Genomic DNA, 288,358 nt, shown 5'->3' with positions numbered 1-288,358 from the left:
TTCATACTGCTTTCCACAATGGTTGAACTAATTTACATTCCCACCAACAGTGTATAATGGTTCCCTTGTTTTCTTTGACCTTGCTAGGATCTGTTAATTTTTGACTTTTTATTAATAGCCATTCTGACTGGTGTGAGATGGTATCTCATTGTAGTTTTGATTTGCATTTCTCTAACGATGAGTGACATTGAGCTTTTTTCATATACTTGTTGGCCACATGTATGTTTCTTTTTGAAAAGTACCCATTCATATCCTTTGTCCCCTTTTTAATTATTTTTTGTTGTTTTTTTATTTTTTTGTAAATTTGTTTAAGTTCCATATAGATGCTGGATATTAGACCTTTGTCAGATGCATAGTTTGCAAATATTATCTCCAATTCTGTAGGTTGTCTGTTTACTCTGTTGATAGTTTCCTTTGCTGTGCAGAAGGTGTTAACTTTAACTAGATCCCATTTGTCAATTTTTGCTTTTACTGCCATTGCTTTTGGTGTCTGTCATCAAATCTTTGCCCGTCCCTAAGTCCCGGATGGTATTGCCTAGGTTAACTTCCAGGGTTTTTACAGTTTGGGTTTTTACATTTAAGTCCTTAATATGCCATCAGTTGATTTTTGTATATGATGTAAAATAAGGATGCAGCTTTAATATTCTGCATATGGCTAACCAATTATCCCAGCACCATTTACTGAGTAGGGGGTCATTTCCACACTGCTTGTTTTTGTCAGCTTTGTTGAAGATCACATGGTCAGGGGTGTGCTATTTCTGGGCTCTCTATTCTGTTCCATCGGTCTATGTGCCTGGTGTTGTACTAGTACCACGTTATTTTGGTAATTGTAGCTCTGTAGTGTAATTTGAAGTCAGGTAACATGACCTCCAGATTTGTTCTTTTTGCTTAGGATTGCCTTGGCTATTTGGGCTCTTTTTTGGTTCCTTACGAATTTTTAAATAATTTTTTTCTAGTTCTGTGAAGAATCTCATTGGTAATTTGACAGAAATAGCATTGAATCTGTAAATTGCTTTGGGCAGTGTGGCCATTTTTATTATTATTATTATTATTATTATTATTATTATTATTTGACAGTCTCACTTTGTCACCCAGGCTGAAGTGCAGTGGCATAATCTCAGTTCACTGCAACCTCTGGCTCCCAGGTTCAAGAAATTATCCTTGCCTCAGCCTCCTAAGTCGCTGGGATTACAAGCTCACACAACCACACCCAGCTAGTTTTTGTATTTTTAGTAGAGATAGGGTTTCACCATGTTAGCCAGGCTGGTTTTGAACTCTTGACCTCAAGCGATCCGCCCTTTTGGCCTCCCCAAATGCTGGGATTACAGGCATGAGCCACTGTGCTGGGCCTTAATGATATTGATTCTCCCTATCCATGAGCATGAGATTTTTTTCCATTTGTTTGTGTCTTCTCTCATTTCTTTGAGCAGTGTTTGGTAATTTTCATTATAGAGATCTTTCACCTCCCTCGTTAGCTGTGTTCCTAGGTATTTTGTTCTTTTTGTGGCAATTGTGAATTGGATTCCCTTTCTGATTTGGCTCTCAGCTTGGCTGTCGCTGGTGTATAGGAATGCCAGTGATTGTCCTACATTAATTTCTATCCTGGAACTCTGCTGAAGTTGTTCATCAGCTTAAGGAGCTTTTGGGCTGAGACTATGGGGTTTTCTAGCTATAGAATCGTGTCATCTACAAACAGAGATAGTTTGACTTCCTCTCTTCCTACTTGGATACCTTTCATTTCTTTCTCTTGCCTGATTGCTGTGCCAAGGACTTCTAATACTATGTTGAATAAAAGTGGTGAGAGAGGGCACCCTTGTTTTGTGCTGGTTTTCAAGGGCAGTGCTTTTGCCCATTCAGTATGATGTTGGCTGTGGGTTTGTCATAGCTGGCTCTTATTATTTTGAGATATGTTCCTTCAATGTCTAGTTTATTAAGAGTTTTTAACATGAAGCAGTGTTGAATTTTATCAAAAGCCTTTTCTGCATCTATTGAGATAATTATGTAGTTTTTGTCTTTAGTTCTGTGTACATGGTAAATCATATTTATTGATTTATTTATGTTGAACCAACTTTGTATCCTGAGGATAAAACCAACTTGATCATGGTGGATTAGCCTTTTGCTGTTCTCCTGGATTTGGTTTGCAAGTATTTTGTTGAGAATTTTCTCATTGAGGTTTATTGAAGATATTGGCCTGAAGTTGCCTTCTTTTGTTGTGCCAGGTTTTGGTATCAAGATGATGCTGTCCTCATAGAATGAGTTGGAGAGGAGTACTTCCTCCTTAATTTTTTTGAATAGTTTCAGTAGGAATGGTACCAGCTCTTCTTTATACATCTGGTAGAATTCGGCTGTGAGTCCATCAGGTCCTGGGCTTTTTTTAGTTGGTAGGCTATGTGTTCCTGATTCAATTTTGGAGCTCACTATTGGTTTGTTCAGGGAATCAATTTCTTCCTGGCTCAGTCTTGGGAGGCTGTATGTGTCCAGAAATGTATCCTTCTCTGCTAGATTTTCTAGTTTGTGTGCACAGAGGTATTTGCGGTAGTTTCTGATGGTTATTTTTATTTCTGCGGGGTCAGTGATAACGTTCTCTTTGTCATTTCTAATTGTGTTTATTTGGATATTCTCTCTTTTCTTCTTTTTTAATCTAGCTAGCGACCTATCTATCTTATTAAGTTTTCCAAAAAACCAACTCTTGAATTTGTTGATCTTTCGAATTTTTTTGTGTGTGTCTTGATGTCTTTAGTTCAGCTCTGATTTTGTTTTTGTGTTTTGCTTTTTGTTTGTTTTGGTATCTTCTGATAACTTTGGGGTTGATTTATTCTTGCTTCTCTAATTATTTCAGTTGTAATGTTAAGTTGTTAATTTGAGATCTTTCTAACCTTTTGATGTGGGCATTTAGAACTGTGAATTTCCCTCATACCACTGCCTTAGCTGTCCCAGAGACTTTGATATGTTGTATCTTTGTTCTCATTAGTTTCAAAGAACTTCTTGATTTCTGCCTTAATTTCATTAGTTACCCCCAAATTATTCAGGACAATGTTGTTTAATTTACATTTAATTTCATGGTTTTGAGTGGTTTTTCTTAGTCTTGACTTATATTTTTATTGCACTGCGGTCCAAGAGTGTATCTGGTATGATTTTAGTTCTTTTGCATTTGCTGAGAATTGTTTTATGTCCAATTATGTGATCGGTTTTAGAGTATATGCCATATGACTTGTTTTTGGGTGGAGAGTTCTATAGAGGTCTATCAGATGTATTTGGCACAATGTTGAGTTTAAGTCCTGAATATCTTTGTTAATTTCCTGCCTCAATGATCTGTCTCATATTGTCAGTGGATTGTTGAAGTCTCCCATTATTATTGTGTGAGAGTCTATGTCTCTTTGTAGGTCACTAAGAATTGCTTTATGAATCTGGGTGCTCCTGTGTTCAGTGCATATATATTTAGGATAGTTATATGTTTTTGTTGAATTGAACCCTTTTCTATTATGTAGTACCCTTCTCTGTCTTTTTTGATCTTTGCTGATTTAAAGTCTGTTTTGTCTGAAATTAGGATTGCAACTCCTGCTTTTCTTGTTTTCCATTTGCTTGGTAGATTTTCTTGCATCTCTTTATTTTGAGCCTATGAGTGTCAGTATGTGTAAGATAGGTCTCATGAAGACAACATACCATTGGGTCTTGCCTTTTTTTTCCAGCCAGCTACTCTGTGCCTTTTAAGTGGGGCATTTAGCCCATTTACACTGAAGGTTAGTTTGATTTGTGTATATTTGCTCTTGTCATTGTGTTGTTAGTTGGTTACTATGTTGGCTTGTTTGTGTGGTTGCTTTAGAGTGACACTGGTCTCTGTGCTTAAGTTTTTGTATTAGCTGGTAGCCATCTTTCCTATCTATATTTAGTGCTCCTTTCGAGATTTCTTGTAAGGCAGGTCTGGTGGTAACAAACTCCCTTAACATTTCCCTGTCTGAAAAGGATCTTATTTCTCCTTCACTTAGGAAGCTTAGTTTGGCTGGATATAAAATTTTTGGTTAAAGATTTTTTCTTTAAGAAGGTTGAATATAGGTCCCCAATCTTTTCTGACTTTTAGGGTTTCAGTGGAGATGTCTGCTGTTAGTCTGATGGGTTCCCTTTGTAGGTGCACTGCCCTTTCTCTCTAGCTACTTTTAACATTCTTTCTTTCATTTCTGATGATTATGTGTCTTCAAGATGTATTGTTGTGTATAATCTTGCAGGAGCTCTTTGTATTTCCTGAATTTGACTGTTGGTCTCTCTAAGTTGGGAAAGTTTTCGTGGATGATATTCTGAAATATGTTTTCCAAATTGTTGGCTTTCTGTCTCTCCCTTTCAGAGATGCCAATGATTCATAGATTTGGCCTCTTTACCTAATCTCATACTTCTCAAAGATTTTGTTCATTCCTTTTCATTTTTTCTTTTCCTTTTTTTTCTTTATTTTATCTGATTGTCTTATTTCAGACAGCCAGTCTTCAAGTTCTGAGATTCTTTCCTCGGCTTGGTTTATTCTGCTGTTAATACTTATGATTGCATTGTGAAATACTTGTATTATGTTATTCAGTTCTGTCAGATCCATTAGGTTATTTTTTATGCCAGCTATTATGTCCTTAGCCTCTGTGCCACTTTATTGTGATTCTTAGTTTCTTTGGATTGGATTTTGCCATCTTCCTTACTGTTGATGATCTTTGTTTCTACTCATACCCTGAATTATATTTCTGTCACTCCAGCCAGTTCGTTCTGGTTAAGAACTCTTGTTGGAGAGTTTTTGCAGTCATTTGGAGGACATATGACACTCTGGCCATTTGAGTTACCAGAGTTCTTGTGTTGTTTCTTTCTCACCTCTGTGTGGATGTTCCTTTAACTTCAATATAAATTGAGTAGGGTCAATAGACTTCTTTTCTTGATGTTTTCACTGGGCTGAGGCTTTGTGCAGGGTCTTTTTTGAAGCTGACTTGTCTCTGGTTTCAGAAGGGGATATTTAGCAATGCATTTTTGGTGTTGAAGCTTTTGGATGTCAGGTATTTTTGGTGTTGAAGCTTTGGGGTGTAATCCAGTAGGTGGCACTTAGGTTATTGGTCAGTTTGTAGGCTCTTGCTCAGTTGTGTGGCTCCTCTATGTTTTCTTATAGTTGCAGCCGTGTTTCCTCTCAGTGCTCTGAAAATGTGGGTTTTCCTCCCCATTGAGTGCTGCCTGTAGATCATGGCTTGGCACTTCCGGGCTGCTCACTGCAGCTCTGGGGCAATCTCAGTGTTTATGTTCCTCCTCAACTTGGAGGCAACCGAGAAAGGGACCTTAGGTGGCTGTGTCCAAGGGTCTTTGGTTTGTCTCCTTGGGGCTCCACCCCAGAGAGAAGCAGGTTAGCAATCACTCAGTGAAATCAGCTCAGGATGGAAAGTCCATGCAATGAGCCCAAGCCAGGGGCTCTGTGTGGTGATGAGTAGTGCGGGATGGGGGTCTTGTGGGAGATGAACTAGCCTTCTCACCTTGGGTCAACTGCAGCTTATTGGAGGTATGGATAAGGCACTAAAGATCTTTGCTCCTTTGTTAGTCCAAGGGTAGAAAGGCAGAGGCAGTGAGTGAGAGGCTTTCGGTTGCTCCTGGAGGCTCTGTCCTGGGAGTTACTGAACTGCTACTCGCTTCATAGCTTTGGCAGTGGATGACTGGAGGCCCAGGCCCAGAGGACCTGCCTAGTGAAAAGATATGGAAACAGGCCGCTGTGTATAAGCCTGGCCACTTTTCTGTAGGGCTGCTGAAGTGTGCTGGTGGCCTGCTCCAGTCACTAGTTGCTTCAGATTTTTCAGTACCTGGAGGTATCACCAGTGAAGTCTGCGAAGCAGCAAAGATGGCACCAGCACCTTTCTCTGGGAGCTCTATCCCAGGAAGGTTTGAAACCTCTGTCAGCCAGAGAACACCATCAGGGATAGCTGGAGACCCTGGTTGAAAGGTTCCACCAGATGATGAGGAATGGGATTGGGGACCTACTTAAAAAAGCAGTATGAAATGGCCATATTTCCAATCCATATGAAAAATAAGTAAATCCCCACTTCACACCATTCAGGAAAAGAATACTAGATACATTAAATACTTATATATGAAAAATAAAACTTAAAAATTATTACAAGAAAATTAAAAATTAAAAACCTAGAATTAAAATTACCCCTTGTATTAGTCTGTTTTCACACTGCTGATAAAGACATACCTGAGACCGGGCAATTTGCAAAAGAAACGGTTTAATTGGACTTACAGTTCTAAGTGCCTGGGGAAGCCCCATAAACATGGCAGAAGGCAAGGATGAGCAAGTCCTGTCTTACATGGATAGCACCAGGCAAAGAGAGAATGAGGAAGACACAAAAGTGGAAACCCCTGATAAAACCATCAGATCTTGTGATACTTATTCATTACCATGAGAACAGGATGGGGGAATCCACCCCCATGACTCAATCATCTCCCACTGGGTCCCTCCCACAACACATGGGAATTATGGGAGTATAATTCAATATGAGATTTGGGTGGGGACACAACAAAACCATATTACCCCCAAACCAAAATATAACATAAAATTGGAAGACAAGCATACAGTAGGAAAAGATTCTGTACCACATATGAGATAAAGAATTAATAAGAGTATATAATTGTCTCATATAAGCCACTATACTGTCTCCTCCACTTATGTCTGTGTGTATACAAAAATGATATTTATACAGATATGTAAATTTTTTCAGCTTTTAACAAAGAAAAAATAGAACCTTCAGAATAAATATTGAACTATTTCCTATCTCACATGTTTAATTTTGAGAAATGTGCTGTTTTACGAACAGCTTTACTGAAGCAAGGGATGAGGATTCAATAGGATTGTTTTCAAAAGGACAAAAAATACCAAAGTCAGGGCCTGTCAGCCATTCCTGTGGTCCTGTTTACTCAGGTATTTGTAGAAAGCTATCATGAGGTAGAGAAAAAATATATAAGCTATTAAAAGAAAATAATGTGAATTAAAAAACTGTTTTACTTGTTATTTAGCTGTGTAATATTGGGCAAACATCTTAACTTCTCTGAACCTCTGACCTATATTTTTAAAGTAGAGACAATTATACATAACTTACCTTTTTGTTATAGTTAGTACGTTAATTACATAATGTGCCTGGTGCAGAACTTAAAGAATATTCACTTTTTTTTCTTTTCTTCCTATAATACTCATTCTTTTCAATAAACTATCTTTTAACTTTTTTATTTTACAATTTCCATGAGTTACTTTTATTCCTTTAATAATTTTTTTAAAATTTTGTATCTTCTTAATTTGAGACTGGCAAGAATCTGTTTTGATAGTGATTCTTTGGGGACGGTAGAAAGAATGAAAGATGCACAATTACCACCAGCCTGTGTTTTCTCACAAAAGTTCATCAAAGTTCATGTGCTCAAACTTATACCTATGAAAACCAAAATAATATTTTTCTAAAACCAGAATACAAAATATTAACCTGAATCACCACAGCTACAACTTCATGCCAGTTACATCACATAGTTGACTTAAGCTAGACTATTAATTTAGAAATTAAGTAATAAAATTTTGTTTGATAACTGCTATGGTATTAAAGTCAAGATCTTTCACTGCATAGTCAATGTATAGGGCAGAGTATGAGTAGCATAGATTATTTCTCATAATATACAAACTATTTTGATTCCATTTTACTCTGAATTATCTAATTTAATTATTAACTTTTTGGTTTTGTTATATTTTTTCTTATACTTTTATTTTTAACAATTTTTGGATAAATTTTCTGAAAACACATAGCCAGTAACAGTAACAGAATCACAGAAAATCTATTAATATTGAGCTGCTTTTATTTTACTCACATTTAAATTCATTGCATGATTAAAAGATAAATTGTCTTTTTATCTTTCACTGAATTGACAAATAATGACAAGAACAACAGTAGCAACGGCACCTTACAGGGTTCTTACAGAATTTCTCCATTAATAGCCTAAAAATTACTAAAAATAAAAATGCAACAAGTTATCTTTCTCACCCTTCCAGATAAAAGATCATCAATTTCTATCCATTTGACTATCTTTAGCCCTCCTCACCATCCCAAAAGCTACTACCTGATTCTAAGCCCTCATCATTTCTTTCCTGGGCAATGCCAGAGCCCATGCACTCTCTCTGCAGGGCACTTACATTTTCAAAATACACATCTGACACTGTGACTCTCCAGTTTGAAAATCTGCATGTAAGTTTATGGTTAGTGAATACACTTAGCACTTAGGCTTTTTTGCTTACATTGATAACTTTTGAACCAGAAGGGTCAGCTTTGGATAATACGATTTATCCTACATAAATCCAAGAAATGTGGGAGAAAGGAGGCATCCCTTGGCCCTATAGATGGAAAGAGATTTTCTTTTATGGGAAGAGAAAATAAAAGACAATGATAAATAGCTTTCAAGTTGCATTGATGATTTAAGCTTATTATTGGTCATGAGCATTAGGACAGAAAGGGTCCCATTTTAAGACACGCGGTCACATATATTTAATTTTTGTGAGAGCAAAATTTTTGGAAATATATCATGTGTATTTCTAAGAGCAATCTCTAAGCTGCAGGCAGAATAAAATGGATCAAAGAAATAGCTACATCTTTATAGAAATAGTTCGGTGGGCTAAAGTTACCACAATAAGCAACAACAACAACAAAAAGTCCTTTTGCAAGCAGAAGAGTCACATGTCTTTCACATTGATTTTTGTGGCTTCATCATGCACAACAAATCTATGTCAACATGAGTGGTAAATCTCAGAGGAGAAAAAAATGTACAAGTCAAGGCCATGAAAGCAAAAGATATACTTAGGAAACTGTCTGTTGTAGCTATAATGAGAGGACTTGTTGTTTTTCAGAGTAGGATTCACAGTACTCTGTATCTAAAGAAATGTTAAAGAAAACTTTATTAATTTACAATAGTTATCCCTCAGTCAAAATGAATGATTTTTTAAAGAAACAGAAAAAAATAAGACTATGTATGGTAGCCCTACTAATTGGGTATTCTTTCTATAAAATCTTGCTACTTTCTTATTGTGTGAGTTTGCTGGGGCTGGCATAACGAAGTACCACAAACTAAGTGGTTTAAACAACAGAAATTTATCAACTCACCATTTTGGAGAGTGGATTATGAGCTCAAGGTGTAGGCAGGTCCATGCTCCCTCTGAAGATGCTAGGGAAGGATCTGTTCCAGGTCTCTCTCCTACTATCTATCTAGATGTGTTTGTTTCTGTGTCTAAATTTCCCTTTTTCATAAGAACACCAGCTGTATTATATTAGGGACCCACCCTACTGCAGCATGACCTCATCTTAACTAACTAATTTGCAATGACCCTATTTCCAAATAAGGTCACATTGTGAAGTGCTGGGGGTTAGGATGTCAACAAATGAATTTTAGGAGGAATGCAATTGAAGCCTTAACACTTATGAATACTCAATGTATTCATTACCTTTACACAATATAAATAGTGTGAAAAATCATTCTTCTTTTTGTTTGTTTTTGAGATATTTTATTCTGCACTGAAAAATAAGAAAAATGAAAACGCAGGCTTCACATTCAAAGAGCTTATAATTTTGAAAGGGAGATACACTGTAGATACGTGAAGACACCTATGATATTGCAACATAGTGAGGGTGTGGCCAAGTGAATATTACTAAGAACAAGGAATATGGAAGTTTTCAAAGGCTCTTACAAGGATGATCAAGTTGTAAACAGAAGAGAGTTGTACAGTGAGCAGAATTTTATGAGAAAAAATGTGGACATGGTGAAATTTACACACACAGTCACACATACAACACTCTCACACACATGCACACACACGATCAGGATTCTTAAATGAAGAAAATTAGGCACAAACAAGGATGAACTCATTTGCAGAGATCCTTAAATGCTAGGCTAAAGAGTTTGGATTTTGCCACATGAGTAATAGGAAGACACAGAAGCTTTTAAGTAGAAGAGTAACATTCTAAAATGGTGTTTCAGGGAAATTAATTTAAGGCATCTCTGTGAATGAATGAAAGGAGACCATGGAACTGACTTAGTTTAAACCTCTTTAGAGGATAAACCAAAGGGTGGACACTTCCCTTTCACATATGTGAAATCCCCATCCCTCTGCTGAAAGAATTTATTTCGCCAGTACTCTTCCTTTCTTGACATTTCATCAATTATGAAGCAATGAAGCCTGGAAAAACTGTGGAAGTGGACTTATTGCTGTACCTGATTATGGGATGTTGGATCACCATGAAACAGAATGACACTGGGTTGAAAATCTTGGTCTCAAAGAACTGAAGATCATTTCCCAAATCTACCAAACACCTGCAGTCACAAGATAATAAATGAATTCATATACATCTTTTGTTTATTTGTTTGTTTGTTTTTTCTTTTGAGATGGAGTCTCATTCTGTCTCCCAGGCTGGAGTGCAGGGTGCGATCTCAGCTCACTGCAACCTCCACCTCCCAGGTTCAAGCAATTCTCCTACCTCAGCCTCCTGAGTAGCCGGGACTATAGGGGCATGCCACAACTCCCTGCTAGTTTGTTTTATTTTTAGTAGAGCCACGTTTCGCCATGTTAGCCAGGATGGTCTCAATGTCCTGACCTCATGATCTGCCCGCCTTGGCCTCCCTAAGTGCTGGGATTAATATTATTAAAATGTTACAGGTGTAATATTTTAAGTATTATCAGAAGGTAATTGTGAGCAGGTTCATACTGAAAAACTTAAGTGAAGAAGGTCATTATTATTCCTGGACTGACTACATATGCAAAAATAAAATAAAATAAAAATGTTACGGAACAGAGGAAGAGTCTCCACTTTGAGATTCAGGAGAGACTAAAGCAGGAATATGCATTCAGTTTGGGGATCTCATTATGAGAAAAAGAGAGACATACTGCAGGAGGTTCAAAAGAAATCAACAGGAATAATTAAGGATCCAGAGGTATTTACTCCAGAGGAAATATTAAAAGAATAAATAATGTACATGCAGTTGGCTATGGGGAACATGAGAATTGTCTACAAATACCTAGTATGTGTAAACACTGAAAACTGAACGTCAATATAAAGACTAGAGCAAGAAAGTAAAATTTAAAATAAGGCAATTCAATGAAAAAGAAGATTCTGGCAGAATAAAAAAGAGGGCAAGTAGAATTCTGCACAAATAGTTTGTCTAACATGTCCCAGAATATTTAAAAACAAACTAGTCAAATAATATGTGGGTTCTATAGCACCCAGGAATAAATAAGTTTTAACTCATAATGTTACCTGCTTTTCTCTTTTCTAAAAAACAGAGTTTTAATATTTAGTCACTAATAGAATAACAATAAAGGAATGTTATTTGGAGCTCATCTGGAAAATCAAAGTACAATTTAGCTGTCTGCAATGTTTAAAGGCAGAGTGCTCTGTCTGGAAGTGAGGAGATTTTGATCAATTTCCTCTTCTATCTAGAGTAATTTTTATTTACCTGAAAATGGTAGAAATTAGTTGAATATTGGTATTTTTATCTCTTTTCCATTAGCACTCTCCTTCTGCAAGTAAGTTGAAGGAAAAGTACTTACATGAGACTGTACAGTTGGATGGTCACCTCGCCTGGCACTGCCAACCCAATCCTATCACCAAGAAATTACAAATATTTACCCCCTTCTTTTATGGAATGAACCCAGAGATTCTTATTCTAATCAGTCTGACTTGAGAGTTTTTACTGGAAACTCTCAAGCATAGAGGGAGAGTTACCCAGGGGAGGTTGTCATCACCAGAAGTGTGACACTTTTGCCCAGTATCCCCATCACCCAGGAAAAAGCCAGTTCAGGTCTCAGAAAATGTCTGCAAATTAAATGAAAGTTTTGTGACCCTAATCCTTTCTTCATCACGAGAAGGAGAAACTGAGTCTTACCCTCTTTAATACTCTACAAATACAAAAGAATTTCTGATTCTTCCATGATGATTGTTATGGATGCATCTTCTTTTCTACCAGAAGCATAACTCCTATTTCCTCACTGAGACAGAATGCTTCATTCAAATGATCTCATCAAAGGCACTGTGCATATATCTTTTTTTTCTACAAAAGTTCAGATTAGACACTTATCCTCAAATCAGACCTCAACAAGTTGGGTTGAATGGGGTATCCTGGAACTGGGGATATATTGTGAGGTTTTATTTGCTGCATTGTTTTGAGTCTAAAATTCAGTTTGCAATGTGTAAACTGGAGCCTTTAGTGATCTGGACCTGTGTCATTACAGATGCTTCACTTTTCCTTAGGAAGTTCTAGTTTAGGAAGGTAAATACAAATATCTTCAGAAAACCAGTGCAAATGGAAGTTACCACAAGATGTATTGACCAATACTGGCTCAAAGATCGCAACCCTTGGAAGCCTGCCTCGCACCCCATCATCATTTAGAGAGTAGTTTGCATTCATGGTCTACAGGTTTGTTTGTTTGTTTGTTTGTTGTTTGCTTTTTTGAAACGAAGTCTCATTCTGTCGCCTAGGCTGGAGTGCAGTGGCGCGATCTCGGCTCACTGTAACCTCTGCCCTCCTGGGTTTAAGCAATTCTCCTCCCTCAGCCTCCCAAGTAGCTGGGACTGCAGGTGCACACCACCATGCCCGGCTAATTTTTTGTATTTTAGTAGAGATGGGATTTCACCGTGTTGCCCAGGTTGGTCTTGAACTCCTGAGCTCAGGCAATCCACCCACCTTGGCCTCCCAAAGTGCTAGGATTACAGGCATAAGCCACTGAGCCCAGTCTCGTAGTCTACTTTTAATTTTAACATAGTTCCCCTTATTACTGCAGAGGTCTATAATGTTATAATTTGAAAACACCAACTTTATCTATAATAAAAAGTGGCTTTAACTCTGTCCAACTTTTGTACACTTTCTGAATAAAGACACCTTAAATTTCAGTCTATTGCACAAAACCAACTGACAAATTTTCTGCAATTTTATACTTCAGCCAGTAAAATATTATTGCATAGTCCCTGACCTGCACTAATAAAAAATTCATTCTATTAAAAACTTTAATATGAAAACACATATTCTTTTAACTCCAAGTTTTATTGCAATGTATGTTCCCTTCCATTTAAATTTTAAGAAAGTAGTGGTGAGATCAGGTTGGTAGTAAATTGATCACAAGTCTATATCCAGTGAGTTTGAAGACATATGGTGCCGCTTGGAGCTAGACGGCCAGTGTTCTCTTGGTCTAGCACTGTTCATGAAGTAAAGTGTGAAATAGGACACAAGTGACTTAGGTATAGTCATTTAGCATCTGCTCCAGTCATGTTAATTCAGGTTGGACATTATATGAAGGCAGGAACATAACATGATGCAGAAACACTTACAAAATCATGCCAATTTAATAGCTGGGCAAAAAATGAATGTTTAACCTTCAGGGCAGGAAACTGAGTTTGTTTTAACAGTAAGATTTTCTGTTACCCTGAAACCACAACAACATAACATGAAGCAAAGTTTCCCTTCATTCTAATAAAGGCAATGATTATCACTACTCAATCATGTATTCATTCACCCATTCTTTAAATCTCAGCTCTAGTATCAGTTCTTCCAAAAAGAGCAATTAACAGTTTTAAAGGGATATACACTAGAAGCAGAAAGAACAGCAAGTGTGAATGAGTGCCCAGAATAAAAAGTAGGAAAATGTAATAAATACAGTATTAGTTTTACACTAGAAAAGCACATAAAATAGTATCTAGAATAAAAAGAAATTATGTGACATGTGGCATCTTGACTAAGGACTATTTTAATCAACTTTTTTTGAAGTAGTGGAAGGATACTTTTCTTACACATGGTTTTTCCTGGTAAAGGGGAAATAAACCATGTTTCTCAATGTTATGGTGTTCTGAGGCCACAATCAAAATTTCAGTTATTTTAAATTTAGCACATGTAGCCAAAAGAACATCATTCAATATGCTACTTGTTCATTAATATCAAGGTCCTGTTGAAATGCAATAGTTCATAACATAGTTTTAGAGAACAATTGCTAAATGTGTGAAGTGGGGACCTTACATCATATAGATACACAACTTAGCAATAGGAAGGCAGCATGATAGAGAGGGAAAGAAGGTACTAAACTGGGAGTCAGGAAATGTGGCTTCTGTTGATGGACGTTGGTTAATTGCCGATGAGTCAATCACTATGAGCTTCAGTTTCTTTATCTATAAAATTGTGAATTGGACCGGATGCCCTCTAAGATTCCTTCCATCTCTGACATCTATTTTAAATTTGTAATCTTTGATGGTTAACAAAATATTATAAAAATAGGCTTTCATTTCTAAATAAAGTTGATATTATTTAATAAACTTTAGTTTGCCCTGAGCAAACAGTTAGTAAATTTCTACTACTAAAGACTGTTAATGAATCTCTATTAAAATTAATACCATCAATTTCCAAAATAGTTTATTGAGAAACAGCCTGAGGATAGGAAATAGAATGTTTCTCTGAATCATTCCTCTAAATATTTTTGCAAATTACACTTACAACTTTATTCTCATTTATTTCTTTAAAAAATTACAGGCATACTATATGCCAGGAAATATGCTGGTTATTGGAAAACAAGACAGTTACAAAAATGTTTTGCTGTTTTTAGTGTTTGTAAGTCTCATAATAAAAATTTTCTGGATATTTATTTTCATAATGATATCCCCAAAGCCCGTTTTTTACCCTAACTGAAAATACGAAACTTAGTAAAAATGTCAAGTTACAACATGGAGATAGGATTAAAAAAAAAAAACAAAAAAACCCAGACATATTGACATTATCTAACCTCCATAATAGTTTTATTTTAACAACATTTGAAAATGATTTTTTCTGTGGTTTTTGTTGGGGGGATGGGAGTGAAATTTGTTATACTTATATACTAAAAGGATTCAATAAATGGAAAATAATAAAATTAAAACAAACTATGTGTATCCAAATTATTACTTTGAAGCTATTGCTATACAATGTTCTCAAACCTTAAAAAAAAATTGAAATGTAGTTAAGCATTCTCATGTAAGAAAACAAGCAATATGTTGAGTTTATCATTTGATTTTTTTCAATACATTCTGAAAGGTGATGTATAAGCATAACCAAAATTAGCATAATTGTTTAAATGTTTATAATTATTTTACATATTAAATATTAAGTTGTTAGCAGGGCTGTACCAGGGAGGCAGAAGTTGACTGGCTTAATATCTACCTAAATGGAAGAACAAGGTAAGATAATTACAAAGAGACAAATTTTTGGTTTAATCCAGCAATCAAAGATATTCATACATGGAACTGGCTGTCTTCATGAGGACTTCATTATTCAAGAAGTAACTGGGGTACAACATGTTGGGGATATTGTCCAGTGGACTCAAGCATCTGTCAATATAGGTTTAATGTCTCTTTCAAACCTCACTTACTACAATGCCTTAAAATCTTATGTAAGTCAAAGAAAAACAAAACAAACCTAAACACTTGAGCAAAACTCAAACTAAACATTGAAATAAGATGGCAAATTATTTAATGTAATCCCCCAATTCCTTCTACCAATTCTGAACTAGCTTAATCCAACTGTAACTTTCAGAAAGTAAAAGAACAAGGGAACTAGTTGATTTTTTTTTCCTGTAAACAAGCCCCTGTAATCTTCCCACTCAAATATATTGGAAACAAACTTTTAGAAATGATTCCTATTTCAATACACTCCAGCTGTGCTATTTTTCTTATACATATAGACTTTTCCTGGCCCTAAACATGAAATACAACATTATTTTATACATAAAAGTTAATATTTCTATTAAATTACATTTCAAAAGAACTTCAAGGATTCAGCTTTGGGAGAAATTCACATATTCTTTTTCTTTCTCATAAGAAATATAGTGTATAAAAAACACAAAGAAATGTATATGTTGCTTTAGTTACAGAACACTCTGTCAAAAGGTCTCCCCCCACCCCACTCGACTGTTGTTTCCAGCATTCTCTGTCTCTCCATTATTCTTCCCTTGCTAAAGTAGCTGATTCTATAATAAAGGCAACTGAGTGTCGGCTTGAGACTGCCATGAAAACTCACATCCATATAAAGCGTTTTTCCACTTTTGTTAAGCTTCTTATCACACACACACAAAAGAAAGAACTCTCTCTCCTTCTCTCTCTACGCCTCTCTTTCCCTCTGCCCTTTTTAAGCGATCGTTCTAATTTTATGGAGACTCTTTTTGCTAGGGTACCAAACTACAGTTCACTCACTATAGGAAAGTGAACCCCAAAGAGCCAGCTTGCAACTATGACAAACCATTTCCACTTCTTATGTTAACATTTCATCTCAGAGGACTCTTTTCTCTCTCTGGCAGTTGCAAGGCACCTCTTTGTCTCTATTGAGCTTACTGTGTGAAGGTGCGTCATTGACTATAGTGAAGTGAACTCGAAATTGCCAACTTGAAGCGGGCACACGGTTTTTTAAATTTTGTTGAAGTTGACGCTCCCATGGGATTTGTGCTGTCCTAAGCAGCAGTTTAGTCTTTTATGACATTTCTCTTCGGAGACAGCCTCAGGGAGAGACAACGTGCCAACTTCTGCATTTGGGGAGGTGGGAGCATTGGTGATTTGACGGAACTCATTTGATCACACCTGCACCCCACTCCCGTGTCCATCACAGGTGTCCTTTCTCATTGTTCTCTCTTCTCGCTTCTGAACTCACTGGGTTCTTTAAAGTAGGAAAAGTTCAAAAATGCTAACTGAGGCAGCCCTCTCAACAGGAGGATTGCCCAGTAAGAGAAAATACAAGGCATTAAGGCAGTCTGCTTACCAAGGCTATAAGCAAAATTCTCTTCTTCTCCAAGTCCATTTTTATGTCCTTTGTTAGGACAAATTTCAGTAGTAAAATTAAGAAAGAAGAAGCTGCTCTTTCATTCTAAGGGGATATTAAATACGCTGAATATCATTTAGACCAGTAATTCTCAAAATTTGGTCTGAAGACTAGCCACATCAGTATCACCTAGAAACTTTTCAGAAATGCAAATTGCTGGACCCCATCTTGGACCTATAGAATCAGAAACTCTAACCTGCTTTAACAAACACTCCGGCTGATCTCGATGCACAGTAAAGTTTGAACTATCTAACTAAACTAACAGCTCAAGTACTACTGTATTTGATGAAAGTTTGTTATTGGACTGGAATCAAGTGAGTGCATAATAGTAAGAGTAAATAGGGAATAAATATAATAATTCATGATACAATAAACTGTGTTTTAGTACTGAATTCATCAAAGCAGAATCATTTGAAAATTCAAAACTTTATTTGAAAAATATCCTGAAGCATATGGGTACAAATAATACCCAAATCAAGGTCAGTTGCTCTACAGTGGTATGTGTTCAAATAAATGCCAGATCAGTTATTAACACAAGGAGTACACCTTGAGCACTTGCCACATATACTGTCCTGTACCAGGATCCAAGAAAAGTGACAAAGATCCCAACCTCAAGTCTATAAGGAAGCTAGAACCTTTACATGCAATCATACTATACAAGGAAGAAAGTCATTCCGTAAAGCACAGATAAAATGCTCTGGAATTTCAGAAGAGATGAAAAATTTTACCTAATGAATCAAGAAAAGCATTATGGAAAATGCATCAGTTCAATGTACACAAAAAAAGAAACACGAGGGGCAGTAAGTGAAAAATATATGAACCTCACTAAACGTAAGTAAAACATAAGTAAAAACTATAAGTTATGGATTTTACCTTTTAAGTGGCAGTGTTTTTTAAAAATACTTGGTCAAGATGCAGTGAATCAGAAACGTTAACCACTGACTGGGAGGGCAAATTGGTCTATTTCTGGGAGGAAACTTATGCATTGAAAGCCTTAAAAGTGTTTATACTTTTTGACCTAGTAATGCCATTTAAAGAATTCAACCAAAGGAAATATGTACAATACTTTATAAGCAAGAATAATAACTAAGGACAAAGTGATTCTTAAAATGTTAAAAAAAAATGGTGGATTGAATGAATATATATGGCACCACCATATAAAGTAACATTGTGCTGTCCATTAATGTCATGTTGTAAAACAATATGTATTGACATGAAAACAACGCTCATGGTGTATTGTTGGGTGAAAAAATGGAAGCCACAAAACTCTATCTACATTCCTGATGTTGTTTTTTAATCTGCATTTCTATATATCTAGTAAACAGAACTGAAGAAAAATAAGTCAATATTTTATCTATGGGTAATATTTGCTATTAGGCTATGGGTTTTTTCTTATATTTCTATAGTTTTTATATAATAAACTCAGAGTAAAATCTATCCCCACCATGGCCCTGGTTTTTGTCTTCTGTGACCTTACTTTATATTTCTCTTATTCACATTCTCCGATCTAGAACTACCCTGGCCCTTTTTTTTTTTTTTTTTTTTTTTTTTGCTCCTCAAATATACAAAAGTGCAGCTTGGTCTTGGAGCCTTTGCACCTGCGGTCCCCTCTGCGTGGAGTGCTCTCCTTCAGCTCATTTTGTTACCAGGGGGTCCTAATTACCCTAAAAGGTGGACTCTTTCTTGTTCAGTGTCATGAAGCCAGTACATTAAACTGAAAGTGAGCATAGAGCAGTACAGATTTTATGTGATGGTCATGACATAGAGAAGTGGGAGTGTGGCTCACAAATCAACATGTCAGCTCCTGAGAATCAGAAAGTTACAGATACATGGTATCTTTAATGAAAGGTTTGAGCATGAAAACCAAGGAGAGGAATATTCATGCTTTTCTTGGGAAGGGATGGAGATTTTCCTGGAATCAAGTAGCCACTTCTTTCCTGTCCTTTTTTGGTTCTTTTTGGTCATTGTCATGATGATTGTCAACTGTCTTGGTGGGAGTGTCATTTAGTATGGAAATTGGAGTATAATGAAGCTAGAGGTTCTTCAAAGATCAAGTAAGTAGATTTTGCCAGCTTCAACTGGTCTAGTTCCAAGAAGGAACTTCTGACCACAGACATTCTGTTTCCTAAAACTAAGCAGAGATAAGGCTGAGTAGAAATTCAACGATGTCAGGGAGGCATTGCATTTGACAGTGAAAGCTAGTGAGGTACAGCTAAGTCACGTTGGCACAGACATGGGTAACAGTTGCATGGCTGGCTCCTTCAACATTCTGCTTAACTTATCGTATCAACAGAGAAGCCTTCTTGAGCAAGCAAATTGAAGTCCCCACACATTTTTCCTCTCCTTGTCTTTATCTCATTCATCACTATCCAAAATTATTTTGTGCATGTGCTTATTAGTTGTCATCTCTCCCCCTTTCTCTAAAATGCATGCTCCCTGGGAAGTTGCCTATCTTGCTTATCTTGAATATTAGTATATCTAATAACCAACAACGGTGCCAGATATATAACAGACCCTCATTGTACTACAATTTATATAAACACTGAAAATATAAGTTCGTGGGTATTTCCTGGGGATCAAGAACATTTTATGTCTAAAATCTCCCATTACCTCCAGTCTCTGTTTTAATTTTCTGCATTCTAATTTCTTGTCTCTTCTTCATTGTCAATATCTAAATGTCCACAGAAATAAAAATAAGCAACTAAATGATAATATGTATACATTGATACATAGTATTGTAAAGTTAATATTGCAAAAAGAAAGCCATCAGCACAATGTGCACTAAACAAGAAAGACTTCCTGGAAGAGGTGTTCCTTGAGTTTGTTTAGGAAGTGATGGAATACAGCTTTATGGAGGAGTGGTAGAAGGACATTCTACCTGCAGGGACATCATCAGCCAGAATGAAGCAAGCAACATAGGATTCACACCAGTAAGATTATGCATAGTGTTCCTATAAGGAGGATGTTTTACACGCATTTTTGTTTAATATATTGCCTAATGTATATACAACAACAACTATAAACTCTAACATTTCAATGTTTTATACTAAAAGAATTTTACTTGTCTTTGTTCTCCAAGTATTGGGAGAGAACCTCTATATCTTTACAATTTTCCAAATGATAAGAGTGTTTTTGTTATTTTTGGTGGGCCTCTCAGATCATACCTAAGTGTATGTTAACAAGGTGACTCGTGGTGAACCCCTAATAACCTCAGCATAGTGGCTGGCTATACCAAAAAGATCAACCATTAGAGAGTTGGGATTTTGAACCATTTATATCTCCAGGGAGGGGAGAAAAAAAGACTGAAGACAGGGTTTAACCACATGGGCAATGATTCAACCAATGGTACCTACACAAAATTCCAAAGAAAACTTTAGACACTGAAGCTCAGGTAAGCAGCCAGTTTGGTAATCCAGATTGATTTAGTAGGAAAATGACATGTCCTGAGGATGCAGAAGTTTCACATTTGGGACCCTCCCAGACATCTCCCTTTGCATCTTTTCATTTGATTGGTCCTCATCTGTATCTTTTATAATAAAAGTATGGTTATAAGTATAGCACTTCCTAAGTTCTGTGAGTCATTCTAGTGAATTATTGAACCTGAAGGAGTAGTGGGAACTCCTGAATGTGTAGGTAGTTCGTCAGATGCACAGGTAGCCTGGGAACGCCAGAGCTTGTGGCTCGTATTTAAAGTGAGAAGGCTTATGAAGAACTGTGCCCTTAACCAGTCAAGTGTGTGTGCTAACTACAAGTAGTGAGAAAACTGCAATGTACTCAATATAGAAAAATTTGATTCTCCATGAGCTTACACCAATTTTTCTTAACATATATGTCTATCAGAATTTTTAAAATAATACTCCCATTTCCCAGATATTAACCAAGTCAAAATTTTTACCATCTGGTATATAAATCACTAACAAGATAATATTATATCTATAAACAGATGTTTCATCACAAGCCAACTTACCTTAGTATTTCATCATTCAGAGGCAAATAAGACAAGTATAACGCACCCCTGGGTTCTTCCAAATGAAATTCAGCAATAAAAATTCTGACTCTACAGAGGCTCTCAATGTCCTGGGGTCTTATTTTATAACATCAGAAATTCTCCCTGAAAAGTAATTTCTTCCCAGTAGTTGTGGAAGTTGGTGAATAATATCACCTACATGATTCCTATTTGTACCAAACTATATTCAATAGTACAGATATTACAGATAATTTAGAACTATATGAATTATATTGTTGCTTTTTATATTTTAAAGCAAAAATTTAAGACTTATCTGTGTGTCTCCTGTATTCTAATAATAATTGTAAGATTAAATACTTCAAAGTAGTGAAAAGAAAAGGAAAAAAGTTTTTAAAAGGCATCCATTGACTATGAAACTGTTTTTTATTCTTGATGTTGCTTATTTCAGGGAAGTAACTACAAATATTTCCTTAACATGGTAAAATTCAGAAATTGGCCTGAATCTTCTGAAGATGGAAAGTTTTCATATTCATATCAAAGAGTTTCTGCTTTTCTTGAAAATGCCACAATTGCACATTTAAAAAATTCAATTTATTTTTACTTTTGCTTTGTAAAATGTTGGAATTGAGAAATATCTAGCTCAGAACATAATTATGGAGTTAAAACATAACATAATAGAAATTGTAGATTTGCATACTAAGATCAAGGCTGTAGTTTTTGATCCTTAGAAGAACCCCTAAGGGAAGTGGATCAAGTAATAGAATTGCCAGTTTCCATTTAATGATGTGGAGTGTTTATTTTGAAAAGAGTAAAAATAGGTAGGGAATGAGCGAATCTTCAAAACATCCTAAATCCTCTATAAACTACTACAGAATTTAACTACAGGGATGAAAAAGAAACTGAGCAACTGAGATTGAGCTGGGATTCTCTGAAATTATTAACACCATTCTCCTTAACAGCCAAGGTGCAAGGTTGGCTCTGTATTATATAAAGGGTGCAGAACCAGGACCTCTCACCTAGCAGATTCATTGACCAAAGAAGAATTATTGCTTCTCTCACTTAACAAATTCTGTGAGTCTTCAGAAGTGCAAACCATGCCCACCGACCCCATGATCTCAATTATTATGATAAAGACCTTGTCCTATCTCTACAGTTAATAACAAGAATAATTAAATCAATTGATATTTATTAAGTGCAAAAACTGTATGATGAGCATATTTATACCTAATTTCATTTAGTCTTACTAATAACACTATTAGGCAAGTAGCATTAGTCCTATTAAACCAAAATAAGAGGGAAGGTATCAAGTTGCTTGCTCAAGATTGCTTAGTGCTGATTGCTTAGCAGCTAGTAAGTAGTAGAGCAAGGATTTGAACCTAGGTCTGCCTATTCTAAAGCCCAAGATCTTATCTGCTACAATACAGTGAAAATAATGGTCCTGTGAGGAAAAAGTAGTGAAAAATAGATGTTCAGTAACAAATATCTACAAGATGCTCTCTTAAGCTTTTACATCCTCAGCTAAATCTGATTAAACAATCAGGTGTCACTTTAGAGTCTCAAAAATACGCAAAAACAAGCAACTCTTTAACATCAGTCCATTTGTTTTTTGAAATGTAAGTTACATTTGGCTAAAGCAAATTTAAACTCTTCCCAGACTCCTACTTATGTATATAGTGAGAATCAGAAAAGATATAAAATACGTAGTGTATGAACATCAAAGGGATATACAACTATATCTATAACTATATATGACATATATGTTATATAATATGTATATACATACACGATATACATACATTTTAGAAACAGTGTTTGATTCTGTTTCTAATGCCTTATAACATTCTAAAATTATATGTTTTCTTAACAATTAAATTGGTAATCAGTCAGCTTAAGTCCAATGAGCTTCCAAATAAGGTTTAAGATTCATTATTTGCAACACTTAATTATTTACATCTTTCTCTCAATTGTTTTCTAAGTTTAATAGAGCTACAGTTTATATATCTAGTACAACATATTTATTTTCCTTTATTCTAATTTTTGTCATCAGTTGATGAAAGACATTTACTTTTTTTTTTTTTTGAGACAGAGTTTTGCTCTTGTCTCCCAGGCTTGAGGGCAATGGCATGATCTTGGCTCACTGCAAACTCCACCTCCCAGGTTCAAGCAATTCTCCTGCCTCAGCCTCCCAAGTAGCCAGGATTACAGGCACCCACCACCACACCTGGCTAATTTTTGTATTTTCAGTAGTGATGGGGTTTCACTGTTAGCCAGGCTGCTCTCAAACTCCTAACCTCAGGTGATCCACCCACCTTGGCCTCCCAAAGTGCTAGGATTACAGAAGTGAGCCACTGTGCCCTGCCAACACATTATCTTAAAGATCAAATAGCATGGTGCTTGTTAGGCACAATTTCTTATATACAATAAGTGCTCAAAAAATAATGTTATTTCAATTATTGTAATCACTGTACTTTAGCATACAGGAACTCAACAGGATCTACAGCACTAATATTAGCTGTATTATGTTCCCTGGCATTCAGATAACCAACCAACAGTAATTGGTTTGAGTACAGATCACAAAGCTAGCTAGAGGTACTGGGTACTTTAGCATGATAAATCATTCTTCCACTCTAGTGGTGCAGAGTAATCAAAGATTGCCCATTTAAGAATAATAAGTCTTCTGTGATTTTCAGTAAAATGTTACTCAGGTCTCTCTTTAAACAAAAGATTATTTCTAAATTATATATACGTGGTACAAGTTGACTTGTTTCCATCAGATAAAACATAAATCAATCTTTAGTTTAGAAAAGAGTTTCAGTCTCCTGAATTATTTACTGTCTTATTAACTTTAATAATGTGTAATAAAGTGGACTTTGTCATTGCACAAATTCTTACTAATAACCAAAATGAACACTTTGAAAAGAAGTATATGCTCTTGTAAGCCACTTGGAGACCATTGGGTACATTCAAGAAACAATTTACTTAATGGTATCAGCAGAATCTAGCCAAATAAATTTAAAACAGCGTATGTCAGAAAAAGTGGAGGGAGTCACATTTTGCCATGTAAACACACAGCGATATGTCCCTGTGAACATTAATAAATGTTCCTTAATTTCCTTAATTCCTGAAAATTTCCTTAAGATGAACAGAATTATGCTGATTTTAAAATTTATATAAATGTATGGAGTACAAGTGCAGGTTGTTTTTTTTTTTTTTTTTTACATGGGTATATTGCATAGTAGTAGTCTGAGCTTTTGCTCTAACCATCACCTGAATAATGTACATTGTTCCCATTAACTAATTCCTCATCCGTCATTCTCCTCCCATCCTCCCACTCTTCCACTCTTCCAAGTCTCCAATGTTGATTCTTCCACATTTTCTTTTTGAGATGGAGTCTCACTGTGTCACAGAGGCTGAAGTGCAATGGCACAATCTTGGCTCACTGCAACCTCCACCTCCTGGGTTCAAGCGATTCTCCTGTCTCAGCCTCCCGAGTAGCTGGGACTACAGGCACCTGCCACCATGCCCGGCTACTTTTTGTATTTTTAGTAGAAATGGGGTTTCGCCATGTTGGTCAGGTTGGTCTCGAACTCCTGACCTCAAATGATCCACCTGCCTCAGCCTCCCAAAATGCTGGGATTACAGGTGTAAGCCATTGCACCCGGCCTCTACATTCTATGTCTCTAGGTACACATTATTTAGCGCTCACTTATAAGTGAGAACAAGCAGTATTTGACCTTATGTTTCTGAGTTGTTTCACTTAAGATAATAGCCTCCAGTTCCATCCATGTTGCTGCAAGATACTTTATCTCATTATTTTTGATGGCTGAATAGTATTCCTATATATATCTCGCATTTTCATCATCCAGTCATCCACTGACAGATACAAGTTTATTTCGTATCTTTGCTATTGTGAATAGTGTTGTAATAAACATATCAGTGCAGGTATCTTTTTGATACAATGATTTCTTTTCCTTTGGACAGATACGCAATAGTAAGATTACTATTGGCAAATAGTAATCTATCGGTAAATAGTAATTCTGTGGTAAATAGAACTACCGTTAGTTCTATTTTTGGCTCTTTGAGAAATCTCCATACTGTTTTCCACAGTGGTTGTACATTTCTACCAATAGTCTTACCAACAGTAGACTTTACATTCTTACCAGCAGTATATGTGTTCCCTTTTCTCTTCATTCTCACCAATATCTGTTATTTTTTATCTTTGTAGTAATAGTCATTCTGAGTGGTGTAAGATGATATCTCCTTGTGGTTTCAATTTGCATTTCTCTGATGATTACCGATGTTGAACATTTTTTCATATGCTTGTTGGCCATTTGTATGTCTTCTTTTGAAAAATAAATATTCATGTTCTTTGCCCACTTTGTAAGGGGTTATTATTGTTGTTGTTGAATTGTCTGAGGTCCTCATAAATTCTGAAGAGGCAAATCATGCTCATTATTAATCAGTCATAGAATGAAATGATATAATTTGATAAAGTGTAGTCATGATGTAAATAATCTAATTGCATACTCTTGCTAAGAAAATCAAGAAGAACAATCGCCTTGTAATAAGAGGAAACAGCAGTTTCAATCTAATCTTTTAAGTTTGTAATGTAATTCTAATGCTAAGTCAGCTTTAAAAACCAAGGGGACAAGAACTAGATCGTTCTAGTTGGTAAATAACTGATATCATGAGAGTCCTGTATTATATCAAAATATTATTATAGAGAAGAACAGGGGCACTTTCAATTTGCAAATAAGAACTCTGTTAAAAATAATCAGTCAAAAGTTTAAAATAAGCTTTGAATATGTCTAGCAAATTGGAACAGAAATGCAATTGGTTATCCCAGTAAAATTTTTGGCAATCTTTCAAAGAAATGAAGAAGCACAACATGAACATTTTGTCAGGCCTCAGGAGTTTTGGTGAATATTCTATAAACAATAGCATCTCAGCATTATCCCTAGTCACAATCATACCAGATGTTATACTTCCAACCCTTATTCCCTGGCTCATAATAAAAAAAGGAAAAATGATCCTTCTATTTATGAAAATAGGAGGGAAAAAGTAACTCTTTTATAGACTATCCAATGAAAGACAGTAGCATAGATAGTTTGCAAAGGTGTGTTAAAGTGGCAAATAATGGTAGCATGCATTCATTATATCTTGTTTTCTCAAAGCTCAGCTAAACTTGAATTTTACTTCATTCAGTGTTTCAGAGGAAAACCGAAAGAGGCATAACCTCTGCAGTAGTTAGTGGCAACTTTCTATGAGATTGGAAATGTATTCACTGTGAAAATATTGAGTCACTAAGCCTTCAGACTGCATTCCAAAAGTCTACCAGGGACATTTCAATCAAGGGTGTGAAAATGTGACAGCCAGGCCATTTGGGCTAAAAAGCACTGTACAGAATTATGTTGGGGAATCTAGTGCCCTCCAAATGACCTCGTGTGTGGCCATGGTATTAAATCATGGAGAAACTTATTCATTAGTTGAATATTTTCTTTCCAAAAAAGGGAGAAAAAGAAAGAATCTTGCATTCCCAGTAAGAATGCTAAATTACCCTATCTCCCAATGGAATGATTCACTTTCATTTCCAATAGCAGTAAAGCCTATTGACCCCCGTGGTGTTATCCTTCTCGCTGCTCATGCAGTACTTTCTTTAATCTCTCGGATCAAAGATTGGTCAATAAAAATCATCTCTGCTTTTGTGGGGAGCAAACAAATTGCACTCAGTCCTGTGATAATTGTAAGTTTTCACAAAATTCCAGAAAAAGAAATACCCATGTGTTGTCACTAAATTAGCCGAGGAAAGAGGTCATCTTCTATTTGGTGAGCCCATTTAAAATGCACTAGCTTTTCCATGTAAGGTACATATTACTTCTCTTGGGAGGGTAGGAAGAGTTCTGATTTTTTCCTTCTTCCTAAAAATTTTAAATGAATTTTGAATCAGTGAAAGATCTCTTACCAATGACCCTGAACACTGAAGTCCAATTTTTCTGCAGAAAAAAATTACATGGAGGTGTCATTTTGAAAAAAGAACATCAATATAAATGACAGCCTCAATATGAACTGCCCTTTGCAATAAAAGAAACATGCCTCAATCCCAAATGAAAAGGACAACTTCTTTGGTGAAAGAGTAGACCAGTTGTTTTCTCCATTAAAGTTTTGTCCACTTTGCTAAGTAGCAGCAAGTTTCAGTAGAAGATGAAAATAAAATCTAGTTTTTGTTAGGTCTGTAATTATTCAATTGAAACTAGACTCAGTTCATTGACTTATTTCATAATAGATCATCTAATAGTCACTCATGGGAGATTCATGTTTCTTCTGAATTATCTTAAAGTTGACAAATTGCTAATTTAGTCAGGCACAGTTTGCCATTGACAACTCCATTAAGCTTTTAAAATTTTATTTTAATTTTCTAATTGCTAGTCATAAGAAATATATACTGTCATCTGAACTGTTTCTTTCATCCCAGTTTAAATTTAAAATGTAATGGAAAATTAACACTTAGCAGAAGTAAAATTTGTGGAGGGCATTCTGATACCTTTGCCATCTGAAATGGTTTGGCTGTGTCCCCATCCAAATCTCATCTTGAATTGAATTGTAGTTCCCATAATCCCCACATGTCATGGGAAGGTCCCCATGGAAGTTAACTGAATCATGGGAGCAGTTTCCCCCATGCTATTCTCATGATAGTGAGCAAGTTTTCATGAAATCTGATGGTTTTTTAAAGGGTTTTCCCCCTTGGCTCAGCTCTCATTCTACTTCTCCCTGCTGACATGTGAAGAAGGACATGTTTGCTCCCACTTCCACCAATATCGTAAGTTTCCTAAGGCTTGGCCAGCCACGCTGAGCTATGAGTCAATTAAACCTCTCTCCTTTATAAATTACCCAGTCTCGGGTATGTTACATTTTTACTAGCAGTGTGTATTAGTATGTTTTTTTTGTTTTTTTTTTTTTTTTTTTTTTTTAGCAGTGTGTATTAGTCTGTTTTTACATTGCTGATATAGACATACCTGAGACTGGGGGAAAAAAAGAGGTTAAATGGACTTACAGTTCCACATGGCTGGGGAGGCCTCGCAATCATAGTGGAAGGCAAAGAGGAGCAAGTCACATCTTAGATGGATGGCAAAGACAGAGAGCTTGTACAGGGAAACACCCCCTTATAGAACCGTCAGATCTCATAAGACTTAATTCACTATCACAAGAACAGCACAGGAAAGGCCTGCCCCCATGATTAAATTACCTCCCACCAGCTCCCTCCCACAACATGTGGGAATTTAACTTGAGATTTAGGTGGGGACACAGTGAAACCATATTACAGTGTAAGAATGGACTAACAGTAAATTTGCACTGCAGAGAGTGGGGTACTGCTGTAAAGATACCTGAAAATGTGGAAGTGATTTTGCAACTGGATAACAGGCAGAGGTTGAAGCTGTTGGGAGGGCTCAGAAGAAGACAGAAAAACGTGGGAAAGTTTGGAAGTTCCCAGAGACTTGTTGAATGGCCATGACCAAAATGCTGATAGTGATATGGACAATGAAGTCCAGACTGAGGTGGTCTCAGATGGAGATGAGGAACTTGTTGGAAACTGGAACAACGGTGAGTCTTGTTATGGTTGAGCAAGGAGACTGGTGGCATTTTGCCCTGCCCTAGAAATCTGTGGAATTTTGAACTTGAGAGAGATGATTTAGGATATCTGGTGAAAGAAATTTCTTTTTCTTAAGACAGAGTCTCTCTCTGTAGCCCAGGCTGGAGTTCAGTGGCACAATCTTGGCTCACTACAACCTCCACCTTCTGACCTAAAGTAATTCTCCTGCCTCAGCTTCCCAAGTAGCTGGGATTACAGGCGTGCACCACCACACCTGGCTAACTTTTGTATTTTTAGTAGCGAAGGGGTTTCACCATGTAGGCCAGGCTTGTCTCCAACTCCTGACCTCAGGTGATTCATCTGCCTCAGCCTCCCAAAGTGCTGGGATTACAGGTGTGAGCCACCACGTCTGGCCCTGGTAGAAGAAATTTCTAAGCACACAAGCATTTAGGAGGAAGCAGAGCATAGAAATTTGGAAAAGTTGCAGCCTGATGATGCTATAAGAAAAAAAAAAAAAATTTCTGGGGAGAAATTCAAGCCTGCTGCAGAAATTTGCATAAGTAACTAGGAGCCAAAAGCCAAACACCAAAACAATAGGGAATATGTCTCCAGAGTATGTCGGAGACCTTCACTGCAGCCCCTCCCATCACAAGCCTGAAGGTCTAGGAGGGGAAAATGGCTGAACCTGGGCCCTCCATGTGCTAGGCAGCCTTAGGACATGGTATGCTGCTTCTCAACTGCTTCTGCTCCAGCCATGGCTAAAAGGCGCCAACATATAGCTCAGGCCATTGCTAGAGAGGGTGCAAGCCCCAAGCCTTGGTGGCTTACATGTGGTGTTGAGCCTGTAGGTGAACAGAAATCAAAAATTGAGATTTGGAACCTCCATACCGATTTCAGAGGATGTATGGACATCCAGGCAGAAGTTTGCTGCAGGGGTGGGGCCTTCATGGGGCACCTCTGCTAGGGCAGTGGGGAAGGGAAAGGTGAGGTCAGAGTGCCCATACAGAGTCCCCACGGGGGCACTGCCTAGTGGAGCTGTGAGAAGAGGGCCACTGTCCTCCAGACCCCAGAATGGTAGAGCCACTGACAGCTTGCACCCTGTGCTTGGGAAGTCTGCAGACACTCAATGTCATCTTGTAAAAACAGCTTGGGGGGAGCTCTACCTTGAAAAGCTGCAGGGCCAGAGCTGCCCATGGCTGTGGGAGCCCACCTTTTGCATCAGTGTGTCCTAGATGGAATCAAAGGAGGTCATTTTGGAACTTTAAGGTTTAATAACTGCCCTATTGGATTTTGGACTTGCATGAGGCCTGTAGCCATTTTGTTTTGGCCAATTTCTCCCATTTGGAATGAGTATATTTACCCAGTGCCTGTACCCCCATTGTATCTAGGAAATAGTTAACTTGCTTTTGATTTTACAGGCTCATAGGCAGAAGAGGCTTGCCTCATCTCCGATGAGACGTTGGACTTGGACTTTTGAGTTAACCCTGGAATGAGTTAAGACTTTGGGGGACTGTTGGAAAGGCATGATTGTGTTTTGAAATGTGAGAACATGAGATTTGGGAGGGGCCAGGGATGGAATAATATGGTTTGGCTGTGTCCCTATCCAAATCTAATATTGAATTGTAGTTCCCAGAATCCCCACATGTCATGGGAGGCACCGGGTGTGAGGTAATTGAATCATGGGAGCAGTTTCCCCCATGTTATTCTCATGATAGTGAGTAAGTTCTCAAGGGATCTGATGGTTTTATATGGGGCTTCTCCCTTCACTTGGCTCTCGTTCTTCTTCTCCCTGCCACCATGAGAAGGTTATGTTTGCTTCCCTTTCTGCCATTATTGTAAGTTTCCTGAGGCCTCCCATCCATGCTGAACAGTGAGTCAATTAAACCTCTTTCCTTTGTAAATTACCCAGTCTCACATATCTTCATTAGCAGCATAAGAATAGACTAATACACCATCATAAAGAAGAAATGATCAATTTTGATATAGTGGGAAATAGCAATTATGTGTGACAGTTATTTTAAATACCACTAGATATTTTATGGAATGAATCAGAAAAGAAATAACTGAAACTATAAATAGATAGAAGAACTGTTAAATACAAAGTGGAAGAATTAATTTCCAGGGAGAAAAACACTCTATATCAAGATTTACAGTCTCATGTATTTTGCTTTGCATTAACATTGATATTACTACTGATCTTTTCTGTATAAACTTGTTCTTAATAATACTTTTGTGTTATAGGGAATGATAGTATTTGCCTACTTAATATCTTACAGTTACTGTAAAAACAAATGAATATATATACTGTAAACTCATCAGATGAATAAGATTAAATATATCTAAGAATGATTACTCATTTCTAATTTAAAAAATTTGATAAAACTTTGTCACTCTTAAAAACAAGTTACTATGTTTTAAAAAATAATAAAAGCATCAGCTTTGGAGTTAGAGTTGGGCTAATTTTCAGATTTGTGACTTATTCTTACTGAGTTTTGGTTTCTTCTATAAAATTGGAACTTTAAAAAATTGTTTCCTTGTAATAAGAATTAAATATAATAGTGCACTCAATATGCCTAGTAGCATGCTTGGTTTAACATTTACTAAGCATCTACTATTGTCAGGCCTCATATTTGGTGCTTTTTTTTTTTATAGTCAGTCATTTAAACTTCAAACTAATCTATGAGGTGGACATTATGACAACCACATTTCACAGACTAGGAAACAGAGGCATCATTCAATAACTTGCCTAAGGTCATAGACCCAGTAGTTGGCAGAAGCAGGATTTGAACAAAGCTAGTCTGACTTAAGCCCTTAAATTCTTGATTGTCACACTAGGCTGCTTCTCCTGTTAACAACAACTTCCAGCTTGTCAGCTCTTTATGCTAATATGTATAGCACTTTCTTGCCTTGAAAGTTCTTGAGGTTTGCTTTTTTTTTTTTTGAAAGGGAGTCTCCCTCTGTCGCCCAGGCTGGAGTGCAGTGGCGCGATCTCAGCTCACTGCAAGTTCCGCCTCCTGGGTTCACTCCATTCTCCTGCCTCAGCCTCCAGAGTAGCTGGGACTACAGGCACCCGCCACCACGCCTAGCTATTTTTTTTTTTTTTTTTTTTTTTTTTTTGTATTTTTAGTAGAGACAGGGTTTCATCGTGTTAACCAGGATGGTCTCGATTGCACTTTTTTAACTTGGAGTGAAAGGCTGGCTTTGGCCTTCATTGGTGATGTGAACATGGTTCATTTTTTCAATATCTCTTTCTCCTTTATTAATAATATGAGGAACTACCTCTCAATGCTATAGAGAAGATCACCAAAGATGATGAATATGAATACACTAAATAACGATTGATTTTACATGGCCATGTTGTACCTGCAGGGAAAAAACTATTGTATCTTGACCCAGTGATACAAATGCTTTATGATTCCACAGTTTTTGGACTATGCTTACCAAATACAGGTTCCTAAGAATCTTCATGTATAGTCAGACAAATCTGAACTCCTCCCACCCCCAACAACCAGAGTTTTTATTTGTACTTGTTTTTTTTTGTTATAACCAAGAACGCATTTTAAAAAGGATTTCAAACCTAATATATTTTAAAATCTCTGAATTCTACAATCTGTAGCTTCTAGCCAAAGTCCAACTATTCTATGAGCCCTACCAATTACATCACATGCTAAAGAGATCTGGATATGTTAATTAATTTTAATGCAAACTGCTTTTTAAGGAACTATATACTAAACAGGATGGTTTCAACTTTGGCAAAGTTAAGTCAAACCATTCTGTTGTAAAATGCTATGATGTTGGGGAGAAAGGACAAAGGAAAGGCACTCTGAGGACTGTCGTCTTCTATCCCTAATCTGACTTGATTGTAGGTATACAAATTAGCCCCTATTATTCAACCCTTATAAATGATAACATTTCAAAATACATATTGTAAATATCTCACTATTAACACTAGTAGTGAAGGGGTGGACTCTAAAAGGAAACAATGTGATTCTTCTTCTAGATACTTGTCCTGGTTTTTTCACCCATGTATTCATTCCATCAAAAAATACCTTTTGGTCATTTACTGAAACCCTCTGGCAGCTGCTATAGAAAAAAAATACGTACTCAACATGGAAAACTAAAAATACAGAAAAGTATAGAGAATAGTTTAATATACTTCCAGACATTTGCAGTTTTATACATAGTTTCATTATATTCCATAAACAAAACTGCATTGTTTTAAATACTGTAATATGGTTTTCTGACTATAAGAGTACTACATGCTGGTATAGACAGAAAATTAAAATGAAGAAAGAGAAATCATCCAAAGTTCTGGTGAATATTGTTACCACTATATTGTCCTAAAAGAATGTCTCCTATGCATTTTTAAAAAATAGTTGAGATCATTTTGAATTCTCTCTCTGGTTTTTAAGTGTACTTAACATAGTCATTCAGAGATCTTAGATGAAAACGAAGTTAAGATGACATCAGTGACAGATAACTGCCACTGGATTGTCTCTGTCAAATTAAAGCAAAAGTCGTCTCTCAGGTCATTTAATGTAAGTTTAAACATGCAGAAATTAGCTACTCAAGTACCCCAGAAATTTAAAAAAGGAGAAAAAGGACACTTCATTGTTCTACTTAACCAGCAACTGGTAGAGACAGAAGGACATTTTTCCTAGGTCCCCTAACCTAAAAATTGTTAGCATCAGGTGAAACAGAACACCACCAAGTTTGGTTAAAATTGTCATCCTCAACATCTGTAATTTTCTCTTTCAGCATTTTATTTATTGATGCAGTGTATTGGAAGATGATCTCAAAGTTTTGGGCAGTGCTTTCCAAACTTTCATGAGTACTCAATCATCTGTGGATCTCGTAGAAATGCAGATTCTGATTCACAGGTCAGGACCGGATCTGAGAGTCCTCATTTCTCACAACAAGCGCTGGGCTTGCTGCTGGTCCACAGACCAATGTCTCTCTCCAGCTCCCACAACCCAACATTCAAGGGTGAGACGCTTGGTAGTCTTTAGCTAGTTCTCAGTCCCTAGGTCTCTGGGTTTGAAAGAGTGAGCACACTTTGAAAGAAGAAAGCGTCTGGCTACCTTGTTGTAGATGATTGAGACTGGTCTGTTTCATGTTTTAAAATTATTTTTAAACTACAGATTAATTTTGGGTTTTCATTTTCATTATTTTATGCATCGTTATAAAGAGGTTAGTGGGAAATTGAGAAAAGAAGCATCAACTCTTCAGCACTTAAACTGGAAGTTTAAAAAAAAAAATACAGAGTAAAAGGTAACATGAGTTGCTTCAACAGCCAGAAGTAAAGAAGTTGGAAAGGAGGAGCTACCTGTTCTATAAATTGTAAGAATAATGACTCTCCCACAGGATGTAAAACTATCTTTTTATTCCTATTGCTTTAAATGCAAAGTTTTCAAATGATATTAGCAGCCTAAACCTGTAGTGCCGACAGGTGAGTGCGGACGTATCCTAAGAGAGTCCATGCCTGGGGCCAGGCACAGATGGCTGTCAGTGATCCTGGTCAGCATTAAAAACCTCCTGCAGCATGAGGACCAGAGCAGAATATAATTTAGACCACATTGCAAACAAAATCAAGTGGGAGAGAATTTCACTTTTAAATGTTCATTCACCAATAAAGGAAATAAACAAAGACAACCTATCTACATAGCATCATTTTCCCCCGAGGTGAATGGTTCATCTATGCATCAATTGGTTTCAGAGAGAGCTCTGTGAGCCAAGATCATTAAGTATTGTCCTGCCCAGAAGCAGGGGGATGGGTAAAATGACCTCTTGAAGTCCCAATTCTATAATTTAGGAATTGGTTACTGACTCCTTCAGTATAACCACAGAAGTGGTGGTAAAAGTGTTAGCAGGCATGAGTAGCCAACAGGCAGCATGCTTTAACCATCTGTCAGCCACACCAGAACGTTAGCAGAGAAAATGTTGCTTCCAATACCTCGAAACTTCCAGATTCCTGTGACCCTCTCATCCCAGTGGAAGTCATCATGTAGTTTCCTTATTAGCATTAGGAGACTCCCCAGGAAATCTCGGAAACTTTGTACTAACTACTTAATAAAGCACCGTTATTTTAAACTTGTAGTTTTTACACAAAAGGTACAGAATCAAAGGCCTTAAACTCTTGACAGATCATTTTGCTTGAATGGTTCTAGACAAAGGGAATAAAACTATCATGTTGAACGTCAGTTTTCCAGAATGGTGTTGGCTGAGCAATTTTTATTTAAAAAATACATTGTAAGATTTGACAGATTATACTTTATGTGGATTATCAGCTTCCAGAGAATTAGAATACCTGATCTTAAACTCTTATTGCTAACCCAAGCTGACTGTCTTTGTAAAGTGTAGCATTAAAAAGAAGGAAATCTGGGCCAGAGACTGCATGATGTTGCAAGTCTATTACCAATTACTGAAAACCAAACCAAACAAAACAAAAAGCTAAGCTCACCTCTTGGTAAAGGTTCAGAAGAATTGTCATTATGGATGAAGGAGAGACATTCTTAAAGAGACATTATGGGTGTTGTGGATCATTTCTGTGTAGTTTGGACCGTCAAGTTCCAGTTCAGAATCTGTAATACACTGATGCAGCAGCAATCCAGTCTTCCTGCCATATCCTCTTATAGGCTCAGCCTTTCCTTCCTGGAATTCTATGGCTTATGAGTTCATATTTGTGGGTCAGTCAGAGTCCTTCAGCCCTTTCTTCCCATCTAGACTGTGAAAAGAAATCTTTTGTTTTTCCCTCTTGAATCCATGGCAATGTTAGTCTTAGTATCTTATACGTAGTAAGCCCTTGATAAATAGTCAAAGAATAAATTTTAAATGAATTTTTGATTTTTTATATGTAAATTTCTCTTGTACTTACAGAGGTTCACTGCCCTTTTGATACAGACATTTTCTAGATAGAGTTCACAGTAGTCATAGGAATCGTGCGTTTAAGTACTAATACTTTTAAAAGGACTATGAGCTTTATCTGCGGAACTGATTTCTCATTGTCTTACTATCTTAAACTAAGCAAGCAAATTGGGCCCACATTATGGATGATGAGCGAGAAGGACAAAGATTCCCGATTAGCCAAATTAATATCCTAGATAAACAGAGAATTAAAAGCCAGATATGTAATCAGGTACTTAAAATATTTTGTTACCTGTTCAACCACAAAGTGCAACTCCCTCCATTACTAATAGAGTTCATCCATTAGCTCAACAATTATATTAATGGAAGCACTACTTAAATCACATGAATGCCTAATGACTTTTTAAAAATTTACATGTATTTAAGAAGTAAATATTCAGCATATAATTGCATCTTCATGCAATCAATACATAGCACTTAAATTTTTTATTTTATTTTTTCTTATTGGTAACATGTAACATTTTTCCTTTAAGAAATAGAAGCAAGTCATCAGAAGATATCAAGGTTTATTTTTTAAACAAAGCACTCAGATACTAAAAAACTGAATACTTCATAAAGGAAATAGGTTGCTCTCCCCTAAAATTGCCTCTAATGTTAGCTGAATATTAATAAAATCCATAAACCATTAGTACATTATAGCTGCTTTGTTCTGAATTACATAGACCTTTTATGTTTATTCCTCAGTGAAAATGCATAAAAAAATGAAATCCACTCTAATTGTACTCTCTGAAGATAGCTGGTAAAATCATTTCTAGCAGCTATAAATCAATTGTAGTATTAAAATGACCTGCCAGGTGCATCTTCTGGGTATCAGACTAATTAAGGGAATGTATTAATTGCAACTATTCATCAACACCACCAACGTTGTTAGGTAACCCTTACAATGAATCTTTTTACTGTATTATCTAGCAATAAAACGGCAGTTTTATAAAATGTGGGAAAAAAAGGAGAGAGAGAGAACTGGGAGAATGCCGTGTGCTTGTGCTTCTACATTTCAAAAAGGTCTTACAGAATGGCATGATGGCCAGAATAAAATATTTTCTTACACAAAATCTTTAACTCACCTTTATGCTTGGTTTCTATTGTATATTATTTTGTAAAACATGTTTAATATGGCCTATTAAATCAATTCTGGATTTTAAAATCCCAGTTATTTTACTGCTTTGTATTAAATAACTGCTAACAACAGCATATTATGGACATATAAGTACATACATATATACGTATATGTATAAAACATAGTCTTGCAAAGTTATGTGTGTGTGTGTGTGTGTGTGTGTGTGTATACGCATACATAGCTTTCCCTGTATGAAAGTCAATTAAACTGTAATGGTAATTAGTATCAAAAGAATGTCGGAAAAATGTAGGCTTTGATCATAAGTACTAAACTGAGTAGGCCTTTGAAATTAATTTCAAATGATGGCCATACTATTATTACATTTTCTATTCCTCAAAGAATAAAAGAAATATAAGATCTTGGAAATTGTTATAAAACAAGAAGTATTTTTTTTTTCTTTCTTTCTTTATGAGCCAAATTCTTAGAGCGCATTAAGTGGCTCACTAGTTCTAAGAACATTAATTCACTTTGTCATTATGGCAACGTTTTTGTGTGTGTGGATGTGGGTCTCTTTAGTACTTTAAATAATATGAATGACAAAATGACATATTCCAAGAAGAGAGACTACTGTTTCCATTCTTCTGATACAAATCACTGGGAGACTCTGAATTGCCCCTGAATATCCCTGAGTAATCAATTCCAGAAGCTGCCTCCAAGCTTCCAAAAATGTGCTTTCCTTCAAATCAGGTCCTGGCCTCCTTTTCATTTTTTGGAGAATTCCTACAACAAATCTCTTTTATGTTTAAAGTATACTAAGGCCGGGGGTGGTAGCTCACGCCTGTAATCTCAGCACTTTGGGAAGCCGAGGCAGGAGGATCACCTGAAGTCAGGAGTTTGAGATTAGCCTGGTGAACATGGTGAAACCCCATCTCTACTAAAAATACAAAAAAATTAGCTGGGTGTGGTGGTGGGCGCCTGCAATGCCCGCTACTTGGGAGGCTGAGGCAGGAGAATTGTTTGAACCTGGGAGGTTGAGGTTGCAGTGAGCCGAGATTGTGCCATTGCACTCCAGCCTGAGCATCGAGTGAAACTCCGTCTCAAAAATAAAATTTAAAAATAAAATAAAATACAGTATACCAAGACCACAGGATCAAGAGTAGATAGGATTCTAGGGTAACCCTTATTACACTAGCACATCTAATCTCCCTATAATAGAAATGAAGAGAAATTAAGTCACTGGAGTAACTGGGACTGGTAGAGCAGGCAGCAATGCTCTCAACAGCATGAAGAATAATTGCTAACATCAGTTGCTCCAACACAAGTTGCCTATTGATATTTAGCCATGAACAAACAACCTTAGGTAAGCCTTGTGTTGAGGGGAAGGAAGTTCTTCCTCCTATGTATTTGGAATTTTGAGGTGGGACAATAAATCTGTTTAATGATTTCTCAAAGTCTAAGAAGAATCCATTGCAGTCCCCAAAATAAGTACACTGGAGATATGAAATAAGAAATTGACAGGCAGTGTTGGGAAGTTCTGCTCAGATGGGTAAAGTCTCAAATCAGCCATTGCAAGCAAAGTCACAAGCCCCATATCAGGCACTGAAGCTATAAATTCACTTTTGTTCTCCATTTCTTAAGGAGCTAAAATAGAATAAAGGAGAAACCAAAAAGGACTGAAGGCTAAATGGGGCAGACAAAACCCTCCATGTAAGAGCAACAGGGCAAAGCCATAGGCTAGAGTGCCCAACAACTACAGGAAAGCCCTAGTCACTGGAAGCTCATTCATTTAAGCGGCCCTGTCTTCAGCAAGCAGTGCTGGGTGCTGACCTGTCAGGATCAGCTTGTAAAGAGATAGTTATCCCAAGTCTGGGAGAGAGTGGAAGAGCACTGATTTGAGTTTGCCAAATCAGTTTGGCTGCTGTACTTCTCTAGCAGTGTACAAAAAGAGGATAGGTAAGATGTAAGTAAATACCCTGCCCATGAAAGCCAGAAATGTTTCATTTGGTTCGAACTCTCAAAGCTAGATATGAAAAAAGAAATATATAATTTTAAAGCTAGTACCATTTATTGATCATTTTCTATGTCAGGCACTGTACTGAGTATTTTGTAAACATTTTCCTCTTAGCTTCATTTCATCTTCCTCACCATCCTAGGATAAGGGTATTAATTGATGTTCAGCAAAGATAAAAAAACTTTCACAAAATTCTATAATTAGTTGAGAAGCAAGGATTTGAATCCAGGTCTGTTTGATGATAAGCCCATGCTCTTGATCAGTAAACTGTACTATTCCTGAATATTATCTTGGAGATTGGAATAATCTCAATGTACAAGTAACAAACATGAGCATCCCAGGATTCTCTTTCACCACTCTAATTTGTGTTAACTCAACTATACCCACCAAATGATTTCTGACTGGTCTGCATCTTCTAAATTTCCTCTCTATTCCCAGGAATGCACTCTTGAGCTCAACAATTTTAAATGTTGATACCTCATGAAGGCAAGATTAGCAAGACTGATCAACAAAAGTTAAAATCCTTTATTCATGTCTTATTTCTTTACTGAAAGAAATAAATGTAGATTTTCAGATTCTCATTTACTCACCTGAGTTTTCACTTCATGTTATTTCAGGAAGATTTTTCTTTATGTGTAACAGGAGATTTTAAAAACAGTAGATAAATAATTGTGCTATGGTGAGTCTCAGAAAACCAGAAAATTTGCACAGCACTGGAAAGTACATGTGACATGCTTCTGTCTACTCAGTCATATTCGAACATAAAAAGTCACACCATTGGGACACACTGATGATTACATCTGTACTATCAGGACTGGAGTGACAACAATCATAACCATGCTGACTGACTGAAGGTAAAGAATTGTCCTGAAGATACCATTAAAACACTTGTACTTTGTCTTCATATATCGTTACTTAAAGAAACACAGAAATATCTTATTTTGAAGATCTCACTTACATATAGGGCCAATTCATTTATTGATATGAATCAAAGAAAGTAGAACAGGGAATAATTCCCAAGTCACTTTGGGCTATGAAATAAGTATGTTTGGATATTTCCTTTTTTTATACAGGAATGTTATTTTTATATCCCTACTGTTGAAAAACTCAGAAAGGAAAACAAAGTTGGTTTCATAATTCCTCAGACTTATATATTTCCTCTTTGTCAATAATACTGTTGTGGACTCTGTACAAAATGAAATAGATTCAATTCAGAAAATGCTTATAAGCTATTCAGTTTTCCCAGTTGGTCCCTTTGCTTGACACCTTCTTGAAATTATCTGTGCTGGGAATAATTAACTCTCATTCAAGCTGATGTTTTGTATGGCTTTTTATCTTTCTATGTATATATCACAAGCACAATTATCTCTGACAACATTTAAGCTTATAAATATATAGTATTTACTATGTCTCTCATTTTATCTTTGATGTAGAATCCATAATCCATTAATTCTTCCTAATTGATCTGCGGTTAGTCTCCATCTTTTTCCTATAGTATGTACAGTAAGATTTTTTCAGATGTTTCTGACCCCACTCTCCACTACGTCCTACAGGTAAAGGATTTCTTTGCCAAGCATTTTGATTCTGTTATTTCTCTTCAATAGGCCACTCTGGGGCTGTCCACCCTCTGAAATTCAAACTGAAATTTCAAAGGAAAGTGCTGTTTTTAAGTAGCACTCTTTAGAAAAGACTTTTGCAGTCTTCTCAAGAAAGTTAGCTTCTGCAAACTTGCTGAAATCTTTTATTATCTCCAACAGGTATTTTTTTTAAAAAATTAGGATTTTCTATATTCAAAACCAAATCTATACCTAAACATAGGTTTATTTCTTCCTATTTAATCTGGATGGGCTTTTTTTTTCCTTGCCTAATTGCTCTGGCTACAATTTTCCCTACAAAAATGCTAAATAGAAGCAGTGAGAGAATACATACTTTTCTTGTTCTTGATTTTAGAAGTATATATTTCAGTTACCACTAATATGATGTTAACTGTGGACTTTTCATGAATATCTTTTATCATATTGGCAAAGTTTCCTTCTATTGTATTTCTATAAAACTCCAACAATCTAAGAATAAAATTAAGAAAAGAGATCCTTTTACAATAGCACCAAAAATAATGAAATACTTAGGAATAAATTTAACTAAGTATAATGGAATATGATTCAACCATAAAAAAGAATAAAATCATGGTGTTTTACAGAACTGGAGGCCATTATCATAAACAGAAAGTCAATACTATAATACATGTTCTCGCTCATAAGTGGCAGCTAAATTATGTGTGCACATGGACACAGAATGTGGAATACAGTCACTGGAAATTCAGAAGGGTGGGAGAGTAGAAGCTGGGATGAGGGAAGAGAAATTACTTAATGAGTACAATGTACATTATTTGGATGATGGTTACACTAAAAGCTCAGACTTTACCACTTGTACCCCTTTGATTTATACCAAAAAAAGAAGTATAAAAAATTGTAAGACTTGTACCTTGAGAACATTGAATGAAATTAATAAAAACTTAAGTAGAAAGACACAAAAGAAAAAAGTTATCTTCTTATTGCTCATTGCCATCATTATACCTTGTACACATCTCTATTTTGTAACACTTTCCACTCAGAAGAGCATTGGTTCATTATCTGACAACTCATTAAGCAGTGAGCTCTTTGAATAGCGGAATCATGGTTTGTATATCTTATAAATCCAGAACCTAGTATTCTGCTTGGTGTGAAGTGGCACCCATTAAATATTTGATCAATAAATGAATGAAGACTCTATTCATTGCCATCACCGTATTTTTACATATGACAACTTTCCTTTCAATCCTATCCAATGAGTCCTGTATAAAAGACTCCATAAATTTAAATTTAAATTATCCTGCCTCCAGGTTATGGCAAAAAAAAATCCCTCACTGAGAATGCAGAATTGCAAAGTGACTTGTAGAGTTACTCAAAATAAAAATCTTTCTAAAAGTGATTCCCATTCTCTTGACAGAGAAAATCAGAGAATTTAACTTCTGTGACCTTCCCCTCCTGTGTCAAGTCTGGCCCTTTCAAAGGGCTGATCAATATTAACCTTATGTCTTTCAGAAATATTTTTATTTTAACTAACACTACAGGTTACTTTGTGATTCTGGTTGAGGATAATGATGATGACAAAGAATACTATTAATTAAGAGTCTACTATACTAATCTCTTTATATCAATTATCTCTTGTCTTTGCAACAGTTTTAAAATTTATGTAATGAATGTAATATAATCCCCCATTTTACAGATAAACCATCTCAAACTGAAAACAGAATAAATAACCTGTTAGTCCCACTTTTTTTGTTACTGACTAGGAAACAGTCTTGTATTAAAGAAACAGCAAGTGCTTTAGAGTTTGTTACATCTCCTTTCAAATTCTACCTCGGCCATTCATAACCTATAGGACTACTTAACGCGTCTGACCGTCAGGTTGCTAACTTACAAAAACAGGATAAGAAGTCCAAGAATTTGGTTTCCTTTTTTCTTATCCCCAACTATATTGTATTCTACATGCTAGCCATCAGCAAATGACTTTGATCACAGGGATATTTGTAATAGTTGCTGTATTCTCTCTATGTGAACAACACAAATGAAGAAAGCAGATATTGTGATTCTTTATCACCCCAAAGTACTTACCAAGTTATCTTATATTTACCATTGTTCTGTATAAGCACTGCATTATTTAAGATTTTTTAAAAATAATGAACTGTTGGAATTTCTAGTTAATCCTGCAGCAACTAAGTAGACTTACTACTACCACTTCAAAAAAAATAAGCTAAGAAAAATATAACTGTGCTACGTTAAAAATGAGAGACTTTCCAGATAGAAAAGTAAGAAAAAAAATAGTTTAGAAATCATAACATTATTTCCATTTCACCAGGGTAACAGCATTTAAAATAAATTTCTAATAGAATCTTTTAGTATATACCTGAATGGTCATTTCTCGTCCTCAAAACCACAAGGGGAGATTTGACAACCTCAATTTCTTAACGTAGCTATTTGAAACACTCCTTCATCACAGTCCTATCTCCATGCTTAGTTAATGCCCTCTGCAACCTTAAAATGGGAACCAAATGTCTCCTGTCAAGAAAGAGCCTTAGCACATAGTAATATAATCAAATGTTACAATTTATCTTTTGACTGCTCTGGAATTTTCCTGTCAGGGTGCTATTTCTAACTGGTTTGGTGACATTCCCTGGTTTTTGCTTCTGACACAGTCAGAAGGGGCTCCTGAAAATTATTGATCAGCTGTGGCCCTGCAGTGAGAGTCTGAATGCCATTCAATAACATCCCTTGCCAAGAAAGAGCGATATGCTGCAAGTTGTCGTGAAATTCCCACCATGCTGGTTTCCTTTAGGTTCATTGATGCCTCAAAAGGAAGCCTGAAAAGCAGAGAGTCGACTGATGTGGATGGCAAGAGAAGGAAACGCATGTGGGATTTAAAGGTAACATCAAGAAACATTTGTTAAAAAACATAAAACTCTCTCGGGTGCTTGGAGGCACCCTCTCTAGCGCTGCTGTTTCAACACCCGCGCTCTGCAGTCCTTTATTCTCTGGTCTTCTCAAAGGGCTACTGAGCCATAAGCAATAACACAACAGGGAGTACTTATGTCAGCCCCCACACACATTTCTGTGAACTGAAATATGAGGTGTGGCTAAGTAGACCTCACTATTGCCAGGGTCTACATATTTTATCTGCACACTCACTCCGTAGAATTGCTCTCCTACTACAGCCCTGATTGTAGCTAAAAACAATAAATGAAAATATGCTGAAAGATGACAGTCTGAAGTCATAATGGAAATTACAGGCACATAAAGTAGCACCGAGGTGCCTGGATGGCCATTTGACTAGGAGTACAGATGCCCTGTCCAGATGAACCAGAACAGCCCGCGTCTCCCGCTTTGTAGCTACAAAATGTGCACTCGGCACATTGAAACCTGGAAACCTCGAGACCTGGGTTTTCCTGGTAGCAACTCCATGGCACCTCTTTAACTGGTACCCTTAAAGTTCCTTGGACACTGTCCACCACAAATAAAAGCCACTCCAAGCTGAGGGTCATGCCCACGCTAGCATGACACAAATAGCCGAATACGTCTCATGTGGGACCTACTGCATCAAATAACACCGGTGGCACTGAGAATGTTGAATTCTCTCCTCCCTCCAAATAGGCTGTATGTCCAAGTTATTTCTGAGCCCTGTCATGAAAAATCAGTGGAAGGATGACTGTAATATTCTTAGAAACCATAGCCCTCTTCTAAAATGTAGGAATTAGTATTCTATGACCAAAAAAAAAGTGATTCCATAGTCAATACATTCGGAGTGTTCTTTGCCACATCCTGAAGATATGCAGTAATAAAGTATTGGAATGTATTTTTCATGAAATGCCATTTCATGTACTATTCCATGAAACATAGTTTAGAAATCACTGCTTTATTCATCTGAAATGACAAGTCTGATCGGTCTCAGGAAATTCTTGTGCCCCTCTTCTTTTTAATCTAAATTTTCCTTATTTTATCTTCATTATCTAAAAGAAATACTAAGTCCAAACTCGGGTTATTCCAAATAATATTGAGAAGCAATATGTTAAAAGACAGTTATAAAGGTTCTACATAGGGCTGCCCTTAGTTAATCTAGAAACCAAATAATTTAAAGATCTCTTAGAACTTGAAAAAACTAAATCCTTATGCTAGAGAACAAGGCTAATTCATCTTACACTAACAGTTATTTTTGTTATGAGAATTATAGACTTTTTGGATGGTGATAAACATTTTTAAATTTTACCACTGTTTCAAGACCAGCCTGGGCAACACAACAAGACCCCATTTCTAAAAATAAAAAAAAAGCTAGCTGGGCAAAGTGGCATGCACCTGTAGTCCCAGCTACTTGGGAGGCTAAGGCATGATAATTGCTTAAGCCTAGGAGTTGGAGGATGCAGTGAGCCATAGTTGTACCACTGTGCTCCAGCCTGGGCAACAGAGTGAAGCCTGACTCTAAACAAGAAAAAAGAAAATTTTATCTGTGTTGTAAAGGGGCCATGTGTAGTTAACACTATTGCAGTATTAGCTACTATGCAAATTTATACCCCCAAATTCTGTCCCACCTTCACCAGCATCAGTACCTCTGTTTGGAATGTCTGAAGCAAAACAAGCACTGCATTCAGCAAACTGCTCTTGCCATATGAGGATAATACTCTCCTATCCACTAATTCATTCAATTTCTTCTATTGTGGTTACTTTGCAGTGCATTGATCTCTAGATACCTGGATTTAAAACTTTCTTTGTGCCTTTTAACAGCAATTGATGACTTTAAAATGCCATGAGAGTTTAGTTTCTATCCTGAAACTAAACAAGAAATTCTTCACTCTTTTCCTCTCTTATTGTACTTTTTAAAAATCTTCCTTTTGTCCTCTATCTCCTGCTTATCCCTTTCACCTTCTCTCCTCCTGCCTCACTCTCTTGATCCATCACACACAGCCCAGTCACCTGATAGCTATACCTTAAAGTAATTTTGGACAGAAGCAAAAGGCCCTGGAATCCTTAGTAATCCGCTTCAGATCCAGCTACTGAGCACTGGTTAGGCTCCTGAACAGCCAACCGTCTTTTCGGGCAACTACCATGGAAATTGAAAACCTGTTAGAGCATCTGTGGAATAACATGAGCCCTGAAACAAAGTCATACAAATAAAAGAAAATGTACTTTAAGGCACCACTGAAACAATTGAAAGGAAGACAGACTAGGTGATCTCTATCGATGGACCTCAAAGTGGCTGGTGCTTAGAAGCAGTCTGGTCATTTTGCCTGCATTTCCAGTGTCATTAGGCCTCTGCCCTGAAAACCAAGCAGTTTATTTAACTGCACAGAGCTTCCTGTCTGAGAGTGAATAGCAAACCCGAGAGAATGCATATTTGAGAGTTACTCATGGGGTAAGCAATACATGCACAGAGCATTCCAGCCCAGCAACACCTGCTATTTTGTTTAAGGTGAAGTTAGCTGTGCGAGCATGCTTGCTATAACTGCTTCCATCCTGCTTTCTGCCCCCAACTTCCACAAAAGCCCTCTCTGCACTCCTCTCTGGAAAAAAGAATGCTATGCTGTTACCTCTGCCCACCTGCCATTGACTCACTGTTCCCTGATTAGCTTTCCCTCACTAATTCTTCTACTTCTTTACTCTATCCCCTACACCTGCTTCCTGACTATATTGCATCAAGCCAAAATATTTGACAAGGATCTGCAAATATGCAAAATTAATAATTCTGCTGATCCGAGTTTAGAATTACATCTCTGTTGTTGAGATCATGTCAGAAATTAGTCCAATGGTTCAACAATTTCATTTCTGCCCAATGCAAGGAATATTTTTAAGCAGATAATTTTGTTTCTGTGCCAGACTGCCAATATTAACAGCTTCAAATGCACAAAATGTAATGCATTCCTGGGAAATCGTGTAACGTCATCCATTGCTTCTTCTTAACATAAGCCTCTCTTTTGTATCTCATCTCCTTTCTATTCATCACTTTACACTCCTCCATGACTCCCTTGCATCGCCGTTTAGTTTCCAAGCCCCTCACTCTCCTCTCCTCTCCTCTCCTCTTCTCTCCCTTTCTAGTCTTCCCCAACTAAAAGAAATACCTCATCTGGCCATTTCTGGTCACCTTGCTACCACCTAACAAGGCAAGCCATCTTTCCTTTCCCATTTCCACCCTATTCTTCACCCCAGCTCATCCTCTGGTCCCAGGACAACTAAGCTCTGCAAGATTGGGACAAGGATCAGGAGCAGGAAATTTAACAATGGCAGAGCTGTGACAAGTTAATTCAACTCCTGCTGTTAAATTAACCAGCGTTCCAGCCGAGTTAACGCGTCACCCAGTTTCAAAAGGTTAAGCTCCAAGCTTAATCTTATTCATCATTATGAACTCTTCAAATTGGCTGAAATATTTAAAATTCAGTGAAATGAAAGGACCGCAGGAAACATTTAAGAGCCAACTGCCCGGTCTTCAAAAAATGGAGAAATAATCTACAAAGATTAGGAAAAGAAGGCTTCAGAATGGGTGAATGGAGACACTCGAGAACCAGGTTAGAGTGAATAATAAAAGGACATTGAGGACAAGGGCATCTTATCTTCCCACTATCGTGAAGAGATTCAGACGTTAGGAAGAAATTTAATGGAGCACCCTGAAAATGCTTGTCCTATCTCATCATAAGCAACAGACCAAAACTGAATGCTAATGAAAAGGGCATGTACAATAATACCCACTGAGCTCTGTTTCTCTTTGGACTTCAGACAAAGATGGGAGGTGGGTCACAGTGTACCCCTCCACTTATCACTGACTGGGAGGGAGATCTCAGCCCCCTGTGTGCTCTCCACTCAGGCTTCTGTGACAGCGAAGAGGCCATGTGAATTTTCAGAGAAGGAGCTGTGCAGTGGAAAATAATGCTAGAAGCACCGAGCCTCGCATTTCTTATTTAGCACAATGTTTAGTATACAATAGGGCTTACTAAAGGTTAATTCTATTATTATTATTATTATTATTATTATTATTATTACTATACACCTTTGATCTCAAACCTCTGCAAACTTTTGAACAGAACAACAACTGAGATAGAGGGAACTGATATTCCACATGCATCCCTTCCCCCTCCTCAATCTGTCGCCCCACGTGGAAGCATATGGAGCTGTTTGAAATGTTCTTTCACATACACAAGAGCTCAAGCTACCAACTCTGCTACCCAGGACTTTTCATACAAATAACTGCATTCTTCCCAAACTAGTCCTCATGTCTACATTTCTTCTTTGCTCCTGCTTGCCCCTTCATATGTGTTCTTACAATTTCCTTCATGCTTTGCCTCTTCTCAGAAGGTTTTTGTATTTGGAACATCTGTAATTACACCTCAGCTTCTTGAAAGAAGTATTTTTTTAAATTATCATGATATTGCTTTGTTGATTGTATATTTCATCTGGTTTTTGCATATTTTATTAGATTATAGGTATCTACAGGGCAAAGATCAAGCCTACTTTTAATATATTCTCTGTATGCCTAGAACAATCATGTGCATCTCTTGAGTTCCTTAGGTTGGTGAACATATATATATAACCTCCATCTTAATTTTGTACATATTTACTTCTTTTCTCTCTCTGTCTTTCATACACACACATGCACACGCATGTGCGCTAAAGAGTCCTTTTCAGTTTATACGCTACCTTTAATTGTTCTGTTCTAATTACATTGGCAAAAATCCCCAATCCCGTTAAAGAGTAGTAAGATAGGAAGCATCTTGCCTTGACTTTGGCAGGTGTACTTCTAGTATCTCCCCACTAAGTAAGATGCTGAGTGTAACTGATTGCATTTTCCAGTAATACTTACAGTACTATCTCCCATCCCAAATTTACCTATGCAGTGTGACCTTGCTACTCTCCCATCAAGGGATGGAGGCTAATTCCCTTCTCCCTGAATCTGGATCAGCCTAAGCAACTCAGTTAAAACCAACAGGACACAACAAAAGTGAAGTTATGTGTGACCTCTGAGACTAGGTCAAAGGAAGCCTTCTGTCTGTTGAAAAGTTAGATCTCCAGATGTTCCTTCTCAGCATGCACCCTCTCACCACTCAGTCAACCATGCTCTGAGAGGCCCAAACCAAACAGAAAGGCCACATATAGGTGTTCTGATCTGCGGTCCCAAGTGAGCTCATTCTATAGGCCATCTCAGTCCAAATGCCAACCATATAATGGAGGAAGCCCAAGAAAATTCCAGCGCCCAGCCTTTGAGTCATCCACAGTCATTCAGTCCCCAGATGAGGCCCAGACATCAAGCTGCTGAGACAAGCCATCACCCTGTGCCTGGTCAGAATCCTGGTCCACTCTCTTGGCTCTTTTGAAGAGGGTCAAAACAGAGGATGAAAAAGAGAAAGTCTCAAAGGAGAAGAAAGAAGTCTCAGAAGAGCAAGAAGCCAAAGGGATCAAGGACGAGGTCAAGTTGGCCTGAGCAGACCTCTCCTGATTCATGGCTTCTTGCCAAGTCTCCCACCTTTTTCCCCAACCCTTCAGATTTTATATTTCCTATTTATTTTATATTTACATAAAAATGTATCAAAAATAAGTATTCCCAGGGACTAAACAGAAGCCAGGGTCCTGAGCCCAGAGCAGCTATGCTGGGTGAGCTCTTCCAGGAGCTGCCTTTCTACCCATCGCTCCCCAGTTCTTAACTTTGAACCATAAAAGGTGCCAAGTCAGGGTGGAAGGAATACTTTTATGCAACCATAAGACAAAATCCTGAAATGCCAAGGGTTTGCTTAGTAGCTTTGGAAACGTGCCCTTATTGAGCATTCTAAAAGGGTTGGCTGGGTCTTTAAGGACCCACTGTTCTTCTCAGTCTCCTAAGGTTAACATCACCCATTGTTAGATGGGTTCTGTTTTCTACCTTCCCACTGGCCTCAAGTGAGCCGGGGAATTCACAGTGCCTGCCTCTGTCTTGCCCCAGTTCTGCCGGGGTGGGGTGGTAGTCTAGTTTCCTTTTTGAGATATTATTTTCATTTTTGTGTGACTCTTTGTGATAAAATGGTACATTTCTATACCTTCTTCTAAAAAATCCTCATCTGCACGATCTGTGAGTATAACATAGTTGTTTTACACAGCTAATAGTGATGCTTGTTTTATTAAGTGTTTTTATTAGGAATTGTTACATTTTGTCAAATGACTTTTTAGCATCTGTGGAGATGATTTTTTATTTTTTCTTTAAATCTATTAATATGTTTATATTGATAGATTTATTAATTGATATTACATATAAAACAGCTTTACATTAATTAAATTAATCTTACTTAATCATGATATATCATTAAATATACTATTGGATTTAACTTGCTAGTATTTAAGATGTTTGCATCAATATTTATAGGTGATATTGGTCTTTGGCTTCCTTTTTTGAAATCTTTACCAGATTTAAATACCAGTTATACTTGACTCATATAAAGAATTTGGAAATGTTTCTCCTTCTCTGAGCTCTGGAGCTGTTTATGTAGCACTGGGATCATCTTGTCTTTGAGGGTTGTACAAATATGTAAGCCTGATGCTTTTCTCTGGGGGATTCATTGATTATCTATTTCCTTTATAAAAAGTATGACCTTAATATTTTCTGTTTCTATTGGGGTCAATTTTGATAAATTATACTTTGCTACAAATTTAGCCATTTTAGCAAGGTTGCCAAATTCATATGCACAGGATTGAGCAGCATTATCTCCCTTTTTAAATACATACTTTGTTCGAATGATGTTTCATGGTCATTTCTTGTATCATATATTTGTCCTTCTTGACTAATTTGCTAGCAATTTACTTCTTTTGCTGATTTTTAAAAGCACTTTAATTGTTCAGTTCTACTGGGTTTTTTCCTATTTTCTACTTAATAAATGTTGGGTTTTGTCATCCCATCTGGTTTTTGAAATTTTAACTTCTTGCTGTATTCCCACATTTCTGAGTTGAATATTTCTTTTATTTTCATTTTTATTGACCTAATTATTTAATTCTTCCCACCACTGCTTTAATGGTATTCCAGAGATTCCATTATACAGTGTTTCCATTATCATTATTTTGGGATGTTTTTTGTTTCCATTTTGACCCAAGAATTTAATAAGGAGTTTGATATATTTTACATAGAAGGGCCTCTAAAGACTTTTATGATTAAATGTCTATTTTTACTGCATTTTACTATAGAATGTTGTTCACGTTATTTTTCTTTCATAGAACTGAGCTTTTAAAATGAATTGGTATATAGTCAGATTTGTTGTATAGTTAAGATTTATGTGCAAAGTGAGGCATTTTAGTGAAAAGCCTACTTGGAACCCATAGCCAGAGCACTAAGTAGAGTTAGATGAGGACCTGAGATAATTAAAAGTTGGGCACAAGGTGTTCAATACACAAGGTGCATCTTTGCCAATATTATTTATTTTTATTGTTTCTGAGTCACTTTGTTTCAGATATGTCACATGCATATTACAGAGTTGGGTATTGCTTTGTAAGCCTTTAAAAATCTTTCTCAATACGTGATTGATGTCATTTACATATGTTAATATGACTGATGTATTTGGTCTCAGTTCTTATATATACATGCATATATATATATGTACAATTTACTATATTATATTTATGTGTTTTTCACTATGTTTTTTTTTTTTTTTTTTTTTTTTTTTTTTTTGAGACGGAGTCTGGCTCTGTCACCCAGGCTGGAGTGCAGTGGCGCGATCTTGGCTCACTGCAAGCTCCGCCTCCCGGGTTTACGCCATTCTCCTGCCTCAGCCTCCCGAGTAGCTGGGACTACAGGCGCCCGCCACCTCGCCCGGCTAGTTTTTTGTATTTTTTAGTAGAGACGGGGTTTCACCGTGTTAGCCAGGATGGTCTCGATCTCCTGACCTCGTGATCCACCCGTCTCGGCCTCCCAAAGTGCTGGGATTACAGGCTTGAGCCACCGCGCCCGGCCATGTTTTGTTTTTATCTTTTGCATTCTTTTGATAGAAAGATTTTTATTTTATTCTAGTGATTACTTTTGTACTAATACTCTTATATATTATTTTTAGTCCTCCTTTTCCTTAAGCTTTTCTTATGTGATTTCTCAGCTTGAAAAAATAATTTTTGACTCCAAAATACATGGTAGGTTCATGGACTTTTCATAGTTTACACTTTCTCCCATCTCCTCTCATTTTCTTCCTTCCTTCCTTCCTTCCTTCCTTCCTTCCTTCCTTCCTTCCTTTTTCCTTTCTTCCTTTTTCCTTTCCTTTCCTTTTTTCTTTCTCTTTCTTTCTCTTTCTTCCTTCCTTCCTTCCTTCCTTCCTTCCTTTCTTTCTTCTCTCTCTCTCTCTCTTTCCTTCTTTCTTTATTGAGACGGAGTCTTGCTCTGTCACCCAGGCTGGAGTGCAGTGGTGTGATTTCGGCTCACTGCAACTTTCACCTCCCAGATTCAAACGATTCTCCTGCCTCAGCCTCCCAAGTGGCTGGGATCACAGGCACGAGCCACCATGCCCAGCTAATTTTTGGATTTTCGGTAGAGACGGGATTTCCCCATATTAGCCAGACTGGTCTCAAACTCCTAACCTCTAGTGATCCACCCGCCTCGGCCTCCCAAAGTGTCTCATTTTCTTATTTCTACTTTGTCAAGCATATATAGAAATCACATGAACCTTTTCCATATTTATACTCATCCAAATGTTCTGAATGATCACTACCAGTCCATTTGCCAAAAATTTCTCTAGCATCTGAAGGTGTGATGTAATATGCTCCGTAGTGGAATCTTCAAGGAGGGCTTGGGGGTGTGCTGGTTTTGAGCTCTTGCTGTGTTAAACTGCTTTTCTTTAGCTTAATTCTTAGAAGACAACTTGAATGGATATAAAAAGCTTTGTCATTCTATCCTGGATTCTCTTGAAAACAGCACTTCATTACTGTCTTAATTTGTATGTTGATGTCAGTAATTCGGACACCAACTTTAGTTTCCTTTCCTTTTTAAATGGCTTTTTGAAATCTAAAAGTCTGAAGAAATATTTTTGTTTATCTCTAAAGTCCAGCAGTTTTACTAGGATGTATTTCAAAGTAAATTTTTGTCAGTACATGGAAGGCTTTCAGTACTGTATGTAAAATCAAGTCTTCTTTTATTTTAGAAATATTTTTTAGATTGTCATTTAAGTATTAATTCTATTCCAATATTTTGTTTTGGTTCGTCTTGGATTCCAATCATATCAATCTTTATCTCTCTGCTCTTTTTTCATCTTTCTTTATTAATTTTATTCTTTTGCTATTTCTTAATATGTATTTTCTGTATCTTTCACTATTATCAAACATATCTACTTTCCTGTGGGCCCCTTGTAATTAATCTTTATTATGGTATAACTGTCTTTTTCCTCAGTTATTCATTACTACTAGTTCAGTCAGCTTTTATTTTACATAAATCTGATATTCATGGTTTTCACAATTGGTCTAATTCACAGTGGAGCATTTTCTTGCCTCCATTAGCTCTTTATCTTAAAATGCTTTCAAAACCAGGCCTCCAGTTAATACCTCCCCCACTTCTATGATATTGCTCTGTCTCCCAGATGTAGTGTCTTTCCAAGATTGCTCCTCTAGTCCAATACACTTTCCGAGCCTCTTCTCTTAAATTAACATGCCAGTTATCAGGCTTCTTCACAATCTTTTCCCATTGAAAGTTTGACTAGCTTCTTCTAGGTTAAACCCTAGTTGATGTGATTGGAATTGTGTTCCCAATAGGATCATTCCTCACTCTTCATTCTTCTGTTGACACTCTACTAGGTTCTCAAACAGTTTAGAGCTTGATTCTGCTTATTTTGTATGTTTCTGGATATAATATTTTTTCAGTTCTCACTAGGTTAAACTGATTTTCTTTAGCCTAATTCTCTAATTCCTAGTTTTCTAACTTTACGTGAATTGTGGTTTGTAGTCATCTGTCTCCTAGTTATGTCTAGCCATGGTGTCAGGTAGTGTCATTTACTCTCATTTATCTGCATGGTTTTTGGAGGCTGCATGGAAAAATTTGACTGTAGGCTTCAGCCATTATTTTAGTAAGACTCATAACATATCACATAATATACATATTTAAATAGAATTTAGTCCATTTAAAAATGCTTTATTGGGAGAATAACTATTTGAATATTAAGTGGTTTCCATTTCGATCTATAAAAGGGAGTCAAAAATCTAACATCTTGCAATACTTTGAAAAAAAGTGTGAGCACCAAATTAGGTTAACATAATCACATTTTTCCATAAATCAACCTACAGATTAATAAGTAAAAATGTGTGAAATTTAAAAACAATGACAATATTTTAATTTCATAAAATCCAATAAATCAAAATGATATAGTATTATTATTTAATGGATTATACATAGTTTCTATTGGTACTGAAGGACTGATACTAGACACATAGTAAAAATTTCAGCCACCATGTAGAATATGTGATAATTAGTATATTCACCACCAATCTATTGACTATACACTATATTTTGATAAGATGTCTAAATATTGAATACATAATAACTAAATAAAGATTACATTGAAGACCAAACAACACTATTTTTTTTTTCATCTTATCTGAAACATAGGCTAAACAAAGTGATAGGTTGCTGACATTTCCTCATTAGTGTTGTGGAAGACTTGAAACCCAGTTTTCACATCAAGATCTGTCCCTTTCTCCACCCTAACTTTATAAGACAACACACTTTGGCTGCACTCTGCTCTGTCATTTCCAAGCCTCTGCATTTGCAATTCCTCCTTCCTTGGAATTTTCGTTCATTCTTATTTTCCTGGTAAGTACTCACCCACACGATTTTTGTTGACATTTTTCTTGATGTGTTACATATCTGATTTCAAAAGCTCTAAGGTACTGCTTCTCTATAAGACTCTTGAGACTAACTGAATTATTATAAAATTTTGATTAATGTAACTTTATACTGCCACCCTCACAAAATGCACTCTCCAAAGAATTATTATTTAGGTGGACTATCATGTGTAAATATAGCATGTAAAGTGTAATTGATATATTTATGCAAACTATATCAGATAGCAGTGTTAAGATCTGTTTAATAATAAATAATTTTCCTTTTCCTATGCAATATTGAAGAAAAATACTCTAATAGAGAAAAAGCCATGATTATATGGATAGCCACGAGTCCATGAGACTTTTAAAAACTTCATAAGCTTGAAGTATAGTTGGCGTGAGGTCACAGAGATATCATCAGCTGTTTGCTACAAACCTGTAGCTATGGCATCACATTCCACAGTGGCCAACACTAAACATTAATTTATGAAGTATTTAAATATTATCCATACGATAGAATAGAAGATATTCTTTAATATGCTGAGAAAGAACCTCACCCATCCCTTGAACTAAGTTTTGCTACCTCCTACAACTCTTCCTTCCTCCACCCCTGTCCTACTCCCACCAAATTACTCAAGGGCCCAGTGTGTTGAGAGGCTTCTCTCAATTTCAGGTTGTTCTTGCTCTGATAGTGTCATAGAGCTAGCATGCATTGCAACCTCCTCACTCAATGTGCATCTCATAGGCACTTCTCTTTGTATTGCTTTCACCATCTGCTCACATGTGGTTCCTTTACTAGAATGGTTCCCAACCACACCCCAACAATTTTATATCAGGTACTGTATAAATATGGAATAAATAAACATAGAGTAGGGTAGGAACGAATAGAGGACACAGACCAAACGTTTCGAAATAGAGATTAGCTACTAGGAGGCTTATGGGCATAATACTGAGCCTGTCAATAAACACTTTAAAATGCTTCAAACCAAGAAGGAGACTAATCATCAATGAATCTGAGATCTTAGTGCAATAATGTAACTCAGGAGACTTTCCTGCTTTCAAACAGGTAAGTACTAGTTTCCTCATCTTACAAATGTGTCCCTGGAACCTCAGAAAAAGTAAGTGAAATGCCCAAAGTCCTACAGTGGCAAAACAGTTGTTTGTCCTCTGTCCTTTTACAATGCTATCACTGCTGCATTGCAATGGCTTATTTTACAGATTTAGTCATATACACATAATCTTTTAATAAATTATAAAATAGTAACATTAATTCTGAATTGTGAGTAATGTGATGGGAAAAAATAAAATATAGAAAATAAAAGTCATTTTATCAAATCATACTAAAGATATACAGATCATACTAATGAAAAAAATCTTAATGTAAGCTTATTATGTACAAAGTGCAAATATTATGTAATAAAATCACTTATAAAGTTCATTAAGGAACAAGTAAGAGATAGATAAGATTCAAAAGTGTGGGCAGAAAGCGAATATTTGAATAAAATATTACTGAGGTATATGATACCTGATGATTGTTTTTTAATTAATGTAGTAAAACTCGGTATTTGAAATATAAAGCATATTAACTCATCATATTAACTCATATTAACATCATATTAACTCATCATCCTGAAAGCCCAAGAAGTTAGGATATTTTTATTTTGAAACATTTGAAGAAAGTCTTCAAAGAAAGCTATCAACAGAGCCAAAAGGTGATTTGAACAACAGTTGGCTAAATTAAGGCATTATGACTCCAAATGTAGTTAGAAAATAACATTTTTATTCTCAATGATTTAACAGGTACAAGCACAAAGCCTTCTATAATTGGCAATAATTCAATGATAATGTACAATTTCATGGAAAGAAGAATTGTCATTACAGTAAGATTTGCTTTATTGTTTTGGAACTAAATGCTAACAGGCATTATATTTAATGAGTAAAATGTAGTTAACTTATAGATAAATAATATCAAGTCAAAGACTGCTATTGTTTTTCATGGGTTTCTTAATGTCAAAACAGACCTAGAGAGAATTTTTAAAGTATTATTTTTGAAAACTTTTAAAGACTTTGAATTTTTATTTTATTTATTTCTGAATACCTTACATAATAAAAAATGCAGTTAAATACAAGTTTATTGCAGACATAACAAAATTTAAAGACAGGAAAATCCAGAGGAAAAAAAAATAGTCTATTTCATTCCATATAATGCAACCTCTACCAAATGAAAACAGTGAACTTCGTCTTGTGACTACTACGATCATTTAAATAAGTGATTCTTAGAATTACTGGTAAAAAAATAAAAAAATAAAAAAGAACTTACCAAAACAAATGACTATCTACTGAATATATCCATGAAACCATGCACTGAGGAGTGCTTCTTCTGGGAAAAAAAAAAAAAAAAAAGTACTGCCATACTTAAAAAAAAAAAAAGCCATTCTTGTGACTCTCATTTTTAATACTATAGTGGAAACTCATGATTTACAACATAATTAAGAAGTTTATTGTTGACACTATGTGAAAAGCTCACACTTCTTCCATTCAGATTGATGTCACTTAAGCAGGCACTACTGATACATTTTAGTAATCTGCAAGAAAACATTTGAGGTCTACAACTAGATAAAAGCTCACTATAGAAGAAGGAGAAACATGTACTAAAATTAAATAACATTTCAAGCAGAATCCACAAGATGTTCAACTAATACACCATTAAATTCAAAATGACATGGGTGTATCAAACCCTGCAAGGGTTTATGTTATGGTGCTTAAATATCACCTTGAAGCAATTTTCTATTATCACTTATGTGTACATTTTGAATTTGAGCATGATAGCATTTCCTGAGCTTCCTTTTATACCACCTCAGTGAGATTCCATCCACTCACAAACATTAACTAAGCACTCTGGTAGACCTGTTTCCTATCCTAGAGAAGTTCGCTTGAATGTTGTAAACCTGCAAACTCACCTTTTCTTCAATGTTCTTGTTTAATCTTATAAGCACTCATTTCTATGTATCGCACATTTGGCAAATTTGACCACATATCCTATTATATCTTGTAGTTTTTAAACATAGAAATTGCAACTTGTTTTAGAATATGATAAAGCTCTCTGCAAATCTGAACCAAGGCCTGATATTGTAGCTATGCTGTGAGAATATAAGAGTCATGGATTAGGCTCCCTGAACAGCTGATTGAGCATTGCTAGGCATGATGTGACTTTGTTGCTTAAGTTCTCAGGTAACAGATTTATAGCCAATGATTGAGCTCCTATCTGATACCTCCAGTTCCCACAAAGAAAAAATTACCAGTCTTTGAAGACCAGTTTTCTTCTGGAGAACATCTGACTTTAAGACTTTATTCGGAGTTGTTCTTCGAGGTTTCTATTACCGTAATATTACCAAGGATACTGCCCTCCAAATGCTTTTTCATTTGTATCAGAATCAAAAAGCAAAGTGAGCAGTCTGTAACTAGACCTAGAGTTAGGCAAGAATTCATAAGACATAAAGCCAGGAGTTCCACATAAAATTCTGTGTCTGAAAAATCACGGTGAATATTGAAGGTTATCTAAGACAAACCATTCTGAATTAGACTGTTTCCGAATGATTTCAATTTGTATGTGCTTAGCTAAAGATTTTCGTTAAACTCACGTAAAAGGATAGCTTTATTTAATGGGTGATCAGTTTGAAAACTGTCCTGAGATTTATAATTTAAAACCACTGAGGAGCTACTTTAATGAATATCAAACTGTGTTAAGGGGAAGGTTACTGTGCATAGGTGAGTAGTGATCAGCTCTCTTCAGATTTCCCTGGGAATAAAGAGAAATTATATTTAAAAATATCATAACAGTTTTACAATTAAGAAAAAGCAGCAGACATTTAGCACTGCAACAGTGGTTAAAGCAGATTTAGAAACAGTTTTAGAAGTCTCTAAATAAAGGATATAAATAATATCCCCATAGTGTATTTGAAACATACCACTATCTTGCCTCTATTTTACATTTTATAATTTTGAATGCTCTTTGAAATATTTGATCACCACAAAATTCTTGAGAAGTGAAGTGGCAAATGGGTCTGAATTTGCCTAATGTAGCCCCATTTTTAGCCTATCACGAAGGAGACACCGCCATTTCCTTTTTAGTGTTCCTCAAAGTGTCCCATTCTAGATGAAATTGTATGGATTGATCAAAGATATAAGCCCCCATTTTATGATTGAGGAAATTAAGATGCTCAGCTGGAATTATAACAGTAATAAATAATAGAACTGATATTGAATAGGAATAGCCTCTGATTCTTCAATGTTAAAGGCATGTTCTTCCAAGGAACAGGACTGGACAACTTCTAGGGTGTATTTTAATCATTAAAGGTTTTTCCTAAAAAATGACTACTTATTGATAACAAAGTTTCAAAACTTTTAAATTTTTCTATACATTTGCTAACATGAAAAATGTGTCCATGCCTTAAGAGTCAATTTGATGTAGTTAATTGAAATAGGAGGTGTGGCAGATTAGAAATGACCAAAAGTTGTTTGAGATTCTTTCCATGAAGACATGGCTCTATGAACACTGCTCTTGAATATTCATGGGCTCTTTGACTACCCTGATGAATAGAATATATTGGAAATGCACCTAAAAAGTTTGCAGTCCAGAAAACAAACTACAAAATGGCAGGAGTAAGTTTCTACTTACCAATAATAACATCTATATAAATAAACTAAAATCTCCAATTAAAAGACACAGAGTGACTGAATGGATAAAAAAAAATGGGACCCATTGATCTATTGCCTATCAGAAACACACTCCACCTATAAAACCATAAATAGGCTGAAAATAAAAGATGGAAAAGATATTATCTGCCAATGGAAACCAAAAAAGAGCAGGAGGAACTACACTATATCAGACAAAATGGATTTCAAGACTAAAACTATAAGAAGAGACTAAGAAAGTCAGTACATAATAATAAAGGGATCAATTCAGCAAGAAGATATAAAAGTTGTAAATATATATGTGCCCAACACTGGAGCACCCAGATATAAAAAGCAAACCTTATTAGAGCTAAAGAGAAAGGTAGGACCCAATACAATAATAGCTAGAGACTTAAACACTACACTTGCAGCATTGATTAGATCTTCCTAACAGAAAATCAACAAAGAAGCATCAGATTTAATCTGTACTATAGAAAAAATGGATCTAATATAGAGTAAAACAACATTTTACCCAAAGTCGACAGAATCACATTCTTTTCCTTAAAACATTGGTCATTCTGAAGCATAGATCATATGTTAGGCCAAAAAACAAGTCTTAAAACATTCAAAAATTCAAACAATATTAAGCAGCTTCTTTGACCTCAATGGAATAAAACTAGAGATCAGTAACAGGAGGAATTTTGGAAACTATAAAAATACATGAAAATTAAACAATATTCAGAATCATGAGTCTATAAAGAAATTAAGAAGGAAATTGAAAAATATGTTGAAATAAATAATAAAGGAAACACAGCATACCAAAACCTATGGGATACAACAAAAGCAGTACTAACAGGGAATTTTATAGCTATAAGTGCCTACATCAAAAAGGAAGAAAAACTGTAAATAATCTAGTGATGCATTTTAAAGGACTAGAAAAGCAAAAGAAAACCAAACTCAAAATTAGTAGAAGAAAGGAAATGATAAAGATCAGAACAGAAATAAATGAATTTGAAATGAAGAAAACAGTACAAAATATAAATGAAACAAAAAGTTGGTTTTCTGAAGAGTTAAACAAAATTGACAAACCTTTGCCAGGCTAAGAAAATGAGATCCAAATAGATAAAATTAGAGATGAAAAGGGAGACATTACAACTGATACTACAGAATTTCAGACTATTAATGGCTAATATGATCAACTATAGTCCAATAAATTGGAAAATCTAGAAGAAATAAACACATTCCTTGACACATACAACCTACCAATATTTAACCAGGAAGAAATGCAAAACTTGAACAGGCCAATAACAAGTAAAATGATTGAAGCTGTAACAAAAAGTCTCCCAGTCAAGAAAAGCCCAGGGCCCAGTGGCTTCATTGCTGAATGCTACCACATGTTTAAAGAACAAATAATACTAATCCTATTCAAAATATTTCAAAAAATAAAGGAGGAGATAATACTTCCAAATTTATTCTATGAGGCCAGTTTAACCCTGATACCAAAACCAGACAAAGACACATCAAAAAAAATAAAACTATAGTCCAGTATCTCTCACAAATATTGATGCAAAAACTCTCAACAAAATACTAAGAAACCAAATTCAGCAATACATTTGAAAGATGATTTATCAGGACCAAGTAGGATTTATCTATGGGATGCAAGAATGGTTCAACATATGCAAATCAATCAATGTGATACACCATGTCAACAGAATGAAGGACAAAAAGTATATGATCATATTGATTGATGCTGAAAAGCACTTGATAAAATTCATCATTCCTTCATGATAAATCCTTCAAAAAACTGAAGATAGAAGGAACAAACCTCAACATTCCTATATAGGACTGACTAACAGCTGGTATCCTACTGAATGGGGAAAGATCTGGAAGATCTGGAACACAACAAAGATGCCCACTTTCACCCCTGTTATTTAATATAGTATTGGAATTCCTAGCTAGAGCAATCGAACAAGAGACAGAAATAAAATGCATTTACATTAGAATGGAAGAAGTCAAATTATCCTTGTTTGCAGTTAATATGATTCTATATTTGGAAAAATCTAAAGACTCCACTAAAAATCTTTAAGAACTCATAAACAAATTCAGTAAAGTTGCAAGATACAAACACAACATTAAAAAAAAAAAGTAGTATATCTATATGCCAACAGTGAAAAATCTGAAAAAAAAATTAAAGTAATCCCATTTATAAAAGCCACAAATAAAATTCAATACCGAGAAACTAACTTAACCAAATAAGTGAAAGATCTCTATAATGGAAACTATAAAAACTGATGAAAGAAATTGAACAAGGCACCAAAAATTGGAAAGATATTTCATGTTCATGGATTGGAAGAATCAGGATTGTTAAAATGTTGATACTACCTGATATGGTTTGGCTGTATCTCCACCCAAACCTCATCTTGAACTGCAGTTTCCATTATCCATACGTGTCATGAGAGGGACCCAGTGGGAAGTAATTGAATCATGGGAGCAATCACCCTCATGCTGTTCTCGTGATAGCGAGTGAGTTCTCGCAAGATCTGATGGTTTTGTAAGGGGCTTTCCCCTCGCTTCGCTGGGCACTTCTCCTTGCTGCTGCCACCTGAAGAAGGATGTGTTTACTTTTTCTTCTGCCATGAGTAAGTTTCCTGAAGCCTCCCCAGACATGCTGAACTGTGAATCAATTAAACCTCTTTCCTTATAATTTACCAGTCTCGGGTATGTCCTTATTAGCAGCATGACAATGAACTAATACACTACCCAAAGCAATCTACAGATTCAATATAATCCCTATCAAAATAACAATAACATTCTTCACAGAAATAGGAAACACAATCCTAAAATTTATATGGGACCATAAAAGACCCAGTATAGCCAAAGTTACCCTAAGCAAAAGAACAAAACTGGAGGAATCATAGTACCTGACTTAAAATTATACTGTAGAGCTATAGTAACCAAAACAGCATGGTACTGGCATAAAAACAGATACATAGACCAGTGCAACAGAATATAGAACCCAGAAACAAATTGACACCTACAGTGAACTCATTTTCGACAAAGGTTCCAAGAACATATACTGAGGAAAATACAGTCTCTTCAATAAATGGTGCTGAGAAAATTGAATATTCATATGCAGAAGAATAAAACTAGACCTCTGTATCTTGCTATATACAAAAATCAAAATAGAAAGGATTAAAGTATTAAATCTAAGACCTCAAACTATGAAACGACTACAATAAAACATTAAGGAAAATCCCCAGGACATTGGTCTGGGCAAAGATTTCTTGATCAATACGCAGAAACACAGTCAACTAAAGGAAAAATGAACAAATGGGATCACATCCAGTTAAAAAGCTTCTACACAGCAGACCAGGCACGGTGGCTCATGCCTATAATCTCAGCACTTTGGGAGGCCAAGGTGAGCAGATCACTTGAGCTTAGGAGTTAGAGACCAGTCTGGGCAACATGGTAAGACTCTATCTCTACTAAAAATACAAAAAAATTAACCAGGTGTGGTGGTGCACACCAGTGATCCCAGCTACTTGGGAGGCTGAAGTGGGAGGATCACTTGAGCCCACGAGGCAAATGGTGCAGTGAGCTGAAATCATACCACTGTACTTCAACCTCGGTGACAGAGTGAGACCCATCAAAAAAGTGAAGACAATCCACAGAATCAGAGAAAATATTTGCAAACTACCCACCTGACAAGGCATGAATAACCAGAATATGTAAGGAGCTCAGACAACTCTATAGGAAAAAAGCTAATAATCTGATCAAAAAATGGGCAAAAGATTGGAATAGACATTTCTTAAAAGAAGACATGCAGGCAAGCTGGCATATGAAAAGGTGCTCAACATCATCATTGATCATCAGACAAATGCAAATCAAAACAACAATGAAATATCATCCCACCAAAGTTAAAATGGCTTATATCCAAAAGGCAAGCAATAATAAATGATGGCCAGAATGTGGAGAAAATGGAACCTTTGTACACTGCTAGTGGGAATGTACATTAGTACAACCACTATGGAGAACAATTTGGAGGCACTTCAAAATGCTAGAAACTGAGCTACCATATGATCCAGCAATCCCACTGCTGGGTATATAGCCAAAAGAAAGGAAATTAGTATATCAAAGGAATATCCACATTCCCATGTCTGTTGAAGCTCTGTTTACAATAGCTAAGATTTAGAAGCAACCTAAGTGTCTATCAACCGATAAATGAGTACATAAAATGTGGTAGATATACAAAATGCTGAACTATTCAGCCATAAAAATAAATGAGATTCAGTCATTTGCAACAACATGGATGGAACTGGAGATCATTACGTTAAGTACAATAAGCCAGGCACAGAAAGACAAACATCACATGTTCTCACTTATCCGTGGGATCTAAAAATCAAAACAAATTAACTTATGGACAGAGAGTAGAAGGATGGTTACCAGAGACTGGAAAGGGTAGTGGAGGGCTGGGAGGTAGGTTGGGATCATTAGTGAATACAAAAAAATAGTTAGAATGAATAAATACAACCTACTATTTGATAGCACATCAGGGTGACTACAATCAATAATAACTTACTTGTACATTTTTAAATAACTTAAAGAGTGTAATTAGATTGTTTGCAACTCAAGGGATATGTGCTTGAGGCAATGGATACCCCATTCTCCATCATGTGCTTATTTCACATTGCATGGTTGTATCAAAACGTCTCCTATACCCCATAATAATCTACACCTACTATGCACCCACAAAAATTAAAAGTAAAACAAATTCTTTTTAAAAATCTCACATGAATCAAGCCATCTAGCCATCCCTGCTTAGGCACCAGTCAAAGGTATGTGAAGTCATCTTGACCCTTCAGACCATCCTTACACCAGCTGAATCCTGCCAAATGGCATCATTCAACATCATGCAGAGCAAAAGCATGGGCTAGCTGAGCCTTGCCCAATTTACTAACTCACAAAATTATGAGATATAATACATTGTGGGGTTTTTTGCTTTAGGCTTTAAGTTCTAGGATAATTTGTTATGTAGCAATAGATAACTGGGACAGAATTTGGCACCTAGATGTGTGGTGTTGTGATAACAAATAATATAAAAGCTATAGTATTGGCTGTACGAGGTGGAGAGCAGGAACTGCAAGGAACTATCCATGAAACCTTATATGGCCTCAGGGAAGCTATTAGGGCATCAAGAACAATGAGGAAAATGTTATTGGAGGCTGGTGAAAAGGGCCGCTGAGTTATATACAGATAGAACAGTTAGCAAAACTGTTGCCTGAAGCAATATGGAAAATAGAATAGCAACCTAATAATCTCAAAAATCTTGCTAAGGAATCCATAGGCACAGATTCTTCTAGCTCCCTATGACAAAATAAAAGATGGGAGAAACAAACTAAAGAAGAAATCTCTCAGTTTTCTAGCATAATTTGGAGGAAATACTAAGAGCTCAGGACAGTCTTTCCAAGCCAACAAAAGCTGTTAAAAGTAAGAAATAGCCTCATAGAAAAGATCAAATCTAGGTCCTTCTTAGAAAGCGAGGTCTGAGGGTAAAGATGAAGTAAAGGATGAAAGTGTGAAACCTTTTTTTAAGACCTCAGAGAGATGTAAGGTGGTGTTTTATGAACACTTTCAGCTGGACAAAATAACTTCTAAGGATAAAAATCCTTCTTAGGCAAGCCCTGTAGACTCTCTTCTTTAAAAATATTGGGCTTCAGAGAAGCTTGGAGGCATTGTCTTAGCCTCACAGAGTACCCTATGTATAGAAATGCCTATTTTGAAGATGTTTTTGGTTGTGGTGTTATCTACTGGCATGAATTATAAATTAATATACATGAAATCTACAAAGTTTTTTTTTAATTGTATCAGTTGGACAGAAAAATACAGTGATATTACAGAATACAAAAGGCATTTGGGTTCCTAATTTTCTTTAGGCAAAAAAGAAAAAGCTGAGAAACTATTCATCTAGAAACATATGCTGTTTCTTATAGAAAGGAAAGATGAGTTCAATGTCAGAACAAAGTGCTCAGAGGCAGAAGCAAATAGGCACAGAGAATTATTTCCATGGAACAGGACTGAGCTCTAATTTTTTTAATGGCAACATCTGTTTGATTGGATTTCAGAATTGCTATGGACCAGAGATTGCCATATGTCTCCTGCTTTCCCCCTTTTTATACAGGATAGTCTATTGCTGTCATCCTATGCCTATCTCACCATTATATATTGTGTGTGGAGAACAGATAACTTATCTTTTGTTCACAAGTTAACATCAAGAGAAAGTATAAATGAAGGAGCCTAATATACAACATAACTTGTTTTAAAGGAATGAGATCTTAGACTTCATGATAATATTACAATAAGGTAAGAGTTTGTGGGATTTGGAGGAAGTGAGTGTATTTTCCATGTGGAAGAAATATAAGCAATTTATGCCTCAAAGCAAACCATGATGGATTAAAAATACTTGGGTACAAATTTAAAAACTGTAACAAGGCATGTATGTAGAAAACAAAACACTTTTAGTTTGTATCATAGAAGTATCCTTGATACGCATATATACAAAGAAATGTGTCAAAGAAGGTCTAAAAAATTGAAAGATATTCCATGTTCAGAGATTAGAAGACTCAATATTGTTAAGATGTCATTCTTCAAAACTTGATCTGTAGGGTCATCAAAATCCCCATAATAATCCAAGGAAGATGTTTTGTAGATATCAACAAACTGACTTTTAATTTAATATGTAAAGACAAAAGACCCAGAATAGCCAATAAAATACTGAAGCAAAAAAAATGACACTTACCAATTTCAATATTTACTGTAAAGCAAAGTAATCAATACAACATGGTATTGGCAAAATTATAAACATAGAGCAATATAACAGAATATAGAACATACAAGTAGATCCCCCAAGTATAGTCAATTGATTTTTTATAAATCTCAACAACAGTTCAATAAAGAAATGATAGACTTTCCAACATATTATACTGAAAGAATTAGACATCCATATGCAAAAAAATGAATTCAGACACAGACCTTACACTAAAGCTAATTCAAAATGGATTTTACAGCTAAATGTAAAGTTAGGGACAAACAATAAAAAAACCTACAAGAAGAAAGCATAGGAGAAAAAGTTATGTGACCTTTAGTTTTGTGATAAGTTCATAGCCACTATACCAAAATCATGACCCATGAAAGAAAAATATTGATAAATTAGACTTAATTAAATGAAAATCTTCTACTTTACAAAGACAGTGTTAAGAGGAATATAAAGCAAGCCATGGCTGGGAGAAAATATTTGTAAAATACTTATCTAATAAAGGAATCGTATCCAAAATATTAAAGAACCCATAAAACTCAACAATAAGAACACAACCCAATTAAAAATGAGCAAGAGATCTGGACAGATACTTGCCAAAGGAGATATACAGATGGCACAGAAGGTTATGAAAAGATGCTCAACATGATTTCTCATTAGGAAAATGCAAATTAAAACAACCATGAGATATCACTGTATACCTTGTAGAATGACTAACCTCCAATGGTCTGAAAATAGCAATTGATATTTAGGGTACAGACCTACAGGCACTCTTATTCATTGTTGACGGGGAGACAAAGTGGCACAGCCACTTTGGAAGACAGAGTGGCAGTTTCTGACAAAGTTAACCATAGTTTTATCACATGTTCCAGCAATCACGCCCCAAGGTATTTACCCAACTAATTTGAAAACTTACATTCACACAAAAATATGCATGTAAACATTTGTAGCAAGTTTATTTACAATTATCCAATTGGAAGCAACCAATAGGGGACCTTCAATAAGGGAATGGATAAACAATTTTTAGATATCCATACAATGGAATACTATTGCTAGCATTCGAATGTTTGTGTCCACACAAAAGTCATATGTTGAAATCCTAACCCCAAGGTGATGGTATTAGAAAATGGGGCCTTTGGAAGGTAATTAGGTCATGAAAATGAAGCTCTTAAGAATGGGACTGATGCACTTATAAAAGAGGTCTGAGAGAGCTCCTTGCTCCTTCTGCCATGTGAGGTTGTAATGAAAGATGGCCATCTAGGAAGCAGACACTTGCAAGAAATCGAATCTGCTGGCACCTTGATCTTAAAATTTCCAGCCACCAGAACTTTGAGAAAAAAAAATTCTGTTGTGTATAAGTCACCCCGTTAATGGCATTTCATTACAGCAGTGTTAACATACTAAGACAACTATCCAGTGATAAGGAATGTGCTCTCAAGCCATTCAGAGACATGGGTTAATCTCAAATGTGTGTTGCTAAGTGAAAGAAGCCAGACTGAAAAAGCTACATGCTGTATGATTCCAACTATACGGCAATCTGGCAAAACAAAAATGTAAGGTAGAAAACTGATCCACTGATCACTGTACCAGGGTTTGGGGATAGAGGGTAATATAGGGGAAAGTTCCGGATATTTTGGGGTAGCAAATTTATTCTGTGTAATACAGTAGTGGTGGATACATACAATGCAATTTTCAAAACTAAAAGAACTTTATAGCACAAAGAATGAAGCTTAACATATGCAAATTAAAAAATAAGAGGTCACAGGGCTCCAAGATAGAATGGAGAATGTGACAATCTAATTATATTACACATATATGAAACAAACTCACTGAAAGGGATGAGGGAAAACTGTTCTGACTTTAGAAATGAGTGGAATCTGTAAGACAAATTGCAGAAGGAACTATGCATAAGCACTGTACTTTAGTTGACACAGTTGTTTCTCTAGAAGTAACAATTCTAAAACTACTACACATTTATACCGCAGTTAAACACATAAGTAAATGGATGGAAGGCAATGGTAGCCACTTTTCTTATTGCTGGAGTAGAAGATCACAGATAGCAAGGGGAGGGAGCAAAAATGAATGGTGTAGAAATGGATTACAGTTGAAGACATCAGTATGCAAACTCATGTTTAGCTTAATAAAGACACAGATGCTTACATATAAAAATATTTATAGATATGTGTACACATATATATGTCTCCTTGCTCTGTCAGCTGGGAGGGCCTGGCAGCAATAATGCCACTATAGCAACAAACACACTTAGCTCCCAGATCTTGATTTAAAAAATGATTCTCTAGTAAAAAGAATCTGGGATTCTTAGAGAAATGGCTGAATTTAGGACTGGGAAGTCCCAAATTCTGGAGAATCCTGTAGTGAACTAAAGTAAGAAAGTACTCAACACAAATAAACAAAGGAATCCCACAATATTAGGTATGTCAAAGGGTACAGAAGCCAACTGAAAGAGTTCCCAATGGCCAAAGCTGGAACAATTTGAGAAACACAATAAACAAATTAGTATTTGATTATTAACAAAATTATAAAATAAATATCCATAAATCCATACTGATATAGATAAATAACTTTATAAATGAATAAATAGAGGAGAACATCCTGTGCAGAAAATTCCAAACAATTTATATAAATACGCTGCTGTTAAGGAGGTAGAGCATACTTCAAATCAGGTAGTCAAGGTTAACATCAATAGTGGTAAGTCATTACATCACAGTACCTACTCTTGACATACATCACGGTATGTATGGTACATACGTATCATATACCCCTGATATGATGAAAATAGCTCTTTACCTCTGTGTATTCCTACTAAAAACACATTTCTTCAATTTAACCATTAGAAAAACATCAGACACATTCCAGTTATGACATATTCTACAAAACATACAATGAGTACTCCTCAAAACTGTCAAGGTCATTGCAAATAGAAAAGTTTGGGCAACTGTCATTTATAGCCAAGAGAAGCCTAAGGAGACATGATTGCTAAATGTTATATAATTTCCTGAATGGTATCCTATAACCAGAAAAATGAACGTTAAGAGAAAACTGAACAAATCTGAATAAAGTACGTATATTATTTAATATCAATTTAACAATGTTATTTCATTAATTGGCACAAATATACCATACCAATGTCAAATGCTAATAATGGGGAAAACTGAATGTGGAGTGTATAGGAACGCTCTGCACTATACTCTCAATAATTCAGTAAATCTAAAACTGCTTTAAAATAAAAAGTGTATTTGGCTAGGCGTGGTGGCTCATGCTTGTAATCCCGGCACTTTGCGAGACTGCAAAGGCGGATCACGAGGTCAGGGGATCAAGACCACCCTGGCCAATATGGTGAGACCCCATCACTACTAAAATATAAAAAATTAGTTGGGCATGGTGGTGAGTGCCTGTAGTCCCCGCTACTCGGGAGGCTGAGGCAGGGAAATCGCGTGAACCGGAGGGGCGGAGATTGCAGTGAGCTGAGGTCACGCCACTGCACTCCAGCCTGGCGGCAAAGCAAGACTCTGTCTAAAAAACAATGATAATAAATAAATAAATAATAAAAAGTGTGTTTATAAAAAGAGCAAGTGTGGAGAACTTACAATATGCAAAGTGAAGCTAATGTAGACTATAAAGCTGTATTAATCAAGACAGTGTGGCATTGAAAGTAAGATAGACACACAGAACAATTGAACAAAATAGAGAGTCTAGAAATACACTCACACTAATATAGTCCATTGATTTTTTTAGCAAAGGTGATAAGGTAATTCAATGAGAAAAAGTCATTCAATGAGAAAAGAGTCATTCAATGAGAAAAAAAATCTTTCAACAAATGGTGATGAAAAAATTGGATATCTATGGGCACAAAAATGAACCTCTTGTCTCATACCTCACACAAAAGTTAACCTGAAATGGATCATAGACCTAAACACATAAATTTAAATTAGAACTTAAATTACTAAAATCCTAAGATATAATACAGAAAAATATTTAAGTGTGCATAGAAAAGTGGATTGATACTCATAAATACCTCTACAGAGAGAGATTTAAAGAAAGAGAAATAAAATGTCACAAACTGGTAACAATTGAAGAATTTATGTGAAAAATATATCAGTATTCTATTCACTATTCTTGAAATATTTTGTAATCTGATAATTTTAAAAATTAAAAGTATTGGGAAAGAAGATAAGAGAGTCAAATAAAAACTAAAAATGGAGATACCGCATTAGAGGACTGCTCCAAACACCTTGAAATAATTAAATTGGACTATATTATTCTAGTTATAGCAACAAATGGCTTTAAAATAAAATAAAAGGCAATGGTAAACAATGACAAAGACACAAGAGATTCACATAAGATGAAGACAATAGAAATTCATTGATGTTAGCAACATGAAAGTCATCAGTGACTTAAATGAAAGTAGTTTCAATGGGGTACTAGGAATGGGAAGCAAATTTAAGTAGAGTGAGGGTCAAATAAGCATTGAAATAAAACACAGCCTGCTAATCAAATTTTTTTGAGAAGATAAACGAAACTGCTTCCTTTATGATAGGACTTAAATAGAAGGAAATGGGTGCAAAAGTAAGTACGGTTTTACATTGTGGTGGGAAGGTCACAGATTTTGGCACCTCTTGGTTTCTGTATTGTCAATTAATAATGAAGTGAATAAAGGTCTACATCTGAAATTTAATGTGGGGAAATTAAGGGACTTTCAGAGTTGGAAAGTTAGCTTCTTAGAGCATCATAGTAGGATTTCCATGGTATTGTGGAAATCCATTTATAAATGAATTTGTATTCATACAATATTCATAGCTGTACATAAATTATTATAAATTAGATAGCATCATTATATTATTTACATTTATCTAAGAGAAATTAAAACTGTGTTCACTCAAAGAACTGTACAGAAATCATTATAGTAGGTTTATTTCTAATTACTAAAACTTAGAAAGAACTCAAATGTCCTTCAACAGGTCACTGAGATATATCCATATAATGCAATACTACTCAACATCAAAGAGAAAACACACACTAATGATAGGTGCAGCAACATGGAATCTCAGATGCACTATGCTAAGTGGAAGAGGCCATATCTAAAAGAATGGATAATTATGATTCAATTTACATCATATTCAGGAAAAGGTAAATCTATAGCCTGGTAGTTTCTTAGGTCCCCATGGTGAGGGCGAGTAGACTACAAAGGGATGCAAAGGAATTGTTGTACTGATGGACTTATTTTATATTTTTATTGTGGTAGTGGTTACATGACTCTGTGTTAGTTATATCTCATACGGCTGTACCCGAAGAAGGAAGAATGTTAATATATGTAAATTAGGTCTTAATAATTATTTTTAATTTAGTTGATAACAGGTAAGTGTGGAGGCTTAGACTTCTAACTGACTGAGTCAAACAATTATGTGAAGCATGGTGAAAGTGGTCTTAATAGTCTCTAAAAGTAGAAATTCCCAAATGGTCTTCCAAGAATAAGTTACAGGTGGACCAGGGATATTGCTCTCCTTTAGTTGCAAGGACAGGGAGCAGGCCCTAGGCCCCAGAGCACCTAAACTAGGCATTTCAGCTGGAAGCAACTTCAACCATTTACCCCACTGGGCTGTACACATGTTATTGTCTGTGTTAGCGTTATGTGAGAAGCATGGGAAGCACTGTCTTAAAAGGAGATGGGCCCTTCTTGGAAGGAGATAGTGCTGTAATTCTTACTACTTCACTCATTCCTGCAAGAGCTTCAGAGAGGGTAGCACCGCAGTGATTAGAGCATGCTTCCTGCTCCAGGCTGTTACTGGAAAGATAGTCTAGACAACAGGAGAAAGCACAATTGCTATTGTCTCTACAGTAAGACAAAAAAACTGAAGCCAAATCTATGGTTAAAGAAAATGAAGAATCCTAAAATGCTCTCATTATTTAGTAAGGAAGAATAAAATTCGATGAACTTAACATGTCATTGAATAGCTTGGGGAGAAAAGTTGAAGATAAAATAAATTTAATTTTAAAAATAAACAAATGAAAGTAATAAATTAAGGGCAGGAAGTAATACATTTTTAAAAAGGAAGTTTGATATTGAAGATTCTGCACACACACAAATAATATATCTGCAAGTATTAAAAATTCCAAAGAAAAATCAGAAAATAAATTAACTTATAGTTAAAACAATAATTAAAAATATTAAAATGTCAGTAAAAACAATAGACTTCTAAGAAGACAAAAAAAATTACCAAATTGATTGTGTAAAAATTACTAAAATTGATTCAGAATACCTGAATAAACCATTAACCCATAAAGAAATGGGAAAAGGTATCAAATATTAAACTTAACTTTTCCATGCTATATAAACTTTTCAAGAACATAAAAAAATTCTATCAGGTCTATCTAGTGATAAATGGTAACTTTCCTTTTCTTTTCCATATTTCCTAAATATTTTAAGCAATATGCATCATTTTAATAATCAGAAACAAAACAGTAAATTTTATTTTTAAACGTAATAGTCCCAACCAAACTTCTGTTACTATTATTAATTAGTTATGAATTTGGCCTTTGCAATCCTGCCACCCCAACACAAGTTTTAAAAAATTATCTTCATTCTTCCAAAAAATATTTAAGTTTTGCATCTTCTCAGTGAATATACGTCACAATTGATTAAAGAAAGTATACTTGCTTGGGAGTAGAGAACTAGTTTAAGAACATTTTAAACTAATCAATCTTCCAGAAGCCTGAATGATTATATGTGAACATGAACCACAGGAATTGTCAAATGAATCTGTTCAAAGAGCCTACCTCCAAGTTCTCCCTCATCACTTAACTGTTCTATGAAAAGAAGAAATGTCAGATGACTTGAAGTGTTGAAATATAAACTCCCTCTGAAATCTAAGTTGTTTTTTCATCTGTCCTAAATAGTTTCCCATATTTGTGAGAAAGTAATAGGAAATTCATTTACTCTCTAAACATAATGAAAGTTTAAAGCAAAGGTGCTGCCATATTTGCCCCCTATATGCTGACAGACGAGCCTCTAGTTGTCATCGATGGGAGACACGGGAACATACATGGCAGAAAAAATACTCTTGTAAGGATTTGAACAGTATTGCAAAATAACAATGAGGGAGGTGAGAAGTCACTTGCTTAGCAGAGGAAAAAGCCAGGAAGAAAAATACAATAGCATGAAAGAAAAAAAAAAAAAAGAAAAAGAAAATTACGGAATCGCCTAAAAGCACTCTTACTTTTTATTTCCTTTCTTCTCTATTAAAAATTTAAAAACTGAAAGACAGATTTCAAAATTACCTAAGACAACAAACACACTGGATTCAAGGTAGACTCTAAAGATACCTGCAGCCATTGAAAAAGTGGAGGTGAGAACCACAGCAAACAAAGTGAGGAAGTAATAACAAGAGAACTCCTTATGTCTTTAGCAAATGTGAATAAATTAAGAGATACATACTAGGAAGTGAAGCTTCAGGGGCATGAGGAATTTCAGTATCCATATACTATTCACTGAATAAGTATTGACCATATATTCTTTAGGTAAACTAAGTTTCTTTTCTATAAGACAAAAGTAATGTCAATGGGAAATATGTAACTCATTGCTGTACATATTTCAAATAGCTCTAGATTTTCTAAGAGTTGGGGTTGGAATTGAGGAAATTAATAAAAGAAAAGGTAGCTAAATTTGTTCCTTGAAATTATGATGGGACCAATAATGGAGTAATGGACTAATAATTATGGAATTTTATTTTTATCACATATTGTATTAAATTGTGTACTATATATGCATTGTTTAAAAACATTAAGAGGAAAATGTATTGGAATAACATGGGGAAAACAAAAAACAACAGAATAGCCAGCCATTACACACAGAAGGAGGCCATTTAAAAGTGGGTGTGTCCATAAATTTTCAGATGAGACCCATATGGGATGAAACTTAGTCATATTCTATTTCAGGATAATGATAAAATTCAAAATATATGAGCAATGTATGAGAAATCACAGAGTGCAAAGAAGTATTAAACAACGGAAATAGGCAGGTTTCTAATTTTTAAATCAGGGCAAAATATGGGCTTATTCACTCACCAAATATTTACTCAGCACATGATACATATTACTTAATATATGTGGCAAAGAAAAATAAAGTTTATTCTCTTATCATTTGACAGTAGGTACCATGGTTAGGAGAAAATAAGACAATTAACTACGTTGGTATATTACTCTGTTCTCACACTGCTATGAAGAAATACATGAGACTGGGTAATTTATAAAGGAAAGAGGTTTAATTGACTCAGTTCCATATTGCTGGGGAGGCCTCAGGAAACTTACAATCATGGTTGAAGGCAAAGCAGAAGCAGGAACCTTCTACAGAGGGTGGAGGGATGGAGTGAGTGCAAGCAGGGGAAATGCCAGATGCTTGTAAAACTGTCAGATCTAGTAAGAACTCACCAGCATGAGAACAGCACAGGAGAAACAGTCCCCAATATTCAATTACCTCCACCTGGTCCCACCCTTGGCACCTGAAGATTGTGGGATTATAATTCAAGATGAGATTTGGGTGGGGACACAGAGCCAAACCATATCATTCCACCCTGGGCCCCTTCCGAATCTCATGTCCCTTTCACATTTCAAAACCAATTATGCCTTCTCAAAAATCACCCAAAGTCTTAATTCATTCCAGCATTAACCCAAAAGTCCAAGTTCAAAGACTTATCTGAAAAAGGCAAGTCCATTCTGCCTATGATCCTGAGAAATCAAGTTAGTTACTTTCTAGATATAATGAGGGTACAGGCATTGGGTAAATATATCCATTCCAAATGGGAGAAATTGGCCAAAATGAAGGGGTTACAGGCCCCATGCAAGTCTGAAATTCAGTGGGGCAGTCAAATCTTAAATCTCAAAAATGATCTCCTTTGACTCTATGTCTCATATCTAGGTGATGCTGATGTAAGAGGTGGGCTCCCACGGCCTTGGGCAGCTCCACCCCTGTGGCTTTGCAGGGTACAGCCCTGCTCCTGGCTGCTTTCATGGGCTGGTATTGAGTGTCTGTGGCTTTTCCAGGTTCAGTTTGCAAGCTGTCAGTGAATTTAACATTCTGGGGTCTGGAGGATGGTGGCCCTCTTCTCACAGCTTCACTAGGCAGTGCCCCAGTGGGGACTCTGTATAGGGGCTCCAACCCCACATTTCCCTTCCACACTGCCCTAACAGAGGGTCTCCATAAGGGCTCCACCCCAGCAGCAAACTTCTGCCTGGACATCCAGGCATTTCCATATATCCTCTGAAATCAAGGCAGAAGTTCACAAACCTCAATTCTTGACTTCTGTGTACTTGCAGTTCTAAAACCATGTGTAAACTGCCAAGGCTTGGGACTTGCACCCTCTGAAGCAGTGACCTGAGCTGTACCTTGGCTCCTTTTAGCCACAGCTGGGGTGCAGGGTACCAGTTCTTGAGACTGCTCATGCACAGAGCAGCAGGTTCCTGGACTCAGCTCATAAAACCATTTTTCCCTCCTAGGCCTGTGATGGAAGGTGCTGCCATGAAGCTCTCTGAAATGCCCAGGAGGCATTTTTTTCCATTGTCTTGGTGATTAACATTTGACTCCTTGTTACTCATGCAAATTTCTGCAACTGGCTTGAATTTTTCCCTAGAAAATGAGTTTTTCTTTTCTACTGCCTCATCAGGCTGCAAATATTCCAAACATTTATGCTCTGCTTCTTTTTTAGACTCAGTTCCAATTTCAAACCATCTCTCTCCAGTTCAAAGCTCCACAGATCTCTAGGGCAGAGGAAAAACGCCTCTTGTCTCTTTTCTAAAGAATAGCAAGAGTAACCATTTTTCCACTCCCCAACAAGTTCCTCATCTCCATCTGAGACCACCTCAGTCTGGACTTCATTGTCCATATCACTATCAGCATTTTGGTCAAAATCATTCAACAAATCTCTAGGAAGTTCCAAACTTTCCCACATTTTCCTGTCTTCTCTGAGTCCCCCAAACCGTTCCAACCTCTGCCCATTACCCAGTTCCAAAGTCACCTCCACATTTCAAGGTATCTTATATCAATACCCCACTCTTGTTACCAATTTACCATATTCTCACATTGCTATGAAGAAATACCCAAGACTGGGTAACTTATAAAGGAAAGAAGTTGCCGGGCACGGTGGCTCAAGCCTGTAATCCCAGCACTTTGGGAGGCCGAGATGGGCGGTTCACGAGGTCAGGAGATCGAGACCATCCTGGCTAACACGGTGAAACCCCGTCTCTATTAAAAATTAGAAAAAAACTAGCCTGGCGAGGTGGCGGGCGCCTGTAGTCCCAGCTACTCGGGAGGCTGAGGCAGGAGAATGGTGGGAACCCGGGAGGCGGAGCTTGCAGTGAGCCGAGATCGCGCCACTGCACTCCAGCCTGGGCGACAGAGCGAGACTCCGTCTCAAAAAAAAAAAAAAAAAAAGGAAAGAAGTTTAATTGACTCACAGTTCTGCATTGCTAAGGAGGCCACAAGAAACTTGTAATCATAGCAGAAGGCAAAGGCGAAGGAAGAACCTTCTTCACAGGACAGCAGGACAGAGTGAGTGCAAGCAGGGGAAATGCCAGACACTTATAAAACCATCAGATCTCATGAGAACTCACTCACTATCACAAGAACAGCATGGGGGAAACCATCCCTATGATTCAGTTACCTCTCCCTGGTCCCACCCTTGACATGTGGGAATTATGGGTATTACAATTTGAGATAAGAATTGGGTGGGGACACAGAGCCAACTAAATTAGTTGGCAATAAAATATTAGAATTTATCTTAGTATTTTTATCCTAAAAATAAAAAAGACATGAAGCTCTACTAATATTTAATATACAAATTGGCAAGGACATCGGCATTGAGCCCAAATGTGAGACCATCATACATGCTGCATAGTTTATTGAAGCATCCTAATGGAACAGTAAGAGTTCAATGAGACAGGTGGCCTTTGCTTATATTTGAACTATTGTAATTTAAGCACACCAGTTAAGTCGATTTACAGATTACATTGTCTAGTTTTAATGAAATTCACCCTCACAAAATGAACAAGAAATTTAAAAAGACTCCCGCAAAGGAGCCACAGATCAAAGGCAATTCTATTAACACACATACAACTGAACAATTAGAAAACGGCAATGCTAAGATCTCTATTCTTACTTGAGCACATTTCTCATCAGACACTTATGAGTTAAAGGTCAATGATAGTCTCATCAGATCTAATGCAGTCAGGAGACTTTCACTAAAATACTAAAAATAGAAGTAACATTAATATTGACTAAAATATAACTACTAAAATCTAATGAGAAGAAAAGGTTTTCACACTGAAGAAATAAATAATGTTGCATTCTAGTTACCTTTATACTTTTTCAATTCCTATAATTGGTCAAGTTTTATAGTACATCTGTCATATTTGCATTATGTTTATATTTTAGTACAAGCACATAAGTAGACATATATTGGAGTGAAAATGCATAAAAATATTTTACTGAAAGGGGTGCACTATCAAAAACATTTGGAAATCATTGATCTGGAAGACATATTATCTAAATAAAAGTTCTATTAGGCTAACATCAATAATCAGGAACATGCTGAAAGAGATTTTATTAAAAAAATAAATATAATTTTTAAAGTGTATGATTAGAAACCAACATGACTTAAAAAAACAAGGCACGCAATTGACCTCATTTGTCTTTTTAATATTATTACTCTAACATTAAGATAATAGAGTACATACTACTATTTTGAACTGAGCAAAGTACTTAGAAAATATCAGAATGTAAATAAAATAGTAGAACTTAGATGGCACACTCTAGGAGGAATAGTAAATATTATAGACAACCAGAACAATCTTTCCAGCTCACTTCCTTTAGTACCACCAGTTCAAAGTCCTTTGATCACTCTGATAACGAGTCCTAATGTCCATTGATCTATCACCCTTCACTGATCTCCCAGGCCCTGATGCCTTCACTACCCTCTTTAGCCACTTTAAATTCCATGGTCCTGTCATTATAACCATTGTCGTACACAGGCTCTTAGTTAGCTCCCTTGGCTCTCCCTTGCTTTTCCATTGAACTTCCACCCGCTGCATCTAAGTCTATGCTTGAATCTAAACATGAATGCAACTAAACTAGTCATAACCATGCTTTCTAGTATAACTTTAAATTCAGGAAGAAGTAACTCTCAATAACACCAAGAATTATGTGATATTTCCCTGGACTGTTCACATCTTCACTCTCCTAAACAATTGTTTCACACATTTTTTTGTCTTTTTAAGACATAAACACTTTCTTTTGTCCTCAGTATATTCTAATGGTCTTACTTCCAATTTCGCTGAAAAAAATGAAGTCATCACAGCCAACCACCAGCATCTATGTCCATAAACTCTATCCACCCTTCTGTACCCTTCTATTAGTGTGGAGAATGGCCCAGTTTCCTAGCTGTGACCTGTCAAGATAGGAAGGGTCTGAGATTTTACTCTACTTTCAACCTAAAAAGTTAGCTTACCACATTTTTGTGAATAACACCAAAGGCCATGACACTCCTGGGATGTATACAAAGGACAGTTTACTACTCACAGAAATTGTAGTAGCTAGAGTGTCATCATTTGCTTGTGATGGTTCCTGTGAGGGTTGATTTTATGTGTCAACTTGAGGAGGCCACAGGTGCCCAGCTATTTGGTCAAACATTCTTTCTGGATGTGTCTGTAAGGAGGTTAATATTTGAATCTGTAGACTGAGTAAAGCAGATTTTCCTTCCTCATGTAGGTGGGCCTCATCAAACCCATTGAATGCCTGCACCTGAATAGAATAAAGGGCTGAGTAAGAAAGAGTTTTCTCTCTATGCCGACTGCCTTTGGACTTCTCCTGACTTTGAACTACAGCTATACTAATCAGCTCCCCTTGGTGTCTAGTTTGCCAACTGCAAATCTTAGACTCTCAATCTCCATAATTGTGTTAGCCAATTCCTCAGAATAATTTTATTCTTATATATCATATATAACACAATATATAATATACATGTGTATGTGTATAAAATCTCCTATTGGTTCTGATCCTCTGGAGAACCCGAATACATTTCCCTCGACCTCAGTTCTCACAGGGCAATGTAATGAGGACCAAGTGAAATCTGCATATGCAGTGGGTTGCATTATGGGTGACAAAATTTGAGCTTAGGGAATTCGAGTATTTTATAACAGGACATGAGCAAGCTCATCTGACTTTTCCTTAGAGGAAAACATTATCTTTATTCCATTTGGCAGTAAGCAAAACTGCTTTCTCTCCAAATGGAGATAGATAATATCTCTAACTTCCCAGGCTCTTTACTGTACAAACAACCTTGAAAAGGGAGTCTAGAACAAAAAGGCAATAAGTGATGTTGTTCACAAGACACATAAAGACATAATAATTTCATGGAGAATTATCTCCTAACATGGCCAACCCCTCCACTCCTTGTACACTTTAGCTGATACCTTCTTGTCTACATCGCACCAGCTTTGGTCTGTTCTCAACAGAGCAGCCAAAATGATCCTGTTCTAAGGTAAAACATGTCACGTCATTGCTTCTTGCATACATTGCTTTAGTGATTTTCCCATCTCTCTTCTAAGTAACTGTTTTTCCTTCTCTATTGGCTCCTTCCCATGTACAGAAATTTCTCTCATCTTACAAACAAAATAGGCTGATTTTCAGCTCATAATTACTATCCCCATTTGTCTCCTATTCTTTAGAGCAAATCTTGTGAGAAAAAAAAAACAAACATAACAACAACAACAAAACTGCTTCTATTCACTGCACCTGAGATGTCTTCTCCAATTGTCTCCACAACTCATTCTAATTAGACTCCTCCCTCTCATCACTCCAGCAGCCCTCCTCATATCGAGATCACTGTCTTAGTCCATTTGGGCTGCTATAGCAAAGTACTCTAGGCTAAGTAGCCTATAAACAACAGAAATGTATTTCTCACAGTTCTGGAGGCTAAGAAGTCCAAGATTAAGGTACCAGCACATTTGGTGTTGCAAAGGGCTACTTCCTGGTTCATAGAACGATGCCTTTTCCCTGTATCCTCACACGGTGGGAGGTGCTAGCTAGCTTTCTGGGATCTCTTTAAAAGGGCACTCATTCCAATTATAAGGGCTCCTCCTTCATGACTTAATCACCTTCCAAAAGGGCCCACCTCCTAATACCGTCACCTCAGGTGTTAGAATTTCAACAAATGAGTTTCGCAGAGAAAATAAACATCATTAGAGCCATAGAAATCACCAGTGACTTATATGTTTCTAAATCCAATGGTCAATTATCAGTTCCCATCTTGACGAATCAGCAGCATTTGAGACAGGTGTGTTCCCTCTCCTTTTTCACCATGTTATTCACCTGGTTTTCAGGAAACTGCTTTCAACACATTTTCCACTGGCCTCTCTGACTACTCCTTCTCAGTCTCCTTTGCCAGTTCCACCTCATCTCCCCAACCTCTAAATGTTGAAGTGCCCCAGGATTCAGTCCTGGTATCACTGCTATGTTCTATCTCCACTCATTCTCTTGACAATTCATCTAGTTTTATTATTTTTAAATAGCATCTATTGTACTATATGCTGTTGACTCTCAAAGTTATGTTTCTGACCTGTACCTTTCCTGGAACCCTAGACTTACATGTCCAACTGCCTATTCAACAGTTTTTCCTGGGAGAATCACTTGATCTCTCAAATTCATGAGCTCCTGATACTTCCTCCTTACCTCACTCCTTTTGTATTCTTCCCCATTTAGGTAAATGGCAACTCCATTCCTTTAGTTTTGGCTCGGGCCAAAAATTCTGAAGTTATTCATGACTTCTCTAATATTCTTCATGCTATTCTTCAACTAATCCTGCCTGCTCTCTACCTTTAAAAAAATCCGAAAGAGAACAAATTTTCATGATTTGCCTGCTACCATCCTAATCAAAGTCACACAAAGCTGCAATAGCAGCTTCCCCTGCTCCCATCCCACCTCCCATTTCCCCAAAAACCTGATGTCCTTCCTTTTGTTTATGGCCAGCTTTGGTCTGTTCTCAAGAGAGCAGCCAAAATGGTCCTGTTCTAAGGTAAGTCACATCATGTCATTTCTCTATGCAAAATTCTCCAGGGTTTTTCCAAAGTAAGAGCTCAAATTTCTCGCAGTGACATACAAAAGCAGCTTTTTTTTCTCTGATCTCATCCTAACCTCCTCTTTGCTAATTCCACTTTAGTTACACTATCTTCCTTTTGTCCCTTGAACATACCAGGCATATTTTGCCCTCAAGACTTATCCCATTCTTCTACCTGGAATGATCAATTCCAAAAGACTAAACAGCTCACTATTTTGTTACCTTTCCCTGGTGAGACTTCACTTGCTTACTCTATCTAAAATTCTAGCGCCTTTCCTCTTTCCCTAGATTTCCTGTCTCCCTTTCCTTTACATGTTTTACTTAACATGTATTCATTAATATTCTATAAATCTCATTTATTTATCCTGCTTATTGCCTACCACTCCCACACTAGAATGTCAGCTTTATAAGAGCAAAGACGTGTGACTGTTTTGTTCATTGCTCTATGCTCAACACCTACAATAGCACTTGGAATATGGTCGGTACTCAGTATTCATTTGTAGAGTGGATTCAATGAGGAGAAGTTTAACAAACAGAGATGAATTAGATTTAGATGCAAAAAGCATGCATAACCTGACAGATATTATGCTAAGTGAGATAGTACACTCACTGGATAAATACTGCATGATTCCATGTATATGAAGTATCTAAAATAGTCAAACTCACAGAAGCAGAGAGGAATGGTGGTTGTCAGGAGCTGGGGGAAAGGGGGAAGGGGGATTGAGTAATTGCTGTTTAATGGGTATAAACTTTCAGTTAAGCAAGCTGAATAAGTTCTAGAGATCTGCTAGACCAATTGTCCCCAACCTTTTTGGTACCATGGACTGGTTTCATGGAAGACAATTTTTCCACGGACTGGGAGGTTGAGGGAATGGTTTCAGGATGAAACTGTCCCACCTCAGATCATCAGGCATTAGTTAGATTCTCATAAGGAGCGCGCAACCTGCAACCTAGATCCCTCACATGTGCAATTCACAATAGGGTTCGTGTGCTCCTATGAGAGTCTGATGCTGCTGCTGATCTGACAGGAGGTAGAATTCAGGTGGAACGCTCGCTTGTCCTTGCTCACCTCCTGCTGTGCGGCCTGGTTCCTAACCGGCCACAAACCAGTACTGGTCCACTGCCTGGGGGGGTTAGGGAGCCCTGTGCTATACAACATAGTGCCTATAATTAACAATGATGTCATTCATTTTAAAAATATATTAAGAAGGTAGATTTCATGTTAAGTGTTCTCACCACAAAAGAAAGGTCAGGTACAAGTGAACTCTTGGAACTGATAGATGTGTTTATTACTTTGATTGTGTCGCCATGGTTACAAGCTCACCAAATTGTAAACATTACATATGTACAGTTTTAAAAATATGTCAAATGTACGTATTTCAATAAGGCCGTTTTAAAAACTCAATTCTAAAAGTAAAGAAGGGGGAACTTGATTTAGCTACTCTCTTGGAATTTCCTACACATATCTTGTTAGTGGACGCAGTGCCTTTGCATATACTTTCTCTCGTGCCTTACATTCCCTTCCCCACACCATTCATCGCAGGTGTCAATTGCTCAGTGAAGCCTCTCTTGTTACAAGACGTCTCGTTATAAATCTATTAAATCCTCTTCTACCCTGCCTGTGTAGTATGTTGATACTTCTATTTTCACCTGTATTATACCATGTAGTAATTATTTGTTCTGAGTCTCCTTTTAAGTTATGCATTCCTACGTGTTAAGTAAGACCATGTTTGTGATATTCTGTCTTTCACATGCGCACATCCATGGTATATAACTGTTTTTCAAATGTAACTGAATTTCTCTTCTTTAAAAAAATACAGAATGACCTAATTTTCCAAAAGCTTTTGTATAAGCCAAAGTTGTCATTAGTAGATATACATTATTTGGGCTGTGAAAAGTGAATCCCAAAGTTTTGCTCGAAAACATGGCCACACAAGAGTGTGAGTTTCCCATCACTGGATGTGATTAGGTGGAGCCTAGAGACCAATGCTCAGGGATCCTTGGAAAAGAGATTCTTCAACCGAAAAGGAAGTTAAATTAGAAGAACCCTCCAGGCCCACAGAATTCTGGTTACCTCATTCTCTGATTTTTCTGCTTTTGTTTGTAATTTACTGTAGTCTGAGGTTTTTAGCATACTATACTATCCTGTCTAATTTATTACAATTTGGATACAATGTATAGATAAATAAAAATTTGATATCAATGTACAGTGACTACATTTGCTCAGGTATCTGAATGATTTTGTAGGCAAAATATATTTTAGCTATAAAACTATCAATCTATTTTCATGTCAAATAAGTTACTTTTGATTTTAGTGAGTATAGCTTTCATGTTATAAACAATATTTTGCAATCTAAAATATGATTACTAGGAATATTATTCTTTGGCTCTTATTCCTCATTTCTTTTCTCTCACCCTCCCCTCTTTTAAATTGTAAATGTGAACGCTTCCTGTATTTCTGTGTAGTTTTTTTTTTTACGATTTTAAGATGCTTTGAATTTAGAAGCATCATTTAATATTGAGTGTTTTCTTTAGAAAAAATTGTATTTAATCATTTCAGTGTTAATGCTTCAATAGTAGCAAGTTTAAAATATCTTAGTGAACACTAAAGACATAAAAACGAAACTTCTACTGATGCTTAATCACTCATCATATTTTGCCAAGTAGTTATCATATTTCCTCAATTGATCTTAAAAACAATACCAGATGTAGAAAAGGTAGATATTATTATCTTCATCCTATAATGAATATTCTAGTACAGAATCACACAGCAAGTCATGGCAGGCATAGCAGTAGAATTCTTTCCTAATTCTAGCCCAGAGTTCTGTACATTTCAATCTGTGTGTTTAACTTCCAGAGGCTGCTTGATGAATGGATACTGTGTTTTAGAATTTTTTTTGTTTAAAACAGAAACATTCAATTTTATTTTCTTTCAAACAAAGCAAAAATATACTTCATGTTTTTGAAGTTGAAATTTTTAAATTTATTATTTATTCGAAAAAAAATCTGACTAGATGCTTAGAATAAATATTCTGTACTTGAAACGCAGTACTCCACTATATATTTCTTTCCTTCAAGTCTCCCTCACCTGCCCCTCATCTCTAGAAAGATGCCCTCACATAGGGATTCCCATCTGTCAGGAGACCTTTTGATCTCCCTACTTTAAAAGAAATAGAACATAATTTAAAATAATTCAAATTCCAAAAAGCACATTTAGCTTATTGGCCAAATATTTTGGCTTTTTATTATGCAAAAGTGCAATGCCTTGTTTCTTTTAATATAAAGTAAGTCAAGCTACTTTCTGCACAGTAGTCACTATTATCAACAAATGCACAAAAATGCACAATAACTAGAAGTTGCTAGCACAATAAGTATTCTCTGAGGAGTCACTTTTGAAGTCCAGAAACCCGCAGAAACTGAGAAAATGTTCCTTAAAAGAACATGTCTTGTGAGTTCAGATTCCATTTGCTATGTCTGTGATAAATCCATACCTTTTTTACTAAGATACTTGCATCACACTAGTAATATGTTTTCTTTGTTAATGTCACAGTAGGAATAAAAATGGTGACAGTGGAAATAAAGATTTTGAACCTGATATCTATATATATTGCCATTCAGTAAATCAAAATATCCTATGGTATATAAGCAATTATTTGAGGAAATAAGTATAGGAAATTTGAATTAGCCTTAGTAAATTTGTAGGGATATATGGAAGTTGACAAACATATTTTACTATTAGCATTTAGGTGCAAAAGTGATTGCGGTTCTTGCCATTATTTTCAGTAGCAAAATTCGCAATTGCTTTTGCACCAACTTCATACAAGATATAAATATTTATTTTACATATATATCACTCTACTAATCATTAATATATATGTACATATGTACATATATATGTATATGTTACATATATATATATTTCTCCTAATCAGTAAAATCTATTCACTGTCAAGGACAAACACATGATATTCCTCAGCTTTTCCTTCTTTATTTTGAGTCTACATAAAAAAATTCTCCAGAAGGAAAATACCAATTTCCAAGAAAACAAAAATGTTAACCAATTGGTAGTATCTTAATCCCTGCTACCTTAGACCTTGGCCTCTGGGAGATAGATGAAGAGATAAATGTACATCAAAAACTGCCTCTTATTGGGAAAGTTTCTACTAAGATGTCCAATAGTTGCAATAAGTGATTAATCAGTTTCCTAAATGGTATCACCTATCCACACGACAAGCCAGGTTGGAGCATATTACACAAATTATCAAGACATTACTAAATTGTCCAGACAAAGTCTTCATATCTTGAACCTGAAGCAGCAGTCAAGAATATATGTACCACTGACCATACCTACATAGCATGATCTGCTTTAATAATATGAATTACCAAATATTCTAGAGCACCTCCAAAGATTATTTCAAAAAAAATCTTGCCCTGATCCTCTCATCCCATGTTGTCATAGATTCATATCTAGAATAAAATTCAATCCATCCAATGGGCAACCCATCCAAACAGGCCATGTTAGACATTTAGAGGCCCTACATGTCCCAAAGATAGGGAGGGAAGAAAGAAGGAACAGAGGGAGGAAGGAAATGGCGGCTGACAACAATCTTCCAACACTTCTATATGCCTGTCTAGAAAGATTATACACATGACAAGAATCAAGCTTGGGTATTCCTAAACTGAATTGTAATTGGAAAAATAGCATGTTCATCTAAGTAAGGTCTTATATGAAAAAATGCAACTCGAGAAAATGTCCTTCCTATAAGCTTTTATACACAGAGGTATACATATAGTTATACATATATATGTGTATATATAAATACATATGCATAATCTTAAGTATCCACATATATTTAAATATTTATATATAATGTTAAAATATCAAGTTTAGAAAACCTGTACAACACAATTGTCTCAAAATCTTCTGAGAAATTCAACGTGCTTGTCTATTTAAAAAATGATTGTGTTCGAAATTCTTTGAGCTTAAAAACCTTCTTCCCAAAATTTTCACTAAGCACAGAACATGTGTAAGTCATGTACACAATATAAATTAGATGGAAATAGGCATATGGCAAGTTTATATATTTCATAAAGCATAATATATAGATAGTACATACCTTTCAATTCCTCAGGTAACCACACAAAAGAAATCTAGATTATCAAAGTGATATTTTTATGTTGTTTATGTCTCAATAATGATGATGGAAACTGAGAAAGACAGGACTCATTCCTTGGATGTTTAAATCAACCGAAACATTCTATTTTCATGGTGTATTGTGGCACAAGTGAGGATATATCCTTAGCTTCGTATATGTTTTGCTAATTTCCCTAGGCTTATTTCTTTCTGTTTTTTTTTTCTTATACTTCCTTTGCACTTTCTCTCTCTCCCTCTCCCTTTCCCTCTCCCGCTCCCTCTCTCTCCTTTTCGCTCTCTTCTAATTAGGCCACTTCTTTCTTCTATCATTCTTGCTCTAAATATACTTGCGAAGTCGATCGCTGCTATTGCCTCTTTTCCACGTTATCTTTTTTTAGGCACAATGCCAGTGCCATTTTTCTTGTGATTTGTGAAAGTCTTTCTTTCCTCTGTCCCTGCCCAGGCATCCTACCCCCTGCCTAAGCTTTTCCTTTTTCCTCTATTATCTAGTATGCTCTCTGTTATATTTCTAGCCCTTAAAGTTCACAGGACTCGTGAGAAAAGAAAACTACAGCTGTGGTGAAACAACAGAGGTTTGTCCAAAAACTACCCTTGATTATTTGGATCTAGTTTACCGTGTTGCTTCTAAACAATAGCTTAATTGCACCTCTTGAAAAACCCTGCAAAAATCAAGCCAAAGCCCTAGAGAAAGTACTTGTTGTAATATGTTTGCTCTCAAGTTTTAGAACCCTCCAATTTGCCCCCATTTCTGCATCCATATGATAAAACAAAGCATATTTACATTTTCTCTTGTTTACAAGAAAAGCAGAACAAAAAAAGCTTCTATTCCCCCAATTATAATGAACTCTCAATACTAATATGACACACAATACATGCCATCTCAATAAGAAATATACATTTAATTTGGATAGGATGTTTGCAGTTTTATCCAGGACACTGAGAAAAAGGTGATTAAGTATCTGATGCCTGAACTCTTAATGACGTGCAGAGAATCTCATGAGCTGAAGAAATTCCCAGAGGAAAACTCTGGAATATAATAGCCAGTTTGGGTTTCTACATGTGGATCACTTCTTTGCTTACATATGCAATGATTTTAAAGTCTTTAATTGTATCAGTGTTGTGTTTTGTTTTACTATAACAACCTTTTAAGTTTATTTTTATTGCCGGTTTAGTTCCTAAAAGCATTCCCCTTACTCCACAGGCACAAGATGCCAGGTGAATTTGCTTCACCACCGATCAGCATTTTAATTTTCATTTCACTGATAAATAGTTTTTTACATGCTTTGAAAAAAGAATAAATATATTTAAAATCTTAATAGGGAAACTGATCATTGCAAACATAATTGGATCCCTTGACTTTCTTTCTTTACTACACATGCATCTGCAGTTGTGTACTGAGCTGCAGACCTACGGAGGGAAAAAAAAACCTTTCTGATTACAACTGGAAATATTTTTAAATTCTATATTTGAAGAATCAAAATTACAAAAAAAAAATGATAGCCCTGGGAATAGCAAATTAAGTTCTCTATAAGCTACAGCCAGAAGTTAACAGTACAGAGATAGTTAATGCAACTAAACTTCCCAACAAAATCCTTTCGCAAAACCACACCTGACTTAGTCTTACGGGAAAGAAGGGAAGTAGAAAAAATATGGATTCTAAATAGATTGTTAGGAAATCAAAGATGAATGGAATAGACCAAAAATAGAGAAAAAGCAAAAACCAAGGATGCCACTATATAATTAACACGGATGTGTAACCATGAATACAATATAGATAGAAATTCATACTCTTGAGTCTTTTAAAGAGAAATACTGCTGTGATAAGAGAAAAGGAAGCATTAACACTGACCAGCTTTTGAACAGTGATATTTTGCCCTATGAAGTTCTGTGAAAATTGCACTGTACCAGTAATATTTAATTGTAGCATAAAACTTAAACACCATTTACTTGATATAAAATAAGGATAGTATGTAAATTAAGTAAGTTTCAATTCATGTCTTCTTACTCACATCTGTTGGCAGTTTAAATAGTTTTAGTGTCATTAATTGTTATAAAAGTGCAAGATTTGCTGTATGCTTGCCACTTAGGACCAAAGGCACAAAAGTCTAATTGAACTAAGTAATTAGTAATTTGTCATTTCCTATTGTCAGCAATTACTTTCCATTAGAAATCCTCACTGAAAATTCTAATTTGAAGTGAGGTTTGCATTTTATTGCTGTCCATCCAAATTAGTTTAAAATTGACAGCTACATTTTCATTTAAAATTTTAAAGATATTAAATATGCTGGAAGAAACTGGAGCATACACAGATCCACATAAGCGCACGCGCATGCACACTCTCACACACACACACACACACACACTCACATTCATTCAAAGGAAAAGACGGCGAACACCAGAGGAGGTGTCTTTTATTTCCCCAAAGATGAGTTGCTGTGCAAATATCACATCATCGTTGCTTCTACAAAATTCTAGGTTTCTGAGTTTTACATTTACACACAGACCCCTGCTCTGGTGTTCTCACCTGAACACAGATGGACAAGGAAACAGCACACTATTAGACTTCTTTCTGGGGTTCCAAGCTCCCTCTGGGATATGGCTGTTGGATGGTTTTTTGTTTTGCTCTTTCTTCACGCTCCACTAGCCAATCAACACTCTTCCGCTCCTAAGTTCTGAGTACTGTAAAAAGCTAAGGGGGGACCTTAGATCAGCCCTTAAAAATAATACTAAAGAGGTGATTTATAATTAGCATGGATCCACTGATCTACTTTAAGGGCAACTCGGAGAGTCAAGCTTATACTTAGCTCCCTTTGTAAAAGTCAGAGCACCACATGTTTTCCCAACTAGGTAATCTTCCTCTTTTAAAACTTAACAAGTCTGTTTCCCTTAAAGTAAAGCTGGGTTTCTTTAACAACTAAACTAGCTTTCTAATTTTCAAAATTAAAAATACAGAATTAAACTTCACACAATTTTCTCTCTACCCCATTGTTTAAGTCCTAAAACTGTGTGACAAATCTTTAGCTGGAACGTTTGAGTTAACATACATGTACACAAATGTCCAGTTTCTTAGATGAGACTAACAAAAATTGCTTGGGGAAAAGCATATTCGTATATTTATTATGATAAAGTTGGCAATGTCCATAAATAACAGATCTGATTTATTAGCCTAGAGTTAGAATTACATTAAAGGGCAAAAGACAATGAAATTTCACAATTACATGTCTAATAATTGAAGAACTAATAGGGTGGTGTTTAATGCATCTCTATATTAATTTAAATGATATGGTTTACTAATTTTTTTCCTAAGTTGTATAAATGGTAAAATTGGCTTGTAACACTGGAAATGGTAGTGAATTTCTCTTATTTTTTTTAAATGACATTCTAATCATTACTCTAAATTAATATACTTTTACAGAACAAATTTTCTACAGTTACCCCTTCGGTAACTGACTACATAGAGCACACATCTGTAACACTTAAGTGAACATTAATTAGTGCTAATTTACAATCAAATTCCAATGGAGAGGCAAATTATGCTTTTTGAACATCAAAAGTCTTTATCATGACCATTATGATGAAGAATGCCAGAACATCTTAATTATTTCTGCTTATAAATAATGTTTTGCACAAATCTTAAAAATGCGGAGTACTTAAGAAAGAGAAAAAAAAGCTAGTCTCATTACAATTTAGTTTTTACTTAGTGCTAATCCAGTTCATTTCATTGAGTATCTTTCTCTTTCCTTCATTATAATAGGAAAAAGGTTGCTTGAAAATTCAAGAGCAAATTTTTCCATTGGGCATACTGTTTGCAATCTATTGAAATAGCTTTAAGAATTACAACACTGCTACAAGATTTTGCTATGTAAATCTAAGGTTCTCCATAGTATTCAAGTTTTATGTGAACCAAAATTATTTAAAGTGTAAAATATTTGCTTCCTTACATGTATCACATTTAAATAGATTCATAGTTCTAAAATAATATGCTTCACAGAAGAAAAATAAGTGACTGACACATAGAACCTCTTAATTGGCTCATTCTAAAAATGTGTGTAATTGCCAATAAGGCACTGAAGAGAAGAGACAATTAAATTAAAAGTTCAATAAACACTGATCAATATGCTTGTAAATACCAAGTCTATAAAATGATCTTCCCTTTAAATGTAGTTATACCACAGGTAAATGTTCTGTATTTTGGAATTTGGCTGATCATTTTAAAATCTACTTAAATTTGTTTCTAATAGAAACATTCCAGAAATCTAGAAAGGCTGCCCAAGAGGATTTCTTTTTAAAAAAGGAAGAAAAGGAAACAGCAGCCTGGATTCTCTAGCTATCGCTATCTCCTGGTTTAGCATTAGCTCACAATCAGCTGAATAAAGAAGTCATCTCTGTCTAAGATGTAAATAAATCACAAGCCTCAGTTACTTTACCACTAGCTGTTTGTCATTCAGGAAAATAATGGTTAATCAATGTCTAATCAATGAAGATGTGTAACATATTAGTTTGCAGTCCTTCATCATCCTATTTTCTTCAATTGCCTGGGGGTTTGTGTTCAGTACTTACAGAATCGATTACAATTGAGAATGATCATTCAGCTCATGTTGAGAGCTGTCAGCTGTGCTTTCCACGAGGCAGCTTTACTCTTGTGTTTAATATGAGATGCTAATATTTAGCTGCATCTGACAAACTAGGTTCCATGGTGGAACATTTTATGAGAAGTGCTTAAGTAACTAATTGTATCACTACATGTCACTTGATGAAACTAAACTTTTCCTGACTTCACAATAATCATAAGCATTACTGACTTGCTGTGGAAAATTAAAGAGAAATAGCTGCCTGCTTGAGTCTGATCATGCCTGCAGTGAAGGTCTAAGAAAGGCAACTACCAATGATGCCTTTATAAATAACTACAGGGGGGTGAAGGGGGGGTGATGATTCTACAATTTCATATAAAACACATTTATAAGGATGCTGTATCCTCATGTGCAAGCATCCTTGAATGCCCACAATACCTCACAAATACCATGAGAAAAGTTGGGCCGCAGACTCTCAATACATTTCCGTTAAGAAACAACCTTTTCTGACTCTGCGCATTTAAATTCCAAATAAAATGTTAATTGCCTGACAAGCCCGTTTTCCTTGTCATTTATAAAAACGTATACATCCTGAATAAAAAGTGAGAGAATACTTAAAAGGGTAGAAGAGGAGAATCTTGATTTTAACAACAAGTAATTGTCAAGCTATGGAGCTCTTTGCTTTAATTACTGTTTTTGTGATTTGTTTTGGAAGTTGGTCTGATGACAAGCACAGAGCCCAGTGTTAAAAACTAATAACGATATAGTATTTCATTCGAAACATTTTTGGATCTTGATAGCATTGATTTGAAAGAACAAGTTTAGGCCTCTCATTGTTAGTATTAGTTCCAAGAGCACCCTCTAGTGGCCACAGCTTTGAAGAACCTTGTGGAAGGCAGAAAAGTCATTTGTATGCAACTCAAGCTCATTGACACTTGCTTTATAGGCCAATATTAAGAACCTTTAAAAAGTATATCTGTCATCACAAGTGACCTAAATGTGCTCTTAAACTTAAAAATGTTTTAATATTATTCTGTGATCAAGCATACTGGAGAAATTTAAAATGATCTAAGATTTTCTTTAAGTTATAATAGTGCATTAACTTTATTAGAGTATTACTTCAGTGATACATTGTCAAATTTTATGGATATTTCAGGATATGTGTTAATTGTATAAATTGCTGGGATAACTGAGAAAAACTTAACTAATGACAACACCTTAAAGAAAAAGGTTACTTCACACCCAAAGCCATCATGTACAATGAAAGATTGAATTTACATTGTTTCCAGTAACAGTGAAAAAGAAAAAAAAAAAAAAACTTTATCTCTGAATTCAAATTTTTAATTAATCTGACTTGTTTTAATCAATACCAGTTGTAAAGGTGAGCAAAAAAGACCCTATCAAATGATTAAATGATCACCTGTGTTTGCTCTTAGTTTTAACTCCCTTCATTTCACAAATAAATCACATAATGAACCTGCATACATTGGACTACAGTGGACCTGCTGAGAAAATGAAAGAGTATCTGTAAAACACTGGTTTTGTTTCTATTTTGAAATATAATTTCATGGTCATAAATATCAAGTACAGGAAAGACATGTGTATTCAATTTTAAATCACAGATATATCTTTCCGGGTTGGTGTACTAAAGATGTAGTAGAGGAATTCAAAACTATGGATTTATAGTAATATTTTAGGCAATCATAAATGCTATTTATAGACACAAACTACTTAGCTAACCTGATCTAAAAAACAAAAATCTCAGCCTTTACGTAAATCAAAACTGCCAAACCAAAACAGTTTTGTGCTTAAGCACACGATAAGGAAAGACTGAAGACAAAATTGCTGGAGGCACCGAATTCCAGAGAAATACCCAACCCACAACATTGCTATAACTGTATCAAAATATACATGATAGTGTTTTCCTCTTTTACACCCAAATTTCTTATGTAGAAACAGTTTATACATTTACATTCTGATATTTTTCAGCAAACTTTGTTAGATTATTTCTTATGTATCTTTCTAGTGACAAATAGAATGGAAAGAAAATAAAGCTAACACGTGCACAATGCCTTATAGGTAACAGTCTCCAGACTGGGCATGAAAGTATGTGTTACCTCACATGGAATCAGATCAAGCTCTGAATTAAACTTGGTCAACATTTTCTAGAAGTTACTTTTTTGTCCTGTCACTCAGCAAAGGCTCAGAATATGGGAAAACCTGAGCCGGATGTCTTATCAGCTGGGTTCACATATCTGTGCAAATATTTATAGTCTTCTTAAATTACCTTTTTACCATCAGCAGTTCCTAAATCAAGCACATACACTATAAAAGGCAAACCAACAAAGAAGTATGTAAAAGATCTTCATCTACCTCTGCACAGCTACCAGGCGAGGTGAGCTTGCCCCATGAATGTCTATACTTTGATAGGAGAGCTGTGATAATGATGAAAAGTTAATAGATTTTTATCTGTATCAACGTGATGATCATAGACCTTGTTATTTTTATTATTTTTAAGAAGGGAATTGGTGCTGCATGAATATGAAGGCATATATTCACAGAATTTCTTAGATTTATAGGTACAGGAGCTACAAAGCCTTCTCTTCTTTCTGAGGTAGATAAATTGAGTTCCATGCAGTTTACTATGTAGGGGTCTTTCAAATGAGACCACAAAACCTCAAATCCTTCCTCTTCTGTGTGGACATTAAAGATCTCATAGCAATTTTCATAAGAGTAGGGGTTTGTCACCATGCCACTGGGCAAATTCCTAGGACTTACCTTAAAGTCAAGCAGCCAGCTTCTCTCCACAGGATTTTAGTGTATTAGATACCTTGAAAAGTTCAGTATATTTACTCAATTTATTTAAAATGTTCTCCTAATGGTTCTGAAATATATTTTTAAGCAAAAAGGAACCAAAGGTCTCTTTAGGTGAAGTTACAGTAATGTTTGTTACATGAAATCAAACTTCCTTCCAAAATATTTGATTAGTCCCTTTTGAACACAAATGCCTACAGTATTAATTTTATTTTAAAAACAAAAACAACCAGCATATAATAAAAAAATCTTATAATCCATGATCCATGCTTTCTGATACAGGTAATGTAAAATAAATGATATAATCTACAAAACAATGACAAATGAAAGACTTGGAAAAGGTTATGGTTTGACAAGGTAACATTTTTGAAATCTGGACACCAATCAAATTGATGTAACTATTGGTGATGCAACACTCTCTGACACTAAAGTCTTTACCACTGTCTAAAACATATAGAAGAGCCTATTGTGATTGCTTAATGTCAGCTTTTGTTCATAAGCTCTTTCATAAAATTGAAACCAGGAAAATGATTTAAAGCAGTTCAATTTGTCTATTTACCTTAATCTTTAACTATTCCCATATGTCCGGCTACATGATGTATGACTCTTCATAAACCAATTTTTCAAAGATATACACGACAGAAAAAAGTCAGGCTCCTAACCTTTTATGTGCTGAACTTTTACAGAGCTCTAGAAAACAAAATGCTTTTAGGTTTCAGAAAAGGGAAAAAAATGAGAGAGAAAGATTATTTTCCTTTTCTCTCTTCTTAGTACATATTTGCATCAGTGAAAGTAGAGCATGCACTCATTTCTAAGTATGTGAAAAGTTCTTCCGGAGGTCTCATTCACACGCACCAATGTAAAAGTCTTTGTTTACAAGTACTACGTCATAAATGAGGATCTATAAATTAGGATCATTAAACCCTAACAGGTTCCGTAGTTGAGGCAGGAATATTGTGCTAGGTATAATATCACTCAACAAGGGGGAGTAGAAAAAAAGAAATGCAGATTAGGGATTCCTCAGCACAAGGAGCCTGAATCATAATCATAGTAGAACTGCTTTAGCTTCAGTCTTAGAAAAAAGCAATAATCATAACAATAATTTAGCCAGAATTGAAATAGAATGTTCTGATTATTTTTAAAATATTACAAGATCATATAAACTTTTAATTTATTTACATGTCTTTGTAAAGATAAAAACAAAGGGAAAATCTAGCATTTTGTTCATTCATGTTAAAAGATATTTGCTGGGCATGTATTTTGTGCTCGTTGCTGGATAAACAACTATGAACAGGACAAATTCACAGCCCTGTCCTCCTGGAACCTACTTAGTTGTAAACCAGAGAACCAGCTTAAGGAGTATTGCTATCAGGTTATGATTATGCGACAGTGTACGAGTGAAATTTTTCTAGTACTTTTAGTCTTTATACCCCCTTCAGCTCAGTCCTTATGCAAAGTTTGCATCAGGTCAGTCTTTATGCAAATTTTGTTCTGTAGGCTGTGTTATTTTCAATGTACACTGTAATTTCTCTGTTGGTTTATCCAAATTTAAAAATGTAGTCTTCTCTCATTTAAAAAAAAAAAAAAAAGGCACAAAAATGCAGAATGCAGAACAGAGAGAGAGAGTTAGCATTTGTTACACATCTAACTATGGGCCTAGCCCAAATCCAGGCACCTTGCATATGTTACATACAGATGTTTTCATAAGATGCAAGTATAAACATTTGTACTGTGAATATTTACATCTTTCATAAGATTAAGATCAGACTTTATAGATTAGCATAGTCTTCATCTTAAAATAGAAGAAATTGTAACAGAAAAACCAATGATTAGTTACAACTAACTCTTATTTCAGTATGTGGATCAGTTAACTTGTATTATACCACCATTTCTCCATCTGTAACTAGGTAAACAACACTTTTCTTATGCAGATTTTGTGAAGAGGTCTTAATGAACCACTGTATTAATTGATAAGCCATAAGATTTAATGCAACTTCCCAAAGTACTTTATATGCTGAAAAAAGGTAAGACTGTCAACCAATACAGAAAAAAATTAGCATTCAGGTTATTATCATTATCAAGCACTTTCAAAATCTAACATATAAAAATTGCATGATAAAAATCAATGAGATACTGTCTGAAGCTCATCAGAAAATTTTATTCACAGCACCAACATCACAGGATGATTTTATGATTTGTCCATGTCATTTGACCAAATAACCGTAAATGCCAAATTGAAATTTTAGTACCAGCTTCAAAAGTGTGTGAAATGTATGTCTTGTTTATTTACTATCCCCAAGTGAAACACTGAACGTATATCTTGACACATATGTATGTATGCACAGACATTACTATAATACATTCAAGTATACTTGCAGTTCATAAAAAGCAAATGGAGCTATCTTTATAATTTTGAAAATGAGAAACCTACAACTTCCAAAATAGGTGCTAAGATTCATCTGATGTCATGTTATTTTAATGTACATTCTCAATTTATTAAAGCTCTGCAAAGGAACTCTGAGTAAATGAAGATAAGAAATCATTATAAACCTAAGAATATTCCAATTTCTGTTATTTCTTTTTTCTTTTAGTAGGAATTCTAATTCCTAATCTTACTCCAACTTCACACTAACAAAAAAATTGTCATCTTACAGCAATTTGGAATAACTACAAAAATGAAACCACTTAACAATTAGAAAATGTAAAATTGAAAATATGTGTTTAAATAAAAATTGCCAGTTTAAATACTGGCAATTCTCAGAATGTAGGAAAAAGCAAACACATTTGTGTGACATTAGGAAAATGGCTCTAATCTGTTTACTTAGATATCTTGCTACTTATCTTGTTCTACTTATCAGTTCTCACTGATGAAATACAGGAAAAAATGTATAGAAATCAGATAGACATCACAAAGGTGTGTTTATGTGTGACTATTTGCTGCTTGATAATCAGATTTTAGAAGGGTGAAATAGATGAACTATACATATAAAAATAGAAATATTTGTATGTAACTTTAAATTTTTTTAATTATTTTATTAAATTATTTTTAAAGTAAAATAATTTTAGATCCACTTAAAATACAAATGATTAGATTTTGCTATTCTGCTCATTTGAACTAATACATTTAAAACTATTTCAACAAAAAAAAAAACTCGTTTAAAATAGATTTTTTTTTTAATTCCTAGCTTTTTTTCTTAATAGCTCTGTTTAAAACTTCAAGTATGCTTGAGAAACTAACTGTGGATCATGTATACAACATAGGGTCAATGCTGTATTGAATTTCCAGACCATTTTCAGACTACCTTCTGGCAATGGAAGCATTTTGACCACTGACACTCCCTATGGGTATATCTGACTATCCTGGTACAATGCACCATTCCCCATTATTGAATCTACAACAAACTGCTGTAGGTTATTCATTGATTGAGTGTTTAAGTATATTCTTTAGGAGCAAATAGAGAACTAATCTGTAAGCAATCACATAAAATAATAATTTAAAAAAGCAGAATTTCCGTGTCAAAGATGCTTCAAGCTATAGCACTTAATTATGTGCATTCTTTGATTATATTGTGTCACATTCAATAAAGATATATAGGAATTTTATTTCATTATATCACCCTAGATTCTTCTCAGTGCTTCATTGTACCATGCAAGGGAGTTAAGAAAGCACCTGCCAAAGCAACCACACCAATTTAAAGCACATCTACTCTCTTTTTATACTTATATTTTGCGGGGGAGGCCTGAATCAATCACAATATTCACCAGAATGTTTATTTAACCAGTAAAGATACAGGCAGTGATTCTATATTTTCCAATGCATGTAAAACTAAATATCAGGTAAACTGCTTCCAGCCTCGACATATACATAGGTGCTTGAGTCTTCATTCATCTTATCTAGACTGTATTTTAAGAATAAGCTTAACGACCACTCACGCAGTCTTCTTAAACAATGCAGAACCTGAGAGTGTGTGGTGGCATGTGTGAGAGAGCAGACAGCTCTCCATCCCTTCACAGGGTCCCTGTGTCAGTGTGTATTCAGGACAGCTTTCTAACATGAAATCAGCTCAGCTGCAGTGTCGATTTCAGAGGGTTCTGAGAGAGGCAGAAAGGGAGACTGCTTCAACTCCTTAAAATGCATTTGCTATTTCTCTTCTCTGAAAGCCTGAATGTATTTTCTGATTTTTGCAAAGAAATTACTTTCGAGAATACGTCTGCCATACCAAACTGATTTCTTTTGGTTTGCATTAGCTTGGTAGGTTTTGAATATTTTAACAAATACACATTTAGAAATGTTTAAGAACAGAGAACAACACATGTATGCTTTAAAAATATATATAAAATATGTATACCTTAATACTTGGCATTTTCAAAAAAAGAAAGTAGGAAGAAAAATGGGGTGAAAACATTTTTTACATCTTGTGTCACATAACATTTTATCTTATTTTTTAAGTATTTTTTAGTTGCCTAGGTCTTCTTTGTTTTGTTGCGTTCTATTGTAAGCAAAGTACTCATTGAAGCCACCATTTGTGTAAAGGAGGGAAGAGAAGTTCAAAGTGTTAATATCAATAAATATAAAAATCAACATTTTATCTGGATTATTTTTCTGAAATGCAGCTGTAGCACTGCTTTGATGTCCATGCTTTTTATTTACTGAATTATTTTCATTTTAATGGCAGCATAGAAGGCATATGGAAGAAGATGTCACTTTGCAGCCTTACTAATATAAGAGTTCAGTGAAACCTGGAGTTTATTCCAGCTAATGAAATGCTTCAGTATTTTGAGAGATTGCTAAATGTGGAAGTAGTTTATTTCTAATAAAACATTTCAGTAATTTTGTTCTTCAAGTGGAAAATAACCAGGGAATAGAAAACAATTTTAAAATACAAGCTAACAAACAACAAAGAAAAGAAAATGCCACAGTCAATGTCACACTCCTACTCACCTCTCTGATCAAGTTTGTGGAGTTCTTCAAGTGTAACAATTAACGATCCAAGTTAGTTAATCTATGTGATTATGCTGTAGGGACTTGAATGAGTAAAAAATGTGGCTCATTCACAAAGGACTTCACACTATAGAACAAGAACATAGAAAGAAAGTCAGTTCCTTATAAAATAGTAAAGAAAATATACTTATGATGTGGGAGGTTAAAAAAATGGTTTCATACTATTTATTAGCAATGTTTCCTCAAAGTTATGGACAGTTTTTAAAGTCTTTTTTTTTTTAAGTGAGAAGTAAGTGTAGTGCAAGTATTTTTTACAATTCTTTTTACAATAAATATATAAAGTTTAATTTTATTATTTGGTAAGTTATTCTTTTGGTTGTTTAGGTTTTATAATGATACTGACTGACAGTACTTTCAACTTGAGTTCAAGCTTTTACTTAACATATAATACTTTTATGGATTTATTACTACATATTTTATATTATTAAAAATGCATATATTTAAGCAAGATACTCACTCAGAAAGGCATTGAGGCACTCTCCAATAATTTTTAATAGAGTCGTTTTGATTCCTCCAAGGAAATATCTTTCTTCAATTTAAGAAAGACTCTTTCTCTGCTAAAGGTTAACACATAAAAAAAGTCCATTATCAAACAAAATTTTTAAAATTTAGGATACCAAGGAATCCCAACTAACATTGTCCTACCAGAAATTTTTGTTAAAACTATACTTATACACTCATTACACTGTATTATTATCTTTTATATATCTATATAGAGAGAGAGAGCATCCTTAGACTATGATAGTTTTAAAGACTTCAATCATTATTTCATTCAGATCCTAATTCAGAGAGGAACATGTAGCAAATTTCCAATCAGTGTTTGTGGATGAAAAAAAAATGGAAGGAAAGAAAAAAAATAAATATCAAAGAAAGGATGTATAGATTTGAATAAGGGAGCTAAATAACAGGAAAACCCAAAAGAAAAGTAGTAATATAAAATGTGTAACAATATTACACTAAACAGCCTTTACTGTCAGACGTGGAACAGCATTAATCCATAATTAAGTAAGACAAATGTAAATATACTTGCTGGACTGATAATTTATCCATTATTAAAAATTTCAGCGTCAAATCTGTTGTTAAATAAGGTCAACTTACTTCATTATAATTCCCCGAGGAAACATTTTAGGAAGGTAAATTTATGTTTTTGTTTCAAATAAAGAGATTGCATTTTACCGATCCCTACCTCAGTTCTGAACCATATTGTCATAATTTAGATTTCCTCTGCAACAATCTCCCATAAACCATAAACAAATCACCCCCTGGGAAACACTGGACAGTAGCAGCCACCAGCAACACACCTAGGCTCAAAATCCTGTGATATAGTTTGGCTGTGTCCCCACCCAAATCTCATCTTGAACTGTAGTCCCCAGAATCCCCATGTGTCCTGAGAGGGGCACTGTGGGGGCAATTTAATCATGGGGGCAGTTACTCTCAAGCTGTTCTCATGATATTAGTGAGATTCTCATGAGATCTCATAGTTTTATAAGGGACTTTTCCTCCTTTTGCTGTGTCTTCTCTTTCCTGCCATCATGTGAAGAAGAATGTGCTTGCTTCCCCTTCCATGTTGTAAGTTTCCTGAGGCCACCCCAGCCATAAGGAACTGTAAGTCAATTAAACCTCTTTCCTTATAAATTACCCAGTCTCAAATATGTCTTTATTAGCAGGGTGAGAACAGACTAATACATCCTGTTACATGGGGAGATTCTACTAGCAAGAGTCTCAGACTGACCTCAAGTCTAACAGAGAGAGTTGAAACGTCACCAATTTCTGCTAACAGAGTCTATCTACAACACAAGAACAATCCTCACATATGTACAGTATGGAAAGGATTACTCCTGATCACCTTAATAAATATATTCTTTTTCATGCATTCATTTTTGTACTACAAAGATTAGCAGCGTCTTCCTAAAGTGCCTTTGAAATTTTAAAATACTTAAACATCATTCAGTTGGAAATGGAAGTTCTATGTACTAAACTTTTCTGGTAATAAGCAATATATTTTCTTCTCAAAGCTAGTAAGGATTTTAACTCCACCAACCACAGAACATGGTTTACATTATGGTCTAGAGCAACCATCTTTCCTTTGGCATAGGTTCTGAATGCGTTGCCTGAATTTGCATGATGTAGCTCTCTTGAGCTTTGAAAGTTAATAAATAATGAATTCCAGTGTCCTATTATACAGTGAACCTATTATTATTGTAAAAAGTAAAGACACTACAATTATAGAAAATAAAGGCTTGGAAAACAATTTGGGGATAATTCTACAAAATCAGAGAAGGGAGAAAAGACATCTAACATGTTTACTTCTATGAAAAAATCAGAGTGGAATTTAATTGTATATCTGAAAAGAGAGGAAAAGTATTTAATTTATCTTGAATCTGCCTATCAGCACATTTTTTAACAAATTTGATCGTTTATAATATAAAATCATTTATTAACCTCTATTATTTATGTAAGTCGATTATATTTGCCTTGAGAACTGGGCATATCTTTTTTTTCTCGGTATAAGGGCCCAATGCCATGTACATACACACAATACATCTTGCTGAATCTGTTGCATTTGTTTGAGTTGAATGAGACATTGTATAGCTTTCATCTAGTTCACAAATGATGATAATGCTAGCTAAAAAGAGTGAACAAGATTTTGAGAATTTGTTCGTGAAAAGAGAGAGAGATTGAAAGAAAATGACTAGCCAATTAAGCTTTAAGCTGAGAGAACCTCAGTAAAAGAATTCATGCAGGTTTATTTGGTATTGACATATACATGTATTTCCCTCTCGGCTGGAATGACTCCAAAAGGGTTGTCATGGTTGGTTGAGTAAATAATACATGCTTTAAAAACAATTATAAATCTGTATTCACCTGATGGACTTTGTATTCATTCCAGTCAATTGGGCATATAATACTCGTTTAAAAAATAAGTACATATAATGCATTAAAAACTGCTTAAACGCCCATTTAACCGGAGGGGCCAAAACAGCTCTAAAATGGAGCATGTGATTAACGCTAATGGAAGTTATGCATATGTAATGAAAGGAGAACCCCAAACCCTTTTAAAGAGGGCTATGACAGGAGAATGACAGCTGGGAAACACCACGATTTAAGGCTTCTATTGCTTTGTAAAGCAGTCTCTGCCCTCATAGCAACCAACAACTCCCAGAGTGGTGAATCTTGGGGTCCAAGGCAATAAATGTACCGATATTTAAGGTAAAACAATGCTAAGGGGAATGGCAGTAACAGCCTGATGATAAATAATGCAGCGCTGTAATTGGATTGCATCTCCGTACTTAAACAGCTATTCACTGATGATGGCTCCCATCCCACTCAAAGGTCTTACCCAAGATTCCTTCTTTATAATGTCAAACACAAGAAGGACATATTTTATGTTTTTAATGAGTGCAATTCGGAAATAATCTCACAATATTTTAGGTTCCCAATATTTTCCTTTTATAAAGGATGAAGAAAATAAGCAACAGTTGGCATAAAAGAATAGAATTCTGGCTTATTTCTCTTTTGATCAGAGTTTCAAGAAAGTATTTTTCAATTGTTCACATAGATGGTGAGATTTAGGAAGCAAATAAAAGTCTGCCTGTCAACCAAATTGTTTCTCCATTAACCCTCCCTGCAATGCCCACCCCCACAAAAAAAAAAAGTTTGAAATTATTGATAGAAGTGCTTTGTAGGGGGTTGGGTTCAGATGATAGAAACTCACTGCTGAAAATGCAAATACATTACCTCGACAAAATATGCATCAATTCATGAGTGCTCCCCTGCCCATAAATTAACTTTGCAGGTGAACTCTTCATGACCTAGGGAAACTGGTCCTGTATGACAACAAGGCACAGAAAAGAGCAGTTCCGTTGGAACAAAAGGAACAAGGAATATATATTGTACTTTGAGGTAATACAAAAGAATAGACTATAAGCAATCAATGGGAAGAAGGAAAGCACTGGGCTGTGTCAAGGAGTCCTGAAAACAGACCTCCATGCTCTCACCCATTACTTTGCTGATCTCTTTCAAAGTAAGATCACACTGCTAACTACTAGAGTTCCACCTCAAGTCTCAGTCTCTTTTCAATTTTCAGTGTTAATTGCAGTAGTTTGAATGTTGCTATGATGTGAGTATCTTGAGGGCAGGGACTTTGATGTGTAGAGCATCTTAGGTGGTGGTGGTAGTAGTAGTAGTAGTAGTAGTATACAGGTATAATTAGTAGTACCAAGAAGAATATCTGAAATGTAAGAGATGCTCACTATGTACCTGTTGAATGAATGGAGTGAATAAATAAGTAAATATAATAAAGTTTTCCACGAGCACAGGATTAGAAATTAATTTCAAAGTCAAATGATGAGCTGGCTTCCTAGTTCATCTTCTAAGGCATAATGAAGACAATTTTACCTCTAAATAGATGATTTGACTAAGTCAAAGCTTCCACATACAAAAAGGGAAACATATAGTAGAATGTGAGTAAACCAGCTAGCAGCAAGAAGGGAAAAGAGAAGACCAAAAGGAAACAAAAAACCCTAAGAATGTCTTACAGTGCCATTGACAACATAGAAATGATCCATAAAACACAGGTCCCTTAGAGTTCCTTAAATCCAAGTCTGTTCTCTGCAAAGAGTGGCAGAGTATGTTTACTAGTTTTGTATATCCATGAGATAAATGCTGCCTTCCTAACTGTCAGATATAGTCTTAAAATAAATCCCTATAATCTGACCCTGGGCAAACTCAAGGTCTCAGTCCTCTGAGAGTCACAAAACACTGAGTCCCATGCAGAGGGAAGAAGTGTTTCCTTCCAAACTCTTTGCCCACGTTATCACCTAGGTACGGTGCAGCCTGGAAGAATCCCACCACTTCTGCCTCTTTCTCTATAGTCGTCTAAAGCTAGGCCCCAAAATATGAGTTGACAGTGGGTTGGAAAGGTGATTACATTTTATCTCCCATCCTGCACTATCCTTCCTACATCATACACCAAATCTCTCCTCTCTAGTGATAAAATAAAACTCTCAAATGAAAGGAAACAAACCAATACTATGGAAGTGGATGGTCAGGGGAAGCACAGTCATCTAAGAGTAACCTGCCAAAAATTCCTACTCTACCTGTGTTATTTCATGTAGTTCTCACCACCTCCCTATGAAGGTATCTTCATCTTTGATATGTGGAAACTGAGGCTAACTTGAGAGATTAAGTAACTTGCCCAAGAAAGTATTATCTCCCATGAGTTAGCACTAGAAACCCAAGGTTCGACCAGAAAGACATAGCTCTTGCCTTCATGAAGCATATTAAGTAGACAAATGGAAAAGTAAACAAGAAATTAAATTAAATATGCTACAGAAGAGAACTTCTAACTCACACCTGGAGAGGCAGATAAAGTATTGGCTACACTGAGATCTAAAAGATCAACTGGATTAAGCCAAGAAAAGAGGCAGTGAAGACAATCCATGTGGAAGAAATGATATATACAAAAGAGCAGATATATACAACCTAGAAAAACTGCAAGGATGAAAAGTTGCAAAAAGTGCTACTGAAGAAATCAATAGAGACAAGCTCATGCAGGACCAAATTCACAAAGAGGAATTTGGGCCCTATCCTGGGAACAATGTAAAACTGTTAAAGGGGATGAACAGGGGTGAGATACGCTTAGATTTGTGTTTTGGGAAGACTTCTCTGGCTGCAGTGTGAAACAAATGGATTTTTAAAAGAGAAAGGAAAATAATTTAGGTTGAATTAAATAAGTTGTCAATATCTGAGTATTTTTGTCTGACAATATTGACAATTTCATATGGTTCAGCCTAATGGTTACACAGCTGTTGTTTACACTAAAGCAATGGTAGGGAGAATAAAAAGATGTAGATGCCAGTCATACCTTCCGTAGCTATTTATGAGAAGACAGCACTCAAAGATTGATTGAATATGGCTAAGGGAGGGAAAACGGAGCACCAAGAATGACCCCCAAAAAAGCTTCTAAATAGAGTGACTGAATAGATAACAATGTCAACCACTTATGTAGAAAAAGGGGTGAAAGAATTAGGAGGAGAACATAAAGAAGTCGACTGGTTGGAGGAGGTCACTTATCGCAAGAACTCTACATACAAAGAGTAGAAAAAATATGCCTTAAAAGGAAAAACTCTGAATTAACAAAATAAAACTGAGTTTAAAATGGGTAATATTGTTAAAAGGTCTATCGATGCTTATATTAACAAATAAAACCCTTAAGCTAAATTGCCAGTCTCCATCTTTCCATAAAATAGGCATCCTTCTTAACTGATAAAAAAATTAGGCTTATATTTTTGCATAGATTCATAATCTGACCTTCTCCAGATTGTCAAAGCCTAAGAAATAGCTTCAAGACTATAGATTAACCTTTATAGGGTATACTTGACATGAATTTTTAAGAGATATAGTGTCTTCAACTAAATGATCTCAATACAAATTTAAGATTCAATCAGCATTAATGGTGGTATTAGAAATGCTAACTTCAATTATAAGCATAATGCATTTTCCTTTGGGATATTAATTTATGTAGAGTACTCAGAGTTTGCCCTGGTATAGTCATACTTCAAACCTCCTTGTGACCAAGAAAAGGCATTTGTGCTAGTTTGATTACCTAGTTTGATTATGCTAGACAAAATATAATATTTTAGATGATTAATTTAGATAATAGCAAATGTTTAAAAAATAATGTTATATAACTCATTTTCCAGAAAGTTATTTTTTTCTAATTATCTGAGAAAAAGGGTATAGATTGAAATCAAAACAGATAAGATATGGAATTCATAAAAGAAATCTATGATTTGGTCCTCACGTGAATTTTATATTCTACTCAATCTATAACTTTAAAGGAATAGCTATAAGAATATTGTGCTACATGAGAATAAAATAAGCAATTTCCCTCAGTATTCTCTACCATCATTTCACTTTTCAAAAGAAAAAAGTTCTCTAAGGAGACATGTGACTAAATCTATAAAGTAACTTTTAAAGATATTGACAACTATTTTTAAAATGAGAACATTAAGCATTCTCTTGAAAGTCAAAGTGAAGGTATCTATAACATCAAAATTATCTAAGCTGAAAACTCAGATGTAAAATGTTCTTCTCTTGGTAATTTAGAAAAAAAAATGTATTTTATTAAAAGAAATTTCCCTGGGGACCTTGTCAAGGTATACTCTAGAGTACTCTATACACTATAGAGTATACAATAAAATATATGGATTGATATCCATATATAATATCTCTAAAAACACACTAAATTAACATAATTAAAAGTTATTTTAAAACGTTAGAGCCTAGAGTGTTAATAATTACATGTGCTAATCGATTTTTATATGCTGTGCAAAATATATCTGATGTGCTGGTACTTAGATGTAGGTACAATTATAAGTCCCATTTTACAGATGAATAAACAAAGCTTGAGGTTTAAGTTACTCATCTGAGTTCTCCCAGCTAAGGAGTGGCAAACGCCATTTGCGAGCCTCTAAAGCATGAGCTTAACTCTAGCACGCTATATAGTAACTCTCTGAGAAGATGTAAGGTGACCTCCCTCTTATCATTATATTTATTTTAGATTAGCGTGTCTTTTCATTCGTAATATTTAACTAATGGGGAAGAGAGTGGTAGTCAAAGGTGAAAATAGGGTAATAGGGTACATTTCTGGCTTGATCACTGAATCACTGAGTTTATACCAATTGGATCTTTTTTTTTTTTTTTTTTCAGTCGGAGTCTTGCTCTGTCGCCAGGCTGGAGTGTAGGAGTGTAATGGTGCAATCTCTGCTCACTGCAACCTCCGCCTCCTGGGTTCAAGTGATTCTCCTGCCTCAGCCTCCCAAGTAAATGGGACTACAGGCACTCGCCACCATGCCCAGCTAATTTATGTATTTTTAGTAGAGACGAGATTTCACCATGTTAGCCAGAATTCTCTCAATCTCCTGACCTTGTGATCTGCCTGCCTCGGCTCCCAACATGCTGGGATTACAGGCATGAGCCACCGCGCCCAGCCTGCATCATTAATCCATTCAGTCTTTCTATCTGCAAAATGAGAATTAAACCGGATTAAACAAGTGTACCATTCTAAATAATGGTATTTCTGATGTTGGTATTGGTGGTTATGTAGAGTTATCATATAATTTTAAGCATTTAAATTAAAAGCCCCTCATTAAAACTTATTTTAAAATAGTTCAATATAATATTCATACATCCAAAACACTTTGGTGGGTACTTCGAGAAAAACAGAAACCAAAGGCAGTCTATGCTTTCCGTGACATAACAGTCTACTTGGAAAGATAACAAAACACATGCAATTGGTATAAAACTGCTGAGCAAAATATACAAACCAGTACAAAACAATGTAGTAAAAAATATCCACCCAAGAAATGAAGGCTAAGGAATAAAGCAACAGGTATGGCTTGGAAAGAGAAAGTGAAGGATGTGTTTTAACCCAAAGAATTAAGAAAGTGATGAAAATGATGTTCAAAATGAAAAGGTAAGTAAGCACGAAAATTTATATTGGGGGCTAAGAAAAGTGTACAAGAAACAAGAGCTGGAAAGTTGAGCCAGGGAAATTGACAGATGGCCTGGAATATCACAGAGCAGATTTAAATGAAATAAAAACAACTTTGTTTTGATTTGGTTCTTCAACTTACTTTTATAATTCAGCGAAACACAAATTCTAATCTAATATACCATTTGCCCAAAGTGTTTGCCATGAGTACCTGTCAAATTAATGTTTTTATAAGTTACTCTATGAATTATACTCTACAATTCCATAGGAGGACCAAACCCAAATATTTCCAATACAAGTTGAAAGGTGAGTTTTCTTAGCCCGAAGATTTCTTTTAAAAAGATACATATATATATACACACAAAAGCTTTTAAACAAAAGCTACATATGTATAAATGTATCTTTTGATGTTTAGAGCCTAAAAGATACATTTTTCTCCAACTCTCTTCAATGAGGTCTTAAGGGTAGTTGTATCTTTTGTTTTAATTTAATCCCCCTTGTGTAACTTTTAATGCTTTTTGCAAAATTCAACAGTTCAATCTGGAGCCAAAGAAATAAAACCTTGATGACTCTTAAAGAGTTTAAGATTAATTCAGGAAGAAATTACCTTGGTTAGTCATGCCCATTCTTATTAGTATCCTGAAGTTTGCTTTTGCTGAAGAAGTGGTGAGAGTTTGATGTGAAGCCAGGACTTAGTGCACGATGCACACTTTGTTTCTAATCACTGAATGCAAGAAGAATAGCATTTTGAATGATGATATTATTGTACATGCTATCAAATAATAGCAAATGAGATAAGACATTAATGTGCATGATAAACAGAAATGAGTACCATTCTTCCTGGTTAGATTATGTCAACGAAACAAGTGAATATTCTATGGTTCAGAAACAATATAAGTAAATTTTTAATGGAAGCCTACATATAACTGTCATAAATGTCTTTCTAAGTCAGGATATCGTGGGCAACTACTCAAAATCAAAACATCTATTACGTTGGGGAACTTGTAATTGTTCTTCCAGAATATGCTATGAACACTGCAGTGTTTATCAATTAATCATGCAGTTACTGTTATGCAAACCCTCTGCCAGGTGAGCTGTGAGTGTATCTGCATACTGCACATGAACTAAGAATGAGAACACACACAAAAAAATGGTCTTTTTTTTAACCTGCTTCCTCTTGTTCAAAGCAAAAGGCACCAAGTCAGTTGAAACTCTGAATTAGGAATATTCACATGTGTATGGAGAGAGTGATTGGCATCTCCTAATATCTGCTTTAATTATATCAAATAAAAAATACATCTCACATTTTTATCAACGGGTATAAATAACAACAAATATCTATTGAGCAATTATTATATGCCAGATACTATGCCGAGTGCTTTGCATACAACCTCATTATTTCTACCTTAAAACTATTGTAATCGTTTTCAGCGGTGTCCATACTGCCCAATGGGGATATCTGGCATGTCTGGAGTCGTGTTTTGTTTTGTTTTGTTTTGTTTTGTTTTGTTTTGTTTTGTTTTGGATGTCAGAACTCGTGGGCAGTGGTTTTCCTGTTGACAATTGAGAGGTAGAAGCCAGGGATGCTGATAAACGTTCTTCAATGCACAGGACAGCCCCTACATTGAATTGGAGGCTTTTAAATTATCCAGTCCAACATGTCAATAGTGTTGAGGTTGAGAAATCCTGCCCTATTTTAATCTTCATTTAACAGATGAGAAAAATGAGGTTTAAAGTGGTTAAGTAAACTGCTCAAAGTCACAGGGCTAATGAGTGGCTGAGTTGGAACTCAAACTCAGCACTGTCCAACTACAAAAGCCCAGACCCTCGCCACTATCTCACACTCTTGTTGCTTTGCACCTCAGTGTAAAATCATTTGTTTCACTGTACACATTTCATAGTGCAGCAAACCTGGTGCCTTGAATCAGAGGCCCTCCATTTTGGTGTACGTAGAGCTGCTATCTACCTCTTTGATCTTCACGAGTCATTCAAATTCTTATCAGTAAGCAAGGAACCTACAGCTAGAGGTTTCCTATATTTTCTTTCTGTGATTTTAACCATGAGCCATCTAGAAAGGCTACCTGATTGCCTCTCCTTTCCTCCACTGGGTGTTAGCTTAGGCCTCCCTAAGGCTTTGCTCTTATTCTGTTCTCTGCTTCTTAGCAAGTAGCAAAGGAGTCCCTGGAGTCGCCCCCTGCTGACTTTTCCGTCTGCTCTGTAGAATAGAATCCCACCTTCAGCTGTGCCAGCGGTGACTTTTTCTTCCTCCAAGGAACAATCCAAACTCCTCTGGGGCAGTAAGGGGGATTTGGTACTGCCCTTTCCCTCCAACTGTCTGTGGAGTATCAGCTGTTCTGTAGGGAAGCCACTAAGAGTTCACTCTCTCCTACTCTGCAGTAGTAAAGATTCCTAGGGGAGGGGGTCCACAGCCTGACCTCCAACCCAAATAGCTGAGGACTCAAGGTATGTTGCTCAGTTTACCTGTGTGCACCCTGGGGACCAATCTAAAACACCCAACCCACATTAGCTGTCAGCTAGCTTTGGGGGATTCTTATGACCCCAAAATAGCCACTCGGCTAAACCACAGCGTAAGGAGCTATAATTTGTTTCTAAATATAGATTTCAAATAAAAGAAGCAGTATTTTCTATTACATGTCCTTTTAAGGGATCAGACTTGTTTCTGTAGGAAATGGGATAGAGAACATGCAAGAATTGCAGTCAGATATCAAGCAGAACAAACCCACTAATGAGGACTCCACTGCCTCCTTTTATTGCCAGAAAAGGATTTCTGGCCCTTGAAACCTGCCTATGCGATCCAGACGTGATGCTCCAGTTGGAACACATCACTCTCACACAAAGATCTCAGTTTTGCAAATAATAGGAGATCGGTAGAACATGGATTCGTCATCATAACCAGGTAATTGAAACTCATGACAGAATCTAAACTTTAGTAATTTCTTCTTAACCTTCCTCTCCAAAGCATCTCTCAGTTGTGCCCATAAAGATCAAAATTACTCAACGTCAGCTACTTTTCCCTTATCTCCACCAGACCAGCTTCTCCCTGCTGATGGTTCCAGTCATGATTAAATTCCACGTAGCAGAATGAGAGAGAAACAAGAACACTACAATATCAAGAAACTTGAAATATCTTCTGAATAATTGTAAATAAACTGCATTTTAACTACCCGTGTCATGAAACTGGGCTTACCTTACTCCTATCCCCACCCAATTCTGCCTGGCTTGGCACAGTTTCTGCTTCAGTCCCTTCTGGGGGAAGCAGGGGATTGCTTGTTGGAAAGGTCAGCACAGTTCAGAAATACGGGCATACTCCCCATCAGAAAAACAATCAAAGATGATGAGGTGGTAAGAACCCCATTTCTGGCCCTGTTGCTTATGGCACTTGAAGCAATGAAATTCTCTGCATCCCACAGACCAGATGGTAGTTGGTGCTGAGTGTAGCGCAACTGGTTAGATTCAAAGTGGCTTTCCCATCATCTGAAAGCAAACCAAGGGTCTTATCACAGTACCCTTCTACTCTTTGAGATTCAAATACTGTAGAAATGGAATCAGCTGCTTCTAATGGAGATTTAACCTAATTTGATTTTAAATCATTTTCTGTTTTTCTGGTCACCACTATCCAACATGCTACCTGAATACACACACACACACACACACACACACACAAACATGCACACAGATACACACTGTTTATTCCATGTTTTTCCGAAGATTTCAGCGGGGTGAAAGTGAGAGAGCTAAGCCCGGCTAGAGCTAGAGCAGCTGAAGCTGTCACGGAGCTCTCTCCCCCTGACATATAAGTCTGCCAAATTGAACAGCCAACTAGCAATCATTTGTCTTTTCCCTCATCTCCTCAGAGCAGAAGCTGATGTTCAGGGTAGTTTTAGAATATGGACAGGGGTCTCCACGGCAGAGAAAAGACATCTGACGCTTCCCCCTCCCCTCCCCCAAGCCCTGCTCAGCGGATGTAACTCCTCCAAGGCTTGGATGCAGGTCTCCAGAGGTGAAAGGAGCATGGACCAGCCCACTCTGCTGCCTTGCCCACAGCATAGTATAATATTAATTAGTCACCTTCCTTATTATTCAGTCAAAATATGCCAGACTGAAATAAATTACATTCTTAGCACATATTTCACACCCCTGGATCAAGTCTTGCAAGGTTTTTCTTTTATTATTTATAAGATCATGCGCTGTCTTCCTGCAGAAAATGAGATGGTCTGCATGAGGAAAAAGGTAAAAGAAATGCAGAGAAATGAAACAATCAGATATTCCCTAATGATATTTAAAAATAGAAAATTTGCTACTGTTACATACAGCATGTTCCATCTTTTGAGATTTAATGGCTCTCTTGTGGTTTAATGGAGAATTACTTTCAGTAATTGATTATTAAAATTTAAAATTGCTAACCATCTTCATTATTAGATGAGCGAACATGTTATCCTTGTAATTAAAAAAAGCCTGAGACTCACTTTCATCCTGTTGACAGAGCAGGCAGACTGTCTCCACACTCAGACTTGATGGTTTCAGGCTTCTTGTTTGACAAAAATAGCCAGCCAGTCATTTGATGATGAAAATGCAGAACATCCACAGAGACTTAGCAGAAAATATAATGAACAAAAAATAAAATAATAAAAAGCCCTACAAGCAAATTAAAGTTTTCAGTCCCGACTCATTAAATGCTATGCATCACTTATGTGATATTTCAATGTGCCCGTGCTCAGGTAACACAGGGCACTGTCAGGTTTTTCTTCAGCCTCAATCAACATGCCTGTTGAAAGCAGCACAGTCTCCCAGCACTTTGGGAGGCGAGGCGGGCAGATCATGAGGTCAAGAGATCGAGACCATCCTGGTCAACATGGTGAAACCCCGTCTCCACTAAAAATACAAAAATTAGCTGGGCATGGTGGTGCGTGCCTGTAGTCCCAGCTACTGGGGAGGCTGAGGCAGGAGAATCACTTGAACCCGGGAGGCGGAGGTTGCAGTGAGCTGAGATGGTGCTACTGCACTCTAGCCTAGTGACAGAGTGAGACGCAGTCTCAAAAGAGAAAGAAGGAAGGAGGGAGGGAGGGAGGGAGGGAGGGAGGGAGGGAGGGAGGGAGGGAGGGAAAGAAAGAAAGAAAGAAAGAAAGAAAGAAAGAAAGAAAGAAAGAAAGAAAGAAAGAAAGAAAGAAAGAAAGAAAGAAAGAAAGAAAGGAAGGAAGGAAGGAAGGAAGGAAGGAAGGAAGGAAGGAAGGAAGGAAGGAAGGAAGGAAGGAAGGAAGGAAGGAAGACAGCACATCTTTCCTCCTCCACCTGCAACAGCATTTCCCCTTTGACATTTAGCCTCAGATATTTACCATTACAAATTTTTGGTTTTGGCAACATATTACACAAAGTTGGCACTGGAAAAATGCAGTGTGGTTCCCTGTTCTCTTGAATGTGTGTAGGACGTCTCTAGTTTCTTGCATGAAGGGCTCCAAGGAGTAAGCCCCCTGCAGAGTAAAAAGAGCCATTCCTTAAAATCCCTCACCATGTCCACATCCTGAGAGACACAGCTTTATCAGTCAGTTAGCCACACACGGTGGGTGAGGGATTTGTCGGTGTGGGATCTTGCATTTCCTTGAACGTTTTCATCATATTAGACTATTCATTTTGTGAAGGCAGCACTCAGTGCTTTCCAAGAGGAAATTTTATAACTGTCAATGAAAAGAGCCTATCAAAAGGGACATTTTTCACAACTCAAGTATTAGACAGATGTCAGCCTTCAGGAAAGGAAAATCCTGCAGACTCTGGGAGTACAAACATAAATGAAGCGAAGATTTTTGTACATGAAGATTTCTTCAAAAAAGTAAGGAAAGCCATCTGTGTATCAGCATTCCCATAAAATCTCAATCGTTTAGCTCATAAAATCTCTGCTCAAATGTCAATTTTTAAAAATTGACTAATCAATGACTTGCTAGTATTTCCTTAAGATCTAGATTCTCAAGGATGTCCTCTCTAATTTAGCCCAGCCAACCTTCATTATTCCTTAACGCAAATTAGCACCCTATACTTTGTACACATTCAAAGACTATGATATCACTGGGCAGTATTTAGATCATGCTATAAAACTGTTCTTATGTATTCGTCCTTGTGTTTGCCTTCCCAATTAGATTACATGACCCTCAAGGGTAAGAGCAGTTCCTTTTATTTCTTTTGTTATTTTACCTTACCTACAGCCTCTCACCCAACGTCAAGTTCAACAGACATCAGGCCTACCACCATCTTATTTGCTTATGGAGTTAGATATGGAGGTTTGACAAGGAGCTGAACTCTTCTATGTAGTTAAATATAACCTTGAATTTAAGTTTTACATAAATATAACCTTGAATTTAGGACTTGTAGGGATTAGATTAGCCTTTCTCAAGCATGGAAAAATTTTCTAATCTTCCCAAAGATGGCATATAACTAATTCCATTCTAGCTACATATAAGTAAATGTGTTACATACAATGAGAATTAGAGCTTAATTCTCAGAACTTCTTGAGAGTCTCATCTAGATTGTTCTTTCAAATTACTTTCAACAATCTCACAAAGTCATTAACAGACAAGAAAATGTCTTTCCTCTTTCATAGTCTTTCTGGCTTTGGTGATGTGGCAACCTTCATCCAGGATTATAAAATGTCAACCCATTTTTAAGTTCATCTCATAGGGTACCACTCCCCATAGTCACTTGCCTATATCCAACTGTCGTGGTACCTTACCTATTTTAACGAATCACCTTTCTACCCTCTATCAGGTACTACTAATAAATTATATGTGTGCTGACAACATAATTCACATTTGAACAATTTTCTATGTCTCCCAGCACCTAGCAGGGTGATTTTAATGTGTAAGAGATTACAGTACATATTAACTGAATGAATAAATGAATGCATGAATGAAGTTAAAAGAATGGCTGAGTCTTAGATTTTTTTTCCCATTTCTAAGTTTCCTTTCTAAATTTAAATATGAACGAAAATAATTACTCAATACAGGTTTACTGAGTAAGAATTTAAGAAACATTTCTTCCTCATCCAGGCATCCAAAGCATATCTGAAGACAAATTCTTCATTTTCTCATCTCAGTTGATAACAATTCCATAGTTTTAACTTCTCAAGCCATAACCTCCGAGTCATGTTGGGCTTCTCTCTTTCTCTCATATTCCAATTTATCAACAAATTATGTTAGCTCTTCTGTCAAAGTGGATCCAGACCACTTATCAACACTCTACCATTACCACTTTGTTCCAAGATATCATTATCCATACCCGGGATTATTCTTATTGTCTCTTAGCTGCACTCCGAATTTATTGCCAGAAATATCCTATTGCAACAACACTTGGAAATCATTCCTCTGGCAAAACCCAAATGATTCCCCATTTCATTAACGCCCTACAAAGTCCTACAAAACCTGCCTCCCCCTCCTCATCTGCAGCCATCCTCTCCTACTTTTTCTCTCTCTCTTTGACACCAAGAATACTGGCCTTTTTGTTATTCCTGCAACCAGACACTCTCCTGCCTCAAAAAATGCCTCTAGACTTCTGCACTTGCTCTTCCCTCAGCCTGATGCTGTTGCCCAACACAGATGGGAATAAAGTCTTGCTCCCTCAACTTTCTTCACATTACTGTTCAGATATCACCTTATTATTCAGACCTTCAAAGATGTAGAAATTTATATTTTCTCCAACTAACTTAAACCAGTTAATTTATCAAAGCAGTTTTAAAACGATCCTATTTTTCTCCAAGGAATAGGGCTCAGGTGGTAAGGTAGAAAGGAAAGAGGAAGAAAAAGCTGAAAGAAAGAAAAGATAAACGTTCATTTACCACTTCTTTGTAGTCAGATAAATCAGGCCAAAAACAAGATTCATTGAGCAGCAAAAGATTTTCCCCCAAGCTTTTGTTTTTATGGGTTTTTTTTTTACTAGTTGTTCCCACACATTATAATGTCTTGGCAGCAACACAGATAACAGCCTGTTGGCATTAAAACAATTTCTGGAAAATATTCGAGTTTTCTGAAATTCTGACAACCTAACATGTTACACGATGTTATACGAGCTGATCCCAAGTAATTTTTGTGGTTAAAGCAATGACTTTGCAGTAGGAACTTTCCCTGATGAGAGTTTTCCAAAAAAAAAAAAAAAAAAAAAAAAAAACCCACAAATCTCTGAAAATAGGAGCTGGATGTAACATTGGCTGATTCACTTTCTCGTTTTACAGATGAAGACTCAAAGACCCAGGAAGATTAAATGATTTGCCCAAGGCACGTGGATTGTTACCAGCAGAGCTGGGAATAAAATTCAAGCTCCTTGGCTTCCAATTCACTGTTCCTTCTGCTTTGCTGTGTGATGGGCCTTGTTCATGATTATGCCATTTAACTACTCACAGTGAAAATCCGACTAATGTCAGCCTTACTCCCTGGGAATTTGTAATCCAGAACGTGAAACCGAATGGATAACATGAAAATAATCACAATCATAATTATGATGAAATGTATCTTCCAGTTTCCAATCCTCATAGTGTTTTCATATCTATCTCCTCATTTTATCCTCAAAAGAATACTCTACAAATTATATAATGTGAAACATTGCATAACTATTAACAGGTAATATTTAAGTAATCCATTGTGCTCTCTGGGGGATGATCAGGAAAGAAAAGTCACTACAGTTTTGTACACGTATGAATGAGATGGCACTCTCACCACCTATGCTAGATTCCTCTAAATTGGTTTGATGGAGCAACCTTTACATAAGTATATATGTTTATACATTTATATGTAATTTTATATATCTGCACATATAGATAATTTCTCTTCTCTGTTATCATATTCATACTTGGAATCCACTATAGCTCTTCACTATATTCCGTGTGTCAGCACAGGCGAAAGCCATCTCAGGTCTCTGGAAATGGCAGAGAGTGAATAATTAAGATCAGGCATCAAGACATTGACATGTCATTCTCTGATAACATGGGCAGACGGGATGCCAATATTACTTTCTAAATATGCCACCGAGAGAGGTATTTCCTAGATCCTTAATAAAATTGGCCCCCATACATAATGGATACTCCCAGTCAGTACCTGCTTTCCACTGCATGGTTTATGTCAAAATTATGAAGGGAAAAAAGAAGAAAAGGATATTGTCCATTTGCTTATGGAGTAGACAACTGTCTGTTTTGTGAAATGTGAATGGTGTCAGGCAAGGCCTCTGGCCAACAGTATATCCCCCTCAATACCTGTCATACTGCCTGAAATCCCAATCTTACTGATTCCAGTCCTTTGTGTCTTGAATCTTTTTTAGGCCCTGAGCAAACCCGTTAAAAGGCATATGCCCCTAAAAGGAACACAGTCTTCTCACAGATCAGCCCCTTAATTAATGGAACCCAGGATAAATCAGGGATAAGGAGAGTGATAGTAAAGGAGCATTTTTAAAACAATGCAGGGGCCGCATGCAGTGGCTCATGCCTGTAACCCAAGCACTCTGGGAGGCCAAGGCAGGAGGATATCTTGAGCCTAGGAATTCACAACCAACCTGGGCAGCACAGGGAGACCCCTGTCTCCACGAGAAGATAAGAAATTAGCCTGTCATGGTAGTGGGTGCCTGAGCTCCCAGCTACTCAGGATGTTGAGGCAGGAGAATTGCTTGGACCTAGGAGTTTGAGGCTGCAGTGAGCTATGATCGTGCCACTGTTTCAAAAATTGAAATAAATAAATAAATAAATAAATAAGCTAGTTTACCCTTGCTGGTTAGGGGTAGGTTCTGATTCTTTTTCTATTTGACTTCCTATTTGAGATCCTGCATACCTACCAAGAAGTTTTAAGAGCCAATTATGCAATTACGTATATCCCTATTTTTTTTCTTATAAAAGTCAAATGTTATGATAGGCTCACCAGCTGCAAAACTTAACTCTAGCTGACCCAATATCATTAATGCTCACATTCTAAAATCTACTAGGTTTAAGTAACACATGAGAGCTTAGACAGTAGTCAATTAAACCATTTAGTATGAGATTAAGAAGGTAGAGTGGAAAAAGAAGCACTACTGTGGGGAAACTTCCTGAGCAGGAAGTGGCAGCAAAGTGATCACGAGAACTGCTATGACCACCAGCCATCCCACACTCTCCAACCAAACTCCCACACGCCTCCCGAGGCCACAGTCTGAGGGGTTTGTGCAAGAGGACTGCAGAGGACGGGGGATACCAGCAGCCTACTGTGCGTGCCAAGAAAAAGCCAAGGAATAGACTTTTCCACGTTTTGTTGTGTCTCTTCATTTGTCCACCAGTAAATGTGGAGGAAAAAGTTGTCCCAGATCCTCCATAGGAAACTCTTACTTATAATTGGATTAAACCTTAACTAAGTTTGAGAACGACTCACAGTATTGCAGAGGAAGAGGGAAAAGGCAGTAAAAATTCAAAATGCAATGAAGCCTAATATATACTCTTTCTTGCCAAACCCCCTTAGTCATACTGAACTAGGATGCATCCCAGGAAGTAGCAGCTCGTTTGGAGAAAGGATATTCTATGACCCCCAAGGGGACAGTGCTAACACCAGGGACAGATTCTACAAACCTCTGTAGACAGAGTGAGGAAAGGCTCTATTCACTCACTGGAATTTCCTGGCACTTCCATAAATGTCAATAAACACTGGTCTAAGGGGCATATGATGTTCCAATATATTTTGACATAAAAGTTGTAACCAGGAGAGTCTTAAAATAAAAGTACTGGAGGGAAATGTGTGAGTCAGTTGGGGAAGGCTAGGCCATTCTCAAAGGCAGTATATGACTGCAGAGGGGGGCTACAGTCCCCCGAAGCCAATTGAATAATCTGTTTCATTGACACAATTATTAAATCATTGATTAGCATGCTGAGTGGTCGGTATCGGTTGTCTTTATTACAGGTGAATTGTAGCTATTGCCAGCTGTTTCTGTGGCAAGTTCTTCAGCTGCAGAAAAGCTGGCATTGTGCCCAGATGCAGCCTGGGAGTCCCACCGCTTCAAAGTGCTTTTTTCTCCCCCCAGCGAGTGCTTCTCCCTGTCATTACATGGTTTCCCTGTGCTCTCATCATTACAACAATAGAATCCATAAAACCAAACGCAGAAACAAAGGGATAACTTATTGGCAACTAATGAAACACAGAGAGATTGTTCAAGCGGTGTAAATGTGAAAGGGCTTTGAACCAGTTTAAACAATCTACATGTATTCCATCGCCCCATTGTTAACACAGGCATGAAGGCAAGTGTCTCAGCTTCATAAAAATTACACCATCTTTGCCTTAAAGATCTGCTCTCTTGTTGCCTCTGCCTCTGGCGTTCTTTTTAGAGGGCTGGTTTGCTTTTTGTCCACTTATTCAAATTCTGCCCATCCATCAAGACTGGTTCATCTTCCAAGGTTTCTGAAAAATTTTCCGGGAACACTGGAGACTCAGTAAGATTTCCTTGCTTTTCTTTTCTCCAATAACTTAGGTGTGTGCCACTTATTTAGCCAGCCAGAGCTAAGGCAAGTATAGGCAATATTGAGAATCCATGTTACATCACAAGTGAACCAAGGCACCTCCCTCTGATCCCAGAGGTGCACTGAGAAACTATCTCAACCAGCACTCCAAGTAGAGCTCCATCAGTGACTCAGTTTTGACAGATGGGTTGGGGTGAAATGCGTATGTCATCCCAAGTGCTGTGGGAATGAGACAGGTCTTGGTGTCAGATCAACCAGGATTCGAACTTCAGATCACCACAGCTTACTAGATATGCCTCCATGGTTTTTGTGTGTTTCCTTTTTTAGCTCCCTTGACTTGGGATTTTAATCTATAGAACAAAAATGAGGCCACCTACCTCAGAGTGTGAAGTCTGCCCAGTTCCTGGTACACAGAAAGCATCTAATATATGGACATTTCTCATCCCCTGGGCCCCTACTAAGAGTGCTTATTGTTGAAGTCTTATCTGCCCAAGCCAATTATAAGTTTCTGGAGGATAAGTCTACAGAAGGTGATTCATGCTAAGGCTAAAACTGTACACATCTAACGCAACATTTGTAACCTTTTTCCTGAAACACTAGGTATAGACTGAAAGAAACTTAGGTGATGTTATGAATGGAAATAGGGGATTAATGAACTAACACTTTCAGGTAGTTGATTCCAGCAATATGCTCATTCTCTATAGATGCTATGATATGAAAAAAATTACAGAATAAAATAAAGCTCTGCTCATTTGTGGCCCAAATATATAACAGCCTTAATAATCTGCTTAATAATCTGTCTGAAAGGATTCTGATTCTTTCTTTTACTGTCTGTAGGGCCTGCTCAAGTCTACAGATAAACATTCTGATTTGGTCAGGCACAGCTTTGACATATGGCAAGTGAGAACCACATCTGCCATATTAGCTTGATGTGTTCCTGCCAAATTGTGTTTGAGAAGCATTTTGAAAGAGGATTGGAGTTAGCACAGATATCAGGTTATTTTCCTTGGTAACATATCATGAATATTGAATTGCACCTCTAACCCAAGCCAGAGGTTTTTGAATGTTTCCATGCTCCCCACGACCCCCTCTAGATGCTACTAGATGGACAGGTGACTATATGTAGTCTAAAATATAGTAGACATCAATTTCTTGAATTCAAACATCTCCTTCAAAATCAAGCTTGTGATACAAATAAAATTTCAAACTTTCCAAGTTAGGTTTCCTTTGTTTCATTTCTGCATATGGTAAACGCAAAACTTCCAGTCACTAGGAAATACATTAAATAATCATAGAGTCATAGAATTTTCAGTGCTGGAAGGGACCTCAGAGATCATCTAGTCCAACCCCCTCATTTTAACAGATGAGGAGACTGATGTCTGTGGAGGATTATAGCCTCGGGGGAAACCAGAGTTCATTAACTCATCTCTGGAAGGACTTGGTTCTTTTTTTTTTTTTTTTTTTTTGTTAGAATAAATGATTAAATGATTCCAATTTCATGCTATCTCCTTTATTCAGAAAGTTTACATTCGCTTTCTCCTTTTGTCCATGTAACCATGACAATAGTGGGGAATAATAGAGCTATCAGTATAAAAATAGCCTCATTAGCATCAAGAAGGGGCTCGCCAATCAGCTTGGACCTATTAAAGGGCTGATAACTACCTCCCCTGCCTTCCAGTTTGCAACAAACACACTCTCTGGACTCCTCCCACAGGCTGGCTCTTTCTTCCTCTGAAGCTGTGTCCCTCACAGTTTGACAGCTGGGATTTACAAGTGGAATCCTACCTGAGAAAGCCCTGTTCTCAAGCAGGCTCAGCTGGATCTGCCTGAGATTTCCAACCTGCCTCTGCTTTCCAGAACCCCTATTGTCACGTCTAAAACAAAAGTGAACATATTTCTCTCTGTGTATATAACAAACAACAGAGAAAACTTAGGTAAAATTTAGAAACGGACAAATTCATTAGCAGGAATCTTTTTGAGAGGGTTTAGTGTTTGTTTTGGGTTCTTTATTTGATTTTTCCACTGCCACTCCCCATGCCACCATGAGCAATTTGAGGATTCTGTAAGTTTATATATGATAGAAAGCAGTTTGTCAAGCTATTTATATCATATCTCCACCACACCCCCCCCCATGCCCCGGCCATAAAAGCACAAAATATAAAAAAATGAAATAAAAATGAATAGTGGGAAACAGAACTGACAAAAGGTAAAGAGCCTTTAGACCAATTTTACATTATTGGCTAAATTCACTTTGTCTACATTTCACTAAAATAGAAAATTATAGAGTTGTCAAATTGAGGTACATGGAAGGAGGAAGAGAATGATGGAATGACACTCAACAAACTGTCTCAAGAATTAAAAGTTTTCAAAATATACCATGGCCTTAAAAATAGACAAATAGAATAATGGAGCAGAATTGAGGAGAGTCCATAAATAAATCCATACATATATGATCAACTGATTTTTGACAAAGGCACAAAGGCAATTCAGTGCACAAAGAAGAGTGTTTTCAACAAGTGGTACTCAGACAATTGAAGATCTATATATTAAAAAAATGACATCGAGTTATACCTTTCACCATATGAAAAAGTTTACTGGAAGTGGATTATAGATCTACATATAAAATCTGAATCTATAAAACTTCTCAAAGGAAACAGGAGAAAATTTGGTAATCTTGGTTTAGGAAGAGATCTCTAAAAGATCAAATGGAAAATTGAGCATCATCAAAATTAAGAACTTCTCTTTAACAGATGTGATAAAGTACATGAAAACACAATCACAAATGGGGGGAAATTGCATATTATATACTTTGGAAACAAATCTTTTATTAGGATTTGTATATATTTTGGATGCAAATATATAAATAACACTAAAAATTCAATAAGAAAGCATTCTAATTTTTAAAGCAGAGCAAAAAATTTGAATAACCACTTTATCAAAGAGGATATAAGGATTGGGAAGAAGTACATGACAGTCATTAGGGAAATTAAAAATAAAATCACAATGAGATACCATTACATTGAAAGGACACAAAGATAGATGTGTACCCGCCCCCCACCCGCTACACCCTTGTTCTGCTCTCTAATCTTTGCACATACCAGAGATTTCGTAAGTTCTGTGAGTACCTGGTTTTCTGCACGTACCAGAGATTTTGTTTTGCACATACCAGAGATTTTGTAAGTTCTGAGGCAAGGTCACAAGACGTGTTTAAGTAAGATAAACTCTTGCTGCCATAAACCTGCTCTCCCGCCTCAAAGTTTGAACCAAAATATCAGAAATGGCAGGAACCAATCATAGTTAGCCAAATCGCCTTGTTCAAACACTAGCCAATCATATATCTGATTTGTATAATAACTCTATGCCCACTTTTCTTAGACTATACAACATTGTTCAGAGCTGAGTGGGGGAGCTCTCCTGCCCGTCTCGTTTCACGAGCGAGGGAGAGTTCCAGGTTCGAACCTGTAATAAAGATCCTTGCTGCTTAGCTTTGACTCTGGACTCTGGTGGTCTTCTTCGGGGAATAAACGGTCTGGGCATAACAACATCACTCTTAAAATAGCTGAAATTAAAAAGACCAACCACACCCAGTGTTGGTGAGAAAACAGAGGAACTGAGACTCTCAAACGGTGATGGAGAGACTGTAAAGTGGCACAACCACTTTGAAAAACAATTTAATGACTACTTTAAAAGTTAAACATACACTCACTGTATGATCTAGCCATTCCACTCCTAGGTATTTCCCTAAAGGAAATGAAAAAATGTCCATGCCGAGACTTGTATTTGAGTGCTCATGGAAAATTTATTAACTCCAGTTTAGTAACCCCAAACTGAAAACAATCCAACTGTCTATCAACAGGTGAATGGATAAATAGTGGTATAGCTCTACAATGAACTAGTACTTAGCAAGAAAAAGGAATAAATCATTGATACATGCAACAAAATGGATGCTGCTCAGGCAGAAATGATGCCTCACTAGGGTCAAAATGTTTACCTTAACAATAAACCTAGAAGTAATTATGCTGAGTGAAAGAAGCCAGATCAGACCACCACCGACAACAACAAAAAAGAGCACATATGAATGGATATGATTCTATTTATATCAAATTCTGGCAAATGCAAAGTAATCTGTAGGGGCAGAAAGCAGATTAGTTGTTGCCTGGGGATGGGGAAGGGGCAGTGAAGATATAGGGTGGAAGAGTAAAGGTGAGGGATAACAAAATTGCACAAAGAAACATTTGGGGATAATGGATAAGTTTATTATTTTGATCATGGTGAAGGTTTTATGGGTGCAAATATGTGTCAAAACTTACTCAATTTTATAGTTGTTAAAAAATGGGGAAATAAAAATAAATATACCTTGGACACATTTATTAATATGATCCACATTGATGACTCCAGAGTAGCATTTTTGAGGATGTTGGTCAAAGAGAAATAAAGTATGAGGGAAGCTTGAATAAAGAATATACAGCAAAGAAGTCGTACAATATTGCCAGCTTGGGTGTCTGAGGTCCCTTATTTCAGCTTTGGGAAACATATTCTAGGGTACAGCTTCCGAGAGCAGCAATGTTTTCAAATGTTTGTTGGTTTAATTTATCCTCACCACTTCAGGTCTTATCTTCTACCAAGCATTTACCCTGTGCCAAGCATTTTACATGCATGTTCTCACTTAACCCTCCCAGTCCATGTTATTGTCCCCATATTACAGATGAAAAAGCAAAGGCTCAAAGAGATTAAATAATACGCATAAAGTCATACAACTAGTGTCAGGCTGAACCAGGGTTCACAAGCAGGTCTGACTGCAACTCCCATGTCCTAAAATGTGCAGTTCTTGTTGCTTATTCAGAAAGTAAGAATGATATATTGCATGTGCAATTAATAGCAAGTTCTTTTTACTTCATGAATGTATCCTCTGAAGGGGCTGCCCTGTTCAGGCACATGGTCTCCCCTTCAGGCAGCTTAACAAAATGTATCCTACTCTAAAATGAATCCTTGTCAGAGTTTACTCTTCAGGGCATGGGTAGACGGGAAAAGCTTGCTTTTCCCTGCTAGTAAAATTTAAAGACATGAAATCATGGATGAAAATAAGTGGAGACAAGGTGAACACACATAAGTAAGATGGAGCAATGAGACAGAGAGCCACTAAAGGATGCCGTGTGTAGCTGTGCAATTTGTTCACTACACAGGGCAAGCGGCTGAAGGAGCAAGTGGAGTTTGTACCTAGACTCCATTTACTACTCCCGGGCTTATCCCCTTGCCCAGGGCTTCACTGACAGAGGATGCTTAAAAAAAAAAAATGCACAAAGCTGCAGCATGAACTAGGGGTGGCCTCGATGAACAGATTTCCTTTGTTTGTCTTTTGTTCTTTTACTATCTTCCAAACTCATAGCATCACATTACCACGCTGGATTCTGCATTATTCATGTCAAATAATCTGCTAAATAATGTGTCCTAGAAGGCACAATATGAACCAAGGTAGCTCACATAAAAAAGAAAAAATAGTGGCATAAATGATAAATGAAATAAAGATTCTTAAAGAAATTTTATGGTATTTAATTAATCTACCAGTTTTACTAAGTTGCTTTCAAGTGAAATGGCTCTTTACCAGTGCCTTTTGAAAAGGTTAGAAGTGAATTCCCTGAGCTACAATCATTAGCATATAGATGTCTCTAAGTGTTAATTTCTGTTTTCACTGAATGAATGTAATTTAAAATGAGGCCCTTTCAAATCAGTTAACTTCGGCCATTTGAGAAAGATAAGAAAAATGGACTCAAGCATGAACCCCCAGCAGAACCTGCTTCTTCGGGATAAGTACTATATGCCACAGCCACGCACTACTTTGGGAAATTACAGATCTTTTCAGAAAGAGAAAGAGAGTTTGAGGTGAGCAGGTTAAAAGGACCCTAAACATTTGCTTTCGATTTAGCTAATCATGAAAAGGAAATTGAAATTGAATGAAGAAATCAATTTTGAAAAATATGGCAGTTCTGTCCCCACAGAAAAGCCCAGTAATATTATAGATCAAATCCTGCAACAATAACTTTCTGTTTTTGCACAATGCTTGCCATGTAGAAGTTACTCAATACTCTTTTGTGGAGCTGTATTATGTAAATAGAAAGATGAGTCTAATAGTGATCATTAAAGACAGTTAAAATTTTACTCATACTCTCTTTACATACTGTCTTTGTTTGTTTGTGATACTATAACGAAACATCTGAGACTGAGTAATTTATGAAAAATGGAAATTTATTTCTCAAAGTTCTAGAGGCTGAGAAGTCCAAGATCAAGGTGCTGGCAGGTCCAGTGTCTCTTGTGAAGACCCTTTCCTCACAGATGGGGCCACCTAGGTACCCTTACATGGTGGAAGGGCTCAAAAGGGCAAAAAAGGATAAATGCTGTGATGGCACATGGCAGAAGAACCTAAGCTAGTCCTTCCAGCCCTTTCATAGGGACTAAACTATTCATGACAACCTAGCAACTTAATCAATTCCCAAAAGAATCCAACCCTTTTCTTTTTTGACTTGTGTTTTATGTTTAGGGATACATGTTCAGCTTTGTTACAAGGTAAACTTATGTCATAGGGGTTTGTTGTACAGATTATTTCATCACCCATGTATTAAGCCTAGTACCCATTAGTTATTTTTCCTGATCCTCTACCTTCTGCCACCTTCCACCCTCCAATAGGCCTCAGTATGTGTTGTTCCCCTCTATGTGTCCATGTGTTCTCATCGTTTAGCTCCCACTTATAAGTGAGAACATGCAGCATTTGGTTTTCTGTTTCTGTATTAGTTTGCTAAGGATAATGGCCTCCAGCTCCATCCATGTCCCTGCAAAGGACATGATCTTGTTCTTTTTTATGACTGTTTTTTTTTTTTTATGACTGCATAGTATTCCTTGGTGTATATGTACCACATTTTCTTTATCCAAGACCCCAAATCTTAATACTGCCACAAAAGATATTAAGTTTCAACATATGAATTTTGGGGCACACTTTCAGACCATAGCACAATTCCTTCTCTTTACTTCTGAAGTAACTCTTTAGTAATACAAATCAGAGCCTGTCAATCCCATGCTTATAATACTTCAACAACTTCTTCTTATCTTTCTTAGGATAAAATTTAGGATAAAATTCAAAGTCCTAAGCAAAGCCACAGGTCCAACGTGTTCTGCCTCAATGACCTCCTCTTATCCCCATTCCCACTAGGCTCAACTATACTGACTTCCCACAGTCTTACACACACAGCTCTCTCCTGCCTCGAGCCCTGATTTTTGATGCTGTCTGAATGCAAGGCTCTTCCTGCCACTCTCCTATGAGCAGCTCATGATCATCCCTCATGCTTCAGGTCAGATGTCACCTTCCCTAAGGAAGTCTCTCCTCATCAGCATACCTAAAGTGATCCGCACCACGCCACTGGTTCTAAATCTCACCACTCTCTTTCCATCATAATACTTATCAAAATCTGACATTATCATTCTTATTTAACATCTGTCTTTCTCATGAATGTAAGGGCATTGTGACAACACAGAACTTCTCTCTCTTGTTTATAGCAATATCCCTGGTACCTAGCACAATAGGCACAGTGCCTGTTCCTTTGTAGGAGACTGAAAAATATTTTCTGACATAATCAATAAGTGAATGGTGAACAGGTGGATTTGCCAGTTCCACTCTAGATTTTTTTCAATGGCATATAGACCCAAAGATACATAAGCCCATTGATTGTACAGAATAGATTAAATCAGAGCATGAAATCACCGCCTTCAAAATACTATTTTAAAAAGCCAAATACTGTCTATGTTCTCCCACAGCACTTATAGCACCCAGTAACACAACAGCACTTAACACAAAGTGCTGGCCTGTCTACTACATTCATGCTATACTTATCTACTTATAGGACAACTCTAACTCCCTAAACTGTAAGATGAGTCAGGAAAGAGATCACAACTTCTTTTTTTTTTTTTTTTTTTTTGAGACAGAGTTTTGCTCTTGTTGCCCAGGCTGGAGTGCAGTAGCGCAACCTTGGCTCACTGCAACCTCCACCTCCCAGGTGTAAGCGATTCTCCTGCCTCAGCCTTCCGAGTAGTTGGGATTACAGGCACCCGCCACCACACTTGGCTAATTTTTTGTATTTTTAGTAGAGATGGGGTTTCACCGTGTTGGCCAGGCTGGTTTCAAACACCTGACCTCAGATCTGCCCGCTTCAGCCTCCCAAAGTGCTGGGATTACAAGCGTGAGCCACCATGCCCAGCCAAGATCACATCTTGTTCAACTTTTTATTCCCTAAGTTCCCTTGAACATAACAAATACATATGAAATATTCAGTTTGTTCTTACCTTCTCTAGGATTCAGACACACTGCCAGGTGAAGTCCTTCTCTAAATTGGCTTCACACTCACAATTCTGCCATAGAAAAGAGAAAAAATCAGGGCCATTCATTGTTGGATCCTCATGAACATAAGAAGCTCTTGGATTAGGGCTCCATTCATGTGACTGACTCATGGGACTATCCATGTATTCGTCCATTCTTCAGTCAACAAATGCTACAGAACACCTACCTAATGCAGAGTAGGGTCCCTCTTAGAGCTCACAGCCTAGTAGAGAAGAAAGACGATAAGCAAGTATAAACAAACTAACAAAAACCTATAATTGGAATTGCAAAGTGTTTTATGAAGGTATGAATAGAGCTAATGATAAAGAATAGAAGGTGCAGGGGTTAGGTGGCCAGGAAAGGCCTCACTGAGATGGTATTTAAAAGGAGACTTTAAATATGAGAAAGAGGCTGGGCATGGTGGTTCACGACTGTAAACCCAGCACTTTGGGAGGTTGAGGCGGGTGGATCACCTGAGGTCAGGAATTTGAGACCAGCCTGGCCAACATGATGAAACCCTGTGTCTGCTAAATGCAAAAAATTAGCTGAGTGTGGTGGTGTATGCCTATAATCCCAGCTACTTGGGAAGCTGAGGCAGGAGTGTGTGTATGTACATACCGGTGAGCCCCTTGTGCTTTGACATTGGATCTATAGTGGGTTTCCTCCTGAGGGGCTTTATTATTTTGAGAGAAGGTCATTTCTTCATGCTTATTTCTCTGCTTCTTGCTATTTGCTTGTTTGTCTACATGATCTCCAGTGTTACAAGTATAAGGCCATATTTTTAAACGCAGACATTTCAGGTACTATGACTCCTTCCTCCTACTGTGGTTCTCAGCCAGCAATCCCTATCCTTATCAACAAAGACAGTGTGAGGGTCACACTTCTGCACACACAGATATACACAGGAGGGCCTATGGATGAAGAAAGCCAAGAGTTTTGTAGTTTTGTTTTCCTTTTTTCAAGGGCAAAAGTAGAATAAAATCTTGCAGGTCATGCAGCAACTTAGTGGCTCAGATCGCTACAATAGCTCCTTCCATCTGCTTTAGGAGCTATTGAAAAGGCTTGATTCTTCAATGCCCATCCTTCTTCAGTACAGGAAACACCAATGCATAAAATCATATCCATTCCCTGTGCTCTAAATAATATCCTAGGTAGCCTGAGTTGATGCGTCAGCTAAGATGGCAAAGGGAGGACCATAAACTGCAAGATAGCATAGTTAAACGAGGTATATTTCTGTATATTGAAGATTAATCTTCAGAGTTTGTGAAACATATGTGTCACTAGTTAGTAAATTCAGAATACAAGCTGGTTTATCTATGTCCCTTATAGCCCTATTTATGCCAAAAAAAAAAATGCATCTACCACTATGACAGTACTCAACTTAGAAAATACAGATAATAATTATAATAGCTAATTTACATTGAACAATTATGTATTGTAATGCATTTAATTCTTCTAATACAACATTATAAAGAAGAAAATATTATCTCAATTTTACAGATGATAAAAATGGAGCTTCAATAGGTTAAGTAATTTGCCAAGGCCACTCTTTGAATAAGTGACAGACCTGGGATTCAAATCCAGGTCTGTCCAATCCCAGGTCCAAACTCTTAATCCTATATAATGCTGCTTTTTGCTTTCAAGATGCTCACAGTAGGAGAGACAATAATGAAATCTATTAATATTCACCATGGAAAGTGCTATGTGTAGTGATCTTGTGGATACTCAGAAAAGAGACTCCCTGAGTGGGAGAAGATTTGCAAAAACAAGTGAAGTTTGGGTTGAATCCTATATGTTGCCAGTCTAACACAGTGGTCAAAATATCCTGCCCTGAAGATATAGTTCAGGTTTTAATCTGGTAATCTGGCTTCTCCTTCTTTAACAATTTACATAATATTTCAGTGTTTCAGTTTTTCCATCTATCAAATGGTGTGTTATGTACTTTGACAGATCGACATGAGGATGTAATGAGTTAAGTCATGTCATGGGCTTAAAACAGTGCTTGGTATATAGTAAACATGCAATGAATGTCACTAATTCTTGTTTTTAGCAAGGAAAATTTAGGAGGTTATCAGGGTGGATTAGATGGTGGCACAAATGGCATTCTAAGCTGAAGGAACATTTTCAAAACTAGTAAGCAAGAGAGTGTGACAAAGACAAAGAGTTTTCAGACATTCTGCAGGTTGGAGTTTTTGGGTTTTCATGCATAGAGGAAGGAGGTAGCACCATATGACAGGAGAGGGAAGCAGCACCTTGACATTAAAATGATTTTGTATGTAACCTTTGAATTATAGAAGACTTCTTACTTGGTTCTTATCAATAAAATTGCAGAATTTGATGAAATGACAATATAGCCCCTTGAGGTTCTAATGATTACCAAAGTCTACAAATCCTATCATCTCCATTGTCAATTTCTTACAGAATTTATGCTTGGGTCTTTTAAATTTAACTGTTCACTTGGCATTCTTATTACAGAATCCCTAATCAGTTGATGTAAATGGTTGACTTACATTTAATGACATCATTTTTGGTAGGGAAAATATTCCTGTAAGTAGACAATCTTGAAATTCTGATGACTTGTGTATTTTTGTCAAATATCTGGTAATTAAATATGCTTTCATTTAAACAAGTCTTTGATAAAACACAAGTGTTCTTCAGAAATAATATTAAAGAGGAACACTAGGGACACAAATATTAACATTAGTTAATGCCAAACAGTAATGTTTATCTAACAAATATGTACAGTGCGCTTGACATTTCTCCTGGTATCAATTTGTTTTATTTAGGATTTTTTTTTCACTTATGGCAGTACAAGTACATTTAAATAGTAAGTTTGCCTTTTACCTAAAATGTTCACAGTCATCATAAAATTATATACATCTTGTTTTAATAGCTTGTTGACACATTTTTTAGAGATGAATCCAGCACCTATATCCATCCAAAGCCCACTATTAGGGAAATCATTTGTTTCCAACCAGTCCAATCACTGCAGAAATAGGAATTGCCATTGTACTGTATCTACTGTGCAATGTTATTTATAAAGTGCTGCAGTGGAGCACAGCAATGCCATTCATCAGTATCCAATCAACAACAAAGCTGACAGGGAAGTGGGGTGCACAAGAATGCATCGGCACAGACCATTTAAACCAGGAGATTCTGCAGCTTGAACTTGGCAATAGTTATTGAAACTAATTTATTTGTTATTTGTGGGAAGGGGTTGCTACTTTGAAACACACTCGAAAAGTTTCCAATTTCAGGACACTGAAGGGTCCAAAATGCAACTAGCATTCTTGTGTGATTTCCTCCCAGCACTCCCTTCCCCCATCCACACACCTCATGTCATTTCATTCTCTGCCATGGTTACTTTTTTTTTTTTTTTTTTTGCTCATTTCCTATTTCTGTTTTTAAAATTGAATCGTCTCCAAATTCTTTTCCATTTTTAAACACCACCTGCTCTTCTTTCTAAAGTACCTCCAACACAGGTTCACATTTCTTGAGAGTCCCATTAGATTGGGAAGTGATACATAAATGCTGTTTGTTGCTTAGCATTAAAGGCTAGAGTATGGATCAATTCTTTATTCACATATATTAGTATTATGTAGATGAGTTAAAATGCCATGATCATCTATAAATACAATGAAATTCAAATTCAAAGCACAATAGGATTTTTCATACACCTTGACAAACTGATTCTTAGCTCTTTGTGGAAGAACAAAGCTCTAAGACTAGCCAAACATTTTTCAAAGAAGTACAAGCAGTAAAGAGGTCTTGCTTCACTAGAAATGAAGATTTGTGTGGAAAACCATGTTAATTAATACAATGTGGCTATAGAACACAAAAACACAAATTGATCACTGGAACTAAATAACAATCTCAGAAATAGAAGTATGCATAGAGGTAAACTTGTTAAATAATAAAAGAGGCATTGAAAATATGTTATTAACAAACTACTCAAAAATGGCATTGGGATGTTAGCTTCTCATACTAAACAATAATAATAATAATACAACTCAACAGTATACACATACATAAATTCTAAAAGGATTAAAGCTTACATATAAGAAGACAAAAATGGGCCAGTGCAGTGACCCACGCCTGTAATCCCAGCACTTTGGGAGGCCGAGGCAGGCGGATCACGAGGTCAGGAGATCGAACCATCCTGGCTAACACAGTGAAACCCTGTCTATACTAAAAATACAAAAAAAATCAGCCATGCATGGTGGCAGGTGCCTGTAGTCCCAGCTACTCAGGAGGCTGAGGCAGGAGAATAGCGTGAATCCAGGAGGCGGAGATTGCAGTGAGCCGAGATTGCGCCCCTGCACTCCAGCCTGGGCATCAGAGTGAGACTCCATCTCAAACAAAAAGATAAAAATATAAAATGTCTGTGGCCTTCGGATGTCAAACACTTATAAGTTATTAAGGAATGGATGATGTAATTGGCCCAGATCAAAATTAAAGCCTCTGCACTAAAGACACTATAAACAATGTTTAAGTACAAGCCGTATCCTGAGAGAAGACATTTGAAACACAGATGACCAGGAATTAGAATTTTAAAAACTTGTTTTAACTCCTCTAAGTGATACAAATACGACCAAATAGTAAAATGTGCAAAAAATTTGAGCAAATATTAGAAGAGGAAACTTAAATTTTTAATTAACACAATCCCATGAAAATAAATTCACATCCATTAGTATTATTAAAATACTATTTCATAACAATCCAACTGGCAAAAAAAAAAAAAAACAAAAAAAATGTCTGTAACAGCAAGTGTTGATGAGGATGTAGGTAATCCCCATACCTAAGTTCTCATACCCCTGCTGGTAGGGGTTTAAAGTATCAGGACCAACTACAAAAGCATTTTGGCAGGACCTGTAATACAGAAAATTTACAAAATCTACAATCCAGCAATTCAATTCCTAGGTAGATAGTCTAACAACAGAAACAAAAACAACATAAACAACACAAACAAAAACTCTCATAAGAAGATACAACTTAGAATATTTTTGTAGAATTATTTGTAATAATGCAAACCTCATAAAAACACAAATAAAAACATACAGGAAGTAAATAAACTTTGATATAACCTTAAAAAACAGCAAAAGTGAAATATACACACACACACATAGCTAGATAGAATTATATAACAATAGATGATAGAAAGATAAGATAGCTAGCTAGCTAGATAGATAGATGATAGACAGATAGATAGATACCAACACGGATAAACTTCAAAAATACATTTATTTTGTTGTTTTTAAAGCAAGTTATAGAACAATATGTATAGGATAATAACTACATTTAATACACAGAAAATAACACATATCATTTATGGGTAGTTACATATGTGATAGAAATACAAAAATAGACATAAAATTTGTGAATGGTATTACCTTTGGAAAGGAAAGAAGGGAGAAGGCTATAAAGTTTTGCTTCTTTAAAAAACAGCATGAATTAAATATGACAAAATATTACTTATTAATTTTGGAGAGTGTGTAAAATGTCTGCTGTGGAAAATAAAACTGAGGGGAGGAAATATGTAATATTTCTGCTTGTTACGTACTCAAGAAGTTAATGTCTTATCTCATTTCTCACATGTTTTACCTTCCTGAACTAGAGCTATGGTTATTTTTCATATTAACACTTGAATAAATTTAACTTTAAAAATTATCTACCCTTTAAGAAGCAACTGATTTCTGAGCTTAGATGCACACGAGCTAACGGAGAAAGGTTTAGGTGTTCAGGAAGCACTAGCCTTTTATTGGAACCACAGACAGAAATAAGGATGGGCTTTCACTCTGAATTACGTTCCCCTATCAGTCAGCTGTAGCGCTACAATATTCCGCCAACAGTTACTTCCTTGGGTAACAACATTGTCACTTCACCCTTGTCTTTGGCTTCTCATCGCCTCTTTTCTACCACCGAGGGGTATCTGTATCTATGAATATTTTCGTATAAGTGAGATTTTTAAACACCTTTCTAATCTAGTGAAACAGCTAAGATGAAAACAGTTTTGATAGGAACAGTGAGAGTGGAAAATATCTTGTGTAAAGGCGTTTACTAATTTGGTTGGACTAGGTTTTGGTTGGCAGAAAAGAGCCCTAAAACAACTCCAAAAATCCAATTTGTTTAACATAAAAATGTTTCTTTCTCAGTCATATAGTATGTACAAAGTGGACTGGTGGAGGGCTCTTTTACACCCAGGAACCCAGGTGATATAGGCTTACTGTCCTATACTATCAGCTATACTATCTGGAAGATGTCATCTTCTCAGTAGCTTTGTCTGGTCCAGAGCAACTGGAAAAAAGCACACAAGCTTTTCACCTCCATACTTTGTCTTTTGGCCAGAAAAAGTTCCAGGGCCCTTTCACCCCGGGAATCTGTCTTCCATATTCCTGACATTAGAGAAAATTGAATGTTAGTGACCACTAGTAATATCTACTAAGGTGTAGAACTAGGGTGCAGCCAGGTGTCCTAGAGAGGAAACCTGGAGAAGACAGCAAGTTTAAGGCTAAAAAAAGATTGACAAGGTACAGAAGGAGCAGACTATCAAAGCTCTGCCTTAAAGTGTCAATAGATTCAAATATTTGATTGACATACAGAAATTAGGGGAAAAATAACTTTAATGCTTTTAGTGTAGAGATTGCAGTATGTACAAGATGTCCTGAATAAGAAATACAGAACTTGCATATTTCAGGTCTGCACTTTTTTCAACAACTCAAACCAGATATCTTTTATTTTGCTGGTGACTGTAATTGTCAATTCGGTGCTAGGTCTTTTGTAATTTGAAATGTTTATGAGAAAACACAAAAATCAAAGAAGGAATATTTATTCTCATTCTTTCACCTCTTTTTATTGGATCCAGTATAAGAAAATAAAAATTTGTTCATGTCCCGTAAACATTTTATACAGACTTATTAAAAAGCCTATTGAGAGGATTATATTGTTTATCTTCAGTGATGCCAGGGTTTGTGCAATTATGCCTAAAATTAACCTTATTAGGATGATTCTCTTTACCAAATTCATTTATTATACTATAACATCCATAATATATTTGATTCTCTTCTCGCTTAGCTAAATTGTAATTATCTATACTGGCAGTTGTCTATGTGAAGTTGCATACTAGGTGTTCTTTTTTTTTTTTTTTTTTTTTTAGAAAAAGGGATTTAATATTTTATTTATTCTTTTTTCCAAGAATTCCACAAACTTATAAATACTGCCTAACTTTCATAAATATTTTTTTCTTTTGCATATTTTTTTTTAATTTATTTATTATTATTATACTTTAAGTTCTAGGGTACATATGAATAACGTGCAGGTTTGTTACATATGTATACTTGTGCCATGTTGGTGTGCTGCACCCATCAACTCATCAGCACCCATCAACTCGTCATTTACATCAGGTATAACTCCCAATGCAATCCCTCCCCCCTCCCCCCTCCCCATGATAGGCCCCGGTGTGTGATGTTCCCCTTCCCGAGTCCAAGTGATCTCATTGTTCAGTTCCCACCTATGAGTGAGAACATGCGGTGTTTGGTTTTCTGTTCTTGTGATAATTTGCTAAGAATGATGGTTTCCAGCTGCATCCATGTCCCTACAAAGGACACAAACTCATCCTTTTTTATGGCTGCATAGTATTCCATGGTGTATATGTGCCACATTTTCTTAATCCAATCTGTTACTGATGGACATTTGGGTTGATTCCAAGTCTTTGCTATTGTGAATAGTGCCGCAATAAACATACGTGTGCATGTGTCTTTATAGCAGCATAATTTATAATCCTTTGGGTATATACCCAGTAATGGGATGGCTGGGTCATATGGTACATCTAGTTCTAGATCCTTGAGGAATCGCCATACTGTTTTCCATAATGGTTGAACTAGTTTACAATCCCACCAACAGTGTAAAAGTGTTCCTATTTCTCCACATCCTCTCCAGCACCTGTTGTTTCCTGACTTTTTAATGATTGCCATTCTAACTGGTGTGAGATGGTATCTCATTGTGGTTTTGATTTGCATTTCTCTGATGGCCAGTGATGATGAGCATTTTTTCATGTGTCTGTTGGCTGTATGAATGTCTTCTTTTGAGAAATGTCTGCTCATATCCTTTGCCCACTTTTTGATGGGGTTGTTTGTTTTTTTCTTGTAAATTTGTTTGAGTTCTTTGTAGGTTCTGGATATTAGCCCTTTGTCAGATGAGTAGATTGCAAAAATTTTCTCGCATTCTGTAGGTTGCCTGTTCACTCTGATGGTAGTTTCTTTTGCTGTGCAGAAGCTCTTTAGTTTAATGAGATCCCATTTGTCAATTTTGGCTTTTGCTGCCGTTGCTTTTGGTGTTTTAGACATGAAGTCTTTGCCCATGCCTATGTCCTGAATGGTACTACCTAGGTTTTCCTCTAGGATTTTTATGGTATTAGGTCTAACATTTAAGTCTCTAATCCATCTTGAATTAATTTTCGTATAAGGAGTAAGGAAAGGATCCAGTTTCAGCTTTCTACTTATGGCTAGCCAATTTTCCCAGCACCATTTATTAAATAGGGAATCCTTTCCCCATTTCTTGTTTCTCTCAGGTTTGTCAAAGATCAGATGGCTGTAGATGTGTGGTATTATTTCTGAGGACTCTGTTCTGTTCCATTGGTCTATATCTCTGTTTTGGTACCAGTACCATGCTGTTTTGGTTACTGTAGCCTTGTAGTATAGTTTGAAGTCAGGTAGCGTGATGCCTCCAGCTTTGTTCTTTTGACTTAGGATTGTCTTGGAGATGCGGGCTCTTTTTTGGTTCCATATGAACTTTAAAAGTAGTTTTTTCCAATTCTGTGAAGAAACTCATTGGTAGCTTGATGGGGATGGCATTGAATCTATAAATAACCTTGGGCAGTATGGCCATTTTCACGATATTGATTCTTCCTATCCATGAGCATGGTATGTTCTTCCATTTGTTTGTGTCCTCTTTGATTTCACTGAGCAGTGGTTTGTAGTTCTCCTTGAAGAGGTCCTTTACATCCCTTGTAAGTTGGATTCCTAGGTATTTTATTCTCTTTGAAGCAATTGTGAATGGAAGTTCATTCATGATTTGGCTCTCGGTTTGTCTGTTACTGGTGTATAAGAATGCTTGTGATTTTTGCACATTAATTTTGCATCCTGAGACTTTGCTGAAGTTGCTTATCAGCTTAAGGAGATTTTGGGCTGAGACAATGGGGTTTTCTAAATATACAATCATGTCATCTGCAAACAGGGACAATTTGACTTCTTTTCCTAACTGAATACCCTTGATTTCTTTCTCTTGCCTAATTGCCCTAGCCAGAGCTTCCAACACTATGTTGAATAGGAGTGGTGAGAGAGGGCATCCCTGTCTTGTGCCAGTTTTCAAAGGGAATTTTTCCAGTTTTTGCCCATTCAGTATGATATTGGCTGTGGGTTTGTCATAAATAGCTCTTATTATTTTGAGGTACGTTCCATCAATACCGAATTTATTGAGCGTTTTTAGCATGAAGGGCTGTTGAATTTTGTCAAAAGCCTTTTCTGCATCTATGGAGATAATCATGTGGTTCTTGTCTTTGGTTCTGTTTATATGCTGGATTATGTTTATTGATTTGCGAATGTTGAACCAGCCTTGCATCCCAGGGATGAAGCCCACTTGATCATGGTGGATAAGCTTTTTGATGTGCTGCTGAATCCGGTTTGCCAGTATTTTATTGAGAATTTTTGCATTGATGTTCATCAGGGATATTGGTCTAAAATTCTCTTTTTTTGTTGTGTCTCTGCCAGGCTTTGGTATCAGGATGATGTTGGCCTCATAAAATGAGTTAGGGAGGATTCCCTCTTTTTCTATTGATTGGAATAGTTTTGGAAGGAATGGTACCAACTCCTCCTTGTACCTCTGGTAGAATTCAGCTGTGAATCCATCTGGTCCTGGACTTTTTTTGGTTGGTAGGCTATTGATTATTGCCTCAATTTCAGAGCCTGCTATTGGTCTATTCAGGGATTCAACTTCTTCCTGGTTTAGTCTTGGAAGAGTGTAAGTGTCCAGGAAATTATCCATTTCTTCTAGATTTTCCAGTTTATTTGCGTAGAGGTGTTTATAGTATTCTCTGATGGTAGTTTGTATTTCTGTGGGGTCAGTGGTGATATCCCCTTTATCATTTTTAATTGCGTCGATTTGATTCTTCTCTCTTTTCTTCTTTATTAGTCTTGCTAGCGGTCTGTCAATTTTGTTGATCTTTTCAAAAAACCAACTCCTGGATTCATTGATTTTTTGGAGAGTTTTTTGTGTCTCTATCTCCTTCAGTTCTGCTCTGATCTTAGTTATTTCTTGCCTTCTGCTAGCTTTCGAATGTGTTTGCTCTTGCTTCTCTAGTTCTTTTAATTGCGATGTTAGAGTGTCAATTTTAGATCTTTCCTGCTTTCTCTTGTGGGCATTTAGTGCTATAAATTTCCCGCTACACACTGCTTTAAATGTGTCCCAGAGATTCTGGTATGTTGTATCTTTGTTCTCATTGGTTTCAAAGAACATCTTTATTTCTGCCTTCATTTCGTTATGTACCCAGTAGTCATTCAGGAGCAGGTTGTTCAGTTTCCATGTAGTTGAGCGGTTTTGATTGAGTTTCTTAGTTCTGAGTTCTAGTTTGATTGCACTGTGGTCTGAGAGACAGGTTGTCATAATTTCTGTTCTTGTACATTTGCTGAGGAGTGCTTTACTTCCAATTACGCGGTCAATTTTGGAGTAAGTACGATGTGGTGCTGAGAAGAATGTATATTCTGTTGATTTGGGGTGGAGAGTTCTATAGATGTCTATTAGGTCTGCTTGCTGCAGAGATGAGTTCAATTCCTGGATATCCTTGTTAACTTTCTGTCTTGTTGATCTGTCTAATGTTGACAGTGGAGTGTTGAAGTCTCCCATTATTATTGTATGGGAGTCTAAGTCTCTTTGTAAGTCTCTAAGGACTTGCTTTATGAATCTGGGTGCTCCTGTATTGGGTGCATATATATTTAGGATAGTTAGCTCTTCCTGTTGAATTGATCCCTTTACCATTATGTAATGGCCTTCTTTGTCTCTTTTGATCTTTGATGGTTTAAAGTCTGTTTTATGAGAGACTAGTATTGAAACCCCTGCTTTTTTTTGTTCTCCATTTGCTTGGTAAATCTTCCTCCATCCCTTTATTTTGAGCCTATGTATGTCTCTGCGTGTGAGATGGGTCTCCTGAATACAGCAGACTGATGGGTCTTGACTCTTTATCCAGTTTGCCAGTCTATGTCTTTTAATTGGACCATTTAGTCCATTTACATTTAAGGTTAATATTGTTATGTGTGAACTTGATCCTGCCATTATGATATTAACTGGTTATTTTGCTCGTTAGTTGATGCAGTTTCTTCCTAGCCTCGATGGTCTTTACATGTTGGCATGTTTTTGCAATGGCTGGTACTGGTTGTTCCTTTCCATGTTTAGTGCTTCCTTCAGGGTCTCTTGTAAGGCAGGCCTAGTGGTGACAAAATCTCTAAACATTTGCTTATCTGTAAAGGATTTTATTTCTCCTTCACTTATGAAACTTAGTTTGGCTGGATATGAAATTCTGGGTTGAAAATTCTTTTCTTTAAGAATGTTGAATATTGGCCCCCACTCTCTTCTGGCTTGTAGAGTTTCTGCCGAGAGATCTGCTGTTAGTCTGATGGGCTTCCCTTTGTGGGTAACCCGACCTTTCTCTCTGGCTGCCCTTAAGATTTTTTCCTTCATTTCAACTTTGGTGAATCTGGCAATTATGTGTCTTGGAGTTGCTCTTCTCGAGGAGTATCTTTGTGGCATTCTCTGTATTTCCTGGATTTGAATGTTGGCCTGCCCTACTAGGTTGGGGAAGTTCTCCTGGATGATATCCTGAAGAGTGTTTTCCAACTTGGTTCCATCTTCCCCCTCACTTTCAGGCACCCCAATCAGACGTAGATTTGGTCTTTTTCCATAATCCCATACTTCTTGCAGGCTTTGTTCATTTCTTTTTCTTCTTTTTTCTTTTGGTTTCTCTTCTCGCTTCATTTTATTCATTTGATCCTCAATCGCTGATACTCTTTCTTCCGGTTGATCGAGTTGGTTACTGAAGCTTGTGCATTTGTCACATATTTCTTGTGTCATGGTTTTCATCTCTTTCATTTCGTTTATGACCTTCTCTGCATTAATTACTCTAGCCATCAATTCTTCCACTTTTTTTTCAAGATTTTTAGTCTCTTTGCGCTGGGTACGTAATTCCTCCTTTAGCTCTGAGAAATTTGATGGACTGAAGCCTTCTTCTCTCATCTCGTCAAAGTCATTCTCCGTCCAGCTTTGATCCGTTGCTGGCGATGAGCTGCGCTCCTTTGCCGGGGGAGATGCGCTCTTATTTTTGGAATTTCCAGCTTTTCTGCCCTGCTTTTTCCCCATCTTTGTGGTTTTATCTGCCTCTGGTCTTTGATGATGGTGATGTACTGATGGGGTTTTGGTGTAGGTGTCCTTCCTGTTTGATAGTTTTCCTTCTAACAGTCAGGACCCTCAGCTGTAGGTCTGTTGGAGATTGCTTGAGGTCCACTCCAGACCCTGTTTGCCTGGGTATCAGAAGCAGAGGCTGCAGAAGATAGAATATTTCTGAACAGCGAGTGTACCTGTCTGATTCTTGCTTTGGAAGCTTCCTCTCAGGGGTGTACTCCACCCTGTGAGGTGTGGGGTGTCAGACTGCCCCTAGTGGGGGATGTCTCCCAGTTAGGCTACTCAGGGGTCAGGGACCCACTTGAGCAGGGAGTCTGTCCCTTCTCAGATCTCAACCTCCGTGTTGGGAGATCCACTGCTCTCTTCAAAGCTGTCAGACAGAGTCGTGTGCGTCTGCAGAGGTTTCTGCTGTTTTTGTTATTTTTACTGTGCCCTGTCCCCAGAGGTGGAGTCTACAGAGACAGGCAGGTTTCCTTGAGCTGCTGTGAGCTCCACCCAGTTCGAGCTTCCCAGCAGCTTTGTTTACCTACTTAAGCCTCATCAATGGCGGGCGCCCCTCCCCCAGCCTCGCTGCTGCCTTGCCGCGATATTGAAGACTGCTGTGCTAGCAATGAGGGAGGCTCCGTGGGCATGGGACCCTCCCGGCCAGGTGTGGGATATGATCTCCTGGTGTGCCTGTTTGCTTAAAGCGCAGTATTAGGGTGGGAGTTACCCGATTTTCCAGGTGTTGTGTGTCTCAGTTCCCCTGGCTAGGAAAAGGGATTCCCTTCCCCCTTGCGCTTCCCAGGTGAGGTGATGCCTCGCCCTGCTTCAGCTCTCACTGGTCGGGCTGCAGCAGCTGACCAGCACCAATTGTCCGGCACTCCCCAGTGAGATGAACCCAGTACCTCAGTTGAAAATGCAGAAATCACCGGTCTTCTGTGTCGCTCGCACTGGGAGTTGGAGACTGGAGCTGTTCCTATTCGGCCATCTTGCTCCGCCCCCTAGGTGTTCTTAAATCCAATGCAATTTAATGCCAAAATGTATCCATGTTCTGTAACAAGAAATTCTAAATAAATCTAACAGAGCTTGTCTGCTTCCTTTATCTTTTGTGAAAACTACTGGTAGTTGCAAACATAATGTAATCTATCCTCAAGCATAACATTTAATTATAGGCTCATAATTTTATTAACTTCAATGTAGAAACTGTAATGAGTTTGTGTTCAGTTTTGCATTCAGAATCAAGATCTAGGGATTAAATAATCTTCTTATATTCTTATTTGTAACTAAAATCCAAGAGCACTATATCAATTTGATAAGATGTAAAACCTCAAGAAAAGTGCTGTGGTCAGCTGGATCTACAGTTTTAATTTTGATGGTAGAGATAATTTGATAAACAATTTTAGGAATGTTTTTTCTTACAGTTAATTTAGACATACTGCTCTTATTTCTCCACTGCTTTCCGCTTTTTTGATAAAGAAAGAAAACATAGTCAGGAAGCATTTTTTCCCCTAGAACAAGAGCAGCAGGGTCTTTTAAAGGATCTTCATTATTTTATGTGGTAAATGTTCACAGCTCTCAAATTTATTGGTATAGCTGTCAACATGTATATTCAGTTTGATAATAATGTTCCCTCTTAACGAGGCCTCTTGGAATTATTTATTATTAAATTTCATTACTTTCTGCAAATGTTCATGCTGATTAAGCCCACCCTTTCAGGCGCCACCACACTTAGACCAATCACAGTGTGACGAGATGGTGAAATTTAAGCTAACTTGCTTTCCACAGGACCTGTCTTGTCAAATCTTTAAATATAATTTAATGAAATGTCTGTTGATGTAACAATGGTAAGTGGAAAAACTCATTTATAAAATCAACCAACCATACCTGAAGTACATTTGCACTCCTTGACATGACAAGAATTATTTAAACATTTTGGACTGCCTTTGTGTGAAAAGAATTGCCACGTATGGTATTTGCCAAATATTCTGAACATTGTACTCTGCAATGAACATGGCACATCTTTCCTGGAAAACATTACTCCCAAAACTCAGATCTTTAATAAAACACCTTGAAAAGCATCAAGTGGAATAGAAATATAATCATTATTATCTTTATAGATACGGACAGAATAGATCTTGTCCAAATTCTTGGTGATTTTAAAGATGATAGTGGTGTAATAAAAATATATTATCAGTATTGCCATATGAAGGAATCAAGAGAGTAATTCTATACATAAAATAGAGAAGACCTGTGAATGGAATATACATACACAAATATATTTATGTGTGTATGCATATACATATACATATATAAACACACAAAGAGACACGTACACACATGTACATATAATTTTCAACATGGAATATGAAAATCTTAAGATTTTCTGAACTTAGTAGGAAAAAGAAGTGTAGAGATACGAAAAAGGGTATAGGATCACTAAATTAAAATCCTCATGAGCAAGTTATGGGATAAGAGCATCTCATTTTCAAAATAAAGGCATCTAAAAGCAGGTTAGATTTGCCCATTTGAGATGCTTCCATTATTTTTATGAGTTCATCACTGCACTAACCGTGTTTTTATACTTATCTGTCAATGGGTTTGTTCTCACTTTCTGTGAGATCTTTGAGGACAAGGACCTTATTTGTTATACGTTTCATTTCCTTAGTACCTACAACAGTCTCTAAGACATAATAGACAATCAGTAAATGTTAGATCGATAAATTGGAGGCAGAAAAAACAATCATGGCCAAAAACAACTTTGGAAATTTCCTTACATATAAACTGGTTTGAAATTATTTACATATTCCTAAAAAAATAAAGAAAATAAAAGAAAAAGAAAGTACTGGCAAAGATGGAGAGAAAAAACAGGCAAAATTATTTCTAAAATACTATAGGAAGATTATTTTATCTTCTGTCTTTCTGATATGGTTTGGTTTGAAATGTATCTATTATTCAAATCAGCATATATTTTAGCATCTAGAGGATAGAAAGTAACATATAAAATACATTCCCTGCTCAAGAAGACCTTATAGTCTGTTTCAAACACATGCTAATTCGAAAGAGACCACTTCAACCTATCCTCAGAAATGTAAAATTTTGAGAGAACTATTTGCCATGTGAATCTTTTTTTTTCTTCTCTTGGAAGGTTTTATGGAAAGCATATATTTTAAGTTATGCTTTGAAGTATAGCAAGATTTGAATAAGTGAAGGAGGCCTTGGATGAGAAAAGATGTCTACTTTTAGGGGGAGTAGATGTGAAACGGGACCATGAGAGCCTCCAGAAACAAATGTAGTCATCAGCAGTAACAGAACCCAGAGAGGTGTTAGCGACAACAGACTCATGTTTAGAGAAATTTAAAAGGTAGGATGCTGAAAGATTATAATAAAATGATGATAAGGAGATGATAATTAACAAATTGATTTAAAAGTTGCTTATACAGTAGCAGTCATTTATCCTTTAACCAAAATTTATTGAATGATTATTCTGTTCCCAAAGAGAAAGAGAAAAAGAAAAGGATTTTAAAAATAGTATTTATTGATCTTGTGTTTTGCATGTATTCTGTCAATCTTTATGACAATTGCTTTTGTTAAAGGAAACTGAAGAGCAGAGAAGTTATTTATCCCAAAGTTACAGACTTGGTAAGTGGGCTTGAACCCCCAGGCTTTCCATGCCTAAAATTATGGTCTTTTCATTCCCCCTCCCTCAGGCATACTGTTCCCCATGGGTTCCTTCCAACTGAGATGTCTGCAACAGGATTCCTATGCAAATAACTTTTGGTCTAGATTTTATAAACTATCTAACTAGATAGATGATAGATAAATAATAGATAGATAGATTATAGGTTATATACATGAAAGATAGATGATAGATGATAGATAGATAGATAGATAGATAGATAGATAGATAGATAGATAGATAATAGCTAGATACATATTATTGGAAATCACCATTAAACACTTGAAAACAGCACATATGAGCAATCGCAAAATAAAGCTGCTTTATCGAAATCTTAGAAATAAACCAACCCTGAAATATGAAGGAATAGAAAACCAGTTATCCCATCAACATATTTATTCTACAAAGCCAGAAACATCATTTCTTAAGCATTTAACCTACTTTAAATCATTTTAAAGTTGCTATTTTATCTATTCACAATGTTTACCCACAGATATAATTGGTTCATGCTGAGTTTAGGATGATATTCAAGCACATAGTTAATGATAACCCAGCAAAACCTGTAGTTATGGAAGCAATCTTTGGAACAATGTCTTCAACAGGAGTGGAATTGATAATCCACTTCAAACCGTGGGTATCCAGGGACTAACATGAGAAGGGTTGGTCAATCCTAGAATTAAGTCCAGACTCCTGTAATGGCCTTGAGGCTATTATTTATATTCACCATGGCTTTTTATCTCTAAGTTAAGATTGAAAATGTCTTCTTCAGTTTTTTGTCTTCCATGATAATGCTTCAAAATTTAACTTAGAAACATTAACATTCTACATAGCTCTGACTCCTCAGTCTCCAAAGTGTGAGTAACTAGATTCAGTCCCAGGGGTCAGCACAGACAGAGCCCACTTCAAAGAGTCCCGGAAGAGGCTTCACAGATACCTCCTGTTCAGGAGCGTTGGACTTTGACATCAATGGCACTCATGTTGAGGCACGTACTGCCAGCTGTTGGTCAATGTACTACCTATGGAGTATATTCAGTGCAATACCTGGGCCTTAGAAAGTGTGGCAACAGCATTATCTATTGAAAAGAGCCCTTTTGAAAAATATCTTAGGCATTTGAGTTAGACATCCCATGATTTCAAAGCAAGCTTCAGCACTTTACTTTTCTGTTCTCTGTGACATCAGAATAACACAACTTTCCTTATGGGAATTTTTTCTATGATTTAATGAGGTAAATTGTGCAAAGAGCCTAGGGTGGTGCCTGACATTTAGCAGAGTTCCCAAAATAATAGTTATTTCTGTTATTGGTATTGTTTTGTTTGCCTTTTAACACAAGTGGGGAGGGTGGGGGAAGAAGAAGCAGCATAAAAGGTTTAAACGTCTTTTCCGCTGTTACACAATGGAAAGACCTGGAGAGACTCCAGACTCGTGCTCATAACGGAGAAGAATCCACGATTTGGAGAAAAATGCATTTTAAAACTTAGAATTTGGGGGTCAGAGCTGCTTAGGGCAATTTTATAATTAACTGAAAGTAGCTTTATTGTAAGCCAAGGGATCTCAACAGCAGTCCCTATTTGATCTGGACATCTATGTTTCACTGCTTATACTTCACAACAAATCTTCAAATGGCAAAATTCACTGAAGTAATTACAATTTTTAATTGGAGGGAAAAGTATACAATTCACAAAATGTATTTAATTAGCCCTCAGACCACTCACTGATCCAATATATAATTTCCAAAACAGTTGTGCAAGTCTCTAACATGAAATTTGCTGAAAAGGGAACCACATTTTTAAAACAAAGCAGCTATTACTATCTTTTAGGGTAAATGTTTCTTAATTGAATGACAATCTTACTTTTTAGCATTTAACCCTATTCCCTTTAAATATCTCACTTCTTTCTTAAATGCTTTCAAACTTGTTTTTTATTAATTATACAAATCATTTGTATTAAAAGGCAATATAATAGTTTCAAGAAGTAGCTTCACAGACTATCTGCATATTTAATCAACTGCCTCTACATTTTTAATCATTGAGTCCAGGTTCTTGTCTTGAAGCTTAACTTGATAACAAACCTACCCACTGGTAGAACTAATTGGTACAGAATCAGTTAATAATTTATAAGGAAAAGAAAAAAAACATTGTATGTTAAGAAGCTATAAGACCACCAGCTGGATATTCCTGAGAAGTAACAGCAAAAACAACACTTGCTTCTACAAATCCATGGCGCTCTGGTGACATCCACTGGCTGTTCCTTAGCATTATTCTGATTCTTTGGATTTTTAGTTAAAGACTTGTGAAAAAAAATCAGTAGGTTTTACATATTTGTGCCTTTCCTTAATGTTAACTTTAGTTGGATTAACCTATATGCCTATTACACTTAGTCCATCGTGTGTCTAACATTTTAAACCTTGAAATTCAATAGTACATGAGAATCACTTCGTGTATCCAGAGTTAAAGTGACTTCAATGAATCTTGCTACGATTGTGGGTTTGAAAGAACACAAACCAAAACATAGTGAGAAGAGAAAGCATCGTCATTGGTTACATGATGAGTGGAAATTAATACTGTCATTTTACACTAACAGGAATTTGGCAAATTGCCTTGCTACTATAACTGTGAAAACAGTGAAGCATTGGGAAAGGACTAGTACTGGGCAGTAATAGTCAGGTGGACTAAGATCCACCTGTTTTTCTCAAAGCTTAATAAGTATTATAACCATCTGGAATGTCTATTACAAATGCAGAATTCTGGGTCCCTTTACAGACCTACACCAGAATCTTTGAGAGAAGTTTTTAAGGCATTTGGCAACAAGGGGAAGAGCTTCAACTTTATCAGAGGGACAAACGATTCAGAAATAATGCCTTTTGTATGAAATTTTATATTCTTAAAACTTCATCATCAAATCAATTAAAACTTATTTACAAAAGGAAAAATCATTTCTCCAAATCTTCCAGACAGTGCATTTAAGATAGAGATAATTTATGATTCCTTATAAATACAAATCAGATGCCCAGAAAAAGTGACATCAAATAGATAGAGAATAACTAGTATTAAATGCTCATAGACAATATATAATTTATTCTCATTATACATATTGATGCATTAGCAGTACTGTGTTATTTGCAGGTGGTGAAATTACAGATGTTTTGGTTTTTTGTGGTTTTTTTTTTTCTTTACTAGTGTTGCCTAATTTTTCTACAATGAAAATGTGTTACTTACATGATTATTTTAAAGTTTAAATAAACATATCCTCTAAGTTCTGAGGAAATTGTGCTTGTGCAGAGAGCACTCAAGGGTGCATTCAGCATTCTTGCTAATATTTAACCAGTCATCATCATCATCATCATTATCATATCGTAATGATCATCTCTCTAAATCCCACAACTAAGCTTTCGATCAACCAGAAGTTCCATGGATAATTTGAGATACTGCACAAAGTTTGGGTATTTGCTTGGAACTACAATGTAATAGCCTTAAGTTAATAATTGCGACATGGAGTGAAAGACAATTTTGAAAAGCACCAAGAAGATAAGAGACACAAGGGCAAGAAAACACAAAGGCTAAGCTATTTTCTATGAGAAACCAAGAAAAGCCTATTACAAGGACGGGTTATAAAATGGTAAGAGTAGGAGAGACAGTATCCAGCACTTAGGGAAAAAATTATTTTTTTTTTTTTCTGGAGGGGCTGAAAATTAACCAGGTAGATAGCAATTTTAGGTAAGTTATTTTCTTTTACTGTAGTAAAATGTTACTCTATTTCACTTAACAGCAACACGAAAGTAATGTTCTTTCAGGAAATATACTCAAACAACCTTCAGACTCCCAGGGCCCTGTGTAGGATTCATGTATGTCTAGAATAATGCCACTGGAAGAAGACTGGGGAGTTTGAAGCTGAAGCCACTTTGTGATCTTTACCAGTCCTTCAGGATGAAAAGCTGGGAGCCAGCCTAGCCTCAGAAGATAAAAACAGGTCCGTTTTATTGAAAATTCTCTAGTTCCTTTGAGTTACAAAGACCACAGCCTAGGGAGAGAGCCTAAATTTAGACTTCTCTTGTTTCCTTAAGGAATAGGCAGGAATCTGCCAAGGTGTGTGTTCATTGTCCATTGAGAACTGATGGGAAATAACGAAGCCACATGTTTTGACAGAGGAGTAACATGCTCAGATGGAAATACTAGATTAGATGGAAAAGATAACAATTCAAATGTGTATTGTATTAGTAAAGAATGCCAGCTCACATTAAGAAATGGCAAACATAGTCAAATTTTCGGAAGCGGAGAGTGTACGATGACTAAATAATATTCCCTTGCCTTTTTTCTCTAGAATGAAAAGGAAATTATTTGTATTCCTGATTATAAAAAGTATTCCCAATCATAAAATGTTACAGAGAAAAAAAGATAAATCAAATTATAGTCACCCCAACACCTCACTAATTTTATGTCATAGGGAGAGCAGAGTCAACTACTTTTATCATTTTTGTGAACATCCTCCTAGCATACGTGTACACATACAGACAGACTTGTTCTCAAAAACTGTATAAATTTTTCCATATCAGTGTGTACAGATACATGATCATCCATCTGGTTATGATCAATCCCTATTGATAATTATTTGTTATTTATAATTTTTCACTATTATAAATGATGTTGTCTATCCTTGCCCACTTCCAAACTATTATGCACAAAACTTCAAAGTAATGTTGCCCTAATATAAATCTCAATTTATCTTTTCTGTTTGATTGTGTATAAGTCATCACTGGCTTTCCATGGCCCTTGGGATAAAACCCAAACTCCTTTTCTTGTCCTAACAGGGGTCTGTGTGGTTTGAATGTTACTAGTATCTTCACTATCATCTGTACCACCCACTTCTTACCCATCATCCCCAATCATCCTGGTCTCCCCGGTGTTACATTTTGCCTTGGGGACTTTTGCACACACTCTTTCCACTGCCTGAAAAGCTCTTTGCCCTCATGGCTCTCACATGGTTAGAACCTTTTAACTGTGTCTCCACGTAAATGGAGGTCTTCTCTGGACCTCTTGTTTAATATACATTGCCCATTCTATTATGTCTGTTAGTACTTCCTTACAAGTAACTTGGAACTATTTTTAAATTTGTTTTTATGGTTTTTTTTTTTCTGTATCATTTACCAAGATATAAAATCAGTTATCATGTCTTCCATGTACCTGAGTTTTGCCCAGTCAAACACGTACTGGACATTAAGAAAATATCTACTGCGTGAACAAACAAGTAAATAAATTGAGAAATACGTAATGATACATTACCTAATGAATTTTCTCCTTAGAACAAATTTCTAGAAATAGATTTTGGGACTGGGTGCAGTGGCTCACACCTGTAATCCCAGCACTTTGGGAGGCCGAGGCAGGCAGATCACGAGGTCAGGAGTTTGAGACCAGCCTGGCCAACATGGTGAAACCCCATCTCCACTAAAAATACAAAAATTAGCCGAGTGTGGTGGTGGGACACCTATAATCCCAGCTATGTGGGAGGCTGAGGCAGGAGAATTGCTTGAACCTGGGAGGTGGAGGTTACAGTGACTAAGTTCACGCCACTGCACTCCAGCCTGGGAAGAGCAAGACTCCATATCAAAAACAAAACAAAACAAAACAAAACAAAACAAACATTTCTGGCAAAAGGAGAATTTACCTTATCTCTTTGCTATTAATATTGCCTAACTGTTCTCCCTAAAATATGTAACACTTGAAATTTTCTCCAATGACATGACAGGAATATTTCATTTTCCCCCCACACCCTTGAAGATACTTAGTAACAATGTATTAGGCCAAAATAACTGATTTAAATTTTAGTTGTTGGATATTAATGAGGCTGAACATTTTTTTATATATTTACTGGTGATATTTACTTCTTTTGAAATTGCCAGTTCATTTCTTTGCTTTCTTTCTACTGGAATGCATGTTTTGCTTACTGATACGTAAGGCATTTTTCATAACAAAAATACTAACCTTATTTATTGTTAATGTTATAAATACTTTATCCAAATTTTTATTTTGTCATTAAGCCTTATTTATTGTGGTATTCTCTTTTGTATGTATATATTATGATAAGGTGTGTCTGTGTCCCAGTCCAAATTTCATCTTGAATTGTAACTCCCATAATTCCCATGTGTCGTAGGAGGGACCGGGGAGGAGGTAATTGATGGTGATCTGAATAAGTCTCATGAGATATGATGGTTTTATAAAGGGGAGTTCCCCCGCAAACGCTCCCTTGCCAGCCACCATGTAAGATGTCCCTTTGTTCTTCCTTCGTCTTCTGCCATGATTGTGAGGCCTCCCCAGCCATACGGAACCGTGAGTCCATTAAACCTCTTTCCTTATAAATTACCCAGTCTTACTATGTCTTTATCAGCAGCGTGAGAAAATACTAGTACAATATTTTAATTTTGTATTTAATTTTGTATGTTTCAATACTTTGTTTCTAGCTTTAATATCATGATTAAATACAACCACATTTTAAAAAATATATGCATACATTATTTTTCTAGTTCTTTATGACTTCATATACTATGTATTATTTTTGACCTATCTGAAATTTATTATGGCATAGAGTGAAGTAGAGTTAACAAATGCTAGTTGTCCCAACAAAACTTAAAAATCAACTATTTCTTTATTGATTTTAAATTCCATGTAAATTCCTGATTCTTTTACTGGTTTCTCTTTTTTTTTTTTCCATTTGAAAGAAATGAATTTGCTCAATGACACTTGAGTGCAACAGTGTTCACCATTATAGAAATTCAAGGCATGGTCCCAGACAATGAGGGCTGTGACTTGATATTTTACTTTGGTGATTAGCACCATTTGATCCTTTTGCTAAAAAGAAAAAAAAGAAAAAAATTGATGTCAAATGAGTCTTCGGCCATCAGGTCACCCTTAGTGTTCTAGGCAGTCTACTTCTGAGTACAAGTTCTGCCACAGAAGCCCTTGTCTCTGCTCTAAAATATAAAATGCTTGATCTTGTCTTCTGGGCATCCTCCAATCATCCACTCAACAACAGAGCTGTGCGTAAGAGGGGCACAGGTTTCTGATCCTCATGGAAAGCTCCTAACAACCATCTGTTTCTTAATTTCCGCTGAAATAGACTATTCTCTCTTTTGATTGAGCCACTTCCATTTCTTATAGTGTGGTAATACACTTTCTCCTGTTTGGATAATCTACCTTTCAATATCCATAATCCTAAATAATAAGATTTTACCATATCTTTGGAGATTGGTAGGAGACAAATGTGGATGGGGAGCTCAGATATTTATAATCACAAAGTTGGTCTATGCTTCTTGAAGTCAGGGTAGAAGGATGAGATTTCTTCTTCTCTGGAGAGTCCTCAGCAGTTACAAGAAAAACAAGTCCTGTTAGCTCAATTAAACAATGATCATGTCAATGTCTTTATTTAAATGCTGTTTTAATCACTCTTATTTTACAATATATTTTAATATGTGTTGTAGTAACACCCCATGATTTTCTAAATGTTCTTGGATATACTTGTATGTTTATTCTTGTAGACAAAGTTAGAATCATTGCATTAAGGGAATAAATATACTAGGCATTGTCAACAAGGGTGGTATTGAATTTATCGGTTTGGTGAGTATTGAGACTCCAGTTACCTTTAAAAGCAGAATGGGGAAGACACTGTGCCACTGGTCCAGGAAAACAATGGAAAATTCTTAGGTGTTTTCTACTGAATTCAATGTGAGAGTTATCTTTAAATGAGTTTTAGTTCAATATAAATTTTCAATAAAGGAAAATAAAGTAAGAGGGTACAGTAGTTTCTCTTATCTGTGAGGGATAAGTTCCAAGATCCCTAGTGGGTGCCTGAAACTGTGATGGTACCAAACCTTACACATACTACGCTTTTTCTTATATATACATACCTATGATAAAATTTAATATAAAAATTAGGCACAGTAAGAGATTAATAATAATTAATAAAATGGAACAGTTGTAATTGTATACTATAATAAAAATAGGTAAATGTGATGTCTCAAAATATTTTTTTGTACTATATTCACCCTTCTTCTTGTGGTGATATAAGATAATAAAATGCTTACATAATGATGTGAGATGAAGGACGTAGGCATTGTGGTGTAAATAAAGAATTCCGGAAATCAGCAACTCCTAAGTTTTAAACTGCACACTCTTCTGAGTAGCATGATGAAATCTCACACTGCCCCACTCCCTCACACCCCATACACAAATCATCCCTTTGTTGAGCATCTCCACACTGTACATGCATTACCCACTCATTAGTCACCAAGTAGCTGTCTCGGTTATCAGATCAATGGTCGTGATATCCCAGTGTTCGTTGTGTTCAAGTAACCTTATTTTATGTAATAATGGCCCCAAAGTGCAAGAGTTATGATGAAATATTTTTAGACTGCAGTTGGCCATGGAAAACTGAAACCATGGAAATGAAAACCATGAATGAGAGGGAACTATTACTGTATATTTGAATTCTAATTTTAATCTTCTAATGTCTGAAATCATATATATGTATATATATGTTTTCCACTGTTACAAAAGTGACAAACTTTTTCACTATTACAAATCTGTGGAGGAAGTGATCAACATCACTTTACCCTCAGATTTTAACCTTCCTTTTTTTTTTTTTGAAATTACATTATATTGCTTCCTGTTTTGTTAAGCTTCCAATTTACATTTCCAAAGGACTGGTGTCACTTCCTCATATATTGATTTATTTGACAAATCTCTATTAAGCACTTACTATCAACCTTAGGCACCTGACTAAATTCTGAGGCTGTAACTATGAACAAGATACTTCTTCCTTGCCAGGAGTTTACGCTTAGTAGGAAAAACAAAAATTAACAAAGAATTTCATACAATGTGATGAGTATTACAATGGAAAAGCTGAAATAATCTACAGTATGGCAACTTAACCTAGCCTATAGTCAAGGGAATTGTCCCAAAGGAAGTGGTGTATTACATGAGCTTTTGAAAAGGAAAAGAGTTCATAGAACTGGAGACAAGGTAAAGGGATATGTTGGAGAAAAAGGGAACAGTATGTGCCAATGCTAGGAAGAATAGACTTTATCCAAAGGCAATGGTAAGTCATTGAAGCTTTTAGGTAAAAGTACTATGATCAAATAAGCGGAGAGATCACTTTGTCTTAGAGTGGAGGCGGGAGGGTAGGTGTGGAGAAAGACCAGCGGATGAAAGACCATTCAAGAGTCTTCTGTAGTAGTGGAGAAAAGAAAGTGGCCCAGATTTGTGTAATGGCAATAGAGGTGGAGGGCAGCACAAAAATATAACAATGTATATAAACAGCACTCAGAGTTATTTGGATGTGGAAGATGACAGTTTCTTGATACCTTTCAGGGTTCTATTTGGGGAAACTGAATGGTCATTCTCTGCTTACTGAAGCTCTGGAGGTCAGTTTTAAAGGGAAGACAGAGATCCATGGAAATGTAGAGTTTGATGTAACCATAAGATGTACAAATAGAGATGTTGGAATATGCCTGAGTACATGGATCTAGAGTTCAGGAAGGAGGCACAGATTTAAAAGTCACTTAGTATGTGAAGTCATGAGAATAAAGAAAAGAATCTACAGGGATGGAGAAAAAATTTAAAAAAGGAATTGAGTGTAGGACCTAGCTAAGTATTGCAACATTTAAAGGGAGCAAAGAGGAAGATGAGTATGGAAAAGACACCAAGAAGAGGTACCCAGAAGGACACGAAAAATATAAGCACTCTTTTGACATGGAAATCAAGGGAATAAAGTAGTTCAAGGAGGGAGTGGTCAAAGCACCAATGTTGTTGAAAAGGCAACTAAGAAAAGCCTGAAGTTATCTGTTTCAGTGAGGTTGAGGAGACATCAGTGATTTTGAGTAATAGGAAGTAAAGAAGGGGTGATGTGCAAGAAGGTAGATTATGAATGAGAAAAGCAGAGAGTGAGTTAGAGTGTTTGCTAAGGCAATGAAGAGTTGTTTTTTAAAAAATGATTATTATAAAAAGTACAACTTACATGTTAGCTGATGGCAGCTTGCCTTTTGGTTTCTGTAAAACAAAAGTATGTCCACTTGGAAGGCCAATGATGTCCAATTCAAAGTTTCTGACAGTTGGTCCTGTAGTTTGGATTTCCTACTTCTGCTAAACTTGTATTTGCCTGTATTCCACCTTTACATGCCACCTAAATTTTGGTGTGCAGTATGACCCTTTCTTTCCCTGAACTTTCTGTAACACCACTCCTCCAGGTCAGTTGTATGTGCAAGAGTTTTCTTTCAGGATTGGAGGATGAAGGGTGGCTAAATTGTAGAACCACATAGCAAACATCATTAATACTGTGTACTCAATGTCTATGTTCTTAAGAATCTTTTTGCCATATGGTCTCTTTACTTTCTCAATGACCATCTTTCTCTTCAGGTTCCTGCCTCCTACCATCTCATTAGGCCCCTTGATTATTCTCTAATTGCCTCACTTCTTCACTTCTGTGCCCTAATTCTTAATGTCCTATACAAAATAAAGTTCTCTATATTTAACTATTTCCTTCAGCATGGATCCTTAAAGCCTCACTTTCCTATAGAAAAAGGTTCTGAATGAAGACATTTTTTTTCTCTAAGAATTTCAATGACATCTGTTAAAATTATTAGGTTTTTTTTTACCACCATAAATATCAACCCTCCTAGTTTCTCTGGCCCTAAACCTACAAATCATATTTTACTCTTCTCTTTGTTCCCTCCTATCCCTCTCGACCAATTGTTTATGACATCAGTGATGATTCACCCTCCATAAAATCCCTGTTTCATGCCCATCGCTTTAGAACAGGCTGTCCTGATTATTGGCAAGACTATTACAACCGCTCTTTGCTGCGCCACCCTCCTTTTATTCCTTTCTTCATCTTTAATCATCTTATCCACAGTTGCTCTTATAACTCCAGACATTATCAGCCTGCTTCTACCCTCTAGATTGAAGAATAAATTCACTCATTTGTTTGAGAAATAATTTTTGAGAACTTACAATGTGCAGGGTAGAGATTAAAAGGTGAATAAAGTTCATTCCAGGTAGAAATTTAATGGAGTAAAGCATTGAGGTACCTGGCTATGCTTTTCCTTAACTAAAATAGAAACCGCTTTGCCTAGCTTTGAAGTTCCCCTAATGCGCAGCCACTTGCTTTTCTAGTCCTCTTTGCCACAACTTTCCTCTCTGTTATGATGCACCATATACTTCAGTCACAACGAAGCTATCATTTGCAGAAAAACTGTTAAATTCAGTATGTGCCCTTTCCATGCTGCCTGGCATTGGCCCTCTCCCTTTGATGAGACCATATAGTCCTTTCTCTAAGGCTTTGTAAATTAAACTCCTACAGGCCTTCCGGGAACCCACTTTATTCCTCCCATCTTTCAGCAAGTGTAAGCAATGTCTCTCTCCCATTGTATTTATAGTATAGCACTTACCCAGCCTACCTTCTAGGATAGACACTTGTATATCTATACTGTATTATTCAATTTTGCATCTCTAAAAGTGCCTTCCACATAATAGGTACTCAATACATCCTGAAGTGAACTTAACAAGCATACAAGACAAGAACATTCAGCTCCTAATCAGATTGCTAACAACAAAAGAGCTTCCAAGGGGGCAGGGTATACTGAGTGTATCATCAGCCAGAAGGACACATTCATTTAGCAAGTCTATTAATTTCTCAGAGATGAATCAATCACCTAGGAAGAGCTTTGTTCATAGTCCTCGACCCAGCTGTGCACCATCCCATGCCCTGTACTGTCCAGGCATGAACTCTAAAGCAGGTTTTTAAGCTTCTGTATTTCCCATCCTATCAATCACTGTAATTTGGGGGAAGGAGACAGGATGAATGTGAGAATCACAAATCACACTTAATCTTTTTAATCAGCAGGTGCAAAAATCATGGTGATCTGTATGATCTTGCAGATGGGCACAATATGGTTTTACACACAGTCCCAACTGATGGACTGGGTAGCACCCTATTGTAGAATACATGGTTACTTCCATAAAAGCATCCTTACAGAAAGAACTGAAATAAGGGCAGAGGCAAATATGTAATGTACAATATAGTGTTCCTGGCAGGAAAAACAAGAGGTAGCAATGAAATAGCACTCAGTGGAAAGAGCAATGTCCCCCGGAGGTAGAGCACCTAAATGTATGATCGCTAATGTAATAGACATATATACCAGTGAAGATCTAGGCCAGTGATTTGACTGGCAAGACAACTTAGTAAGTGGTGGTTATGATGGTGGTAGTAGCGATCCTGTATAGAGATGAAGAAATTAGTTTGACCAAGGCTACATAGCTGGTATATAATGACTTGGAATTTGAATCTATAAGGTATAATACCAGAGCTAAAATCTTAACTCAAGTTGTTAAAGTTTTGTGTATTGTGTGGTGTTGAATTAGTCACACTTACAAAGTATATTAACATGGCAAAGAACTAATTACATGATATCCCAATCGCCGGCAAGTATTTATGCTGGTTAAATTCAATTGGGCAGATCTCTGCAATGAACTCTTAGCTGAATATAGTTATTTGATCAGCCAAGATGTCTATGCAAATCTGTATCGTGGCCTGATGAGTAGGAGGTTAGCAACGTTACAAGCAGTGCCCCAGTTATGAGCACTGCGGCTCATATCACCACACATTCCTATGAATGTCACAGACGGTAAGCGTGGGAGCCAGGACTGGGCCGCTGTGATGCATCCCACAAGAGATAGGCATGGAGGTTTCGTTGAGTGAATTTTCAATATTACAATAACCTTGTAACAACAAGGTCCTTGAAACAAGTACCCTGAATCTCAAACAAACTACTTTATGCCCCACAGGTATTGTAACACTAGGAATCACCCACTCTGTTGTCTAAAGAACTCAAGATGGAAAACTGGAGGTCTTACATGGGTAAAATCAACACACCCAGGGACACAGCAGGTCACAATACGGCAGCATTTCTACCTTCTAAGAAGGAGGTCCATAGGCTTCACCTGGCTGCTGAATGGATACAAGGCACCATGAAGCTTAAAAGTGGCTGGCAATATAGAGAGCATTTTAGACGGTGAAGCCAGCTTGAAACACCAAGCTGTAACCATTACCCATGACAACCTTTCCTCCTCAGAGAAGTTATGATCCAGGAAATAATCTGACATCACCATCAGAATACAACTACCATGTGTAGAGTTGTCACGATCGGTGTTCAAAAACCAGAGACCATATGGGGCTCTGATTAACTGATGTCACCCACTGTAAAACAGCTAAAACAAAAACGTCCATCTAGTCTCCTCAAATCAGTCAGGGCTTACACTGTTATCCACATGAAACAAGCAATTGTTGTGAATTGAAGCACTACTAATAATTTTTATCCTGTAAAAACAATATTTACTAGATAGTCTGCTGTGCTAGCTTCTTTCTGGGAGAGTGAAGTATATTACCTCCGATGTGAAAAGAAATGGAAGAAAACAGAGACCATTTGTCTTCATCCCTATCCCAAATGCTGCAAGATAACAGAACATGGCTAAATCAAAATGGAAAGTAATCCAAAGGTAATTCACATTTTACTAGGGAATGCACTTTAATAGTGTAGTAACTGTGAATGTGTCTGAAATTCTCAGATTTCATGTCATACTAGATTCACACACAGACACATAAATACACACACACACACCCCCCCACACACACATATCAAGACCCATTTTCAGAAGGAAACAAGGAAACAAGAAAATAATGATTTCCCTTTGTCAACCTTTCCTCAATAACGCTTCTTCACTCATACTTTAAGATCAAATTAAGCAATTACATATAAAATCTGAGCCCCTCAATAATACATTTAGATTATGAACTTAGAGACACAAATAACAAAGATAAGCACAAATTGGCCAACTTACAAGAGTTTGGTATTCAAAATAGTACATTTTCTGATACTGTCTCTTTAAACTGGGTACAACTGAGAAAATGTATTCCAATTCAAAACACAGGTCTTTTTAAAAATCAGAATTAAATCAGAAATCCTCAGGGCCATTCTGAGAGGCTGAAAGAGGCAAGTGTATTCACTCATGCTGTTCTTCTTAGAAGAGAAGTCCTAGGTGCCTTCCAAGCCTTTGCGGAAACCAGACCAGTATTTTATAATATCAGATTAACATTCTAAGTTTCAGTGTTTTAGTAATTAGGCTTGCATTAGCTAAAAGTAAGTTAAATCTTTAAAAATTTAATAAATAATTCTTTTTCAGTTATTATTTTATTAGCATTTCACGAATGCTTTCATATGTTTTGTCATCAAAAATTATATAGGTTTCATTTAAAAGTAAAGTATGCATTTATGAATATTGCTTTAAAAAATCTTTCTTAAAATGTTGTCGTAAAGGTCAGTTAGAGGAGATGGCCAATAGTTTGTATAATTTTAATGTTTATTTGATGTTTTGTTCCTTTATTTTTAGGAACAAGTAAAATCCTTCCCATAAAAAATGGGAACAAAAGAATCATAAAATCATTTTTATAAAGAATCATTTAATCATTTTTAGATTAAAACTATTCCCAGATGGTCTCAACGAAGTGATAGGGAAGGTTAGTATTTTAAGTTTTCAAAATCTTTGGCTTCCTTCTTGATATTGCCTGGTAAGAAACTGAAAAGCGGGAAGGCAAAGAGAGAAAAACAAAGATTTCCCTATTAGTATCCTTACAGATTGTGAATCTTTGATTTCATCTATAGATTTGGTTAATGATCTATTAGTGAAAAGATCCAAAAGTGTTCTGAAAGAGAATGGGGCAAGTGTGAAATGTTAAAGTAACAATGTCACATTGTCACAGATTATATACCATGAGAAGGTGTGTGTGCAAATTACATATATCTCTTCTACATTTCAATTACTTCTTTAAAAACAAGTAGTACTAGCCAATCATTAAATGAATGGAAGAAAATACAATGAACAATATGCCACTAATGGGTACAATACCAGTATAAATTTTATAATGAACTATTTAATAATATTTTTAAATTACCTGGAAAAAAATCAACATATTTCAAAATGGTTTAAAGCTACTATCTCAAAATATGATTTCATTTTAAGAAGATCATAAACCCAGAAAATATGTAATTCAAAATAGCTTTTACTTTCATTAACAGGTTGTGGATAGTTTCTTTTAATTGATAAATTATCATATTTCTTAACATTAAAAAATAGTATAATTGAAATTTAGTGCACAAATAATTATTTCTGACCCCCAATTTATTTCATATTTTGTGTTTGAGAATTCTGATGTTGCTATATAGTAAATACGGGAGATAGATGTTTTAATATGCATATTTGAAGAAAATATTATAGTAATGTAAAAATCACACAAGAACACACCAAGTCAATTTTTTTCTAAGGTTTAATTTTAACTAATGAATTTTAAATGATGAATGTAAAGTCAATCCAAGTCTTTGCTTATTTGCAATGCACAAACTATTTTTTTTGTAACTTGCAGGTAAAATACATTCTTTTCACATGGTAACGTTTTCACCCTTATTTATGGTCTTTTATTATTTTTCTTGAGTCCTTTTTCTTCAATAGTTTAATAAGTCACTTCTGGTTTAGCTAGAGAGCAATCCTAGCACAATAATGTTTCAACTTGCAAGGAAGAACGCCCTTATTGAGTTGATAGAACTCCACCAGTTGTATTAGATCTGTAAATCTTGTGTGGCCATCATCCAGTGTGTGGAACATTTCACCGTCATCTTCTACCTGCAAAAGGAAAAGCAACAAATAAGTAAAGAGGGTACATTACACAGAAGGACAGTCATATTCGATTGCAAACTATCTCCACATGCCAAAATTGCCAAGTTTTTCAAACTAAAAGACAATGAAAAGAATGTTATGGCATATCTACTTGTTTTTTGTAACATCACTTGCATTTAAAAGAAATATCAGCTGATCCCTGGATAAGCATTGCTACTCTACTTCATCTAGTTCTAATTCTCCCAACATTCTGTTAGTAAAGACAGTATGACTATTTTGAATCAATGCAAGAAATCTACAATATTCCAAGTAAAAGTAAATCAAGATTTTAATGCTCCCACTTACAGAAATTAATTTGCTTTCCTAAATGTTATCTACTTAGCCACAAAAATGAATATTTACATAATTTTATTAGTAGATTTATTCTGCAGCAATCATATATTATGCTAATAGAATGTCATTTTGGGCCGGGCGCGGTGGCTCAAGCCTGTAATCCCAGCACTTTGGGAGGCCGAGACGGGCGGATCACAAGGTCAGGAGATCGAGACCATCCTGGCTAACATGGTGAAACCCCGTCTCTACTAAAAATACAAAAAACTAGCCGGGCGAGGTGGCGGGCGCCTGTAGTCCCAGCTACTCCGGAGGCTGAGGCAGGAGAATGGCGTGAACCCGGGAGGCGGAGCTTGCAGTGAGCTGAGACCCGGCCACTGCACTCCAGCCTGGGCGACAGAGCGAGACTCCGTCTCAAAAAAAAAAAAAAAAAAAGAATGTCATTTTGTCAGTTGTCTTTTTTTTAAATCAGGTAAGTCTTCTGGTACTAAACAATTCATATTTGCTAGGGACATTGATCACAAAATAAAAGAAGTAGGGAGGATACTTTATATAGCCTTTGGATAATTCCAAAAAAGAGGCAATTCAAAAGGATGCACTAGTAATTTAGCAATATTATGGAATACCTTTCCAAAAAGACTGAATCTTCATTCCACACCATTCAGTTCCAATATACTACACACATTGCATACATACAGGCACACCCACACAGACACACAGCAGCAGAGGCAACAGAAATCCCAAAGCAAGTTGTGTGCCACAGAGAAGCCCAAGCACAGAACTTTTAAAAATATGTTCAGAGTGCTTTCAGTCTTCACCAGTTCCATAGAATCTCTGTTTCTAGCCAAAGGCATTAAAAACAAAACAAAAAATTTTGAGAAAAGAGAGGAGAAAGGGCTTTAAAGTAATGTTTTCTAAAGAGCTGTTAGTAGAATTCAGGAGAAAGAAGCTTTGGTGCCCTTTTAACAATAGGTGGCATGGGGTCTATACAATATTGCTAAATCATATTTCATAGAAAAAGGAAAATTTAATTTTTACAATTCCTGTATTTCTTATATTAATTCAGGCTCATAAAATCATTTCTGCCAAAGTTAACTATAGTCAAAGCACAAGCTCCCAAATTATATTTAATAAAAAGACCAAAAGAAAACCAAAGTTTCCAAAAGCTTATGCATTAAGATCAAAAGCTTATGCATTAAGATCATTTCTAATATACGAATGTGAAATCACAAATTACTTACTGGTATAATTTGAAAGTGCTTTATTTTTTGTCCATGACTCATTGACAGTACGAAAGTTTTGGGGTTACTCTGACTATCCCGTACCAAGAAAACTCTAAAGAGAGAAAAGGAATTTCAATGTTTCTATATTTACTCATGGATTTCATAGAACTACAGTGTTAACAAATTCAAGAAGTGTATGCATAAATCTAGCTGGGGACTCCTTTACTATGTATTCAATGGGTGGGATTATCCAACTTGGCAATCAATGTGGTATAACACAATCTGTACTATAAAGCTGACATTGGTGCTAATGTAATTTTAATAGGCTAAATACACAATCCATTTGTCAGATTGTTTGATCACAATAAACAATACACTGTTATGTCTGCATCAACAATTGGTGCTACATTCTCTTTGCACTGGGAAACTGGATATTCACATGTAACTATTCTGCCTAAAGATTAAGGCATTTGCATATTGTTATTTTACCTTCTGGGTCATGTTAAGCTTTGAAAGAAGGTAAGAATTTAGAATGAATTTTTTTTGTCTTTTGAAACAGGGTCTCACTCTGTCGCCCAGGCTGGAGTGCTCTCGGCTCACTGCAATCTCCGCCTCCTGGGTTCAAGCAATTCTCCCACCTCAGCCTCCCAGGTAGCTGGGACTACAGGCACATGCCACCATGCCCAGCTAATTTTTGCATTTTTAGCAGAGACAGGGTTTCACCATATTGGCTGGGCTGGTTTCAAACTCCAGACCTCAAGTGATCCACCTGCCTCAGCCTCCCAGAGTGCTGGGATTACAGGCATGAGCCACCATGCCTGGCCTGAAATTTTATTTTATAATAACCCCATCTTCTATACTGGATACCCTTTCTTTTGATTCTGGTTTTAACTGTTACATACACAATAGCAAGAAAGAAATGAATATATTGTTTTAAAAAAATCTTGAATTTATCAAATGTTTAAGCAAAATGCTTTAAGCAAAAAAAAAAAAAAAAAAAAAAAAACCATCCGATCAACACATACTTTAACCTTGAAGAATGCAGCAGAAAAGCCTCTATAATGTCAGGCTAGAAAAACAAGACATGGCCTCTAATGGCCTAAGAGAAAAATGCTGCCAGAAGTAGATTCTTATTTACTGGCAGTGCAATGCAAAACCAGTTTTGTATTAATTGTTGGTAAACACACTGTGTAAATGATCCCCACTGGTGAATCCAATATGAATCTCACTGTGCCTGAGCCAAGAGGCAGCCAAATTTAAAGCATCACAGATGTCTGACGAAGTTATCCATTTCATTTGCACTGTGTGAGATTCCGACATTACATCACTGGGAAATGGGACAAAGGGGCGTTTCACTGGGAAATCAAGCTGTAATTCTCTTCCCATTCTCAAGTAGATCACCACTACCACCTAGTGGATCACTTGGCACCATCACACCTCTCCAAAAGAATACCAAAAATATTAAAAATAAAATATTATCATTTTTATATGATCATTTCATTCACTTTATAAATACTGGGCTCAGAAATAAAGAAAATTATAATCCTTCAAAACATTTTAATAATTCTTTGGGACTCATTTATTTTCTTGGTTTCATCAGATTGTAATTCTACTGATTGTTCAAATTTATATCCAAAAAGACTGCACTCCATGCAAAGAAACATATTAAAATATCTTATTTACAGTCTGGGGAAATGCTGACTTGCTATTAATAATCTTCCATGTGAAGAAGCATTTTTATCCAAATTTCAGTATTAAATCACCTTGAAACCTTGCCATTATCTGAAGTCAACTTTTGAAGATAAAAGATCCCATCACCACTTGTTTAAATTGATAGTGATTTCATTTCTCATCTAAACCACAATACAACCTCCCTCATTTGTACTGCATTTGGAAAGGGAATTCAGCCAGTATTATAGAAAATATCTGAAACATCGAGTAATTTGAGAAAAATAAAATTCTTCACATTATAAACCTTTCATAATACATTTTATATTTCTCTTTTGAATTCCATGGTACCCCACTAAAAGACAACATGAGAAACAGTTGAAAAGTACTCTTTTCACAGGTTTATATTACTTTAAGATGTTAAAATTTAGAGAAAGGACAATAGGGATGTAAACAGAAAAAAAAAAGTGTTCAAACACATACGAAACAGTTTTTTACTTAACACACTTTGCATCATGCCTAAAAAAATACAACAGGTGACATAATGTCACAATATAAACCATACTTTGAAATCATAATTATATGTTCAAATCAAAATATTGACACTTAAAAACAAGTTCATTTTTCCCCCATCAATTGATATCTGAGATGCTAGAATCAGCACATAATGGGTAATATTAGGGATCACTGGTTAAGAACAAGATATTCTATTCTGTTATTTGTTCATTTATATAAAAATACCACGCACACACTATGTACCAGGTATAATACAGATACTGTTAGAATACAATGACAACCTCATTTACAGAACAATGTCACTTCTGTTTTATGATAAGCCCAAATCAAGAACTCTTTGTGGCTGTGGAATAAATAATTACTGCTTCTAGGAGAAATCCAAATCACAAGTACTCAAAATTAAAAATACCAAACTTACCCATCCACAAGTCCTTGCTGAATAATCAATCGCTGAGCCTCATCTCTAGAAATTTTGTGGTGAAACCATGGCTGGGACCGGTGGATAGCTAAAGAAATAAGATGGATGAATGCAAAGCTTTGTTTGAGATGACTGCAATCTCATTACATGTCCTTTCCACATCTATCCGTCTACTCAGTGGCAATGACTATGAACAGACATACCCATGTTTGTGGCAGAGATCTGTGAAGAGGCAGTGGGGCTACCGTGAGTGCCCAGGCGTAAACATCCTTTTTTCTGAGCAAGGAAGGGGAAAACAGATTTCAAGTTTTTAGGTGAAACAAACTGAAATCATAAATATTTTGAAGAACGTGAAGCTACTTGTACCCTCCAAGCGAGTCCCTCTTCAACTGCAACTGAAAGGGCTTCAGTGGGATTTTCTATAACTCTGCTTTTCTGGCCTGAGAAGTCCATTGCTACCAGGGAATTCTCTGATATACTTCTCTGGAAAAAAGAAACACATTTGAATCATGAAAATATTATTTGAAAGTTATCTTTCAAAGAAATAGAAAGTGCTTGTCAATTTCAGTGTTTTTCTCTCAGTGTTTTTCTGGCAGTACATTTCCATTCTAGAAGGCAGTGCCCAAAGTGGCTAGCAGAAAATTTAAAGTGAAAATACATATTCAAGATACAATGGCGCTATAAAATATTTTTGTTAAATAAGCTAAATGGTAATTTGTTAAGGTATCTGAAGAGTTGAATAAACAGATTAAAAGCTTTTAAAGCATGTCTTTCTTCTAAAACAAACTTATCTTTTCATATTCTCTGGTAAAATGGGAAAACTTACATTTAGAAAGGAATAGCTCTTCCCATGGTTAAAAAGATACAGTTTCTGAACTGATCTCTCCATTAAGCTTTGAGATCCATCAGTCATCAATTAAATGTCAAATCCATCTACTTATGAAGCAACTAGTTTTTAAGATTCAAGATACACAAAAGTTATAACTTAGATTGACATACATCTCTTGAGAAATAATACTCATATTTTTAATGAGTTTTATTATGGAGCAAACTAGAATATGTATTTTAAAAGTTTATCACATCAACTTTCATCTTAGAAAATAAAATTTAGAGAAAGAATAATCCCGATAATCCCATAATCTTAAAATTTCCATGAGTTAACATATGAACACATTTTCATCTTGTGAGAATACATCTGGCTACATGCAGGCTGCAAAAATAGCCTGAATAAAAACTCATAGAAGGTAACTTTAAAGAAACTTAGTTTAAACAAGTGATAAAGTCATTGTCTTTGCTAATTACTTCATGTATTTATATTATTTGAGTTGAAAGTAAAATATGCAAAACCTGGATCTTATTTTTCCTTTTTGTTTGTTTGGGGCTCTACTTTATAACCATCTTTTAACAAGTATGCCATCCCACAACAAGTCATGAATCCTAAGAAAGCCCATTGTTAAAATCCTTAGTCAAGAATCCCACTCAGTGCATACAACATCAAGAAGGAATTAAAATTCTCCAAAAGAAAAAAATTTGAACACACCCATGGAAAATAACAGTTATTTTCTACTAATTAATAGAAGAGCAAAACCCAAAGTGGAGTTATAATAGTAAACCACTAGCCAGACTGCATCTGGGGCCCCCTGGCTTAAAAACATTTTATCTCTCTTTATGTGGATTCCGCTATACCTGGCTTGGTTACACAGACTATAGTCAAATGTGGGCTTCAAACAAAACCTTATCGACAAAAAAGTTAGGACTCCTTTATCACTGCATCACATATTCCACTTTATTAGCATTCGTAATTTTCTCTTCAAACTATGCTGTAGTGGCCTACAATCTTATTATGGTCCATCTGTATTTCTAGAGATCTGGCATGCAATCTTTCATTTGTTACAGGAGCCTTTCTAACTGACAGCTGCTCTTTCCACACAGATGCTGTCTCTGTAATCTCTATTTGCTGTCACACCTTAGTTTGCCCTTCTCACCCCGTGAGCTTCTGTGCAGGTCTGCAGACCAGTCGGATATACTCGTGCTTTGCTGACATTAATGAAAAGCATCCACCTGCCCAAACTGCAGAGTAAGTTTCCTCAGTCATAACAGCTTTATCCTTATAATATCTCTCCCTTTACATGCCAAGGTAGGTTCTGTAATCTCAACTCCCTGGCAACATAAAAATACCATTATATGAAGAAAAAAATAAACATAATCAGTTGTCCTATTTTTCTCCCTCTAGTATAGCAGGCCAGGAAATAAAACAAGATCCTGTGTTCCCTATTTACTTGACATACATAAGAAGATGACACTACAAATAAGGAACATTTTCATTTGCTACATTAACTAGATTAAGGGAAAACACAGGACTATAGCAAATGTTTTCTACTGAATGGCAGGTAGTGGATGAAAAATTAATAGTTTATCATTGGTGGACAAAGAAATGGAAGTAAAGCAGAGTCTGACAAACTCAAAAGGTCATTTTCAGCTCAGTTTCTTTCACATAGAAAAGCGATGTTGATAACATTCAGAGTTGGTTATATTTCTCCAACACTTGTCCCCTTTTCTAGCTCTTCCTTCTTAGGAGATGAGCAGGGCAAGCCCTAAAAAATAGGTCCATGATTTTAATGGCATGACTTTCTTTTTAAGAAAAAAAAAAAATAGGTCTGGGTATACCCTGGATTATCCAGCCCACACTTTGAGATCACATCTACTCATTCTTAGTGAGGCTGCACATAAAATGGTTTTTCAGGCAGTTTGGCTAGGTGACAACCAGTATCATCCCATTTGAAGGATTTAGATAAACTAACAGTGCCACCATTAGCAAGAAGGCACAAAATTTCTTCAGATATTATTCTCTCATTTGCTTTATACAAAGCTACAGACATCAGAAATGCAATGGTTTCTAGATTATACAACCATCACCCTCATTTTACACTGCAGGATACCAGTGACTTGACCAAAGTCACACAGGCAGCTTATGGTAAAAGCAGTAACAGATATGTCTGGTGTAGGGTTCTTTTATGTTCCATAGAGTGGGAAATACAGTGAAGAAATTGCGGTTTAGAATGTTTATCCTCAGGTCAAAAGTGAAGAATAAAAAGAGCTTCAGTAGACTCGCCTTCTCCAAACCTCCATCCCCTCACTCTAGCCAGGGCAATATTGATAAATGTTCCTTTAAATGAATCTTTTGTTTTCCCTAAAAAGGACCAAACATATTTGGCTTCCTGAAATGTCTGCTGCTGATTGATTCTCACTTCAAAGGCTGATGGGGTGGCTGTTACATGCTATATATAGCTAAGATGTTCATTACGGTTTGGGAAGTTTTTTCTCATTTCCTTTCTCAAAATGTATACCTGGAAAAGTTAGGAAAAGAAAGAAAAGAATATTGTTCCTTTAAAAATATAACTAAAGTTTTATACTAAAATGTATACTAAAAACTTATGTGTTAATCGCTGAAAATAGTGCCTGGATGAAAAGCAACAAAGGCTGGTAAAGAGTACTGGCACCGTTTAGGTCCCTGATTCTTCCCAAATAATCTGGAAAAGTGAGATTTTATACCGACACCAAAGTCAACACAACTACTTCCCAAAACTTCTAAGTTTCCTTCATGTAAATTAATAATATTAAAGATGTAATTCTCACATACTACTGTGTCTGATTATGATAACTGCCACTCATGATAGGTCTTTACCACACAGGCACCTGCATCCTACAACCACTATTCCCAACCAAACTCACTCAAGGAGTATCTCTTCCTCTACCCGGCACTGAACAAGGAAAGTCACACTAATTAAACTGTCATCCACATCTTGATCAACAGCAGCATCACTTTCAATGGAAAAAGGCAAGGGTAATACCACACACGTATGCTGAAGGTGATGAGAATGGGAAGAACTTCCTTTATAACCATTTTTTCTATGATTAAGAGGACACTAAACAATAATTGCCTCCAAATATTTGGCTGCTATTAATATGTTCATCCTAATAACTTTGGACTCTAAAAGAAATTTGGAGGAGTTTAGGAAAGGATTAATATAATAAAATTCATTATTATTCTTATATACATATGAAATGAAAGATAAAAGTAAGCTGAAAAAATGTAAAAATATTCATCCTAACATGATTGCTTTTATAAAACTTCACTGTGTTCCTTAGTTTCTTATTTTAGAACTTAAAAGTAATACCACACAAAGATGAAAAGTTATTCTTCCATAACTTAAAGCGATGCAACTACAAAATTGGGGTTCTTTTTCTATATAGTCTATCAGGTTTCATAATCAACATTATTTCATGCTTCATTCCTAGAACAGAGCATTTCATCTACTATATTACACGTGGGGTAAATGCACCTTCCCTGGTCACATCCATGAAGAGCATATTTTTAACCTAAGTGAAAATGTAGATTTTTAAAAAAATGCACATTAACTGATTTGTAACACATGTGCATACATCTGAATTCCTAATACACTCTATCTTAAGGAGTGTAGCGAAAATAGCAGAACATAAATCTTAAGTTCAGAAATACATTTCTTATGTTAATGCACACGAAATTAAAATTAGATCCTAAAGAAGGAAAAAGATGTGCCTGTGTGTGTCTGCAAATAAATATCCAAGTTACGTTTAGTATAAGTCTGAAAAGCAGTGCTAGAGTTAATGTAACACACGACCTATATTTTGGCTTGCGGTTTTTGGGTTTCCTGGAAAGCAGTCTGCTTTTAAAGGACCTGGAACTTAAAAAAATTACTGTTAGAAAGCCAAAATGCAAAAGAGCTCACATGTGTATACTGTAGCTTTTAAAATTCCAAATCACTGGCATCTTTATACTAGATTGTGACAATCCCAGAATCAGTATTAAAATAAAAAAATGAAACCACAATCAAAACCAACAATTAACAAAACATAAGCTAAAATGCCAAAGAACATGTTCTGTAAATTATATTTTTAAGATCTAATCTTCAAATGTTGTAATGACAGAGAAAGACACATAATTCTTTCAAATATTTAAAACTTTAACATATACTATCATATGTTTTATTAAATACTTTATGTATAATGATATGATTTTATCACATAGGTAGCAAACAAATAAAATCCAAGAATAAAAAATTCAATGTAACATTATACTAGAATGGTGCCAAAGAATTACTTAACTAACAGACAGTAATGTAAATTATTATAAAATACTGTTATGTAGTGTAATTTAAATGAATATAATATAAATGTAAAATAAAATACAGGCTCAAGAATTTGGTCCTTACCATAGGTGATATGCTCTGTGAACTGCAGCCACTTCTACCTTGATATGGATGCATATAATTCTGGTACAGCTGCATGCCATACTGCAGAATAAATAAATAAAACACATTCCCACCACTTTTACTAATCTGATAATTTATGAAAATCAACACTTTCATCAATTATACAATATAAATATAAAAAGAATTAAAGCAAACAAGTAAAGCAACCAAAATGTTGAAAGATAAACTTCTAGTGCCCTACAATAATATATTTTAAAAGACAGTTGAAGTCTTTTACTTAGACCTACAACTTAAAGTCCAGCTCACCTGTACAGAGGTCTGGAGCTGACATTTCTACTCATTATTCTTAGCACCAAATTGTACCACAACTATCTGGAGTAGTACACTGCGTCATGATAAAAAAAAAAAAAAAAAAAAAAAAATAAACAAAAAAAAACTCACTTGGGAAGGGTGATGTGCTTTCTGGTACAAAGATTCCAAAAAGTTCACATGCATGCTAAGCAACACTGTGCAAAATTTATTGTACCTCTCTGACGAACGACTAATGATTTACTTTCCCTCTTTGGTAAATCCATAAACATGGCCCTATGTTGAAAATTATCGACAATATAGCATCCTCATATCAAAACTATTAATACCATTATTAATGTTTTACTTCAAATTCAGGGAAACCAAAATAGTGGGGAATCAAGCTGATTTCAAACAAAAGGTTTCCAGGTACAATATAAGTGGCAGAAGATAAAAATTTCAGTGTCTTCACTTTCAGGAGGCAGCATCGTATGGACTGAGCTGGCAGGACAGAATTGGAAAACAGGTCTGGATTATAACTGGATTATTTGTTTGAAAAACAGTAAGAATGCCAACTGCCAAGACCAAACTTGTCCTGGAGTTTTCCACATCTGAATTTGGAAGCTAACCTCCTTTAGGTTTAAGTTATTTTGTGAAAAAGAAAAAGAAAAGAAAAGAAAGAAAAGAAACAGAAAACAATGGAATAAACAGCCTTTTTTCCCCTATATTCTGCAATTCTGTCCATTTCATAGAGCCCACAATGAACTTAAAAGTTAGGTTTTATATGAAAGAGATTAAATAGACACCACGGAAGCAAATCTTACCCGAAGGATAAATTCTATTTAAACATTCCAACAGAGCTGTTTTTCTACTAAAGACTATTTCCTTAAAAGCAATTTTAGCACAATGGATATATTTGGTAATTAGGCAAAAAAAAAAAAAAAAAAAAAGAAAAAAAAGAAAATCAGAGGGGGTCTAGAGGAGTCACTGTTTTCAAGATTTTGCTTTTAACATGAAGGCAAACCCACACTCATTTAAAATTCTCTGTGTTGACTTCTTATCCAATTATTTCCCAACTTCTAAAAATTATTTTTTAATTTAAGGTTTGATTGACATTAATGGGACCTAATGAAATTTATTTCAAATCAACTCTAAGCCTACAATAGCTTTAAAAAGAAGGCAGAGGAGCTTAATTCCTAGTCAAATTCATTTTGGAGAATATATAATAACCTCAAACCAACATTTTCACAAGAAACATGCTGCTTGGCCACCTTTTATTTATCTGCATTGAAAAGCCTGCTACCTACTAATAAGTCTGTTTTCTTCAAAGATGTATTGTCCCTGGTACCTGCAGTGTTAGGTAGTTGCCTCTGTGCTGCTGGAGGTCTTTAGTAGGCATTTAACTCTGGACAAGAGGTAGGGCGGGGGTCACCTTAACATTTCCCCATCCTATGGCGGGGCAGATAGGGGACCAAAATATGTTAGGGAGGACCTAGCAGAGTGCTAATTGAAAGGGAAGGAAAAGAGACAACATATAACTAGCACATCACACATAAGAAAATCTCCCATTGTCTAAGTCTCAGATATTCTATAATTCTATGTGTAATTAGAATTTATCCAAAGAGAAAACGAGAGTCTCCATCTGATCCATATGAAGACTTAATGTACATATAAAAGAAAAGGACATAAGAATAAAACAAGTGGCCAAATTCTTGGTGGGAGGTTGTATCTAACAAGTGGTGTGTGATGAAAAAAGAGGGCACTCCCAGTTCAGCCAAGATAATATCTCCTTGTTCATCCCCACTAAGTACAATGGTAAACTCTGGAAATAACACAGTAGACAACAAAAGAAAACAAAGTACGTGTTAGAGACACTTCTACCATCTGGCGAGCCCAGCTGCACCAGCCAGGTGGATCCAACAGGAAGAGCCCTGCTGACAAGAAATTGCCAGGGAAGCCAACTCACTCCACCATTAGAATGCCACAGGTGTGTCTGTGTTGTGAGACCTGGAGTAAGCCCTGGATTCCTGTGATCTGGATATTTTATAGTGTAAAAGAGATCATATCATCTCTTTCCTGTTTGGGTTCTCATAGATTCCACATAAGGGGCCTCACAGATGCCTCCTCCCTCTTCAGTCTCATCTGGAAAAGCTTCGCCATTATTGAAATGAACAGGAAACACGGATGTGGTAGGTGGAATAATGGTCCCCCAAAGATGTCCACATCCTAATTTCCAGAGCCTATGTTAAGCTGCATGGAAAAAGGGAATTAAGGTTGTCAATCAGCTGATTGTGAGGTGGGGTGATGATCCTGGATTATCCATGTGGGCCCAGTGTAATCACAAGGGGCCTTAATAAGTGGAAGGGAGAGGCAGAAGAGGCAGAACCAGGGAGATGGCAGTGTGAGAAATACTTGGTGTGACAGTGTTGGCTTTGAAGACGTTGAAAGGGCCCCCAGACAAGAAGTCGGGGGGGATTTTAAAGGCTGCCAAAAAACAAGGTAACTGGATTCTCCTCTAGAGCCTTCAGTAAGAAATGCAGCTCTGCCAACACCTTGATTTAATCCAGTAAGACTCATTTCAGGCTTCTGAACTAAAGAACAATAAATTTATGTTGCTTTAAGTCACTACCCTGGCGGTAATTTGTTACAGCAGTCGTAGAAAACCAACACAATGAAGCATCTTTCATGGGAATCTGTGATTGAAAGATGCCTTAAGAACAGTTAAGATGAGAAAAAATAGTGAGAAGGGAACATTCTTCCAGGAACTAACATCATGGAAATGGAAGAATTAAAGAAAGTTTTTAGTGTATTTCATCCATTTTTAGATGTGCATTTCAAAATTTAACATCTACAAATTTAACTGCATCCTATAATCTATAACATCTTATATTCACTATGGACCTAGTGATTTGTCATTGCCTGATACCTTTGGTGGGATTAAGAAATCACCAGCATCAAACCTTATATACACAATGTTAGTGGAACACAGCCCCATGCCATATCCTGTGGAAAATACAGGTATCTGTGACTCTGAGATGAAAATGATTCAGAAGAAGTTTTTTTTTTTTTTTTTTTTTTTTTTTGAGACAGAGTCTCGCTCTGCCGCCCAGGCTGGAGTGCAATGGCCGGATCTCAGCTCACTGCAAGCTCCGCCTCCCGGGTTCACGCCATTCTCCTGCCTCAGCCTCCCAAGTAGCTGGGACTACAGGCACCCGCCACCGTACCCGGCTAGTTTTTTGTATTTTTTAGTAGAGACGGGGTTTCACCGTGTTAGTCAGGATGGTCTCGATCTCCTGACCTCGTGATCCGCCCGTCTCGGCCTCCCAAAGTGCTGGGATTACAGGCTTGAGCCACCGCGCCCGGCCAGAATATGAAGAAGTTTTAAAGATACCTCAATTAATGCATTCTACTTATATATGTTATTTTATATTTATGTGTGTATATACTTAATGCATATATATGTGTATGTGTAAAATACATTTATGTCTGTGTGTGTGTGTGTGTATATATATATCTGAATGTGTGCAAACAAAAGTGATTAAATTACAAAATCTAGGTTTAAATAAACCTAACATAACTATCTCAATAAATAAAACAAAAATTATAAGTGATATGAAAGCATCATGTCATCATTTTCTTGGCATCATTTTTTTTCCTTCTAATGCTAATAAAAATAGTGATGTATCCTGGTAAAAACCAATAGCTTCTCAGATTAAGTGAAATGTTGATTAAACGAAGTAGGCTTACCACCTGCTTCTGTGCTGGGTGTCAAACCTTAAGCCCAAGGGAGGAAGAGAGGAAGATGGGTTAACAAGGTTAAAGAACATCCCCCTTGCAGTCTAGCCTGATTTCCAGTTTTGAAAACAGAGAAAACCAAAAACCACAAGGTAATTTTCTCTACCATAACTCTTGATGGAGTAGAGCCTTCCAAAGAGTACCAGCCTCTTTATCTGTTAAAATTGGATGGCTGGACAAAGTTAGTAGTTCTTATTCAGAATCCCTAAGGATGGGGCGGGGACCACATGTAAATTCAGAAAGCTTCTCAGGTGATTTTAACAGCAGAATATTTAAAAAACAAGCAAACCTCTCATAAAGAAGTAAACATAGTGGCTATCTGCCAAAACAGCAAAAGAATGTAAATTTCACAGTTAAACAAAAAGCTTCATTTAAATCGTTTTTTAAAACTTTCTTCCAATATCACTTCACATCTACTAGAATGAGCATAATTAACAAGAACAGGAACCAAAAAAAGTAAATAACAAGTACTGACAAATATATGAAGAAATTGGAACTCTCATGCATTACTGGTAGGAATGCAAAATGGTTCAGCCACTGTGGAAAAACATTTTGGCAATTTCTCAAAAAACTAAACATAGAATTACCATAAAGCAATTTCATTACTACAGGTATTCCCCCAAAATTGAAAACCTGTACTCAAACAAATACATACACACATATTCATAGCAGCACTATTCACAATAGTCAAAGGTAGAAACAACCTAAATGTCCATCAGTGAAAAAATGGATAGACTGTGTTTATCCAACATATAGATAGATATAGAGGGCTATACATACAATGGAATAGTACACAGCCATAAAAAGGAATAAAGCACTAACATATGCTTCAATGTTGGTGAAACACAAAACATTATGCTAAGTAAAAGTCAGAAACAGAAGGTCACATACTGTATGATTCCATTTACATGAAATAAGTACAATAGGTAAATCTACACAGACAGAGGCAAACTAGTGATTGATAGGGTCTGGGAGTAACACTTAATGGGTATGGAGTTTGCTTTTGAAGTGATTAAAATGTTTTGGAACTGAATGCACTAAATGCCAATGAATTATTCACATTAACAATAGTGTGATTAATTTTATATTTTGTGAATTTTACCTCAATTTAAAAATTGAAAGAATACAAAATAAAACTTTCTTCTAAACCTGGTATGATAATAATTCTGATTATGACATTCTGTCCTTCTTTACCCTGATCTCTCTTAAGTCGGATGGTAGGAAGAAGTCAACAGAGAGCAGAAGAGGTAAAAATGGCAAAGGCAGAAGAAAAAAAGTACACCTGGAAAATATACAAACTACAAATCAATTGAAAAGTTTACTGCATCCCCTTCTTCAGGGTAAGTGAAATGGGGGAACCTAAGGACTTCACAATGCTCCAGCTGCTCTGATTTTCATTTCTAACTATATTGAAAAGCTAGTTTTAGTACACTCATTGTTAATAATCTAAATCTTCCTGTAGTAAGAAAAGGATTACATATACATAATATACATGTAAAATGCATAATCATTATATTGGCAAATTAAATTAGTGCCTAGGCATAAATCATAAAGAGTACCTTAGAAAATGTTAAATGCTCTTATTTTAAACCAAAAATTTAGTAATAACAATAAATTATGTATTATGTTGGCTTCAGCAGCAGCAATACTAACTAATGTGGACAGGCACATCGCTTGGATTGTATCTTTTCAGCAACAACAACAACAACAACAACAACAACAAAATTTTGTAATTTCCTCCCTAACTGTGACTACCAAATCAGTATCTTTAAAAGGAAATAGTTGATAATTGTTATAAGTATACATTTTAAGTTTTGCTCAATTTACTGGCAAACAGTTTTTGAAAATAAATGTGCATTCTATACATTCTGGAAGAAATCAGTTCTGCTTTTATTTCCTATGAGCGTCTACCATTAGAATATTGTTACTCATTTCAAAATCGCTCAGCAGCAACAAATAATTATGCTTACGGAAGTTGTAATTTCCACTTAGCACAAGAGTAGATGTTTAAAAAATATATTCATAGTAAAATTGTACAGTAATTTGAGTCATGCTTATTAAACTAGAAAGCAATTCATAAAACACAAATCGAACACAAAACAGTTACATTAAATATCGCAAGGGTGGGCACGTTTTAAAATACACTTTACCTTGGATTGTTGGCAACATTTTAAGAATGCAGACTTAGTCTTGTATAGGAGACATTTCATTTAATTATACTGGTTATGTAATACCTTCACAAAAGTAAAAATCAGAACATTTCTAGAAATGGAATACTTACTCCACACATAAAAGAGAAATGTATTAGGTTATCCCATTCTACTCCAAAATGTTTATCATTTAGAATTTTAAAAACATACACATTTGGTGGTTATTTTTCTTCTTTCTCATGTAGCCACCCAGTGAGACTTCATGTTCTGAATTACAGATATTTTCTAACGTTTATGGTACTCACAGCATTTAATAGAAATTCATGCCTCCGGCGAGATTACCTTAAGCAATCTAATCGCGGTCACCCAGCACGTCCTACTCTGCTCTTCTTCCGCACAGAGCATTTTCAGGTCTCGGGGCCCTCCCGCTTTGTTAGGCTAGAAGGCCACAGCACATTGTTTATCGTTAATGCATATCTTGAAGGTAACACCTGTTGAAATAAAAGCCACTAAAATTCTCCTATATATAAGAGAAAGCTGTCTCTTTTCAAAAGAAATTAAAAGAAACTCAAGCTTACCTAAAAGGCTGAGGCTTGCTTTATTCATCTATCAAAATATTAAGCCTGTACCTTAAAGCAGAATCCATAGTTAGTCGGTGCTCCATGCTTTTTTTTGCCTGCCAGTGACACATAAATATCACTATTGCCAAATTCGCTGAAAAACTGCAAATGCCGCGGTTCCTTAAAAAAAAAAAAAGTATTGAAATGGATACATATTTTGGCACTATCTTTTTTGTTTGTTTATATTATATAATTGATACCTTGGGCAAAAACTTATGACCAACAGAAGCTCAGTATGATGTCACAAAAATAAAAGGAGGAAAAGAAATCTAAGTTACTGTATCTTTAATTAACCAGGAGCTGGATACAATTTTATTTAATTTGAGAAGTGAAAATTTTGTTTATAATTTAACTTCCAATAATAGAAATAAAGTCCTGTTTTAAACTTCCGATTATCTGTAACCACCATTTCAAGGAATCTGAGAGAGAAAAAAGTTAGCAAAGATTGGCTTTTGGAAATGTATTCCTCATCCAGCTTCCAAATAATGGTAGCTCAACAAAGGGGAGAAGGTTGGTTTGAGCTTCCATAGCCATTAGAGAAGATAAAAGAGAACAAGACAATGATTCCTGCTTCATTCACACACAGTCATCCCTCACATTTGTGTACAGCGGAACACGTCACAGGAAGCAGCGACTGCAGGAATCTCTAACTTCACAAAAGGAGGAAAGAAAGTCTGTACAGATAGATGAGTTCAGGGAAATTAGCTGGCAGAGGAATGTTTCTGATTTTCAACACAAAGTGGAATCATGAACAGCTATTTCTTCTCTGGGAAATCCATGAGATTTAAAACTGGTCATGGGAAATCACTAGGTCATATTACTCTGTGATAGGTTAATAACTTGGAGAAGTGCTTAATTCTGAGGTTGAATGTATAATCAAAACTGACCAAAATGCGTTTGTTCTCTAAAACCTTGCTGCTAGTAGTGTGGTCTCAGACCAGCAGCATCAGTATCACCTGGGAGGTTGTTAGAAATGCAAACTTTCAGGGCTCATCCCAGACCTCCTGAATCAGTATCTGCATTTTAACAAGATCCCAGGTGATTCATAAGCACTAAAATTTGAGAAGCAGTGGAAAAAAAAAAAGAAAAGAAAAACCACCCCACAGAAGAACACTGAGCAAAACAGGCAACCCCACTCAAATCCAAAAACCAAAAGAATCTTTCATTGTCATTTACCGGTATTACTCCACCTCTGATAACTGGGAGACCAAGAGTTGCTCTGAACGTTACTGTTCTTAAGCATTTTAATCTAATGAATGACTGTAGTTTCTAACACCATTGGAGAATAAGACAGGAAAGAAAATTGTTTTAAAAAGACCCCGAATAGGACCCTTGGTAAAAGGTAGGAGGAAGGAGAAAGGTACACTTATTTATATGGCTTTAAAAATCTTATTCCTTGATAGAAACTAATTTGCTGGTAAAAATGTTTGATATCTATGAAGACGGAATAAAACCATCCCTGTCCGCTGATGCTGTAGAAGTCAATATAGTTCAGTTATTCAAAGGAGAGTAGAAGGTAGCTCGAGAAACACTGGAAGGCAATAAGATTATGATGAGTTTTTTGTCTTGATTGATTTTTGTTCCACCACTGCAGACATGTTAAGGCTTACTGGCACTACAAGGCTATGAAGTCGAATTGGCATGGTTAGCAAAATATAAGTATGTGTACATTTGTACCTCTCCCCATGTGTACGGACATGGGGAGGTGGAGAGAAGGGTACTTAGAGATTTCTCTGTAAATATATTCCTGACCACATTTTTAAGGCTTGCAGCAGTGGTCAACTAAATTTAGAACCAATCAAGACCTCCTCAGAGAAAAGGATAGGAAATGGTCTCTTTGCCAGGTAGAAATGCCATATATGACATTAGGAGGGGCAGAGCAAGATGGCTGAACAGAAGGCTCTACCTATCCTCCCCGCAGCAGGAACACCAAATTTAACATCTACACCAAAAAAAAAAAAAAAAAAAAAAAAAAAAAAAAAAAACACCTTCCTAAGAACCAAATCAGATGAGCACTCACAGTACCTGGTTTTAGAGGGGAGCCCACTACCATGAAGGTTGAGTCTCAGTCCTGGTGCATTCACCCAAGATGACTGGAGAGCCCTTAGGCCCTAAGTGAACATCAGCAGTCCCCGGCAGTCCTCCCTGCGGCCTTCATATCACTGAAAGAGGCACTGAAGGAGGTAGCAAAGACTGTCTTAAATTGTCAGCACCTCCCCTCTCCTGTTCCTCAGCAGGAGAAAGAATCTATGTACTTGGGAGAGGGCGAGCTCAGTAACTGTGAGACTTTGCATTGAACTCGGTGCTGCCCTGTCACAGTGGAAAGCAAAACTGGACTGAACTCAGCTGACACCTACCCATAGAGGGAGGATTTAGACCAGCCCTAACCAGAGGGGAACTGCCCATCCCAGCAGTTGGAACTCGAGTTCTGGCAAGCCTCCCAACTGTGGACTAAACTACTCTGTGGCCCTAAATAGACATGAAAGGCAGTCTAGGCTGCAAGGACTGCAACTCCTAGGCAAGTCCTAGTGATGAGCTGGGCTTGGAAGCCACGCACTTGGAGGGCACACAAGCTAGTGACTAACAGCTGGGGTGGCTACAGGAGTCCTTGCACTACCCTTCCCACTACCCCAGGCAACACGGCTCGTGGCTCCAAAAAGAGATCCCTTCCTTCCACTTGAGAGGAGAGGGAAGAGTAAAGAGGATTCTGTCTTACTTCTTGGATAGCAGCTTAACCACAGTAGGACAGGGCACCAGTCAGAGTTGTGAGGCCCCCATTCAGAAAGTAGCTCCCAGATGACATTGTTAGACACAGCCTGAGCCAGAAGGGAACCCACTGCCTTGAAGGGAAAAACCCAGTCCTGGCAGGATCTATCACCTGCTGACTAAGAGATCTTGGGCCCTGAATAACCTGCAGTGATACCCAGGTAGTAATCCATGGGACTTGGATGAGACCCTAAGATAGATCCTAAGATATGCTGGCTTCGGGTGAAACCCAGCACATTTCCAGTTGTGGTGACTATGGTGAGAGATTCCTTCTGCTTGAGAAAAACAGAGGGAAAAGTAAAAGAGACTTTGTCTTGTATGTTCGATTCCAGCTCGGCCACAGATGGGTAGAGCACTGGGATGGTTCTGAGGGCTCCCCAGTTCTGGGCCTCAGCTCTTGGATGACTTTTCTGGACATGCTCTGAGGGGAGTCCACTACCATGAAAGGCGAGTCCCAGACCTGGTGGCATTCACCACAAGATGACTGAAGTGCCCTTGGGCCTCAGATGAACATCAGCAGTCCCTAGCAGTACCCCCTGGGGACTTGTAGTAATAGTGACCATGGGGTGAGGCTCCTCTGCCAGTGAAAAGCGAGGGGAAGAGTGGGAAGGACTGCGTCTCGTGGTTTGAGTGCCAGCTAAGCCACAGTAGAATGGAACAGGTAGATTTCCAAGGCTTTTTGTTTGTTTGTTTATTTGTTTTTGTTTTTTGAGACAGAGTTTTGCTCTTGTTGCCCAGGCTGGAAGGCAATGGCGTGATCTTGGCTCACTGCAACCTCCGCCTCCCAGGTTTAAGTGATTCTCCTGCCTCAGCCTCCCAAGTAGCTGGGATTACAGGCTTGTGCCACCATGCCTGGCTAATTTTTGTATTTTTAGTAGAGATGGGGATTCACCACGTTGGCGAGGCTGGTCTCTAACTCCTGACCTCAGGTAATCCACCCGCCTCAGCCTCCCAAAGTGCTGGGATTACAGGTGTGAGCCACCACACCTGGCTGATTTCCAAGGTTTTTGGCGATAGTCCCTGGCTCCCAGATGGCATCTTGAGACCAACCCAGGGACTGGGGGAACTTGCTGCCCTGAGAGAAGGACACAAGCCTGGCAGGCTTCACTATGTGCTGACTGTAGAGACCCAGGGCCTTGAGCAAACATAGATGGTAGCCAGGTAGTGGCTCATGAAGCATCATACCACAAGGAAATACATGCACACACATAAGACCCATACGCAAGAACAGCAACAAAGGAAAACTGTGTATGAGGGAAAGAAGGAAGCTATACAAGAACAGTTGGGGGAAAATATGGGAAAAAGTCAAGTATAACTATTTTCCAGCTCCATATCTCCTATTAAGACCATTACGCAAACATCTGGTCTCCATCATTAGCTGTTTTGAGCATTGCCATTTGTTGGCTTCATCCTCAATAAAATATATCCAGAACTGAGATTGCTATTTGTCTTCTAAGAGAATTACCTTCTAGCAAATATGCTATTCCTGTTTATTTTTATTTTCTATTTCTTAATTTTCTTTTATCTTTAAGAACATTTTTAACTGCTTCCTCTTCTTTGATATCAATCAGCCACACAAATCTGGCCTTTTGCCATTTAATCTTGTGGCCATTCTTTTATTCTCCCCTCTACTGCTCGTCCTAGGTTAGACCCCATCGCTTCCACCTGGATTAATGAAATGATCATCTAATTAGCATCTGTGTCTATAATCAATTCCCTCTCTCTCTACTTCTCTCTCTCTCTTTCCCTTCCACTCCTCCCTCTCTGCCTCCTTTGCCTTCTTCCCTTCAATCTCTTTTTCTCTCTTTCAATCTTGCTCTCCTTGATCTTTTAAGCTCCCTGTGACCAAACTAATCTCAAGATACTCTTTTGGTAATTTCACTCCCTTTTTCAAACATTTCAATGGCTTTCTGTAGTGGGTTGAATAGTAACCCCCCAAAAAAATATACCCATGCCCTAATGCCAGGAAATTGTAAATGTAACCTTAATTCAGAAAAAGGGTCACTGAAGATATAATTAAGTTAAGGATCTTGAGATGAGATTATTCTAGATTATCCAGGTGGGCCCAAAATCCAGTGACATATGTTGTTATAAGAGACATACAAAGAGGAAGGGAGAAGGCCATGTGAATACAAAGGCAGAGATTGGAATAAATCAAGCCATAGGGCATCTGAAGTCATAACTAGCCAAGACAGAAAATCCTAACAAAAATGCAAAAGATCATATAACAAGAATGGAAAAGAAGTAGTCAAATAAATAATGGATGTACATTGCTAGTATGAAAAAAAGATGAGTTTTCAGATTGAATGTGTGTGCTAAGAATCAAGCAAAATTTAGCAGACTATATTTCAACACACCTAGTAATATAGCAGGGAAATTACTGCACGCCAATGTTTATAAGAATGTTTGAAAAATTGCTAGAGAAAAAAGACAGTTTAACCCATAAAGAAGCAACAGTGCTTTCACTGACAACTATAGATGCATGAAAATAGAATAACAATAACCACCCATAAAAACTCTCAAAAGAATTTTTACTTGAAAGACATCAATGCATTGCATAAAATGTCAACACTTACAGCCAAAGACTATATAATATGATGGACATAGGCTAGACACAGAAAACAGGCAGCACTGTAGAATACATATGTATGTTTAAGTGATAATGTATGTGCATATGAACTTCTTCACATGTATATCTATGTAACCATTGCATAGGTAAACATATAAGTATGTAGATAAATATATCTATTCATCCCTGATGACAGCATCATAACTTCCTCTAGGAATTTACAATATATGTAAGGAGAAAAAATAACACACACAAAATAAAGAGAAGTAAAGGAACAGGAGGCAGGATTAACTTGCAGCTCCCACTCTGGTGGGCAGAACAGCATGAGGAGACTCACATTGTGAACTTTTGCTCCAAGAACTACTGCAGGAACATACAAGGAAAGCCAAGAGAATCCACAGACCCTTTGAAGGAAATGGATTGCTGCTGCAGGGCGCCCAGAAGACAGCCAAAAAACTGCGAGTACCCAAACTGTGAAAAGGGGGATCAACCACCCCTGAACACACACCCTCACTGGGGAACCTGAAGGTCCAGATCACAGGAGAAGGATGTGACATTACCTACAGCTGAGACAAATTTAGAGTTGAGCGAAATACAGGGTAGAAAAGGCAGCAGGAAAAGCCTGTGGGCACTCTTGGTCCCCAGGGAAGCCTTTTCTGACTGTCTCCCAGGGGTCCCTGGGGAGGGCTGCCAGAGGAACTTGGAAAAGACCACAGAAAGAAGGAAACTTCCAGCTGAACTTTGTAACAATTTCAACTGACTCAATGTTTCCTAGACAGAACCTGGGGGAGGGGGTGAATCAGGAGTGCAAACACAGTACAGAAGCCGTGGCAGGGCGGGAGGTGCAAAACCTGATAGCCTTGCTTGCTTTCTCACTTGGGAGGCTGGTAGCCTGGGGCAAGTTCTCAGCCCTGTTCACCCGCTGCCTGGAAAAATACTCAGTGCTGTTGGTGGGGCATGGTGGGAGCTAACCTGAACTTCTGGGCTGCGCAGGAGCTGGGTGAGGCCTGTAACTGCCAGTTTTCCACCACTTCTCTGGTGACCTACTGTATGATGCAGCAGAGGCAGCCATAATTCCCCAGGGAACATAACTCCATTGGCCTGAGAACCGCACCTCCATCCCCTACAGCAGCCGCAGCAAGCCCTGCCCAAGGAGAGTCTGAGCTCAGACATGCCTAACCCTGCCCCACCTGATGGTCTCTCTCTACCTGCCCTGGTAGCCAAAGACAAACGACATAATCTTTTGGGAGCTCCAGGGCACCATCCACCACCTGATCCTCCCTGTACTACTGCAGCTGATGTGCTCTTGACAGCACCAACTCTGGGTTGGAGGCCAACCAACACAAAAGTAGCACAATAAACAAAACTACAACTAAGGACCCTCACAGAGTCCACTTCACTCCCCTGCCACCTTCACTGGAGCAGGTGCTAGTATCCATGGCTGAGAGACCTGTGTTCACATCACAGAACTCTCTGCAGACACTCCAGCACCAGCCCAAGGCCCAGTAGCTCCAGTGGGTGGCTAGATCCAAAAGAGAAGTAACAATCACTGCAGTTTGGCTCTCAGGAAGCCACATCCCTAGGGGAAAAGGGAGAGCACCCCATTAAGGGAGCACCCCGTGGGACAAAAGAATCTGAACAGCAGCACTTCAGCCCCAAATCTTCCTTCGGACATAGCATACCCAAATGAGAAGGAACCAGAAAAACAATATTGGTAATATGACAAAACAAGGTTATTTCATACCCCTAAAAGATCACACTAGCTCACCAGCAATGGATCCAAACCAAGAAGAAACCTCTGAATTGTCAGAAAAAGAATTTAGAAGATTGATTATTAAGCTCATCATGAAGGCACCAGAGAAAGGTGAAGTTCAACTTAGTGAAAAAAAAAAATGATACAAGCTATGAAGGGAAAAATCTTCAGTGATATAAATAGCATGAATAAAAAACAATCACAATTTTTCAAAACAAAGAACACACTAAGAGAAATGCAAAATGTTCTGGAAAGTCTCAACAATAGAATCAAACGAGTAGAAGAAAGAACTTCAGAGTTCAAAGTCAAGGCTTTCAACTTAGTCCAACAAAGACAAAAAAAAAAAAAAAGAATTTAAAAGATGAACAAAGCCTCCAAGAAGTTTGGGATTATGTTAAATGGCCAAACCTAAGAACTGGTATGCCCTAGGAAGAAAAGAAATTGGTTTGGAAAACATATTTGAGGGAATCATCAAAGAAAACTTCCCCAGCCTACTATAGATCTAGACATCCAAATATAAGAAACTCAAAGAACACCTGGGAAATTAATCACAAAAACCATCACCTAGGGAAATAGTCATCAGGTTATCCAAAGCCAAGTCAAAGGAAAAAAATCTTAAGAGCTGTGAGGCAAAAGCATCAGGTAACCTATAAAAGAAAACCTACCATGATGGTGTGCACCTGTAATCCCAGCTACTTGGGAGGCTGAGGCAGAAGAATCACTTGAATCTGGGAGACGGAGGTTGCGTGAGCCGAGATGGTGCCCCTACACTGCAGCCTGGGTGACAGAGCAAGACTCCATCTGTATTAGTCTGTTTTCATGCTGCTGATAAAGACATACTTCACCAGCATGAGACTGGGAAATTTATAAAAGAAAAAGGTTTAATGGACTCACAGTTCCTCATGGCTGGGGAGGCCTCACAATCACAGCAGAAGGTGAAAGGCACATGTCACATGGCAGTAGACAAGAAAACTTATGCAGGGAAACTCCCCTTTATAAAACCATCAGATCTTGTGAGATTTATTCACTATCACGAGAATAGCATGGGAATGACCTGCTCTCATGATTCAGTTATCTCCCACCGGGTCCCACACACAGCACGTGGGAATTATGACAGTACAATTCAAGACAAGATTTGGGTGGGGACACAGCTAAACCATATCACCATCTTACAAAAAAAAGAATAAACCTCACAGCTGACAAGACCTATAAAACAAAAACACAATGAAAAAAGAAACAAGGTATTCAGGCAACAAATAGCACAATGAATAGAATAATAGTTCAGTACCTCACATCTCAATACTAACATTGACTGTAAATGGCCTAAATGTTCCACTTAAAAGATACAGAATGGAAGAATAAATAAGAATTCACCAACCAAGTATCTGCTGTCTTCAAGAGACTCATGTAACATATAAGGACTCACATAAACTTAAGGTAAAGGGGTGGAAAAAACATTCCATGCAAATGGACACCAAAAGATAGCAGGAATAGCTATTCTTATGTCAGACAAAATAGACTTTAAAGCAACAGCAGTTACATTATATAATGATAAAGGGAATTGTCCAGTAGGAAAAAATCACAATCCTAAATATATATATGCACCTAATCCTGGAGCTCCCAAATCTATAAAACAATTTCTATTAGACATAAAGAAATGAGATAGATAGCAACACAATAATAGTGGGGAATTTTAATACTCCACTAACAGCACTAGGCAGGTCATTAAGACAGAAGGTCAACAAAGAAACAATGGATTAAACCATACCTTAAAACAAATGAACTTAAAAGGTATTTACTGAACATTCTATCCAACAACTATATTCTATATATTCTAATATATGAATAGAATATACATTCTATATATACAGAATAACTATATATTCTAATACATGAATAGAATATATATTCTATTCATCAGCACACAGAACATTCTCCAAGATAGACATTATGATATGCCACAAAACAAGTCTCAATAAATTTTTTAAAATTGAAATTATTTCAAGTACTCTTTCAGAACACAGCGTAATAAATTGGAAATCATTCCAAAAGGAAACCTCAAAATCATGCAAATACATGGAAATGAAATAACCTGCTCCTGAATGATTGTTAGGTCAACAATGAAATCAAGATGGAAATTAAAAAATTCTTTCAACTGAACAATGATAGTGACACAACCTATCAAAACATCTGGGATACAGGAGAGGCAGTGCTAAGAGGAAAGTTCATAGCCTTAAATGCCTACATCAAAAAGTCTACAAGAGCACAAATAGGCAACCTAAGGTCACACCTCAAGGAACTAGAGAAACAAGAACAAACCAAACCCAAACTCAGCAGAAGAAAAGAAATAACAAAGATCAGAGCAGAATTAAATATAATTGAAACAAATATAATACAAAAGATAAATGAAATAAAAAGCTGTTTCTTTGTAAAGATAAGTAAAATTGATAAACCATTAACCAAGATTAACCAAGAAAAGAAGAGAGAAGATCCAAGTAAGGTCAATTAGAAATTAAACAGGAGATATTACAACCAATACCAGAGAAAAACAAAAGATCATTCAAGGATACTATGAATACCTTTATGCACATAAACTAGAAAACCTAGAGAAGATGGATAAATTTCTGGAAAGATAACCCTCCTAGATTAAACCAGGAAGATATAGAAACTGAACAGACCAATAACAAGCAGTGAGATTGAAATGGTAATAAAAGAAATTACCAACAAAAAAAAGTCCAGGACCAGATGGATTCACAGCTAAATTCTATCAGACATTCAAAGAAGAATTGGTACCAATCCTATTGACACTATTGTACAAGACAGAGAAAGAGGGAATTACCCCTATATCATTCTATGAAGCCAGTATAACCCTAATACCAAAACCAGGAAAGGACATAACAAAAAAAGAAAACTACAGACCAATATCCCTGATGAACATAGATGTAAAAATCCTTAACAAAATACTAGCCAACTGAATCCAATGGCATATTGAAAAGATAATCCACCATGATGAAGTGGGTTATATATCAGAGATGGAGGGATAATTTAACAAATGCAAGTCAATAAATGTGATACACCACATAAACAGAATTTAGAACAAAAATCACATGATCATCTCAATAGATGCAGAAAATGCATTAGACAAAATCCAGCAACACTTTATGCTTAAAAATTTCAGCAAAATTGGCATAGAAGGGACATACCTTAAAGTAATAAAAGTCATCTATGACAAACCCACAGCCAACATTATACTGAATGGGGAAATGCTGAAAGCATTCCCCCTGACAACTGGAACAAGAAATGGATGCTCACTCTCACCAATTCTATTCAACATGGTACTGGAAGTCCTAGCCAGAGCAATCAGACAAGAAAAAGAAATAAAGGGCATCTAAACTGGTAAAGAAGAAGTCAAACTCTCATTGTTTACAGATTATATGATTGTATACCTAGAAAACCCTAAAGACTCCCCCAAAAACTTCTAGAACTGATAAATGAATTAAGCAAAGCTTCAGGATACAAAATTAATGTACACAAATCAATAGCTCTGTTATATACCAACAGTGACCAAGCTGAGAATCAAATCAAGAACTCAACCCCTTTTGCAATAGCTGTAAAAAATAAAATAAATACTTAAGGATATACCTAACCAAGAAGGTGAAAGAACTCTACAAGGAAAACTACGAAACATTGCTGAAAGAAGTTATAGATGACACAAACAAATGGAAACACATCCCATGCTCATGGATGTATAGAATCAATATTTTGAAAATGACCATACTGCCAAAAGCAATCTGTAAATTCAATGCAATTGTTATCAAAATACCATCATCATTCTTGACAGAACTAGAAAAAAAAAATCCTAAAATTTACATGGAACCAAAAAAGAGCCTGCAAAGCCAAAACAAGATGAAGCAAAAAGAGCAAACCTGGAAGCATCACATTATCTGACTTCAGACTATACTACAAGGCCATAGTCACTGAAACAGCAAGGTACTGGTACAAAAATAGGCACATAGACGAATGGAACAGGATAGATAACACAGAAATAAAGCCAGATACTTACAAACAAAAAAAAAAAGTGGGAAAAAGGACACTCTAGTCAACAAATGGTGCTGGGATAATTGGCAAGTCACATGTAGAAGAATGAATGTGGATCCTTATCTCTGTCCTTATGCAAAAATCAACTTAAGATGGATCAAAGACTTAAATCTAAGACCTGAAACCACAAAAGTTTCTAGAAGATAACATCAGGAAAACCCTTCTAGATATTGGCTTAGGGAAAGACTTCCTGACTAAGAACCCAAAATCAAATGAAACAAAAACAAAGATAAATAGATAGGATTTAATCAAACGAAAAGCTCTGCACAGCAAAAGAAACACTCAACAGAGTAAACAGACAACTCACAGAGCAGGAGAAAATATTTGCAATTTCTAAATCTAACAAAGGACAAATATCCAGAATCTACAAGGAACTCAAACAAATCAGCAAGAAAAAGCAATCCCATCAAAAAGTAGGCTAGGGACATCAATAAAAACTCTCAAAAGAAGATATATAGATGGTCAACAAACATATGAAAAAAATACTCAACATCACTAATGATCAAGGGAATGCAAATCAAAATCACAATGTGATGCCACCTTACTTCTGCAAGAATGGCCATAACCAAAAAAAAAAAACAAATAACAGTAGATGTTGGTGTGGATGTGGTGAAAAGGGAATGCTTTCATGCTGTTGGTGGGAATGTAAACTAGTACAACCACTTTGGAAAACAGTGTGGAGATTCCTTAAAGAACTAACAGTAGAACTACCTTTTGATCCAGCAATCCCACTACCGGGTATCTTCCCAGAGGAAGTCATTATATGAAAAAGATACTTGCACATGCATGTTTATAGCAGCACAATTCACAATTGCAAAAATATGGAACCAGCTCAAATCCCCATCAATCAACGAGTGGATAAAGAAATTGTGAGATAGATAGATAGATAGATAGATAGATAGATAGATAGATAGATAGATAGACAGACCATGGAACCATAAAAAGGAATGAAATAATGGCATTCCCAGCTGCCTGGATGGAACTGCAGACCATTATTCCACGTGAAGTAACTCAGGAATGTAAAACGAAAAATCGTATGTTCTCACCCATAAGTGGGAGCTAAGCTATGAGAATGCAAAGGAATAAGAATGATACAATGGACTTTGGGGACTCGGGGAAAAGGTGGGATGGGGGTGAAGGATAAAAGACTATACAATGAGTAGTGTACTCTGCCTGTTGATGGGTGCAACAAACTCTCAGAAATCACCACTAAAGAACTTACTCATGTAATCAAACACTTCCTGTTCCTTACAAACCTCTTGAAATAAATCCATCAATCAATAATAAAAGAGCAATAAATGACTCAGATGAAACATTTTATTAACTGTTCTATTATTAACTGTTCTGTTCTGTTGATGTTGATCAACAGAGTTTCAGAAGTAGAAAAGATCAGCAGTATGACCTGGGGTAAAAAGAAAAGATATACACTACATCAGGCTTCAAACTCTGCAGCCAAGGATGAGGAGAAAGGAGTGAATTCAGAGTGAGCACAAAGGAGTAACATATGTTGTACTGAAATAAGAGTATCCAGATTCCATCAAAGATAGTACATTGAAACCAGTGTGAAGTAAAACTGAGTAGTGTTTAAATAATCAAGGCAAATGTTTTAAATAAAAAAAATCAAAGACCAACCTTTAACATCAAGTAATAAAATAATAAATACAACAAAGTAAATATGTTTTAACTTACAGCTTAATATGTCATTCATAACACATCACGGATACTTCAATTTACCTTTGATGTCCCTTTAGTAGAAAAATATAAACCAGATCTTCTTAGAAAAAAGTAAATTTTTTTCCAAGACTTCTTTCCCTGTTCTTTCGCATGTAAGAAACCATGAATTTCAGGGTATGTGCTTGAACTCAGAAACATCTGAAAGAAAATTTACATATTTTCAAACTATGATTAAATCAATGATATGGTAACCTTATACTAATCATATTAAGATTTCAAATATAAACATGTAAAAATCACACAGGATCATAACATGTAACATTACGGTAATTAACTATGTGTGTGTGTTTTGATAGTCCTTGGTGTCTCTCTCTCTCCTTCTCTCTCTCTCTCTCTCTCTCTCTCTTTCTATCTCTGTGTGTGTATACACACACACATACACACACAGAAAATAAATCAGAGTCTTTTAAAAACCTGAGATGTTTCAAATGAAAATGAGTTCACAAAATAGACATTCTAAGTGATAGTATGTAGTTATCTAACTACCAAAATTATCAGCTAATTGAATGTCCATTCAAAAAGTTGGACGTCATCTACAGCGTTAAGTCCTGATATACTTTTCATTGTTTTCTGTGGTTTTCCCTGAGATTACAGGTTGACCTATTAACTTCATTATGGTATAAGTAAGACCACAATCCTGACTTCAATTGGGAAGCAGGAAGTTGAGCCAAGTTCACCTCCTTGAGGAGGATAAAGCAAATAAAACTATCTCTTCTTTGTCATCTATGGTTCTCAGCTGTGGGTGAATGTGGTAGGTCACGTTTTCCAAAGAGGACTGCAACAATGTCTTCCATTCCACATGCTCTTCTGCAATGTCATCTTGTCACTGAATCACAAAAAGGTGGAGTCTTTCTCCACTCTCTTGAATGTGAGCAAGCCTGTCATTGCTTTGACCCATACAATATGTGGAAGGGACCCTTTGCCAGTTCTAGGTGTAGTCCTTAACTAGCCTGGTGCTTTTCATGACTTGGCCCTTGGAATCCAGCTGTCACATAAGAAATGTGACTACCCTGAGACCATCACAGGTAAGAAGCCCAATGCAACTGGAAGAGCCCTGCAGGATGAGACACCATGAGACAGACAGAGAGAGAGAGAAAGTGGGGGGAAACATGAGAGAGAGAGAGAGACACCAAGGAGTCAAAGGACATGCAGTCAAAAAACTGTCTTAGAAGGGGATCCTCAATCCCCAGCACTGAGTCAATGTGCCTCAGAGATGACCCACCCAGCTAGACTCTTCCCAGATGCTTGTCCCACAAATTGTTGGCAAAATGTAAATGGGTACTTTAAACCGCAAAGGCTTGGAATAGTTTGTTCCTTGGTAATAATTAATTGAGACAGTGGGCATGTGTTGGTCAAGAAAATGACAATGAAAAGGAATAGCTCAACTGAGTGGTTGTGCTCAGCATCCTTAATAAGACAGTGGAAATGCATTAGTGTCTCATTAAAAAAAAAGAAAGTAGAAATTCCTCTGAATAAACAAATGGAAAACATTTGAAATAAGGGAATTTATTAACTAAAATAACGTAACACATTTTAAAAGGCTACTCAAGGAAATGCTGATAGTAGATATTTATGTTTTTTAAAGTAAATTACTAAAAGAAATTTAATTTAATGAGCCACAGATATTAATTAATTGACATGCAAAACAGGCAAGTAGGTTTTTTAGTTTGAGTGCTTTCCAAGTTATTAAACCAAACCAATTAAATTTTAAAAAGAGAGTCATAGAGGTCACACTAGAAAAAGAAGAAACCTTTTAAAAAGTGGAAACATTGCCTCAGTGGAGAGAAGAGGTCAGGGGCACATGCAGGACTATCTGATTCCAAAGCCTATGATTTTTCTTGTTTTTATAATTTAACATTAAAGCAATATAACTGTGCTATAGGAAGACTTGCAAAAGGAGGTGGAATAAAAACTCCATCCCACCACTGTGTTGTAATACAGTGGTGAAGCATTCAGAGGGCTGAGATCTGAAAGTCCTGGGGCACAGCTGCTGCTGCCATTTACCTAACATTTTGACGGGGTGTCTCTGTAAAAACCCAGGAGCACAGAAGCAGCTTTTAGAAAAATCTCTGGGGACTAATCATGTTTCAAAAATATTCTGAAGCACAAAAATGAAATATAACCTATTAAAAAGCCCACAGAAAAATCCATGATAGCTCTGCCAACCTAATATTTTTAAGGTCAAACAATACTGGAAATATTAAAAGTTGTCTTCATTAAAGATCAGGGAATACTGAGTGGGTTTGGGGATGCATGGGGCTGAGCTCAAACAGCAACCATTATAAAGACATTGCTCAACATTAACCTGTGAAAAACAACTGTAGAGCTTCTGATGTAAAATCTACAAATCTATCAAAAAATAAAATAACTGAAATTATTCATTTATTGTAACAACAATGTCTTTGAAAATAACCATTTCGAGCCACCGCCAGTTTGGAAGAAGTGAGTCCAATAGAAACAAAAATAAGGAGATTTTTAATTAGATAACTAGTATTCTTAATTCGGCTAAGAATATTTCACAATTCTATGCAAGGATTTCCATAACAGCTATTACAAATGCTAGTGAATACATTTGCATCCTGTATCTTTTATCTCCTTTCATTTATTTGCTAAATATTTTATTACAAATAGGATTGAGGGCATTTATTATGAAAGCTAATACTGAGTATCCATTGGTAAAATATCTGTATTTTACAAAGAATTGTGATTTTTCTAAAGACTAACATAATATTTACACACACCACATAACAAAATTGCAAGTTTCCTTTTAAGACACACATTTTTAAATATGTAAAATCCTTTGACAATTGGCTAAAACTGGGAAGAAGAATGTTGGTAAAGAGCTTTATTGACTTAGGGCATTCTTTACCTGGGTGCTATTATTTTTAGTTTTACCTCCAGCAAAAAATATTAATAATAATTCAAAGCATAACTTTTCAAAATCTGGGCATATTAAAAAAGGACTTTAAAGTTTTCCTTCATTATGCTATTATTTATATATTTTAGTAAAAATATATTTACCTGCAAAATCTGTGTGGGGGATATTTCACCATTGGTTTCAGTTGCAAAAGATACCATATGCTCTGGAAAAAAATACTGTCAAAAAGACACAGTAAATTACCACAAAATTCGTGCTAGAAAAGATTCAATGATGACCAATATAGTAATCAAAAGCAAAAGTTCTTTAAACTGGTGTGACTAAAATTCACCCAAAGTGCTTTTGAAAAGGTCCGTCCTTAGACTCTACTCATAGGTACCTTAATGAGAATGTCTGGAGTTGGGCGCAAAGATTAGCAAATGCCCCCACAAAATGCAGATGTGGGTGGATTCAGATATCCGGAGTTATAAAACACTGTCCTGAAGTCGACAATGTGCTTGCTCCCACATCTTCTTCCTGAGTCCTGCAACCAGTCTATCAGGTACAAAAGGACTATCCATTCCATTTTACAAAGATAAGGCTCATAGAAGTACAGAGTTGAGAGTATGCCCAAGGTCATAGCCCACAACACAGTGGAGGTCAGGACTTAAACTGAGCTGGGGAGCTAAAAGTCTAGTTCTTGCTACCTACCATTTTTCCAAACTTTTTAATCATAAAATTTACCCAGGCAGTTGTTTAAAATAGGAATTCCCAGGCCTCATTCCTGGAGTTTCTGATTCAGTAGGTCCAGGCAAGTCCTGGATTCTGTGTTTTTAATAAGCACTCTCCCCTCAGTAAATTTTATGATTAGACAAGTTTGGGAAAATATATTCTACTATATTTCCTCTAGGACAGGGTTTTTCAACAGCAGTTCTACTAACATTTTGATCTAATAATTCTGTGTTGAGGGGGCTTTCCTGCATATTATAGATGTTTAGAGTATTCCTATCCTCTGCTCACTAGCAGTCCTCCTCCCCACCACCAGTTGTGACAACCAAAACTGTGTCCAGACATTGTCAAACCACCCCCCAGTTAAGAACCACTGCAATAGGTCTACAAAACAAATGTCTAGCCTTGTTTAAATAAAAAAAGTAAAATAAAAAACAAGCATTGAACAGTATTTCTTTAAATACATCTTTTTAAATTCTTGATTTTAATAAAGACTCACAGCAAGAAAACACTTTCCCTTCACATTTGAATTTATTTAATTTTTATTATGACTAATTTTCTTTGCCAAAGATCATCCCATTATGTTTCTATTAATAGGTTAAGATAAAAGAGAACGTGAGAGGTCTTTCAGGGTTTGAAAATATTCTATTATGGTATGTATCATATATTTTTCATAAAGAATCGTTTCAATCCAATTATCATCCAAAACTTAGTGTAAAAATATGCTTCAGCTTCAGAGACAAAAACAATTTAAAATAATGAGCCCAGAGGCTATTCTGACTTTTCTAGATCCCCAGTCTTCATTAGAATGTGACATACATTTATTTTCTTTTAAAGAGAACTACAATGAAAGTAGTATTTACTAGATAATGCACTGGTCTTTATCTCCTTTCTACTTAGTTAAAAAATCACTGCACTGGAAACAAAATAATTTGGAACAGCAAGATTCATGTCAATCTTAATTTCTGGCTAAGTTATAATACTCTCAACAATCATTAGTCTGCTTTTACTTTAGAAAGACTATTTAAATTTCCCAAATTCTGTAGAAAGTGATAAAGTATAATATTTTGCTTAACACTTGTTCTTAATCTGTTTGAGAACCTATAAAAATTCATTTTCCACATCAAATGTATAATTGTTTCCTTTTCACAAAAGGCAAAATTAGGTTTCCTAATACTTTTAAATTAAATAAACCAAATTCATCTCAATTCAGACTTTACCAATAGGGCTTCAAAAAGCTTTACAACTGTGTATCTGAACTACTGTGATTATTGTTCACTAATCATTGTTAGCATGAGAAATGTGGGTATAATTTTAAAGGACCAGAGTCTTCATCTACAATTTACCAAATAGGACTGTATTTTATTTATAGTGACTATCTCCTTTGCATAAAATTTAACTGATTCATTTATTTTCCACAACGATTAATGGGGATTTCACTTACCATTGGGTTTTTAAAGAACTCATATTTGGCATAATTTTTTCTAAAGTATAGCTTGTTTTCTTCTTCTATCCCCCAGTTGGATAGCACTTCAATCACCAGTTCATGGTCTTCTATTGTTCTTTCTGTAAAGAATGTTTCAACGAGTATGTTGACAGATAGACAAATATACATATACACACACACACACACACACACACACACAGACACATGCAAACATATAAAATGTATTACGCGTCTTTATTAAACATAGCAGATTTCAACTTAATTATGAAATAGCCAGATTGATAAAATTTCTCATCGATATTCAATTTACTAATGTTCATTTTTATAACAAAGCAGACTGTTGTCTAAAAAGAAAACATGTATAAAATATCATAATGTACTCTTTGTTATCTCAATTTCCTTTTCTTACTGTGTAAATAATATAAGCTTGATAACAAATCTGCATGAAGTATATGGGAGCTACTTTTTTCTCCAACTTACCATGGTGCCAAAATTAAAATATTTATATCAAGGTTGAACAATTCACTTCATTAAGAGATGAAGAATTTTGACAGGTTCATGTGCATTTAAGACTGTCCAGACTAATCTGGATAGCTGAGAAAAATTAAAATAAATGCTTTAAAAGGAAAATTTTAATACAAGTAGATATAGGTATTTTTTTTAAGAAGCCCAGTTCCTTGGGCACTTTATTATTTCAAAGCTAATACTCAGGAAAATATATTTTGTAATAACAATGAATAATTAAGAAGGGTGAGAAGGCACTTGGCAGAAAAGGCACTTAAATGAAGTAAGCAAAGGCAGTTGTAAAGAGGTGAATATAGCATGCAAAATTCCTATTTTTATAAGACACTGTGAGGATGTTGACAGTAGTATTATTCATAATAGCCCCAAACTTGAAACTACCCGAATGCCCACTGATATGAGAATGAATAAGTAAATTGTGTAAAAGCACACAGTGAAAATATACTACAACAACCCACAACAGTATAGATACATATTGCATTTCCTGAACACAATATTTAATTAAATAATCCAGACACAGATAACGCATACTGCATGATTCTACTTACATAAAGTTCAAAACAGCAAAATTAATCTGTAGTGCTAGAAAGGGTTTTGGAGATATTAAGTAAGTAGGGGGCATGAAGCGAATCACCGGGGTGAGTATAACACTGTTTCTTGATCTTGGGGTTGGTTACTCTGGTATATGCAATATCTGAGAGTTCACTGAGTTGTGCACACTTGGTTTGTACACTTTTCTTAATGTATGCTATACTTCAATAAAAGGCGGAGAAAAGAAAAGAAACTGGAAATTACCAATGCAAAACAGGAAATGGAGAACAACCAAATAAGGAATATGGAAATTCTCTGCTGTTTTATTGTTTCTAGGATGTTTTTAAAAAGTATTTATGCCTCAGAAATTCAACATTCAGTAGTGATTTGTGACCTACAACACCCAAACTCTTGAAAGTAATATCATTCTTAAATAGACATTTATTCATCCAAAAGGAAGTTCTCGTAAGAGTGTTCAATGAATGTGGATGAGTTTAAGCTAAGTGTATATCAACACTTGGGGTTCTATTACTAACTCTGATTGCTCCTTTCCTATCCCATTGACTGGCTCCACTAGCTCCTTCTCCTCTATATCAGTCCCTGGTTCAACTCCTTTCTTTCTCCCCCTATAAACAAATCCATTCTCACCTCTTCTATCATCTCATTTGTTAGGTTTTCTGAAGTGAAATCTCTGACTATAATTGTTCTCACCCATGCTCCTGTCCTAACTGCTATACGGTCCACCACCTCAAATACAGTGTGTCTGAAACCAAAGTCAAAATACGACACATAAAATTACCATAGGATCCAGCAATTCCACTTCTGGCTGTTTACTCAAAAGAAGTGAAAGCAGGGACTCGAACAGAAATTTGTATACCAATGTTCATAGCAGCATCATTCGCAATAGCCAAAAGGTGAAAACCTAAAGTCCATGTCCATGAACAATGAATAGATAACAAATGTGGTATATGCAGTACATACAATGGAATATTCAGCTTTAAAAAGGAATGTAATTCTGACACATGCTACAACATAGATGAACCTTGAAGCTATTATGCTAAGAGAAATAAGGCAAATACAAAAGAACAAGTGCTGTATGATTCCACTTATACAAAGTACCTATAATAGTGAAATTCATAGAGACAGAAAATAGAATGGGGGTTGCCAGGGGCTGGAGAGAGTAGGGAATGAGCAGTTATCATTTAATTGATGCAGAGTTCCAGTATGAGAAAATTAAAATATTTTAGAGATTGATGGCCAGTCATGATGGTTGCACAACAATATTCAACAATGTGAATTCATATAATGCCACTGAACTGTACATATACAAAATTTTAAATGGTACCAAAAAACTTTTTAAATTTAAAAATGAAACAAAGTCATCTACATTTTTCCCTTTCAAATGGCTTTTTCTTCCTAAATTATCCTATCTCCATTACTGTCATTTTTACCACACTCTCTCAAAAAAGGTAGAACTACAGCTCACCTTTGCAACTTTCTCTACCTCTACTCCAATATCCTCTACTCACGAAATTCTCTGATTGCAGGGATTCTTCCTCTGGGTGTCTCTCACACAACTAACAACCCCCACACCAGGTCCTACTGTCACCATTTCAATTTAGACCTTTGCCTTTTCTTGTTCAGCCTAACTAATCTTCAAACCTCTCCTTTCTCATTCTTCTAATCTAACATGGACACTGATAGCATAGCAAACCTCCTAAAACATGTGTATGAATGTGAACCCTGCCCAAAAAGCTTGTCTGCTTCTGCTTGTTATAGACAAATTCATATAGTCTGGCAGTCAGCTATAACTTAGTCATTTGTTCATCCATTCGACAAATATTTGCTGAAGGCCCACAGTATGTCAAACACTCATCTTAGGGTGAAAAATTTTGTAGTGGAGAAGATAGTAACAAAATAACTGCCCTCATGAAGCTTTCATTCTAATGGGAATACGTGGATAATAAATATAATGTGAATCATAAAAAGTGGTGGTCTTAGTCCATTTTTTGTTGCTATCAAGAAATACTGAGGTTGGGTGATTTATACAGAAAAGGGGTTTATTTGGCTCATGGCTACACAGGAAGCATGGTAGCAGCACTTGCTTCCGGTGAGGACTCAGGAAGCCTACAATCATGCAGGAAGGTGAAGGGGGAGCAGGTGTGTCACATGGCAAGAGACAGCAATAGACATGCCAGGCTCTTGGACAACCAGTTTTTGTGTGAACGAATAGAGTGAGAACTCACTCATTACCACAAGGATGGCACCAAGTCATTCACGAGGGATCTGCCTTCATGACCCAAACACCTCCCACTAGACCTACCTCCAACACTGGGGATCTCATTTCAACAGGAAATTTGGAGGGGCAAATATTTAAACCATAATAGTGGTGACAAACCTTACAGGGAAAAATAGAGCAGGGAAGAGAGAGAAAGTGCTGAAGACACAGGGGATAGGAACCCATTTCCAACAGCTTGTCAAGAAGGCCTCATTGAGAAGACAATGTTTAAACAGAGACCTAAAGGAGAAGAGGACAGGAGCCAAGCAGATAAAGAGGAGGAGTAAGAAAAAAAGCCCTTGAGGTGAGAGAAAGGCTGGTATGTTTGAAATACAGCCAGGAGGTTAGTGTGGCTAACGCTAAATGAGGAAAAGGGGTTATCCCAGGAAAAGAAGTTAAGGAAATAATGGTGATGAGATGATGAGTTGTAGAAAGCCCTGCAGTCTATATAGTAAGGATTTGGCTTTTCCTCTGTGTTGGATGGGAAGTCATTTTGAACACAGGAATAACATGAACTAACAAGTTTCAATAGGATCACACTGTGGAGCAGAAACTGATTTTAAAAGGCTGAAAGCACAAAGACCATTTGGTAGGCTATTGGAACTAACCCCAGGAGAGATGATGCAGCTTAGATTAGCATGGTAGCAGTTGATGTGGTTAAAAAAAAAAATACACAGAATCTTGATCTATTTTGAAGGTAGGGCCAACAGAATTTGCTGACAGATTGGATATGGAGTGAAAAAGTAAGTACTTGAGGAAGACGTCAAGGTTCTCAGCCTTAGCACTTGGAAGGACTGTGTTACCAGCAATAAGCTAGAAAAACTGCAAGACAATCAAACTGGAGGGACATCCAGTGATCACTGAGCTACCAAGTGGGAAGTTGCATTCTTAAAAATCTGTCTGTTGTGTACATGTACCCTAGAACTTAAAGTATTAAAAAAAAAAATCTGTCCTATTTCTGTTTACTTCTCATGTAAACTCAGCTGGTATTTCAAGATTATGAAACACAGGTACACATTATTAAATGCACTACGTGCTAAGCACTGTATCTGTATTCTTTGCAACTGCAGTTGGAGACAATTTCAAGATATCAATAAAGATGCTTGTTTATTTGCTTTGCCAACCTATGTTTCCTTGGACCCATTACCTTTCTCTACCTCTAAGAAAACACTATGAATTCTGCCCTCATACTACACTATAAAGAAAGGAAAAAATAGCAAAGAGGCATTTTGTTGGTTTTTTTGAGCTTCGCAGTAGACTTTATCCATTTTTGACAAATATAATTGTTTAGGAAGAAGCATGCCTAGCCAATCCTCCATTATCACTTGTGGGGACCCACCCTCTGCCCTGTGAGAAAGCAGGCAGAGTTAAAGAGTGATTGAAGGAAACTGGTGGAGTGGAGACTGTGAGGCAGCTAGATGGTAACTGGATGGTGTAGGTCCCAAGTGACTCCACATTGTGGGGAAAAGAGAGATCAGACTGTGAAACTGAGGCAATTGCAGGAGTTGCTGATGGCCTTGCAAATCTTAACCCTGTCACTTTGGTTAAGACCATCTGAAGTACTACTATTGTAAATTTCATATTAATCCTTGTGTGCCTGCTCTGTCTGCTGTTAGTCTGCAGGTATACCCAACAGTTCCAAAGAGACAGTGACCATAGAGAACAAGCCATGATGACAATGGTGGTTTTGTTGAAAAGAAAAGGGGGAAATGTGGGGAAAAGAGAGATCAGACTGTTACTGTGTCTATATAGAAAGAAGTAGACATAAGAGAGTCCATTTTGTTCTGTATTTGAGATGCTGTTAATCTGTGACCCTACCCCCAACCCTGTCCTTGCAAGAGACATGTGCTGTGGTGACTCAAGGTTTAATGGATTTTGGGCTGTGCAGGGTGTGTTTTGTTAAACAAGTGCCTGAAGGCAGTATGCTTGTGAAAAGTCATCACCATTCTCTTAATCTCAAGTCCCCAGGGACATGTACACTGCCAAAGGTCGCAGGGACCTCTGCCTAGGAAAGCTAGGTGTAGTCCAAGGTTTATCCCCATGTGATAGTCTGAAATATGGCCTCGTGGGAAGGGAAAGACCTAATCGTCTCCCAGCCTGACACCTGTGGAGGGTCGGTGCTAAGGAGGATTAATATAAGAGGAAAGAAGGCCTCTTGGCAGTTGAGATAGAGAAAAGCATCTGTCTCCTGCCCGTCCCTGGGCAATGGAACATCTCAGTGTAAAACCCGATTGTATGTTCTGTTTACTGAGAAAGGAGAAAGCCGCCTTAGGGCTGAAGGTGGGACATGTGGACTAAAAAGGTTTATGGAGATGATTGCATATGCATATCAAGGCACAGCACTTTTCCTTAAACTTATTCATGTCACAGAGATCTTTATTCATATGTCTTACTGCTGACCTTCTCCCTACAATGATCCTATTATCCTGCCACTTCCCTTTTTCTAAGATGGTAAAGATAATGATCAATAAATACTGAGGGAACTCAGAGACCGGTGCCGGTGTGGGTCCTCTGTATGCTGAGCGCCGGTCCCCTGGGCCCACTTTTTCTTTCTCTATACTTTGTCTCTGTGTCTCATTTCTTTTCTCAAGTGTCTGGTTCCACCTAACGAGAAACGCCCACAGGTGTGGAGGGGCAGGCCACCCCTTCACACATCCTGCCTCCTTCCTGAATAGAACCCTCTAAGAGTTGTAAGATTCCAGATAGGTTTAACAGTGGTATGTGGCTCAAAGCCTTAAATAGAAGTCCTTCACCAAGCATGACAGAGAAGCAATAGCTAAGAACAATGTCAAGTCCATAGCATCCCAGTACCGGGCAAGAGTATTGTAGTACCAAGTTCCCAAGAAGAAATATGGAAGGACTAAAGGAAGACTGAACCTAAGGGTCATCATGATTACGCAATAAGCTTAAAAAGCAGGAGTTTCTACAACATGAAGACAACAGTTGGATAAAAGTTAGACAGATATCCCTCTGGGGATTTAAATGTCCCAACAGAGTGCTGGAAGAGTGAAGGTAGGTCTCAACCTTCAACTGAACACATTTTAAATGTGTATGGAACTCACTGATAAAAATTGCATTGATTATTTTCCTCAAGAAGACTAAGAACAATCCAAAGAACAAACAAATAATAGAAGAATAAACTGTCTGTTCTTAAGCCAGGTGACTCAGTATTAGAAACTAATTCAAAATACTGTAATGAAGTTACATTTCTGCATGTCTGAGTCTGAGAGCTGTTTTATTATTGTATTTAATTGTTATAATACCTGTAGTAAGCTAAGTAAATGGCCCTAAAGATATCAGGTCCTAATCTCTAGAACCTGTAAATGTTGCCTTATATGGTAAAGCCTTTGCAGATGTCATTAAATTAACGATATTGAAATGGTGAAAATAACCTGGATTAAGGTGGACCCTAAATCCAATCACAAATATCCTTTTAAGAGAGAGGCAGGAGATTTAACACAGACAGAAGAGGAAAAGCAATGTGATCAGGGAAGCAGAGGTTGAAGTGAAATCATCACAAGCCAAGGAAAGCTAGTAGCCAAGAGAAGCTGTAGTGGGCAAGGGATGGAATCTCCCTAAGGTTCTTGCAAAGAATGTGACCCTCCAGAACTGTGAAAGGATACATTTCTAGTTTTTAGGCCACCAAATTTGTAATTTGTTACAGAAGCCTTAGGAAATCAATATAATAATCTAATAAGCAAGTTATAGTTCCATTTTTACAGGTAGAAACAGAGGTTCAGAATAGCGTATGGACCCCCCCTCTGCCCTCTGGGAAAGGAGGCAGAGTTAAAGAGTTATTGAAGGAAACTGGTGGAGTGGAGACTGTGAGGGAGCTAGATGGTAACTGGATGGTGTAGGTCCCAAGTGCCCCCATTTATAGGTCCCAAGTGCCCAGGGTGAATGACAACCACATGTCTGAGCCCAAGTTGATGTTCTTTTCCCTGCACACATTGCTTCAACTTCATGGACGTTCTCACCCAAGGGACATTCCCTATCACCTTTGCTGGATCTATTTATATCCTGCACATTCTGTCTTTATCAACTAAAATTGCTCTTTCATGCTCCTGCCATTCTCTACCTTAGTTGCTTCCAATTCTTTTATTTTGAAAGGTATTCAATAAATATTTGCTAATTAACTGAAAGTAAATCACATTTTAAGTGTACGGGACAAAACAGTAATGGGCAAGATTTCAAATTATGTCAATCTTCACTTTCCATGAAAGTACAAATCATTTGAATTTGGACTGCATCAAAAAAGAAAATAAAACAAAAAAGGTTGAAAAATCAAACTACATTTGAACAGCTATAACAAATGCGTAACTAAAGAACTAAGCAGGTTCAGTGGCTCAATGCCGTAATCCCAGCTACTCAGGAGGCTGAATATAAAAAAAGAACTAGTGTAACATGTATGGTTACTGAGAAGTGGAATCTAGTCAGGGGTTTTGTTGACCACACGCAAATAAAAACCAGAATACCAATCTTGAAAAAATAAAATAAAGGATAAAAGATTTGCAGAAAATGTCACAGAACTATAAAACCAAGTATTTACATAATGCAATTACTAGCACTAGGAAACTAATCTGGTAATCTTAAGAAAATACGTCTTTTAAAAAGCCATCAAGAAACAGAGTATGTGAGAAAGCCAAAGACATACATTCCATTCCTTCAAAAAAGATTTCTAGTACTGTTCTATCAAAAATTCAGATAACATATTAAGGAAGCTAATAAAAGTCAAGAGGATTGAATGCAGCTATAGTTTTTTTTACCTTATATACTAGCCTGGTAATGAAGATATAATTTTCTTATTATAGAATCTGATTTTTAGAGATTATATTACATATTCTTTTTAAATGTATATATCACCATCCCAGTTTGGATGCATTGTACCTTCCCCCAACCAATCCCATTATGTTAAAGGATTAATGTTACAATAATCCAAACAACCCCGGGAGGCATAATTGAATATCAGTTCATCACATCTCACATAAAATTAGCATTTCTTTTTTCAATGCAGATATCTGACTAAATACAGGCCCTAGTAGACAGAAAATTCAACAGGAAGATGCAAGATGACTAGATGGATTACTCCGAGAAGAAAATAAAAATGCTGCAAAAGGAGGTGAAATGTTGCTGAAAACCAACTTTCATTTGCCTCAGTCTAGCCAAAAAACATCATTACCAAGACCTAAGAAAAGGGCAAACAAAACAAAACACTAAACCAAAAGGCCTTATTAAACTTTCTATGGACCTTTCTCCTACCAAGCAAATTTTAACCAACTAAGTAATCCTACTAAGTTATTTATCATATATTTCAAATATCAAAAGGAACAACATTAATTCTACAACTAGGGGTTCTTTGCTGCTATGTTCAAAACCCAGAATGAACTCGGGTACTTTTTGAGTTGCCATTTGAGAAATGACCACAGGTAGGAATCACATGAATTCAAAATTATTATTTTAAATACTTTATTTTTAAAACTTCATAAAATCCATCCAAAGTACTATAATAAAACATGTTATTAAAACTTCACAGATACAAATCTATTGAAAATAAAACTTTCTGACTTATTTTTTGGGCACTGGAAAGTAACTTACAATTGTCAACTACCACTCATATGTAGGCAGAAAAATAGGAGGGAAGCCCTCTTAAATTACTTCAACATAGCAATCACGAAGAAGGACAAACAAAGAAAAGCTTCAAAAGCATTTTAAAAGCTTTTTCAAAACAAAAACAAAAATTTCATATTGCCTTAAGTTGTATTTTTTGTTTCTAATAGGTCAGTGAGGTCTTACGGTAATAAAAATAAATATTACCAAATAATGATAACTACATGTAATTCTGTTTTCAAATTTTCAGAAACTCTTTCTTTAAAAAAAGAAAAAGAAAAGAAAAAAGAAGAAGAAAGCAAGAAGTTTCTTCTGAAACTGTTGATTTAACATCAAAGTCTTTTTAAAAACCTCAATCCTCCAAGAATGGAAAGTGCTCACCTGTGACCTTCTGCCTGGATTTCTTTGCTGAATCTACTGCCAAGTACAGCGTGGAGCTCAAATAGAAACCTGAGTCCCTACTCTTCTCTCACTTGATAAGAGAAGAAACAAAAGTGGCTTTTACCTCTAATTCGCTCAGAAAACAATTTTTTGAATACCTTTTTTACAGGAAACTCCAGGAGACAAATGGTCCTTGTACTTCTCTATGCTGGGTAGAAACTACATACATTTTGTCAATCTTATTTTCAGATAAAAATGAACAGTCTTTGGCCAAGCAAAACAAAAACTGGAGAAGCAAAGAATAAAACGCAGCTCACTTTCTAAAAGGTTCCTTAACCTAAGAATACTACTTAATACCAGCAGGATCCCCCAGAAAATTGCCATCAGACACATTCAACTCCCCAAGTGCAATAATAGGAAAATTGTGACACTTCAGCTTGATGGCTATAAAGGCCCTGCAGTTCATTCTTCTGCAAGGGGAAATAGTCTCCAATTAACTCAGACCCAACCATTGCAACTTATATTCAGAGACAGCCTTATTTTTCCACAAAATGTCTGCATATATATGATCTCGAGTTGACTGGGTAAATATCTGAAGAGCTTACAGACAGTTTCCATTAATCTGAAGGTTCTCACAGCATTCTTTAAGGACTCAGAGTAAATTCTATCTAAGCACGGCATGTGATTTCTTTGGCTTCTTTTCCAAGCCTATTCCTTCTATGTACTTTGTAATCCATCCTTTTAATTTTTTGATATAAATGCCTTACAGTTTAGTATGACTTAGTTCAAATCATGTTTATTTGTCTCAGACCCTGGGTTACAAAGATGCATGTGTACAAAGTCCCGGCTCCATGGAATTACTGTCTAATTTTAATAATATGATCACCATTAAAATAGTTGTAGAAAATGTTACAGCAACAAAGAAGATGTGTATTTTGTCCAACTTGGGGCTTCAGAAAGATGTCTGAGCTAAGGCTTTAAAAATCTCTTTCAAAGTTTTAAAAATTGTGTTTATTTCTTTTTTTCTGAGTATTAAAATAATACATTCCATTAAAGAAAATTTTGCAAATACAGATAACTTACAATCACAATACATCTTTGAACCTGTCAATCAGGAATAAGCACCTAACCTTTCAATATATTCCCTTCTTGTCTTTTTCTCTTGCTCTATATGAGTGTATGTGTATATGCTTTTTATAATATTAGAAAACATATATTTATACACTGATTTTATTCAGTCATCACCACAATGTTACATTTACCCACATCAGTCTTCAAAGGAAGAATAAAAGCATGATCAAAAGCTGCATAACATTACATCCTTGGATGTACTGTCATTTATAGTATTCTCCTTTTATACTATTAGGTTTTAACTCGTCTCGTTAATTGGTATTGTAAACAATCTACTTTGAACAACCTTGTATCTAAATCTTGTCCACACTGCTTGTTTCTCACACCTACCTATATAGTATGTCCTGTGGAAACATCATCTCCCAGGACACAATTCATCACTAACACTCTTAGTGCCTCCTGCAGCTCTCTGTTGTTTTCAGGATTTGCAATTTCCCCAGGGATGTATGAGTTCAGGTGGTGGCAGCAAGCATCCTGATCATCTCAAGGAACAGCCCTGGAGCAGCGGCAGCAGTTTGCGCCCAGCAGCCAGGCATGCGTAAGAGGCGGATGTGTCTCCCGGCCTGCTGTCAGATGGAAAGGGTGACTCTACTTCACAAGGCTGAGCATGGGATGCCTCCAACTGCTTTTCTCTCCCCACTCTCCCAGGACTGTGGCACTAGGTTACCTATCAGTCAGCTTGGACAGCTGAGAGTTTTCATCTTTATTGTCATAAGCATTTTTAAGAAAAGGCTGACATTTTACTTTCCTTCCATTTTTAACTAAAATAACTAAGCCCAGGAAGATGAACAGCAGTTAGCCAAGTAAAGATGGACAGGAAAGGGTTTCCTGTGACTCTTAACAGCATAAACAAGAAAACTGAGTAGAAACTGTAGTGTATGCAGGCATCTGCAGGCAGTTCTCTAACATATAAACTAAAAGGAGGGAAGGGTGGGACATTAAGGCTGCGGCTATGAAGGGTAGACAGGTCACAAGATGCTACAAGCCCCACAGAGGACCTTGGACCCAAATGCAAAAAGAATCAGGTCTGCATTCAGATGGATAACGTTAGCACTACCAGAGGCAGGAGGACCCGTTGTGAGGCTAACGTAATACCTGAGGGGAGAGATGCCAGGACCTGAATTCATGTGGCTGAGGCTTTGAGAATATGTAGAAGGAAAAATCAGCTGAATCAGAAGCAGATTTAGTTATAGGCACTTCCCATCTTTGCTAGTTAAATATTGCCCATTTCCGGTCTGTGCGCGCTACCAGGACACCATGTCTCCTCAAAGTCCAGGGGGTCAGGGCACATGATTCTCTTTATGGAAAGAAGCACAGTGCTACATGTCCCAAAGGATTCACAATGATTTCTGCTGTGACGAGGGTGGTCACAACTCTGATGGCTGGTATGTTATAAACTGCACAGAAAGTCCGACTACATATCAGCTCCAGAACAGGAAAAACACTTGTACTTCCTTTGTTAAAAAAGAAAAAAGAGTGAAGGAGCAGCTTGCAAGCAGGAGGCTGTGAACCATTCCCTCACTGTCACTGTGCATTGCTTCTGTCTTAAGGCGATCATGTGGGCATAGCTGCACACATTAAACTGGTTTCATTAAGAGCCTCCAGTCATTCATTTTGCTTATTAAAGCCACTCCACAATGATATTCACAATGGAAATCTCAGCTGTCCCTAGCAAAGATACTAAAATACAATTAATTCCTCTTCCCGAGGAGTCTGTAGGTATGCGCTTGAGGTATTGTGTTAATTGCCACTGCTTCATACCATGGCTTCAATTAGGAATCAAAATGGGAGCAAGACAAACATGGATCCCATTAAGTTTCAGAGGACTTGAAGCTGAAGTTTTTCCCCCACCCTACTCTTACACTGATTATAACAGCAGAGAGGACTCCATCTGGGGAACTATAGTGACATCCAGTGGCTGTGAAGCGAACCACACCAGTTGCAAAACCTGGTTTACTACATCACGAAAAGAGAAATATTTGTTGACATGCTGATATTTTAAATTCAATGTCTATCAAAGTGTGTGTACAAGTAGAACCATATAATAATATGATCCAAAATAAGGACATTCAGAGATTCATAACACAATCAAGATATTTAGTTGTTTTCAATGATTGACTCTGCCTATTAAAATTCTCAGCAGCATATATTAATAATTACAGGTGGAGGATATGAAACATGGACATTGCATTCAAAGTTCCAAACATAATATTGTTATACAATTCATGTTTTGAACAAATTCAAAAACAGGTAATTTTTAGCATGATTCTCTTGCTCAGCCAAAATAAATAAAGGGAACTCGGTTGGCTCGGTTCAATCTCAGTAATTTCATTACTACCTGGGTTAGGAATATTTATACGAAAGTTTTCTTGGTGGTTCACAATTTAAATTACAGCATTCCTGAGAGAGATGTAGAGTGAGACAGAGGCAAACCGACCACAGAATCTCAGGAACATTTGCTTGAAATATTGTGGTGGGAAGAAACCAACTTGCTTCAGTGGGAAAATGCAGATTACAGAATCTGACAGAATCTAGATCTTTGTATTCCTGTATGTAAATAGATATGAAAATACATACTCTATGCACACTAGTAGTAGCTATCACACATATGCATTTATATTAAAAATACTAATAATGGCCAGGCGCAGTGGCTCACACCTGTAATCCCAGCACTTTGGGAGGCCAAGGCAGATGGATCACTTGAGGTCAGGAGTTTGAGACCAACCTGGCCAACATAGTGAAACCCCATCTCTACTAAAAATACAAAAATTAGCCAGGCATGATGGTGCACGCCTGTAATCCCAGCTACTCAGGAGTCTGTGGCACAAGAATCACTTGAAGCTGGGAGGCGGAAGTGGCAATAAGCCAAGATTACACACTGCACTCCAGCCTGGGTGACAGAGGGAGACTCTATCTCGGGAAAAAGAAGAGAAAAATTAATAAGATTAAAGTTTCCTTTGCCACAGAAAGCGTAACTCTGAAATTAAGACTTCAGGTTCAGGAACATACCACATTTTGAATGTCAAGTATTCCCCCTTCTGCTTTTAGTAGTTTGTGATATGGTTTAGACAGATGAGAAGCAATTATAGTAGCATATGTATTAACAACTCGGAATGTCTCCGAAACTGGCCTAAGCTTATCTTGGTCACTAAAAGTGAGCTAAAGTGCAGAAAACCCTCAACTCTCATCTATCCTATAAGTCAAAATGTCCTTACCTATGAGGCCTCAGGATCTCACAAACACTAAATCTCATAAACACGCAGACCACATGTGAAGATGATACAATGGGGGCATGTACAACTAGTAGAAATGACAGATAGGTGGGGATCATTCCAGGGAGCCACAGGTAGTCTGATGGAAAAGCAAAATGAAAGGTCAAATCTTGCATTCTGGCCTCCTTAGTAGTATACTTTTAAAACTAAATCACATCATATTCTTCTCTGACTCAAAGACCTCCCCTTGCTTTTTCCTCACTCAGTGTAAATGCCAGGCCCACTTCCTGGCCTATGAGACCCTACACGATCTGGTCCTGGGGCAGCTCTATGAAGTCCTCTCCCATTACCTTCCACTTTATTGACTCCACTCCAGATGCAATGGCCCCGAGGCTGCTTCCTGAACACAAGCACACGGCCACGTCCAGGCCTTTCCACCTGCTGTTCCCTCTGTCCAGAATAATCTTCCATTTAATTGCACAGCCTGCCTGCTGTGTGCTTCATTTCTCTACTCAAACATTCCCAGTCAGGGAGGCTTTCCCTGATGCCTCTTTAAAGTGCATCTCCCAGCCAGGTGCGGTGGCTCATATCTGTAATCCCATGACTTTGGGAGGCCGAGGCAGGTGGATCACGAGGTCAGGAGTTCAAGACCAAGCCTGGCCAAGATGGTGAAACTCCATCTCTACTAAAAATACAAAAATTAGCTGGGCGAGGTAGTGGGCACCTGTAATCCCAGCTACTCGGGAGGCTGAGGCAGGAGAATCGCTTGAACCCAGGGGGTGGAGATTTCAGTGAGCCAAGATTGTGCCACTGCACTCCAGCCTGGGCAATGGAATGAGACTCCGTCTCAAAATAAATAAATAAAAAATAAGGTACATCTCCCTTCTGCTCTAGCACTCACTCTCCCCCTTTCCTCCTGCCCTCCCTCCCCAGAGCTTATCATCTCCTCTGGGATAACAAATATTAGGCTTTGTTTCCTCTCTCTCTCTCCCCATGAAAATGCAAACTCACAAGGGCAATACTTTTTGTCTATTTTGCTCATACTGCATCCCCAGAATCTACAACAAAATATAGGCTTGGTACAAAATTGTCAATAAATATTTGCTAAATTATATGGGGAACATAGCCAGAGAAGGCAAAAGGAGTTGCTGATTTTTGTGGAATCTGTAAAATGACAAGTAAAAAACTACAAATACTCAAGATACGTTTTAAGTGCACAAAAGAAAAAAAAAGAAGGTAGTCTATAAGAGTTAATATATATAGCAACTATGTTAAAGTACAGAAACTGATTAAAGAGCTTTAAAAAATGTTAACATTAGTTAGCTCAGTGTTGAAATTATGAATAATTGTTTACTTCATGGTATCTTTTTTCAGTTATTTACAATGAGCTAGATTATTTTTGTATTTAAAATATTTTTTAAAATAATAGGCCGGGTGTGGTGGCTCACGCTTCTAATCCCAGTACTTTGGGAGGCCGAGGCGGGGTGGTTCACCTTAGGTCAGGAGTTCCAGACCAGCCTGGCTAACATGGTGAAACCCTGACTCTAGTTTAAAAAAAATATAAAAATTAGCTGGGTGTGGTGGTGGGTGCCTGTAATCCCAGCTACTTGGGAGGCTGAGGCAGGAGAATCACTTGAACTTGGGAGGCAAAGGGTACAGTGAACCAAGATTGCACCATTGCACTCCAGCCTGGGTGTCAAGAGTGAAACTCCATCTCAAAATAATAATAATAATAATAATAATAATAATAATAGAGGCTGAGGCTGGAGGATTGTTTGAGTCCAGGAATCTGAGGCTGCAGTGAGCCATGACTCCACCAGTGCACTCCACCTCAGGCAAAACAGTGAGATCCTGTCTCTAAAAAATAATAATAATAATGAATTTAAATGTAAATAAATAGATACTATGCCCTTCCCTTTACAATTCTATTTATTTTTTAAAATTTCAACTTTTATTTAAATTCAAGAAATACATATATACATATGCAGGCTTTTAACATGGGTATACTGTGTGATGCTGAGGTTTGGATACAATCGAACCTGTCATCCAGAAAGTGAGCACAGTACTTGAACGTTAGTTTTTCAACCCTTCCTCCCACCTCTTCCTCCTCTAGTAGACCCCAGTGTCTATTGTTGCCATCTCTATGTCCATGAGTATCCAATGTTTAGCTCCCACTTAATACGGAACCCAAAAAGAGACCAAGTAGCCAAAGTAATCCTGAGCAAAGGAACAAAGCTGGAAGGGTCACATTACCCCTCTTCAAACCGTATTATAATTCTACAGTAATCAAAACAGCATGATACCTGTACAAAAACAGACATATTGACCAATGCAACAGAACAGAGAACCTAGAAATAAAGCCATACTCCTACAGCCATCTGATCTTTGACAAAGTTGACAAAAATAAGCAACAAGGAGGGGACTCCCTATTTAATAAATGGTGTTGGGAAAACTAGCTAGCCATATACAGAAGAAGGAAAGTGGACCCCTACTTTGCACCATATACAAAAATTAACTCAAGACGGATTAAAGATTTAAAAGATTAAAAACCTCAACCTATAAGAATCCTGGAAGCAAACCTAGGAAACACCATTCCGGACATCAGCCTTGAGGAAGAATTTATGACTATGTCCTCGAAAGCAATTGCAACAAAAACAAAAATAGACAAGTGGAACCTAATTAAACTAAAGAGCTTCCGCACAGTAAAGGAAACTATCAACAGATTAAACAGACAACCTACAGAATGGGAGAAAATATTTGCAAACTATGCATCTGACAAAGGTCTAATGTCTAGAATCTATAAGGAACTTATACAATTCAACAAACAAAAAATAACCCCATTATAAAGTGGTGAAGGACATGAATAGATACTTCTTAAAAGAAGACATACAAGTAGCCAACAAACGTGAAAAATTCCTCCACATCACTAATCATCAGAGGAATGCAAATCAAAACTACAATGAGATACTATCTCCCACCAGTCAGAATGGTTATTATCAAAAAGTTAAAAAACAGCAGATACTGGCAAGGCTGCAGAGAAAAGGGAATGCTTATACACTGCTGGTGGAATGTAAATTAGTTCAGCCACTGTGGAAAGCAGTTTGGAGATTTCTCAAAAATTTAAAAAAGAACTATCATCCAACCCAGCGATCCCATTACTGGGCATATATCCAAAATAAATAAAAAGACACCTGCACTCGTATGTTCATTGCAGCACTATTCACAATAGCAAAGACACAGAATCACTAACAGTGGACCGGATAAAGAAAATGCAGTACATACAGGCCAGGCATGGTGGCTCACACTTGTAATCCTAGCACTTTGGGAGGTCAAGGTGGGTGGATCACCTGACCTCAGGAGTTGAAGACAAGCCTGGTTAACATGGTGAAACCCCATCTCTACTAAAAAAAAAAAAAAAAAAAAAAAAAAAAAAAAGTGCTGGGTGTGGTGTCATGTGCCTGCAATCCCAGCTACTCTGGAGGTTGATGCACAAGAATAGCTTGAGCCCGAGAGACGGAGGTTGCAGTGAGCTAAGATCACACCACTGTACTCCAACCTGGGTGACAGAGCGAGACTCTGTCTCAGAAAAAAAAAATAAAAAGGGTACATATAAATCATGGCATACTATGAAGCCATTAAAAAAAAGAATGAAGTCATGTCCTGCATAAAAAGAAATAAAGCCACACTCCTATAGCCATCATTGATGTTGGACTCCCTCTTCAATAAGGGCATTACCCTAAGCAAGTTAACACAGGAACAGAAAACCAAATTGAATTTTATTGAAAATTCATCATTTTGGACAAAAAGACTGTAAGAAAGTTTCTTAAACAATATGCAGAGCCGACTGGCTGATCACTAAAGTTCTGGAAATAGTTCATCCTTTGGTTCTTCACATCAGTAGCACTCACAGAAGACTTGCAGTAAAGACATCAGTGGTTTATTCTGTTAGCAAAGAGCATCTGCAGCTGCATATCACATTTAAGGAGAAAAAAACCACTGTAGTTCTTTCCATTCATTTAAATATGCAAATTAAATTGAACATTTTACTTCCTACCACTATTAGACTGAATAGATATTGCAAGATTATAATATACTATGCAAAAAGGCAAAACTAAAAAAAAAACATTTTAAAGACAAATCTGTTTATATTTTGTGTTGAGGAAGATGACACTACCTCAATAGTGATTACTCTCCTGTTACATCGGTAAAGAACTGGAAGCTATTAAATCTAATACATGTTAGCATTGGGGTAGAATTAATGTTTTCAATTGTTCTGTTTAAATATATAATCTGAGTGAAAAACCAAAGGAAAAAAAAAACACAAGAAGGCTCTGGAAATAAAATTCTTTCTCATGAGCTTTGGTCTAATGCATGGTTGATGAAGTCATGAGAATATACTCATTATCTTTGATTTTATTTCAGCAGTTTCCAGAAAATACAGTAATAAAGAAATAAACTTCTATTACTACTTGATCCCTAAAAGTTTAAATTTAATATGTGGATCAAATTAATTCCCAATGTTCCATTTTAAGCTTTTGCATTAAAAGACCTGTACATTTTATTCCTTAATATAAATAATTTACAGTGTTTTCAGTGAAAAACACTTCTTGATTTACAGAGCAGATTTTTATTACTGAACTGCAAAGCTATTTGTTAGAGATAAATGGTAGTGACTATAACAAAAAAAAATTTTAAGTCCCCCCGAAAGAAAAACTTAAGAATATAAAATACTGTAATAATATATAATGCTAATTAGGAGCTAAATGAAATAGCTTGGAATAGGGCAGATATCTATTGAGAATTAATACCATACTTCTAGGAGATTAATTATCACGAATACAAGTTAAACTAGCCACAAACATCCATGAAGAAAATCTATGGTGAGCCTTTTCTGTCCTAGAAGATGAGGCAACAAGTCGTATTGGCCAGTATGACATACCTTTAGAAGCAAGCGTCCTTGGCAGATTGATAACTATCTAGGCTGAGCTGTCAAAATCAGTTGCACTATTGTAGCTTATCAGCTATCAACCGAAGAGACTGCGGAACAATTCTAGCTTCCTCTCCACAGGCCTCACTCTGTCCCCTTCATGAGGTTCTGGCATGTCCCAGGACACCCGTTGTCAAATCAGAAGTACAAACATTTTCTAAGTAGTTCAGGGAATGCAGGTAGTGTTCAGAAAAACCACTTCCCAGATCTTTAAAAAATGAATCCTTCTAAGAACACACCTTTCCTGCCAAAATCATTTTTAATTCCATTTCATAAGAGAAAGGCTGTTCATTTGAACAGAACCTTACATTGGCACATTGCTCTGAGGCATAAACTCGAATGCATCAAACAAGGGGATGACTTTATATATTGGCAGCTATGCTAGAAAGTAAATGATTCCAATGACTATGTACAAAATTCTTTCACAAGTCTGAACAAATTGAAGCAATTAATGGAACAGTCACTGATAAATTATTTAAAATGATTTTGATGATTTCTTACTAAAAGTTGTTAAACATATAATGCAACGAAGTTTGTGGCAGGCTGAACTATAGCCCCCAAAAGAAAACCACATCTTAATTCCTAGAACCTGTGAATGTCACATGGAAAAAAAAATTTTGCAGACAGTATTAAATTAAGGATCTTGAAATGGAGATCATCCTGAATTATCTGGGTGGGCCCGAAATGTTACCGCCTTTATAAGAAAGAGAGAGACTTGATACAGACAGAAGAGCAGAAAGCAATGAGACCACAGTGGCAGAGATTAGGTGATGCAGCCACAAGCCAACAAATGCTGGCAGCCACCAGGGCTGGAAGAGGCAAGAAATTAGGGCTTCCAGGGGACACACATCCCCGACAACACCTTGATTTCAACCCAGTGATATGGATTTCAGTCTTCTGGACTCCAAAAGTGTGAGAATAAATTTCTGTTGCTTGAAGCTGAGTTTGTGGTAATTTGGAACAGCAACCACAGGAAACTAATGAAGAGTTCAAAGAATCAAATGGCATCGCCATAACAAACTCCTTCCTGTCTCATCTACTGATATGTAAACATGTTTTGAAAACAAATCTATAAAAATAAAAAATCAGGGGACAAAACTGTTGCCAAATCCTGTCTTACTCTAGTAGAACAAATTCTTTACAACATATTAAAAGAATTTTTTAAAACCCTTCATACTTCATAATAGAGATGCATTTCCAAATAAAACATTTTTAAAAGGCTACTCCTTGTGTTTATGTCTTTAAAATGTGAAGGACTTACTTATTTCTTCAAGAAAAGTTTAGGGTCTACACTCCCATAAAGAGAACCACTGCTATGGATACTTGTACCTGTCTGTGCTACAATTGACTCAAATCGTGGTCCAAATGACAGCTTTTTTTTTTTTTTTTTTTTTTAAACATCTCAAACACTTTGCATTGTGCTAATAAAAATTATTATGAAATGTATTCTTCCATCAATTGGATCTGTTTTAGCGCTGAAATTCCCATAGATCATTCTTTAAATGTAGCGGGGTGTGTAAATTATAAAAATTTCTATCCTTGTTTCCACTTTGTGCTACTTTCTTTCTCTTGTGACTACAAATAACAAAAAATAAAAAGAATAAAGAAATGACTATTCATAATTCTTTTCTATTTTTGTACCTCTGAAGAAAATCTTCACCATAGGATCTATACTAAAATAAACAGAAAAGCAGGACTTTCTGAAAAATACTGGCAAAGAAGCCACTGGCTTCATTCTCCCCAACAGAAAACCAAAACCAAATAAACAGCATTGAGATTTTCCCCAGAAGTATCCCAGAACTCAAATATGAAGATGAGACAGTTCCATGGGCAACAGAAAAGTGAAGAAAAACTCCAGACGGTAAGAGAACCAAACTTCAGTATCCACCACGATGCCCCTCCCACAAGCTTGTGAAAAACTTTCCCCCAACTCACAGTGTTTACACCAGAAAGAGTGAGATTTAGGTGGACAACCTCCTACCCCACCATCTTGGGTTCCCTGGCAGGAGATCTGTCTCTGTCTTAATCACAGGAAGCATTGTGATTGCCTGATGGGAGAAATATCCCTGAGGACAGGCAGAGACAAAAAAAAAAAGGAGGCAAGACGACCATTCCCAGCCCCAGAAACTCTGCTCTGCAACCCAGCCAAAGGAGACACCAAATCAGAGTGGCTGTTCAGCAGCACCACACGGCAGGAGGTTCATCCCACAGGTCCCCTGGCCATGGGCCCCTAGCCAGCTGTTCCACAGTGTTGGGATATCCCCTTTGGGAACCTCTCCCATTTGGAAAGTGCAGTGCTCTGACCTTTACTAGAGCCAAGGCAAACCTAGGCTTAAGGCGCCATCTAGAGCCAAAAAGAAGGCAATGACCTATCGGTAAAAACCTCTAAGGAATATATCCAATAAAAAAACAAAAGAAACCAGGCAAAGGCGGCTCGAACAAATAACTAATCCTTCAGTGCAAAGATATAGACACGCATCCACAAAAACAGCAGCAAACAGGGAACCACGATCTCTCCAAACAGACACAAGGAACCAGTAAATGACCCTAGCAAGACAGCAATATGTGAGCTCTGACCAAGAATTTAAAATAGCACCTTTAAGGAAATTCAGTGATTGCCAGGATAAAATTGATAAAATCAATTCAGATATTTATAAGATAAATTTAACAACGAGATTGATTTTTTTTGAAATTACAACAAATTGTGAACCTGAGAAATACATTCTCTGATCTGAAAAATTCATTAGAGGCTCTCAACAGCAGAATGGATCAAGCAGAGGAAAACATCAATGAGTTGGCTATCTGAAATACATGATCAGAAGGAAAAAAAGAAAAAAGAATGAAAAGGAACTGAGATCACCTGTAAGATATAGAAAATTACCTCAAAAGACCAAATCTAAGAATTATTGGTGTTCAAGAGGGAGCTGAACGAGAAATAGAAAAGCAATGATGTGAGACAATAACTCTGTATCCTTACCTACACCTATGTGAGGCAGGTGCTCAAAAAGGGTCCAGCTGTGGTCATCAATGTAATGATTCTTCAGGATCAACAGCTGACAAACATCTCGAGCCGTTATGTCACTGGGTACATCTAAAGCCCTACTGGTTTCATCTTCACTGTACACTTTAATCACCTGTGTAGGTAGAAACAAGAAAAAGAGCTTAAATATTCCTGTTTGTGTTTTTAAAAAATTTTATTGTGTATATTTAAAGTATACAACATGATGTTATGAGATATATATATATATAAATAAATAGCAAACTGGTTACATAGTAAAACAAATTAACATGTCTATCACCTCACATAGTTACCCATTTTCTTGCAAGTGTGGCAAGAGCAGCTAAAATCTACTCATTTCTCAAAATTCCAAAGTCAATACATTATTATGAATTATAGTTCTCATGCTGTACATTAGAGCTCTAGATGTGTTCATCCCACACATCTGCTACTTTGTATCCTAGATCTACATCTCATTTCCCTCCACCCCACCACTGCCCTTGGTAACCACTGTTTTGTTCTCTATCTCTGCATATTTGATTTATTTTTAGACTACACATCTGAGATCATGCAATATTTTTCTTTCTGCTAGAAAAGAAAAAAGGACTTATTTCACTAAGCATAATGTCCTCCGGGTTCATCCATGTTGTAGCAAATGGCAGCATATTATTTTTTAAGGCTGAATAGTATTCCCTTGTGTGTATCTGCATGTGTGTGTAATGCAAATATACAATAAATTACATATATAAGCTCAAATATACACCCATTAATGGGACATGGTACTTAAGTTGTTTCCATATCTTAGCTATTGTGAATAATGCTGCAATGAACATGGGAGTGCAGGCATCTCTGTGACATGCTGACTTAAACTCCTTTGGGTATATATCCGAGAGGGACTGCTGTGTCATATATGGCAGTTCTATTTTTAATTTCTTTACAAATATCCATACTGTTTTTCAGAATGACTGTACCAATGCACATTCTCACCAGCAGTGTACTAGAGTTCTCCTTTTTCTATCCTTTCACCAATACTTGTTACCTCTTGTCTTTTTGATAACAGCCATCCTAATGGGTATGAAGTGATATCTCATAATGGTTTTGATTTGCATTTACCTGATGATTGGTGATGTTGACCACCTTTTCACATACCTGTTAGCCATTTTTATGTCTTCTTCGGAAAAATGTCTATTCAGGCCCTTTGCTGCTTTATTTTTTAAATTTTTTTAGAAGGAGTTTAATTCTTTCACTCATGTTGCCCAGACTGGAGCTCAATGGCGCAATTTTGGCTCACTGCAAGCCTCCACCTCCCAGGTTCAAATGATTCTCCTCTCTCAGCCTCCTGAGTAGCTGGGATTACACGCATGCGCCACCACGCCCGGCTAATTTTGTATTTTTTTTTTTTTTTTTAGTAGAAACGGGCTTTCACCATGTTGGTCAGGCTGGTCTCAATCACTTGACCTCAGGTGATCTGCCTGCCTCAGCCTCCCAAAGTGCTGGGGTTACAGGTAGGAGCCACCGCACTCAGTCCTTTGCTAATTTTTAATTGGGTTATTTGTTTTTCTGATATTGAGTTGTCTAAGTTATTCATAAATTTTGGATATTAACCCTTATAATTACATATGGTTTGCAAATACTTTTTCCCAATCCATAGGTAGACTTATTAAAATATTTTATTAAAATATCATTCTAGTAAATCAGTAAACATTAGTCAGTTATAATTCCTTATACAGTGTCTTCTACATTTAATTGTCTTATACATTGAATGAATGTTACCTATCCAAGACTTGTTTATGTGTCAAAGCTACTTTGTCCAACAACTTCCATTATCTTCATTGTCTAAACTAAAGGTCATTCAATAACTATTTATATTACTTCCCCACCACTTTGGTCTCTGAAAAATCTATGCATCTCTTATCTATATTATAACGGGGCACAGTGGCTCACGTCTGTAATCTCAATGCTTTGGGAGGTTTAGGCAGGCAGATCACATGAGGTCAGGAGTTCAAGACCAGCCTGGCCAACATGGCAAAATCCCATCTCCACTAAAAATATAAAAAATTAGCTGGGCATGGTGGCACATGCCTGTAATTCCAGTTACTTGGGAGGCTGAGGCACAAGAATCACTTGAACCTGGGAGGTGGAGGTTGCAGTGAGCCAGGATTGTGCCACTGCACTCCAGCCTGGCTAACAGAGTCATGTATCACCCTGGGGTAGGTTCCTGTAATACAATGATAAATTATGAATAAACAGAGACTTTTCTTAAAAGAGTTTTTGCTAGGAGAGTGATCTAGTTTGGATATTTGTCTTCTCCAGATCTCACGTTGAAATGTAATCCCCAGTGTTGGAGGTGGAGCTTAGCAGGAGGTGTTTGGGTCATGGGGGCAGATTCCTCACAATGTCCTGGTGCCATCCTCATGGGATTGAGTGAGTTCTCACTCTTAGTTCCCAAGAGATCTGTTTGTTAAAAAGCATCCTACACCTCTCTCCCCTCCCTCTTGCTTTCTCTGTCGTCTGTTTCTGTTCCCTGCTGCACATTCCATGCCAGGAAATGAGGGGACTGAAGAATGATCTAGGGGTTGCCGAAAACGTTATCTGCACCTCCTGACTACCCCCACATGTTTTCCTACAGTAAACTCTCCTGACCTGGGGCAACAGATGTACGCCTCTTATTTTGCATGTTCTATCTCTTATTTCAGAGAAGCTAAGAAAATGAAAAACTAGAGACATTCTGAAGGCTAAACTAATTTTTTTAGAAAAGGGCTAGAAAAGAGCAAGAGGTAAATTTGGATAAAATGAGAAAGGTGACTAAATAATCAGGATATGCCACTATTTTCTTCAGATTATGTCACTGCAAATTTAGACATAAGTTGACAAGAAGTGAGATGCACAAACTTAGAGGGGCTTAGGCCAATTTGAGTTTCTGGAATAACTGCATATATTTCATTGTTAGAATGAATAAAACCGGCTGAGAGAAAAACTTAATATTTTTGTTTGAAATCCATTTCAAGCCCTTATTTTTTAAAAATCCTATTTAATGCTCACACTTATCCAAAATACACATTCATCTATGAATAATGAAATTATATTTAGGTTGATATTCCACAGCAGTAAATCTCTGTCATCTCTTAGATATATTCTGTATTTATGAAAATTCCTTAAACTATGAATGGGATGCCTTTGTTAAAAAGTCTCATTATATTTCTATTTGTTCCTCCTTAAAATAAGTGAAAGGGTCAGGTGTGGTGGCTCACACCTGTAATCCCAGCACTTTGGGAGGCCAAGGTGGGAGGATCACCTGAGGTCAGGAGTTCGAGACCAGCCTGACCAACATGGAGAAACCCCATTTCTACTAAAAATACAAAATTAGCCGGGAGTGGTGGCACATGCCTGTAATCCCAGCTACTCAGGAGGCTGAGGCAGGAGAATCGCTTGAAGCCGGGAGGTGGAGGTTGTGGTGAGCCAAGATCGCGCCACTGCACTCCAGCCTGGGCAATAAGAGCAATACTCTGACTCAATAAAGAATATATACGTGTGTGTGTGTGTGTGTGTGTGTATATATATATATATGTATGAAAAAGGAAAAGACAAGTGAAGACTTAATTCTCTAGTAGAGTTGAACATGCCTCTTGCCCAAAGAATTACTACACTAAACCTTCCTATTTAAGAAGAATTCAACTCATCACAAAAACTGCATGACTATATGAGTTAAAACTAAGTTAAAGTTAAAGACTTTTGTGATCATGTAAAAAACAAATAGCAGAGCTGTTCTTAAGAACCACTGAAGCAAAATATTAGTATTCTATTTCTTATACATACTAAAAGGTAAAAAAAAATTAAACATTATATAATCATGCTATTTAATAAAGGGATATTATACATTTCTTTAATAAAGGGCTATTATACATTTCCAGCGCAGTGGCCCAAATTCCCAGCTTGCTTTAGAGTGAGCAGTATATTATTTATATCAATTTATCTACAAGATCATTTGAAATTGGATGCCAACAGGAAGAAATTCTTCCTGGACCCTAAAGAAGAATAAGAAGAAATTTTGTTCCATCCAAGGATTGAAAGTTGACTAGCAAGAGAAACATGGCACTGATAAGGTTTATCTACAACAACCCACCAGCATAAACAGATAGAGCATCCAAGGAAGGCCAAGAGTGTACACACTGCCTGTGTTGGAAAGCCCTTCTGTGTCACTCTAATCCTGACAATCACAACAACCTTGGCCTTTGGAGTAGTTTACAGCTTCAAAAACTGCCCTAGGAGCACATGGTACCTAGCAATGCAAATTTAATACGTAGTCACTGCAGCTCTTGCAAAGACATGCTGGAATGTGGGTGAAGCAAATCTCTGTTTTGGCTGACATTCTATCAAGGCATGTTTATACACTTTACACATCAACTCCTCCCCTAGACTGCTCTTCATAAAAAGTAAGTGGAAGAAAGAGATTAAACTAACACAACCCATTTTTAGAATACTAGACACAACAATGTTAAAGTACAAGAAGAAATGGTAACTTTTCAGAAAAAAAAGTTTGAGGCCTTTAAAGCCTCTAGACTAAAAGAGACAAAATATTTAAAATGAAACTAAAAATAAATAAATAAATAAAATAAAGTCAAGTCAGTATGTATTACCTTGCCCCCAAAACATACTTAGTATTTCTCTGCATCACCTGAAATTCTAAGAACATATTTGGAAAGCTCTAACTAAGGAAAAAAGTGAGCAAAGGCTAAGCAGTCAGCCTTTTGCCTCCTCCTTGCTGACTTCAAGGAATGGGATGGCATGGGATAGCCAGATCCTTTTCAATGTGAATTCATTCTAGAATATTTGAAATGAACTTGGCATTGTCAACTGGTCATTTGAGAATGTCACAGAGCAAAAGAGGGCTTTGGATCTGTCATGACTGAGAAGTCATTAATTATGCCATAGGTTTGCCTCGCTTATCCTTTGTTTCTTCAAAGAGAGAGAAAGAGGAATCCTCATTCGGCAGGTAAAATAATGAGCATGGATTAAGTATAAAACCATGAGTAAGAATCCATACAATGAAGCAAGAGAAAGAAAAAACTGAAAGAGCAAAAGTGAAAGAAAAAGATATTTGGGCATAGTTATCTATGGTTATCTTCTGTGTCAAAGTTTCTATTTTAGGAAAATACAAATTCAATAGTTAAACCCAACTAAATTACTATTAATTAATTAGTCATTGATTTAAAATAATTTAAACATGATATTTATTTTAAATTTTAAATTTATTTTAAATATCACATTTAAATATGGCCTTAGCATGATGAGACATATATCTTTTTTAAACAGAAATATAAATTCATTAATTTATGTATTATATCTATTAATTATATATGTATAGTTAACATATAGTTAATACAAAATAAAAATAAGAAACAAGGCTCACAGGAATCTGCTCTGAACTATGTCCTAAAGCTAAGCTTATTTCTACAGCTCTTTGAAAGTTTCTCATCTAACCACAGTAAAATTATAAAATAACTTACAATGTTTCAATATTTTTTCTTTATTATTTTTAATAGATAAGCAATGTACTTGAGTCATGCAAAATATTTTTATGTCAGGGTCAGAGTAGCCCTGAATTTTTACATTCTTCTAAATAAGAAACACAGTGTCCTAAGATAACAAGAGACATTTTTAGATATCTTGAATTAAGCAACTCAGTAGTTCCCTTGAAATGAAAAGAATGGGAAGCAATGTAGTCATTACTACTTATTCCAAATCTTTAATTGTGTTTTTAAAATTTTGCATTTTAAAAACAAAGACTGTTCCTAAAGACCCTAACAGCTCAAGAATCTCTACTGCTTTCTTATTGCTATCCTGTATTATTTTGCTAACTGTCAAATATTTACAAGCATATAGTTTTGAGAAATCATGTTGCAAGAAAAGCCTCCGATCCTCTCCACTTGTGAGGGATAGTCAGAAACACATTTTCCTTGAGCATGAACAGTACGTGTTAAACTAGTTATAAGACATTACTTAAAACAGATACTGTCACCAATATCAGAATTATAAGAATTGATTGACACAAACAGGTTTATCCCACATCCCTGTACCCCCTTTCAACTTTATTCCCTACAATTCTGTCCTCTGACTCCAATCCTACATTTTTTTCTGCTTCTTGAAAAAGTCATGCTCCTTCTCAACACAGGGCCCCTGCACATGCTACTGCTTGTGCTTAGAACATGGTTTCCTTACCCTCTACTTTTTCTGCTCCCTCATATCTTAGGATAAACCATTATTTCTGGGAGGAAGCTTCCAAAGACCTCCAGCTTAGGTCCAGGCCCTTTTTGCATGCATGCATGTGTGCAACTATAATCACTACGCATTGCCCTTCACCATGAGAATGATGTATGACATCAGGGACCACTGTTTTCTCCTCTTTATATCCCCAGCAGTGAGCACAATGTGGGACACACAGCGACAATCAAAACAGTTCCTTCAGTAATGAATGAAAACATCATGCACAGCCCTGCGTGAGACAATATTAGTGAATTCCAAAACGGTAGTGTTGAAACCTCACGGAGTTTGAAAACCTCTATGGGAGAAAAGACACACGTGAACCAAAGAGAAAATTCAGGCAAATTTTCATGAAACTTATGGACTGAACAAAGGTGGCTTAGGTGACTGCTGAGAGCCACGTTATGTCTGGGATTCTGAAAGAATAAGGAAAGAAGGTAAGAAAACACCTGTGTGGGACAAACATGAGCAAACACACTGAGGAAGAAAGGAGAAAAAATGCTCAGGAAACAGTAACCAGACCACACTAAATGCAGATCAGAAGGGCTAAGTTATGAGGACAGGGAGGAAGTATGGGTGCCCGGCAGCCTGAGGAGGGGGTGCCTTCTCCCGGTACTGTGGGACACTGGTTTCCATCAGTGCAAACTAGCCAGGGGCCACCACAATAGGAAATACTTTTAAAGATACACAAGTGATGGGTAGCTTTTTAAAAAGTTGGCTATGTAGAAATAATTCTTAAAAATTAAATGTTATTTAATAATAAAAATGACAGTTTTATAAGAATATGATTACAAAGTGGTAAGAGAATCAGGATAAATAACCACATGGTGACTTAATCACTTAGGAAAGGATTCAGCTACAATTACAGAAAGTCACTCCTACCTACAATGGGCTAGCCAAATTGAGGCTGATCTCCTTCTCACATTCAAAGCCAGGGCAGGCAGCTCAGGGTTTGGTGAGGCAGTTCCATCAAGTCACTCCTGACCAAGGCTCTTTCTGTCCTTTCACAGTCTTTGAGGTACGGCTCTTATCATTAAGGTCGCAAGATGGATCATCTCCACACCACCTCTGTAAAAACTCAGTCCTGCTATAGATTTGCATGATATTACATTTCTGCAGTAAATTTTAGGGTCATGCCTGGATAAAGAGATTCAGAATTAGAGAATCTGTGTTCCTGGGGATCCACAGAGAGCTTCCAGGAGTCCTGCATATGAATTCAAAATGCATAGAAGAGGTTTTTTGGGTTTTTTTGTTTTGTTTTGTTTTGTTTTTTGTTTTTTTCTCAGACAGAGTCTCGCTCTGTCACCCAGGCTGGAGTGCAGTGGCGCGATCTCTGCTCACTGCAAGCTCCGCCGCCTTCCAGGTTCACGCCATTCTCCTGCCTCAGCCTCCCAAGTAGCTGGGACTACAGGAACCCGCCACCATGCCCGGCTAATTTTTTTGTATTTTTAGTAGAGACAGGGTTTCACCATGTCAGCCAGGATGGTCCCGATCTCCTGACCTTGTCATCCACCCGCCTAGGCCTCCCAAAGTGCTGGCATTACAGGCGTGAGCCACCGTGTCCGGCCTGATGGGGTTTAATGATGCGTTAATTTTCCATCCAGCAACAGGCTAAAGAGGCCCAGTGTGGTCTCACTACTGGAAATGCCCTACACTTGGCACAGAAGGGAAGTTAGCACTGTCACACTAGATAGCCTGGGGCAGTGACACTGCAGCAGCATGCGGCATCTAGGCTTCCAACCAAGAGAAAAAAAAGCCTGCAAGCAAGAAGAGACTCAGGACACCTCCTTAAAGCCCCTCCATTCACATTTATCCTCCTACTCTATTATTTACCTTTTCTGCTCTCCTTGTCTCAGGCCAAGAGCCATGAAGAGTACTCTTTCTTTGGGCCTCCTTTCTTCCTACGAGGCAGAAAGAAGGACTCCAACTCAAGTGGGGGTTCCATTTGACAAAGAGAGAAATTCAAGCCCTTTCAGTTTGCTCTGTTATGTGGCAGGAAAAAAGGGCAAAAGAAACTGCTCCAATTTCATTACAAAAGAAGGCAAACATTAACAACTAAGTTAGAAAATATCCTAAGCTATCACATACAGACACACACACACGGACATGTTATTTTAAGACCTAAATCCAATATGAATAATAAAGAGAGGTTCAAATCACAAATCCCACACTAAAGTTTCCGATGATTTCATCAAAGCTGTGTTCTCTGAAGTTTCAGTGTTTTTAATACTCATGCAATTCCTGCTAAGATGCCAGCGCTAATTCATCTCGGAAACGAGAAAACTTCTGCAAATGCTAATGCTAATTCATATTTAAAGCAGAGCACCACTGGCCATGCTTCTGTTGGACACAATCTTATTTCAGTATCTCATTTCAGTTTTTAAGCAATAGTTTATTCCCTGGACAGCCATAAGACATGTCTAAGTGAAAAAGTTAAAAATTGGTTCCCACAGTGAGAAAGAAGAACAAGTAGGGGAGGGGTGGAATAAGTGTTTAGAAGAAAGGGAAAATGTGAGGAGAAGAAAGATACTGTTTACTAGAGCCCAAGACACATCGGACTTTATTGCAATTATTGAGTTGTCTGGCATCAACTGAGGCCCTTTTAGGAACTACCTTATTTCATTGATTTTCAAAAGCACATTTTTTTCACATTTAACTTCTCTGAAACCTGGATGTAACTTACCCTTAATGGCATGTTACAGTTTTATTGGAAGTATATAAAATAATGATGCTTCTTACAACTTAAAGTGCCAAACAATCAATAAAATATGCTATGCTCAACCTTCCTGGACATTTTGGGGGTATTATTTCATAAACTTATAATAATGTACAAACTTTCTAGATCCTAACATTCCCATGCAGTAACAACACTGAGAACAACAGATTTATACCCACTTTGTAATTTTACTTTTCCTTCATTTTTCTAAATATTTATTTACTTTTCTTATTTTATTTTATTTTTCCATGAGTTATTGGGGTACAGGTGGTATTTGGTTACATCAGTAAGTTCCTTAGTGGTGATTTGTGAGATTTTGGTGCACCCATCACCTGAGCAGCATATACTGCACCATTTGTGGTCTTTTATCCCTCACCTGCTCCCTCTCTTCCCCCCAAGTCCCCAAAGTCCATTGTATCATTCTTATGCCTTTGCATCTTCATAGCTTAGCTTCTACATATTAGTGAGAACATACAATGCTTGATTTTTTATTCCCAAGTTACTTCACTTAGAATAATAGTCTCCAATCTCATTCAGGTTGCTGCAAATGCCATTAGTTCATTCCTTTTTATGGCTGAGTAGTATTCCATCATATAAATGTACCAGTTTGTTTATCCACCTGTTGATTGATGGGCATTTGGGTTGGTTACACGATTTTGCCATTGCGGATTGTGCTGCTATAAACATGAATGTGCAAGTATCTTTTTGTATAACAACTTCTTTTCCTCTGGGTAGATACCCAGAAGTGGGATTGCTGGGTCAAATGGTAGTTCTACTTTTAGTTTTTTAAGGAATCTCCATACTGTTTTCCATGGTGGTTGTACTAGCTTACATTTTTCTGAATATTTATTTTATATCAGTGAAAGACATGTATGGAGCATGTATAGTCATGAATATTTATTTTATATCAGTGAAAGACATGTATAGAGCATGTATAGTCTTGTAAAAGAAATGGAATCTATACTGTTAGAATCATAAAATACTAAAGGTTAGAAGGGTTCCTGGAGAACATCTACTAAATCCTCCCATTTCACAAATGACAAAGCTGAAGCTGGAGTCACGACCTGCTCAGAGACCTCCAAATTGTCACTGGCCGAGCCAGCCACAGATCCCCATTTCTGGCTCCCACCTGATGCTGTATTCTTTCCATTCTGTTCGCCCAGTATTTAGGCTGCTTTAAGCTGCTGCTTCTACATGACATCTTGGATAAAAGTATTAGAAAAATAAACACTAGAGCATAAATAGATGTATACATACATATATCCCAAAGCACCTTGCTTTTTGAGTGTCAAAAAAGGCTGTTTTCCTTTGTTTTGTTTTGTTTTTTCACTTTTCACAGCTTCTCGCTAGAATAATTGCAAATACTGAAATAGCCAGCAGAGGGAGTCTTTATTTCTCAGGTTGTGCAAACAGAGACAAGACCATGTTTCGAAAACTGCAACCTTGTTAAACCTATGGAGTTTCTGTTTGATATAATCACAAGCTTGTGACAAAGTTAATATCTATTTTTTTAGAATTATTAAATATTTGAATTTTTAAGATAAACGATTTCTACATATTAAACATTAATAAGAAGAATTGTGGGGGCATAAGTATACATATATACGTATGTGTCACCCCACTAGGAACCTTTCTTGGAACTCGAACTTGAACTTCTTGCCAGGATTTCAAACACTAATATCAAATTTTTTCTTCAAATATTGATAAAACTACCCAAGCAAATTTCAGTTTTGAAACTGCAAAATAATAATTCCTGGTATTTTCCCAAACAAAGCCTGAATGTATACGTTCAAATATGCATGTCTGATTAGGAGGCTTTCTGACAATGCTGTTCTTGCCAAAACAAATTTTGAATTCCTCTTTGAGAATTCTCATAATGGCAAGCATTTTTAATATCCTACAGGGGTAGAAAATCTTTATCCTTTCTAGGGGTTTAGAATCTGAAATTACCAAAAGTCTTGCTTCTTTTTTTTCTGCCAAAAAGAGATTATTATTTTCAATATTTGGCTTAGAGTTCTGGGGCACAGCCAGGGAAGCCAGCCCTACAGACCGCCCCAAGCAATAGTCTGAGACCGTTCATTAGCCCAGCTATTTTTAATCAGCCTTCACTGCCAAATGTGGACTACGCATTACAGTGCGCAAAATCATGCTGCCCGGCACCTGTACTCAGGAAGGTTCAGCCCAGGAGCTCACAGTGGACAGGGGACCCTGGAATCTGCTGTGATCACATCTTAGACCCCAAACTTAGCATTAGTCATGAGTTTTAGATTCCTCATACTGTAAAATGGGCAAAATGCTGGCAAACTGATAGCACTCAACTAATGTTAGCAATTATTATTATAAATTTTTGAAAGCAAAATAAGGCATTTCTGAATAAGTCCCAAGAGACCCTACCGTCCTGTTGAATTCTAAGAAACTCTGAACTGATGGTTGAATCACTATGTCTTTGAGGCAAAACTGAGTGCACAGCAAGAAAAAACAACCAGGAGAGCAAATGGCAGATTGGCAGAAAAGGTGAGATTCGTCCCATGAAAAGACTACAGGTGAAAGGACAAATGACGGCAGCTACACGGTGATAAGTGGCTACGGAGTGCACGTGCCCAGGCAATTCTGAGAGGCAGCCTCCTGTGCTAGGTGGAGCAGAGGCCTGGACCTCAGTCCCGCCTCTGTCATTGATGAGCGAGGTGCTTTGGCAAAGACACTTAACTCTCCAAGCCAATTTTCCTCATCCAAAAATGGGTCTGGCCACCAAGCATTTAGGGTTCTTATGAGGGTTTAAGTGAATGTGTAATAAAAGCTGAACATGTCGTAGCTGCTATTTTTTATTGTGCTGTGTGAAGGGCAATACTCTGTGTGAAGGGTACACCAAACTGCCCACTGCAGCAAGTTGGAGCTAGATAAAGGTAATGAAAAGGCCTGAGTATGATAGCTTTTCATCCCAAAAGATGAGAAACTTGGCCAAAATGAAGGAAAAGCAACAGAGAGACAAATATTAGGAAGGAAAGAGTAGGTCAGTATCTAAAGAGCTCAATCTTGCCTTTACACAAATTTTTCTATCCAACTAATTGGTAATTAGATACCAACTTTGTGCCTTCTATGTGCTGCGCATTGAGGTCCAATGAGGACCCAAAGTAACAAGTTCTCACCATCATACAGCTAAGATTCTATTAATAGTAACACCACTTGCCTACTGAAACAACGTCTTAATACTAGACCTACTTTTATCCCTTTCAAATATACAACCCAGAAGTCCCTGTCTAATACTCCCTAGGACATTGAAAGGAGGAGTAATTAACCACCTATCTTGTATTTAAATCTATGTTCCCAAAGATTTTAACAAAGTATGCATCAGCATATATAGTTGGATTCATTTTTTTTAATTCAAATTAGAGTCCTTCTAAAGTTACAGAAAGGAAAACTGTGGGAGCAAGCATTTGAAAGATATATTGTCTTTCTCTCCCTGCCTGCAATCTATGAAGAAAAAACATTTTTTGTTTGACTCATTTTCTACTATGAAATCTTTGGATAACCACTTTAGGAGAATAGGGCACATAAAATTTAAATTCTCAGTCATAGGGAAATTTAAACTCTTTATGAAACTAGTAAAACATGCCATTTCACAGGTGGGGAAAAAGGGAAATTCATGTTCGTTAGACTTCTACTGTGTGCGAAATGCTTCTAAATATTTATCCTGTTGAATCCTCAAAACTGTACTGCGAGGAAGCATCCTCATCCCCAAGACAGAGAAACTGATTCTCAGAGAGTTTGGAAAGAATGCTCCAAAAGCCAGGGCACTGGTGAGTGATAAAGCTGAGCTCAAACTCTGGGCTTCCCGTCTCTAAAGCATACAAATAATCTGCTACATCACACTTCCTAAAAACTCACTGTTCAGGAAAAGAAACATTTTATGAAAATGTGAATACCATTCATCTGTGTGACCCCCTTCCTGGTTGAGTGTACAACTAAGTTACTCTGTACAAAAGTAAAAAGGGCAGGAGAAATATCAAGGTTTAGCAAGAACGAGAACTCCGGATAAAAAGCAGTAACAGGCCGGGCGCGGTGGCTCACGCCTGTAATCCCAGCACTTTGGAAGGCCGAGGCGGGCGGATCACAAGGTCAGGAGATCGAGACCATGGTGAAACCCCGTCTCTACTAAAAATAGAAAAAAAAAAAATTAGCCGGGCGCAGTGGCGGGCGCCTGTAGTCCCAGCTACTCGGGAGGCTGAGGCTGGAGAATGGCGTAAACCCGGGAGGCGGAGCTTGCGTTGAGCCGAGATTGCGCCACTGCACTCCAGCCTGGGCGACAGAGCGAGACTCCGTCTCAAAAAAAAAAAAAAAAAAGCAGTAACAATGCCCACTACCACCTTCCAAGCAAGTCCACCATCTAAACTTAGACCACCATCCATGGCCTTCCACTACTACTTCTGCTCAGGAAATCTGCTCCCTCCCCACTTATTACCATACCTACAATCCCTATCCAAGTAATAGAATATTATTTGCTTAAAAAGCATAGCCACATTTCATATCTGGCACCAGAATAATAAAAATCCCAGACAAATATTTACTAAATGTCTAGTATGTCCAAGGCACTTGTAGAGGAGCTGGCGAGTTACCCACCAATATCCACGCTTCCTCTCTTCCTTCCTGATGAATCCCGATTCTGGTGAGGAGGGCAGTGTGCTACACTCCAGGCCCGCATTTCCTGACTTTCCTTGTATCCAGAGTTGGCCAATAAGACGTAAGCAGAAACTCCTGGTTACTCCACAATGGCATGTTAACTGGTATAAAACTCATGAGCCTGTTCTTGGTCCTTCACATTCTCTGTGCAAAGACTGTAAACAGGACGACTGGAAATTTACATTTATCTTTCCATAAAAGGAAAAAGGACCCACACTAGAGAAGAAATAATAGCAAGAAGGAGGTCAGTTGCCTGAGGACATTGTGGGGCTGCAACATTAGCTTTGGACTGATCCTTGTAAAGTGAAAGAAAAATAAATCTCTTTTCCTCCTTAATCCACAGTCCTTTGTGTTTTTTGGTTACATGAAATTACATTCTGCCCATAACTGACAAAACATTTTATTTAAAAATTTCTTCCCTTAAAATACTAAGATCTAGTTGTAAGACCAAAAATCAAAAGACAACTTTTAGAAACCAAATGGTGGTCCAAGATATACAAAAATAAACAAGATAGAGCAATTGAAAGTCATATTGTACACACCTATGGACAGCCATATGAAGTAATAATAAAATTGATGTTACAGGGCTGTAGTGGTGGAATTGACTAATGAGTGACAAAGGTGTGTCCACTGATACTAAATCAAGGCACCATGAAAGTAAATGTGAAGCAAAAGAGTCTTCTTTAGGATGAGACTACAGCCTGAGCTGACACTTAGACAATACACAGCATTTGGGAAAGCAAACGAGCCTGGAGTTGTCTATAGGCTGCAGAGCACAATCCTGGCAGCAGAAGTGCAGAGATACAGATGTTAAAAGCTGTTTGATGTTCCTCTTCCCGAGTCCAAGTGAACATCACACACTGGGGCCTATCATGGGGAGGAGGCAGGGGGGAGGGATTGCATTGGGAGTTATACCTGATGTAAATGACGAGTTGATGGGTGCTGACGAGTTGATGGGTGCGGCACACCAACATGGCACAAGTATACATATGTAACAAACCTGCACGTTATGCACATGTACCCTAGAACTTAAAGTATAATAATAAATAAATAAATAAATAAATAAAACAATAAATCCACACTAAAAAAAAAAAAAAAGCTGTTTGAAGCACAAGGAGGCAAACGACATGCTGCAGTGAAGGCTTCAAGGGAAGCTGGGCAGGCTGAGGGCCAGGCAGGCCCTGGAGCACGGCAAATGCTAAGGAAGTTTGGACTGATTTTGTACATGTTTAAAAGATTCTGGGAAAAATAGTGATGTGATGATATGTGTTCTTTCCTCCACTAAATCACTTTTAGAAAATCATAGCAATGACTCTAATTGTATGAGGAAAGAAATGACTATAACATGAACTATTCTCTTATATGAATGGGGAATTAGATCTTCTCATAAATGGCATTGTTCCATATTACACTCATGAATTTACAATTTTCAAAAGAATTTGAATCTTAAAAAATATATATCATTAAAAGTATCCCTTTTTTTCCTCTGAGATTCCAGAAGATACTTCAGGATCTTGTGTGCTTATGAACATCTCCTGTAATTGTAGCATGGATGAAGAATGCAAAAATGCTTGCAAACATAACTTAAAAACAATGTTGGCTGGGCGCGGTGGCTCACACTTGTAATCCCAGCACTTGGGGAGGCCGAGGTAGGCAGATCACAAGGTCAGGAGATGGAGACCATCCTGGCCAACATGGCGAAGCCCCTTCTCTACTAAAAATACAAAAATTTAGGTGTGGTGGCACACGCCTGTAGTCCCAGCTACTCAGGAGGCTGAGGCAGGAGAATCGCTTGAATCCAGGAGATAGAGGGTGCAGTGAGCCAAGATGGCGCCACTGCACTCCAGCCTGGGTGACAGAGCGAGACTCAATCTCAAAAAACAAAAAAATAATCAAACAAACAAAAAATATTAACCTGATAGAGACATGAAATATGCCTAACCCAGCGAATCAGGATATGGACATAAGGTTTTCTGATCTGGTAATGTTTCTATAAAAGAATGTGAATTTTATATTATACTTAGTTTGTACTTTACAATACTTGAGCCTTATGTTAACTCTCTGAGACCTTAAAATGTTTTCTTTATGTAATGTGCCAATCTGGAGTTCCAGGTATAAACTTTCTATCACACACTCACACACATACACACTTGGCTGCTTACAATTGCTTTCTGAATAAAATGTTTTCTATGCTAGAGCATAAGGGAGTTGGTGGAGGTGCAGAGGAAGATGAAAGGATTTGCCTAAGCTAATTCCAGACTTGAATGGCAATTATACCCACCATAAGGCAATTTCATTACCATATTAATTTCAGGAGGTAACACGTATCTAGGAGAAGCATACTGGAAGTCACAAGATCTAGATTCTATTTCTAGCTCTGCCACTGACCTTCTGGGTGACCTTGCATAAGTCACTCAACACCCAAGAGACTCAGTCTTCTCATTTGAAAAAATAAAAAGCTACAACCTAGTGCTGATCTGAGAAAAATGCGATGCGGTAACATACTCATTCACAAGGTTTGCTGAGGATGTGATTGTTTCTGAGGCACATGAGGAAGCCTTCTTCACCAGAACCTTAATTCACTTAAATCAGAGAAATCAGATCCTAATAGAATTTGGAAGTGAAAATTTTCTTTCCAATTTACTTGATAGAGAATCTACCAAAATACCTTTTTTTCTCAAAGATCAAGGCATACTTTCTCTGCTACAAAATAGATCTATACCACATGAAGGGCCACGTTTAAAATTCAAGTTCCTAATCACTACCAGAGACTCTTACAGCCACTTGGATCAGACACACTAGATGATACGAAAATTACTCCCTATTGCTATGGAGCATTTTCAGAAATGCTCTCAGCCTTTTAAATGATTAGGATTCCATTTGATAAATTATTTGTCAAGGGCCACTCATTCAGGATGAGCAAACTTTACCCCAAACCTGTAGAAAAAGCACCTGCCTTCATGGGAAAATGAGAAGTTGCTCCCCAAATTCTCTGAGAAATGCTTGTGCTGATTTATAAGATCATTTAAAATTATGGCATATATGGAAAATAAGTTAATTACAAGTATGAAATAACTTCTTATATTGGAAGAAAAAATTAATCATGGTGTGACCAGAGCAGATGGATGATTTTTAAATCAGAAAATACCCGACTCCTAAAATAAAAGATAGTAAGATTTTCAGAACAATCAAATAGACAAAAATAGGTCTTTTGGGAGTTAAAATATCAGGAGAAGCAAATAACGGTGTGCTGAATTATATAAACACCTAAATATGTGCACTCATTGAAAAAAATAGCATAGATTTGAGTCTAGGGAATTTTGACTTTTATAAATATTATAATAGAAACTTGACAAGAAGCTTATTATTAAAATATCATGATAAATCACAATGATGTGACCATTGGCAGCTCAGATGTAATACCAATAATAACCACAGCTTTCCAGAATAATCTTGTTTTCCTACTTATCAGATAGTGCTCAAAGTTATTTTTCTATCCAAGTTTTGCCATAATCAATTTCTCCTAGACTAATTGCTCAAACTCCTTGAACATTATAGCATTCTTTCCTAATGTTTTATAATCTCTCTAAAATAATAAAAATAATTTACATACTTTACTATAACCATGAAAATATAAAATATTTGGTTCACAGAATTATAGACACAAATAAGACTGAAGATATTATCTACTGAAAACTCCTCAGTTTGTCATACAGATGAGGAAGTAAGGACTCCAAGAGTTTGCTGGATTTGCCCAAAGTCACAGGGCTAGTAAATGGAGAGTCCGAATAGTACACTTTCCATCATACCAACATGTCTTCAAAAACAAACCATATGATAGAAGTTTCTTAGTCAATGTAAACTGCAGTATTAACTGGATAAAGAAGAACTCAAACATGAGAACATAGACTTGATAAATGTTAATATGCCTTTTCGCATCCTCGGTGAGTCCACAAACCTATATTGTCATTATTAATGCACTGCTAAGTGCAATTCAAAATAAAAGTTAAAGCCCAAAGCAAAATATTTTTAATTAAATTTGCTTACAATTAGCAAAAGGCCTCAAGAAAGATAAAGAACTCATGTTGGCAAAATTATCATATAGCTGTTCCAATGCCAAATAAAATATTCTCAGTAAATAAATGGTTGACTGGATAAGAAAATAAGCTGAAAATCTAAAAATTAAAAATAGTAAAGAGACACTTCCTTTTTAAAAAATATAGCCACTTTGTTAGATTTGCCATTTTTCAAATAAATTGCAATATGACCTTTGACTTAATGGAATGCACTGATAGTTAAAAGTTAACTATTAAAAGTTGAGTTCAAAAATAAACACTACGGTTTCTAGTGTCACCAAAACCATTTGGAAAGCATATTGCCAAAACTGAGTTTTAGTGCTTTCCTTCACAGTGAGACAGATTTGATTCTTTGAGAAGTCCAACGCAATGTTCTTATTTTGGAGATTTACAAGAGAAGTTTACTACGGCTCCATGACATGGTTGCACATACAACCTTGTAAAATGCAATGCCGTAAATGAGACATAAAAATAATCTTTACAAAAAACTAATAAATAAAATATTTTCATACACAGGATTGACTGCATTAATAATTAACAGAAAGCCCTTTAACAGGGGAATTTAATGGAAAGTTTTTCTTAAGCAAATACGCAGAAGCTCAATAGAAATGGGTAGAAACTTGAGAATAAACTGGTAACACATGTTTAAACAGTAAAATAATTGTATAGTCTATTCAACAATGAAGAGATTGATATATTATGAATTATGGTGAAACAAAGAAACTATTCCTTAGTGAACAAATATAAAACATAATAGCAGATTTCCTACTGAACTTAAAACAAAGAGGCTTGAAGTTACAGTAGAAAGACAAAAAAGAAAAAGTTTCAATACAGTCTCTAAATCCCAATGACCTGAAATCGAGATCAAACTTCTTTTAGATGAAAGTCTTTAACTATAGTGATGTTCTAGCGCAGTATTACTTTTCCTAGTTCAATTCCAATAATATGTCCTTTAATTTTACCTACAACTTTAATGAATTACAGGCTCTTTCAAGGGTATGTAAGTAAAGCTTCCTATGTGTTAATAAACACACAGTAACAGGGGAAAAAAAGCAGCAAGAAAAATTAAAGAAAAAAAAGGAAAAAGAAGTCACATACCCTTTTCTGTAGAATTATTGGCGTTATTGCAGGCAGAGTGACTCTTCTTGCACTCAAACTCATGCCTGCTCTTCTTAGAATGATCCTCTCTTGTAGGTCATGGACAAAATAAAAGAAATCTTTTACGGGAATCTCAGGGCTCAGTGCAATGAAACAACTAGGAAAGTAATAAATGTCACCCTGCTTATGTGATTCCAATCTACCCAAAGCCAATTAAGGATGGCCGTGGGACAGGACAAGGCAGCAACCAATCAAAGCCCGGAAAACCCCGCCTTTGTCCTTGGAAACACATTCTGATACTTTTGTTTATGATATTTAAAGAACCAGATTAACAGGCATCTAGTTCGCTCAACTTTTTTTCCAAAACAGTGCAATTCAATGCCATCTTTGTTGACCAGGCAGTTATGTCTTTACTAAAGCATTTCAACATATGGCAGATAAGAAGCTGTTTACATTGGTCTATTTAAAGTATATAAATACATTAATGAACTAAATTTACTTATGCTATTCATAAAATTGATGAAGAGATCAATTGGAACATACCCGAGGCACAAAAAATAATCCTGAGGTTAGAATTGGCACAAAGTGTTAATTTCTATATTTTAATAAAATAGTTTTAATATATGTTAATATCTCTCATTTCCTAAACACTAAAATTTTTGTATTATAAACCTTCCAGCTATCCTTGATATCACATGCTGTTAAATATTATTTTAACAATAAACTTAAATAATAGTGTTAAATACAAAGAGGGAATTAAACTACAATATATCAATCTCGAATACTTATGTTTTAAAAAAGCACAAATGTGTGTGATGTAGCACATTTCATTCCATTAAAAGCATTTAAAAAATAACCACTGCCAAAGCTTTCTCAAAATTTTAATGACCATTTTGCATTTCTTCTCATAAAAACTGAAAATTTTATTCTAATGTTTCTAGGGGAGGGAGGCTGGAGGAGGTTTACAACGGAAAATATCTATAACTAACAAAAAAATTTCAATGAAGTCTAAATAAAAAATGAAAGAAACACGCAAAAATGACAAAAAGGATTGCAATGTTAAAACTAATCTGAGCTTTTACAATTGTAAAATCTCTTCTGGACTGACATCTGAACAAGCTTTACTGAATTGCTCAATGCTCTTCAATCCTGACCCACTGCCTTCAGCAGGAGAAGAACTCGTAATTTCTAGATTACAATGTGATTGTTGTAGTAACGATGCAAAACGCAAGATTCTCAGCAACACAGACACAAACTTTCCATTGCATTATCTTGACTGCTACTAGGCAGGGTTCACTTTACTGCTTTACACATAAGTGTGTTTAATATGCATGGTGAGCTCATACTCCTCAAAAGAAAAAAAGAGACATTACAACTCCAAGGTTCCCTGCTTTGGATTTCAAAACCAAAACTCCCTCAGAATGGTAGTTGGGAGTGGCGGTAATGTGCTGAATATAAAAAGTCACAGATCTAGTTTGGAAGAATTAATTAATTTGATCCTTATCCAGTTAGGTTTATCATAATCTTTTAAAAGAAAATTACCAGGAAAGAAAATGAAAATATCGACTAACACAGTGATGGGGGGTTAGCATTTGTGAAGCAAAAGATTCTGTTGTAACCTTGAGCTACTTTTCAGCAAGCCAACAATAACAAAGACCATGGTAACTAACAATTCCAAGAATATCATCCATAATATTTGGCCTTATCTACCTTTTCTCAATTCAGCCTTCAAATATTACAAAGTGTTATCTCTGCATCCTGACTAACACTGCAAAACCCCACCTCTACTAAAAACACAAAAAATTAGCCGGGCGTGGTGGCACGTGCCGGTAGTCCCAGCTACTCAGAGGCTGAGGCAGGAGAATTGCTTGAACTCGGGAGGCGGAGCTTGCAGTGAGCCGAGATGGCGCCACTGCACTCCAGCCTGGGCAACAGGGCAAGACTCCATCTCAAAAAAAAAAAAAAAAAAAAAAAAAAAAAGTGTTATCTCTGGTCTCATAAATTTTATTGGGGTTCCATCATAATGAAAGCAATTCATTTCACTAAATTATCAAGCGAAGTACTATTTGCCAAGCCCTGTATCAGGCAGTAGGAACACACTATTGTTAAGACAGTTAAGGTCACTGTCTCATAGTGGAATAGGGATATTAATTTTTAAGTTAAAATATCCCATTCAGTAGTAAGCTAAGACTAATAGTGATTAAATGCTAAGCATCAAGAGTGCACCGAGGTAGAAGCAACTGCACAGTAGAGGTGAAGAGCAGGCTTCAAGGAGGAAAGGGCATTTGCTTTGAAAAGTGAATAGAGGGGAAGAATATGCAGAACTTGAAAACTGATGTGAACACAGGGTCAAGGTCTCAAAGTTTACTCTGAGGTTTGAAGTCTAGATGATGGGGAAGTTAGAAATGCTGTTTTGTATCACACCATAGAGCCTGTTAGAACTATTTATAAAATGAATGCTTCAAGTCAAAACAGTATCCAGGTCCTGTACAGATTACAGTGCAATATATACATGCCCTTGCTTAAAAACATTTAATAAGCCGGGCGCGGTGGCTCATGCCTGTAATCCCAGCACTTTGGGAGGCCGAGATGGGCGGATCACGAGGTCAGGAGATCGAGACCATCCTGGCTAACACAGTGAAACCCCATCTCTACTAAAAATACAAAAAAAAAAAAAAAAAAAACAAGCTAGGCGTGGTGGCGGGTGCCTGTAGTCCCAGCTACTCGGGAAGCTTAAGCAGGAGAATGGTGTGAACCCTGGAGGCGGAGCTTGCAGTGAGCCAAGATCGCACCACTGCACTCCAGCCTGGGTGACAGAGTGAGACTCTGTCTCAAAAAAACAACAACAACAACAAAAAACACTTACTAGATGACTAGCTGCTTACGTGTGTGTGACAGGTCATCCCTTCAGAACACTGGAAAACTAAGTTTCTAAATTGTCAGAGAAAATGATGAAGAGCAAAATTTGGCATTTTGTGACTATTATCAAAAAGGCAACCGTCTTTGAAAAATGAGGCTTACCGATACTTTTCATACTCAGCAGACTGAACAAGATAGCACACTGCATACTTAAGACAGGTGGAATCTCATGTTTCTGTAATCCTTTGCAGGTGCTCACATTGACTGTGCTTTATCTTACTTCCTAGTTATTTCAGACACTGATTCCAAATTTAACTTCAGCCTATTCTTTTTTCTCATTAATTATTATAAATGACTTTGCCACTCACTAACCTTGTCACCTGAGCCTTAATTTTCTTCAGCTGCAAAATGAGGATAAAAAACTATGACCAACACTTTCAGAACTGCTGTGAGGATCAAAGGAAATCAAGTTTGTAGAAGGCCTGGAAGAGCCCAAGGCAGACACTAACAAAACACTCCTTAAACTCCCACTTCAGAGAATTGGTCTTTTATCTCCAAAAACGAAACTTTAACATTACAAGATGTTTTCAACACAACAGAGTCAACAATATAGTATTACAGAATAGCACTATATATTATTCAGAATTTTGTTCGATAATTGGATAGAACAAGAGTAAATGTCACTTAAGGTATTTTCATATCAATATTTCAATTAGGAAAAATAAAAATAACTATTATTGTGGTTATTAATAATATTCATGTGAGCACCCATTATGTGCCAGGCACTGAGCTAGTTTTCACTTAATGCTCACAACTCTATAAGGTACTAGCTATTGAACAGATGAGGAAATTAAGGCCAGAAGAGCAGGCAGCTAAGAAATGGTCTCGGGTTTAAACACATACTGCAAAAGAACTTGTTCAAGTTCACAAAGTCCATAGCCACTAAGCCAGGGAGAATTCCACTCCACAACATGTGTTTCCACATTTTATTATTAAATACATAGCTTGATACAACATTAGCATAAAATGTCACATTCATACAGTCATTGTTTCTGACGTTCCCAGCATTTGTTTGTTTTATTAACCTGCTTTATAAATATGCATTGAAGACCTTACTATGTGTAAAGTGCCGTGCTGTTTATTATGGAGAATTCAAAGTTAATCAACTCATGATTTACCGAAAAGAGCTGATGCAGGGTGACACATAAACCACCAGTTATTATAATATACAAGGTGGAATCTGGGCGCAAAAGAAGCTATTAAATCGGTGCAAAAAAAAAAAGTAATGGCAACAACAGCAATTACATTTGCACCAACCTAATACAAAAGTACCATCCAACCTCTAGGTTTCAAGTCCAACCTTCAAATCTCTTCTCCCACTCAGCTTCAACAAAGCTCCCAAAAGCATGTTCTGTATTTCCACCTCTTTGTTCATAATATTCATCAGTTCATTAAGCCCCACAATGAAGGCCCAAGGCCAGTCTCATCTCTTCTGAAAATTTCACTTCTGTGCATCTTTCAAGGATCTCTCCTTTTTATAGTACAAGTTACCTCAGAATTGAGAGGTGGGGAAGGAAGGAAAGATGACAAACACATATCAATTGCCCATTAAGTGTTAAGCACTTTGCATATGTTATTTCATTTTATTCTAACAGCCCTGCAAAGTAGGTATTATTTCATCTCATTTTACAGATTGAAACCCTACCTGTCCTTTCAATACTACCACTTTATTCTTTATCATACACCAGTTTATTCAAACTTCAGCTACTGTCTCCAATGTGAATGCATTCTATATTATTTAGAAGGGAGGTTCCTTGAGGGCAGTGGCATGCCTAACTTCTCTCTGACCATCTCAGTGTCTATCTACCCCCAGTGGCTTTATACAGAGAGAAAAAAAAAGCAATAAGGTAGATGCCTTTTGAATATCAAGTCTCACAAATACTTTTTTAATCCAACCCATCTCCTGCCTCACACAAAATACAACTTGCACTGTCCTTTCATCTTTCCCTGTATCTCACACTACTGTGCTGTGTCCCCTTGGGATAACTCATTGCCTAGCTAGGTTCATCATCTCCCTCAAAGACATAGATCAAAATTTATTCCAAGAAGTCATCCCTCCATATAAATTATATCATTCCCTGTTTTGTAATTTTTTTTAAGGACTTAAACTTTTCCATTTCTCCTGTCTTGCCTGATACTTACTAATGCATTGTTTTGATAACTTATAAATCCTTCAACAGGCCAACATTTTCTACTCAACACAAATACAATCCTTAAGGTTAGGGCCGAGTCTCTTATTTCCTCTGCTTCTCCCAGAATGCCTAGCAGAGTGTTCTTTGTACACAGTAGGCTTTATGTTCACATACAATCAATGTAGAAAGACTAGTCACTCGGGTTACATAGTGGACAAGCCTCCTTTCTCATCTTAACAATTGTTAGCCTTATGATTTTTTTCTGAACAAAAGCACAAAGTCTCCTTTACAGGAAAATTTAGATATTCTTTCACTATCTGACACAGTTCTATTAGTGACCACTAGTGTGAATACTAAATCTAAATGTTGTTCTGAGAACACCAGTCTCAGAAAATTCTTAACACAGATTGTTGCAGCAATAAATATGTAGCCTAGATCTTCAGAGGTAAATTCAGAAACTCTGGTTTTACCAGCTCATCATAACCTACTATGAATTTTCACTTCCTTAAGTAAATGACATAGTCTTCACATTTGATGAGCTGATCTGATCCACCACTAGCCAACTTTTCCCCTCCACTCTAACAGTGAAGTAACCAAAGTGAGAGGAAAAATTATCTTTTTTTTTTTTTTTTAAGATGGAGTGTCACACGGTCACCCAGTCTGGAGTGCAGTGGTGTGATCTCGGCTCACTGCAACCTCTGCCTCCTGGGCTCAAGCGATTCTCCTGCCTCAGCCTCCCGAGTAAATGGGACTACAGGTGTGCACCACCACACCGAGCTAATTTTTGTATTTTTAGTAGAGATGGGGTTCACCATGTTGGTCAGGATGGTCTCGATCTTTTGACCTCCTGATATGCCCACCTCGGCCTCCCAAACTGCTGCGATTACAGATTTGAGTCACCATGCCCCGACAGAACAATTACCTTAAATTTAAGAAACATTAGACAGAAACTGAAATACAGAATAAAACCAAAACAGCAGAAAAGAATAAATAAAATAAAATATAAGAATTTTTTTGTAGTCAAAACTTATTGACCATTAGGCGTGGTGGCTCATGCCTGTAATCCCAGCCATTTGGGAGGCTGAGACAGGAGGATGGCTTGAGGTCAAGGAATTTGAGATCAGCCTGGACAATAGAGCAAGACCCTATCTCTACAAAAAATTTAAAAAATATGTCCAGGTGTGGCGGTGAGCACCTGTAGTTCCATCTACTTAAGAGGCTGAGGCAGGAGGATTGCTTGAGCCCAGGAGTTTGAGGCTGCACTCCACTGATCTCCAGCCTGGGCAACAGAGTGACACCCTGTCTCAAAATGAAGAGAAAAAAAAACTTAGTGAAAGTCACATAGTTCCCCAGAGAAACAGTCAACACTAAGACACTTCCTAGTAAAATTACTGAAACCTTTTGAACAGCAAGGCGAAAGTTTTCTAGTAGCTTATTTTAAAGGGGGAATCAGTCTGTTGTAAAATTTCTCCACAGCAACATTCAACAGTCAGATTCAGTGGACACCACTGCCCTTTAGATACTCCACTGGAAGCAGTAATGTGTGTGAAATCCTTGAAAAAAGAAAATACAAATGAGATTTTAAAATTCAGTCAAGCTCATTAATTATAAAGGCAACGGACAATGTTCAAAATTTTGAACATATTACAAATATATAAAGTCTTGTTTTCATGGGATCTCCCTGAGGAATTTACTAGAAGATAAATTTTAGTCATCCAGGTGATTATAAAAACCAGAGTGAAATAACTGAAATAAACACTGAAATCAATCATGGTACTAAATTCCAATCATGTATGTGATTATGTTGCTATAATAAAACATAAGTAATATGAGCCATAACAATATAAGAATTGTTATGAAATTTCAATATGAAAATATGAATAAAAAAACTTTTCAAAAAGATGAAAGCTGAAGGAGCAAGGACAAGGTATGTAGCATACACTATATAAGCTGACTGCTTTGCTAACTAAGATCAAAAGGTATTTTAAACTGATAAATCTTAGGAGAATTTTAAGTAATTTATTTTATAATGCTAAAATCGGCTGGTAGAAAAGGGAGAATGAAGAGGAAACATATTAGTTTTATTATTACTCTGCAGAAAGGAATAATAGATCATTTTTAAGGAAAAGAGGATCAAGAACTTTCCTACACTTACACTTATAACAGAAATATAAACTTTTCTAATAAAAAGAAAGCAAACACAAATCTAAGAAAGCAGAACATCTTGTTAATTTTTTTCAAAAATCTACAAATTGGAAAACAAAATAATAGTACTAATGCCACACTTTTATGTTATCTCAGAGATGTTGCAGAGCTAAACTCACGTATTGAAAGAAAAACTTTCAGTTGAATCATAAAACAGATTCTGCTCTATTCTATGGGAAAGAGAACCCCCTATAACCAAGTGTTTCATCAAGTTGCCTATTCAAAAGAACAGGCAAAAGCACACAGGACAAATAAAAATAAAAAGGAAGGAAGGAGCAAGGAAGAAAACACTATAATGCTGAATGGTGTAATTCACAATAAAAATAAAACGATTATGAATCTCTAGGTGTCATATAGTACACATTTGTAAAGCAAACTCTAAAATAGGTATAAAGATAATCAGATGGAAACACACTATTAATTGACTATCATCCAACCTTCTCAAAGCCTGAATAACAAGAGAATTAAAAAGTAGATATAAATATAAAATACATAAATAGGGTAACATAATAACATAGAGTTCATTGCCATATATTTAAGGTGAAATCAGAGAATATCCCTTCTCTTTAAGAAACTAGTTTAAAAAAAAAAACTTGATCACATTTGACATCAAAGATAAAACCCCAGTAAATTCTGGAATACAGATAATAGTTTCTAATCACAACACAGTAAAAGGAAAAATCACTAATAAATCTTGGGTTAAGAAGCTCCTAGCATCTGAAAATTTTAAGAATCTTCAAATAACTGTTCTGGCAAGGAAAGCAATGAAAATTGCAAGTGTAAAATGTCTATGTAATAATAATAAATATAATAAACACCATATATAATATCTCATACTGCTAAAACAATTCTCAGACTCTAATTCATAAGCTTAAATACATGTATAGTAAACAAAAATAAATTTATTAACGTCCCAAAATTTTAAAAAATCATTAAATTAAACCTGAGGAAATCAGAAGGTATAAATTAATAAATATAAAAGTAGAAATTAAAACTTGAAAAAAAGGTAAAATAATAAAACTAATAAGTCCTGAATGTTGTCTTTGGGGAAAACAATAAAATAGATAAAGAGTGAAACAAGTCTAGGGGGGGAAAAGGGAGAAAGTATCAATATACAAAATAAGAAATAATACCAGAGAAATGATAAGAATCATAAGAGACTACTTCCTCCAATTTTATGCAAATAAAACATAATGAAATAGACTATTCTCTGGACAATATAATTTATACAAATTGACTCCATAAAATTCAAAGAAACTAATTGCCATAGAAGAAAGACAGTTGTCAAAGAGTATCAGGGGAACCCACCCCCAATATTTCAATGTAGGTTCTTTCTATTTTTCATAAGTGTCAGCCAGCTGAGAAATAAAGAGAAAGAGTACAAAGAGAGGAATTTTACAGCTGGGCCTCTGGGGGTGACATCACATATCGGTAGGACCATGATGCCCACCTGAGCCACAAAACCAGCAGGTTTTTATTAAGTATTTCAAAAGGGGAGGGGGTGTAAGAACAGGGATTAGGTCACAAAAATCACACGCTTCAAAGGGCAAAAAGGAGAACAAAGATTACATGCTTCTGAGGCCAATAAAGATCACAAGGCAAAGGGCAAAGCAAAGGTCTCAAGGCAGAGGGCAAAATCAAAAACTCTTGATAAGGGTCTATGTCCAGTTGTGCACATATTGCCTTGATAAACATCTTAAACAACAAAAAACAGGGTTCGAGAGCAGAGAACTGGTCTGACCTCAAATTTACAACAGTGGGGTTTTCCCCCACCCTAATAAGCCTAAGAGTACTGCAGGAAACCAGGGCATATTTCAGTCCATATCTCAACCACATAGGACAGACACTCTCAGAGCGGCCGTTTATGGACCTTCCCCCAGGAATGCATTCCTTTCCCACGGTCTTAATTATTAATATTCCTTGCTAGGAAAAGAATTCAGCGATATCTTCCCTACTTGTACATCAGTTTATAGGCTCTCTGCAAGAAGAAAAATATGGCTCTATTCTGCCCAACCCCGCAGGCAGTCAGACCTTATGGTTGTCTTCCCTTGTTCCCTAAAATTGCTGTTATTCTGTTCTTTTTCAAGATGCACTGATTTCATATTGTTCAAACACACGTTTTACAATCAATTTGTACAGTTAACGCAATCATCACAGTGGTCCTGAGGTGATGTACATCCTCAGCTTATGAAGATAACAGGATTAAGAGATTAAAACAAAGACAGGTGTAAGAAATTATGAAAGTATCATTAGGGAAGTGATAAATGTCCATGAAATCTTCACAATTTATGTCCCTCTGCTGTTGCTTCAGCCGGTCCCTCCGTTCAGGGTCCCTGACTTCCCACAACAAAACAGATACTCCCAAAAACTGTGGCCAAATCCTAGATGGTTTGATTTACAAAAAAATTCTATATAACCTTTAAGGAACAGATCATTTCAGTGCTAGTAAAACTATTTCAAAGTTAAGAAAATGTACAATTGTAGCCAAGAAAGGCAGACAAACAAGATCAATGAGGGGGGTCTTCATATACCTGGTGTACCTAATTGATATGGTTTGGCTCTATGTCCCCACACAACTCTCATGTTGAATTGTAATACCCAGTGGTTGGGGAGGGACCTGGTATGAAGTGGGTGGATTTCCCCCTTGCTGTTCTTGTGATAGTGAGTTCTCATGAGATCTGGTTGTGTGAAAGTGTGTAGCACTTCCCCTTCAGCTCTCTCTCTCTCTTGCCATCATGTGAAGACGTGCTTGCCTCCCCTTCACCCTTCTGCCATGATTGTAAGTTTCCTGAAGCCTCCTCAGCCACGCCTCCTATACAGCCAGTGGAACTGTGAGTCAATTAAACCTCTTTTCTTTACAAATTACCCAGTCTCTGGTAGTTCTTTATAGCAGTGTGAGAATGGACTAATACACTAATATATAATGAAACTGTAGTTAGCCAATTTTTAAAAAGGTGCTGACAGACGTATGCGTGTTTGTGTGTACATGTATGCAACAGATGCCACTGAAAATCAATAAAGAATAAGACTTTCTAAAAAGACTATACCCATCTGAGTAAATAAAATATACATTTTTTTTTACCTAACACCATACTCTAAAATAGACTGTAACATTAGACAACTAAAAAGAAATTCTAAAACATTAATTAGTTTATAAATATGTTAGAAGAAATAACTCAAGAATGTTTTAATGGCCGGGCACGGTGGCTCACGCCTGTAATCCCAGCACTTTTGGAGGCCGAGGTGGGTGGATCACGAGGTCAGGAGTTTGAGACTAGCTTGACCAACATGGTGAAACCCCATCTCTACTAAAAATACAAAAATGAGCTGGGCTTAGTGGTGTGTGCCTGTGATTCCAGCTACCCAGGAGGCTGAGGCAGGAGAATTGGTTGAACCTGGGAGGCGGAGGTTGTAGTGAGCCAAGATCATGCCACTGCACTCCATCCAGCCTAGGCAACAGAACAAGACTCTGTCAAAAAAAAAAAAAAAAAAAAAAAAAAAAGAACGCTTTAATAATCTTGTAATATGAAAAGTCTTCCAAGGTAAGACCTAAAAGGAATTACAAAAACAATTTTGACTCATAAATATTTTAATGCTATAGAAGACTCCACAAATAAAATTCAAATACAAAATACATATTGAGTAAGTATATATGCAATATATTTAAGAATGAACTAATAATCCAAATACATAAAATACATAAAGCATTCTTTAAAAATGAAAAGTTTTAAAAAACCCAAAAGGAAAATGAACAAAACACAGCTATGAAAAGACAATTCACACACACACACACACAAAAAAAACATACCACTGAACATAAACACTTAAAAAGATAATCTCATCAGTAATAAGAGAAACATACATTAACATAAGGCATCTTCATGAGTTGGACAAAAATGTAAATGACTAATAAAGCCAAAGGCTGGTACAAGTGCCAAGTGAGAGAGTGGTATTCTCTAATACTGAAAAAAAGCATATACATGGGAACAGATGTTATGGAAGGAAATTTGGCAGCACCTGTAAAAATCTTGAGAAGCCATGCCCTTGACATAGGCACTCCTTTTCCGGTTCTCTATAAAGTAAGGAGCATAAGGGATTAGAAAAGTATCTGGAAGAGTTCACTGCATCACTGTTTAGAAGAGAAAATGTGGAAACACCATATATACCGGAAATGGTCACATATGAATAAAACGTAATATATTCAGACTACGGAATATTCGGTAGGAATTAAGAGAACTAAAGTATGGACTAACAAAGAAAATTGTTAAAACACAGTGTCCAATTTAAAAAAACCAAGTTATACAATATTACTTAGTATGACCCCATTTGTGTAAAAACAATAAAATATCCTATACTTCTATATATATAGTAAATCCTTACTTAACATTGTCAATCAGTTCTTAGAAGCTGTGACTTTAAGCCAAACAACATGTAAGGAAACCAGTTTTACCATAGGCTAAATGATAAAATACATAAGTTAAGTTCCTATAGCACATTTCTGGTCAAAAAAAATCACCAAACTTCTAAATAAAGACCCAAAACACTTCTGATATTAAACACTGAAATAAATGTGAGCTATATATACATTTAAGAAGGACGAGTAAAAACAAGTGAGATGACAATTTAATGATTTATCTGCTTATTCCAGTTCAGGATCACAGGTGACCAGAGCCGATCCTGGCAGCTCAGGGCTCAAGGTGGGAACCTACCCTGGCCAGCACCTCATTTTATTGCAGGGCACACTTGCATACACACACACACACACACACACTTACTCACACTGAGACCATTTAGACATGACAATGAACCTGACCTGCACATCTTTGGGAAGTGGGAGGAAACAAGTCTCTGCAGAGGACCCACACAGACATACAGAGAAAGTGCACACTTCACACAGACAGTGGACTGATCCTGGAATAGATTTTTTTCTCCTCAACCGTGTTAGAAAAAATGATGTTGAAGAAAACGACCTTATTGGAGGACCAGCTATACACATGAGCATAGGTAAGCCCATAGAAAAAGACCTCCATGAATCTATGCCAAATTTGTAACAATCTTGATCTCTAGGAAGGAAAATAAGAGAACACAAGAGATCATAAAGTGGTTATTTTTAATGTATCTATTTTCATTCTTACAATTTTTATAATTCATTTACTATCAGTGGAAAAATTAAATTTTTAAAAGCTATCAGATTACTCAAGTTAAAGAGCAAGTACTTAATAGAGTGCCATGAGCTCTGACTACACAAATATCTAGATAAACTTCTTAAGAATTCTTACTATATTCTTTACTTCTGATCAATTATTTCTAGTAGCATTCTATGACACTTTTCTTTTTTTTTTTTTTTTTTTTTTTTTTTTGAGACAGTCTTGCTCTGTTGCCCAGGCTGGAATGCAGTGGTGTGATCTTGGCTCACTGCAACCTCTACCTCCCAGATTCAAATGATTCTCCTGCCTCAGCCTCCCAACTAGCTGGGATCACAGGTGCCCAACCACACCAGGCTAATTTTTGCAATTTTAGTAGAGACAGGGTTTCACCATGTTAGCCAGGCTGGTCTCGAACTCCTGACCTCAGGTGATCTGCCCGCCTTAGCTTCCCGAAGTGCTGTGATCACAGGCATGAGCCACCATGCCCAGCGTTATGTTACATTTCTTTAAAGTGTATTCTAGTCTGGGCGCAGTGGCTCACGCCTGTAATCCCAGCACTTTGGGAGGCCGAGGCGGGTGGATCACTTGAGGTCAGGAGTTCGAGACCAGCCTGGCCAACGTGGTGAAACCCCATCTTCTACTAAAAATACAAAATTAGCCAGGTGTGGTGGTGCGCGCCTGTAATCCCAATTACTAGGGAGGCTGAGGCAGGAGAGTTGCTTGAATCCAGGAAGTGGAGGTTGCAGTAAGCCAAGATTGTGACACTGCACTCCAGCCTGGGCGACAGAACAAGACTCCATCTCAGGAAAAAAAAAAAAAAAAAAGTATATTCTCTTTAGAAAGTATGCATCACTTACACAATCAGAAAATATTAGAACTGTCAATGAAGTCACCTTTTGTAACTGAGCACCCAGGAATACTTACTAAACTTTTCCAATGAAATGTATATTTAACATGCTTTGAAAACTCCCAGTGACAGAAAGGTAATAATCATCCTGTGTTGGATATCTTTATTTCCCTCTACCCACTGGGCTCCTGCACACAGCAGGCTGTTCTATTAGTGAAGTGAAAACATGTGCTAGTTGTTAGGATGATACTTTCTTCTATGGATCTACTACCAGTGCCTCTTCCTTCAAACAAGTGAAACAATCTCTACTTTAGTGAAACAGGAAACACATTCTATTTCCACTATCCCATATACAAAGCACCCATACTTATGTTTTCTACCTTCCTTCTCTTCAATTAAATTAGGAAATTTTCCCTTCTTTCTTTTAGGGGGTGCCCCTCTAACTGTGCTTGGTCTTTGTAGGAGGCTGAATAATTCCCCCATCACCCCATGTCAATGTCCTAATTCCTGGAAGCTGTGAATATGTAATCTTACATCGTAAAAGGGATTTTGCACATGTGATTATGTTAATGGTCCTGATCAGAGAAGATTACCCTGAATTATACAGGGGGTTCCAACCTAGTCGCAACAGTCCTTAAAAGAGAGAGAAAGAGGAGGGTCAGAATGAGAGAAGGCAATGTTTCAGTGAATACAAACAGAGAAAAAGAAAGGCAAAAACCAAACCAGGAGTCAAAGTGATTCAGGACCAAGAGCCAACAAATGCAGGCAGCTTCTAGATGCTGGAAAAGAGAAGAAAACGGATCTCCACACCTGCCCTGCCACCCAAACCCACCAGGACAAATGAAGCCCCGCTGCGACCTGGATTTCAGCCCAGTGAACTGGCCTCAAATTTCTGTCCTCCAAAACTCTAAGATAAATATGTATTGTTTTAAGTCACCAAATTTGTTGCATTTTGTTACAGCAGCAAGAGGGAAATAATATATCCCTATTTCCTTCCCAGCCTCTTAGAAGTTCTATATTATGATCTCTTCTCTTTCCTGGATAGTCAACTTTTCTCAACTAGATTGCTCTCACTGGCTTTTACACTTATTCAAGCCCCTTGATTTAAAGACAAAAGATACTAAAACTTCCCTCCAGCTAAATTATCTCCCTTTTACCAATAAACCTCTCAATCTATGGCCTCTACTGTAAAGGTAATCTTAATCCAACTCTTTCACCAATGATCTCCTCAAAGCTAAGTAAAATGAGCATCTTTTATTCTTCATTCTATTTGTCCTTCAGCGTCATACTGGCATTCTTGACCGGCCTCTCTCTGTTGACTCTCTTTTGTCCAGCTTATTCAGACCCAAGACTTTAATTAACAATTTATAGAAAGAGGTTCCCAAATTTTTATCTTCTGCCCAGATATCCCTGCACAACAATACACTCATATGTTTCATTGGCTATTTGATATCCCCATTTGGATGACTCACATGCAATTCAAACTCAAAAAGTCTAAGCCAAACTGATGGTGTCACTATTTGCCACCCAAACCTAGTCCTCCTCCATCCAGTGTTTCTAGTTCAGTGAATGGCCACCACACACATCAAGTTACATAAACCAGGGAGTCATTTTTGACATTTCCCTCTATTCACATCCCATATCCTATCCACTGTACCACAAAGTTCTGCTAATTTTACTTGCCAAGCATCTCCCAAATCGATCCTTTTATTTTCAGCTTTTTTTTTTTTTTTTGAGAAGGAGTCTCGCTCTGTTGCCCAGGCTGGATTGCAGTGATGCAATCTTGGCTCACTCCAGCCTCCGCCTCCCAGGTTCAAGCAGTTCTCTGCCTCAGCCTCCCAAGTAGCTGGGATTATAGGCGCCTGCCACCACACCCAGCTGATTTTCATATTTTTAGTAGAGACAGAGTTTCACCATCTTGACCAGGCTGGTCCTGAACTCCTGACTGTGTGATCCACCCACCTTAGCCTCCCAAAGTGCTGGGATTACAGGCATGAGCCACCACGCCCGGCCCATTTTCAGCTCTTATAATTCACTCTCTAGGAATGCAGTGGAAGCCTCAGGTCTCCATAACCTAATATCTCCCCTGGCCTCCACACTGCCATGGAAATAGCTAACAGGAGAACACAGAAGTTAGTATGGTGGTAGAAACACTTTCCTCTTTAGAGTTTCCCTATGATTGTCTTGAGTCCCTCAACACAAATGTTTCTTTATGCCCTCCCCCTTCCCCATTTATGTCAATCACCACAGGCTGAGAACGCCCAGGTCATCCATTCTCAGGCCCCAGACTCTACTGAAGGGCAGTCCACTGGCTTATTTTACTTCACCATCCACACCTCCCCAGCTACTAAAACTCTTTTACTATGCTTCTGAATCTCACAGTTAATCAGGAACAAAATCTCACAAAATTCAACCTCTTCTCTCAACTTTCCCTTCATTCTAACTTAACCCTGTTTATCACTAAATATCACTGTTCTCCCTATGGCCCTCTTAACATTAAAACCATTTCCAAACAAAGAAAACTGGAGATAATTTGTCACTAGCAGAATAGCACTAAAATAAACATTAAAGAGAAATATTCAGGTAGAAGAAAATTGACCTCAGAGAAAGAAAAAAAAAAAAAGGAGAGTAAAAGGTAGAGAGAATCAACAGTTGTGAAAAGAAGTTAGCGGGGAGGTAGAGCAGTGAAAAACGTAAACATACTGCTAATTCAAAGTGAATATTGAGTGGACATATTAATGTCTTGTGAAGTAGAAGATCCATGTAGAATTAAAATACATGACATTATTAACATTAACGGTGGAAAGTAAATGAACAGATTTAAGTAGTGTTAACAATATCATTTAAAGGAATCAAGGATGCACGTTACCATATCTAGAGTAGCCACCAAAAAAACCAGTAAAATAGAGTATAACCACAAGGTAATAGAGTAAAATCATAAAATAATTTTTAAATACTTGATTAGTCAAAAAAAGGCAAGAAAGAAAAAATGTGGAACATAAAACTGGTGGGACTAATAGTAAAAGAATATAAGATAAAACATTTGAAATTATAAAACATCATACTCATTCTTACATTAAAATAGAAATCATTTCTTCATAGATTTTCTGACTGTAAACATTGTGGAAAAGTTCGTGAAATCGGACTTTTCTTACTTGAGGGAGTCTCCTTTGCTGGTGCTGAAAATACTTATTTCGTCTTCTTGACACAATTAGGTGACCTCATATGCACTTAGTTAGGCATTATAATAAAATTCTATATTACTATGCAAAATTTAGAATGCATTGCTTTTTTTTTTTTTTTTTTTTTTTTTTTTTTTGGAGACAGAGTCTTGCTCTGTCACCCAGGCTGGAGTGCAGTGGCTCGATCTCGGCTCACTGCAACTTCTACCCCTCAGGTTCAAGCAATTGTCCTGCCTCAGTCTTCCAAGTAGCAGGGACTACAGGCCTCCACCACGAGCCTGGTTATTATTATTATTATTATTACTATTATTACTATTTGTATTTTAGTAGAGACAGGGTTTCACCATGTTAGCTAGGCTGGTCTTGAACTCCTGAGTTCAGGTAATCCACCTGCCTCGGCCTCCCAAAGTGTTAGGATTAAAGGCATGAGCCACCGCACCTGGCCAGCATTGCATTTAATTCAATTTATTGGCTACAGTTTAACCCAATTTCAATTTCTATCCTATATTTATTTTAAATGAAAATTTGTATTCAGCCCAATAAAATTCAGTTTTATCTCCTTATCTGTAAAATGAGGTTTTTAAACGAAATTATCTTTAAGTTCTTTTCCATTTATAAGAAGAAAAAAATCATTAATATACACTTGAAAACATATTCATTTCCTGAACAAAACTAAAATATTTAAATATTTAGGAGATGGGTGGCTAAGAATAAGTTCCTACAATGTAAAAAAAAAAAAAAAAATGACAACAACAACAACAAAAAAACTTTTCAGGCGGCTTAAGCACTGTTCTCCTAAATATTATCACCATTGCAAAACTACAAAGGAATATATTGACTTGCCACAAATCAATGTCATTCTACTGACTGAAGACACAAAATTATGGCTGATCTTCCCCAAATAGTATAAATCACACATAACAAACCGCCATACAATGTCTTGTTCTACTCTTTCTTATATTTATCAAGAAACTGCTAGTACCTTTATAAAAGTTACACATTTCCTTACAAGGAATTCTCCAATTTAAAGATTGAATTGTTCAGTATCTTTGATTTCATTAGTGGAAAAGAACTAGAAGAGAGAATGCACTTGGGGTTGTTTTTTATGTTTTTGTTTTTGTTTTTGTGGTTTTTTTGAGATGGAGTCTCACTCTGTTACCCAGGCTAGAGTGCAGTGGTGTGGTCTTGGCTCACTACAACCTCCTCGTTTTGGGTTCAAGTGATTCTCCTACCTCAGCCCCTTGAGTAGCCAGTATTACAGGCGCATACCACCATGCCTGACTTGTGTGTGTGTGTGTGTATGTGTGTGTGTGTGTGTTTAGTAGAGATGGGGTTTTGCCATGTTGGCCAGGCTGGTCTCGAACTCCCGACCTCAGGTGATCTGCCCACCTTGGACTCCCAACGTGCTGGGATTACAGGCGTGAACCATCGCACCTGGCCACGCATTTTGAAATAAATCTCAACACTCAGCACACTTAATACCATCAATCCCAAGTAACAAGTTGGTTTATTTTCAAATAATGTTCAAGAGCAAAACAAGATAATGGTACAAACAACTTCATTTAAATGCACAACGTTTTCAGTTACAAGCAGTATTATATTTGATTTTCATTTTTCTTTATATAAACTTCTGACAGGAAATAGACTGAAAGCTGAATAACTATTTCCCAAATATCTGACAGTACTCCTGTGTCATTAGCAAGTGTTTATCACTATTTGTGGAAACCCATACTTGAAATTTGCTAAGAAAAGTAGATTTTAAGGATTCTGACCATACCAAAAAAATGGTAAGTATATAATGGGATTAGCTTAATCATGTCACAATATATACATATATCAAAATATTACATTGTATGCCTTAAATATATGAAATTTCTATTTGTCAATTATACCTCAACAAAGCTGGAAAAAATAAATATTAAGAAGTGATCATATAGATAATATAAAAACCTGTAAAGTCAATATAGTCAACAAAGCACAGTTTTGGTCACCAGTCAGCTCCTTTTAAAAACAAAAACAAAACAACCTCCAAATTTATTTTCTCAATGTAAAACATTACAATGCAGCATGACTACAATGCATCCAGTCACTTAGTCAACCGTATTTGCTGAGCACAGATTATAAGTGAAGTACTGTTAGACCTTAGTAGATCACAGATGAGTGTGACATAGATTATGCCTTAAGTCACTTCATGCAGTATGTTATACATAAGAGATGCACACAGCATGTGCTTTGGGGCATACACAGAAATAGAACCTGGAGTTATAGAGATGGGCAAAGATTTTTTAAAGGAAGAGGTCGTGAAGTTGGACCTTAAAAGAGAAGAATGTCCTGGTATAAATGGGAGGAAGGGAAGGAGTCCAAGGAAAGAACATGGGATAGATCTGGGAAGCACAGATTAACATATTTGGATTTGAGTGAAGGAATATGTAGAGAATAGTGGGATACAATACTAGGAAGTTACACTGGAGTCAATCTTTTGGACAACTCAAAAATTAAGCTGAGGAATCTGATGTTAATTTTGTAGGCAGTGGGGATCCAGTTAAGATTTTTAACAAAGAATGTGACATGATGAGAGCCATTCTTCTGGAAAGATAAATGTGGCAGCCATTCATCAGATGAACCCACATAAAAATATTATAGATCCCACTGTGGTCCTTTATAGACTTCTACCTTAAAACAAACTCTACGAGTTTTCTTGTTATTTAACATTTTACCTCTCCTTTCCATATATGCTTTGACTTGTTTCTATGTGCTGATCTCTGCATTTGCCACACAACACAGGCTACAGTGTCGAAGCTTTCGGAAATAAGCCAGTGCTACCTTGAGGAAGACCAGAGTCATGCCCAATAACCTTCATGCTAAAAACAGCCTAGACATCACTTTAAGAGCCAGAAGTCTATATTTAGATTCAAATCCCTTGATCAAAATGATAAGCTTAGAGAAGCAAGACATCTGAAGGAGAAAGAATAATTACCATATTGGGACCTGGCCTCCTGGGGATTATAATTTCTACTTTGTAATAATGCAATTGATGATCAAAGATGTTAGAGGTTAACTTGCTCAGATCCACAAGGCTGACATAATGCTTGGCAAAATCTGGACCCAGAAGGAGAAAACAGAAGAAAGAAAATAATGAAACACATAATTTTCTGTTTGCTGAATAAAAGACCATAGGCATGAGATTAAATAAGCCTACCAAGTGCAGAGCAGAAATAGTTATTTTTTAGAGACAATTTTAAACATATTTTAATGAACTATCATAATAGCAACAATAAGAGAAAAACTGCACAGTTTCCAGAGAGAAAGTTAAAAACCAACAATAAATCAAAACAAAAAGTCTTATTTAAATAACGAGAAATCAGATTGGCAAAAAAAAACTTTTATCTGCAAAACTGGATGACAGATAACAATGGATCAGTATCTTTAAAGTTGGCTTTAGAATTCTATACCCAGGCAAGTGATTAAACAAGGGTAGGGGTCAAGTGAAGACATCCTTAAATACAGACCCCCTTAGTAATGAACATCCTTTATGTCTCAGGCACTGTGCTGGATGTTCATTATCTCAGGTGAATTACTTTGTTCAGGATAGTTCCTCTGCCTAAGAAAGTTGTCTTTCAGTTAATAATTTGTTTTAAAATTCAGTTTATTGGAACAATGTATCCCCCAAACATGTGGAACCCCCATGTCTCTACAGTCATTGTCTTTAATACAGGAATTGTCTTTAATATAGAAACTGACACAATAATGTCATATTGCTTATATCTGCCAATTTTCATACTACATGGTGACAGATAATTTTACTGCCAGTAAAGGAAAGGAAGGAAGGAGGGAGTCAGTCCGTCAATTAGTTTAAACTTCAATAAACAATTCAAGGCAAAGATCTTCACCCATTTTTATTTTTCCCAATGCAAGGTCTGCTAGGCTTACTGATCGGAAACTAACATTGAGGATTATCTTCCGAAGAAATTTTTCATTATTGATATCAAAACCAATGGGAGGGAAAACTGCACTGGACACAAAGCTTTTCTCACAGAAGTAAAACACCACATGAAAGAGGGAGTGAAATGGCGTCACTGTGGTCTACACCAAAAGGAGGTAAGCACTGGAAGGATCTTTTCAAAGGCAGTGTTTGCCATGAATATTTCTGAAATAAACATGCAGTTCTAAAGGACTGCATTCCTTCAGGACTTCCCAACTACTCTTTCCTATCTTTCCACATTGGAACCATGGTGGTCATCAAAATATTTCTCAAGGTAAATGAGATAATCAACTTCTTGTCAACTGTTAACAGATAAATGTGCTTCCAACCTCCTAAAACTCTCTATAGGTAACAGGATTTAACCTAGAACTCCTCTTTAAAATATTATGTCACATGAAAAACCATTTTTATTATTTAAATGATTCATTTGATGGTTTTATAAAGATAAGAAAACTAACAATAATGCCCAGCCAAGGGTGGGCAAGAAATGCAGAAATGTTGCCAATGTACCTCATCTTAACAGCAGCAGCCTTATGTTCTCTCATTAGACTCTCCTGAGCAGATTGAGTAGAACAACTGAATTAAATAAGGGCCAAAGAATTTCTCTACTTAAATCGACAGACCATCTGGTCTGCTATGCTGTTTCTGCCAGTGGTCACAGCAGAAACATCGAGAAAGCAAATGCGGACATCATTATAGAGTCATATGTAGGTGGAGAGAGAAAAGTACTCTTAACCGTAATTATAGGAGAATATGCATTTTTTTACCTCAAGTTCAAATATTTATGATGTGTAACTATGCAGTAATTATACTTATTTAACTAATATGCCAGGACATATATATGCATCAAATGAGTGAAATCTTCAAAAGTGATTGTCTCAGAAGTTATTCAGGTAGACCTCCTTATGTGGAGCTTCATTCTAAATTGTTTAAAATCAGCCTGTATTTTCATTTTTAGCCACCTGTATCTATTTGACAGTTTATTAACAAAAGGGAGACCATTATTTTCTGGCATAAATAGGAAGAAGCTGCAATCTATTTTAAGTAAGATGGTTCTAAAATCAATGCAATAGTTTCAAATACTCAGCTTGCTGCAGGGAAGTCTATTTTGAGAAAAAGATGACTTCTGTTTAAACCTTCAAGACACCTTTATTAAAATTCCCAATTCAGAGAAATAATTCCAAAAATTGCTTTTGGATAACATTCATTTAATGGTAGTTATGGTTATAAATCCAGCATATTAGTTGCAAGTCAACATTGATGAGGTAGGATTGTATTTTTTGTAGGTTGAATGTACATATCACAGTACATAGAGGTCTCTTTTGTAGTCAATGTGCACATTTACAGACATTTTAGAAAAGTTAAAATATAAAATTAGTATTCAACTCTTATTGACAAAGGTTTATAATTATTATATTTTTGCTTTCAAGAAACTGTCCTATGTGGATGCATTTAAATTACAACTACAATAATACTTTATTTATCCTTTTAAAAAATCCTATCCTAGTTAAAATGCTCTACTTTACAGTTTCACAGGCAATGTCAGAGAAAAAGTTTTCATATCCTGTATCCTTTGTCTTAGTCCATTTAATTTTGTTATAAAGGAATACCCAACACTGAGTAATTTATAAGGAAAAATGGTTTGTTTGACTCACAGTTCTGCTGGCTGGAAGATTAGGCATCTAGTGAAAGCCCCAGGCTGCTTCCACTCATGGTAGAAGGCAAAGGGGAGCCAGCATGTGCACAGATGACATGGCAAGAGAGAAGTAAGAGAGAGAAAGGAGGTGTCAGGCTCTTTTTACAAGGGCTCTGTCCAGAGCTCATGGAGAGACAACTAATTTGCCTCCCACCCAAGAAGGGCATTAATCTATTCATGAGGACTTCACTCCCATGGCCCAAACACAAGTAGGCCCCATCTCCACCAATGGGGATCAAATTTCAACACGAGGTTTGGAGGGGTCAAAGATCCTAACCACAGAACTCTTATTTCAATAATGTCCTTGTCTTACTTCAGTTGGACCACTATAACAAAGCACTATAGACTGGGTGGCTTATAAGCAACAAAAGTTTCTTTTTCACAGTTCTGAAGGCTTGAAGTCCGAAATCAGGGTGTCAGCATTGTCGACTTCTGGTAAGGCACCTCATCTGGGATACAGACAGCCAACTTCTCACTGTGTCTTTATGTGGTGAATGAGAGCTAGCTAGCTCTCAGGTCCCTTTTATAGGGGCATTAAGCCCATTCATGAAGTCTCCACCTACCTTAACTCCAAAGGGCCCACATCCTAATACCATCACATAGGGTAATTTCCACATATTAATTTGCAGGCAGCGGGAACCATACATTCAGTCCACACCATACCCCTCCATAAGTAATTTTCGTATTTTTCCTATGGAACAAATGTGTCCAGGTCACATAAGAAACTCAGAGCCTCATTACTTTCTTCATATATTCTCTAGTTTGAGTGTTTTACTTCATTTCCCAGAATTGGCTCTAAATGACTTTTTGCTCATTCTCAAAAGCAGATACTGTCAAGGAATTAAGACCAGTCACCAAAGGGAATGCTTAAAAGATGGTTATAAATAATGAAAAGAAAGTTAGTTGTCCCAAAATTACTGAGCAGTAACTATAACAGTAGGATTAAAGTTATCTCCCAGTGAGTACTGTGAATGAGAACATAGTTATGTGGATGTATCAATTCTGATGTAAAATTAAAAAATTAATTGCATGACCTTAAGCCACACTCAAATAAAGCAAGTTCAATAGTTTGGGGGAAGGAAACAATGAAGCCATCATTCAGATTATAATCCTTCACAAACTGATATTCAGTTTATTCTTTATATACAGCACATAGCACCCTGACACTGGAGGAATTCTACAAGCCTAATCATGTCTTTGCCACACTATTATGTCATCTAAACCTGTGATTGAAACCACTTTGATAGTGCTTTGTATAAGTGGTTTCACCTTTTTAAATTTTCACAAATAAGACACAATCATTTTCTTCATTATTTGAATAGAAAATATTAACTCCATTATTTTTATATTAAAATGCTCTAAATATACAACTGCACTGGTCCCACTACTCTAAACCATGTTTGCAAAGCTGCCACTTGATTTATTTTGAAAACAGCTAAGTCACATGTGTAATAACATGCTAATACTTGGCTGTAATCCTAAATTGATTACACAGTTTGTTAACACAGCAAAATTATTTGGTCTAATGAATGTCTATTAGCACTAAGAAACTGTTTTCAGTTCTAATATAAAGCTGATTGGAGATCATGCACAGAAATTCTGTCTGTGTATTTGAGCTTTCCTCTCAAAACAACAGTTAAATGGATAAATTGGCAGTTAGAAATACTCTTCCACATCAATCTTTTATGTAGAATACAAAGACTTTCTAAGACTAGGGATGGAGAAAGAGCACACAGGAAGATTAGACTAGCTTTTGTTTCTATTGTCATAATACCACAGAAGTACCTTCCACTTTAGTCCATTAAGTAAGGGGTTTTGACCAAAACATTACATTGAAAGTGACTACTAACAAAATCTTGAAGGCCAAAAAGAAAAATTGCTATTCTATCCCCCAACCAATAACATCTCATGTAGAGGTACCTATAATAGAGTATGCCTATAATAGACCCTCAAGCCCAGGGTCCTGTAATAGTATTTGTCTTCTTCAATAAAAGAGGTCAAGGGAAAAGGCTATTCTGCTCAGGCCCAACTGCATCCCACAATATTATTCCGTTAATTTGCTAATTCTCAGAGGACAGGTCTAGGGAGACCTGATCTTCTATAATTCCCAGAGTTTTTGGTCTGAGGGCCATTGGTTTCCAAAGGCCTCAGGGCAATTAACTTCCCCATGATTCCTTACTAATCCTCAGGGACTATTTCCTGAGCCTACTGCCTTGTCCAAAGCAGTATCTATTGCTCTGGGAGGCTGAGCTGACACACTTGGTAAACTTGGCCCAGAGCCTGCTTCATAGGCTACTGATCCCAGTGATATGGTTTGGCATTGTCCCCACCCAAATCTCATCTTGAATTGTAGCTACTATAATTCCCTTGTGTTGTGGGAAGGACCCAGCAGGAGATAATCGAATCATGGGGGCAGTTTTCCCCATACTGTTCTTGTGGTAGTGAATAAGTCTCATGAGACCTGATGATTTTATAAGGGGAAACCCCTTCCACTTGGTCCTCACTACTCTCTTGCCTGCCACCATGTAAGATGTGCCTTTTACCTTCCACCATGATTGTGAGGCCTCTCCAGCCATGTGGAACTGTGAGTCTATGAAACCTCCTTTTCTTTATAAATTACCCAGTCATGGGTATGTCTTTTTTTTTTTTTTTTTTTTTTTTCTTTTTGAGACGGAGTCTTGCTCTGTCACCCAGGCTGGGGTGCAGTGGCAAAATCTTGGCTCACTGCAAGCTCCACCTCCTGGGTTCACGCCATTCTCCTGCCTCAGCCTCCCGAGTAGCTGGGACTATGGGTGCCTAGCACCACGCCCGGCTAATTTTTTGTATTTTTAGTAGAGACAGGGTTTCACCATGTTAGCTGTGATGGTCTCGATCTCCTGACCTCGAGATCCACCCATCTCGGCCTCCCAAAGTGCTGGGAATGCAGGCGTGAGCCACCGTGCCCAGCCAGTCATGCGTATGTCTTTATCAGCAGTGTGAAAACTGACTATAACCAGTGAGACCTTTGGGACCCAACCCAAAACAAGCCAGCTCTGACATGGAGGCCCTACCTCTTGGGTACCACCAGGCTGGGATCCAAGTCTGTGGCCAGCATCAGCCACTAGACACATAGTATTCATATGGCCTTCCTCTTCATTGTCTGACATTCACGTGCATGGCAACCTACTCACAATCTAAAAAACTGAAAGAAGAGAATGGTGACTTAATGACATTGTAAGATTTCTCTCTCTGCTTACTTTGTTTGTGCTTCGCATAGAGTAAAGCACTCTATCATACCAACACTTTTTCAAATGTGGAAATACTCCTCAGTTTATGAAAGTTGTTCTACATACCCACCTCCATTTCTCTGATTTCCTTTTAATGTTGCTCTGCTTTTCTCAAAGCATTTCAACTCTCCCTCCATGCCCTTACCTCTCTGATCAGTTAATCCCCATCTTTGTCATTCCCAATGATAAGCCTTTTGTTTAATCAACATGTAGTTGCAAGTATGCAAAAACCCATCCTAAATTATGAGTTAATACAAATTACTTTATGTTACATAGTGGTCTGTACTTTTTAAAGTGCTTTCATGTAAAGGCACCAAGAAACCGTTAAGCCAAAAGGCAAAGCAAATAGAATATGCTTATAATAAACCTATAACTACAATTACTTATATTTACATAAGTAAGTACATGGGGATGTATAAAAGACATTAGTGGAGGCAAATCCCTGTAGCTATTGGGAGAGGTGACATGCGCTGATAAATGGGAGAATGGGAGCAAGACTTTTCAATGAATAATTTTAATGTATTTTTAATATTATTAAACTATATATATATATATTCTGACTATTAAAAAAATAAAATCAAGTAAATAAATTAATGAATATATTTTCATAGGATTTAAAGATTCAAGATGGCAAACTGGAATTGCGAATGAATTGGAACTCTTAACAGTATATAAATAAAATAAAATTTTAAAATGCCTTGAGCAAGAAATGACTAGAATTCTATATTCAGCAAACGTATTTCTGAGTTGTAAACTTAATATAAAGGCATTTTCAGACCAATAAAGACTCCTCCTTCCCCCAGCCAGGTACACCAACACAAAAAGAGGAAAAGGAAGAAATCATGAGACCCTGGAAACAGGGAATCCAATACAGGAGAGAGAAAAAGGGAATTCCCAGAACAAAGGCAAAGCAATATCCCAAGGTGAGAACAGCGCTGTGGCAGCCCTGGAGAGCAACGTCTCTCGGCAGGGGCAGAACAGAGGCAGAAGAATGGAAAGTTCCAGGAGGGATGCCTTTGGGTGAAGGACAGAACTACCAGAATCCCTGCACAGTTGGTCACTTGGAATTTTATGTTAAGATTGTTTTATGTTTCTTGGGAGAGCAGAAGAAATTTGGAAATAGGATCAAAGAAAATGAAGCAAATGAAACAACAAAGCAATTATTGACTACAGGAAAAACAGAACGTTTTCACAACAAAAGAACATAATCATAACACATTATGCAGCACTGAATGATATTTACATAGTCATATTAATAGAATTAACAAAAAATTTTGATGTGACCATATTGTCAGTAGCGGAGAAGGGGAGTCTGTTCTAAAACTAAAAAGCTTCAGCTTCCATCAGTAGATAGCATCTAAAATATCTTATTACAGTCTGTCTAATAAAGAAGAAAAAAGTCTATCTTGTGCTAACTCACAACACAGTAGATGTATATTGATGAAAACCCTCTGCTCAATAAGCAAAAAGGGCTACCTCCTTTGGCAATATTTGCCCTGGGTGCAGGAAGGAAAAAGAGGCTTTCCCTCATTTTCGTAAGACTTATTTCTGGACTACTTAAGCAAGCATTATTTTGAAACAAAATAATTTGATGCATACACATGGCTATTTTCATATTTAATCTTCATGATACTCTGTGAGATAAATGGAATGGCTATCACATGTATATTACTGATGAAGAAACATGTAAAGTGTCTGCTGATGACTGTCAAAGCCACGTGTAAAGTTACCTTTCTGGCGTCTTCCTCCAGTATGCTTTCCCCTGTATTCTGTCTTGTAAAGTACAGAGGTTGTATGTAATTATTTGCTCAGAAATTTTTAAATAATGCTCATTATCTACCACAGGTGCACCGAGAACTTTGGACTCACCCATAATTTGACAAGCTCCAGGGTGTTAATTGAAGTCACCACATTTAAGAGCAGAAAGACGCAATCCATTTCTTGTTAAACCTCTTCATAAGTGATTCTACGGCTATACATTTTTTACCGTAAGTATTGTGCACACATTTTAACTTACCCACCAAACATTTTCCTTTCAACTTTTATAACAAAAGGAAATTGACAAAAATAAAAACAGCGTTTTGGAAGAGGCAAAGAAAAGTTTATCCCTATAGTTCTTCAAGGTCAGACTTTACAGTAAACATCAAAGTCTGTTTCTGCCATAACTCAGCTAAAGGTTCTTCATGAAAATGGTTTTGCCCTTTAACAGACAACATTAGACCCTGGTTTTGCCCTTTAAATCAGACAATATTAGACCCATTAACAGGTCCATGTCTGTTTCATTCGCCAGTGCCCAGGTCAGTATCTGTATTTAGAGGGAATAAAACATGTGTTTATTAGATAAATCAAAGAAAGAATAAAATAATCCAGATGATCAAATACTTGAGAGCATGCAAAGGATTTTGCAATAAATCAATGTTTATGTAGTCAAAGGGACACTAGGAATTTTCAGTTTGGTGAGCTTACTCCTGCTTTCATCCAACTTTTTAAAGTTTTACTGTGCCAAGGGCTCAGTGCTAACAATGGGTAAGACACAATCCCTATTCTCAACAATCTGAGTATCTCGTGGCAGACAAAAGCAGATATAAAAAACTATTTGGGCACAGATGTTATACATGCTATGAAAACAAACACACACAATGGACACAGTGAGGCCTAAGGAGTACGTGATTTGTTTTTCTTGAGGACATTAGGAAGTGCTATTTAGGAAAAGGGATAATTCTTTCTGGGACAGGAAACTAAGCCTGAAGAGGAAGTAAGATGTGGAGCAGGATGAAACAGAGGCCAGGGGAAGGCTGTCAGGAGTCAGATCACAGAAGGTTTTGTAAGAAACAGTAAAGAGCTTAGGTTCCACTCTATAGGCAGTGGGGAGCCACTCAAGAATTAATGTCATTAAGATGTCCCTCAGCTATGACTTTCATAGATGAATATCATGTTCAGATTTGAGTTTTTATAGACAGCACTCTAGCAATAACAGAAGAAGAAGAGACAGGTATGATCTGGCAGAACAGTTGATGGCACTTAGAGACTATTGCAATGGTGCAGAAATAAGATCATGCATCTAATTAGAATTTGCTCAATGGGGTGATGTGCAGTGGCTCACACCTGTAATCCCAGCACTTTGGGAGGCCGAGGCGGGTGGATCACGAGGCGGGCGGATCATGAGATCAGGAGATCGAGACCATCCTGGCCAACATGGTGAAACCCTGTCTCTACTAAAAATACAAAAATCAGCTGTGCTTGGTGGCCTGCGCCTGTAGTCCCATCTACTCGGAAGGCTGAGGCAGAATTGCTTGAACCCAGGAGGCAGAGGTTGCAGTGAGCCGAGATTGCACCACTGCACTCCAGCCTGACGACAGAGGGAGACTCCGTCTAAAAAAAAAAAAAAAAAAAAAAAAAAAAAAAAAAAAAAATAGAAACAAAGACTGAATTCTATATTTGTACTTAAATGTGAACCCCCAACTTAGAATATACTGTAGGCAATCTACTTAACACACAATCACGAATTAGTGTTTCCCAAACACAAGTGACCTTACAGTGACAGAAGTAACATAACAAGCTACTTTTTAAATACATAACAGAAATGAATCGAGCATCAGTAAAACAGTAAGAGTTGTTTTCTCTTTTGAAATATTGTTCCTAAAATATTTGTGCACCAAGGAAAATCAGAGCAATCCTGAACCCTAACATGAGAAGAAAGTAATTATCCCTTAAGTCATTAACGTGCCAGCTTTCTCAAAAATAAAGGACAGAGAGGGAAAGGACTAAAAACCAAAATCCTTTTTAAAAAGTTTCCTTACATGCTATTGTAACCTTATTTTAAAATTACTATCTGGGATTCTCTCATAGCTGTGTTTTCCTTCTTGATGACTTGAGGAATTATTTAAAGTACATTTGGTCTAAGAAGATAAAAATAGCAAATAGTTTAGAATGGCTAGAGTAAAATACTGATAAATACACAGAGATAACATTTTGTGGAATAATATGTTCTTCAACTTGGGACTTCTTAGCATCTTATTTTTACACTTCAAATCAGGCTCAAGGAAACATAAAACTCAAACATTACCTTGAACTTTTTCAGCACAATTTTTATCTTATCCTTGGGGAAAGCTGGAACCGTCACTCACAGTACACATGATTCTGTTTGAGTAAAGAACTATAGCTCATTTGTCATCCAAAAACCAGCTTTAAAAAAAAAATGATTCCTAGATCTAGTCTTTAATCCTTGAAATAACCTACAAAACCTTCATTTACTTAATCTAACTCTAAGGAACGGAAGGATTAAATGTCAGAAATCCTTCTTATGACTAGTTAATTGACCACATCAACCCATAACATTACACAGTTCCACTGTTTGGTTGTGTCCCAAGAAGAAAATCCCTCAGTATCATGAATATCAGTGAAAGCGAATCCAGTGAAAGACTATCAGTAAAAGTGAAAAATAAAGGTAAAAGAGAAAATCAACAGCAAGACTTTATAACCTCACATACACTTGCTATATACAATATACGGACTAGAAACATAGGCAATGTGCAAGGATTTACAGGATGTCAAAATAATTTTCAGTGCATTTCACCCTCTTTCATAGTACAGATATATATTAATAAAGAGAAGCTGTAGGTATAATATTTAATTTTTATTCACTTATACAATAAATACTGCTAAGCATTTCAAAATTATGTGATAGGGATTATAAAGAAAAATTAGATGTAGCCCCTCCTTTCAAATGCCTATAATCTAGTAGGAACACTCATAATTTGTCTTATTTATATAAGCAGCAAAGATACAGAGCAATGCCACTCACTTTCCCTAAATCTAAAAATAAACTGAGGAATTTAGTTAACTATACTAGCTAACAATTCTCAAACCATCAAAGAAGTTGAGTAGATTTTAAGAAAAATAAGACAGTGTGTAGAGAGGAAGAAAGGCAGGGAGAAAAAGAAGGGAGGGAGGGGTGCAAGTACAGGACGAGGAGGAGAGGGAGGGAGAAGGAAGAAAGAAGGAGTGAGAGAGAGGAAGAAGAAGGAAGAGGAGAAGTGGGAGGAGACAAGGAAAGAGTAGCAAAAAATAAACACACTTTCTTAGTTTTAGAAATAGGAACATAGGGAAAAATGGAAATACTTTATCCTGTTCTCTAATGAGTTTCAAAATTGATACCTTGGAAAGAGGAAGCTATTGGGCAGGATAGAAAGGAAAGCAAGTAAATCAGACCCTAGGATACTTAAACTAGAGAGGGGAGGGGAAACACCAAGAGCTGACTTGAACTGAGAAATTTAACCAAAAACAAGTCCTGAACTATGCTGTTTCTTCACCAAGTAGAAGACATTCTCTCACTGCATTGAGACCCTAGAACCTTCTCTCCCTTCATCCTGAAGCCTAAGAAGACATCCTCTGCAAGCTGGTGCTGAGAGCAAGATATAGGGTGCTATCCCCCATTGCTTAACAAACAGGAAGTCCCTCTGCTAAAGCCAAATGAAGGGAAGGGTTGGACTGATGGGTCCATAGATACCAAGCTGGCATTCAGAAAGTATTTCCTCAAAGAAATCTGATAATTATGGTGATAATTTCAAGTACTATACTTTAGGTATGTTAGGTATTAAATTGAATTTTGAATAGCATTGTTTCTATGGGAAAATGCATTCCAAGCTCCCAAATTTACCAGGGAATTTTTGGCATACAAATTGCATAAATGTTGTGATTGCTTACATATGATAGCATACATCTGCGTGCATGATTATTTTTCTAGTATCTTTTACTATATTTGAATGTCAAATTAAATGTACAGTTACACTGGAATGCAACTTTTTATAATCGTGGGTACATAGGACAAAACGGTTGAGCAGGGTATTCCTGGAACCTGGTATTTTTGAGACTGTGATTTCTGGAGTGGTAGGAGGTCTTTAGGTGTCTCTAGGCTATATCGATTGGTCTTCACTTACTAGTTTTAAAGTAAAAAGTTCAATGATCTTATAGGATGTACTAAAGGCAAGGGCAACAAAGTTAGATAGGAGTCCTGAGAGTGACCATAGCCATCAGATGACCTTGAGCATGCCACTTCATCTTTCTGGAAAACAGTTTTTCCCTATAAATGGGTGTGGTTAAATAAGATGTTCTCCAAGCTTCCTTCCAGTTGCCACCATCTACTTTTCTTTCCAGAACTTAGCCTGTGTTATGGACTTCTCATTGTCACACTAACAAACTGCTCCATAACACAGTCTCTTAAAACAATAACCCTTATGTTACATCTCATGACTTTGTGGAATTGGAGAGAAGGGTTTATCTAAGCAATTCTTCTGTTCTACATGGTGCCGGTGAAGGTCACTTTCCCTAAAAGGCACGCAGCTGGAGAATGAGCTAGTCTAGACCATCCAACCTTGCTTCACCATCATGTCTAACACCTTGGCAGACATGGCTGAAAAGACTGGAGCAGCTGAGACTATTGAAGAATCTACACATGGCTTCTCTAGCACGGCGCCTCAATATAGTCAGAAAGGGCTCAAAAAAGGTAGCTCAGGGTTCCCAAAGAGAGTATTCCAAGAAACAGGAAATGGAAGCTGCCAGCCTCTCCAAGCCTTGGACCAGAAATGGTCACACTATCACTGCCAAAGTATCATATGGATCTAATAATCAGAGCCTTCCAAGAGGATAGGACATAGATTTCCTCTCTCAATGAGAAATGTAAAGAATTTACAACCATCTTTAATCCACCATAGCCTATATCTAGGAACTGACACCAGCAGTGACACTCATTACTCTACCCAGTGTTTCATAGTAGAAACTGAAGAGGTAAAAAAGAATAAGGAACAGTCTCTACTTTGTCAAAACTTCACAGTTTGACAAAAAGAATGACAAAGTAGGCATTCCTTTTCTGATTAACCAAGCTCAAGTTTATTTATTCCACTGTAACTAACAGAGAATTGATAGAAGCATATATGGGAAAATTCTACATAAAAAGAACAAGTTATAAACAAAGTATTTGCATATGCACTAAGTCTGGAAGGAAGGAGGAAAAATAGCAATATTATGATGTGAATGATATATATCTTCAATTCTCAGGCAAAACACTACAAAATATTACACAACAAATCATCTGTAGAAGATATCTGTCTGTTGCAGATTTATAATCAACTAGCACTTTTGCATATCAGAATCTTAATTCTTACGACTAAAAAAGAAAAGACCCAACCTAGAAGAGATGCTACTTAGAGCCACTGTTCATAATGTAATGCAAAAACACAAAGAAACCAGAATGACTTGAAAACATGTCTAAATTATTAACTTATAAAAACTTCACATGATCCTTACTTAAATAAGTTTCAGCAAGTCATATTTCTTTAATAGTCTAAATTAAATTGATAATGCAATCTAGAATAATTCAAACTAAAACAATCAGGTCACAGGTTCCTTGTGTCACTTAAAGCTTGCACCCTCTGCTGTATGGATTTGGAACTACCCACAGACATAACATATTGAAAGAGCGCCCCCCTGTGTGATCTACTTCAGCAACCACTTTAGGAGTCATGGAGAAAGGACAATTCCCATTGCCATAGAGGTTGTTGGTTAAACAGTAAATACACTTTAATTTTAAAAGCAATGCAATTTAAAATTCAAGCAATTTCTAATACCTTTGAGATGAAGCAAACAGATGTAGAAAACGGTTATCCTTTTAAAAAGTACAGAACCTCATATATATAAAGCATGTAGATGTATCAGTAATAGCTCTTCCTGTATTGATGACCGATTGACCAATCCTTCTGTAGGAGAAATGTCATTATTTCAAACCCTGATTCAATCAGATTACGTCAGGGTTTCTTCAAAAGTGGTATAGAGTCAAGCTGCACCAGAATTATAAGAATCTCCCAGCAGGTGCTTGTTAAAGGTTCTAATGTCTCAGCCTATGGAAATAGACTGTCCAAGGATAAGACCTAGGGATCTGCACTTACATCAAATACTCTAGGCATGTGATATGTCCACTGGGGTTTGAGAATTGCCAGCCTAAAGCATTACATGTAAAACAACTTTTCTAAGATTGAAGGATAATTATATTGACAAGTAAAATAAAGAATTATTAATTTCTTTTTTAAATGGAATTTAATTCAATCTCTAAATACTTAAATCATTTTTTATTCCATGCTTTTAAAACCCAGTATTCTCTGCACTGATATTTATAGTCCCACATTTATTATAATGAAGAGTATTTGACTTGCTAATAGTGACCACATAACAGCAGGACCAGTCCATTGCCAAATCTCTACCATCTCTGCAAGTGACCTGGGTTCTTTCCAATGGAAAAAAAAAAAAAAGGTTGAGAAAATACATTCCTCTCCACTTCATCTACTTTGTCCAATTGTTCTCTAGGCCACAGGGCAGAATTTTTACTGACTTAAATCTCAGTTAAATCCCAGACAAGGATCTGTCAATGAAAACTAATTTTAACACTCCAGAGTACAGCTAAGCTCTTTCAGTATGAATACATCCTGATCTTAGAATGATCCAATTTCCCTAGCAGTTTCTGAAAGTCATTCAAAAATCTTACAAATTAATAATAATAATATCAGTGATTTCTGACATTTTCTGAAACAATAATAAAAAGGATTTTTGGTATTTCATAAAAGCATAAACATCTACAATATTGAAAGCACAGAGAAGGTATTTTGAACATAGTTTCTAAATAGAATTTTACTTATGAATTTTGTATTAGGTATGCAGGGCTGGGATTGAAATCTGAAAATCTGGATTCAAGTCCTGGTTCTCTCAGGCATAATCTGTATATGTAACCCTTGATCTTTGACCCTGTGTTTTTCCATCTGCAAAACTAGGATAAAACTAAGGATTCCATTTATTACATTCAGATATTAAAAGAATAAAAATAACAACATATTTGAAATTCTCTTAGAAACTGTGTCATCATTAATATAAAGGTATGATATATGCACCCTTATAAACCAGTGAAAGAGAAAATAAATCACACTGCTTTACAACTGCAGACCTTCACAATTCAGGACACAATCTTAATAGTTTTGAAGAACTGTTTTTCCCAAAGAAGTAAAAAATATTTTTATATTTAAATTTGTTTAATTACTATAATTTTACATATCTAGAAATAAACTAATCAAGTCCAAGTTAATGCTGAGTGAAAGGAAACTTTATATAAATCTAAAACCGGTTCTGCTCCCTCGGGCACACTGGTTATACCATGTAAGAGTAATGTATCAGCGACGCCCACCTCTGGAATTCTACTCTGCAATATTATCCATAGTATAGGCCTGGTCTACTTATAAAACAAAACACATTTTGTGTGTCTCCAAATGTATTTTAAAATTAAAAAAAAAAAAAGGAAGGAAGGGAGGGGAGGGGAGGGGAGGGGAGAGGAGGGAAGGATGATTAGGAGTCTGCAAACAGCATAATATATGGCAGTCTGAATTCGTATCTTGCCTGTGCCACTTCCTATCTCTGTAATTTTAATCAAGTAATATAGTCTTTCTTTTAACTTTTGAATGAAGACGCTAACATCTTCTATACCTGTGAACATATAAGGAAATCCTGAGAGAGATGATGACTGAAATTAACAAAATTCAATAATATCTTGACATGCTGGAATAATAGGTCAAAACTGAGATTTACACAGGGATGGAGGCAGTATCCTGAAAAAAATGTGCAATTATTTTTTCCTTACAATTATAGACAAACTTGGTTTACATGTACTTCATAAGAAAGCATTATAAAGGGATTTTATTGATTATAAGCTAATGAGATCACTATCACTGAAAATGCTCAAGAGGAGATGATATGGATGATCATCTACCAAATATTTTAAAAACAAATCCTACTCTAGGTGGGAGTGTTATCTGAAACTTCTGTTCATTCAGCAAGTATATACAGAAGACTTAGTATGTGCCCGGCACAAGCCTAGAATCCAGAATCCAAGCCAACTGGTCCCTATTGCCCCCAGAGATCCCTGGATTGTGGAACACTGATAATGCAATGTAATTGACCTGGTATATTATCCCTAAGCAGGGACCTAACACATATCTGGTATAGGAAGAGAAATTCTCGCAGCTGAGTCTTCAAAGATATATTATTTGAAGCTAGCTATTTAAAGATTAAGGAAAAGAGATATGCAGGAAGACTGAACATCTATCTCATGTAAAGATCAGAGTCAAGTAAGAAAAAGAAAGACTTTGTACAAAACTAAAAAAAAAAAAATTAAGTGTGGTCAAAGCATGGAGTATAAGAAGGAAAGGGTTAGAGGCATGAATAGAGAGGTGGTCCAGCTGCACAGTACCTCAAGGTACCATTTAAATCAGTATCTGAAGAGTGAGGGGGATCCATGGAATGGTTTTAGGAGTAAGATAATTTGATTAGCCACTTAACATTATTGCCTCCACCTATGAAAAGGGGAACTTAATACATGATCAAAAAAATGTTAAAAAGCTTTGGGAAAAGAAAAGATGATTAATAAGTGCTGCTAGTATGAATGGATGGTCATTTGATAAAAAATCAAATTCCTATCAGAAAAAAATAAATCGTGCTGTGTCAAAAACCCAAGTGTGAAAAGTAAAACATAAAAACGACTACACGAGGCCAGGTGTGGTGGCTCACGCCAGTAATCCCAGCACTTTAGGAGGCTGAGGCAGGAGGATCACCTGAGGTCAGGAGTTTGAGACCAGCCCGGCCAACACAGTGAAACCCCATCTCTGCTAAAAACACAAAAATTAGTTGGGTGTGGCGGCGGGCATCTGTAATTCCAGCTACTTGGGAGTCTGAGGCAGGAGAATCACTTGAACCCAGAGGCAGAGGCTGCAGTGAGCTGAGATCGAGCCACTGCACTCTAGCCTGGGTGACAGAGTGAGACACCACGTCAAAAAAAAAAAAAAAATGACTAGATGAAAAAATATTCATGACAGAGAGGGAAAAAAATCCTTAAATAAGATACACAAAAGTACAAAACTAGATTTAACTAAATTAAAACAAAAATATTCTGTATCATAAGAAACACCATAAACAAAGTTAAAGCAAGTCACAATTACTGAGAAAAGATAATTGCAATGTTTACAATTGCAAAAAGATAGCTATCAATACCATATAAAGGATTCTTACAAGTCATTTAAAAAAATACAAACAATGTGATAGAATAATACAGGTAATCCACAAGGAAGAAACGAGAATGGACAGAAGCAAATAAAAAGATGCTCAACCTTACAAATAATCAAGGTAATGCAAATGAACACAGTAATTAAATTTCATTACACTCACCACATTGGCAAAAACTTTAAATTCTGAAAATACCAGCTGTTGACGAGAAAGTGTGGAAATGGAGACGCATATAGTGCTGGTGGGCACAGCCACTTTGGAGAGGAATTTGGCAACACCTAGTGAAACTGAACACGCACCTGTCTACAGCCAAGCAATTCTACCTCTAAATACATACCATAGAGAAACCCTTGCACACAGGCACAAAGATGTATAGTATAGTGTGGTTTTTAATGATGGAAATGGAGAAATTATCAGTTTTCTTCAATGGGTAAACAAAAAATTATGGTACATGCATACAATGAAATAAAATTAAAATAAGTGATTTCTATTTATTCATATGGATGAATCAAAAATGTCAAATGAAAATAAGTTGCAGAGATAGACATACAATATATGTTTAAATACATCATTAGGACATATTATAGTATTATATGGTGTAAAGGCATAAAAACATGGAAAGAAAGGATACTCACCAACCTCAGAACAGTGGTTTCCTCACAGCAGGAAAAAGGGGAAATAAAATGGGATTGAGAACAAAGACACAAAGAGGAAACAATCATGTATGAACAATCTCTTCTTTCTTCAAAAAAAAAAAAAAACAGATTAGTTCTCTAACTGTTTGGAATTACTTCATGGTGAGAATCCTAGTGTTACATGCAACAACATGGATAGATTTCCAAAACAGGCTAAGTGAAAGAAATCAGATGCAAAAGGTCACATACTATGTGATTCCATTTTAATGAAATATCCATACTAGGTAAATCCATACAAACAGAATGCAGATTTGTGGTTGTGAGGGGCCAAGAGGGAGAAGAGAATGGGGAATGTCTATTCAACGGGTATAGAATTTTCTCTGGGGGCAATGAAAATGTTTTGAAACTAGACAAAGGAGATGGTGATACAACACTGTGGATGCACTTATGTCAGTAAATGGTAAATACCAGGTAAATTGTAAATGCCAGTAAATTGTAGATTTGGGAATGGCTAATGCCATGCTTAATGAATTTTACCTCCTTAATAAACATGTGTAAGCATACAACACCTCTAGGAGTAGAAAACTACTAAAAATAGAGAATCAGTGAAGGAAGTCTCCAAGTAATTATGTAAGAGATGATTTGACCTGAGCTGTTGCAATAGCAGAGAAGTTTTGAAAAGTGGATAAACCCAAGAGTTGTTCTTCCCAAAGGACTTGGTACCCAACTGGATGAGGAGAGAGAAATAAAGAAGAGCCAAAGATGAACTAAGATAATCTTATTTTATAGTACAGGCAGAGTATATTCTATTTCCAGGGAAGGAAAACATGAGAGAAGAAGCAAGTTTAAGAGGAAAAGTATTCACTTGTTTTGGAACCTGGTAAGTTTGAGATGTCTACGGGCTGTATAAATGAAGATATCCAGCAGGCAGCCCAGTATACAGATCTAGCCTAGACTTACATGCACACTGCAATTGAGGCCATGGAAGTAGATGAGATCATCCTGGCAGTAAAATGAAAACAAGAAGTTCTAGGACAAAACCCTAAGGAATACCAACACTCAGATCCTACAACAGAACCTTTAAGAGGCAGAAGTCAAGAAAGTATTTCAAGAAGGAAAAAGCAGTCAAAATGTCTAAAACTGCTGAGACATCAACACAAAGACTAAAAAGTAGGTCTTCGGGAATAAGGTGGTCTTCAGAGACTTTAGGTGAGAGCTATTTCCTGCTACGCTGCAAAAAAGTAGAGTAGGAAAACAGTTCAAATATTTAAAATCCAATATCTTGAATAGTAGTGATATAGATGCCAATAAAATCAGGAAGTTCTAGAAAGGACTATGGCTAGAGAAGAAAGTGATAACCAACCCTCATGAGAGTTACAAGGAGCCACTTCCCACAGAAATGAAAACTACACTAGCACTTCTCAAATGTTTCCACCAGAAATACCCAATATGCAAAAGAAAGTAATTGTACAGTTTTTGCCATCTCAGGGTAAGAATATCTGAGGTATATAATTTGTTCTTAAAAATTCATGCACATTATGTATTCTACTCATAAAGACAGGAATGTTTATTTTAATATAAGAATGTTTCTCCCATATTTTCAATTAAAGTTAATGTTCCAAAAAGGTGTTCCATGTTTATCATGCAACTTCCCATATGGCCCTCTCACAATCCCCACACATCCCATATGCATATATGCATCTTATACTCCCACTTGGAGAAATATGGAGGAGGTTCATCATTCCACAAGAGTGATTGCCCCTAGAAATTCCTTTTAGAAATCATTTGCCACAACACAATACCCACAAACCCCTACGTGACTTGTAATCATTTCTTCTTTCCATTTTTCTTAAAATTACATCCTTCAACTTTAAAAGCCTGTTTCAGGCCGGGCGCGGTGGCTCAAGCCTGTAATCCCAGCACTTTGGGAGGCCGAGACGGGCGGATCACGAGGTCAGGAGATCGAGACTATCCTGGCTAACACGGTGAAACCCCGTCTCTACTAAAAAATACAAAAAACTAGCCAGGCGAGGTGTCAGGCGCCTGTAGTCCCAGCTACTCGGGAGGCTGAGGTAGGAGAATGGTGTAAACCCAGGATGCGGAGCTTGCAGTGAGCTGAGATCTGGCCACTGCACTCCAGCCTGGGCGACAGAGGCAGACTCTGTCTCAAAAAATATAAAAGTATGTTTCAGATATCATGGAACTTGGCGGTTAAATCTGTATTGAAGAGACTTTTATTAGGACTCCTCTTTATCTTTCTTGACCAAAGAGTCAATTAATTTATAAAGTACTCTATACATGGAGGTTGACCCAATACCTTTAAATATTTAGTCATTTTTCTCTGAACCTCTCCCATATCTTTCCCAAGGTGCAGTCATGGTGTCGTAAAGGGCCCCTTACACTTCTGGGACAAAGGCAGGTTTCGCCTAAATGAGGTCATTAAAACAAAACATCAAGTTCCCAGTGCCCTAAGATTCCAAGCCAATGACCTACAGAGTGTTCCAGCTGATCTTAATTTCCTTGGCACAGCACAGTAAGAGTACTGTAATATAATGCAAAATAGCTCTAAAGAGAAACTAGATACTGGCTAGAGTCTTGCCAATACACAGCTAAATAATACCAAAGTAGCCCTTTCATCTGAATACTGTGTTTCACACACATGTGTCACCCTTCCCAGGAATGAAAGTAATCTTCCACTGTGAATGTGGGTTGATTGAAAAGCTTTTACTGGACTCAGCCCCATAAAGTATGTATGCTTTTTAACTGGCATACATGTGCTGCTAAGACTGAAAATGCTTACAAGGGAACCAAAGAGACAAAAAACAGAACCCATTCTGACCAAGGGTAATCCAAATTTAGAATGTGCTTATAGTGGTAAATCAATACTCAAACGTTTATCCTCACTAGGCTCTTTTTTAACATCTAACAATATCAGACTCTTCCTGGAAAATGAACTAAATTTCACTTTTCAAAGTTTCTTTGCACATTCATTATCATTTATATTAAAATATCAGTACGTTTCCAAATATTCTCTCCCTTAATAACAATGACTTCCCTGCTCTTTATCCATTGATTTCTCCATTTATTTATTCTTCCATTCAGCAAAAATTTACTGAGGACCTGTGAAGTGCCAGGCATTATTCTACACGCTAGAGATTGAATAAATAAAACTTACTCAATTAAAAAGTAGTTCCTGTCTTCACAGAGCTTACGTTCTACTGGGGAAAGACAGTAGATGAATGCATATATATGTGAATGTAACACATGTCAGATAATAATAAATGCTAAAATTAAACTGAGTGAGGGAGAAGAGGGAGCACAGAGGTGGTGGAAGGCAATGTTAATCTTTGAACTCCATCAGAGCTAAAATAATCTTCAATAATCTGTTAACCAGCAAATCAGTTAAGGACCTTGTATAATACAACTGAAAATGACAAATTAGAAACCATCTGACTTGATAAAGATTTGTCACCCAGATTCATTCATTTTATCAATTTCTGAATAGTTTCAACAAAGCTTTACCATCAACAAAGCTTTACCATTAGCCATTCATGATTTTTTACTCTTCAACTTAAATGTACTTTGTTCAAACTAATACACTCGGAAAATGTGTTAATTTTATCATACCTTGGTCAAACCAAACCAGGTTCGTGCCTTGGACAAATGGAAAAAAAACAAAAGAGAAAACTTAAATTAATACAGAACTAAGAGTTCTGGGGAGTATGATGAAGTGCTAGCAAGTACATAGAATTCCTTTGGCAATTGTGTTACTGTACATTTTCACCACTGGGTTTCAGCTTTTGGATATAACTAAATAAAAATCAAGCATAAAATTAGAAATAGTTCCATTAAATGTAGTAGTCACCATGATAAAAATTTCTTATGTTTTTCAGGAATGCAAATGGTATATACACATTAAAAAAAATTAGTCCAGTAGCTAGCTAGCATACCATTTTTTAGGCATTAGAAAATATTAAAATATTTTATGATAAAATAGGATGTGAATTGACTGGAATTGGAATAAAGAGTTTATCATATGATTTGCTAAAATAGATTTAAGTACAATATTGAATAACACACACAAAATTTGAAAGAAATCATGTACATATTTTCTTTTAGAGTTTTAACCAATTTGTCTTGAAAACTTGGTAATCCCCAAAAAGATTTCTATTAATGTTTTAAAAAATTAGTTGCTAACTATGGCAGATGCTGTGGCACACCATCCAAACCAACCCCCTTCAAGATTGAAGCACTCACTGTTAGAGTATCAACCACTAAGACCTGTGGCTAAGGCCTCCTTGACTGCCATTGCACTATGCTAAAGAAAGCGCCATGCCCAACTGCTGACATTTCCTACACAGCCCAGCACCTGTGCCCTAATTCTGAACAATTCTGTAGGGCCAATCCAGCTCCAGAGTTCTCCTATGGGATCAACTGGATATTTGCTGTGGCTGTGCTGCAGCCCAACTTCTTCCTGTGTCCATTCCTACAAGTATTGTTTCCACAAGCCCTCCCCAGCAAACTTCCTGCAGGCAAACCTGTGCTCCAAGTCTATTCCCAGGTAACCTTACCGGCAGCACTAACCTATATCATATCAGGTGTTTGTAGGTGCATTTTCTTTCAGTTTTTATAGGATTTATTTGCATTTACAAATATATATTTCTTATATAAATTACATAAATTCAGTACACTTATAGGATTTCTTTCAGCATCCTATAAATATGTACCGAGAATAGCACATAATACATTTAAACACATGACAAAAGGCCATTTCAGCAATCAATATTTCTCACTAATGCGCTCCTTGCTTTGCTCTTAAGAAGTTCTCCCTCAAGGGTTATTATATATTCTTTGACAACAGTCAGGACATGGAAGAACTGAAGTCAAAAACTGAAAAATGAAAATTGTGATTACTCCCATCACACCATCGTCTATCTGAATTCAAAATATTTCAACACTGGTCAAAATCCTCATTTCTACCATGATTCACCCTTAACAGAAAGAGGCTTAAGGCATTAAAAAGGAACTCCGTATTTGTGATATTTTGATTAACCATTAAAGGAAGCCTTCCCTGTGTGTGATGCCCTGGAGGTTAACATGCCCCAGGGTAATGCACCGTGAGCAGGTTACTGGGAGCATAGGTGGGTTCTCAGGAAGTGAAAACTGATTCTCTTAAATCTATGTTTGTACAACCCTTGGAAAATCTTCATGTATTTTCAAAGGGTATATGTCTCCCCACTTCCATGTGATGAACACTGACCTAAATAATTCACCACTGACATTAATTCTTAATAATTAAAACATTTGCTAGCATATACTTCTTGCTCTGAGAGACTCATACTATAAACCTAACTGATATCTCCACTTAATCTTTTCTAAAGCTGTGGATCTTATGAACATGCAGTAAACTTAGAGAAAGTATAGCAGTTCACTGAGCACTCACTTATAATTATATAAAAAATAATCTATAAAATCAGAAATATCTTGATTACACGTGATCAAATTTTCATGTGTGTTAAATGAAAGCAAAAGATACGCACTTTTAAAATCCAATTAGTCCAAGATCTAGATTCAATTTTATTTTTGCATCACAAAGAAATAATTGTCAAGAAAAAATTTTTAAAAATAAAAATAAAATTTATTTTGGTAAATAGAATCTGTTAATGAAATTTAATTTTATTCTAATTTAATGAAGATGACTGATCATGATTAGAATATGTCAAAATATAATTTGATAAAATTAGTTTTAACTATGGATCTTCAGTAATCCATTTACTCATTCATTCTTTCCATGAAAGAACCCAAGAACAATAAAACCAAGATAACTCACATAGAGGGAAAAAGAATAAAACTACACCAAACAGATAAATGAGACAATTCGGATTATGGTAAGTGCAACCAAGGAAACAAACTGAGAAATGTGATGGGAAAAAAAATTTAAAAAAAAACAAACAGGCTACATTTAGGCTGGTCAAAACAAAATCTCCTTGATTAGATGACCTTATACTGAAATCTAGAGAAAAAAGAGGAATCAGGTATGTCAAGAGCCAGGGAAAGAGGTTCTAGACTCAGACAACAACCAAGATATAGTCTTTGAGATAGAAAAGAAAGTTTGCTAAGTTCACAAATAGATAGGGCTGTGGCTGGAGTCTAACGAACAAAGGGTAGAATGTACATGAGGTTTAAGAGGTAGCCAGGGACAAAACCATGGAGAGTACTGTCAGTCAAAGTAAGAAATGTGGATTTCATTGTAAGGTATTAAAATGTTTAAAACCAGGAAATGACATGCTGTGATTTACATTTCTGAAAATTCCCTATAACAAGTGCATGTAGAATGAACCAAGATAAGCTAACAAAGAAGAAAGGAGGCCATTTATGGGGCTCCTATAGGTGAGAAGACAATGGCTAAATTAGGATGATAGCAGCAGAGGTGGGGAGATGTATACAGATTCAAGCATACCTTGATGAAAAATGTAGCAGTTCTTAACAAGAACAGAAAGGGGACTCCTTGAATTTTTGGCTTAAGTAATCAAATAGATGATTTGAGGGTGGAGCAAGATAAATTTAGAGAACCCAGAGGTTATGACCACCCCATACCTATTAAGCCAGGCAGAGTCAAACGTGTATTGCACGTATGCCAGTCTCAAGTGGTCACATCTTATCTCATATCCTTATTTCTAAGTTTAGATACTTGGTCCTGTACTTTCACTTCACCACTCAACCTGGCTCCTACCAGATGTGATTCCTTTTCTGATTCTTCGTCTAATATTTGAACTTTGACTTTGATGCAGTTTCTACTTTAACCAGACCCTTCTGCCCCAATTATTTCTATGAATGTGACTCCTGGGCTCTTTGTCCTATGGCACCCCAAACATACGTTTTATCACAGAAAACTGTGGTCACTATACGGGAATACCTGAACAGAGGCTGAGAGGGAGCTTCTAGGGCTAGTGGAACAGAAGAAACCCTGCTTTCCGCGACTCCTATATCCACTGCACAGGAGTCATTACTGCTTCTGGAGCCATTAGAATCACTTGCTCTAGGAATCCAATAAAATTGTAGAGCTCTCAGGCACAGAGAGGGCGAGCAATGGGCTGATACGACACCCCTCATCTGCAGTAGGACCACATTAAAAACTAGGTTTGCTGATTCCTGTTCCAATATCTTTCAATCACATCATATTGACTCACATCTTTCCGCAGAAGCAATTTTTAAAACGGTGCATGCAATGTTGTAAGAGTACTATACTTTGGAGCCATTACGGATTTTAAGGCTTTGGCCTGACAATCTAACTACTGCATGTAACATTACATCTGTGGAAAAATGTATATGAATAAACAGCCAATTTATTAAAGATCTTTTGGAATACAAGCATTTGTAAACTGGTTAAGCATATTAAAGCTCCTATTTGTGTTTATTTTTTCTGTGGCTTTGAAAAAATGTTAAATGAGTAGGCCAAAGAAAAGGACAAGAAATAGAGGATGTTCTCCCTCTGTGAGCCCTGCCATTTCTCTTCTAAGTTAATCCTGAACCCTCTCTTTCTACTCCCTTGTCTTGGTAAAGACTTGTGGCCATTTCCTGGGGTCTCCCTTGAGCTGACCTTTATCGGGAATGCCAAAAGGACAATTCTCAGGTCTGCTTACCACTACTGAAATACACATAAGTATATACTTATACAATAAAGTTTATTACTATTTGATATAAGCTGACATTTTTTCAAAGCAATATCCATAAGACTGCAGAAACCTTTTTTATATTAATTAAAATCCACATTTATATTGAACCATGGATGACTCCAATTTTCTTTCTCTTGACAGAACATATTATATGCCCCTAGGGAAAAACAAACCAGAAGCTGAGATTTCAATAAAGTTAAAAAGAAAAACCCATATTGTAGATAAAGCTTGGACTGCAAATGTACCCTGCAAATTAACCAAAAATTAGAGGCAATCTTCAAACTGGAAATAAAACCTTGAAAAACAGAAGATCTGCTAGGGGATTTAAGTTTTAAAATAGGAAAAGAAAACTATCTTCTCCTACAATGAAGGAAACTAGCATAAGGTGGGAAGGATCCTGAGTTGGTAACTCCTGTCATCAGACATTAAGGAACCTCAGTAAGATGTAAGCTCAGGACAATGGACAAGGAAGCTGAACATCCCTGAAGGGTGACGTCAATTGAAACTACTGCCCAATAAGTATGTTTCATAAACATTAAGTGAATTGAGACAAAGGAACTGGACACTCTGAACTGGGTACGTTAAATCAAATAAACCAATTGGTGGATCACCATACATCATATAAATATTATTAGAATTAGTTTTTGTGTCCTGTTTGAGATCTTTTTTTTTTTCACCCTAGGACACTAGCTGTTCATTGTTTCCTCCCTGCCTCCATATGCCATACCTACTAAACCTGTACCTCCTTCTCACATGTTACCACACCTGTGCAGACTGAACAGTGGTCCAGGGCCTTCTGTCCCTTTAGTCACATCTGATTGAACAGGAGCTGGACACACTGGACTAACATACCTCTCCAGATACAGTTTCCAGTCAGTTACCAAGTACTGAATCACTAATAGGAGGAAAACTTGGGAGCAGCCACTCGGGGCCGCAGGTGTGGACATGAAATCAGGGCAAGCAAGACTGCAGAGAAATGTCAAAGATGATGTGAATTTGCAAGGAGAGGCAGAGACTATGAGGTATGTTTGCGGGAGAACAAAAGAGAGAGAATAGAGAAAGTGGTTGCCTTGATTTTTGCTGACTTTCTTGTTCCCAATTCTAGCCTCTCATGAGACCAGTGACCTTTTGGCCTTCAGGTACTACAACATAACCTTTCAGGCTGGTTCATTTGAGGCTCTGTTTTGTCCGAACAATCAATACCTGGCTAAAATACCAACTAAAGGCCATTTGTAACATTCTCACCTTTGTCAATGAAACAGAATTGTCCTCAGTTTTGAAAGGTCCAACTGCCCCAGTTTGAAAATGGCAGAAATAAGAGTAGCACTTATTTGTATCCATGTCAAAGAGAAAAAGAATATAAAAAATCAAATTCCTATAACCTTCCCCAGAACATTCCTATTTTGTGGGTCTTGCAAGAGGTCCAAGTATCCATATTTTTAATAAGCATCCCTGCTGATTCTGAGGAAGGTGATTTAATGACCACACTTTGAGAAGCACAGCTGTAAAGACTGCTTCAACGCTGCTACAAAGATCTGTACACTTTCAAATTCTTCTCCCAAAAAATTATATTCATCAAGTGCCAGCATTCAAAGGCTGCAAATTGCCGTTGGAAAGATAGATTTGTTTGAAACCCTAATAGGAGAGAGTATTGTTTCTATTATTCTTTCTGCATATATGTTTTGTTTCCAATTAAATGGGATTTTGTAAAATAGCTCAGAGGGTCTAAATACAATTTATGATGTTGTTTCCATCTAAAAATGAATTTAAACTTCCAAAGAGCTAATTTGCAGACATTTGAAAGCTAAGCAGTTTGTAATTTGAGAATTTCATGAGCCATTCCAACTGAGAAAATTCAATTATGAATGGTTTTAGATGATACCAAGGAATTACTGTTATTTCTGTTAGGGAATAATGGCATTTGGGTTATAAAAGAAAATTCATTTTTCAGAGATGAATATGAAACTACATAGAGATGCAATGATGGGGTGTCCAGGATTTACTTCAAAGTACTTTAGCAAAGAAAATAAAAGTTTTAAAAAAGAAATGGATGGAGCAAATGAGGCAAAATCTTGATAATTGCTGAGTCTGGAAAAACTACAATATGTACATACGGGTTCTCTTCTTTTACTTCTGTGTATACGAGAAAAATAAGTACATGAAATTTCAGTTAATGTAGCAGTCACACAAGATTCCTATAGGACCACACATACAAGTTCGGCATATCCAAATTGGGATAATTACTGGCATCAAAAAGGAATGATATGAGAGGCCTTTTAATTTGGGGACAGAGATCTACTTATCCTTTGAAAGTCCGTGACACGGTAGAGAAAAAAGAAATAAAAGGCAGCGCAAATGGAAAACTAATTTTTTAATTATTTGAGATAAATTTTTATTTTTCTGAGATATACAAGAAAAGGCTTAATTTAATAAAGAATAAACTAGAAACAGTGTGGTGAGGGACAAGACACATTGAGACATGATATTCTTTTTGATCTCCCTTTATTTAAACTGTGGAAGCATGGGCAAATCCCTTCTGGTTTTTGCATATTCTTTTTGTAATCTCAAAATGCAGGTGACATACTCACTTTCTTGTGTTCCCATGAAATAATATCCTGTGGACTGTAAACTACATACAAAAGCTGGTCATTAATAATACTAATAAATTTTATTTGATAATAAAATCAAATATTTGATAGATTTCTCAGAACAATTTTAGGAAGAAGATGGAGAAGAAAGCTAGAAGAGAAAACATAGTTACATTTCAGGAAGAAATAAAAAGAGGAATTCCAGGTCTTTAGAGGAATATTAACCAACGGCATTTGTCTCCCCTGTTCTTCTTGTGTTATGAGGAGAGTTATAACTAACAACACTGGTATACATGTATTATTATACTATTCTTATTTACAGTCCTCCCTTTCTTTATAAATTGTACCTGCCTAAAAAAGGACTGTCAAAGTCTCAAGAAATCCAGATTTCAGGTGCTGGCTGTGCCACATAGCATTCCTTAAATTCAAATTACACATCTCTAAAAGAAGAACATTGGAATAGAAGATCTGAAAAATCCCATCCAACTCAAACATTTCCTGACACAGTTTTTCATAGTATTTTTTAAATCTCTAAAGCCTTCAGAGGCTTTATTCTTACTTAGTTGTACAACATAGTCCTGGGAAGCAATTAACCAGAGCTACTACACATGCTATGTCCACGCACAAAAGTTACCTAGGGGTTGACAAACAAAACAAGAACTGATTCTGCTGCAAGAGCTAAATAAAGATTTCTAACTCTTTGCTTTTCTTCAAACAATAGGTGTTTAGGGTTCATTATTAACAGATGATTTCCTTATACATTTAAATCAGAAATTAGAAAAAAGAGATTAAGTTCATAATGGAAGTCACTTTTAAAATAAGTAACTTTTCTGGACCATGTATGTAAGGGAAGGTATACTTTAAATTTGCTTTATTGGTAAACACAGAGAAAGATGCCTGGGAAATCTGGCCATCATTATAAAAAGAGGGAAAGGGAATAAAGAATATGGATTCTCTCTCATTCTAGCTTTCATTTAAAAATAATAGTACTGAAAGCCTCCAGTATTGTACACTTTGGGACATTTTATTTGCAAAAAGTGATAAAGCATATTCCATTTGTGGCTTCAATGCACTTTACCACTCATGCATTATGTAGGCATCTCAAATAGTAAACAAAATTTATGATTTGTAAGATGATTTTTGACTGTGATTTTTAAAGGCCAGATGAAATTTAACATTTTTAGTCTCGACTCACTCAAATTTTCTGCTCATTGATTTGTAAATAACAAGTACAATTATTTTCTTCACTTTTTCTATGAGGAGAAAAGAATCACTGAAATGACTTGAATGGTTAAACAGGACAAATGAGAGAAAATATAAAGTAAAGAGACATCTTCTCCTATAATATTTCAACCATAAGTAATACGCAGTAGAACATATCGCAGAGTCACTTAACGTCATCTCAACTGAAGGTTACAGATAAACTGGGCCAAAACAGCATCTTATAAAAGGGTAATATGTGTCACAAAGGTACTGAGTTGGGGAACTCACTTACATACAGTCATCTATTCTCAAAACCTTCCTCATTTCAAAGAACTGAGTGTGTTCAAAGAAACTAAAACAAAAGGATCAGTTCTAAATGCAAAGTCTAGGTGGGGGAAAAAGGAAACATAAAAGAAAGAAAAAAGCAGCCTCCCTCTTCCTCAACTTTGGGGTACCCTTGTCTTCTTAGAGATCTCAACCCTTGGGCCAAGGAAGAGATCAGCAAGAAGGGCCCTTCAAAGGTGGGGACAGCCCTCTGGGATTGATCGTTAAAAATCAGGCGGGGACTGTCTACTCAGGAAACAGCACAGCTGTGTGTGTGAACACAGTGCTCTCTGAGAAGGTCACTGTGGACACAGAATACGAGGCCAGAGCAGGAAATCTATTGGGGTCAATAACAATATCACCTTTTCCCCATTTCTAGTTTGCTTCCCCCCCCCCCCCCCCCATTTTCCAATTTAAACTTGATCTGAGGAAATGTCATCAATCTCTAAGACATCTTACTCTAGTCTGATGACTATCGACACTTAGGGCACATCCTACCTTAATCCTGGCACTTTATCCACTCTTTCTCTTTTGTCCCCTATACTAACATAAGCACACCAACACCTCTTCTCACTTTCTATTCAAAACAAACCCTGCATCGTCAACAAATCTCTTAGACACAGGCATTCTGCAAGTGTCCATTCATAGCATCAAAGTGAGTCAGCCCAGATCTCTTTCCCTTTACTTCCTGTCTGGTTCAGGCTCCACCCCCTACCACAACCCCGGATCAAAGCCCCATCTTTTAAATATATCTTGCATGGTATTGTTGCTTAGCTAGTGGCCTTACTGCCTAGGATGTTGTGAGAAACATAGCAGGCCCTTAGTAATTTGGGAACTACCTATTAAATTCTTCCAGATGACCATTATGTCATCATCAGACATTTCCTTTTCTTACTCTGGCTCAAGGACAATCCAGAATCATTTCTTTTTTTTTAGGAGGAAGGGGACAGAGTCTCACTCTTTCGCCCAGGGTGGAGTGCAGTGTCACAATCTCAGTTCACTGCAGCCTCCACCTCCTGGGTTCAAGCGATTCTCCTGCCTCAGCCTCCTGAGTAGCTGGGACTACAGGTGTGCACCACCACACCCAGCTAATTTTTGTGTTTTTAGTAGAGACGGGGTTTCACAATGTTGGCCAGGATGGTCTCGATCTCCTGACCTCGTGATCCGCCACCTCGGCCTCCCAAAGTGCTGGGATTACTGGGATTACAGGTGTGAGCCACCACACCTGGCCTCTCCCCCCCCCCCCCCCACTACCATGGCACACAGTCAAATCTATTATCCTTATTTCCATTTTCTATCCAAACCAAAAAGTCAACTCTCAAAGAGCTTGGAAGTTTCACTAGGGCTGTTTTTTTTTCCCTTGGGATCTGACTTTAAACCTTACCCTGATAATAAAAGTCTCAAGAGAGTCTCCTCTTTATCTCCCCAAGCAAAGTTACAGTCCCACCCACTTAAGGGTTTATTTTCCCTTTCAAAGATGCCAATTCAGAACACAGTTCTGCTTCTAGAAAAATTTACTCCCATTTTCTCCAGTCCTTACCCAAAATCATGTGTTCCAAGTGACTTCAAACCTCTCCCCCAAAAAGTATATACACAGGGCTTCCATCAAATATATTTCCTACTGTCTCTATCATTGCTGTATATGATCAAGAATTCATCTGCTTCCTAAGGTATTTCCTTCATTCCTAAAAATATAAACACACACAGTTGAACCCATCAGAGGTAATAACGGTGCAGAAATAAAAAAGAGAACAATAGATGCAGAAAAATGGCCAACTGTCTTATCCTCTCTGTTCATTATCCTTCTCCCATTGCAAGCATCTGGCTATTTTAATTTACTGTTTCCACCCTTGTAAGAACAAGGTGCATTTTGTTTAGTGAGGCTTCTCTTTGTTTTGCTGGGTCAAAACTAGAAGAAAGTATATGACAAGAGATGAATTATTCTATGATATACTCATTATTTTCCCCTCCAAATGTATAGCCATGATGTATTTTCTGTTAGTTGCTTGGTCCTTAAAATCTAATTTGCTTAAGTCAGTCCCAAACTAGAAACTTGAAAAAAAGAAAATCATAAAAATATGGTCCTCAGTCTTCTAAGTATCACTTACAAGTCATCTATCTTCTGCAGCCAGAGTCTCCAAACTGAGGAATCTACTGAAATGAAGACATGTTGACCCTAAACTCTAAGTACCTTTTGCCACAGCATCACTCTATCACTTTCCTTTAGTAAATGAGGTTGGCTTGGGTTGGAAATGTGAAAAATTAAACGAAGTATTAAATGAATCAGTCAATCCCCTTCTCACCCCACTACCACTGCCCACCCCGCCGCAGCCTCTGCCCACCCCGCCGCAGCCTCTGCCCAATTCCTGGCTTAAAAATGATCATCTCTCCTACCTATCTTGTGAATGATCATTGCTGCCAACCACTGCACTTTATATATATCCTCTGTTTTAATCCATTCCAAGACCCTCGGAGGCAGGTTTGAACATTCCCATTATACAGCTTAAAAAAATGAGGCCCTAAATGGAAAATAATGCCAAAGGACCATGTCAGTCAACAGAGATATTTAACAGAGCCCATGCTAATCCTTTGTTAATACTGTGGATTACAGAACAATCTTAAAGACTGTATGGATTCAGATCTCCTAAGATATTTGAATTTTAAAATTTAAAAATGCATACCTGTTTTTTCCTTGAATTTGCTTTGGGAAACAGGTCTGCTGACAACACAGATGTAAATGGAGAACAGCATAGCTCAGGAAAAGGGTTTGGAATAGATGGCATTTCCGGAACATCAAGATCTTTCTTTTTTCTCCTACAGTAAGAGAACATAGGATGTAATTTACATAAAACAGAATGTAAAATATAATTGCTGTCAGGATTAAAAAGTGTGCTAAGGCGAACATGTACCACTCTGTGACAAAGCTCATATTATATAAAGTATACAGAAAAGGTCTGTGATATACTTTCTATGGGTCAAAATATAGTATGTTAATTACATACAAACAAATCTCCTATAGTTCCTCTCTCTCTCTCTCTCTCTCTCTCTCTGTCTCTCTCTCTTCCCCCACCCCCTTCCTTCTCTCTCTCTTTTGCCTTTAAATCACCAGGCATAGAAACTCCATCACGTTTGATAATTTTCCTGAAACAGAGATATAGACTATACAATTACTAATCGAAACATCATCCTGAGGAGTCAGACATTGTTATGCATCCATGATATTGTCTCTAAGTTGCATTTAGTGCATTCGTCCTTATATTTTACTAATCACTTTGGGAAGTTATGATTTATTAATTATAGCTGTGGTTCATCTCACTTCAAATTTCATTCACAATGTTGCCCACACACAGTCTGTTGATTTTCAAGTGCTTATAGATATTAAATAGCAAGGTAGTGTTTTGGGGAGGTAAGTTAATAGAACTTGCTAATATAAATGTACTATAGTCCACTGGAGAGTAATTTTAACTTCACTGAAGTTGGAGTGCTTTGAAAATCAGGGAAAAAAAGTAACATTTAAATGTATCAATATAAAGGACTATAGATTTTTGTATTGTTGTAACCTTTTTTTTTCCCGAAAGTATGTGCAACCCTAAAGGCACTTAGTGTTGAATGCTATGGAGATTGGGAAACCCTTTAAAGCCTCTATTCTTTCCTGCTGAACAGCAAGACTGCTCAAATGTCAATCTATGCTTTGCTTCTACAGGGTCGCTCTAAGATTCTATGTGGGAGGTGAATACATTTATGCTACAATTTTCTAAAATATATAAAATAAAATAGAGTTTACTTTGTGAAAATGCAGGGCCACGAAGGAACAGAAGGTGATCAACCTGCAGCCTGACCTCCTAGTTTCACACCGATGGGCAGAGGCGAGAGAGATGAGAGCTCTCAATGAAACGTTGATGCTATTTATAAGGCGCTGTGAGATCGCAATGTCCTGCTGATCCAGTAGGAGCCAGCTCAAAGGGGATTGTCTTCAGAGACTTTTACAAACTTGGCCCAGCTCTGGGCACATGGCTCACCCCCTAGGACCGCCTCCTCACCCCGTCGCCTGCTGCCTAGCCAGGACACTCCCCCGCGCCCTCCAGGGTTGCCTACCTGTCTGCAGCACAGCCGCGGGTCCCGTCCGGAGGGGGCAGGAGCGCTCCCGCGTGCAGCCAGGGGCCCGGCGCCAGGTCGTGGGCGTCGCCCCTCCCCTGGGCAGCGCCGCACACCTGGGCGGCCAGCGGCGAATCCCGGGCAGCCGCCCTGCCCGCGGCGCTCTGCCCATCTTGCAGGGAAGTGGTCATTGTCGCCGGCCGGGGGGCTCGGGCGTCATGGGACACTCGGCGCGTGGGGAGAAGGGGACCGCGCGGCCGGAGGCGAGGTGCCGGCTAGGCAGCCCGAGCGCTCTGCAGGTGTGGTGGCCTCGCAGCCTGCGCTCGGAGCCCCGGCGGCTGAGACACGCTGCCGAGCAATCTGGGAGGCGGCGGGGGAGGGGAGGGGGCGGAGGAGGAGGGTGGGGAGAGGGGAGGAGCGGCCGGTGGGTGGGGGCCGCGGGCGGCGGGGCGAGCCGCGGAGGGGGCTGGGAGGGCGCGAGAGCGTCCGGCCGGCCCCGCGCGTGGCCCGGGGCGCTCGGGGCCGCTGGCATCGCTCCCGCGCCGTCCGATCCGGGACGCAAGGCCGGGACCGCCGCCTCCCCAGGTGGGCACCGGGGCGCAAGACTGAGCCCAGGGTCTGGGCGGCCCCGCGCCGCTAGAGGCGGAGACCCAGCAGAGCGGGCTCTCCCCCTGGGCTTGCCGGGAGGACCGCAGGCGGGACAGGGGTCTGCGCAGCCCTGACCCTCATACCCTTGCATTCTTCCTGCTCTGCCATCTGAGATCCCCTAAGCTGTTGCTGGGCCGCCATGACAGTCCCTACCGGGCCAGGAGGGCAGGAGGCCAGGGCACCAGGGGGCTGGGTTTGCCCCAGTCCTTCCCCACGTGCCTCTTCTTCCATGCACTTCGCAGCCAAAGATTGGGGGGTTGGTGGGGAGCAAAGAGTCCAATCATTATAGAAAACTACTGAGATTTTGAGAATTCTCAGTAAAGCATGAGTAAACCCGTAGCTGTCTGGAATTAGAAAGACTATTCGTTTTATGGTAATGAGAGAAGCTTACATTAATGAATTCCAGGTTGCCTTACGCTACCTATTCCATCCCCTCAACAGCTCCATAAATTAGATGTTTATCTCATTTTACACAAAAGGAAACTGGGGCTCAAAGCCATCGAGTACCTTGCACTAGTAACATAGCACTAGTAGCTAGTGCAGTCAATATTCCAACCCAGAAACTTCTCAAAAACCCAGACTGTTTGAAATAGTAATGGCATTATCATGCTCACCCTCTGAGATGCAGCAGCCCTACTCTGAAATGCTGGGTGATCCTGTTTCTGCTCTTCCGGTGAGTGTGGCCGTCCCTATGCACTGCTGAGGATTTCCAAATGTTTCACAGGGTCTTTGTTCTTTGACCAAATTGGGTAATATCTGTCCCTGGCATCTGCTTTACCAGGTTTTCTTAATTTCAACAACCTCTGCCCAGGGAAAGGTAAACATTGCCTCCAGAAGAAAGTAGCAGCCCCCCTCCCCCATCTCAGTGCATCCTCGCCCACCGAGGCACCGACCACTAGAGAAGCCCAGGGGTCACTAATTCCCAGCCTGTGAGGAAATCTGGGGCACCCCGTGAAGACAGAAAATCCTTGAGTCACAGTTCAGGGAATCCAAGTTCTTTATTTTCCTAATGTCAAAATTAAGGCACAAAAGTGACCTGGGGCACAGTGGGTGTGATCTCTGGGATCTTTTATATCAGGGGTCCCCAATCCCTGGGCCCTGGACCACAACATACTAGTCCATGGACTGTGAGGAACCAGGCGTCACAGCAGGAGGTGAGCGTCTGGTGAACCAGAATTACCGCGAGAGCTCTGTCTCCTGTCAGATCAGCTGGGCATTAGATTTTCATAGGAGAGCGAACCCTATTGGTGAACCTTGCCTGCCAGGGATCTAGGTTGCTCCTTATGAGAAACTAACAAATGCCTGATGATCTGAGGTGGAACAGTTTCATCCCGAAACCATCACCCCCACCCCACCTCCGATCGGTGGAAAAATTTTCTTCCATGAAACCGGTCCCTGATGCCAAAAAGGCTGGGGACACTGCAGTTTATACAATACGTTGGCTAAGCTAGGACAAAATGGTGATTCTCCTTCTCAGGAAAAAATAAAAATACTAATCGTGGTGATGACTAACATTATTGACACGTGTGCCAGACAAAGCCCTCACTCACATCTAGTTCTCTGAATTACAGATTCTATGCCTGGGTTTAAGTGAATTTAATTTAAAAGCTTACAGATATACTGAGGTTATTCCAGCGAAAAATAAATGAGGTATGTAGTTGCAGACAACTTGAACTAAAGAAACAAAGAAATAAGTAAACTTTAATCATTATCATCATTATCCCAATTTTATCTAGAACTCTTGCAAGCAGCCACTTCTCTCTAATAATGTACTTCAGCACATGAATTAGTGGCTGAAGTTTACACTGTCTCCACTCCCAACAACACACACTCTCTCTCTCTCTCCCTCCCCCCCTCCCCGCCCTTCCCCTCTCTTACACACACACACACACACACACACACACACGGGGGGGGGAAGGGGGGAGACAGAGATAGAGAGAAAGAGAGAGAGCACACTTTTGATGATGTTTTTTTTTTTTCTTGGAGAAAGGGATAGGTGGAAATTGCATGTGTCCTTGGAATCACTGGAAGTGC

General features: G+C 36.9%; 1 protein-coding gene across 3 annotated transcripts; it reads right to left on the bottom strand.

Annotated features, from left to right (window-relative positions):
- Positions 1-157,851: 157,851 nt before the first annotated feature.
- Positions 157,852-286,875, bottom strand: GRB14 (growth factor receptor bound protein 14). Of its 3 annotated transcripts, XM_050752926.1 has the most exons (14): positions 285,677-286,875; positions 284,263-284,395; positions 213,837-213,993; positions 192,208-192,329; positions 190,199-190,273; positions 187,178-187,315; positions 174,267-174,377; positions 173,980-174,075; positions 167,405-167,485; positions 162,519-162,635; positions 162,356-162,428; positions 162,153-162,240; positions 159,569-159,662; positions 157,852-158,003 (listed from the first exon to the last, which is right to left on the bottom strand). In XM_050752926.1, the coding sequence occupies exons 1-14, from the start codon at positions 285,865-285,867 to the stop codon at positions 157,857-157,859; spliced, it is 1,623 nt and encodes a 540-aa protein (XP_050608883.1). In that variant the 5' UTR covers positions 285,868-286,875; the 3' UTR covers positions 157,852-157,856. The 3 variants fall into 3 exon arrangements, with proteins under 3 accessions (XP_050608883.1, XP_050608884.1, XP_050608885.1); XM_050752927.1 differs by lacking the exon at positions 159,569-159,662 and having other exon boundaries at positions 285,677-285,945; XM_050752928.1 differs by lacking the exons at positions 284,263-284,395; positions 285,677-286,875 and adding an exon at positions 232,686-232,910.
- Between the last annotated feature and the right edge of the window lie 1,483 nt (positions 286,876-288,358).

The sequence above is a fragment of the Macaca thibetana genome, chromosome 12 (assembly GCF_024542745.1).
Source record: "Macaca thibetana thibetana isolate TM-01 chromosome 12, ASM2454274v1, whole genome shotgun sequence".
NCBI lineage: Eukaryota > Metazoa > Chordata > Mammalia > Primates > Cercopithecidae > Macaca > Macaca thibetana.
Note: the sequence above shows the minus strand (reverse complement) of the source record. Positions and strands in the feature narration are given on the sequence as shown.

Coding starts and splice junctions, on each gene's coding strand:
- GRB14 (XM_050752926.1), bottom strand. CDS start 285,867: ATGACCACTTCCCTGCAAGATGGGCAGAGCGCCGCGGGCAGGGCGGCT. Junction 167,486..173,979: donor CCGCGATTAGATTGCTTAAG/GTAATCTCGCCG, acceptor TTTATTCTGCAG/TATGGCATGCAGCTGTACCA. Junction 158,004..159,568: donor AGCACTTTCAAATTATACCA/GTAAGTAATTTG, acceptor TTCCTTTTGCAG/GTAGAAGATGACGGTGAAAT.